This window comes from Brachyistius frenatus, unplaced genomic scaffold (assembly GCF_029030835.1).
Source record: "Brachyistius frenatus isolate BFR_SWC_R1_liver_20210118 unplaced genomic scaffold, ASM2903083v1 Contig_4, whole genome shotgun sequence".
NCBI classification, from domain to species: domain Eukaryota; kingdom Metazoa; phylum Chordata; class Actinopteri; family Embiotocidae; genus Brachyistius; species Brachyistius frenatus.
Window position 1 is genome coordinate 2,970,506 of NW_027210603.1, and position 285,313 is coordinate 3,255,818.

The 285,313-nt window shown below is 40.3% G+C and overlaps 9 protein-coding genes and 2 non-coding genes across 18 annotated transcripts; 4 read left to right on the forward strand and 7 right to left on the reverse strand.

The window, feature by feature from the left end:
- The first annotated feature begins 247 nt into the window (after positions 1-247).
- nek4 (NIMA-related kinase 4) lies at positions 248-9,728 on the forward strand. Its single transcript, XM_069710480.1, has 16 exons — positions 248-465; positions 1,293-1,559; positions 1,651-1,848; positions 2,112-2,219; positions 2,534-2,688; positions 2,919-3,063; positions 3,735-4,352; positions 4,456-4,506; positions 4,691-4,840; positions 5,008-5,172; positions 5,703-5,769; positions 6,002-6,114; positions 6,374-6,465; positions 6,621-6,838; positions 6,922-7,058; positions 8,979-9,728. Exons 1-16 carry the CDS (start codon positions 376-378, stop codon positions 9,075-9,077), a joined length of 2,673 nt encoding a protein of 890 aa, XP_069566581.1. The 5' UTR covers positions 248-375; the 3' UTR covers positions 9,078-9,728.
- A 94-nt stretch (positions 9,729-9,822) lies between these two features.
- spcs1 (signal peptidase complex subunit 1) lies at positions 9,823-11,177 on the reverse strand. The gene is made up of 4 exons (XM_069710583.1): positions 11,028-11,177; positions 10,463-10,522; positions 10,283-10,369; positions 9,823-10,117 (listed from the first exon to the last, which is right to left on the reverse strand). Exons 1-4 carry the CDS (start codon positions 11,061-11,063, stop codon positions 9,992-9,994), a joined length of 309 nt encoding a protein of 102 aa, XP_069566684.1. The 5' UTR covers positions 11,064-11,177; the 3' UTR covers positions 9,823-9,991.
- Positions 11,178-11,543: 366 nt separating this feature from the next.
- Positions 11,544-14,693, forward strand: glt8d1 (glycosyltransferase 8 domain containing 1). Its single transcript, XM_069710551.1, has 9 exons — positions 11,544-11,851; positions 11,977-12,075; positions 12,270-12,480; positions 12,660-12,777; positions 12,878-12,962; positions 13,077-13,189; positions 13,271-13,437; positions 13,556-13,668; positions 14,214-14,693. The coding sequence occupies exons 1-9, from the start codon at positions 11,836-11,838 to the stop codon at positions 14,396-14,398; spliced, it is 1,107 nt and encodes a 368-aa protein (XP_069566652.1). The 5' UTR covers positions 11,544-11,835; the 3' UTR covers positions 14,399-14,693.
- Positions 14,694-16,114: 1,421 nt separating this feature from the next.
- gnl3 (G protein nucleolar 3) lies at positions 16,115-20,773 on the reverse strand. The gene is made up of 15 exons (XM_069710558.1): positions 20,735-20,773; positions 20,452-20,510; positions 20,126-20,266; positions 19,782-19,901; positions 19,609-19,689; positions 19,394-19,529; positions 19,160-19,263; positions 18,337-18,487; positions 18,037-18,124; positions 17,699-17,876; positions 17,467-17,609; positions 17,135-17,271; positions 16,840-16,967; positions 16,553-16,622; positions 16,115-16,449 (listed from the first exon to the last, which is right to left on the reverse strand). The coding sequence occupies exons 1-15, from the start codon at positions 20,745-20,747 to the stop codon at positions 16,349-16,351; spliced, it is 1,650 nt and encodes a 549-aa protein (XP_069566659.1). The 5' UTR covers positions 20,748-20,773; the 3' UTR covers positions 16,115-16,348.
- On the reverse strand, positions 17,349-17,422 carry LOC138631105 (small nucleolar RNA SNORD19). The gene has a single exon (XR_011311700.1). It is a non-coding gene; the product is annotated as a small nucleolar RNA SNORD19 (small nucleolar RNA).
- On the reverse strand, positions 18,593-18,727 carry LOC138631088 (small nucleolar RNA SNORA47). The gene has a single exon (XR_011311696.1). It is a non-coding gene; the product is annotated as a small nucleolar RNA SNORA47 (small nucleolar RNA).
- Positions 20,774-22,195: 1,422 nt separating the features above from the next.
- On the forward strand, positions 22,196-27,161 carry LOC138627814 (zinc finger protein 285-like). 3 transcript variants are annotated; one of them, XM_069710417.1, is made up of 2 exons: positions 22,196-22,587; positions 24,113-27,161. In XM_069710417.1, exons 1-2 carry the CDS (start codon positions 22,407-22,409, stop codon positions 25,030-25,032), a joined length of 1,101 nt encoding a protein of 366 aa, XP_069566518.1. In that variant the 5' UTR covers positions 22,196-22,406; the 3' UTR covers positions 25,033-27,161. The 3 variants fall into 3 exon arrangements, with proteins under 3 accessions (XP_069566518.1, XP_069566536.1, XP_069566527.1); XM_069710435.1 differs by having other exon boundaries at positions 22,494-22,682; XM_069710426.1 differs by having other exon boundaries at positions 22,494-22,626.
- Positions 27,162-53,173: 26,012 nt separating this feature from the next.
- On the forward strand, positions 53,174-60,237 carry LOC138627832 (adenosine receptor A1-like). The gene is made up of 3 exons (XM_069710448.1): positions 53,174-53,787; positions 56,819-57,113; positions 57,239-60,237. Exons 1-3 carry the CDS (start codon positions 53,447-53,449, stop codon positions 57,620-57,622), a joined length of 1,020 nt encoding a protein of 339 aa, XP_069566549.1. The 5' UTR covers positions 53,174-53,446; the 3' UTR covers positions 57,623-60,237.
- Positions 60,238-62,183: 1,946 nt separating this feature from the next.
- On the reverse strand, positions 62,184-67,557 carry LOC138627923 (bcl-2-like protein 15). The gene is made up of 4 exons (XM_069710570.1): positions 67,397-67,557; positions 65,890-66,008; positions 65,096-65,317; positions 62,184-63,514 (listed from the first exon to the last, which is right to left on the reverse strand). The coding sequence occupies exons 1-4, from the start codon at positions 67,539-67,541 to the stop codon at positions 63,494-63,496; spliced, it is 507 nt and encodes a 168-aa protein (XP_069566671.1). The 5' UTR covers positions 67,542-67,557; the 3' UTR covers positions 62,184-63,493.
- Positions 67,558-75,128: 7,571 nt separating this feature from the next.
- Positions 75,129-197,228, reverse strand: cpne5b (copine Vb). Of its 2 annotated transcripts, XM_069710492.1 has the most exons (22): positions 197,167-197,228; positions 196,739-197,011; positions 169,790-169,830; positions 169,355-169,401; positions 163,161-163,264; positions 160,675-160,714; positions 159,029-159,043; positions 157,108-157,184; positions 120,217-120,280; positions 108,884-108,987; positions 107,520-107,624; positions 99,143-99,184; positions 98,087-98,162; positions 96,106-96,159; positions 95,465-95,526; positions 92,359-92,405; positions 90,618-90,799; positions 90,293-90,420; positions 88,862-88,964; positions 84,172-84,229; positions 83,360-83,433; positions 75,129-82,120 (listed from the first exon to the last, which is right to left on the reverse strand). In XM_069710492.1, the coding sequence occupies exons 1-22, from the start codon at positions 197,175-197,177 to the stop codon at positions 81,929-81,931; spliced, it is 1,899 nt and encodes a 632-aa protein (XP_069566593.1). In that variant the 5' UTR covers positions 197,178-197,228; the 3' UTR covers positions 75,129-81,928. The 2 variants fall into 2 exon arrangements, with proteins under 2 accessions (XP_069566593.1, XP_069566602.1); XM_069710501.1 differs by lacking the exon at positions 159,029-159,043.
- Positions 197,229-216,431: 19,203 nt separating this feature from the next.
- On the reverse strand, positions 216,432-276,483 carry kif21b (kinesin family member 21B). 5 transcript variants are annotated; one of them, XM_069710605.1, is made up of 35 exons: positions 276,101-276,483; positions 251,607-251,829; positions 250,224-250,406; positions 248,656-248,805; positions 246,868-247,002; positions 246,297-246,476; positions 246,035-246,150; positions 245,258-245,453; positions 243,998-244,187; positions 243,817-243,880; positions 242,884-243,132; positions 242,023-242,146; positions 241,794-241,932; positions 241,224-241,412; positions 240,824-241,023; positions 240,638-240,745; positions 239,610-239,926; positions 238,845-239,028; positions 238,109-238,312; positions 237,804-237,905; positions 237,078-237,243; positions 236,545-236,605; positions 236,367-236,415; positions 235,588-235,832; positions 235,032-235,100; positions 234,767-234,877; positions 231,229-231,267; positions 227,714-227,850; positions 226,540-226,720; positions 226,072-226,236; positions 225,198-225,315; positions 224,897-225,067; positions 220,137-220,336; positions 219,601-219,737; positions 216,432-218,403 (listed from the first exon to the last, which is right to left on the reverse strand). In XM_069710605.1, the coding sequence occupies exons 1-34, from the start codon at positions 276,139-276,141 to the stop codon at positions 219,638-219,640; spliced, it is 5,106 nt and encodes a 1,701-aa protein (XP_069566706.1). In that variant the 5' UTR covers positions 276,142-276,483; the 3' UTR covers positions 216,432-218,403; positions 219,601-219,637. The 5 variants fall into 5 exon arrangements, with proteins under 5 accessions (XP_069566706.1, XP_069566714.1, XP_069566722.1 ...); XM_069710613.1 differs by lacking the exon at positions 231,229-231,267; XM_069710621.1 differs by lacking the exon at positions 219,601-219,737.
- Positions 276,484-285,313: the final 8,830 nt, after the last annotated feature.

Genomic DNA, 285,313 nt, shown 5'->3' on the forward strand with positions numbered 1-285,313 from the left:
TGAATTACCTACTTTATGTGCCAACCAGTTATGCAACTCTAGCTGATAAAGCTGCGGCTGAATCTTACTCCAGACGCTGGGTGGCGCTGTGCTGTAAACGGAGCGGTGTTTTGGGTCCAGTAGGCCCCTCCCATCGTCGTTAGCAGTGAGCGGCCAGTTGCCTAGTGACGAAAAACCATCGACTGCTGCTGATTTCCTGCCTTTTCAAAATCTCATCGCTGGCACTGAGCTAGCACCAAAGTTTTCCCAAACGGATTTCGTATGTTTTCTTCGTCTTCACTGCTGGACTATGACGTGAAATAACACCTCTGCTCTGGTCGGAGGCGTCGTGTAACGTTTGAGCGTGTCAGGCTGCGTTATGAAGCGTTTTGAAGAATGATGAATAACTACATTTTCATCAGGGTGGTTGGGAAAGGGAGCTACGGAGAAGTGCACTTAGTGAAACACAAAACAGACCGAAAACAGGTGAGTAACGAAAAGTGTGTGTAACCTTCAACACGGCTCACAACTGCTGGGATAAGTCGCCTTTTTAATCCAAATGTGAAATGTTTTTTGAGACCCTCAGTCCATGCTACAGCGCAGCTAGCATGAAAAACACGCCGATTTGTTTACGCTCTTGTAGCCGACTTTACAGTTCAGATTAATTAAGTGAACTAAGTAGTAATAACTCAACTGATGAGGAGGTATACAGGGTAACGTGAGTTTTCTGTCAGTATAATCTTGTCGTTAATCACATGGAAATTTGACAATACAAAAAACTGTCATTAGTTCCTTAAGGATCCTTTAGTTTGAGAGTGAGGCCTAATTCAGTCCAAAAAAATCCCGGACTTCATCACAATAGCTTGATTACCTGCTGCCCATCATGATGATAATAGTCTAATCCTCCATTGTTTTGTGAAAGTTGTGTAGTTTGAAATTCATCCTTGAAACACCAAACATTATTGCTTTTACAACTGGGTTTTCATGGCATAATTTGTGCTCCTTTATCATGTGGAAATATATGGATAAGATGTGTGAACTCCTGCTCTGCCACAGTCAACCTGTTTTAACATCAGATAAAAAAAGTATTTCTGTAATTGTACTCGTTACTGTGAAACTCATAAGGACATAAGGCAGTTTATTGTCATTGTAAAAATACAACGAAATTAAGTTTGCAACTAATCAGCTCACAGTGATCTGATTAGAAAACTTGTTTTAGTTTTTAGTTCTGAATTTGTATTCATTGACACACAGTGTTTGCATTTCTTTAATTCCAGTTCAACACTAGTAAGTGTGTTTCTCTTTTCCCTCAGTATGTTATTAAGAAGTTGAATTTAATCACCTCCTCCAAGCGGGAGCGGCGTGCCGCAGAGCAGGAGGCGCAGCTTCTGTCCCAACTGCGACATCCGAACATTGTGACGTACAGGGAGTCCTGGGAGGGAGATGACTGTCAGCTATACATCGTGATGGGCTTCTGTGAAGGTGGTGACCTCTATCACAGGCTCAAACAGCAAAAAGGAGAGCTGTTACCCGAGAAGCAGGTCGTGGAGTGGTTTGTCCAGATAGCCATGGCACTCCAGGTACGTTGTATTGTGATACTGGCACCTTTTTTCTTTTTCTTTACATAATACAACAAACATGGGAAGTCACCGGTTTGATTTTGCTTTTCAGTATCTGCACGAGAGAAACATTCTTCATCGGGACCTTAAAACACAGAATATCTTCCTGACAAAAACCAACATCATCAAAGTTGGGGACCTCGGCATTGCACGAGTTTTGGAGAGCCAGAACGACATGGCCAACACACTCATAGGGACCCCTTACTACATGAGTCCGGAGCTCTTCTCTAACAAACCCTATAACCACAAGGTATTGTGTATTGCTCCACTATTATCCCAGACAGGGGGCAAAGAGGTATGAAATAAATGTTAAATGACTACACAAGCAAGTTAACAAGCACAAAGTAAACTACACCATAACTATTTAACTCCTGTTTAACAGTATAAAAACCTAACTATTTAACATACTTCAATAAAAAGGATACAATAAATCCCTTTATAACTCACATTATCCTGGACACACTTAAATACTGAATGCAAAACAGGCTTGATAATTCAATGTGCTCTCTCTAGTCAGATGTATGGGCGCTGGGTTGCTGTGTGTATGAGATGTCCACACTGAAACATGCCTTTAATGCCAAGGACATGAACTCACTGGTGTATCGCATTGTGGAGGGAAAGGTGGGTTTAAATTTTTCACATATGTCTGTTGTGTTCAGGTTTTCACTTTCAGTCGGTACTTAGTTACACAATTCATTATATTTACAGTAAACGGTTTGGATTTTTTTCAAGCCATATAGTAAATATGGCTTTTTGAGTCTTAGGTTGTTTTGGTCATTATGTGTCAAAAAAGTTCAGGAACATTGTTTGACTGGTTGAACATAAGTCATTTTTTCTGCCCTTTAAAAGCAATGTGTTGTTTTATTAACTTCTAGAAATGTAATGAACAAGTAGTTTAACAGTCTTCTAACACTTTCCTCTGTTCTTCTCATCAGCTGCCTCAGATGCCCAGCCGCTATGATCCCCAGCTGGGAGATCTGATCAAGAGCATGTTGTGTAAGAGACCTGAAGACCGGCCTGATGTCAAACTTATCCTCCGGCAGCCTTACATAAAACGACAAATTGCCATGTTCCTTGAGACCACCAAAGAGTAAGTGTCACCGACAGCAAACTGCCTTGGTATTTTACATTTCGTTTTCAAATTATTTTCATGCAAAGCAACCAACGCTACCTAAACTTCTCTTTCTTTGTATATTTCAACTGGAAACCGTTTCTACAATCAGATATTAATTTCTTTCCCTCCTTTTGGCTGCTGGCATTGAATCCAGTGACCAGTCTTTTCTCAGATGCTTATATTTGTTTTGCTTGTTACTACTACAGAAAAACTGCCAAGTCAAGGAAAAAAGCCGTGGGTGACAGCGATGACTGCAAGAGCAACAGTGCACCATCAGTGGTGGCAGGTCAGCCAAAACCTGAGAGGCCGCCTCCAAATCTCCAGCCGGAACCTCTTGCCAGCGTGAAGCGGGTGAGTTAGTGATGATGATATTTTCCTAATATAATCGTGTAATAATAACAAACAGGGACTTTGTGTTATACATGTTGCACTGTAATCCTTAACCCTTTCAGTATGAGAAGAAGCAGACAATTTGTTTCTTTTATTGCATTATATTTTGCCAACTTAATTCTGCTCATTAAAAAAACAACAACACTCTTCTAACTCTCTTCAATAGAAAGTATTTATTTACCTCTTGGATATTTCCGTCGCCGATGGTAACGTAACCGGCCAATCCCGAGCAATGTTAGTTGTAATAAATGCTACAGTGAGAGATGGCTGCTCTGCTTAGCAAATAGATGGCAATACAGATAACTGTCTTTTTGCTTTTTCAAAGTACCTTCACTCGGTCACAGTAAGCAGTTGTTGGAGCGTGGCGTTGTTGTAATGCTTTCCAGATCGTTTCAACACAGAATCCATACAAAGATCTTCAGCATTATTGAGAGGCCGAATTTTCATGTTTATAACATATCTGATGCTATATCCAGGTTCCCTAAATGTATTCTCAATAGATGTGTGTAGATTTATTATAATTATATGATGTTAAAAACAATCCATTGGATTCTTCCGATTACTATGCAGCATTTTCATTTTAGGGAATCGTTACTGATTCAAATGTTGTTGTTTTTTCTCTGCATCCTTAGAAAGAAGACAAATCACAGCAGCATAAATCACGACACAGTGTGACAGACCGCGCTGCAGTGCAGACGCCTCCACCACCCAAACCATCCTCCCCTGACGCTCTCAAAGCATCCTTAGCAACCGTCAACAACATTAATATTGATATCCAACCACAGGAGGATGAGGACCTGATGGAGGGACAGGTGCAGGGGCCCCAGTCTGTTGTGTCACACCACCGGGCAGCTAATGAACCCGTGACTTACAGTGTGAACAAAGACAGCAAGGGAAGAGGGAAACCGGATCCTTCTCCCCCTCCTCCCCCCGTTAAACCCCTTCCGAGGTCCGTATCAGGTGTTTGCAGCAGGGGAGGAGACGAGAGGACGGCATCCAATGGGTTGTCAGACATTCAGCCGCCGGCCCCACCAGACCCCAGGGATACATTTTCTGTCTTTGGGGAGAAACTGATAACTGATGTGGATGATAAAATGGATGATAAAATGGACACCATGGAGTTACTTAAAGAAGCTGATGTGCAGAACCCACATCAAGGAGACATTGAAGACCTTGTGGAGGTGAATGTGAACAATAACAATGACACTGTGACCCTTTTAAAACATCCTCCTACTCAACACCTCATCCAAGTAAGTGGCTCTGGGAACAAAGCAGTACTTCCATGGTTTTTGGATGAAGGATTATTATTTATTTTTTTTTTTCATTCTTTTGTGTTCATTTGTTTCTTTTTAGGACAACCTAGAATCTACTGAAAAGCTCTTAGAGCCGCTCCCTCCATCACTGGTGAGCATTAACATTTCATACTCATTTTCTGAAGTCTTGCCTGCCATTACTCGAATAAAGCCCGTGAATTGAATGTTTAACTGCTAACACCCAACAGCACATAGAGCAGGAAGCTTTTCTTGTATTGTAGGAAGATTTGTGCCACAATAAAAAAAAAAAAAAAAGTGTAATTGTTTCTTCTCAGGAGCCGCTTCAGGAGGAATCACCCTTTCTCGCCAGTAAGCCAGGTCAAACTGCTCCATGGCAAACACCGCTGTACTTCTCATCAGAGCCTTCAATATCACAGCAACACAGAGGGAAGCACGTAAGAAGAGCGCATGGAGATCCAGACGAGGTAAACACAAATACAGGAGCTAATGTATGGGTACTGGAACGCAATCATATTATGTCAAATGTACAGCTGCCATTCTTATGATAAAACCAAACAAACTGGTTTATGTTCTTTTTCTGACTCTACAGTCAATTTTTCCTGAACTGATTATCTGTTTTATAATATTTTAGCCCACAGCGGCCGCTCTTCGACCTTTACCTCAACCTCCTGTTGAGCGTGTCGCTGTAGAAGCGAGGAAGAGGAGCAGGAGGAACACGGAGAGCAAGAAAGCTGGTGTGACTGCAACCTCCACCTCAGTTAGCTACTGTGGGGACGGATTATTACCACAACCACAGGTGACAGCGCTCCCCGCTCCACGCTGGCCGTGTCATTGCCCAGCCATGTGAATTTCTAAATACAGTGAACCCTCGTTTTTCGCGGGGGTTGCGTTCCAAATAGAAACCGTGATAGGCGAAATCCGTGAAGTAGTAACCTTTATTTTACAATTGAAATAAATAGAACTGGACATTAAATATATCTACGTTACATATAGTCGTAATGTGATTTCAATGCACGATGCAAATCCGTGAAGCAGCGAGACCGTGAAAGGTGAATTGCGTTATAGCGAGGGTTCACTGTATATCTATTCTGCATATGACGCATACCTTGTTGGCAAATTAATTATTGTATTAATTAATTTAACATTAATTGTAATTAATTAATTGTATCAACTGGCAGCAGTATTTTTTTTAGTAGCAGTAAAAAAACAAAAAAACATTATTTTTGTTGTAATTTTTCATGGTTCATGGTTTAATGTTCTGTTCCAGCTGAAATCAGCAGAGGCAGTTTATCAGTCACAGAAAATAAAGGTCGGTGTTATTTTCAGGATCGTCCTCTGACCGCCAGAGAGAGAAGACGGCTTAGGCAGTCCCAGGACACTGCCAACCAACCAGGTACTTTCTCTGCTCCAGCAGCAACTGAAAACACATTATTGAAATTGGATCTATAACAAAAAAGACCAACAGAACAAGTCAAGTGATAGAAAATGCACTTTCCTACACACATTGTTACGCCTTTAATCATTGGGAAACAGATGTATATGTGCACATTGGAACTCAAATATTCTATTATTACAGCACTATAAAAATTAATTAGATCCTTTTATTACTTTTCTGCTGTCCCCAGGTGTTAGTGCTGTACGAAGGGCATCGTATGACGTCACTTCCACCAAGGCTGAACACAACAGTGCTGCAGTTACTGGATCTGTTTCAGAGTCTGACTTTCAGTCCCACTGTAAGGTACAGACACTCCGATCACTGTGGCAGTCAGTCGGATTTCATACAGTATAAAAAAAAAAAAAAGGCTGGATGTGCCTTGTTTTTACTGTTCATTTCTTAACTTCTCTATAGAATGAACCTGTCCTGATTCACTAGTCAAGAGTGATTAAGGGTGAATCTTGCCTGTGTTCAGTAAATTGGAGGCTAATCTGTCAATGCTATAGTGAACTTAAAGCATGTCAGAACATCTGCCACATATATGGGGTGTGTTGTGTTACAGCAGGACAAGTTGCTGGAGCATAAGTCAGATGAAGACGAGTGCAGCTCGTCCACAAGTTCCACAGAGCGCTCGGAGGGAGACTACAGGGAAAGGTGGGAGCACAACAGGAAAATTAAGTAACTTGATTGAACCATAAAACTGAACCTAAATATAAATGATCTGTAATATAATCACCTTACTGCTGTGGAGTTCTAACATCAAATGTGAAACTTTCCTGTATAATCCATTATTTATGGGTTCTCTACAGAAAGACTGAATCCAGCGACATGCACGATTTAGTCCACATGATGACTCAAACTTTGAGAATGGATGTTGGAGACGGTGTGAATGAGGTGGACAGTCGAAGATTTGGCTCCACAGCGCTGCCAGAATTCAAACTGAGCAGGAAGTACAGGGACACCCTGGTGCTTCATGGGAAGGCGCGAGAGGAAGCAGAGAACTTGTCGCTCGGTGAAATACCAATAGGTTAAATGCTTTTATTAAACTATCGTTATCAGTCGGTCAGCTATCCTGCAGCTTCTTTGTGTTTAACAAGTGTGTCTCTGCAGAGGGCTCCAAATCTGGTCCTGCCAAGATAAGAAGAGCCATAGAGCACCTTAGGACAGATGTGGTAAAAGGTCTGGGGATCAAGCTGTTGAACAGAGTGCTGGAAATCATGGAGGAGGAGGATGATGCCAAAAGAGAGGCAAGTAGAACACATCAGACATCACGATCCCGCCAAAGGACTGGCCCTCATTTAACCCTTATACAAAAATACGGTTGAAATATTTTGAAAGACAGACTTTTCTACTCTATTTGATTGATTTTACTTTAATCAACATGACTCAAGTATTTATGTTGAAATCAGTCACAAACTGGCTCGGAGAATGTGACAAGTGGAGTGCACGCAAGACTTAAAACAAAGACCTGTCCTTCCAACCACCCCTCTTACCAGACCTCACATCCAGAAGGAGCTCCAGAGCTCATCACAAGTGTCCAACACCAAATCAAGCATCCAGAAAACCAACCACCACACGCTGCTTTGACAAAATTCTAGAAACCAATCAAAAGACACTGGAATTTAACAAATGAGCTCCAAACCAAGTAGCATAGCCAAAGGTCTCTCTAAACCAGAGGTGTCAAACTCATTTTAGTTAAGGGGCCACATACTGCCCACTTTGATCTCAAGTGGGCCAGACCAGTAAAATCATAGCATAATAACGCATACATAACGACAATATTTCTCTATGTTTAAATCATTGGTGAAGGTTTTTGGACCTTATTTTAAAAAGGTCGTTCTACAATAAACTAGAAACATAAAGACCAAAAACTCAGACATCAGCCCACTGTTTATCTGCCTGGGCTCTCCTCTGCACATTCCCTCGCCACAAAGCGAGCAGCGAGCGCTTCTGCCTCCGGAGCAGACGTCACATTTACGCTGTTTTTGAAGCAATTACTGGATCGATTACAAAAATTACAAAACATTTGTACTCATAAACCTCCATATTCTCATAGAAATGCAATTTATGTCTTTCTGTAATTTTCACATTTAGCAAAGTCATCCGGCGGGCCGGATGCGGCCCGCACGTTTGACACCCCTGCTCTAAACAAAAGGCTCACGAGCAAACCAACACATCATCAACACACAAAACAAAGAGAAAACCAAGCAACAATAAAGCTCACACAAAGTCAAAGCATGAGTGGTGGTGCTTCCACCAAGTACCACACCAAACATCCAAGTTACATACCTGACAACACTATTTAAAGGTGAACTGCTAACTCACTGCAATTCTTGATCTTTTCTTATATCGAGTTTAAACATAACTTCAAGTTAGATACCACCATGATAAGCAAGCAAGTTTTTTTTTTTTTTTTTTTTTTTAATGCTAGCCATGTTTCTGAAGCTGCAAACCCACAAACAATACATGTACCAGAACAGAAACGAGGGTAAAATAAAGCCACAGATCCAAAGCTATTTGGCCGAATCTATTCACTACTTTTAACCGTAGTCTTCGGACAGATACCGGTGGTGGGTACGTATGCACCGATTCCACCAGAACCAAACAGGCGACCAGAAGCTGTCAACCCTTTGGAAACCAGGGAAATGCTCCCAAGACATCGTCTTCACCCACGTTCTCCACCACACTGAAGTGAAAACAACCTGGTTGGTCTCGTATTAAAATCAGCCACTTCAGCCTACAAAAGGGAGGCCTGGCTCAAACAAAACAAAACCAAGAATAGGCTGAAAATCAGTAGTCAGTAATGCAAGCAGTGAGTGGATGTGTGTCAATCACATGGCCCTGCTTTTATAGCCTGGAAGGACCAGGTGAATGGCATCAGCTGACGACGGGAGGGGCTTCACATAACCAGCAGTCTCCTCATGAATGCACACGTTGGAAGTACACTGCTCACAAACTGCTCCTCTTTTTACACTGGTATTTATTTGATATTGAGGGAGATTCTTAACTTCATTTGGCCTTTACATGAAATAAATGTTTTATTCTTGACAGGTATTTGTTAGTTAAGACTAAATAATTTATTTAGTGCAAACATTGCTACTGGTGACTTTCCAAATTTAGGAGAGATTTAGTGGCCCACTGTAATTATTATTATTTATTTTTTTTAGCTGTGCCTTCGTGACCAGATGGGGGATGAGAAGTACCAGTCTTATGCTGTGATGGTGAGGCAGCTGAAATTCTTTGAGGATATTGCCTTCAAGGTTTAAAGGACACAGTATATAAGTGAGGAGAATCATTTGCGTTGCCATACTATTTGTGAACACTTGCTTTGCTCACGAGAGGCTGGCGTCTTCACAGATTTGCCTTTCAATACTTTTTTTGTCAATGGGAGAAACAGTTTTCAAGCAGAAACTTGTACTTTAGTGAAAACCGGTTGAAGAGGAATTTGTTTCCTGTCAGTTCGGCCACTCTGGTTACAAAACATTTCTACCTTCTTCCTTGTGACAGCATGCGAGTTCTCATTAATGATTGCAGGTTTTTGTCCTGGAACACACACAAGCTTGTACAGGCAGTCATGCGTAAAGAAAATTGTTTTTATAAATCTCATTTCATTGTAAACACATAATGTGAAATTTACCTTAAAGTTTTTTGGATGCCTATGCAAAGAGTTCAGTCATGTTAAAGCACTTCATGTCTTTCTACCTGCTGTAGTGGAGTGCTCGCTTATTTATGATGCAAACCAGAATTTCAATAATTGTTTACCTATTCTGTATCATCGAAGACACTAAATCTCACTTTTGTTGTTAGATTGTATTTTCTTACACACAAAATATTGTAATGTAGATAGATTGTAGATATTAACGTTTCAATTATTTCTAATAAATCCTAAATGTGTTTTTTGTTTACATGCACTTTCCATAATGTTTGGACCCACAATAAACACATTTCATTGACAGCGACAAAAAATAAACAAATCTGAGTAGAAATGAAACATCCCATTTATAAAGCATAGACCGTACATCATTTTTATTTTTTGAAACACAAGTGATTTATTATTGACTGATCAAGACTGTAACAAAGTTTTCTTCATAAATGCATGAAATGTGAATTGTGAGACAAACCTCAAAATATTTTCCCATATAAAAAGATGTACTGACGGCCGGACAGGGATAGTTCGGGTTTATTTATGCTTCTTCTTCTTGATGCTTTCCTGGGATTTTTGGTTGGGCTCCCCGCAGCTCTCCGGTACAACTGGCTGCCAGGGCAGAGGATTCTGTCTGTATATCGGCCATGGAGGGAGGGTCAACTGAAGGACAGAAATTACAAAATTATATAATGTTGGCTGCTGTTTGTGGTCCCCGAGAAGAAGTCTTAACATGGTGTCCAACCTCAGGAATGTGTCTTAATTCTCAATTTGTCTAGTGTTAAACCTGAATTCATCTATTTCTTCACACAAAAAACAAAAACTTACCACGCAAGATACAGCAAAACCTGCCAGGACTATGTACACCGTCCACCCAAACTGCTCAATGATCAGGCCATATATGAATCCAATGACCTGTAAGGAAAACACACATGATATCAGTGCACACGACTACAGGTGGTGCTTCCTGTGGGATGTGTTGCCACTCTGCGTGTCTCCGTTAGTTACCGCTGAGATGAGTATTATTCCTTGGAAAATCTGTTCAGCCAGCTTCTGACCTTTATAATCCTGTAAGAGAATAAACAGAAGAATAAAGTGATCAATGAATGCAACATGAATTAAACCAAGTCAGCACAGTGTACGTTAAGTGTGAGCAATGGATGCAGCTGACCACAATCAGTAGCTACTGAAACTTGCGTGATAACTGATCTCATCTTTTCAACAGGTTCTGTAAAGTCCGAGTGACTGAAGCACGAGCTTGTTAATAATTTACAACAACAAACTCCTCGTTTCAGCTCCCAATATGTTCCAGTTTCAGACTTCAGGCAACAGCTAATATTTACTGGCATCTACGTTGATTTGTGTATTTAAATATGTGATTTTGCTGAATTAAAGGTAACATTTTGTTGGCTAGTTTGGGCTGCGGAGGATACAAAAACGTGACTTTTCCGAGCAGCTGTTACCTGTGTAACCACAGCAGCTAACGTTAGCTTTAGTGCGACCCAACAGCATGAATGAAACAACTGATGGCTAGTTTGCAGCAGTCGAGCAAATAACCGCGTTTATCTCTTACCATGTGCGTGGGAATGGACTTAAACACAGACAGCATGTTTCCGACTGAAATGAACAACCATACAATGAAAAATATTGCCTCCAGAGAAGCAAATCGAAATTGTCCAAACGAAGCAGTCGAACTTCCGGTCTGAAAAAGATACGTCGTATTGAGGAAAAGACCCACTCGCGCGCTTCCTATTGTGTTAACTGCGCATGTCCGCAGAGCTCAAAGCAATCGGGAAAGGCTGAAGTGACGTGTTACGCTCAAATGTGGGTTTTTTGTTGGTGAAACGTTTTATCTGCCTTCAGTATTGCCTGTTAAAATGTGTAGCGGCTATCTTTTACCCATAATATTTGAACATATTCCCGAAATGTACAGTCTTGAAAATATGTATACACACCACGATTAAGGTCTTGCTATTTTTTGCGAGCAGCAAACGGCAAGAAAATGTCATTTTTTTTTTGCATTCAGGCACGTTATAGACATCTATTTGTACGTGCAATTGCGATAACGTATAAACTTGTTGATGTTGAGTTGGCAGTTTGGCTTCAACGTGAATTAGCTTCCAGTCTGAGTTCCTCCTTAAACTCCACGAACATGTTTTAAACGGAAGCATGCCATCACGCGGTTAACAGCCACTAGTTTGCGGACGGCTTCGCGTGTTTATTCCACGCAGCGGTGCAGCTGCAGCTCGGCTTCACCGAGGTGCTCCTCATTAGCAGACAGCGCATCAAGCGAGGACTCCGCCGGAGTTCACTTGGACATTTTTAGCCACTTTTTGTATTTTCACAAGACGTGCTCGGGAAGCGCGGATGAGAGCGGTATCATGACACTGAGGAGAGGTGGGTCCGTTTGGATGAAACTACTGAATGAAAAAGAGAACTAGAAACTGGTGAAGTATGAGAAAGGCTGCTCCTCTCTGACCCCGCTGCTCATGTTGATATCGCCTCTTCATCGTTGCTTTCAGTAAACGTGGTCATCCTTTTGCTGCTGGTTGTGGCCTTCCTCATCATAGTTCAACGAAATCTCCTCAACCTCAGCGACTTTCTGCACAAAGAAAACACAGGTATGTTTTTATTTATTATTATTTTTTTTTTTAATCTTTGTGCTGGAGACATGTGGGGTGCACTTTTTTTTATTTATTTTTTTTAACTCAAGAGTATCTATTGTATTGTTGTTTTCCACATTTCTCATCAGGCAAATTCATATTAATGAAACCATGAAAGCAATGAGTGAAATCCCACATGTGTCTTGATCCAGATTCCGGGATGATCCTTCCCTTTGAGTCTGAGCTTCCTCCAGACCTCACACTGGAGTCGGTGAGGAAAGGAGAGGAGATCCCTGTTCTCATCACTGCTGCCGAGGACAGACTCGGTGCTGTGGTGGCTGCCATGAACAGTGTCTACCAGAACAGTAAAGCCAATGTTGTCTTCACCATCGTGACCTTAAATGACACCGTCGACCACCTAAAGTAAGACTACTGAAACTGCTCTCTTTTTCTACATGCAATAAAAGTGACTGAAGTGAGATGAACAGACTGAAAACTTTATTTTATTCGATAAAAAACAACAACTATGTTGACAGTTTTCCTTTGGAGATATAATGTAATACTATTTGGTTTGAGTAACGTTTGCCTAATTTTCCCTACAGAGTGTGGCTGAGTAAGACCAAGCTCAAAAATATGAAATATAAGATCGTTATATTCGAGCCAGAGCTCCTCAATGGGAAGATGTCTAAAGATCCTCAGAGGCTTGAGGCTGCAAAACCAGTAAGCAGACTAAATATACTATCAGTGCCTGAGTCATTTTTGATGCTGCTGTTTACGGGTTCACCACTTGCAAAACATGTTTTAATTGTGTCCATTTCAGTTGACTTTTGCCAGGTTTTATCTGCCTGCATACATAGCCGATGCAGAGAAAGCCATCTATTTGGATGACGACATCATTGTACAAGGTAAGAATGCACCAAAAAGGAAGAGAATTAACATCGTTATTAACTTCAGTCTATTTTCATTTTTTCTGGAGGTAAATTTAATGACTCTATGTTGTCTGTTCTGTTGGATCACAGGAGACATTCAGGAGCTTTATGAAACCAGCGTCAAACCAGGACACGCAGCGGCCTTCTCAGACGACTGTGACTCAGCATCTGCTAAAGGCATCATTCGAGGGGCTGGAAACCAGGTGAGCATCGCTTGCAAGATCTGACTCTTCTCGCTGAAAATATGGCGTTGCTTGGTTACATAACAAAGTCTCTTTCAACAGAATAACTATTTAGGTTTCCTGGACTTCAAAAAGGAAGCTATTAAGAAGCTGGCGATGAGGGCCAACACATGTTCCTTCAATCCCGGCGTCATCATCGCCAACCTGACTGAATGGAAGAACCAAAACATCACCCGGCAGCTGGAGCACTGGATGGAGATCAACACACAGTGAGTTACTCACATGGGTGAAATGATGGGCGGATGGTAGCTGTTCTTTTCTGCTATCAAACCAGTAAACTTTTTTGTTTTTGTTTGCATTAAGCTACGTGTTTGTGGTTTTCCGCAGGGAGGATCTGTACAGTAAAACACTTGCGGAGAGTATCACGACTCCTCCGCTCCTCATTGTTTTTTACAGGCGTCACTCTGCCATCGACCCAATGTGGCACGTGAGACATCTGGGTAAGTCCTGGTTTCATTCCTGACAGAAGGAACCATTGATCTCTTTCTGGGAGGTTTACTTTATGCATATTTACAAATTACAATACTTGGTAGTAGATTCCCAAAATGTTTGCTGCTTAGGAAGATTTTACAGTTGTTTTTTTTTAAAGCAGTATTCCACATTTTAATTGTGCCTTTTTACATTAAGCTGACGCTTTTATCCAAAGCGACTTACAACACACCGGAGCAATTTTTTTTTAGGGTTCAGTGTCTTGCTCAATGACACTTGGGCATATGGACAGGAGGAGCTGGGATTGAACCACCAACCTTCTGATTAGTGTGCAAACCACTCTACCAACTGAGCTACAACCTCACCACCTTTAAAATACAAATGACTTAAGAAGCTCTGTTAACTGTAAAGGATGCACATTTTCAGGTTACATGAGTTGATGATGTGTTTGTGTGGCGTATTTCACTAGTTGTAATGCCAGAAGTACATATCAATGTTTTTGATGCAAAATAGGATGGAAAATAGGACATTAATGGAAACAATTCCAACTTTTCAGGCACTTCGGGTGCTGGAAACCGCTACTCTCCCCAGTTTGTGAAAGCTGCCAAACTCCTCCACTGGAATGGACACTATAAGCCCTGGGGAAGAACGTCCTCCTTCTCCGATATATGGGACAAGTGGTTCATTCCCGACCCAATGGGGAAATTTACTCCCGTGCGGAGACACGCGGGGGACAGTTAGACTAACACAAGGGATCTCAGGAACCTTCTCGACCAGCCCTGTCGAACATGCCGCCATATATATCTCAGGAACGAAGTAAGGCCTTCTCATTTGCCAAATGTGGGGTCCTACATACCGTCACATTCTCTCAAGTTTATGCCGTTGAGATGCTTTGACTTGTATTTAAAACAAATATTTTGATAACTATTAAGATCTGATTTTCACATACGGTTTTCCTGCCAATAAATAAGAGCAGTATTTCTCTGAAACACTATTAGGTGTTACGTCTTAAAGCTGGGGTAGGAAAATCCACACTAACCTCGTCTTGGCTCTAGAAAATCCAACCCGTAACAAAGGCTTTAGGTCAATCTCCAATTGTGCACGTGACTTCAGATTCAAAGGCGAAAGACGCTGGAGAAAGAGTTGCTGTTTGTGTATTGGCAACAGCTGTCTACAAGACAAGATCAAATAAAGCAGAGGGGTTGGTTTTTTTCTTCTCCTGCCTTTTCCAGCTTTAAGAGTCTTTTGCATCAGTCCTTATCAGCAGTAACAAGATGTCATGTGTCAAGAAGACATTCATGTACAACTTATGCCTCCATTGTCTTATGACTAAAGTTGGTGCAGTATGTTTACAAGCAGCTAAATTTTTCGTTTTGTTTTTTGTTTTTTTTTGCATACTAAAGGATTTCTTGTTACCGGAGCTGTTATGGTGTCGGTTTTAACCCCACTATAGCAACACACTCCTTTCTGATCACTTTAGTTTGACTTCACTGTGCAGACGCCTTTCGTCTTTACCTCAATTCAGTCCTTCCTGTGGAAAAATACCATCTTGTTACATTTCATTGCACCTAAGATTCATCAGATCGGAGTTTTGACATTAATCCCTCCGGGACTTCAGATGTTTTGTGATTGTTGCTAATAAAAATCACGTAATATTTGCAAAAATACAAACTCCCACAAAAGCAGCAATTGGTTGAATTTGCATTAATTATTAACACCAGAATTTCCTGGAGGAACTGTGTTGTGGTCTGTTTTTAAGTTCCTCTGGAAATCCACTGCTCTTAATGGCATTCTTACAAATCCAGTTTAATTTATGAGTGCACTACAATTTTAATTTGTCCCATCAACTACGACATAGATGAACACTCAGTATTGTATTGTCTTTCATATTGAACTGTCAGTGTTTTTTAAAATACTATACGTGGACCACTAAGATAAAGACAAACCTCTGCATAAACAGAACAATAAGTTTTGCACAAATGTCACATGCTTTACTCCTTCAGTGTCACAATTTATATAGTGTCACCTGGCTGGTGTAAATATCTATAATTTTTTTGTACACTACATGAAATGTGTGAAAAGTTTATTAAAATCTTGTCATTTAACCTTCCACGTATCTGATTATTTAGTTTTTAAACTTGTTTGGTTCAGTTTTGTGTAACACTTCCTGAAGAAGAATGTAAAATCAAGAAGTATGAAAATTGTATTTTAGTGACTGTTTAAATTCATGGTTTTGTAAAAATACTGTCAGGACAAACTTGTCACTTTTTAGATTGTTTATTACATTTACAGAAAGTTGTCTATTTACAGTATTCTGCATTATGATTTTACAAATGACCTCGACACTTAAAACTGGGCATCTTTCACAAACATCTGGGGGTACGGTGAGTGGATATATACATAACTAAATAATAAAGTCCATTTCCCGGGAACTAATTCAGTTTCATGGATTTATCTGGGATGAAGGTGACTCGGAGTCCTCTGCAGGTGAAGTGTCCCACTGTTTTCCAGGTTCAAGCAGACAGAGAAAGGAACATGAATTCGCTTACATGAAGTCTGAAATCAGTCAACTAATAGGACGAGCAGAGATGCTTAAAAGGTCCCCTGATGAGGACTTTCAGGTCGGCATCGTCCTGTATGTTGACATGTCCAGGTCTGAATGTCCACCGGACTGCAATGAGGGCTCAGTGCTCATTTAAAATCTGTGTTGAAGTCATAGGCGTCATCTGTTGCAACTGCAGAGAGGCTGATGTCTACGGGAACAGACTGAAACTGCACATGACCTGTTTTACCTGCAAAGAGAAGATGAGATGTAATTTTTTTTTAATAAAATCTTGCCCTGGTAGGTGTATATTTTAGTACCAATGATGAAGGACATTTTTAACCAAAATTTACTTTTGAGGGCTGTTTTCTCTGGTTTCTCCGGTTCCTCTGCTTTATTTGAGTCCTCAGTAGTTTGTTCAGGCTGCAAGAAGAGCAGATTTTCCAGTTGTATAAATGACAACATCTCCAAAATACAATGATTTCATTAAAAATGAAAAAGTTCAGTCAGCAGGATCAGAGTTGGATTAGAAGTCTTCATGAACAAATCAAGACTTGCATTTTTGTCCTCATTTCCAGCACATTAGACCTCTTGTTATTTTAAGCAGCTGTATTGTCTCAGTTTTCCATCAACATGTTACCTCATCGTTCTGCTCTGTGGCTGCAGCAGCAGGTTTTTCCTCAGAGATGTCGGCGACACTCAGCAGACCTGCAGTCGGTCCTTTGGGGGTGAAGCCTATACTGCTGCCCAGGTTTGGGAATCTAACACCTACGACAGCACATGGTTTTATCAACAAGGACAGAATTACTCTTTTCATCTACAGTACATTCACAAATGCAGAGTTGACTCCAAACCTGCGAGTGCCAACAACAAAAAAAAATCTCAAAAAGAGCTTCACCAACTTGTGCGATGAAATCAGCCTTTTTCACAAGTACCTTTCAGAGTTTCCTCGTTTCCCGCGTTCAGTTTTTTCAAATCCCAGCAGCTCTGCATCTCAGCGACCACAGCTTCAGACAGGTAGGCAGGCAGGCTTTGATTCTCTTGTGCCTTCGAGTGGTAGATTAGTTTGGGTCTGAGGAGACACCCAACCAGAGTTGTGTGGTTTAAAATCAAATGAAACATGTAGTAGTTGCAACGCTACATAAGTGGCACAGTGTTTGGATCAGAGTTGGATTAGAAGTCTTCATAATGAAATACAGATTTGCATTTTGTCCTCATTTCCACTGTGATGGACTGAGGCCTTCCTGAGGAAAACACAAACACTCACCCTGTCCAGTCAGCCAGGAAAGTAGTGGCCGCCTGCTCTGTGTTGGGAACTCCACCTTTCTGCAGAAAACCACGCTTTTTGGCGAAGAGGGTCAAAAACTCGAGAGAATTTCTGAAGTCCGGGACGTTGTACTGAAGCATGATCTGGAACAACGACCACAAGAGAATCCAAAATGATTTAAACAGTTCACTCATCAGGAACACGTCTCTCCCGTGATGGCAAAACTTCCTACCTGGTTCTTGTCACACTGCTTGAGCAGAGTCCTGACTGCCTCCAGCACACTCTCATGACCCTCCTCCACCTGCAGGCTCCTCAGAGCCATGGAGGCTGGTGGGTTGGAAGGCGACGCCAACAGTCCTGGGCTGTCCATTAGCTTCACGTTCTTCGAGATGTGCACCTCCTGCATGGATCTGGTGAGTGGTAAAGAGATGGAATTTAATCATGTTAATACAGTACAAGTCAGAAGGACTAATACATATGTTGACATTACTTCCTAAATGTATAAAGTGAAACAAACACAAATGCATCACGAGTTAAAAATCCCAGAGGATTGTGCTAAAAGAATCTTACTTGGTGATGCCTCTCTTGATACCAACGTTGCAAGCCAGGATTCCCTTCATACTGTTGACGAGGCTGCTTTTTCCCACACTGGGAAAACCTGAAGGAGATCGTATGAAAGAGGAAAATTCAGACTATTTACTTTGAATATATTCCATGAAATGAAAGCAACCTGAATTAATCTACGCTATTTAGCTTCTTAAGACAGTGAAGTCACTGAGTAACAGGTTAAAACACACATCCACTGATGTTATATTGTCAAAAGGGAAAAAAAAACAAATCAGTTTTTGGAGAGACAAAATTTGTACATACCGACGATGCCCACTTTAAGTGACACTTCACTCTGTGTGTTCGCAGCATAACTTGAAAGCAGCTCAGTCAGACAAGAGCTTCCAAAGCAGGTTGCACCTCTGGAAATGTCCAGGACTTCATTGGAGGCCACTATTCTTCTCTTTTTGGCTTGCTGATGAAGACAGAAGCAGACAAGATTTAAATCTGAAGTGTTTTCTAATGTACATTCCTATCATCACAATGATTACAGTATTTATGTGTAAAAAAAATAAAAAAAAAAATGTCCAACAAACACACAAATCAGCTCTTCGCAGGTCAGAGTGATTGAATTGTGTGGTTTGTTGGTTACTCTTGGAGGTTATAACCAGTTATAACAGCACAACACAAGCTGCTCAACCTTCTCAGTCCTCCACATTACAACGATGCAGAGATGCTGCATGAACATCAATTACTTCGTAATAATAAAAATTAGGCCTGTTGACGTTCTGTAATATCACATTGTGAAAACGCTGGTTATTTCTACCAGTTCCAGCCAGACTAGTCATGAAAATAAATCAGTGGTTGTGCATTTTACAGAAAGAAAACGTCCTGCTTTCCTCAAGGTTGGGCACCGTGCCTTAAACCATTAAGTGATTTATAGCTGACATCCCACTTATTCAAAAATATTGATGGAGCGAAATAACTATCAGTCAAAAATGTCTCTTTATGCCTTTAACGTAACGGTTTGGAATTAGAAAAAAAGGTTTGTGAATATATCTAAAGTCTGATTTGATTTCTAAGAGAATCACCGACCTGAAAAGGTAAACAGTGTTTAAATCAATGATGCGTAAAATGCACCTCCTACCACTGTTTTGTCCCGGATCTGCGTCGATGCTTTGAATGCAACAACTGGAAATTCTCGTTGCAAACACTTTATCCACCTCTCCACATTTTCCTTTGGTACCAGATCTACAACCCACAAAAAAAAAAAAAAAAAAAAAATCAAAGTCCAGACAATCCAATTAAATTCAGAACATATCAGAAACCTACAAACCAATGTGTCTAAAATGCGATACAGCAACATCTCATGTGTTTTTACCTATTTTGTTTAGGACCAAAAGTAGTTTCTTGTTGGCTCCTCTCTGCAGCACCGCCTCCTCCAGCTGTGGACACCTGCACCCGAGCGGATCACGAGCATCGAGGACTTCTATTACGACATCAGATGCATCGATCACCTGAGACAGAGGACATCGCATGAGTTGCTAATAACTATTAGTCTTAACGATACCGTGACTGGATTTGGGCGACTTTTACCTTGTTTAATTCAGCACAGAGGAACTGCTTTGAGTTCTTGTTTGGGGCAGTCTTTTTCTCTGGTTGATTTTCACTGTCATCCTTTGCACACAAGACACAAAAATGAAAGTTAGCAGTCAAGCAATAACAATAAAAATCTGGACACACCGAAGATTGTAGCGTTAGCCTTTTACCTCACGAGCTCTCTTGGTTTTTGGTTCTTCTCCTTTACTAACAGCCTCCTTCTCGTTCTTCTTCTTCTGGGCTCGCGCCACTTTTTTGGCTTGTTTTTTTCTTTCTTTTTCTTCTTCAATCTATGAGACAAGAATTTGATTTCATCAATTATACTTTGAAAAAGACATCTGGAGGTGTGAAAGGACTTTACCAATGCACACCATCCGACCTAAACTGATCATAGTCCACAGACTGAGGTCAGTTTAGTCATAGCTTTCAGCCCTCGCTGTGCATCAAACTGTAAAGTGACACTTCCAGATGATAGTTGTTATAATGCGCACTAGTGGGATGAGTGAATACCCACCCGGAGCCTCCTCTCCTCTGCCTCCCTGAGGACCTCCTCCTTGAAGGGAGCACTGCTGGGCACGCCGAGGTCCTTTTTCACTCGCTTGCCTACTCCGGTCTTCCTTGCCTCTCTTTTTAGCTTTCTGTTATGCTCCCGTACCTGAATACAGAACAGCAGAGTGTCACTCAGCTTCATGTGGATATTAAAATGAGTCTAACAATGGAGAAAAAAGTGGGAGCAGCAGACTCCTCTTCACGTGGGCTAATCCTCCATTACGAACACATGTCACGGAAAAGAAAGTTATAACGAAAAAAAAAAAAAAAAAACACAGCTAAGCCACTTACCTTCTTCTGTATTTTATAACGTTTGGAACAGGAGAGCCGCTTACTTGCTTTCCTCAGTTCTGGTGACAAAAGTTCAAGATAAAACAGTTAAACGTGTGTTGAAAAGTTAGCTAACGGAGAAGCTAACGCAGGCTGACCAGCGCTAACTGGTAGAAATGTTTCCCGCGAGCGTTCTCGCTGGTTTAGTTTAACGAACCACTGAAGCATTTACAGATTTGTTGCTTTTATACAGTTATATGATATTATATATTCATGCAGCATCCTTGTCAGCGTTTCAACTCACTCGGTCGTTTCATCGTGGAGCGGAAGATCTGCCAATGTGACTGAGAAGAAGCACTCGCACGTGGAAGGCTGCATGAGTGGGGCGTTTCGTCATTTCCGCTTCTGGTCGGGTCGCGGTTCGTCTTCCGCCCCCTGCTGACCGGGAGGGTTTACGAGCATCACGTCACAGATGGTGATGCAGTTATTGTAGAACAAATTTATTTGAGAACCACATTTTATTTAATTTCTTAATTATGACCCTGGCATGTAGACTTTTTTTTCTTTTTTTTTATTGTAACATGTTTGTGTTTAAACCTCATGTTTGTTAATACATTTTGTTTTAAAAAAGAAAGAAAAAAGAAAAAAATACTTTTTACTATTTACAGTTAGGTTAGGTTAGGTCAGGTTAGGTCAGGTTAGGTCAGGTTAGGTCAGGTTAGGTAGTTACTTTATTGATCCCCGAGTGGAAATTTTTTCGCTACAGCAGCATACAGGAAGCAATAGATAATAATAGAATAATAGAAAGCAATAACATAGCAGTAAAAAATATAAAATATAAAATGCACAGTATATGCAGTACAGTATATATCTATATATATTATATGCAAACAACCAAGAACACAGACAACAGTGTTATTGTTGTGTGATGGATTTTGCCAGAGGTGAGTTATTTTCTATTATTACTGACTCAAATAAAAGTAAGACTGTATTGGATATTATTATTGTTGGATAGTAATATATTTTGTACCATCTACTCTTACTGGTTAATTTATTAGTAAATGGTTGTAGGCGAAGTTACTCTTGTGTGTAAAACGGAGCGTAATAAGTATTTTAATTACAATATTTCTCATAAAATGTTGTGACGTAATATGAAGTAGCATTGAGGCTGTTGATCTAAAATGCTGCTGCGAAAGTACGGCATTTAGGAAGAAAGATAATATATCTCCAATATTAGTTTGTCTTTATTGGCTTCCCATAAAAACGTGAATTTTATTCAAAATTCTTCTCTTGTCTTACAAAGCTCGTAATAACAGAGCTCTTAAATAGCTTAATTGTTTTTTCTCTACAATGTTGTAAGGTTCTGTTACTAATTGTTTATTAAGTTAAGTGTCCTGAAAGGATATGTTGACCATACTGCATGTGTGTATAAGCATTTGTAAAGAAAAACCAAACTGAACAACAAGCGGTAAAGGGGACCATAACAAAATAAAAAAGGATATATGCATATTAAAAAAGTGATTAAAAAAATAAAAAAGGACACTCCAGAAGTCAAAGTTTAAAGTTTCTTCGGGAATTAAATAACTGCACAAATGCCTTCACAATAAACTCTCTTGATAGTCACTTCATTAAACAGACAAATGACAAGTTGGGTGAAAACACATTTTAAACGAGTAAATAAAACAATCTGAGTAAAAAAATAAAATAATTAAAAAAAAAAAAAAGCATCAGAATCTGTTGAACTTTATGATCACAAGAAAGTTCCGGGGTGAGATCGTGGACGTGTTCAGAGGAAAACGTCTCCTCCTCACTGAGGATGTCGGGGAAGAGGAGGAAGAGGAGGAGGAAGAAGAGGAGGAAGAGGAGGAAGAAGAAGAAGAAACAAGTCCGGGTCACGTGACTGGGTCGAGCATCTTTTTTTTGTGGTCCATTTTGGATGCTAGCAGGAGCTCCGTGCAATCCAAGACACCAAGACAATGACCAAACTGCAGTTTCTAAACGTTTTTTTGACTGAGCGTCTCATGCTTGCTGCGCAGGAGATTTACAAGTCTGTGGAGGACACGATTTTGGAGTACCAGGAGGAGATCGCTATCAGGGAGCGGGAGAACGATCATTTGAGACGCAGGCTGCGAGACGCTGGGATTGAAATATGGCCAGGTTAGCTCCGAGGGAAGCTAACGGTTCAGCAGCGCCCCTGTGTGTTTTTTTTTTCTCTCTCCACTATTAGCCGAGTCTCTCTGGGGTTGCATAAGGTGGAGAAACTGAGCTTCATGGCGTACCGTACAAATACAACAACACATTGAATAGCCAGGAAATAATGTTGTCCCACTTCCGAGCAAGTTAACTTTGGCCGTTAGCAAAAGCTAGTTGACGTTAGCGGCTATTGTTGTGACGCGGCTAGCGGGTTAGCAACCTTTGTTCGTTAGCCAGCCAGCTAGCCGACTAGCTCCCAGCCGGGTCAGGGGTCAGGGGTCAGAGTTCAGGCACATCTGGAGGAGTCCTGTGTGCACGTCGACCTTTTCATGGTGCCAGCTCGTGACTGATGCTGCAGGCGGTGAACCGACGAAAACAAACGCACGAGCGTTGCGTCAGCAGACGTCGTCTGTCCGAGTCTTTGACAGCCTGGTTGTTGAAGCTGCTGATGTTTGGTGATGTCGACGTGTGTAACTGTTTTCATCAACTCACTGGAGATTTATTTGACTTGACTTTAACTTGGCGCGAGTCTGCGTTTTTTTTATTTTTTTGCAGTGTTAAAAGTCCCAACACTTCAAAGTTCAAGGTAGTGAGACATTTGATCGGCATCCCATAAAGTATTGTTTACAACTTTGTATTTGCTCACTGTAGGGTTGTTATATTGTTATATGAGGCTGGATATCGTCTTTGATTGTGGAAATCCTAATATGATGATGTAGCAGACTTGTTTTCTCAGACTGTCCAAAAATAAACTTGTGTAAATATTTTTGTAAAAGCTATGATAACCATCCCGACAATGTTGTTGCAATATTGACATTGAGCTAATTGGCCAAAAATGTTGTGATCCGTGATTTTCTCCGTGCTGCCCCGCCCCGCCCCTGTTCTTGGTTCCCCAGATGGTTTTATGTTGTTGGGCCTCTGATATTATAATGTCCTGAACCAGCATCTTAAAATGAGTTTAGTTCAATTCAGCTTTAGTCAAGTGTTGAATGCAACATGTGAACAAACACAACACTACTTCTAATTTAACCCTGGAGATAAAACATCATGTACTTCTATGATAATCAGCGTTTAAGGCCATTTATTAGCCAGTTGTTGATTATGACACCAGATGTAACAGGCAGCTTACCACCTTTGCACTGGTGCTGTATGATGACCACCTTATTCTAGACGGGTTGTTAATCACCACGGGTTAGATATTTCTTTTTTTAGCCAACAGTGTGTTAAGTTCAACTCCTTGCCCGTTTGATGGAAGAAGCCATCTGGTAAGGGGATGTTCAACAGAAGGACACAGCAGTTAACATTTCCAGATGCTCTGGTTGCTCTGCATTAGCATTTGAGTATCTTCACCTTTTATGAGGACCCAGGTCATTTGGATATTTAAATGCAGACTTAATGAACGATTTATGACACTCCATGTGCTATATGCCTCATTTACCGTAATGAAGTCGGTGTTTTCAGCTGTGCCTCTTCATCCTGTTCTTCTCAGATCGCCCGTCCATGGCGCTGTTGGATGAGGAGGATGGTGAGCACCCACGGCGGGAGTGGAGTCCCAGCATGGGGCACGAAGAGCGTATTCCTATTCAGATCAAGGACAAAAGAGACCTGCGGGCCAACCAGGCAGACGATCAGCTCCGGGGGCACGGCTCTTGCAGCACACCGGAGAACATGTTCCCTCCTCCGCGCGTTGTAAATGAATACCCCCAGGACGGCCCCCACACCTCTAACCTCCCGCAGAGTCAAGGTGTTGAGAACAGGGACAGGGATCCTGGATCTCGAGGCTCCTCGAGGCACGTGAAGGCAGAGAGCGGAGGCGGCCACAGAGGCTCGACTTCCTCCAACAGCGGCGCCCAGCCGCTCGCGCCGGTCAACCCGAACTGCTCAAACGAGAACAACATAGACATAATTGGGGTGGAGAATGGGGGACAGATGGTTGGTGCAAAGGGAACTGGAACTGGAGCTAACAGAGGACAGGCCTCTCACATGCGCAACCAAGGAGCCAATGCTGTGGACTGCCCCCATCAAAAATCCCCACTACAAGGCCACATGTCGTCGTTCTCCTGCAAGGTGTGCGGCGAAGCGTTTAGTCACGTGGGCCACTTGCACGTGCACGTACAGGTGCACACTCGGGAAAAACCTTACCGCTGTGGAGTGTGCGGGAAATGCTGTAGCTCCTCCGGCAGACTCCAAGAGCACCAGCGTAGTCACACGGGGGAGAAACCCTTCCGCTGCCAGATTTGTGGGAAGGGCTTCACACAGATGGCTCACCTGAAGGTCCACATGAGGATCCACACGGGGGAGAAGCCGTACAGTTGCCCCGTCTGTGGCAAGTGCTTCAGCCGCTCTGACAAAATCAAAAGGCATCTTCAGACCCATAGCCGTGAGGGAACATATTTCTCAGGGCAATGATGCAAGTGTGTTGTTGAACAGCCCGGTTTGTGAATCGTACTAATGTGGGAAACTTTTCTATAAAAAAAGCTATAATTGCTGCCACTGAAAAAAAGGCTTTTCTTCCTACTCTCCAAGAACTAGGGAACCTGCAACTCTTGGAGAACATTTTTTATGTAACCTAATACTTCTCAGTCCCTCAATAGAATTTGTATTTAGCCAGTTTAGTAAGTCATTTACTTAATTTTTTACTTGTCACTGAGTATTAAATCTCTAAAGACACAATTTGAGTTATTAGCTAGCCTTTCTGAATTATCTAGCCTTCCTTAGTCATATAACTAGCATGATGAAGTCTTCCACACATGCCTTGACACTGAGACGCATCAAGAAATGCAAGAATGTTCAGCACGGTCGCAGCTTCTTGTTGGCCAGTCGCTTCATATCCATAAATCCACACTTCAGTTTAACAACTGCAAACTTGACATCTGTCTTATAATTGTTCTTTTCAAAGGTAAAATTAAAATTGGTGTATGCATGATATCATCTCCATTTTTCTCAGTAAGGGAATTGATCACCTGGCAAAAGAATCCTGTGAAGTTAAACACTACCAGTTATTTTTTTTTATTTTTATTTTTTTTTATGTAGCAATTTAAAAGAATAATATTTTTTTTTTTTAAATAGACAGAAAAAGAGCTGCTGAAATGCCCCTTTTTCTTTTCTCAGTGCTGTTACATTGTTGCAGAGCTAAATACTGCCATCTCACATCGTCAGTGCTTCATGTTGTCCACTAAAAGAAAGGACAAATCTGTCATGAGACTGCTCCACTAATTTGTGAAATAGTGTGATATTCTGTAAAGTACCACTAGCCCCGGGTCTGACCTGCCACGCATTTAGGAATTATGTGGTTTCTTTTTTTATGACATGCACTATCTGTCCTGGACGATGCAGATTCTCTTTATAACAGGGCCATCCAGTATTAGCAGAACCTATCTGTGTTGTTGTTTTTTTACAGGGTCTCGGTTAGCACAGACGCTCCCCTGTTTTACCACCACAGTAATCACGGACGTGAGGTATTTTTGGAGTGGCCAAAGTTGTGGTTCATTTTCAGAAGTGGTGGTTGGTTTGTCTTGGAATAAAGTACTTCCTCCTTATTGCTGTGTTTCCCACAGGAAGATAATTGATTGATGGGCGGTGCAGTTTGACTTATGTGCATGCAGAGACTCATACATGTAGAGAGGGAGAGTGTGACCCAGGTTAGTTTTCTGTAGCTACAATTTACAGATGTCTCCCAAACGCCTCACATGCAGGTTCATCAGCAGACGCCGGCAAGGTGGCTGCACGCGGGTTGTTGCTAGGTTGTAGAAGCTGGAGAGATAATGCTCTGAACTCTACTGTGCTGCGATTGGTTAATTCACGCCCAGTCAAGTGGTTCCTAAACTTAATTGCCATCCCAACCCTAACACTCCGACATTGTGACAACCAATTACAGGCAGACGCTCCTTCCCGCCGATCCAATCATGCACCATCCCTGTGCACAGAAAAGACTGTCGTCCCCCATCAGTTACTGCAGCGTATGATCAAAAATTTGTGTGAAAAAAGTAAAAGATATTCTATTGTAAGATTTATCGAAGTTTGAACTATGCTGTTTTGGATTTTTGTGGGAAACACTGCAACTCTTGGACTGATCCCTCAACCGCAGATCCTACAGTTACCTTTCTCCTCTCAGGATTAATGCTGCATTCATAACATGAGGGCAGACCACAAATATTTACTGATGACTTAAAATGGCTCTCGTAAAAGTCAGTAACTCAGGGTTTGTGAGTTTCCCATCGAATTTGTCCCTGCTGGTTGCAGAAATAAACAAAAAAAAAAAAAAAAAATTGTACCTTGAGTATTCTGCAAATACATGAAACGGATAAAGCATGGGACCTTGTCAGAGCTCCGTTGTTGCTCAGGATGCAGAGTCCTGCCTCAGTTTTCCCTCTACATGTGATGAATGCAGCATGAGACAGCAAGTCCTCACAGCTGACCAGCAGCCCTTCACTCACAGTCTTCTCGGGGACATCTTTACTCCCCCGCACACACACTCTAATGTACAGTGTTGTATCATTGCGTTTTAAATGTTATTTTTTAATAAAGTAGTAATTGAGTATCAGTTGTAATTGTTATGTATTGTATGTGAATCTCGAGAAAGGTTAAATGAAACCGTTTGTGTTGTTTTAGTCGAGTTTTCAGCATGTGAAGGTAGCAGTAGTACAGATTAGTTTGTGCTGTTTGTAAAGAACATTTTTTCCTCCTGCTTCAGAGGGCAAACAAAGATTTTATTTTCCAAGTGTTTTTAATAAGCAATTACAGTGATACGATAGAATTTTGTTTATATTTATTACATATCTATTAGGGAGATCGGCCTATTCGTACAGAAAACCCCTTGAGATGCAACAAAAAAACAGGTGTAAAGAAATATTGGTATTGTGCATGCAGGCTCAGTGTCACAGTGTGATGCCTTAATTCGAAGTCTGAATCAAATAGAGCCATGATTTATATTCGTAGCCATAACACCTGTGCTTTTTCAATGACAAGTCAAAATGGGTTTCTTCTTCTCTGCAGTAATGGAGATGACTGAAATACTACAGCTGTGCATACAAAATCCTAAAACAAAACATCTATGGAATCTGTGCACCCATCACATGTCTGCAAGTGGGAACTATTTTGACTAGTAATGTGTAAAAAAAAAACAAGTTCTAAGTTCAGAGGCTACTCTGTTTTATTTTGTAGTAACAGATTGCCAACGCTGGGTGGTGTACTTTCTATCTCGGTGTTTTTCTTTGGTGCACTTGACAGCAAGAGTGTTAAGTACAAGAAGTGGGAGAGGTGAGATCATTTTCTGTAAATGAATACCACACATACTGATGTCTTAAAATTGCAATATGGTAGGTTGAACACTTTGAACTCAAACGCATGTAATGAATCACGTGTTAATGGAACGACTGATTTGGTTGTATGCAGCCTTGTGCTGGGACATTACGCCGTAATATGCTTGTTCAGTATCCTTGAGGAGGATATCCGGATCAAGGAGACAGTCACAGAAAGCCCGAACAAGGTTTATGCACCGATAAATCATGTGGCGCTGCTGTTTTACTGTATGTTTCCAGTGACACCTTCATGAATAATGACTCCTCAGAAGTGGAGGAACACTCGCTCATTCTTGTGATATTTATCACAGTCATAACAAAGCTGTCTTAACGATGCAGGCACGTCGATGAATATTGAGAGTGACTTCAAAATCCAGGAGCCCCTCTGATTTGCAGCAGATTGAATTTGCACCCCACACTGTGACACTGTGAGATGCCACTTCCTGTCAAGATGCAGGCAAAGAAATGCTGAAGGCTCACAGCACGGAGGTCCAATGATGAGACTGAAGGAGGTGGAGGTGATATAATTCATTTCATTTGCTCATATCAAATTTTAGAATTAGTATTGATGTAAATATCTGTTTTAGGTGCATTAGTTAAAGAAGAATCTGCTATAAAAAAAAAAAAAGCCATCTCTTGTTACTGTGTGATTACCTTACTCAATCACAGGCAATCAAATGGGAACTGTTGTGCAATCAGTCATCAGAATTAGATGATTGCTCATAAAGAGACTAATCTTCTGTAATGCAATCAGTGTCAGTGATGGCTTTGATAATAAATAAATAAATGCTTTTCTTTGCCAGCTATCACTTGTTATTTATTTTTTGACTTAATTAATTGTAAACATCTTTTATGATAAAGAAAAATATTTCACTGATACTAAAATAAAGTTTTCAGTGGTTGAGTATAATCAATGACTACTTCATTAAACTGAAAGAGTCTGTATGACACAAGAACAAACATTCTTATTTTATCTTTTATGTTTTGAGATACATTACATGTCAAAGTCAATTTCTGCAACCAAAAAAGTACACGAATAAAAGTTTGTTTGTGTTTATGCTCTTTTCTCAGAGTCCGTTTTCCCGTAACTCCCGACAGTCCACAGACAACAGCTGACAGTTTTCATCTGGACTATTTCTTTGGTATTATAGTCCGCTCTGAAATGATCACAGAAATAATTTTTGGTCTTCCCTTATCTCATTTTGGTCTCTCTACAGTCTAGTGAAGTTTTTAATAGAACTTGTATGAGGTTATCATCCTGTTTCATTTTCTATCTTTTCAGCTGATTGACAGAGGGCTTTTTTTCAACATACAGTGGGTACGGAAAGTATTCAGACCCCTTTAAATGTTTCACTCTTTGTTTCATTGCAGCCATTTGCTAAAATCAAAAAAGTTCATTTTATTTCTCATTAATGTACACTCAGCACCCCATCTTGACAGAAAAAAACAGAAATGTAGAAATTTGTGCAAATTTATTAAAAAAGAAAAACTGAAATATCACATGGTCATAAGTATTCAGACCCTTTGCTCAGTATTGAGTAGAAGCACCCTTTTGAGCTAGTACAGCCATGAGTCTTCTTGGGAATGATGCAACAAGCTTTTCACACCTGGATTTGGGGATCCTCTGCCATTCTTCCTTGCAGATCCTCTCCAGTTCCGTCAGGTTGGATGGTGAACATTGGTGGACAGCCATTTTCAGGTCTCTCCAGAGATGCTCCATTGGGTTTAGGTCAGGGCTCTGGCTGGGCCAGTCAAGAATGGTCACAGAGTTGTTCCGAAACCACTCCTTTGTTATTTTAGCTGTGTGCTTAGGGTCATTGTCTTGTTGGAAGGTGAACCTTCGGCCCAGTCTGAGGTCCAGAGCACTCTGGAAGAGGTTTTCTTCCAGGATATCTCTGTACTTGGCCGCATTCATCTTTCCTTCAGTTGCAACCAGTCGTCCTGTCCCTGCAGCTGAAAAACACCCCCATAGCATGATGCTGCCACCACCATGTTTCACTGTTGGGATTGTATTGGGCAGGTGATGAGCAGTGCCTGGTTTTCTCCACACATACCGCTTAGAATTAACACCAACAAGTTCAATCTTGGTCTCGTCAGACCAGAGAATCTTATTTCTCATAGTCTGGGAGTCCTTCATGTGTTTTTTGGCAAACTCTATGCGGGCTTTCATATGTCTTGCACTGAGGAGAGGCTTCCGTCGGGCCACTCTGCCATAAAGCCCCGACTGGTGGAGGGCTGCAGTGATAGTTGACTTTGTGGAACTTTCTCCCATCTCCCTACTGCATCTCTGGAGCTCAGCCACAGTGATCTTTGGGTTCTTCTTTACCTCTCTCACCAAGGCTCTTCTCCCACGATTGCTCAGTTTGGCTGGACGGCCAGGTCTAGGAAGAGTTCTGGTCGTCCCAAACTTCTTCCATTTAAGGATTATGGAGGCCACTGTGCTCTTAGGAACCTTGAGTGCTGCAGAAATTATGTTGTAACCTTGGCCAGATCTGTGCCTTGCCACAATTCTGTCTCTGAGCTCCTTGGACAGTTCCTTCGACCTCATGATTCTCATTTGCTCTGACATGCACTGTGAGCTGTAAGGTCTTATATAGACAGGTGTGTGCCTTTCCTAATCAAGTCCAATCAGTTTAATTAAACACAGCTGGACTCCAATGAAGGAGTAGAATCATCTCAAGGAGGATCAGAAGAAATGGACAGCATGTGAGTTAAATATGAGTGTCACAGCAAAGGGTCTGAATACTTATGACCATGTGATATTTCAGTTTTTCTTTTTTAATAAATTTGCACAAATTTCTACATTTCTGTTTTTTTCTGTCAAGATGGGGTGCTGAGTGTACATTAATGAGAAATAAAATGAACTTTTTTGATTTTAGCAAATGGCTGCAATGAAACAAAGAATGAAAAATGTAAAGGGGTCTGAATACTTTCCGTACCCACTGTAAATATATATATATTTTTTAAAAGTCAAGTGAGGAAAAGCCCTGGCAACAATAGTCACAGAAATAAAATGGGTTTAATTGCCGTGCAGCTGTTGATCTACTGCTCTACCTTTTAAGTTTTTAAAAAGATGCACTGAAAATACCCATTGTTGCTGAAAAATAAAGAAATCTCACAACACAGTGTTTTCCCAACTTCCCACTGGATGATAATCATAATATCTAAAAATACCAGACTTAATTAATATTCTATAAACTAATCAGTCTGATAGCTGATAGTTGATGGAGTGAGCTCAGAGAGAGATGAGAGTGTTCTCCAGAGAACATTCATACGTCGACAGATCTCCAGTTTAAGTATTCCCTGATGATGGCGGTTCATAGCTGATCAGGCTGGTGTACATATTTAGCTTTATGAAAATGGTTTTCTGGCCTGTCGCTGGACGTAGGTTAGAGGCTGAGGGCACCGGAGATGGATATCAGGTTAAAAAATAATGTAATCTGACAGAAGAAACCAGGACTGCAAACTGATCTATTCGAGTGTTTTCACAATGAAGAGGAGCCGAATAATTGTATCAGTCGGCAGTAATAAGTGTCTTCACTGAATTTGTAAACCGAAATCTGATGAATGTATTTCAGCCTCATAACACAGCAATTAGTCAGTCACACTAATTAAAGCCACTTTAGATGAGGATTTGAAGTGTTTCATCTTTAACCAATGAGTCCAAGGACAGTGAAGGACAGTGAAGGACAGTGAGGACACTCGTGTGTCACAGAATGTATTGATTCTGATTGGAGTCACCGACCTCCAGGCTTGGAGAATAAACAGCACACATTGAGCAGTGTAGGAGTGAGGTGCACTGTTCCTGTTTTTGTCTCTTTATTTTTTATTTTTATTTTTTTAAGTGTATCGAGTACACAAGTTTTCAGGACTTCTGTTGGCTTTTCTTTCACTGCAGGGGAGCAGTATTCATCTCAGATTAGTCTGCAGGGAACCAGTACTCTGTTTTCTTGTGTCTCTGCCCTGCTGGCAGTCACTGCAAGCCGATTCCAGGAGCCCAACTTTCTATCAACCGTGTCCTTGCTGTTATTTACATGAGAGCACACTGTGTAAAAACTTTATAGTTTATTCTGATAATCTGAGAAATGAATTAATGTCCTTGGTTAATGTACTGGAGACCCTGTGATATACTCTCTGTCCTCAGTCTCATTCTTAAACTTTCAGTGACCTGATCCTGTTGCCACTGATTGCTGAGGTACACATACAGTCAGACATTATGTTTTACATGAGAACACAGACTCTTCTTCCACCAACTATTATTATAATTGAATGATTATTGCCTGTTATTGATGATCTCACTTTGTGACCACAAACCTATGATGCATCCACAGGTATAAAAGAAGGAACTCTGAGAGCAGAAATCTCTCAGCCTGAAACACTCTTTTGTGTGAAAACTGATTTCCTGTCTGCAGATGAATGTGTCACAAAAGGTGCTCTCCTCTTTTGAGCCTTTATTACAGAACTTTAAACACAGTCAACATTTTTCATCATTTGGAGCAGCCTCGATAACCATTTTACTGAATAAGTGGAACACATGGAAATTTGCATCAGTATTGCATTTTTGTTATGCAAGTCTTAAAAGAAGGATGCAACTGCATGTAAAACTCCATGATAGAATGATGCTGTTAAGGCTCTAATTTAAATATTCATGTATTTGAGCTGGGTCCCAGAATTACACCACCAAAATTGCATACTCACTAAAATTTGATATCTTTTGCGTTTTTTTACAGAATACAATAGATAACAGGTAATCTGGAGTGATGATGAGTTATTTGCTTGTGAAAATAAGCTCTAATCGATCCAGTAGTTCTTGCAACAAACAGGCTATCTCCTTATCAATTTTCCATCTCTGGTTGTACCCAAAGCACACAATCACAAACATAATACATTCATACACATCTGAAAAAAGTCATTATATTCTCACACCTCATATCCTGCAGCGTCAGTCTGGCTGCTCTATGCCACATTGATCTGTTCTTCACAGAGTAGATGGAGCAATTATGTCTGTAGCTTTATGATCCCACTTTTATCTCAAGCTACGACACCACCGCTGGAGGACACTGGAAATTAAAGCATTTACTCTGCTTTGGCATGGGGCTAAAGTGATTTGAGTGCCAGTCAAAAAAATGTGGTAATGCTTCCTCTGTAACTAAGCAAGTCAGTAATTTGTAGTCAGTGTACTCAGTAACCGAAGTGATGTCCTGAAGCACGGTGGCCCAGTGTGGAGGGTCACCAAATTCCTTACATGACGTTGCTTTAATCAGTTTAGGGCAGCTTTGAAAATCAACCAAACACACAAGCCATGAATGTGTGCCCCATAACTCAAGATGAACAGCCCCTCATTTGGATGTAGGACTTCAAATGCGAGAACCTTGCTCATGGTACCATTTTGCCAGCTGAAATTGTTTAATTTTTCCATCCATTTTCCTCCACAGGAGTTTCTTTGTGCCACATGATGCAAACTGTACAGCTCCTTATATTGACTCTTCTGGTATTAAACCTGGGACGTCTCGTACCTGAAGCAATAATCATGCTCCGAGACCAACGAGCCACATAAAAGCCCTTTTGAGACGTTATATGGCCACATATTACAAGCGCAACATCCCAGACTCACTCTTCAACCTGTTTGACCTCATAGAGTTTTTGTTTGAGTGAAATCAAACAGTGAGGAGTTTTCTCACTATGATAGTCTCAGTAATGTGTGCTGTCTAACTTCATGCACCAGCAGTTCCTAATGAATTAACAAATAGACATGACAATGTTACAGCCGTTTGCTCTGTCTAATAGATATGGTGTCAAGTTCATGAAGAAAAATGAGCTTAATGTTATGCATTTTTTTTCCTGTTAATGAAAAAGAAAGAGACAGATGTAACACGAAGGAGAAAGGAGCAGTAGTGCACCACTGTGAGGGAACAATTAGAGCTATAATGGCTATTTTTAGCTAAAGTAGAAATACTTCAATCATTAGCTTTTGTTTTTATGAAGAAAAAAATCTGATTGATTTAATAAATGCCACAACGTTTTTGTTAATATGACACAAAAATGCAAATTACACTACTGACAATGTTAATTTGCCTAATTATGTGTAAATGATTACATTTTCTATCATTTTAATATATTTCCCCCTCTGAAATGATCTTCCTGACACATGTCCTGGGGCAGGACTACGAAGCCTTGTGGTTAACAGTTGTGAGATTAAGGTTTTGGAGAGCTGCAGTGATCGAAGGAAGACAAAATCAATCATAAATATAGATCCCTTTACGTCTTAACCCTAATGCCCAACTCCCTTGTGAGCAACTCATTTCGCCTGGGAATGATCAGAATGATGGATAAACAGTGCCAAGATAAGCACAGACTCGTCGGTTTCTGTGTGGGTGTGAGAGAGAGGACAGGGTTGTACTGAATTTACCCAGAAGTCCTCAATCTATTCATGGAATGCAGAAACATAAACTCTTCCTGGCAGGGAGAAAATATTTAACATATTTTCTCACACAAGCTTTTTTAAAGAGAGAGGGAAAATTATTATTATTATTATTCATTATTTTGAAATGGTGGTTGATGCCATGTTGCTCTGGCCTTATTAAATATCACTTTTATGAACATGCATGCACTCACCATGAGGATCTCTACTGTAGTATGACGATAAACTTATTTATTGAGCATTTATTTTTGATCGTTAAGCATGACAGTGGAATCACTCAGTTATGATATGATGATATTCAGATGAGTCAGTGATAAAAGCAGATGCCATGGAGTCTAATTCTTAATATCAATGATCAATAATCTCTAAAAACCAAACATATTGTCCCGTGCTTTCTGTCTTTATAAGGGCAGGGAATGAAACTCAAAGGTCAATATGTTACCTAAAGTAATTGAACAAACAATTCAGTTACACTTTCTGCACAGTCAGCTGGCAACACAAGCTATTTGACTTTCCGACTAGAAGAAAGAAACAAAGTGATGTGGCACTTGTAGTTTATAAAAAGACCACAATAAACTTAGATTGAACTCTAGTTTTATTAAGAGGGTTGTTCAGTGTTACCACCTGGCTAAAGGCTGGCAACAAAAGGAGACCAAAAACAGTTTTATGTTTACAAAAAGGGACTTAGTATTTCAGAGATATCCTGAATTTTAGCTACATGCTCGATCCAAAATTTTCCATATTATAGCATGATGCCAATATTTTGGTGAACCCTTATCTTGCTAGGTTTAGTCTTTCTGTCTCCACGCCCCCAGTATGTATGCCAGAAACCAATATGAAATCAAAGTTTTAATTAAAGTGTTTACTATTAGTGTAGAAAACAAAAGAAGATTGAAATTCTAAGCTAAACAACACAAACAAAGAGACAGAATGCTCCATATTCATTCACTTTTTTAAAAACCTAGTCTGTGGAAGAAACATCATATCAAAAACAGCATGGGGAATAAATTCTACCACAGGGCAAACATTTCTATCGTTTCCAGGTCTTGCATTGTAAGAAAAAAAAGGTTGTCACAGCTTTCCTATTGAACAGAAGCAGACTTTTCGATTTTCCAGGACATAGCACAGGAGCAGTTCTCATGATTGCCACAACTACAAACAAGAAAACAGACTGTCAGGTGTCAGGAAACCTTTACAAAGCCCAGCAGGTGCCAACTGTTTGGCCAGAGACGCTTTCTCAATGAGCCGAACACAGATGATGCCCATTACATTTGGATTTTTTTTTATAATAAAGTGTATAAAAAAATCCAAATGTAATGGGCATCATCAAAACCAGGTTTGTTATTTTCTCTATCATCTTAATAGGGACGAAGAGACATGCTGGACCATTTGCGGGCTCATCACATTTATTCATACCCACAGTAATATCTTTGGGCATTTACACGCTTCCAGATATATTGCACTTCATTTATTTTTCTCTGGGGGTGGGGGGGTTACTCTGAACAGCTGACTCCCCAAATTGGTTGCAAGCTGTAGAGTAAATGTGACCCTTGTGATCTACAGTATCTTAATTGGCATTTTATTTTGTGTCCCCCTGTATCTGATCAAATATTGACAAAGCATGTTAGCAGCTTTTCTGTCAGCTTCAAGGTGAATTGCATGTGGTTCATGTACTCGAAGGCAGAGGCAACTAGGTGGGATGAAGCACCACCTGGCAACTGTAGAGAACCTGCTTCATCCTCATCTATGAATAAAAGAAGAATAAATAAAGACCTTTTATTTCATTTTTTGCTGATTGTGCAAGTATTGTAGTTATATTTTGTAAATAGGTTAATTTTGTCATTTGGGTTCCAAACTCTTGGACGTAAGTTCACACACAGAGGTCAATAGTCTCAAGTGACGTGACCACAAACAGGTGCAACAGTAAAAGAAAATGGCAACACAAAAATAAAAAATGAGCAAAAGCTAGCAGATCCAATAAACACCTGATAAGCAGGACCAGCATGCAAGATTATAGAAAAGTACTTTATTTAACTTCTTGCCATTGAGAAAGTAGGAAGTTAACGTTTATCAAAGCAGAGCAAGGCGGGAAGCTAACGCTAACAGCACCCAAGTGCAACCTGGAGAGGATAAAGATATCGCTAATTGATTAAGCTACGTTTATCTATACAGCATATTTCACAAATAACTGCAAGTTACATGACATAAAAGGACATTCAAAGGTTCAAAAATACAAGAATCAGAAAGTGAAATATGTATGTCTCCTTGCATAGGCCTAAATTCACACTAGCCTCTTATTAACTGTTAGCTTCATTGTGAATACTAACTCGGTTGTCAGTGTTCTTATCGTCAAGATCTTTTTTTGAATCTGGCTTTCATAACAGCTGGCTGGTGTTGTATAATGTTTGTGTATGCTTTGTTTATGCTTGCAGCTAAACACCAGTGCCAATGCTAAGTGTTTTATCATAAACTTTCAAATCAAGCTTTCAAGTGTGTCTTTATTTTGGTTAATTTGAATTTACATAAGTGTATTTTTGACTTTGCTTTCCAGTTGGTAGCCTTATTAAAAAGCTTTTTTCACCTAAATTATAGCCCATTTGTATGAAAGTGCTAAACAGACAACAAATATTGAGACCTAGTGCTTTTGCGGTGTTATCACATAATTCGAGGAAGTGATTCATTGAAATTCATTTCAGAAGTATTATCTGGCGCAGAATCTGACTTTAATAACCTGAGCCAGTTAGAAATTTGGCATTTCATTAGGGAGTCACATTTGCAACACAATGCTAACAGCCAGACTGCAACAATGAATCGCACTGACAGCAAAGGTTTCTCAGTACTCTTTGTATGAGTGCTGTGAACCCTCTGGCTTTGCAGCAATCTCTCTTATCTCAAATCTTGGTGTGATATATGGGTCGGTAGCCCTGCTGCTAATAATCTGCCCGGCGCTGCTGAGTCTATGGGAGCTTGATTACTATGTATCCCACCTCCTCCATCAGAGAGGTTTTATCACTTCCACTCAGCTCGTTGTTGATTTGCCTTTGTGGGACTGAGATGGTGTAGACAGATTGACAGGTCACGAAAGGTGCACTGCGCTCCGAGAGACAAACAACGAAAAGAAGACATTCACCCCAGAGACCCCCTGTCCTCACCGGGAGAGGAGCTGACAGGTGAGGGCTCGGCTGGCAGTCTGTTTCCAACAAATACTCTGTTTTGTTAGAGTGCTTCGACACACACCGGCAAAAAAATAAATAAAAGGAGAAGTTTTATGCAACATGGGATCATTTCCATATTGTAATAAAATCTGTGGAAATGCAGCATATGTAATACTTGGATGTATCTGTATAAAATAATCAGATAAGAGAGACAGATTTTGTGTTACAATTTATACAAAAACAAGCAATAGTAAAGAAGACAGAACCAATTACATGAACATATACATCCATAACACAAAATCAGTATCGGAATGCAAAAAGTCTTAAAGAATATGGAAGCTTTTCTGTGAAATACAATATCTAAAAAAGTGGTAACGAGCAGATGTCTTATCTTCTCAGAAGGATTTAGAGATCACCTTTTCACAGACCAGTGATCCAATGCAGTGTCCCGTAGCCCAGAGAGGAAACTGGTGAATGTCAATAACAAGTCGGACTTAAAAGGCTTAGCTATTCTTTTTTTAAAAGAGTGGATTTGTCCTTATTGTGACCAGTTTGTGCTGTAAAGTATAATCTTTAAATACGCTTCTCTGCTAAGGTTTACTATTGCATCTGCTGTTTTAGGCTATCTTGACTGCTAAAGCTTGTCTGTTTTTTGGTAGCTGGAATTGTTTGTGACTGGGTTCTTGTTTTCACTCAAGGAACTGTGAGTCTTTGAGAACAAGTTTAGAGTTAAACTGCTGGTCTTTTATTTCCAATTCTATTAAGGACTAAGTTGTATTTGACTTTCCACCAGTTTGAGGTCAAAAGACTCTCTCCAAGAGAAGTAGGGACAACATCTAGAGACTGTGTGAAAGTTTTCTTTGTTTAGTAATCAGTGGTGTGATTACATTCCCGCCCATTTGTAACACCCGGTGGCTGGAGGTCTAACGACCAAGGGGTGTGGTCTGACCAGCTGTAGCCAACCCTGTTATAAACCCAGGAAGTGTTTAAAGTGTCAGCGAGGACAGTCACATGAAGACTCGGAGGATAAAGACAGAGGAGTCTTTCGTTGGAGCCACAGGGGGAGGCTGAGTATAGCTGAGTAGTACTACTGCCGTCTGAGTATGTGTGCACTTTCCATACCTGTGCGTATATCTACTCGTAGATACTATAGGCCTCACACTCGTTCACACCAATACCGTAACCTTTCCTCTGTTATCTATCCCACCCGTTCCACTCATACCCAGCACCTCGTCACAGGAGGACTCTGGAACTGCCAGTCAGCTACCCGCAAGACAGACTTCATCTCCGGCTTTGCTATCCAGCAATCGCTTGACTTCCTTGCTCTCACTGAGACCTGGATCACACCGGACAACACATCCACCTTCTCTCCTCTGCCTTCTCCTTCAGCCACACACCCAGACCCACTGGTAGGGGTGGTGGTACAGGTTTACTCATCTCCCCCAAATGGAGTTTTTCTCTGTACCCACGTCCACTTCCTACCTCACTGTCTTTTGAGTTTCATGCTGTGACAGTTACTCATCCGGTACAATTAAACATTGTTGTTCTCTACCATCCTCCAGGTCCTTTGGGAGATTTCTTGGACGAATTAGATGTCCTCCTGTCAAATTTCCCAGAAAATGGCCCTCCACTTGTTCTTCTGGGTAACTTTAACATCCAGACTGAGAAGTCATCTGACCTTTTGCTCTTACTGTCTTCCTTTGCTCTCTCACTCAGTCCTTCCTCTCCTACTCACAAAGCTGGTAACCACCTGGACTATATTTCACCTGAAACTGCTCCACATCTAACTTCACTGTAACTCCAATTCATGTCTCTCCCACTCTCTCAAACCAACAACCCTCCCACATCAACAGACTCTGTACTTGTCCGTCGCAACATTTGCTCCCTCCCTCCCCCTCTCTCTCCTCCTCTCCCTCCTCTCTGACCTCCTCTGTTTTATCTGCCCTCCCTTCAACTGACTCTTTCTCACTCATGCATCCTAACTCAGCCACAGACACTGTCCTTTCCACTCTGTCTTCCTCTCTTGATTCTCTCTGTCCTCTTAGATTACGACAGGCCCGCAAGTCCTCCCCAGCTCCGTGGTTGTCTGACTCGGTGCTCCCAGAGAGCCACTATGAGAGCGGCAGAAAGGAAATGGAGAAAATCTAACCACCCTGACGACCTGCTCACCTATCAATCTCTCCTCTCCTCTTTCTCTGCCTCTATCTCTGCAGCCAAAAGCTCCTTCTACCTAACCAGAATTTAATCCTCTTTTTCCAACCCCAAAAAGCTATTTTCCATCTTCTCCAACCTCCTTGGCCCCCCTGCCCCCTCCATCCTTCTACCAAGCCACTTTGTCAACTACTTTACCAAAAAGATAGATGACATATGCTCCTCATTTTCAAACCCAGCTTCTATAACTACATTTCCATCATCTTCATCTTCATCCCCTTCGCTTTCCTCTTTCACCCCCCTGTCTCCCAATCAAGTTCTCACCTTGGTAACCTCTGCTCACCCAACCACCTACCCCCTTCACCCCATCCCATCTCACATTCTCCAGTCTATTGCTCCTGACCTTCTTCCTTTTCTCACCCATCTCATTAACACTTCTCTGTCAACTGGCTGCTTCCCGAACTCGCTGAAGGAGGCAAGAGTGAACCCTCTCCTGAAGAAACCCACCCTCAACCCGGCTGAAGTAAACAACTACAGACCCGTCTCTCTTCTTCCCTTTCTTTCCAAAACTCTCGAACGAGCTATCTCCAATCAACTCTCCTCCTATCTCCACCATAATAACCTTCTTGACCCTCACCAGTCTGGTTTCAAGGCAGGCCACTCAACAGAGACAGCCCTCCTTGCTGTCTCTGAGCAGCTTCACACTGCTAGAGCAGCCTCTCTCTCCTCTGTCCTGATCCTTCTTGACCTTTCTGCTGCATTTGACACAGTGAACCACCAGATCCTTCTGTCCTCCCTTTAGGATCTCGGTGTCTCAGGCTCTGCTCTCTCCCTGTTCTCATCCTACCTCAATGACCGCACCTACCGGGTAACTTGGAGAGGATCTGTGTCTGAACCTTGTCCTCTCACTACTGGTGTCCCTCAAGGCTCCGTCCTGGGTCCCCTCCTCTTCTCTCTGTACACCAACTCTCTCAGCTCTGTCATTCACTCACACGTCTTTTCCTACCACAGCTATGCTGATGACACCCAACTCATCCTCTCTTTTCCCCGATCTGAAACACAGATAGCTGCACGAATCTCTGCCTGTCTGACTGACATCTCTCAGTGGATGTCCTCACACCACCTGAAAATCAACCTCGACAAGACTCTCCCACCCTCGACCTGACTACTACCTTCAACAACTCTGTGTTATCCCCGACCCTGACTGCTATGAACCTCGGCGTGACACTCGACAGTCAACTCTCTCTTTCTGCCAACATCGCTGCAACGACACGTTCCTGTAGATACATGCTGCACAACATCAGGAGAATACGTCCTCTTCTCACTCAGAAGGCGGCGCAGGTTCTGGTCCAGGTTCTGGTCCAGGTTCTGGTCCAGGCTCTGGTCATCTCACATCTGGACAACTGTAACTCCCTCCTGGCAGGACTACCTGTTAGTGCCATCCGACCTCTGCAGCTCATCCAGAATGCCGCAGCTCGACTGGTCTCTAACCTCCCGAAATTCACTCACACTACTCCGCTCCTCCTCTTCCGCTCCCTTCACTAGTTACCAGTAGCTGCCCGCATCTGTTTCAAAACATTGGTACTTGCGTACCGTGCTGTGAACAGGTCGGGTCCAGTCTACATCCAGGACATGGTCCAACCTTACATCCCAGCCTGCTCCCTCCGCTCTGCTTCTCCCAATCGGCTTGTTGCTCCCTCGCTGCGAGCTAAACACTCTACAAAATCACGACTGTTTGCTGTCCTGGCTCCTAAATGGTGGAATGAGCTCCCCACCGACATCAGGACAGCGGAAACTCTGTACATCTTTCGCCGCAAACTAAAAACACACCTCTTCAGACTTCACTTTGAACAGTAGAACTTTAGTAGCACTTAAAATGGCACTTACTGATAGCACTTTGTAGTTTGGCTTTCTTGAAGAAATTGTATTTTCTTGATTCCTGTTGTTCTGGGTTTTGTACCCTCATGGTTGAAATGCACTTATCGTAAGTCGCTTTGGATAAAAGCGTCAGCTAAATGAAATGTAATGTAATGTAAACTTTGATACTAAGATGCCCTTCACCTCCTCAGCCTCCGCACGCTTTGATTCCTCTCCATTACCCAGAGAGGCTTTCTACTGTGAATGCCATTTTGCCGTTAGTGTGATACGATTGTTATGTTGTGTCAAACCATTAGAGAGCTCTATATTTTGGTCTGATGCAACCATAAGAGGGGCTATTGTTTTCTGTCCCAAATGAATATATAGATACTGAATTTAATTTGCTGCATCTTAACATTCTATAGCAGTGGCACTAAACTTCGAATTTTGTTTGACCTTTTCTCCCCAGGAAGGTCATTGTGTCTGTGACGACACGTTTGCAGTGGCAAATGTCGGCACTGCAGCATTTCAGATTGCAAACAGGACATGAAGGCAGAATAGTGCATGCAACTTTCACTCCAGATGCTCACCACAAAATGAGGAAAATTAGCATTTCTCTAATTCAGAGCTATACTTCCTTACTCTAAGTGCTTGTGTATTTGTAAGATATTGTTAAGCAATAGACCATGAGAGCATTTCACCAGATGCAGTTTGGATAAGATAACGGGTGGAATATTATATAATTATATAATATATGTAGAGAAGAAGTAGGTGAAATCTTGTTGGTTCGGACAGCTGTAGCTCTGGCAGTGTTCATGTGGTGGTGAGTGCTTTGACATTTGTGCGATCTGTCACTGCCTCAAAGAGCAGTCCAACTCATTCATGCAGAAACACACAGCCAGGACTGACTGCTCCTCTCAGAGGAACCGGGCCAAGACGCTCGCTGACTCGAAGGCCTCCATGTCTCTGTTTCAACTTTGCTGACATTTTGATCGACCCATCTCAGTGACTGACTGGGCTAAATGTAAAATGACTGTGGGGATATGCTGGTGGATGTTTGTATCGACGTGTCCAAACTCACACCATTAACGAGACTGTTCTCACGCCGTCTACTTGTAACATTTTTCCCGTGTGCTCTTTATAAAACTGCTTGTTTTAAAATGTTCAGAAACAGTTGGTTGTCACATTTTGGGTTCATTGGATCCTTGAGGTTCTAATTGGGAATACTAATTAAACATGTTGATTCGTCTGCTTCATGGGACCCATCATTGTAATTTGAGTAGTAAAACTTGCATGTCTCAAGTTTGATTAAAGGCACCTTATCAGTGGCCAGGCACAAAAACATTGTTAAGCATCAAGACACAACAATTAAAAACAGATTTAATACAAAATGTAAAGAACACATAGTCAAGTTCAAATTTATATAACAACTCTATGCAAAATAGATGTCCAATGTACTAAAGGGGCAGCATTGTGGCAGCTAAAAAAGTGTGAAGGTATTTTTGTTTCTTTATTTTGCAAGCAAAAAAATAATTGTTCCTTGACCAGCAATCAAAAATAATTTTTTTAAAGTAAAACTATATTCACTGAGAATAATATGAAATGCATTTCAAACCAATTTGCTCTTATAGTTTTATTAGTTTTGGTCACAGAATTCTGAATTTTGCTTGTGAAACTAGACTTTCTGGTTGCAAATCAAAAAACCTTTGTTTATAGTGGTCTCTAAAAAAAAGTACAACATGTTGAAAGACACAAGTGCCTGGAAACTGCATCACGACAAGAGGGGGAGAAAATGATTGTTCTGATCGAGAGCAGATGAGAAGGGGCTTTGATGTTAGATACAAATAGAGCTAATCAATCTTATCAGTTGTTTGAAATAGTTTTCTAAAGAACCTCTAAGTGCATTTAATGCTCCACAGATGGTTGACTTGTGTAGAACTGTCCTGCAAACCTGGAAAAGCTGCACTTCCATCATCCTTGTTTTGAAGAATAAACGGTTACCAATGATTCTATCCTCTTATAGAAAATGTCTTAGCTAGTATGTTCACTGTCCTTTCAATTTTCTTTTATGGTGGTGGAACTAATGCAGACTTTATGTGGGGGTGGGATTGGGGAGAGGGTCGGGGGGGGGGTGGATCAGGTATCATGTATTGTCTTCTAATCATCATTCAGCTCTCAGTAGGAGCTCAGCTTTGGGCACAATGCTAAATATCTTCCTCACTTGTGAAAGTATCCTGTATCCTTTCCTGGAGCTCGGCCAGTTTCATTTAATGGGTTTGTAATTAATGTAATTGATTTTTGAGGTAATTCTGTAATTGGGATAAATAATGTTTAGGTGGGAAACTAAAGAAGAGCCACTTGGACCTGAGTTGGGCACTTCTAATCCTGATGTATTCATCAAAGCCTGTCCTCTCTGAACCTGTCGCCCCACAGGGGTCACAGCAGCGGGGTTGTTAGTGAATATCCTCTGTTATGAAGCTTCAGCTCTAATGAGGCCCAATAAACTCAGTACCCAGTGAACCACAACTCCCTCACCCTTTCATTTGCCTTCTCTCACTCTGTTTCTCCTCCTGATGTTCTCTCAACACAAAGTCATTGATGGACTATATAATTCCACTATTTCAGTGTCTTAACAGTAATTTATCACTGAAATTAACTACAGAGGTTTGACATGGAAAAATGACTTCATTATTTATTTGAGAAATGTCAACATAATCCATCTGTTTTTAAGTTTGCTTTTTTGTCCAGTAAACGCACGTCATGACTGAAACTGAGAACCATCTCAAAATGTTGGACGAAGCCAAACTAAGTATCTTTGGGATAAGTGATACAAATGCCTTTGATTGCACAATATAAGTCAAGTCAGTTTTATTTGTATAGCACATTTCATACACAGATAAATTCAATGTGTTTTACAGTAAAACATAAAAACATCAAACAAACTATATTTATTTTAAAAGATATAAAGTACATCATTCCAAAAAGTCTGGGAATAAAGCAATAATTTTGCTGCAGAAGATCTTAATTCATCAGCAGCTCCTTCCAGAGAACAGCACCAGAGTGATTCAATACACCTTCATCAGCATGATTTAGATTTAAGTTTATGCACATTTACAAAATACCTACTTGATGATCTGAGGGAACTATGTGGTTAGAAATCAGTCAAAGACTTATGTTTTGGAAGAATATTCCTGGTATTGTAAATCTCACCATACTACAGTGTTTTATGTGACCAAATTAAAAATTTCAGACATAGAAATGGTGCTGCAGATAGCCTACTGATAATTGTACTTTTCTGTATATTGCTTGCCACCTGCACATGTTTCCCTCACATCCCTCCTGTCATTCTCCACTTAAAACTGTCCATTGGAGCGGAAAGGCTATAAAAAGATCTTGGTTTAAAAAAAAAAAAAAAACGGGCTTTGCCGTGTTTGAACACATAATTAACAAGAGGTAGACCTCGACAGGATGGAAAGAGGTTGCAGTTGCCAGTATATGGACCAATAAAAAGATGATATTTAGTTACTGTTCCAGTCCAGCATGGTACTTTGAGTTTACGATGACGACAGGGGGAAGATTTACCAATGGAAAGACATAAAAACAGAATTCTCCTTTTTGGCTGATATACCATACATTTTGGCGAATAAATGATGATAGATTTTAAAACTAACTAATTCAACATCAACACTGGAGTTACACAAGTTTTGGGGACCACTGTTTTGGGCACATCGGAGATTTCACCATGCACCTGAAACCTGAGCACAGAGTGCACATCAAAATTTCTGTCAAATGTTTGGGGAAGAAGTCACGGGGAGCCAAATCCAGTGGGGAGAAACACATTGTCAATGTGCTGGCTGCCACAGTTCAGGTCGTTACTAACTCAAAGGTTTCTGAGGACAACTGAAGACAGAGCTGCTTTTGTTACAAGATGGAAGTCGTTGGCTTTGTGACTCGTCACAGGTATTGTTAATGACAACAGTTGTGTCAGTGGAAAGAATAGACCAGCATGCAAGCAGGGATTTTTCAAAAAATATATATAAAATTTATTCAGAACAACAACAACAACAACAACAGCAGCAGCAGCAACAACAACAACAACAACAACAACAAAAACAAAACTCACAAGAATATGCTCTCCTCTACAGTACCAATACCTGAAAACCTGTATGGGCAGAAACACTGAACACAAGTGAGTGAACATTTCTCAAATATCACAAGTTCTCAGCTCACATTAGAGCAAATAAAAACACGGTTCTTTTCATTCCTTACATGTGTTTAACTCGAAGCTTGGCAGAACGGCTGTGTGTGGCGTATTTGATCCGTGTTGTCACACTGCAGGTGGATCTACAGAGGCCCTGCTACTACCTTCCACGACATATACACATAGATGCTTATTTTTTGTCACTCTCTGTTGATTTGTCATCCACCAGCGCATCATAAAACTCTGCAGCTGGGTGATTTATTTTGCCACTTGCAGGGGATCACTACCAGTGGAATAAAAAACACACAGATTTCCGTGTTTGCTTCAAAAACATTATCGTAATCCAGGAGATTTATGGCTTCAGCTGGTGTACGTGCACCCAGGCCGCCATCGACATTAAAAAGCTGCTATGCAGTAGGAAGACACGGCCGAAAGCCAGTCAGGCTGCAAGAAAGAGAGAGAGAAGAGAGAGAGAGAGAGAGAGAGAGAGAGAGAGAGAGAGAAAGAGAGAGAGAGAGAGAGAGAGAGCGAAAGAGAGAGAGAAAGAGAGGATGTGGAGATAGATGGGGGGTAAGCAGAAGGGATTCCAGAGAAATAGGGAGAGATAGAAGAGATAGAATGAGGTTAAATAGAAAAAGGGGAAAACGTAGGAAGGATTTTTCTTATCCTTCGCTTGACTAAAAACACTTTCAATTGTGCAGATGAACAGTGCATGGGATTAAACATTATTCTTTACATGCAGGTGCAGGTGTCAGAGTTAATGTGTCCTGTGTTGTTTTTGTTCTTTCTGTACCTGCTCTGCACTCTGTGTTGTCAAACTGAACCCGTTTTAATTTGCCTGCCTCAGCCTTAATCCCAAAATGTACTTTAAATCAAAGATTTTTTCCAAACTATGTCACCCCTACTCCAAAATAATTCTCCAAATGCCTTTTAGCTTTCAGTTTATGTTTTCACACACAAATTTACATTCCTGTGTTGTATGTGCTTTCCTGTTGGGAGTTGTTGAACAACGCCATTTCCTGTGCCATTTTATATCCGAGCATTTCCCTCCAGCTCTTTTTCAAAAGCTAGCAGTTAGACGAAGAATAAAAGATCAAGTGGGTATTGTGCTGTTGTTGCCATTTGGGACTGAAGCCTGTAATTCTGTTATGGACAAATGAATTTCCCTCTAATGCCTATTATGGATTTTCCAAGAAAATATAGTCAACAAATCAAATTAGTGCAAAGCCACAACTCTTTGTTGCCTGAGCATGAAAGACTGCGGCCTCAGTGAGAGACAAATATGGCTGTGTGCCATCTCCTGTACAAATTGTCACAGTTCATCCTTGTTGTTTGGTTTGGCCTTGTTAGTTTCTTCTCGTCCACTTTACTCTGTTCTCGTGGTTTAGTCTTGTCAGTGTCTTTTCCTCGTCCTCTGGTCATCTGTCTCTCTGTCCCGAGTTTTTCGTGTTTATGTGCTGTTATATTTTGGTGCCTCAACTTGTGCCTTGTTTCTGTAGTCTTAACTTCCTGTCCTCTCTCTTCTCACCTCCGTCTGATTGTCTGCCCCATCTTGATTGTTTCCACCTGCGTCTTATTGTCTTCCCGCCCTCTTGTGTATATAACCTGTGTCTTCCCTTCTCTACTTCGTTAGTTCTTGGTGGTTCACAGCTCTTCGTTCCAGCTGTCTTTCTTGTCGGTGAGTTTGACCTGTCCCTGTTTATTTCTGGCTCTGTTCGGGCCTGCCCTGTGTGTCCCTGGTTTTGGACTTATTTGGAACGTACCCGTAACTCAGAGCTTGGCCCTCGATTCCTCTGTTGTCATTTTCTAGATTTTTCTCAGTAAAGCTCATTAACTGATCTGAAGAAACTTGATATTTTCTCACAGTACTTGGCCAAAACAAAGCCACTTTTATCCGATTTCCAGATAGCAAGTGGATGGGGGGGGGGATCCAATTGTGTGTAAAGCACCCACAAAAGAATGAAATGTGTCCCACTGGAATATACACAGCTGTGATCCGTGGCTATTTGTCTACAGAACTTGGAAACATAGTTTTGTCATACTCAGATTTTTGCATCAAAATGATAACTCTGTCCATACTGTAGTATTTGTTATAAGCTTTTTGTGCCGTCTTTAACTCGAGGAATGGAAAATAAAAAAAGCACTTTGTTGGTTTTTCCATGTCAAACAAGTGCAGCAAAAACATCTAGTCAATGGCTTAGATGACTTTTCATTGGGGGAAAAAAAAAAAAAAACTGTGTGTGGGGAAAAAGACATATCGGACAACACAAGAGAGTGAATAATACAAAGACTACATACCCACTGATGTAACACACCTGGGGAACATTAAGGGAGAAACAGTAAAGATATAATTTTACAGATCAAATAATACTTTAACTGTTTTCATCAAGATAAAAGAATGACTGGAAAAGCTACTATCAGTACTGGCTTTGCAGGAGGAGGTGGTAATGCATGAGTCCTGTCTTTAGGTGAAGCAGACCTTTCGTTTAACCAACAATTTTATTTTTTTGTCAGTAAATACTAACATGCATACACAATTGATAGCCAAATACATGGCATTTACTGCACAAATGATACGTGCTGAAAATGCATGGACTGAACAAAACATGTTGTATATTGCAATTCTCTGGAACACTTGTGTTGACTTTAGTCTACAAGTGGGAGCTTGAGGCCTTGAGATTCAGGATTCAATGTAGGAAAATCAATTAGCTTTGTGCACATGCAGGCTCAAGATGGGACAGAACAATCTGTCTGAGTGCTCCATAATGACGAACGTGAGAGTCCTGCTGATTCAGAGTTTTTTGTAAACCTTGATAAGTCAAAGCATGTTTAATGTTAATATGAGAGGATGAAGTTGAAATTCTGCAAAGAGGATAATTTATTTGAGTTGGAATTTAGCATAAAATCACCCCTCTGCCCTTATCTTCTTAAGCTTATGTCTGTTTGAGGAGGTTTGTTGCCAAACTAGTTTGGTCTCCTCAGAAACTGCTGGTAATGCAGGTAAAACAAAACGTTTTTTTGTAATGCTAGTAATACTGAGCTCTATAATGTGAATGGCATTTCTGTCATTACAATGCGAGATGGTGTTCTAGATAGTCACAGTACAGCACGGTCAAACTCGGCTTTACTCGAGAACCTGTTAAGCAGGAGGATAAAGCAGGTAATGATGATTTCTATCTTACAAAACAGTTTTTTTTTTTTAAGAGAAAATTGCTTCAAGAATGCAGAAATAGGTTTGACCTCAAGTCTTCTGACATTTCTTCAGCCAATATATCAATCAAAAGCATTTATGTCCCGCACAATACATTTTCAATTGATTGACATTCTTGACATAAGACACACTAAAGTATAACAGTGTGTTTGGGCTTGTCAGAATATCATTGACAATGTTTAAACAATGTGACAGTGTGAGAGGCAGTCTATTGATGGCAGTCAATCAAATTAGCAATGTCCCCTCAGTTTGCCCCAGATCAGGGAAAAACTTTCCTCCTGGGCTTCTACAGATTCTATCTCCTGTTCGCTCACTCTAGTTTTCACCCAATGTTCCCTCTTTGTATCAATCAAATGTTTTGTTTCTTTTTCCCCCCCCCCAGATATTGTAGTCCCATCAAAACTAAACCAGCCTAAACTAAATTAAAAATTTTACTTTGATTCATTGCCTGAGACATTTTGTCATAATGTCAAGAAATAAATCTCCTCATATGATGAAACTGGTTGAGCAGCAGTAATACAAATGTTTTGTTATTCTACATTTTGCACATTTCAGGTTCAGCTAGTGTTTTTTTAAAAAAATTTTAAATTTTTTTTTATCCTGGAGGTCAGATAATTAAGTCCTCGTCGTATGTGGCCGGCAGCAAAGTGAACAATTCCCTCTATTTAGGGCTGGAGAGGGTTGATGAGGAGCTGCACGTTCTCTCCCTAAATTATCGTGCTTCAACAGCCACCGCACAGACTCAACACAATGGAGCTCACTGCAAGCTGGCAAACATTTAGCAGAGCCGTGAGGACACGTGGAAAGGATTCTTTCAGAGACAAAGTGATGTGTTGGTTTGAGATACTTGGACTTATGCCGTAAAACATGTTTGAATGTAACTTTAAGCCAAGTCATTTCTATTTAGCATCATAATGCATGTGTTAATATTAATGCAGGAGATACAAGAGTATGTTGCACGGGAGTAATATCTCAACAGAATTCATCTGTGTCAGTATCACTAACATTATTATTTGTATTATAACAATTACGAGAGCTATTACTTTCCATTTACATTTTGATTGTATAATTAAAATAGGCTTAATATATTTGATCTTCTTCAAAACTAAAATAGCTTTTGTTCTGACTGATGTTCTTGGTTGCAGACACTGTGGACAAGTTCAGTGTGTTAAACTAATTGATTGCAACATTTTCAGGTTAATGAATAAAAATACTGAAAGTAATGAAAAAAAATCCCCAGTTTCAATGTTTATAGACTTACTCGGGTTGAGATTAGCCTTCAGTTCAAGGAAGTTGCACAGCAATGAAAAGATGTTGCGTCAATGCTGGATTTTGGAATGTCGGTAATGAATAAATACCCATTAAGAGCACAGTGTAGATATGCTTTTAGGCTGGTAGTTTGATACTATTTAAAAGAGCTTGATTACACACGATAATAAAATTAGCAAATCCAAATACAGTGCTTCACCATTTCTACTGACCTTTGATCTGCGGCTGTGCCAACAAGAGCCAGAACGTGGCGCCAAATGGTCAATCACTGCTGTGAATGAGAGATGAGACAGTATCTTTTCTCTGTCAATGTAAGACTTGTCAGAACTTGGGAGTGGTTCTGCCTGAGTTAAATGTATGACAGAGCAAATGATTCGGTTCCTCTGGGCTTATTTCACCCCTGCTTCCTCCAGATTGTGTTCTCGTGCTGCCTGTCTGTACCTGTTGGCTCATTGGTGGAAACGCAGACTGGAGCTGACAGCCTGCAGCTAAAGAGAGTCACTGTGAAAAATAGTCCCTGCTTTGGTCTGTCTTAATTAAACCAGCTTCCACATACTGTTCGACACTCCAGGGATTACTGTGGATTCCTGTTTCCGATTTGAATTTGGCAGGTAGCTGTTAGCAGGAAGAAGCCGTAACTCTGAGGAAGATGAAATCAGCCAAAGACGTTGCTTCATATTTGTTAGCCTATGCAGTACTGCACTCCTCCAATTGTGTCATCAAATAAATGTGTTGCTGAGAAGGGCCAGCTCTATAAGAGCATTTGTCATATTTCCTCTCTGAGTGATTGAAGAGGGTCAGCACTCAATGAATCACCATAAAAAAAATAGTCATTTATCATAAATATTAAGTTGTCCCAGTAGAGATAAGATCATTCCGATCAAGTCTGGGGGAATATTGCCAAGTCAGTCCTCAACAGCTGCGCCTTTGCACGCATGCGCACGCACACAGTAATTGGAAACCACTGATGCAGACCACCTAGAAGCTGACAGGAGCCAGAGCCCTCATTTACGAGAAAAAAACCTGGATATGATCTTTAGCAATCATATTTTAAATGTCACATACTGTAAACCTGGTTCCATCAATGAAATGCAAGTAAATGGCCAAACACCCCAGAGAGGAGTATTAATCATTTCACTGCTTCCAGATGTGTCTCTGTTTATTTAGGAGCCAAACAACTTATAAAACTTTAAGAAATAATGTGCTTAAAGTTTTATGCAAGAACCTATGAACTATTTAAAAGGTCATTCAGTGTTTATCATAACACCCTGCTATAATTCTGAGTTGTGTCATCTCAAATCATTCAGATCGCTGCTCTTATTGATTTTTAGAAAAACCCAAATGTTTTGTATCGTGTTGTCTTTTTTGCCGAAGGGCTTTTTCAAGTCACATTTACAGTAGTTATATAGTTTGAATAATCACCAGAACTCAAATAGTAGAGCTGGCATGAAAAGAAATTGGATTGGCACATTGCTTTGTTACAGTGTAACATTACAATGCATTTATTATCGTTGCTAAATTAATCATGTATTTACTGTATTTCAATCTTACAGGCATGCAGGTAGACATCTTTGTCTTTCTTGAAACAATGTCATTTATCTTCTTGCCTTATCAATTTCATAATCTATGAGTGCACCTTTGACAAAATGGCACACAAAGATTACAGCCTCATCTTTATAACTTTGAAATGTTCAAACAGCTCATAATTGAATTCTATCAGCAAGAAGTTTCTAAGAAGTAGTAAAAGTATTTTTGGCTCATAAGTTCAGGGTCCCTGGTTGAACAGCCCTGTCTCATTTGTTGTTGTGGAAATGATCAGGTGGGCCTGATGAAAGTCACAGAGTGGCTGCAGAGAGATGAATGATCGAGAGAGGGGACAGACATGAATCGTTCTCAGGGGAAGGACTTTCACTGTATTCAAGGTGAGAGAAAGAGGCTCTGATACTCATCGGTCTCCATCAGTTAGCAGGTTGTCAGAGTGTGGAGCTGTGTTTGCAGCTCTGACTGACAGGACAGGAAGTTCCACAAAGTGTGAAACAATAGTCCAGTCCACAATCAAAGGCAGTGCAGATGAAGGAGGATTTATATGTGAAGCCTATGTGTATGTGTTTGCAGGCAAACACACTGGTATGGAACTTGTTAATGCGTCTCATTTGCATCTTAATGGCTTTGTTTACATGCAGGTTGCAACTGTTTAACACTGATACATCAGATGTTGTCCAGGACAGTTTTATTGTCTCTCTCCAGTACAAAGCGTGTGACCATCTGTCTTCTCCTTTCCTTTATGTTCATCCTCTCTCAAAGCTTCACAGGCTCATTCATTTCCACCACTCTTCATGTCAGCCTGCAACTGCAGTCTAACCTGAAACATCAGGGACACAGTGGGGTTAAATTTATCAGTATAACTATGTCTTTGGGAGCTTCACGGTCTAAATTTTTTATTTTTTATCACACATTAGGGGGGTTAAATGATGAGAGCATGCACATATTATAGTGAGATGCACCTGTCATGTGAATTAATGTTTGATAGTCTCCCGCTCAGGCTTTGTCTGACACTGATACATCAGATGTTGTCCAGGCTCCCGCTCAGGGAGACTATCAAACTACCACTGGTAGTGGTGTCCACTACCATATAGAGTGCTTTCAATCACATATGTGACTTCAGAAGATATAGCAATAACGTCATCCTATCTAATCTGGGATTTTTGTTTTTTTCACAAGAAATGAGTCCCAAGAGGAGAATAAAACATTTTCCCCCAATGAGCCAACTGTGTCCAAATAGAGGTGAGCTCTGGTGGTGTGGCTGATGACGCAATTATCAATATGACTCCGATTTTGGCAGAAACAGACTCTCTTTTGCATTTATTCTGTTTATTTCCCCAAACTTTGACACATAGGTCACAAGTGAGGAGAGCAACATTGCTAATCAGCTCTTTGGGAACCTGCTTGTGACTCATTCTGTATCCTGGGTCCGTCTTGTCCCTCCGCCAGCCGAAACTGCGGGGGCCGCTTCATTCTCGGAATCGCCGCCCCGGAGCGTATGGAGAAGTTATGCGTCTGGCGCGCAGGTAGATGTCCCGAACGGGATCCTGAAATATTCAGAGACAACGGACGCTACCTCCACATCTGAGGGGACATAAAACATGCGGAAGCTTCGTGGAGGTGTCTCATACAAATGCCCTCAAACTCAAACAAGGAACTCCCCCGACGTGTTCAGGTTTTCGCCGTTGAGCGCACACTCATCCAGCCTCCGTGATCATGACTTCGGGTTTGCCTCCCTCCAAAGCTCTCTACATCGGGATGGAGGTGGTGATCGCCGTCTCCTCGGTCATCGGGAACGTGATGGTCGTCTGGGCTGTGCGTATCAACCGGTCTCTGAGAGACACCACGTTTTGTTTCATCGTCTCCCTGGCCTTGGCTGACATTGCGGTCGGGGCTCTTGTTATCCCGCTCGCCATCACCATCAGCATCGGACTCCAGACGCACTTTTACAGCTGCTTGCTGGTCGCCTGCACGGTGCTCGTCCTCACGCAAAGTTCCATCCTGGCGCTGCTGGCCATCGCCATCGACCGCTATCTGAGAGTCAAAATACCCATGAGGTAGGCCTAAAGGTGAATTGCGTTAGTTTTCAATATCTTGGCTCATTTTAAAGACATCCTTTGTGTCTGGACTGCTACTTGGACCAAGGGCACTCACCAAAACGGTCGTTCAGGTGCCAAGCGGGATTTCCATTTCACCCACAACCAGAAATGTGTATACAATGTGGAGCAAAGGTGTTTCTGGTCATTATTGTGATGTGACATTAATCTGGTTTTACTTCTCTGTAATATCTCGAGGAAATTACAGTATGAAAGTGATTAGTCAGTAATTTGATAGACTTGATATTCACCTGGTGCATATAAATGACATTCATTCAACCATGACTAATTACACTCCTGCACATTTCCAACTCATTTCACCCAATATATAAGCTGGAAATGGGGGAAAATGTGCATTTTATGATTTAAAAGGAGCAGACATTTGATTTTGTTTTAACTTTATTTCGCCTCAAAATTAAGTTTTGTAAGTGTGAATATTTATTGGCCCATTGTGCAGTTCAAAGCTGTTAAACCTTGCAGAAGAGCTGCTCTCCAGTCTGCGCTAAACCTACTAGAAGCATGCTGCAGTCATGTTGCGCTTTATTATCATCCCTTCTGAACTTGATTATTAAGAACAACTATATTTTTCTGCTGCATGGCAACTGATCTCGTGAGCAGAGGAGGCTATTTTTTTTAAAATCTGGATGAAATATCTTCTTTTGCACTCCTCTTCTCGCCTTGAACTTCATTTTTTTTTTCCAGTTCCCACTTCATATCGGCTCATTTGATGACAAGCTTGGAAGAGTCAGGCAGGGAATGCATGATTGGTCAATAGGCTCATGGTGGCTGCTTGATGGATTGCATAATTTCTCTAGCTGGCAACCACACACACACACACACGTCATGTAAAAAGGTTAATCATTAATATCTTTGTTTGCTGTGAAATCATGCTTGTATCAATCATACAATATTTCACTTCGGAAGTGGAATTAACAGCAGAAACAGTGGGACTACTGCTTTCTTGCAAAGACAAAACAACAAAGCTGGACCTATTATACAACCCTGTTTCTGAAAAAGTTGGGGCACATGTAAATAAAAAGAGAATGCAATGATTTGCAAATCTCGTAAACCGATATTTAAAATAGACCAAAGACGACAAATAAAGTGTTGAAATGGATTTTTTTTTTTTTATTGTTTTATGTAAAAATATGTGCTTATTTTTCAACACTTTACATCTCGTCTTTGGTCTATTTGCAATTAAATATGGGTTTATGAGATCTATAAATCATTGAATTTGTTTTTATTTACAATTTACGCTGTCTCTACTTTTTCGGAAATGGGGTTGTAGAATTACAAATGAGAAATTTTACTTTCCCCTCATAACGGATCAAATTTAGCAACAGACTCCAGGTTTAGATTTCAAACCTCAGTGAGTTATACTTTACTGTCTTGCAATAAATTGATAATGTGAGCCAGAAATTCAGTCCTCCTCCCTATACCACCCCTGAGACTCTGGAGGGACACAGTTTAACAAGCACTGATTGCTTTTTATAGCTGAGGTATTTGGGAGCCCATTATCATGATAAGGATGGTCTGAGATTTGAAAGTGTCCCATGCGTTGCTTAGCTGGAGGAGAGGATTTTCCGGTAGGAGACGTGGCTCGAAATCACAGAGGAAAGCTGAGATAGATGAACTTGAAATCAAATCCAGAAAGCAGTTTTTGGCTGGTGGACAGCTGATCTGTATGCAGACAGACATCCAAGTTTTACAAGCAGCTATGCGAAGAGTGCACAAGTCCAGATAAAAAATTGGCGTCACATACGAGAAGACCTACTTCAGACTGCTTTCTCCTTAAACCTCCTTTCATTCACCCTGGCTGAACTCTGAATGTGTGAGGCAAAGATGAGAGAAAGAAAATGTAGGAAAATCAAGATATATGAAAGTTTGGGCCTTGCACGAGTTGTATCTCAATGTGCGTTCAACCGTGATAAGAAGGCAGAAATATGTGCATCATATGATGCATGTACAGGGCCCCTCCAACATTTGCTCACCCCTTTCATCTGATCGAGTCAGCTCTTATCCTTTACTAATGAAAGCTGAAAAAATAAAGGGCCTACCACAGGAATCTTTCATGTCCATCTAACAGTGACTCAACTCACAGACGGTCCGATAACAGACCATTGTGTGGGAGAGACAGGACGTGTGACGTCCTGTTATAACACCAAACAGGAGACAATTCTCACAGTTTTCTCCTCTGAACAGCAGGATCATTAGAAATAGTTTCTGATGGACATCTAAACATTTCTAAAAATGATTTATAGAAAAAAAAAACCACATTGAACCAAAACTACATTCTGATTGCAGCAGATACCCAGAGATCTAAAAGACATAAAGAAGTGAGAATTACTGAACAGGTATACCCAGAACAGTTATAAAACAGAGCAACACAACAAACTGCAACTCTCAATAGTGAGACTATAGCAATTTGTGAAGAAGAGAAAACACATTCTTGCCTTGGAAAGTTGAATTCATAAGCAGTAAAACACTATAAAATACTCAATAAAAAAAAAAAACATTACTGCTCAGTGTTTTTGCTGCTGCAGAGTCACCTGGTTTGGTAGAACCAGTAGTTTGAGGCTGTTAAATGTTGTCAGCAAACTTCAGCTGGATATTTCTTTAAAATGAACATGTTTGAGTCAGTTTGTTCACTTTATGACAGAAGTCGACTATTGTTTCAGACTTTGTTTCATCATTTACAATCATCCTGTGGGAACAGTGGATATTGTAACAAACATTATTTGCTTTAAGAGTTGAAACAAACCCTCAAGACACTCAGGACAAAAATGTTATGCTATCAGCTTCACAAAGGGAGTGTTTGTTGTAAATCTTGGAGAATGATTTGGCTGCTGTAAAGGAGAAAACAAGCGCTCCCTGTTAGTCTTTCCTTTAATTCTGAAATGATAGGTTTTGAAAAGACTTGCTCTTTGAAATCAAATATATCTCTCCACCCAGACTTTTTTTCTCTGCTTCATTTTCTCACTCGTTACCATAGCTACAAGCGGGTGGTGACCCCTCGGCGAGCAGGCACGGCCGTGTTGTTGTGCTGGCTGGTCTCCATCATAGTGGGCCTCACGCCCATGTTGGGCTGGCATAACCTGCAGCATCTCCGTGACAATGGCTCCCTGGTCACCGATGACCTGTTGGTGACCTGTGAGTTTGAGACGGTCATCAGCATGGACTACATGGTCTACTTCAACTTCTTCGGCTGGGTGCTTCCCCCTCTGCTGCTCATGCTGGCCATCTATGCTGAGATTTTCTACATGATCCACAAGCAGCTCAACAAAAAGGTAAGATTTCCTCTTCTTGTCAATTTAATTGATTTGTTTGACGTGCAGCAATCAAAATTAATTTGCTGTTATAACACGGTGTGAACGGCTGCATCCGTACGCTGACGATGATCTTCTCTTTTTAGGTGACAGCGAGCCACACAGACCCGAGACGTTACTATGGGAAGGAGCTTAAGTTAGCCAAGTCACTCGCCCTCGTTCTTTTCCTCTTCGCAGTCAGCTGGCTCCCTCTTCACATCCTCAACTGCATCACTCTGTTCTGCCCCACCTGCAACAAGCCAATATTCCTCATTTACATCGCCATCATCCTCACTCACGGCAACTCGGCCGTCAACCCCGTCGTTTACGCTTTCCGCATCAAGAAATTCCGCTCGGCGTTTGGTAAAATCTGGAAACAGTATGTGCTCTGTCAGGATCCGGTTGGTCGTCTTCCTCAAAGAGGGAGCCAGAGAGGACGGAGCCACGAGAGGAGGCTGAGGCAGAACGATGATGACGATGATGATGTGTGACCTTTGGCCACTAATTGGATTGGTGTGTAACTGTCAAGTTTCACTGCTATTGTTCACAGAGTGGAAAGGACTCTGGCTTCATTATCAGGCTCCAGGGATTACTGGTCAAAAGGTCCATTATGGAATAGAAAGATGTCAGAAGGGATGAAACATGGACTGAATGACTTCCTCTATCCTACACGCTCTGAGAGGACAGGATTACAAATCAGCATGGAGATCCTGGATCAGACTTAGATTTGGATAAGACGGATTTCTCCACCGTCTGACAAAAGGAGGATGATGTCGTGGCATGGGACAAAGGGGCTTCTCATTGGTTCAACACCAACCTGTTGGACTTGAATTAGTAAGTGTGTATGACATGTGGAACAATAGTAGTGTATGCCGTGCTGTTTGACCTAAATTAAAACTCATGGCCTTTTTCATGAGAATGATCTCAAATATTTATCCTATTATGTGCTACATTAACATGCTTCATTCTGTGGCCTTAAGGACTGGAAATGAAATGGAGAGGAACTGAGGCTAAATGTCAGTGTGTTAACAGTAGGAATCTGGTAAACCATAGGTGGGCGAGCAGGAAGTTTGCACACCCAGCGTGGTGCTTTAAGAAGGACCAGGACATGAGATATATATTTTAGCTGCATGGAAGAAAACATGTGCAACTTCGGTGAACCTCTGGTTTACTAAGGGCAAAGCTACTCGGTAACTCATCATTACAGATGTGTGGTGGATTAGCACGTGAAGATTTCTGAGAGTATTTGACCGAATGACAACTATTAGCAAAGAGAAAATAGAAAAATAATTACTTAATGCCTCTCAGTAAATCCTCGTGAACATGGACAATGGAGAAAGGTACTGATCCAGCGCTAGTAACTGTAGTCACATCACATCATGCACTCTTTTTGCATAGAGAACTGTGAATCTAAGGAATGTTGGAGCTCCTCCATCCACTAAGCTCCATTTGATCTTATCACTGTAACCCTGTAATGTAACCTCTCCTGCACATGTATCACTGGAACCTTTCCTCTACTCGCAGGTGTCTTTTTAATTTTTTTTATCTTGTCACACTGAAGAGCCTTTGAGAGAGATTTACCAGCGTAGCATCATCACATCATCTCTGACATGTTTGTTACAGAGCTGACTTAAACTGACTTGTAAAGCGAGTGATATTTTACATGATAGATAAATGTTGACGGGACTGCTGACACTGATATTAAGTATAGTTTGTAACCAATATATATAAATGTTAAAAGGAGAATTCCCTGAGAAAACGGCTGTTTATCTCTGACGCATCCTCCCACAGCTTGCGATTGAGGGACAGATTGTGAAATGTAATCTCCCTTTTTTTTTGTGATGGCAACGCATCGAGACAGACGAATGAGCGGAAAATGTCACAGCATTGGGTGACCACTGATTTACATTTATCATGCTGTGTGTGCGTTAGCAGAGAGGCATCAAAATCTATGGCAGGGATAACGTGTTATTTTCTCTCTATGCTTTAGCTGTATTAAGACTAAGGATTACACATTGTGCACACATTGGTCACTGATTTCTGTCATTTGGACTGAGAGCTGATACATGTGTGAAAAAAGTGGGGAAGTAATGAAGGAGTCCAGGGGTGAGTCAACCACAAGAAGGATTGTAGCTAATTATGAAGGGATTACATTTCTGAGGAGGTCAACATCAAGGCCACTCTCATGCATGTTTGATTTTCTACAGTGTTACAACATGTATAGTGTACACACACACATACAAATACATGTCTTCATCAGACCAGTGTATACAGTGTATTTCAAATGCTGCTTTTGTAAAAAAAAAAAAATCCGTGTGATTCTTTTGTTACATTGTGAAGTACGTGTGAAGCCAATGTGTGTATAATTTAGTTATTTGTGATTATTATAAACTGTCCCATGATCAGTAGATCCGGTCAAAATTTTCACATTGAGTTAGACTTTTGTGAGAGAATAGAGAGAAATTGTGGGAGCTATTGTAAGTCAGACCAGCTAGTGCTAAACTCCTGTTAACCAGCTGTTCCTGGAAGAAGTCACCATGCCACCTGTTTTGTGTGGATAAGCACAGTGCTTGAAGTTTGTAATAGTATTGTGGATACAAAATGTGTATGCTCATTCATTTTCCTCCATTCAAGCAGGCTACAGGCCCAAATGACAGCCTGCCAATGACAGACTGTCAATGAATGTCAAGTATAGGGAGACGCAGCCTACACAGGTGAAGAGGACAGGATGTAGGTGTGTCATGGAAAGTTCAATGTGAAACCAAAACCAATGGGAAACATGAAACTTGGTCCGGACTTTCAAGTGTGAAAATGCTCTTATTTTGAAATTCTACATGTAGTGGCTTCAAGGTTTAATCTGTTTACATTTACTGGACCAGTGTGATAAATGCAAGATGTGTGCAATATTCCCAGACAAACTGTGACGATATCAGAAGAAAATCCAGATCTTGGATCATGTACAATGTAGGCACTGTTAATCAGAATCCAATTCTGGAGCCTCAGAGCTGTATGTGCTGTCATGGCCAGCTGTTTTGTCCTCATCTTATTATAAAGGAATATGTGAATAAACAAAGGGCCGAAAAGCAGATTCTTTATGTACACTGAATGTGTAAATTGTTTCAGTGCTGTTGGTATTATCTGATGTGCCGTTGGAAAAGACATTTGCATCAAACACGAGAGAATGAAAATGAAAGTTTCTCAGTATGGGCACTGATTGTAAAGAATCGATCGAGGGATGTTATTAAGTAGTTTTGATTTTTAAAAGAACATCTTTCTCAGGATGTAATAATAGTCAATTTATAGTGTGTATATATATATATATATATATATATATATATATATATATATATATATAGTCATTTTTCAAATACCAGGGTACAACCAGCCTTCACTATCTGTAAAGTAGATGACCTACTGTACATGTAGGTAAATGTCCATTATGAAATAGTTACATTAGATGTAATTGACATCAGATTTAAGTTACATCAAGGATCATATAGATGTAAGTGACATCGAGGAGCTGTTTGTTTGTTGTAATAAAACTTGTACTTGACTTAATGTTTGAAGCAGATTTTTGACCTGGAAGAAATGGAGAACTTGTAATCCTCATCCTACAAACACAAGTCAAATCCAAATTATAAAGAATAATCATCTTGTATTGAAAAACATATTGTGACTCAGTTTAAGCAAAGTTTAGCTTGTATTTAAAATGTATACATAACAGAAACTAATGAGAGTCATACAAGTACAAGTGTCAGAAGAAGCTTCTGCTGCCTTAATCAGTGTTAATTAGTCTGTTTATACTGCTGTGAACTGAAACTCCGTTGCCCTTTAAGTCTCTTTGAGAGCCATTATCAGCGAATTTCTGCATGGTTGCAATTTCATTGTGTATTTTTTTCCCCCCTCCAATTAATGATCTTTATTCGCACTCATACGAAATGAGCCTCTTATGGTACTTTTAAATGGAGACACAGACTTAACAAAAAGCACAGTATGTGTTGGAAGTTTTCCCATTATAAATACAGAGAGTGGATTTCAGGGTCAAAGATAATTTTCTGCCTCGCCCTGTAAAGCTTTTTGTCTTGTGGATCGGCTACAGGGCGGTTTTCGTGCAGCGTGATTTCACAGCTCTCTCGTCATGTCTCCCAAAGTTAGTGTGCAGTTGGTTCAGGCTGCCAAACAGCTGCCTAGAGGTGTTACAGTGGCAACAACTCAACTGCAGGGTGAAGAATGCAGTGGCTATATATTACTGCAGATTAAAATAAATACCTGTAAAGCAAATGTATGTAATAAAAGATTCATTGCTCTAAGAATAAAGTATGTGTGTGTTGTGTCAAGATTATCAGCAGGGATTTCTCATGTATTTATGTGCGCCCTTGACTTTCTACCCCTCACAGAGGTGAAAAGCTGGAAAAACAAAAAGGATACTTTTACACCTCCATTCCTCCAAGATTCTCCAGGAGGGAGAGAAACTTACAGACTCCACATATTGTATCCAGGGCTTGTTTTGTCATTTCTTTTTTGCATGTGCCTGATGTTATCATGCCTGTTTTTTATGACTTCTGCCACATGGGTGGCATCACATCTTGTGATTTAGTGTTTGGTGCTGCTCTCTACAGGTCGTGGCTCAGAACAAACTATAATGTTGATCAAAACAATATACAGTAGAAGGCGACATGGCGCTGTGGGGGAAGGAAGCGAGTATGAGGAAGAAACGCAAAAACTGTCTTACCTAATAGTATTTGCCCAACTTCAAGTTTTGGCCTTCTTCCTCTAAGGAGATCTGGGGCCAATAGAAAAAAAAGGTTCGGATATTAAACTATATGTGGACAAAAGGCAGCAGATATGATGACAGTGAATGACCTACATATGCATGTGATTAGCTAAAATAGCAAAAAATATATAAATTAATAGTTTTTACTGACAAATGAACCTCATCTGGAATTTTCTGGGAAATACTTCAAGTGGCAAACTGTCCTGCAATGATGTCCTCGATCAGCTCACTGCAGCGGAGGATGATGTCAAATGAACCATTTAATAATACTCCAATGATTTTTAGAGTTTCAATTTTCTTTTTATTGAAATAATTACAAAAACTACAAAAAAAGCAGGTTTAATTAACAACAATGTGTAAATAAAAAACCAAAACATCCATGCCTCATTTAAAACTGGTACTTAGAAATGTGTTTCCTTTGGCTTATTATTAGTTTGATCCCAACCTGTGTACAAGTATTGTTTCTGACAAAGTTTTATCTTGTAGCTAAGACACCAAATATGTCTTTACAGACACCAAACACACAAAATAATGGCAGTACATATGTTCATCTGGGTTTCAATTGTTTCATTTTAAATATTACACTCACTGTAAGCATTACATATACTACAAACAATGATGGAAAAGTAGAGGATGAACATAACAGCATATGAGTGATTCACTAAGGATTTACCAGCTCGAAAGATATTAGAATACCTGTATTTTATTCTATTTTTTTTTATAAGTGACAGAAAACACTTACTATTACTACTAGCACTTGAATTCACAACATGATTGAGCCTCAGCAGTCATTTCCAAAACAAATACACAGTTTACATAAATCCGGATGCCAAAGTGGGAATATGATGTGTTTACTATTAACACTTTCTAAGGTTGTTTTAACTTATCATTGCAGAAAGAACAAATCCCCTACCAAGAGCTTTTATGGCACTGTGAATCAAATATATAAAGGCAAGCAGACAGACAGTATAAAAATAATAAAAATAAAAATATGTTAAATCAATATTTCATTCATTAAGAAATGCATGGGGCATAATCCCACAAGACAATTCATATTTGAGATTGGAGGATGCACCACTAATCACTTGCAAAATTTCTCTTAAGACCATAAAGAATGTTTTATATTGTAGAAGCAGTAATGTAGTGAAGATCCAGTGGTATCATGCCGTGCTATTAAGTACTCTGATGAAAAAACATGATTTCCACGTGACTAAAAAGTTATTTAAATCATTTATTGCTTTCTTTTTAATAGATTAACGATCAAATCACAGTATTTATTAACAGATTAATTGAGTGCAAGTCAGCAGGAGGTGAAACTAATTCAAAAAATTCCATAAACTGACTGTTCAACATGATTTCATTAGCCTTCACTTGAACTGGGAGTGCCAGATGATCTAAAACAGAAATGTGAAGTGCAAGTGTTTCTTTTTAGGTTTGATGTGTGATCAGATGTCTGTCTGCGATTAACAAACCCCTGAACAGACAGATTACTAACTGACACTCGGTGACAGTCTGTGAGGCTCCACAGGGTCATCAGATAAAGAAGGCGTTCTTCGTTAACAACAGGCTGGTTTGGCAAGATTCAGTGTCAAACATCTGGCACTTTATCCTGAAAAACACCAAACAGACACAAAAGTATAAACGGTTGTCAAACTCAAAGTTTCATTACTGTCCATGTGGCTGAAACTTTAATGGTGTAGATACAATGTGATTTTTTTAAATTCGTGTAATAATAAAAAATAATCAGACTGTGTCGAGCGACAACAGTTTTCACTTGAAGGAAGGTACAAAAAGCTACAAAGAGTTGTGGTGTTCCTGGTTATGAAACACCAGGAGCTCTATCTTACATCTGCAGAGGAGTGCCAGCAGTGTGGCACAGATGTCTTTGCTAGTTTCAGACTGACACAGTAGTCACGTTCCAGTCCGACGCCCAGGTTGTATAAATAGCGTGTCTACAAATGCCCATCTCAGCATGATGAGGCACTTTGTCAACGTTAACCCGGTCTGAAGTTAATGGAGCAGCATTTTGGTGTTATTTTAAGGATGCAAATTAACATAAATATATATCTACATAAGCCGGTGCACGGCGGGCGTGCTGTTACACACACAAGAACACGCAGCGGCGCACAAATATGCAAAAGATTAAAAATAGAAAGATGTGACAGATGTACATCAAGATATATCGTTCTTTTCTACTACTTGGAGATTCTGTCATTGTAATAGTAAGTTACTAAGCTGCAACTGCACCTGGGTTTTAAAGGGAATTGGAGATGACATGGTTTATTTTGAGACTAAGTACAACCCATTTGAGCAATGTGGTTTACTCTGTGCTCAGATTACCTGCATTACAAACATTAAATATCTAATACATTTAAAACTAAACAACAGTTTAACTCAGAAAATAGATAAATAATTGCAAAACTTTACAACAGTTTACTTCCTGTACCAAAAAGAGAACAAGCTCATCTGTTACTTCATGGCAGCAGTTTAAGTCCAATTAACCCGAATGCAGCAGGTTAAACAAGTTTATTTAGAATCCAACTGGTGTTATCGCGCTACAGGCAGACGGACTGCTTTGTAAGCACGAGGTCACCATGTGGTTTTAATTCAGTCATTCAAGGCCATCTAGTCAGGAGTGGTGACTTTGAAAATTTGAAAGAGGAAGAACTTCGACAGATGATTACTGGTATTTCTTCAAAATGGGAGTGGTAAGAAATGAAAAGAAATCTAATTTTACCTGAAACTACAGTGACTGGAAACAAACTCCAACAATGATCTCAATAAAACAAAAAACTTGTTTTATTGAAGGATCAATTACACCATAATGCCTGTTTTGAATTATCTACCTCTCCATTTAGATTGTTCAGCTGTGACTCATGATATTTCAATATTTGTTATTTCTATGACAGAAGTCACCTTATCTGACAGTCAGATAAGATGACTCCTTGTATAACCAGGTATATTGCACCTGAATGTTTGTAGTGACACAGCGTGGAAGCTAAATGGACTGACACTTTGTTCCCGTAGTGGTTGTAATGTTTTCACCAGTGGGTTTGGAGCAAACATTTTCCAATAACTAACATTTAACCTGAGCAGCCTCAGCAACAAAAAAGCTAAAACTCTCTACTGGAAACATGTTTCTACAACAATCCTAGAATGCAAGTGATCCAACTCTTGAACATGTACTCACCCATCCCCCTTGCTGTGTGACCCACTGCCCAACACGCCTGTTGAGGAATGCATTCATGGCGTTCTTGATTTTGTTTTTCAGCTCTGGGGAGGATTTCTTGACATGGAGAGCGAATGCCACCGTGGCCCTGATGAGCTGCATCTCTGGAGCCACTTCAGACCTCTGAGAGGTGTAAGTCTGGCACACGGCATCCACGCCATGGCTGAACGCTGCCTCTAGGGTCTGCGGGAGAGATACCACAATGTAACATTACTGTTTATATAAAAGATGGTCCAAACCTACAATTCTCCAGTTAAAAATAGAAAACCACATCCTGACTTTATGTTTGATTAGTTTTTCGAGGGTTTTTTTCTGTTCTTTTTTAAATTTGCCAGCTGACAATTCATTTTAAGAGACAAAAACAAAAATGTGTCAGAAATGTCAAAACCTAAACAAATAAAACCAAAACCAGCAGCATGATCACTAGACACAAGTGGGAAAACATAAACATTTTGAGTAAATTGGGTGAACTGAATCTCTGAAAGTCTTCTAGTATTCACATTAAAACATAAACTGAGCAGAGACATAACAAATACTGAACTGTAGCTTTAGAAAAACGGATACTAGTCCACAACTAGAAGAGCACTTGGAGAGCACAGACTTCCAGCAGTCCGCTCTCCTATGATATGCAAATCTGCAACCAGTATATTGGATACATTTTTAAAACTATTAAAATGATGTGAAAGAGTCCCTTGTGCCTCATTGAAGCCTCACGTCTGTGCTATTACACCAGTTCTCCCTGGGCTGAGGTTTACCTCTTGTGATGCTGCTTTCTTGATGTCAGTTAGTGCATCTCTGAATCTGATGTTGTCGTTCAGAGCATCAGCAACACTTCTCAGTTTGTCAGCGATCACAACTGGGTCAAAACTGTCATCTGAAAAAAAGATGATTAGCAGGTTACATCCTCACAGCCAGTGACTGCACTGTCAGCCTGCCAACAATAACAACAACAACAACAAGCTGCAGACAGACAGGTAAACAAAGAAAGGGCGAACTAAGAGAGCACAGTGACCTGCCTGTGGCACCTACATGAGGTTTTTAAAAAACAAACATATAATATCAAACCCGGTGAAAACATCTGTCCTGCATGTTGATGCTAAGCTGCAAAAATGTTTGCAGGGAAATGATCTTGACAGGAACAGGAAGAAAAAAGAAAACGCGTAATAACCTGCATGGTGACTTCTTGAAAAATGAAAGTAAACTAACTAGAGTTTATAAGAAATAAAAGTATGTCAATAGTGGCTCTGATTGACTCTACTTTATCAATAAAATAAGATTAAAACTTGTCAGTCAGCATCACTTTCAGCAGTGCTGAATAAAAACCTTGGGTTATGTTGCTGGGCAGCGATAAGTTTGGAGAAATATTGTGATCTAGCATTTTTAACCATGTTATTGTAATGGACAATCAATGCCCTCATAGCCACATAGTGCACCTGAAGACCTGTTTTCTTCCATCTCTGTTCTCTTTTCTAACAGTCAGATTAACGATGGTGAATATCACAATTTATCGGCCGTTTTCATTGCAAGGGCTTGGATTTGATTTTAAAAAGGTGCAAGATCATTTAATATGGAAGCACAGATGGAGTTAAAACAGTCAGTCAATTCATTGGCATGGTTGGACGCAGGTGGACTAAAATAGCTAAAAGGTGCAGAGAATTTGGAGGCACTACAAAAGTGAGTGCAGGAAGAGGGACGTTGACCAGTATTAAAACGGTTTATTTCACAGGTTAAAAACGACACACTTATGATCCGAGACAGCTCAAGTCAACATGAATGTTAAAATCCCCATAAAGAACAATCCTATAATACTCTAAGATCAGTGCAGATAAAAATCCAGATAATTCAGCCCAAAAAAAAAACGCTTGTTGATTTTGGAGGAGGGTAAATGAAGGCGAATAAAAATTGGATGAGGACCAACAAGTTTAAGAAGAAGGGCTTCACAGGAAGACCATTTATTACATGACACGTGAACGCATTTAAGGCAGGTACAAGGGACACCCACCACCGCTGCCGCATTTCCTAGTGAGGAGGGCACAGTTCAACACACTGGCAGTGATCACGTGATTTTAACCAAGACTCTGTTACAATCTAAATTGTTGGAAAAGATCAAATCATTTAGAATAAAAGTTTTGTGATTAAGAGAGAGAGAGAGAGAGAGAAAAAAGAGCGATTTTAATGACTAACAGAGTGAATATTGACACAGTACAGTAGTCTTTCATTCATACCGGCACATACACGTCAGAAAACAAACACCGGACTAACCGTGTTCACTGTCAGGCTCCACCACACTGTCAGGCTCCACCACACCCCGATCCAGCCGACGAACGTTCACCTCGTCCTCGTCCTCTAACAGATATTTAATAATTAGATGGGTCTGCCACTTGACGTGCAATTCGGTTGGAGCCATTGTTGCTCATAAACATCCGTTGGACTGCGCAGCCGCAGGCGGAGGCAGAGGAGGAAGAAGAGGAGGAGGAGGCGGGGCTGCTCCCCTTCATCTTCCGGTGCGCGCCGCGCCCCAGGCACCCTTCACCTGCATGCAATCACTCAGACATTTGCAAGCTTGGTCTCGGCGTGGATTTTTACAGCATTAAATTACAATGATTAGAATGCACAATGACAAGTTAAAAAAACAGGAACTATACAACAACAAGTGTTTAGTTTTTTTTTAAACTTTTCATTAGAAATGGAAAACTGCAGTATTTAATTTACATAAGTGGGCTATTCTGATCCTTCCTGCGTCATGTTTGATTTTGCATGATCATTCTGTGTTTATATCTTGATTGAAGAACTAGACATATAGTTTCAAAAGGCACACATCTTTGTAAGTTCATACAGCATGTCAGGAGAAAAATCAAGCATTTATTATCCACTTCCTTCAGCCATAAGTATTCAGTATTAGGCCTAGATTTAATAGGTTAGGATAATGGGCCCATTAATACATGTTGTGCACGTTCAGTTTTATTATTTATTTTATGGTGACTTGCATTGTGTTCCCAAAATGGAAGCGGGTCCCCGCAATGTGTGTAAGCAGATGTATGTCCCCACATTAGTATAAAAGCACACAGTACACAAACAGACACAAAGGCTGTTATGCCTTTTGTCTCCAGATGATGGCGACATTCACCTACTGACCATACCCTTAGATGAACGATGCCCCACCCTAGTACACACACACACACACACACACACACACACACACACACACACACACACACACACACACACACACACACACACACACACACACACACACACACACACACGGTGACTGAAAATAATTAGAAGTTTATCACCACGCAAATTAATTTCTTATCATTAAAATTCCTGATTACAGCAGGTGGTTGTGCAAATATGTCAGAATCTGGTGTGCTCACACATCAGGATGACTACACGCATGCACAAGCAGAACTGTAAAACCCCATCGCCACAACACAAATGGGCACCAACAGGTTTTTTTTCTCACCATCAAACTGACTGTGTGAAACAGTTTTTACATCTCGAACTGACAGTAATTCACCCATGAAGAGTGTTGATATCAGATGATTGAAAGTGTTTACTCAAATGTCTCTCTTTACATCAAACACCCCCAATCCTAAATAACCCAGACACTGAGCTGTGGCACAGCAAAACTCTGGCTTCTTTCTGTTAATAATAGTGATTAAGACTGAAATAATATAAATAGAGTATTACCTACCCACTTTGGAAACATCTTTGTGGCTCCTATTAGTTCACACTTCTTCACACTACTCTCCCGTTATTTTATTTATTTTTATTTTTATTTTATACACTTTATTAATCCCCGAGGGGAAATTTCTTCACTACAGCAGGGGGGCTCTCAGGGGGGAGATGCTGCAGCAGGCTGCCACTAGCGCGGCACCAGGTAACCTGACCTGAGGTGCATGTTTTTGGATGATGGGAGGAAGCCGGAGAACCCGGAGAGAACCCACGCAAGCACAGGGAGAACTTGCAAACTCCGCACAGAAAGGCCCAGGACCGGATTCGAACCCGGAACCTTTTTTGCTGTGAGGCGACAGTGCTAACCACTGCACCACCGTGCCACCCGTCCTGCTCAACACAGGAGCCAAAAATCAGCATGCACTTTGTTGACCCCATTATCCATGCCTGTACAACACTGCATTCATCTTTTGTTTCTACATAACCTTTCCCACCACCAGTCCACTCAAAATTTGCTTAATGAAGGCAAAATTACATTGCTAGCCTCTTGGTTAATAACATCTTTACAGTATAAAATAACCTCACAATGTGAAAGACTGTGATGATGGAAAAACTGTTGGAAAATAGGGCTGAAAGAGCCATAAATTATACTTTCGGATGTTATGGAGATGGAAATTGGTTTGCCCAGTCATGCGATTGCATCTCTTCTGGAAAGAATACAGCCTTCATTAAGAATCATGCACAAGGATAATCAGCAGGGATGTCACAGTCACTTCTGTACCATCCGACACACTAAAGTCAGTGAAGTGGCAATACACAGAATATTGGTCCTTTCCCGGGAATAATTACACTACAGGTAAACCATGATGAAATAAACTGAGAAAACCGGAGATAAAACACATGCAGGATTTGAGAACCCATTTAAGAATCTGATGCAGTGGATGAAGTAAAGGAGGAGCATCAGACACAGTAATTGGGGATTCAGCAGTCTTCACATGGCTGAGATGCTGTCTGAAGGTTGGAAAACAGGCTGATGTTCAAAACACTGGGCAGTTAATAAGAGAATGGAGCAGTGCAACCACACAATCAGAAAGCTTGATACAAAATAAGGAATATAAGCAGTAAATACTGGGAGGAGATGTCTGATAGAAAGCTGTTGACAGTAGATTCACTGAGCTTGACTGGTGGTTAAGAAGTGGTATAACCAGGTCTGGGATGAGAAAAGAGTGATGAACAGGGGAGGGAGAACCTTGACAGATAAAATAATGTCAATGACTGTTGTCCAGAAGCAACGTTGGCATCAATTTGGAACTAATAAGTAAATAAGTGCAAAGAGAAGTAGAGAGATCTCACAGATAAGCACTATGGATCCTACTCTATGGGGAATGAAGATGGGAGGACATTTTAATATTGCCACCAGCATCACCCTGTTTTCTGTGTATGAGACTGTAAGACCAAGGAGATTCCTTTTCTGTGGCTTTTGTATGAGTGTGGAGTGGAAAGGATCAAAGAAGGGAGGCTTTCAAAGCATGTCCTCTGACTCTGTAATGAAGCAGGTCTCCCTGCTCAATAGTTGCAGGGGTTGTTGCTTTACATTATTTTTGTCACTGTAATTTTTCCTCCACAAGTTGTTTGGTAAGAGCCTCATCTCAGCATGAACACATTATCTCATGTATTTCTTCTTGATTTCATTTTTCTTACATATATATATATATATATATATATATATATATATATATATATATATATATATATATATATATATATATATATATAAATATAAATAAAAAACTTTATTTAAATCAAATTTGGCATACACAAAATGTCCAGGTACAAAAAAAAACCCACAGTAAATAAATAATTACATTATTTATAGAAGTGTGGCTGGACTGTGTAATGAAACGCTGCAGCGCTTTTAATTTGAAAAGAGGATTTTCAATTTAAAACGGATATAGGAAGTCACGGCAATATGATTAAGTGGGCTGTGGTCACGTGGTACTGACCGACCAATGGCGACATTATCACTCAGTGACGGACATTCCTGTTTGTTTGTTAGCTCGCTAAAAGGGAGTTTCAGAGCGTGTTAGCTTCACAGTCTGCTACTTGCCCTAACATATATCAAAAGCACCTTTTCAATGAGGCAGGTTGTTCCAGCTGTCACTCTTCAGCGTGTGTGTGTCTGCTCCTTGCTTCCAGCTTTTCTAACTCCTGCTGCCACAACAGCTGCAAGTACAGTTAGCATTTCATAAACGAGCTTCCCTGCTGACAATGTAATCATGAAGGTTTGAGAAGGAAACGTGGAGTTTTGCTGGCGCTGTTGGACTGTTTGGCCTCACTTCAAACTGGGCTGCTGTTCCCTGATTGTGTCTCTGGATATTGTGGCATGTCTTCTCATAACCAAGGTCAGTGTTTGCCTCTTGTGCTAACATGCATGTCACGAGTGGACGTTTTGGCTTTGTTTTGGTGATTTTTGTGTTGTTGTTGTTGTTGTTGTTAATAAGAGGCTGTTGATGTGTTTGTGATTTCTTGGCTTAAGCTTGTCTGTTGCTCTCATGCTGCTGTCAACCTGTGTTGGTCCAGGCCTTGTTGTGGTTGTGCAGACAATTTATATATTTCTTTGATGGTGTTTTTTTTTTTTAAAATGTTTTATTGATGCTTCCTTATGATGCTGTTAATTATCCTAATAGAGAATATAAATGTTAGACTTGTGTGTATTATGGGCTGCGTTGATTTCCCTTTAGGTTGTTGGCAAGCTGGCAAGCTGCTGCATGTGGTGGATTGGTTGCATCTCATCTCATTTCCCAATGCTTTAGTTCCCTTAATGTTTGTCGGTTGCTGGTGTTGAGTCCTACATTTTACAGTTTGTGGGTAATTTCTGTCGTTTCTCTTTCTCTGATGTGCCGTAGTGAGTTTTTAACACAATAAATCCATTGTGTTACAGAACCACTGAGACTGTATGGGGTGAGCACCAAACACTACACCATGCTGTTGTTTTATATATATATATATATATATATATTATTGGCGCCCCAGACCAGTTGCCTATCTGTCTGCTGAAAGGAAAACAAACTATATTTTGTTTTAATCATTTTTGTGTGTTAAAATTAATCCTGGTTCAACATTTTTGGGATTTGTTCATATCCTGAAAAATGTCTCCCATCAATATTGTTCATTTCCCGTTAAAACATTTTTTTTTTTTTTTTACAAACAAGCTTTATATGAAGTGTATCGTTTATTACCCGAGGGACATTTTGTTATGGATTCATAGACCAACAGAGCGGCAAGGGTGTAGGCAGCTCATGAATTATTGAGTACAGATTTGGACTGTGACTGACAGTGAGGTTTCATCTACACAATAACACCCCTGATGGTAAAGCTCATCAGTTGACTGTGTATCTTAGCTTGTTGATCCTCTGAAAGAAACAGACGTGGACTTTCCAGTTCATTAATTAATTCTCGGGATTAGACTCCAACTTCTCTTCACTACTTGCTCGCTGCTGCTCTCACTAATTACGCTTCTCTCATCACAGTTTTCACTGCTCTTCCTCTTCCTGTATGGACACACAGACTTCCGGATAATTGGATGGGAAGCTAAGAAGTTGTGAACTGGTCTCTTGATCAATTAGGATAGTGCGTGGCTTATTCTTTGTTCACAGCAGTGCTGATGAATTTAACATTGAGCTTAACATTAACCCTAAAATTACACGGGTCATTAAATTGTGAGCTTTATAGTATTATTCTCTGCTTTTGAGAAGGTTTAAAGAACTGTTTTTGGTCTCAGTGGTTCAGCTGAATATCTACAGACACTCTGACCTCTCTGTGTCACCTCACATGTATTGTGTTGTTTATGATATCCCGTTCAACGGAGCCTGGATGGGGAGTTGGGGTAGTGCGGAGGTAGTTCAGGACAAAGGCTGCTGCCCTTTTTGTCTGAGTGTGAGTGCCCTTTTTCAAATGGCAAATCAAAACAGTTTTCCTCATTTGTTGTCTGCATTTGTCATCTTTCTGAAAAAGAAGAACCAGTTTGGCCAAAAGTTTTTATTCTACCTCAAAAGGTGGCTGAAAAACTTCCCGCCACAGTGAGCTAAATAAACCACATAAGAAGAATTTTTCAGAAAGTTTGTGTCACAATTGTTAAAGTGAAATTTCTCTTTCTTGTATCTAACAAAACTACTAGCAGACAAAGACTTTTACGACCAAAAGGTCACCAGTTAAATTTGTAACCAGCTGATTCATGGTTCTGGAAAATGTAATACATAAACCAAGTTTTCTGTCGAGCGTGATTTCCTAAACTTCCATAAACGACACCTTCGGTACCATCCCGCTCGTCGGTCTGGCTCTTTCCATGCAGGTTATTCTGTCACTGTGAGGGGAACAGCTGCATGTACTCCTCACTTTATGTCACGCAGAGTGAAGCCAGTTTGTCTGCAGGAAAACTTGACCTTGACCGATTGTGTCTGCTCTTTCTTTCAGTCGCTGCCCGGAGGCTGAGCAGAGACTAGACTTCGGACAGTAGCGGAGAGATTGTGTGGCTGCATTGAATCCAGTTATGTGTTAATCTTTGTAACGCAGAGGTCCTGCAGGACTGCTGGCTCTTATTTACCTTACTGTGGTATCCTTTGTAGCATGAGACTTTGTGATTTCCTTAAACACCATCCTGTAGGTGGAAGATATGATGTGGTGGAGCAGGTTGCTGAAGCCCCATTCAGGTGGGATTAACATCACAGGAGGAGGTGGGGAATTAAATATTCACTCTGCTCCTCTGTAAATTAACTCATAATTGTGTAACATTTTAACCCATCAAAGATGAGGTCTATAGTAAACATGGAAATTCTGCTGGACCGGTTGAAAGACAATAGCAGAGCTAACCTCTTGCTGACATAAAATTGTATAAGCTTTTACAGAGTTTACTATCTTCATTGCTTTAATTTGTTTTCTGTTGTCATATTGGTTCCTTAAAAAAAAAAAATAAATAAAAAAAAATCACACACACATACACATATATTTTGTTGCATACCCTAAGAATCAGTGTGATGAAAATAAAACTGGGCATAAATTTGACCAACAAAAACATGGTTTTCAAAGATTTTATTCTTTCTGCAGTACAAATTTTGCTTTTGAAGGGATGTGATCTGCAGGTAGCACTGTAGTGCGGCCTGTCTTCATATCCATCAGTGTGAGACAGTCATTATGTATAACAACCTCTTTCTCAAGTACAATAATTACATTTTATGCTTTCTTTTCAACCGATTTACCAGTTCAATGATTACACACAAACAAACCCTTAAAATATAAAGATATATTGTTGTTTACTTGTGTCTGTGTGAGCAAAAACTGGCTCTCATTGTAATATTTATAATAGATAACACAAACATACTGTACATTGCAATGAAAATACAAGGAAGTTAAGTCCAACAAAGACTTTTGTCAGGTTAAGTAGCAAAATCAATTAGGGGAAAAACTAGCATCTTACAGGTGATAAACAATCATTTTAAGGGTTTTTAGAAAAATTAAAAGCCACTTTAAATACATTGTTGGTGGACAGGTAGTCGGCAAAATGATTGGAGTCCGACATCAGCATGTGAAAGATGTCTGCCTAGCTGTTTGATCACTGTAGTAGTGTTTAGTGCACTCACAAAGAGAAAAAAATAGTATTCACTTATTAACCAAGACATTTGTGGGCTGACATTTCCGAGTAGGTTTACACTGTTGTGAGGTTTTGGCTGCTGAGAGTGTGTTTGGGCTCAAAGAACTGGGCTTAATTCAGCTGAACATCTGTGATATTAGGCCGTCAGTCGAAGACTCCCGTGACTGCCAAGTCATATCTGATTTTTTGGCAGTGATCAGACTATTGTTAACATCCCAGCTGCTTCCGACATCATCGTCTCATTGGTGTGAGACGGGAGGCACAGCAGCAGCCTCGATGTGTGACCGTAAAACTCCCACAGAAAGGTTAAAGGCCAGCCCGCTGCCGTGTGCCAAAGACCAAGTGTTGTTTAATGATTTACACAACACAGAAAGTGCACAGAGCGAGTCTGGGTGAACTCAAATAAATGGGGCAAATAATCAGAGGTGTTGATTTCTGTGAAGCACTTTAGTTGAGTGGAGTATGTGGGGGAAAACCTTTTAGCAGAATTTGACTTCAGGAGGTGCTTTGATGATAATTTGGAGTGTGAGATTCTTAGTGATTGTTGTAAGTTCATTGCTGTTTTTTTTGGTTGTTTTTTTTCTTTTTAAATTATACCTTTTTATTTCAGCCCTTGAATATAAAAATTCAAACTTGACAATGTTTATTAGGATTGTAAGACTGTGTGATGTTGCAGCATAAATGGTGTGTGTGTCCCCCTGTCGGATATATTTGTTAAAGCATTTACCTTAAAGCAGCGGTTCTGGATCTTTTAAGGAGTGTTTTTTTACAAATTCAATATGAAATTGGCTAACAATCGTTTGGTGGCATTAATTAGTCGACCGTGTTGAAGATGTCACATTTCTGCAAGCTTATTCTGATTAATCCACTGGTGTTTGATAAATAGTTTGAACCGTTTCTATTACTGGAGGATTTTATTTCACGTATGTCTTAATGGCTGAAGTCTAGTAGTCGCCATGAGGTTGCCAGGCAACCAGCGCAGACTCCAGAATAGGACTGTGTTCGACTGAGAAATATCCGGGCACATGAAACCACAGTTTTAGTTCTGCATGTGTTTTATTCTTTTATCTAAACAAGATATAAATATTTGTAACTTTTAGTGCCAAATGCCATTTATTTGACTCGAGACAGAGCCGAGCTCAGTGTTTCCTGCTGTGTCCGGTCTTTGTAATGAGCTGATAAAACCAGCCACGGGCTATTGTGCTTCTCTTCTAACTCAGCAAGATATAAGGAATAAGATTATTTTTCCACAAACGTCTAACTATTTCTTTAAACACTCCTATCTGTGACCACCATCTTCCCTGGATGTTACTTACAAACCATATATATTGAAGACCACTTGCAATGTATGTTTTGCAGATACACATTTAGGTTGAATTTATTCCTTTATGCTGCATGTCATTTGTTGGCATTGTGGTTTTCTTTGGTTCTGAAAGTTTGACAGTCTTACTTTTTTTAACTAGAGGTTGTTTTTTTGCAACAATACAAATTGTATTGTGTACAGTCTTTCTGACAGGCGGAAGCATTGCAGCAAAGGGCACAACACGTAACAAAAATAATTTCATATCACAGAAGAGTCTTTTTTTTTTTTATCTAACCATTATTTGAATAACCTTTTGTGATCATTAGTGTCCGCTTATCTGAATTATTTTCTCACCCTGGATGAATATGTTGCAGTAATTTATGCAAACGTACATTCAAAAACTTTTGGAAATTACTTTTTTTCTCTACCTTGTTATATTTCTTCTTGACCCAGAAACTATATACTTACTACAGATCATAAATTCTTCTTGAAAGGTGGACAGCAAAGCACAGTGAAGTACTGAAGTCTTGTGAAAATTGGATGGTTGGATGTTTTATAAATATTTGTTCTGTTGGATGGTTAATGAGCTGACATTTTGCCCAAATTATGCAAAACCTTTCTCCCTGGAAAGACTGAAATTCATCCAAATATAAAAAAGTTTATGCAGGTTTAGTTACTGCAGGCTTTAGAGGCTAAATCACCTCGTAGGAATGTATCATGCAAAAAAGTGAGTGAGCCACAAAGGCTAACTTGTTGCTTGATAAAACTTTTTCTTTTGCATATTTCAGTTGAGACATCAATTGCATTATAACCCCCACGAAGGAGCTTTCGGTTTGTTTGATACTTTATCTGTTTGTCAACTGGATTACAGAAAGACTGCCAGTCAGGTTTTAATGAAACCTAGTGAGAGGTTGTAGCGTGGCCCACGGAAGGATCCACTATATTTTGGAGAGAATGACGGATTGGATCAACACATTTTTGTGACTTGCGAAATGTCACTCATGTAATTCCTGGGTCGTGTGTGTCACGTCTGAGGTAGCAGGAGGCGTATTTTTGTGACTTCTCGTTGCCAATACACTGCTTTGCTGCATCACTGACAACTGAAATCAAAGTATTCTCCAAAAACTTTTATAAAAGTAGTTGTTTTTTAATTAATTTTCATTTAAGGCAATCCAATACAAAGCATTTCACAACCCACCATCTGACTATAACCATGTACAATAAAAAACATTTTTAACAGAAAGTAGGGAATCATGCGAATCAGAAAACTCAAGATACAAACAACAATAATAAACTGTGGGATTAGACAAAAAAAATTCAATAAATAAAAACATGTTAACTGTAACATGCAAATTAGCTACAGTTTTTGTATTCACTGTTGTGACAAGAAATGTTTGAAGTACCAGGCACAAGAGAGAAGAAATAGCATACAGTCCACTGTTACTGCCATGTTTGGCATAGAAATGGATGTAGTCTGATAATGCTGGGTCCATTTTTATATTTTATATTAAATTCATACAGATGTTTGCACTGTGTAACTCTTATTGTATCCCCATAATACATGCTGTTGAATATCCTAGTAATAAATCAGATCATGAAGGATATGGATGACAGGAGCGGTGGCTTATATTATAAACTTCAAAAATAAATAAATACATTTCTTTAATACATTAATATTCAAAAAAAATATATCAAACAGATATGATAAACACTCCTCTTGAAGATAAAATGTTCATGGGATCTATATGCAAACCAGCTGTTATATTTTTGACCGCTATTAACAAATTTTCTCTCTTCCACCCAAGAGCCATACTTATGCACCTGAGCTGCTTCTCAGTGCAGGACTAACTGAGATGGAGTGACTGCCTTTCACATCATTAAGGCCTTTAGTTTGCTACATTAGACATTTAAATTGAACCTTTTCAGCTAAGGTGAATTTGGCCTCTTCCTTGGTTTCGACCCCTTTTACTGTTGTACTCATTTTAGGATTGTTTTCGCGTTTTTTGTACTCTGACCTCCAACGAGGGTAACGTGAAGGCCAAGCTAGGGAGGGATCGACCAAATGCCCTCGCCGAGCTGTGCCTGCATGCTAAAAACTCCACACTGCTGTGATTGGTTGTGTCACTCTCGCAGCTGACACCTAACCCTAATCCTAAACCTCATCTTAACTTTCCCACAACCAATCATGGATGCGCGGCCTGGGTATGCAGGCCCAGCACAGGCGTTTAGTCTCTCCTTTAAACAAGGAAACAAAACCCAGTTCAACAAAATAATTACACTGAGAGAAGTACAATGGCTGCAGTGAGAGTATCAAAGGGGGGGGGAGTAGAAATAGGATTTAAGAAGCAGTCTATGTCTATAAAGACTCAACAAAAGGAAATAAACACAACTAGGAGTCTACAGTCATGCTTGTGACACTGTGAAGCCTTTAGGCACAAAAGGCTCACAATGACACTGATGTGTGTGGCCTATGTTTAGCAGATAGTGCTCCCGATGTTCACCATCTTACTTTAGCTGTTTGCTTGCTAACGTTAGCGAATTAGTACTGAACATGAAACAAGACCCGGTCAAAACCTGGTATATGGCTGGGTCATGATGGGCTATTCATTTGAAATGAGGGCGTTTGGCTAACTAATGGTGTAAATTTATCACTCAGTCAATCAGTCAGTGACAGACATTTATGTTAATGGGGCTGGCCCGCTGTTGCGGTCCAACCAATAAAGCTGAGGCTGATGAGAATGGGAAAATCCAAATACCCACAAATTTGTAGGCAATTGGTCTTAAATTACAGCCTTGGACAAATATGATGTTGGACCTGATAATGATGCCGCAGGAAATGTAAATTTCACGTATGTCTGAAATGTACGATTTAGCAAAAATCTGTCCAAAAGTTGTTAAGATATTTCAGTGTTGAGTGTTGGAATGACCAACATCGCCATTTCTAAAACCCCCAAACTAGCGTAGCTAAAAATGTATTGAACTAAAAGTGGAAAATCAGGCTTCTGCATCCTGTGGGAATACGTCTTTATGTAGCATGTTTATGGATGATTTTAATTTTAGCCTTCCTGTGTGATTTGTATACATTTCGGGTGTCCTCTCCCTTTAAGAAGAAATCTTAAAGTAGAGGGGTTATTGATGTAAATAATGTATAGAAAGCAACATTGTAAGCATAAATACATTGGGATTTGAAAACAGACCCTATAATATTTACTTTGATTTAAAATGTTCTTCTACTTATTATGAGCAATTTAATCCCACTTTCGTTTTCATAAAGCAACACATCTCAGGACTGTCAGTGATCATTGTTGCATCGTTGTGCAAGGAGGCATCTCACATTACAAGCTTTGTTACTGATGCTGTAAAATTAGATTTGCTACGTGGAAGCCAGTGTGTTTTTATTTCTTCACATTAAACTAATGTCACAGATGGTAAGAGGGAACAGAAAGCCAAACTAAAACAAAATTAACTCAAGAGGATTCCTTATTCCGCTGTGGTGTAGACAGATTGTTAATGCGTTTTGCTCTCATGAAAGAAATACTTTTGTACTAAATGTAATGACCATAAAACGCGAGTATCTAGAGAAGAGCCTCAAGTTAAACTGAGGTATCTGCTACTATCTATATTAAATTAAAATCTCTACGGAGGAGTTTATGATGATGGAGTTTATGTGGGTGCTGATGCGTGACCACTGCGGGGCTCACAGATCTCCACTGCCAGTCGAAGGCTCTGCGTTGCAGACGTGGTGTGTTAAGGCCAGTTCAGACCAAAGATTCACAACCAAATTATCTGAAACTTGCAATTACTCGCAATTCCCCAGTCTGCAACCTTCTGAAACCTGCCAGAGCCACTAGACGGGAAGGTGTAACATCTCCATAGCAGCAACTCTCTTCACTTTGGTTTTAACTGAATGAGATTACTGATAATGAGTTAATTGCAACAGCTGCATTTTTTAGTAGGTATGAAAAGTCAAAAACATTCAAGAAAGCGATAGGGTCAAGAATTTAGCGCCTTCCATGAGGGCTTCAATGGAATACTCAGACAGCTTATGCAAGTTTATGCTGTGAACTTGAGACAGGAGATCTCACAGTGTTTCCCCTCCCATTGTCTTGGAACTACCCCCCCAATGAGACCTCCCCTCAACAAAACACTGTTATTTAATACATTTCTATGCAGTGGTTTCATTTCAGCACGGTGTGAGAGTGACTGCAGCTGGCAGTCGGGCTAATTTCACCTCTCTGTTCCCTCCTCTTTTGTCCTCTCTGTGGGTTCTGCGACTGACAGGTCTGACTGTAAGTGAAATCAAACTGCAATATGTTTAAGTTTATTAATTTATTCGTAGACAAACTTGGATCCCTAACTTCAGAAAATCTTGCATCTAACCTGAATCTGGTGAGGATGTTCATGTCTCCTGGCCAGAGCTCTAACAGCTGCATCCCTCATTGTTTAGACTTTGAGAACCATCAGCACCCTCGTCTCCTCTGTCTTGCCAATTCTTGCCATCTTATTCTGGAGCAGTAGCAGTTCCTTTGTGTAAAGGACTTGGGCCAGATAAAACAACTATCCTGCCTTGTGTGCGAACACTGCCAACCTGTGACTTAACAAGCTGAGTCGCAGGTGACACCATCCGCTGGTTGGAGTAAAGCCAGTTCACACTGCTGCAACTTGTTCCTGAAACATCCTAAAACAGTTTTATCTTGTCGTGAATCTTTGCTTTGAACTAGATTTTAGAGAGAGGATCAGTAGGAATAACCTGCCATTGGGCCCAAACATGGCCACCTGGTTGCTTGAATGTTCGTTATGTGTCAGTTAGTCAGTGGAAAAATATCAACTGGTATAAGGTATTATTTTTGACAAAATACCTTCTTTCATTACCACACAACTGCAATTAAAGAAATGACTGGTTAGTGAACCTGTGGGCCTCCAGGACTGTTTCTCTGGTTGCTTATCTAGCCTTGGACAGCGCTATTACATGTTTTTTTGTGTTGCGTGTCCTTTTTCTTTCCCTTTTACATTGTCTGTGTTTTATTTATGTGTATTTCTTACTTATTGTGTTTCAAAATCATTTAACACGTGAATTATAAATAGATTAAAGGGTCAAAAGGTAGAAAGCAATTACAATAAATTAGTTAATGCTCCTCCTGTGCAACATTCTCTTTGACGGAAATGTATCTGTACTGAACAGTAACATTAGATTCCCCTTTAACCAACAATGTTTGATTTATAGCTGCAGGGCAAAAACATTCGATATGCATGAATAAATTGAGTTCCGTTTTCAAAAACAATTAAGAACAGCAGTCAGAAGGATTAAACTGATTAGCCTGGTAGGATCATTGAAATTCTTGCACTTATTACAGACAGTTTATGCTTTTTGTTTGTAATTGCTACATGATAATTGGTGAGCACATTGAAGTGGATAACGTTTAGTTTATTAAAAACACCTCTATCAAATGTCCATGCCTTTCTGAATAACATTTGAGAATAAATACTGGGATATGGGAATGAAATCATCAGCATGCTCTTATAAATATTTACTTGATAAAGATGACAGGAGGTGACATGTCATGGTATGAAAGGCTTGATTAATGTGCAACATAATAAACTATAAACTACACTCTTGTAGTTTTTCCTCTCTCATAAACGTTGCATTATCAGATACGGAGATAATCCCCAAATATAAAAACTTATTCCAGAAGGAAAAAGGTGCCTAAAAAATATCGTTGTATTAGGCCACACCAATGAGTGACTAGCAAGGCTTAGGTCAAAGTTCACATGTCCTGATACATTTAGAGAAACAACCACAGACAGGCACAAGTTTTAACCACAACATGACCTATTTTAAACCAACCTGCTGTCAAATTAGACGTGAAACAGTCACCGCCTAAAAGGCTTTCACCATTTAGTCCTGAAAAGTTTGTAGTCTCTCTTCAAGAGAAACTGACCAAAGGAATTTATCACAGAAGAACAGAAAAACAAAATACTGCTCCAGTAGTCACCGGGAGGGTACGGCACAAATTTCAACACCCGTTTCCTGGTGCGCCATCTCCTATTTGCACCAGGAGGTGGAGAGTTCCCTCTGGACTCTGAGTGGCTGCTGCATGCTGTCAGTCCTCAGTGAAAAGCTTAGAGGGGCAGGGTGTGGGCAGGGGGTAGAGGGGGGGGGGGGGCCTCAGATCTGAGTGTGGTGGTGTGTGAGTCCTGGTGGCGTGTAGGGAGGCGGCGCCGGGTTGGGTTTGATCCCCCGGCTCTTCATGTAAGAGATGAACTGGTCGGGGATCTCTGCTAGCACGTCCTTAGCCAGCCGTGCCATGCTTAGCACGTGATTTCCTGTCCGATCCATATAATCTCTGAAGGGAACGAACTGAGGGAAAGACGTACAAATTATTGCATGCGACAGGAACTCAATTCTCATATGGATAAAAAATAGTTGAATTTTTCTTGACTAAATCTGGTTTTGGCTGTCTAACATAATGCCATTCAGGGGTTTTTAGACTACTGCTGTGATTGAAGAAAAGCTAACAATACTTTTTGACAATGTGCACATGTAGGTTTTGGGAGCAGGGTAGTGTGAGGAATGTAGAAATCTTGGAAGCTCATGTTTAAGCCCCATGTTAGTCAACACTTGCAGGATCCTGCCAGCTTTAGGATGCTCATCCCTCTCTAATCCTGTGCTCTGGCTTCTCTCAGGAGTGAGAGGAAGTCTATGAGCTTCAGTGAAAAGTCATGTTTTCCTGTTAGAGTCGAGAAAGTACTTCAGATTTAGCTCTTATTTGTAGCACATCAAGGTATCCCCCGGGGAATAGCTTTGTCGAAGTGGTCATGCATCTCATCCACTGATCAGGTACAATACAGCCATTGCTGTCAATACTGTGTAAAACATCTGGGATCGGGCAGATGATGATTTAGTTGAAACAGCTGGATAACTGTGTGTATAAAAGACATAAGGTTTCCTAGAGTACCACATAATATTCAACTTTTCCCGTCATTGTATCCATGGGAATTCAGGACAACCACACTGATGTCCTCATCTGCCAGTGATAAGAGATGGTGTTTCATATGTGCCAGCACATATTAAACAACAGTATGACTGTAAGATGCTAAATATAGACTATGGACGTGCTGTTGCCTCTAAATTTGATTGATGCCTGGAAGCCAAAGACCATGTTGCTGCTAACTGTACAATAATTTGTCCCTCAGGGATAACGAAGATGTCCTTGGTCCTTGAAAATGAGAATCACATTTTTCTAGCTTATTTTTTACATAGATATTTGTTGAACTTATTTACCTGATACTGACGGAAATGCGACAAAAAACATGATGGTGCCTGAGCTAGGAGCGGCACATCAACTTTTGGACAACAGAGAGGAAATGCCCAATCTTTGTGCTGTATTTCTCTGATTTTTCTTTGTTCTCATGGAAGTTATTGCCTTTACTGTCGGTTCCTGGTAGCCTGGCTGTGGAAAGTAAGAGCGCTTATTTTGATGCAGCTAATTATCTGGATATGATGGATGTGGACATTTCCGCTCTTGTTTTCCTGTTTCTGGTCTCCCTGTCTGCTGTAAACACAGTCATAGTCTCTTTCATGGTAAAGGGCAGTCACCTGAACAATGTCTCTCTCTGCCAGTTTCCCTCGGGACGAGATCCTGATGTCATCACCATCCAGTTCCACCATCGCTGCAAGATACAAGTTCACACACACACACACACACACACACACACACACACACACACACACACACACACACACACACACACACACACACACACACACACACACACACACACACACACACACACACACACACACACACACACACACACACACACACACAGTGAGGACTCATTAAAGATGTGTTGGCTTAATGACAGAGAAGGATGATACACTCATGTGAAGGTTTAGTAATCACACGTGGTAATAATGCATTTCTTTTGCATTAGTGAAGAAAACAGGATGTTAAGCTCTACAGCTGTAATCTGTCTTTATTGCATGTCTAATCAAGTAATAAGTCCTTTATTATAGACTTTGTGCAAACGAGAATCATCAGCACTAAACACTGCAAACCCAGCAATTAACCTTCGTCTTTTCTTCTACAATTATGCCTGCATCCACCTACACATTCTCTTCTCTGCTGACCTAGATGGGTTTGTACTGTAATTTTCCTCTGGAATTAGTACCAGAGAGGTTATAGCACTGGCTGTAACTGTGAAACACTGAGTTGTTTTAAAATGAAAATGTTAAAAATGTTTTAGTACTTTTTTAATCTGTTTAACTGACTTGATTAGTGTAGATGATGAAATACAAACAAAATTCAGAGTATAACACCACCACATTACATCTTGTGTGTGCCTGCTGTATGAAATTAGTGGGATAAATACATTAATGCTGCAATTTAAAAATTAAAGGTACCCTACCGTCAAACTCAGCCTGACCCACTCCAACAATGATGATGGACATAGGAAGCTTGGCACCCTGGAAAGACATCAAATAAGAACAGGTAATAAAAAAAAACTAAATTTGTAGTTTTGCTTTTATTTAACAGACATCATGCACACGTCCACATTTCTTTCATTGAACAAGAAAGTGCAGCTTGTATTCATCACCGCTGACCTGTACTGCTCATTACTGTGATATTATGACATTATTGCAGTTACGTGGTCACCCACATAGATTACAACCACACTAATGTCCTGTGTCACCATTTCACTAGCTGAATGACCTTCAAGTATGAAACAACCTCATGACAGAAAAAAGGAGGGGGAGTTAGAGACATAAAGTCAGAGGGAGAAGGTGATGTAGTAAGATGCTTCACTTGGTTGTCTTCTTTTCCTTATCACATATATTTTATGTACCTGAATCGAACTTTCTGTCATATGAATGCTCCCCGGCTCTTATCTGGGGATGACACTCGCCCACTGAATCCTTGTTATCAGGCTAGGAGGAGAGATACAACTCACTGACAACACTAACAGCATCTCCAGATATGCTGGGCCAGTTGGTCAGTAATATCGGCACTGACGCTGTTTTGAAAAAACTCCGATCTAACCATAGTTGCTTTCTCACATAAACTCTTTTTTTTCCCACAAAGATATGATGGAATTTATCTCCAAATTCACAGCCTGGATGGATTAGATTTCTGACCTTCAAAAAGAAAAGTGTGTTGACATGAAAATTATGAGAAGCTGGTTGAGGCTAAAGGGAAACATTCGTCCACAGCGAAAGGCAAAGAAAGTGACAAATCTAATGGCACACAACTTGATAAGGTCTTACTTGGTTGCGGTTGGATGACTGCATTTATGAGCCAGGAGAGGAGGGAGAGGGAGGAAGTGCCAACTTCGGTCACCACAGCAACCATCCTCTTTCACCCACCCAGCCACTCCCAAGCCATACCTCAAGTCAGATACCACTGCTGCCAGTCTCCTTAATGTGGTGATTACTGTCTTTGAATAAAGGCAAAACTAATTAAACATTAATAAAAAGAAACAGCAAATGTTACCAATATTTGTGCAACATAAAAGCCTGGGAAATATTTTAATATCATAATTTATTGATATTTGATTAAATTGCAATATGATGATACGGTCCCTATATCTTATTAATGATCAAATTGCTTGTTTATTAAATGCTGTAATTTAACAATCCTCCGTGGGTGTGTGTGTCTGCTACTTAATTGGCAACTGCAACTAGTTTTTGGCCACGTATCGGAGTTGCGTTCACTGCATTTACAAGAGACTTCTCTGTGCGCAGCTAGCAGCTACTGATAGCATGTGAGGCAATTAGGCAACATTGGTAAAGTGTAGCGACTATTAATGACTCTCATGAGGTGTTCAAGGAACATCTATTGCTTGTAGCCACAGAAAACAACCTGGGTTATTCTCCCCCTCTAAACTGCATGAAAAACAAAAGACTTGTACTGTAATGTGTAATAGAAATGTATTTCCTTTCTTTACCTAAAGTTTTTGAGGAAAAAAAACATGTCCTGCATAAATTGATATTCCAAGGAATTGGGGGTGGGCAACAGGCCTTAAAATAATATCAAAATAATATCAGATTTTTTCCCCCGATAATGATATTCTTGACAACACTACTACCTCAGCCGCATCACATCATCAGTGCTCAACACCACTCCTGTTAGTGCCCGTCATCTCTCTCTCTCTCTCTCTCTCTCACACACACACACACACACACACACACACACACACACACACACACACACACACACACACACACACACACGAGAACATCAAATGCCACCAAAAATAACCTGGCAATCCACCATGCCCCACTTTCTCCATCCTCCTGTCACTCTTTCTAGCAGGAATGCTCCAGTCTAACGAAAGAACAAAACAAACTGTCAATCAACATTCATTACACCTACAACTCCCTCTGTGTGTATGTGCTTAATGTCCTGCATGTGCATGCTTTGATTGGTGTGCGGTCTTGTGGTCAGACATTTGAGTTTGTGTTTGGGGGAATTGCCTGTCCTGTCCACACTCAGTGGTCTCCTGAGTTACGAGACCATCTTTCATTGGCTGCATTAGAGGTTTAAAAATCAAATACTTCCTTTGTCTTATATATTTTCCAGCCAAATTTAGATACCCTGATATCCAGCAGTCAACTTTTATAACTGTCTGTTAATGCTGACAGACAATTGTAGTGCTATTTGTTGACGTAGAGAAATGCACACGTTTCTAACCATTGCAAATGTTTCACAATAAAAGCCCTGTTAAGGAATGAAGAGTTTCTGTCAACTGAAAAGCTACAAGGACTTTTAATCTGAAACAGATACAGGAAGTGTTGAGTTTGTATACACGTGTAATGCAGTGAGTTTAACAGGGCAAACAGTAGTGGATCAAAACGAGGCTTAGAGTTGATGTTGTCAATCAATCAATACACCCTCAAAGTAAACTTGGACCATTCCATTTGTTTTTATTGTCTCTCTTGTGTGACGTGCGCTTCAGAGATTTTTGGCTCTTCGAGCACTTATAAAATGTGAATGAATTGGAGGTATGCAGTTGATAAAGACCTACACTGCCTTGTTTTTTCCTTTCATTTTCTAGCTGACTACAACTGATAAAATCTGCCAGCAACAGTCGTCCTTTGCTGCTAGAAATAATTATGGAGGCTGGAAATGAGAAGCAATCAACGACCTATCTGTCTAAAAATTATTCAGAACATTGAGTGATCAATCTGCCTCTGTTATTATTGCAAACTGCATATAACTAATGCCAGAACAAACAGTTCTACAGGGCATAGTGAACAGTTGATTAATGTATAATATGCTTAACTCCATTACATGCAAAGTAGAATGCGGGACACTGATGACTTGCACAACAACTATTACCACTGGAGTTTGGACCCTGGAGGAATCAAGCAGAGAGCAATGGACCATATAGATGGTACATGGTGTGCTATAGAGACCCTGCAGTCACTGGTGCTGCTTCTGATTAAGCCCACTGCAGCAACAACCCAGATCCTGTCTGTAAAATGAAATGGATTACTGATGCACGAACGACACCAATATCTACATAAATGTAGTTCTCTTTCAAGGTTTCTTCTTCTCTTGTTCTCTGCACTTTGAACTTGGTTTCACATCAGCAGGTTTCCCATTACCTCTCACACCACAAGTCCTGCAACCAATACAAAGTGAATGGAAGTAAAATGGTTTGGAAATGAAATGCTTTTGTCAGTCCCTGCACTGACAAAGAACTGAAGCACAAAGCTCTGACAGATAACAAGCAGAAGATGAGAAAGGAAACAAATCAAATGCAGCAGAAGATTCTGTTACGGACTGAATGTGGTGACAGAAATACAGAGGGAGCAGTGGAACACAACGAGATTCAGATCTTCGAGTTGGAAAAAGATGGAGAGAGACAGAAAAAGTCTTTGTTTTTCATTTCTGAGCAAGGGAGAGGAATAAAATGAGGCCGCAGAGGGACCCAGGCTGTGAGTGGAGGAGAGGATTTCTGAGTGATTGACAGGTGGATTTCTATAGTGACTAATAGCCCCCTCTGTTTCGCTGCATGGACACTCACAAACTGTCCTGCCACATGTCCACACACTGATCAAACACCTGCATAAGCAGAATCACTCTCCAGATGTTCATGCAGAGTTATTTCCACTCAGGCTCTCGTCTCTCTCTGTTAGTTAGGTCTTCCTTGAAGATACAGCATGAATAAGTGTAAGAAAGACTTGTATATCCTCAGCACTGTGTCCTCCCTCGCCAAGGATCCGTGGAGAGTTAAAAGGGGAGCAGTGGAAGCGGCAAGCATCAGTAGACCAGAAGAGTGGAGGCAGTGAGATAGAGCAGCAGGCAAGATCTTAAAAGGAAGGTGTGGCTGTTCTAATGTTTTGACTAACAGTCGCAAATTCCCTTTAAATCCAGTCTGCTGGGTGTTCTGAGCCTGCGGCGGGCTGAGGAGGAGGAGGAGGAGGAAGAGGAGGAGGAGAAAAGAGGAAGAGACCAAAGGAAAGGAAAAGGAAGGCACGTGCTATTTATGGCTGTGATAAATAGGAGAACACATTTGGGGAGAGCTCTGAGGAATAAATCACAATTTATTAAGGAAGGAAGTCTTTTCAAATGCCGTATTTATGAATTGTGCTCTGATAGGAATTGATTAGTCTGTATATTGGTCTTGATAGTTCTCTGTGCAATCTAAAAGGTTTTTACCAAGCAATTACAGCACAAAAATGTCAGGTACCTAAATCCATCATTTCAGTCCTTTTGCTGCACATATTGCAGAACAACTGCTACTGTCTCATGGCTCCTGCTGTGAATGGACTGGAGTGACAACCACGAAAAACATCTGGGCTACATATTATTGACTGAGGGAATGCTAGAGCTAATCAGAGATGCAGTTAGTTATTTTTTATTAGGGCTAAAAAGAGTGAATGAATAATTAAGTTTGTTAACACAGTGAATAAACAGCAATTTAAAATAATGAATTACCCCTTTACCCACCATTCACTAAACACTACCTCTTCACTTACCTCGGTCATCTACTTTTCTCAGTTTTCCATCACTGTAACTTGAATTCTGCAAACTATCCACACAGTGCATCACCCCGCCCCCCACCCACCCACCCGTCCTCTTTCCATTCTTACATTTACAATGGCCTCTTTGGTCTGGGCCATGTCTGAAATGACACCGTCTGTGATGATGAGGAGCACAAAGTACTGAGAGCCATCCTGCACTGCAGCTGCATATCTGCATACACAGATACAGACAAACATTAGAAGCTGCCGTGTTATCTTTTTAATACAAATCTGACCTGAGGATTTATTCATGGTTTTATCTAAACATTGATGTGGAAAATAAATTCACGACGGTACACGACTTATAATGCAGTCTCATCGCATGCAAATTCAATAAAAATATTCTTTGTTATTGCTGTAATTCAGATAACACTCAATAAAATGCCTCGAGTACACACCGATGAATCAAACCAAACAATCAGGTTTTAAACAAAGCTGTCGTACAGTGTTTGATTCACAGATTAATCTCTTTGTTAAAATATTTTCCGATAGGAGTTCACCTTTTCAAATGCTAAATACTAGCTGGTTTTGTGTTGTTACAGCAATGGCTCATTGCAACAGTTTTAATAAAGTGTGACTCAGAGTGACATTTTTAATAACAATAGAGCATCGGCTTAATCAGATGGAGAACTGTTTGAATATGGCTCTACAGATGAGACGATGAGCGAAACGATGACAGTGAGCGGTAAAAGTTTAGCAGGTTGTGTCACAGTTTTTATAGTTTTGTATGTATGGTTAACTGTGAGCGACATGTCAGTACATTTAAACAACTACAAGCCCATTTGTTATTGAATCCATTAGCTACATTCTTTAGAAAGCTGGAAGCCAATCAGAATTTCTATTGAAGCACATCACAGCCTGTTTAATGTGTCTTGAAGGGCAGATATTGTTAGAGTGAGAAATGCACTGGCAAAGAAATATAATCCGAATGAGGCCAGTTGTAAGAATTTTAATTATTTTTAATGTGATAACTGGAACGTTGTGAAGATCAGTGATGATCACAGTCTTTATACAAACATTGCCGTTTCACAAAAACTGATTTGAAACTGGTTGATGATGAACAGATCATTTACACCTCGTCTGTAGGTCTTTTAGAAATCCATGGATTTTCAGTCCCCGCATATAAATTCTTTTAAAATAAATTTGTGAGGTAATCTCTCAGGATTTTACTGTTTTTATGATTGAATTCTAGTGTTCGGATATAAATTATGAGGGAACATTGCCATGAGAGAAAAACCTACAGGGATGAAACAAAAATCACTGATGCCAAGCAAAGAAGATCATGATAGAGAATTTAAACTTGCATATTGAATTGTATTTTTTATTACATGCTTGATATCACTAAGCTTGAAAAATTGAAGGATGTTTGGCTCATGTGGAGTAAAATAAAGGTGAAAATGCCTCTACAGGTCTTGCACTGAATAATAGAGAAACCTTCATGTTTTTACAACTTTAGTAGGAGTGAAAAAGTAGAAGCTGTTCTCTCTATTGATCTCTCACCTGGCAACGTGGTTCACCACAGGAGCAAAGTTGGTTGGCCCGTACAACTGCACTGTCTTCAGACTCTGATGATATGCCTCTAAGATGCCTTCAATGCCGTTGCAATAAGGATTTTCCATATTTCCATTCTGGAAAAGATAGAGATGGTAAAAACATATGTCAATCTAATAATTTCTTATTGCAAGGTCACACACAAATATATAAAATGAATAAAGACAATTTACGGTACTGATTTTGGAATTGGGAAATAAAGAGGCATCAAACAGCCTCGATAAAAATCAACTGAACTGAGTAGTTGAAGGTGAAATGGGTGAGGAGTATTTACCAGTGGGAACTCGTGCGACACTCGCCCATCAGGTGGCAGTTTGGCTCCAAAGCCCAGAGCGGGGAACATCTTGTCACTGTCGTAGTCCTGGATGATCTCCCCAACAGCCTTCAGGGCCATGGCGTAGGCGTTCAGCTGGTAGGGGTTCATGTAGTGAAGCGAGGTCGACTGGGAGGGGTTCCCTGTTGACACGTCAATCAATCACAAGGTTGTCATGTGGATAAGATGTCTTCTGACTTCTTAGATGCAAGATGTTGTTGTTGGGTGTGTTTTTGGCATTAAAAAATGAAGCTGTGTTTACTGCGGCAACTGATCGCAAATTACATGTAACGTTGAGGTCGAGCTCTCATGTTCAGTCCTCAGAGATTATGGATTATAACTTTTAATTCCCAAATTTGTGACACAATCAAAGGCAACTTATTAACAAACTGTTGGAGGAAACCTGCTGTCATTAAATATCAACAACCCAGCTGGGATGTTTTGGATGTGCTTCAGAAAATGTTGTTGTCATATCACACCACACAGTGCTCCCTATTTGATCACTCGCTATCTGATGGAGGAAGTCCTGCTGTTTGACCGGCCAGGCCGCACTCTCTCACAATTTATAAAACAAGGGATTTTATCTCCAGTGGAACAACAGACTTCACGTCACCTTGGCTAACACCGCAGTAAAGGGAAATGAACTGTTTGCTGCACCCCACACTGTTTATACGGCAGTTATTGCTGCTCTGAATGTCAGGCTTTCCATTCTTGCATGTGGCATCTGCAGTTTAAAACCATAACATTTACAGATTAACCAAAAAAAAAAAATTCATATTTATTTTTGATCCATATATCTGATGGAGGTTTACAAAAGCAGGCTTCTCATTTCTGTCTAGTGTTGCTTTTGCAGGTTAAAACAACAGCTATCGCAAAGGACTTCATCAATATAGCTCACAATCTATTTGAGTTAAAGTTGCCTCCCTGAGTTTGTTGAAAACTACCATCTGTGGCTCCTTTTTAAATGTCTCCAGCTGGCTTGTTTAGGAAAAAAAAACTCTTCAGAAGTGGTTGTATATATGCACTCATACACGGCATGTGCTTTATACATGATATCATGATAAATGGTGAAAGCTACATGGCTAAAGCCTCCAGGTAAAAACGCAGCATCCTCACCTGTTAACGATCATTGTGGACATCATAGAAATACAGAAACAGTACATTGTAAACAGCAAATGTTACCATAGACTCTGGTATAGCAGAAAGGCCTGTTGTGCCCCCGATGGTTGCTGAACTACGATTGGACAATTTCAGGAGTCAGGGGTGCAAATGGGAAATTCAATTTTGTCACTAATAACTGTGATTCACACTGAAGAGCTCTTCCTTGCAGATAAATCTTTTGGGGTGGTGTTTTCAGTCATAATTAATAGCATAAGTAGTGTAATTGGAGTTAAGTGTGGTCCTTTCAGATGCTAATGTCAACGTGTCAAGTTGAGGGTTTTGCTCCATTTGCTGTATTGGGTTTGTCCTAAGATTCCTGGTATAATCTCCATTTAGAGCGTATTGACAAAGCATTTAGGAGCCAGAACTTTCCACAAAAGGCGATCACTTCTTGGAGACGCTGTGTGTACAGTATGTGTGCGTGCTCTGTCGGCTTCTGTTTGCGTGATTGATTCTGATATTGGATACACCACAGTCAAAGAGCACTACTATCTATTCTTAACCCCTCCTTCAAACACACTTGGCTGCTGGTATCACTCACCATTAGATGCTGTGAAATCAATGGCCACAGTGAAATTGATCTGCGTCCTAGAAGGGGGATGGAGAAGGGTGACATCAGAGAAATCAACTACAGAAACCAGCCAGCAATAACAACATGCCAGGCCTCATTAAATTCCAGTGGTCACAAACAAACAAACAAACACACACACACACACACACACACACACACACACACACACACACACACACACACACACACACACACACACACACACACACACACACACACACACACACACACACACACACACACACACACACACACACACATTTGTACAGCTGTCTTTATGAGGACATTCATTGACGTAATGCATTACCTAACTCCCTCACCGTCACAACTAAATGTCTAACCCCAGCCTCCCTTCATCCAGAGGGGTGGATCCTCCTCAGGTGGACTTCATTGTCATGCATCCTCGTAGCTGATTGGACATTTTGTCCCCTTTTGTCTCCATATAGCCTGTCATTTCCACATTTATTGTTAATGCTGAAGATGGCTTATGGCTGAAAAAAGACATATTGCATATTTTTCTGAGTGCCAGTATTCTACTTTTATTAACCCCCAACCTTTACCCTAGACCTAACTTTAACCTGAACTCTAAAACTAAGTCTTAACCCTCAAAAATCCCTTTAAAAGGGAGAGAGAAAATGAAGACCAGCCAAAATGTCTTTACTTTGATCATTTAAAAAGAAACTGGGTCCTCTCAAAGATAGCTATACAATAACTCACACATGGCACACATTCAGTATGTGACACGGCATGGAAAAAATTGTCCCTAAAAGAGGCAAGAAACATTGAAACATTACAAAATACATCATGGGATGATATTTTTCAGGTCAATGTTTAACATTGTCCCTGCCCATACTGATTTCTTGAAGACACACAGTGCATTCACTGTGTTGTCAAATAAGATATACGTAATTACTCTTTATCGTGTTTATCTGACTTTCACCTCCACGAGGAAAAAGCAGGAGGTGGTGGGGAGCCCCTGAGACACCGAGCCGAGTAACAAGCAATTAGACTGATGGAGCACTTAAGAGCAAATCATAATCCAATTTTCCCTGCTGATGAAGCACTCCCCTCTTCTTGCTAATTTACGACAATGAGACGAGGCCTTCGGGGGCCGAGCGACAGCCTCTCATTATCTGTGAGCGTCACCGCAGACAACAGCAAAAGAATGATAATAAAATGAATGAGTTAAGGATTCACATTAACCTTTCGGTTTGGGGTGGGGAGAGAGAATATGCCACAGCCTGACCCCGCTAACCTCAGCATTAATTACACTTCAATTCATTAATTCACGAGGACTTTTTCAATGAATTACTATCTCTGCATGAGGCATGTTTGAAAATTGTACATCTTCAACAGGAAATGGAATTTTAGGTCTTTAGTATAGGTTCCTCATCCACTCTCTGTATGTTTGTATGTGTTTGAACCTTTGAGCTAAAAGTCAATATTAAAGAAAGGGATTTTTTTCTGACAGCAACAAATGAGCAGCCGTGTTATGTGGTGGTTCGTCTCTTTCTTTTTCCCACCTGTCTTCCTTTCTGGTGCTTTCTAACACAACCGCTATTTTGCTTTTCATGGTGGTCAAATGTGAACAAAATATCAACTGTTGCTGCCCTTCTACTAAACTTTTAACATCCACATGCTCTCTCTGTTTTAGCTTTTACAACACTACTTCATCCTACTTCAAATTCTAGGCTGGTAAAAGTAATGTTGATCAAATCATTAACCTGATATAAGTGCCCCGAACTGTAATCAATAGAGAGAGATGGCCCCTCTCTTTACATTCCAACCATGTCCTCTCAGTCCTCACCTCCTAACTGTGTCTGTGCTGCAGAGTTTGAGATGACATTTTATTCTGAGGTGTAACGCTTTTGAGCTATTTGGATTGTCAAATTATTCACGTCCTTTAATGATTACAATGGTTGTTAAATAAGACGTAAAAGCCCTCACACTTTACTTTTCATCAAGATGAAAGCTGTAACAGCTGGTGTAGAAAAGATGTGGCGTCTCTCCTGTTTTGTGAGCTCGGACAGTTTAAGTGACACACTTTCCTAACTTTCATAAATTTTTTAACAGAGTGAGAGGCTCCACATTTGCACCAACCCACTAGTATGCCATCCAGTAAGTGCTGGAGGAATGTTAAGGGGGGTACAAACTGATGGGGAGGATATTTTTGAAGTGAGGCCACTAAACCTTCAGGTTATTGTATCATAAATCAGCCAAAGCCAGGAACTGTCAGCAGAATCTGTCACACTTGTCAGGTCTGCCACAGCACATAAAACCTCTGACAGGCGAACCCCGCTGTGATGGGACAGTGGAGATCAAAGCAGAGCCCGGGTCGCCTGAAAGGTGTACTTCACCTGAGAAAGACTTGATATTCACGTCAACCTGCAGTGCTAAAACTAAACTGAGGTCAGAGTGCTGGTGCCCTCTTGTCTGTGAAGACAGTTAAATTTTAACCAGCTCATTTCAAATATTTTTGGCACTTTAATACTACAGACAGCACCTGCTTTGAACTTATACATCAGTTTAATGAAGTTGCATGGGAATATTGCACTAGTGGTGCCACTCCATGAAAGAGAAGGGCGTATAAGGATGATTATGGGTTTTTAAAAGTAATTTTTCTTATTATTTCATCACGGTGGTTTTGGCCATCATTGCTATTAGTAGGAATACAAACTATCTTTTGAACCTGGTATATTACCAAAGGTTCATACCATGACGTGTAATATGAACATGCCAGATGATTTTCTTTGGAGTTTTTTAAAAAGCAAACAGCTAGATTAGGAGAGAAAAATCAGACTTACATTTTATAGGCGACCATAAATGCTGTTAATTGCTTAGTGTCCTATGAATGAGTAAATTGATTTGTGGTTAATGAAGGGTCCAAGAATACACGTGAACCTTGAGATCAAAGGAAATGGATATTTCATCCTCATTGAAAACAACATCTTAATTTCTGACTTAAATCACATTTTTAAAGTATTCCTGCCCTATTCATCTGTTATGAACGATGCCTCTCTGCTTTAATGGTAGCTAAGTAAGAGGCATAAGTAGGCTGGTGGTCATTCCCTCTTACCCTCCTTTGATGTAATCTAAGAATGTAAACTCCGACTCCACTGAGAATGAGAGCAGGGTCACCTGAAATTAAAAACCAGAAGAGATTTGATTAAACGCAGTAGTATTGATGTTTTTCTCCAAATGCAAAAAAAACCCATGACTTCGTTTAGTACTTAGCCCTCTCTAGTAAGAAATGTGAGCCAGCTGCCTTCTGATTTATTCATTTGCATTGCCAGAGGACAAGTTTGAAGAGAAGATGAAACGCATTTGTATGCATTGCTTGTTCATGCTCATACTGCCAGGTAAGATGTGTAAAAATTGGTGTCTCACTTGGCCGCTGGTGTTGCCCACTCTGATCTCATACTAGTTATGTCCTTCAAGTTCTGCTGCATCTTCATCCTAATTTAGTCGCACTTACATACTGCCAGTTTTTCTTTACCAATTACATCACATGCGATGATAATCTTCTGCAGTGCCAAAGCAACACTGCAGCATTCTGAGGTTTCTTTTTTTTACATGTAATATAACAACCATTAGCAGATAACTCTTGAGAGACTTACTGTCTTTTAATGTAGCTATATGTCAGAACTACCTAATCAGCAAAGCTTCTTTATTATGTTTTTCCAATTATTTAAATTTGTTTCCTGGAAGCATACTCACTGTTCCTGAGTTAACATATTTCTTCTTCTTCATTTTCTTCTTGGTATTAATCACCTAAAACATAAACAACAACAGGTACAAGTAATGTTGGCTATCATGTGACTGAAACAGCTTATAATCAATACTACTTATTTTGGTATATATAATTATTTTACATAAAAGATGGGTACTATTCAAATACACAGATACGGACTTACATTGACACAAATTGTGTCACATGATGTGTATAGGTGTAGAAGCATTGCCAGTAATAAGATATTCAGACAATTATTTAACAAACTTAAAATCAAATATGTTTTTAAGCTTGACTCTTCAGCTGTAAACATTGTAAACAAACTCCAACACAACCGTTCAGCCTTTTATACGCATCCAACCAAAATACTGCACTGGTAGCCCATTATTTTGAAACTGTATAATGTCTTGGCTTGCAACTATTTCTTTTTACACACACCCAAGGAACATTTCCATTCCTTATCTTACTTCCTTTTACACCCTTTAACACCCTTTTATCGTTACGATATAATTCTGTACTGAAACAAATGTAATCAAGGCATGTATGTGGGCGGCATGAGGAGAATGTGTGCCTTCACAGATGTATCCAGTTTGTAGGCAGGATGAACAATGAGTTTATCCATATGACAAATGGCACAAATATCAAGGCAGGAAGCAAGGTGAAGAAAGGCTGCATTTGCATGAAATAACAGATGGGTATTATGAAAAAGCATCGCTCTTGTAAGATCACTTAGGAACACTTAATACAGAAATAAATGCATGTCAGTCAAGGTCTTAAATGGAAGCAAATTAGACAATAAAACATGATTCTCAGGTTACAATGAATCCGATGGGTGAGACAGGCTTAAGGTGCAGGAGTTTGCTTTACTTTACCAGCATTCTACCACTTCCAGAACAAGAGAGAAATGTCAATCTGGAGACCAAAGACGTCTCAGCTCATTACCTCAATTCTCTGTGGCTGCTAGGCATGAAAGTGACAGCCCCTAATTTAACATGGGGGGGAGGGGGTGGTGGCAATTTGTCTGACACACTGAACAATCTGCTGATGCAAAAACTAAAGGGCCTTTCAGTCTCACTGGGAGGTAGAGAGGAATCAACAGGAGCGTATAATGGAGCTGACATCTAAAAGACAGGTATTTGTCCTTTGGTGAAAGCCACAGAACCACAGAGGCATGAAGGTATTGACATATTCTCTTTTGTGGTAAGATTTTGACATACAACCATAAAAAAAAAAAAAAGAAGAAATAATAATTAAAAAAAATTTTTTTTTTTACAAAGGTTGTTTAGAGAAAGTAGCTTAAATACTTATGATCTTAAATCTGTTATGTTTTCCTTAACGTAATGAACTCTGTTCTGCACAAAATGAATGTTGATAAATGTCATTTTCAATCTGGTATTGCAAGATGAGATATAAATGAGTTGGGTTAGTAATTTGCATACAGAGCCATATCGTATGCTATTAAGATCAAACTAAGTTGTCCTGGAGAAGTGCTGAGAAATTGCTATGATCATTATAAATCCCTGGATTGTTCTCTTATTGATTCTGTAACATGCTGCTGTTCCATTTCTATGTCTATCATGATCCAGGTGATTGTTGCAATATACATCTTGGATTTTAAAAAGACGAACATGGGCAAAGGAAGTATTCAATTTGATGTATAACTGCTTGGGAAAGGCGGAAAGACTTGCACAAATACTGCCCCATAGAAGTGCCCTTTAAGAAATGAATTAGTCCCGTATGGAATAACTTTTTTCAATATGTTTTTTTGTGAATCTTAAATCCATTTGTTTGCTGCAGGGGTAGAGAATATCCGTGGAAAAGGAATGTGCTAAAGTAATGGAAAACAGTGCAACAGCGATGTCAAAGATAGAAATGGTAGTTGTGTCATAAATGGGATCCGAGATATGCGACATAGTGGGAATCAAGATATCAGGAGCCAACAACTGAGAACATTGGAATATTACTCGCCTCATACACATTGAACTGGCTCTGTCCTCGAGCTAGCTCTCGGTAGCTGGTCGTAAAATCCCCAATGAAGTCATGGCTGGGAGAAGTAACAAAGGAGGAGAAATTCCATTGAGAACAAAAAACACAAGCTTACAAATAACAGGGCAAATGTTTGGGACAAGAAGGAACTTCAGGAAATGATCGGATTCTGTAAAAATGTTCACCATGAGCTCAACGGAGATTATATGTCCTTCATTTGAATGTAACTTTGCGAGGATGGATCAAAAAATTTCGAGGCTGCTTCTGTTGCATGTAAACGTAGCTTAGTGATGTCATTAAAATATAAAAAAAATTCTGTTAGTATAGGTGACTCTTGTTCTTCCTCATTTCCCCTGTTTTTACCGACGCCTTGTTGTAATGCGTTACTCCCGTCAGAAAGTGGTGGTAATGCACCTAACAGCTGTCTGCAAGCCACCATTAATAGACATGAGGAGAAGAAGAACATATTGCTATCAACTCCGTGGCTTTGCCAGGTAAAACTGTGTGGCAGTGTGAGGGTAGATGCCTCGGCGTGAACAGGAGGAACATGCAAGGATGACTACAGCCGTCAAAAAGGGAACATATATCAAATTTTGTGTGAAACCCGGGAAATCGATTATAGAACGAGCCAACGGAGGTTCGTGGAAAAGTGTAGGGGTTTGTCCTGCGGGGTCAAACTGTCAACAAGTTCTACTGTGATGTTGTGAGTTGTCTGAGGTAAAACACTCCTTTGACCTAAACTTTGTTGCGATAGCACTTGGGTTCTCCAACATGACAATGCGGCCACTCGGCGCATTGAAAACAGGCAATTTTCTTTGGTTTCCCAAAGACTTGACACAAAATTTGATGCGCTCTCTGCTTAAGTTTCAGGCCGATGGTGTCAAAGGTTATTGCTTCCCACTGTTCTGTGCACATCACTGTCCTGTGCTTTGTTTGCCCGCAACAGTAAGAGTGGTCGAACAGTCTTGATTGCACCTCTTATGCTAAAGTTTCCACAATTTAATACCAGTAATGTCATGTCTTGGCAATCACACTCACCTGCCATCTCGATCCCAGTCATACACCTCCACCTTGATTGTTCTGGCGAAACACATCAAAACACACACCCGGACAATATGTTGAGATTATAAAGAAATCTGACAAATAGTTTTACCACAAGGACCATTCAGTGGCTCGTTCTGGAGCTCTCAACCATATTTTGTGATCATCCTCAGCATATGGAGTTTGCTTAGTGGTCATAGAATTAGAAAATATTCACAATTTTTAAGCCAACTAAGACGAGAAATCTCCAAAAAAGTGTATGCAAATGAAAATTTGATAAGTGGTCAATTTCCATATGCAGAGGAAGATTGTGTAATCAGAGCAAAAGTTCCAGAACAAGTACTAAAGAACCTTCTGGTGAGTGGCATGTTTTGCCAAGTGCTTTGTGTTGTGAGTTCAGTCTCGACATGCTAGTTGTTGGTACCATAACAACGACACCGTATGGACTCCAAAAGGCAACTTAAACATTCAGCAGCATGTACTGACATATAGTACTACGCGCAAAAGCATTTCTTTTAATGCAAGAATCTTGTCAGAGAGGAAAGAAATTAAGCAAAGTAATGACTTCTGTGGACATATGACCCAGGGTCCCATTTGGATTGAGGCCAACATGTAATATTTAGAATATTGTGCATATCTGAAGTGTCATGACTTGGAGGAAACATAATCACACTCCTCAGCAACACTTGAAAACAGAAGCAAATGTTTTTAAATTGTACTGAATGAATGCCAAAATGACTGGATGTCACTTGGTTCTATAAAACTGGGATATTTGCTAACATTACACCAAGGCTGAGCAGCTTGCTGCATCTTGAAAGAGAAAAAAAATCAACTTATATAAAGCGCTCCCTCCAAAAATGTAAGCTTGCGAACTGCAGCACATGTTTACTTCCAATATGCTAAAGGACATCAGAAAAAACCCACAATGACAACATTTTACAGAAATGCTGGAGGAGCAACATCCCTGCAGAGAGAAAAAAAACTTTTCTTGGCACTTTCATTCTTGAGTCACATTGATCCCACCCCCATGTCTCCCCTCTTCCCCCACTTCATCTTACACAAGTACTGACACCACCCAGATCCAAAGAAAATAGAAGCAAGCGGTACATCATAGAATCGTTCCTGTCACTGTGGAACTGAAAGATGCCTGATATAAGCCCAACTTCCTCCCTGCCACCTGGCCCCTGTCGTTCCATGGTGACAGTTTGTTCTTTTGAGGTTATCTTCAAGGCTGTGAGCTGAGAGAAAATGTCCTTGTTGCCTAGGTGGTGGATGCCTGCTGCTTCTCTTCCAACATGGAAAAAAGAGAGAGTAGATGGGCAGATGAAAGATGGATACAGAACGAGACAGGAGGAAAAAAAAAAAGAAAAGAACGAAAGTAAAAGGTAGAGATGGGATGAAGTCATCCTTCACCCTGACCAGTCGATATGCACAAACAAATGCAAAGTGTTTCCTTTTTAGTGCACGCTATGTTACTCCAATTAAAGACCTGGGCCTGTCATCATGCCGGCTCAAAGCATTTGCCATAATTTGATTTTAAATCTCCATAACGTAACTTCCAGCTATATCAAAGGACTCGAGTGCTCAGATCCTTGAGTGGCCCTTGCACTCTCAGAACAATATACACTTTAAAACTAATTTGCCACTGATAGTTTTCGGCTACTATTTTAAGGAATCTTTAATGAACATGAGTCATCTTCAGTAATGGAGGTCCATATAATTGAGGGAAAAAAGGAGACTACGTTTGACACTGAATGATTCTTCAGCTCCAATTACACAGATCTGTCCATGATCTGTTGCCAGGGACCAAAATAGACTTTTTTTGAGTTTTGCATGTTAATGAGGAAGATTTGATTATTTTTTTTGTTTTTAATGATCTATAAGCACTGAAATATATACCACAAGTACCACCTACACAAAACACAATATAAAGGAGGTGTGGAGGATGTATAGATAGAAACATGGAGAAAATGTTTTGTTTCCTACACTAATTGTTAAGCAGAATATACTTTGATGCGCCTTCCACTTCCCTTGTTTCTCTTCAGACTTCCTCATTTTCTTCTTCTTGACCTACTCATCTGGAACAAGCTTTGGACATATGGGATTTCTGGTTTTCCTTCTGTAACACCGCAAGTATTCTTGCCTTTGCCGCCTGTTATCTTTTGTTCTCTTCTGTCGTTTCCTCTGTATCCTTCTTGCCTTTATTCCTCCCCTTCTAATACACTCTCTTCTTGTGGGGCCAAAATGGAGTCTACTGCTTAGATTTGTTCAAAGATTAGATTCTTTCCATCACCAAGGATTCAGCTGAATCCTTTCTCTTGAAGGACAGTCTGTCTAATCACTGTATCACCCTGTAGCTGGACAAAAAAGTCGGAAGATGCTGTTTTGTTTTTCTATTCAGGATATTTAAAAGGTTACCAACTGATCTGACTAAAATATGGAGACCAATAGCTGCTGGCAATGATTCAGATCCAGGATTTTCATTTGTTGTTTAACAAGCACCACTTTGTGTATGCCAGTGGAGGTGCAGTGATGCGTAAGTTAAAACCTCCACGGATACGCATCAGTGCACATGTCACACCGTAAACCTTCAGTCAATTACAGTACTGTCTTTTATGTTGTCTGTGGTGTTTTCTGCACACAGACTTTTGTTCCCTGACTTTAGCCTTTAAGGCAGTGTCGCATTACAGAGCACCCTGGTAACACTGAGCCAAGTCTGGGAGGAGGTGTGTTTTAAGAACAAACTCTCTTATGTCTCACACATACATATGAAGGAAACATATAACTGAACATCAGTTCAGTTCAAAACTTCAAAACAAGAAAAAAAGCATCTGTCAAAGCTTACACCAATGACTGCTGTGAGGTAGAGGGATAGAGGATAAATCAGCTGATACCACTGGAAGATACCAGACAGGGACCAATCTAATACCAGTGTCCAGTTCTCTTTAGGCTTAGCATTGGGTTGTTTCAGCGGCATGGTGCTGCAGTTGTGAGGCACTTGTTAGCACTGTCACCTCACAGCAAGAAGGTTCTGGGTTTGAACCTCGGTTGGGACTGAGTCTGAACCTTATTTGGGGCGAGGGCCTTTCTGTGTGGAGTTGTTCTCCCCGTGCCTTCGTGGGTTCCTCCCACCATCCAAAAACATGCATGTTAGGTCAACTGGTGATTCAAAATTTCCCCGTAGGTGTAAATGTGCATCTCTGTTTCTTTCTGTGTCGGTCCTGTCCAGGGTGTACCCGCCTTCGCCCAAAGTCAGATGGGATAGGCTCCAGCTCCCCATGACCCTGTTCAGGATGATTGATGGAATGGTGGATGAGTTGTTTCACTTCAATTTTGAAAGAACGCTGACTGAAAAGTACTATTTATCAGGGATTCTCAATCCAGTCTATCAGATCAGAACCTTCATGAAACAGCCTGTGGCTTTTGGATACCTTGCTTTGTATGGATCCAGGCTGGGTTTAAATGAGCAGATCATGTAATTGCAAGCATAGTTTCAGCTTTCAGAGTCTAAAAACCAACAATCGGACCCACACCAAACTTAAATCCTTTCTGGGGAAGTCGAACTCTCCTTTTAAGGACGGTCTCCCACTAATTGTTCCAACTGGGCTATTCTAGCCAGAACACACACCTGGCAGCACCTTGTTATCACCTGTGTTTGACAGCCCGCTGTTCGAAGTAATACAACTGCCTACAAAGAGAATCTCCACAAAAAAAACTTGATATTTATTCTCACCTCTGATTGTAACAGTACCCTTATGTAAGTAAAAGTAAAGCTTTTATGCTCCGTCTGTCGCGTCCCCTCTTTTCTGAAGAATCTTTCAGTGGGAGCCCTCCTGTTTGAGTCTTTTCATTGTGCACACAGGCGTTAAAAGGGTAGTTTCACCCATTAGTTGTCACCAAATGGGGGACAGACAACAACATCAGCCCTTTGATAGAATTTCCAAACAGTAGCAGAATACATTAAAGATTTTAGCAGCTGCTTTGGATGCACGGGCTCGTTTTTGGGAAAAACACTTCCTTTGAGGGACAAAAACTGAAGATGCATCACCACCTTGGCCTGAAAAAGGTGAGGTTTGAACGGACACCAGATCTTTACAGTCACCTCTCATAGGGACTGATTGTTTTAGAATAAAATACAGTCACTAAGGGAGAATGAGAAAAAGACATGCACAACTTTTTCCATCTGGTCTGAAGTGCATTATCTCCCATACAGTAAGTTAACAACATGAAAGCCTTGAGAGTTTTTGAGTAAATCTCACATCTAAAACCTATTAAAGTAAATGGCACTTCAAATAGAGTGCACCTCTATTTTTCAGTTGCCTACCAGTCCTTACTTGTCTCGTTTGGAGGAAAATCAGTTGGAAAGATGCATCATTTCTTTTAGAAGAGAGAGTCTCTTCCTCCCTCTGCTCTTTTAGAGATGTCAACTCGGAGGGAAGCAGAGTACACTGCTTGGAAAAATCTTGAGTGGCCTTTGTTGAACTCGCTCCAACTTCTCCTTTTGCCCTTTGGTGCAACTAATGAGAGGAACATGGCCAAACTAAGGCCCATATCTAATTAGAGCAAAGTAAATCAGCCTTAGGTCGTCCACTGACATCTTCATACGGGGTGGTACTCGCAACAGATTGAGATGCCCTGATGCCTTCTCTAGCATGTGCTGGACCTGGAGTGATGGAGAGTAGAGTAAGTGCCAACCCACATAACAAGCAGCTGGAATAACAAGCACTGCCTCTTCACCAAGATACATCAGCAATATAGGGCTACTTCTCATGAAAGCATTCTGCACCTGCACCACATGTGCACCTCTTACCCTGTAGGGACATTTTTTGTTTGTTTTTTGAACGGCCCATTTAATCAAGTGCTGGGTCCTCACCACTCAGAGATGAAGCATCAAGAGAAGTCACAATGATTTCCAGGAGCCAGGAGACATATGATGGAAGGATAGGAAGACAACACACTTCTCTTTAGTTATTACTAGTGCATTTCCATCCACTTATTTTAAATACTATTTTAAATCTGTGGAAAGTGGAAGTTTGAAAAAAGGTTTTACTTTTGGCTTAGGTAAAAAATGTGGTGAGTTGAGAAAAACTAAATGATTTAAAGTGCAAAGAAAAAGATGCAGCAAATAAATTATTATGTGGTACATGCACAGGTGGCTAAAATAATCTTCTAAAGCTTCTGCTCTGCTGGGAAGGAAAACAATCAGTTTTAAGTCTGAAATTGAGAATTTCATGCGAATATAAGTATTAAGAGTGGGAAACATCATTACAGCATAAATTGCCATTATCAAATCAGTAAAGACCCATTAAAAAAAAAAAAATGCTTAGAGATGGCGCACCAGGTCAGAAATTTCCAGTTTATTGCCATGGAAACAAGTCATATTTTATTGAGTACTTTTTCTCTCAAAGTGTCCAGCAGCCTCACAGACTTGATGAGATGATGGTGAGCGTGTTACGCTACATACAGTATGACAGGAGGTTGCGAGGGTTCAGTGCGCAAGTCGGTCGGGTGCACATTTTGATTTAGCCTTTTACAAGAACACTTAAACGGAAAGAACAAAAGGCAGAACAGTGTTGAACAGTGGTCCAGTGCTGTGTTCAGCTCATTTGGCTCTAATTGTAAACTAACTGATTGGAAATGATAAGTTTGTTAAAATATCAACTTTTGATACATGTAATAGAAATTGGTATCGACTGAATTAGATGCGTTGGATGTGTTTTTCTCCTCTGGCTCTCTGCACCACATTTAGCACTTCAAATTACTGGAAGCTTTCTTTTTATTCGATGGATGTAAACGGTTATTACGTATATCAAAAGGATTGACAGGTTAAAGAGCTGTGTTTGTTGCATAAATACAGCTTGGGCGATAATGCACCATCACAGAGGTAGAAAAAAAAAATCATTATTAGTGGATCTCAAGAACTAAATAAAAGACCGACACATCACCACTCTCATAAATAGGCACAAAAAATACAAGCAAACACTAACACAAAGTTTATTTATCACCCACACACAAATATATATATAACCTGTTTATAGCGATGTCTTGGTGATATTTCAAGACTTGCGGAATCTCAGGCTGTTTCAGCTCGTGGCTTGTCACATTTCATTATGTTCTGTGTGTGGGCATGTGTGTGTATACGTGTGCAGCTAAGGCCCCATGATGGCCTCAGCTCTGTCCATTTTGTGTGATTGCCACTGACAGACCACAGTGACCCCCTCTTGGACCCATGTGCGATTGGCTGGCTGACACAGTTCCACCTAATATGTCCCAAAGTATCAAAACACTTCTCGAGGCACTCCCAAAAGAACCGCAAAGCAACCTCATCGGCAGCTCTGTGCCTGTCTCTGTGTTTGTCTCTGTGTTTGAGCTCCCTCTCAGTTTTCTGAGCACATACCAGCTTCTCCCCATTCTCAGTACAGACATCTTCAAGAGCGAGAGAGATGAGAAAAGAGGTAGAGGCAGAAAAAAAGATACAGTAGGCCACGTTGAAATATGTCCTCGCATGAAAGTAATCTGTCTGTCACTCCTTTTTCATCCATCTTCCTTCATGATTTAGCTGGTTTTCTTCACCGCACTGTCTTTTAAATTAGAAGCGGGCAGATAAGCTGCGAGGAAAGTGAATTCATAACCCCTCTGACACAACGCATCTGCATTAATTATCTGCCAACTGGAAGGAGCTACCTGTCATGATTTTTGATATTTGGCGAGTAATATAATCCAGAGTTTTCAGGGTCAAAGTGTAAAAGCAAAGCATTAATAAAAAGGCCAAATTATAAAACAGCGTTCAAAATATTTTTGCATTGAATATCCATACATTAATTTACCATCCCATTAGTCAAGTCAATTTATCTGGATTTTTTTTTTTCACATCGACTCACAGCCCAATAAGTTTTCTGTTATCACTCAACACGTACACAGCTCACAGGGATAACTGTAGCAAGTTCACATTAACATTTCTGAGCAGTTCTTGAAACAATGGTTTTCAGACAGGGGTAGACAAAAGCAACGTCTCATCTCTCATCTACATGGATGCAAAAAAGATTTTATTAGCTGCAGCTTGCTGACTAAGCTGATGTTCTCTTTATTGATTGGTGAAAAACACTATGTCTCCAGTTCAGTTTTAAATATGGTGGCTACATACAGTATGTGTCATTATGACAAAGACTGCTACAAAGGTTAGCAGTCACCAGGCAAAGACACGCCCATATCAGCTGACTGAATAAAAAAAGTGAGCAGCCTTGTATTTGAATTGGGATGACTAACGTATTGGCTCTACAAGTGTTGTAAGCTTGCGAAGTAGAAATTTTAGACTCTCAATTCACTTGAAATGAACCCTGTTTGACAGCTTAGCCTACAGATCTAAATAAATGCAGTAACAATACATATATGTATTAGCATAACAGTATGTTTGTCTCTCACAATGTGATAAGACTAAAAGGCTTAAAGGATGAGAACTAGTGACGTGTTGCTTTGTCAGGTAACAACTTTATCAAAAACGGTCCTGCATCCAATAAACAGGTCAGACTGACACACTCTGCTGCAGGCTAACAGCGAGCAGCTTCTATTCATTAGGAACAAAGCTTTATTAATGTAACCTGTAACCCCACAAAATACTAACCTGTATTGCAGTAATACTCCGTGACCTTTAGAGTAATGTTGAGCTGAGTTGCGAGACATGCATCAACATTTGCAGCTTACATTAGCGCAGACAAACTGTTAAATGTAATCCATGTGGTGCACGCTGCTTTGACATGCAGAGCAGCTCAAAACCTGAGAAGCAAGCTGTTCCTAGTTACGGCTGCTGCTTTATGATTGGACAATTGTAGTTAAGGGAGAAAAAGTCACCTCACACTCACTGTATCTAAATTTGGGTTGCAACTGTACATTTGTTTCGCTCCAGGGAGAAAGGTGTTAACAGCAAAGGACGGAGGGCGGTGGAGATGAGAGAGGCTCATTGTGTCTGACCGGTGCTGTCCTAGCAAAGATCAATACAGAGGGATGTCCTGAGCTGCTTTGACATAATGTGACAGTGGGAAGAATGGGAGGCTTAACACTGCACCATGTTGAACTGGTATTGACTTCTGCTGGTTGAACTAAACAGGGTAGAGTAATGGCTGTCATCAGTACAGTTTGTCAGTCAAAGAAACATTGATCTGAGCCACGAAGACAGTTGATATAACAGAAATAACAGAAATCGGTGACAGTGGGCGTCACTGGGGCCAAAGTTATTGACCATTCATGTTGCGTACATTGCTATGTGTCTGCCATCAGGCAGGAATGAAGGGGATAAACGGAGACAAGTACAGCAGTGAAAGGATAAACAGTGGCTGTGGGGATCAGAGAGTGTCGAACAGGGTTGTTTGCGTTGTACCTGTCATAGTCTCCGTTGCAGAGTGCTCGAACCGGGATAGTGAAAGGCTGCCACACTGGATTCAATGTGTTCTTCACCACCTCTGTTTTGTGGCAGATAGTAAACCTGGAGAAAGAGGAGGACGTTAGGACAGAAGATTCTTTGTTGCAAGCCAGAAAAAGAGATAAATATGAAAATGAGGGGAGGAGCATGCAGCTGTGGAGGTGAAGGATAAATCCTACAGTCATATCTTGCAGTGACAGGAGAGATACCGAGGGCTTTGTTTACCGCTTGGCCTGTCTCACGGCCGTATTGTGTTTTGGACCACAGAGAATAATTTCATGTTTCAGTCTGGCTTTTAAGTCCTCTCTCTTGACCACAAGTGTGACAATGATATGCTCATGTTTTTTTCTGATATCTGAAACAGAGCAGATACCGAAATAACCTCTTGAAAAGCAACAACAGAGATCACAATTCTATTTTTTTTTTTTTTTTTTGCAACCCAAAGCTTGGGATTACTCATGTTCCCCTTAAGCCTTTTAAAACCTTGTCAGTCCTTTAACCACACAGGTTTCTAATTTGAAGCCCCTTCTGGCACCAACAACAGATACTTGTAGCATATATGTGGGGATCCATTTCCCACCCCGTTATGTATATAAAAAAAAATATATATATACTGAGAAAAGCTAGAACACGACTAATGAACCACTTGCTAAAGCATCTGCGGCCAGATAAGGCTGATGCAGCCACAACTGCAGAGCCCTCTGGGAGGCTGAGCAGCACTCTGGGAAACTGTGAGAAGATGGGAGAGTTATGCATCCCCGAAGCCTCTGAAACTGACTTTGTTTGTGCTATTGATGTAAAATGCAGATGCAGTGGTTTTTTTTGTTTTATATATGTATGTATATATATCTGCTCATTTTATGCCTTTACAGTAATTGCCTCTTTTTTTTCCCCCCTATTTGCTCTCCTGGAGTCATTTATGTACGGTGCAGTCAGGGGTGTTGTGTTTGTGCTGTGAACAGGATACTCTGCACACAGCCTCCTAAGAAGTGCATGCCTCTGTAACCACTGCCTCTCTACTGTCTCTTCAAATGATCTCTTTGCCACTCCCTTATTCCCAGATGGTTTGTTGAATATATTTAATATTTTAGAATAGAATTTCCTGTCTGTCATAGACCCTAAATTATCCTTCTTGAAGAAAGGCAACCTCTCAGTGTTTTCACAGAATGCAAATGCAGCAACTTTGCTTTGATCGCAGTTACTCCACTGAACCTGGGCTGCACCTCACTGGATTATGTGTGTCCCAGGGGGCTTCCTCAAACACCTGCTGAATCATTTAAAACACTTGGAAAAGGGGAAACGAAATGTCACGAAGCACTCACGTTCCATCCTCGTTGCTTCTGTAGAAAACCATGAAAGGGTCCGACTTGCCAAAGAAATCCTTTTTGTCCAGCTTGTTGGCACAGAACTGCATGGTGGCACTATCCTGCAGGAATGTATGGACATGTGGAGGGAGAGGAGAAGGGTAATGTGTATCATAAGTACCTTGTGTCATTATTTATGCTTTTCTATTTCCTACTCCTGCGCTTTTATCTTAAAGCTTGAGTTGGCATCAGATGCAGCTGTTCGTGCATCACACAACAAGATATTGAATACTGCATGATGGAAATGCTTTTTTTTATTCGATCATCTCTGACACGCACATGTGTCTATTTAAAATGTATTGTGAAACTCTGCACATACCTTACTCATTCAATTGTTTTTTATTTGTTTAAATTTTGTTTGTTTTTTCATTATCAAGCGATTCTGAAGTCATCAGAACTATAAAATAAGAATTTACCACCTTTTGTTTCGATTGCAAATTTGCACACTCTTGGTATTCTTTCAACCAGCTTCATGAGTTTATCACCTGGAGCTTTCCAACTGTCTTGAACGAGTTCCCATATATGCTAAGCACTTGTTGGCTGCTGTTCAATCACGCTGCAATCCAGCTTTCCCCAAACAATCTCAGTTAGGTTTAAGTCTGCGGAGGCCAGATCAGCACGATGCATGATGCAGCACGACATCGCTCTCTTTCTTGTTCAATATGGTCCCACAAAGCGCAAACTATTCTGGCTGGCATATTTAACTACATGGTTAGATGTGTGTTGAATTTTAAATACATCGCCTGCAGTGTCAGCAGCAAAGACACACACACACACACACACACACACACACACACACACACACACACACACACACACACACACACACACACACACACACACACACACACACACACACACACACACACACACACACACACACACACATCCATCCTCCATGCTTCAAGTTGGAAACCACACATGCAGATACCATCTGTCTAGCTTCTCTGCCTCTCACCAAGATTGAGCAGCTGGAATCAAAAGAATCTCAAGTTCAGACTCGTCACGCCAAAGTCCAGACATCCCCTCGACCATTCCTTGTGTTTCTTGGCCTGAGTGGTATGTTGATCTCCCTAAGAACTTGTTTCTTTGCAGCTATTTGACCATGGAGGCTTGATAGACGTAGTCTCCTCCAGACGGTTGATTGATGCTTAATTGTGTCTGCTGCTGGAACTATGGGAAGCATTTATGTGTGCTCTAATCTGAGGAACTGTTGGTCACTATACAGCAGTTAAAGAGGGCTGTTTGCTGGTCTCCAACACAAGAAATTTGATTATTTAAATTTTGCAAGGTTCAGCAGTCAAATCAAAATCCTTCCCCCTCATGAAGCTGATTGAGATATTGTCAATAGTGTGCAAAGTTGTCATCAAAGAAAACAGTGGCTCCTTCGATCTAAAATATGAGACAATTTAGAAAACAATAAAGATAAAGAAAAACCCTTTAAAAAGTATAGTTTATGTACAGTATTTGTCTTGACATTTTGTGAATATAGTATTTCTCAGAGAATAGAATACATTTTATTAGATTTGCAATGAAACAGCAAATATATTACAGCAAATTAGTTTGAGAGAAAATGCATTCACATTGATCCACTCACAACAGCTTCCCCAATAAAAGCCACACAAGCAACCTTTAGAGCAGGGGTGTCAAACTCATTTTAGTTAAGGGGCCACATACTGCCCACTTTGATCTCAAGTGGGCCAGACCAATAAAATCATAGCATAATAACGCATACATAACGACAATATTTCTCTTTGTTTAAATCATTGGTGAAGGTTTTTGGATGATAAACCCTGTTTTAAGGTCTTTCTACAATAAACTAGAAGCATAAAGACCAAAAACTCAGACATCAGCCCACTGTTTATCTGCCTGGGCTCTCCTCTGCAGATTCCCTCGCTTTGTGACGTGTTTGACGTGAAACGCGTCACAAAGCGAGCAGCGAGTGCGGCTGCCTGTGGCATCGAGCGCTTCTTCCTCCGGAGCAGACGTCACATTTACGCTGTTTTTGAAGCAATTACTGGATCAATTAAAAAAAAAATAATAATAATAACAAAACGTTTGTACTCATAAACCTCCATATTCTCATAGAAATGCAATTTATGTCTTTCTGTAATTTTCACACTTATCAAAGTCATCCGGTGGGCCGAGCTGGACCCCCTGGCGGGCCGGATCTGGCCCGCGGGCCGTATGTTTGACACCCCTGCTTTAGAGGCTCCAACGGTTGTTTTGCCAGAAAACCAATATCGCTGCTATTCTTACTGATAGAGCTATACATTTTTAGTTTGATGTGCAGGTGGAACTGGAGAAAAGGCCCTAAATAATATTTTATCATCTGTACTTTGGCCTTTTTGAAACACTCCATCAATTCATATTTAGTGTTATTTTCTAGTTTTGCATTTCTCAAAAGTGATTTTTGTGTCACAATCTTTTTTTTTTTTCTATTTTTAAATTTTGTATTTGACCTAAAATGGCTTTTATATGTATGTGATATATGTGTATGCCAATATGCAGCTTTTTATCTACATTAAGTCTGCCTCACTTCACTTTGCAAAGTGGAAAGTTGATTCCCAGTTTTTGGCTGTAATAGTGACTTTTTCAAGGAGTCAACAGATTCAATGTAAATATATAAACAATATTGGTCAATTGAGTTTTGTGTTCCAAAGTGAAATTAAATGGATGTTCTTGCATTGATTTTTGTATGTCGACATGAAACATCACAGCTGCCACAAATCATCACTTAACTGCTAAAAATAAGCAAAATATGGCTTCAGTGGGAGTTTAAGAGTGGAAGGACTCTGTTTTGTCCAGGACACCGTCACACACACACACACACACACACACACACACACACACACACACACACACACACACACACACACACACACACACGTGAGTACAGATAGTGTACATGCACACAAAAACCCATAAACACTGCTGCTGGGGAGGTGACAAAATAATTTCAACTCAATATATTATACAAAGTTGATATTTTAGAAAAAAGGCTCTTCGTTTATTTGTAGTTGAACCTATTATTATCCATATTTAGCCTGCGGAGTGTAATAGTCACCTGCTTGTATGCTCCCACTCTGTGAACTACTGGCACTCAGCCTACAATACACTCTCACTTTATCTATAAACACGACATATTGGTCCACCATTTGCGTAAGTGCACTTGTGCATGTGTATTTCCAATCCGTAGTACCGTATCCATCCACTCGCAGTCTCGCTTACAATAGTGGCAGCAAGTCTAATTCTAGCAGAAGTTAATAGTCATCAAGCTAACTGCTTCTGATACCTATCATAACATCTGGAATACATCAGATGCTTCAGTCAGTGAAACAGTGAAACATCCAACACTATTTCTGCTTCAGGCTGTTCTTCTGTTACATTTTAAGGGCTTTAAGGAATCAAATATTATGTTGTAGACATAAATTACAGCAAAAATTCTCGCATCAGTAGTTATAAGCAAAGAACTGCAAAATGAATACATTTTATTGTGAAAATGTATTCATAATTTTTAGTCCCCAGTATATTCTTAGTTAAGGTTACGCTCTAGGTTATTAGCATGTTTCTTTTGGGTATAGCTTCGGCTCTCAGTGGGATCTTTTTTTTACCACACTGACCACCTGCTGGACAGTAAAGGTCACCTGCTCAGGGTTAGAGAACTTGATGAGCTCACAAATCCAAATTGTAATGTTACAATTGCTGCTTCTACCAACAACAACAAAAAAATTAATTAGTTTTTGAAATCTTAATAATGATGCCTTTTATTAGTTGCCCAGTAAAACATGAAAATCATATTCATAGTGCTGTAACTCCTATTTATATTTTAGAACAGCTATCTGCTCCTCCTCTTATTCCCCTTTACATTACCAGATAAAATCATACTTTGTCCTATAATATCATCTGGATTCCTGAAATATAACAAAAGCAATTGTAGTTACAAACAATAGTTTCAGTCTTCACCTTTAAAGTCTAAATTCCCATTTTATTGTTATCATTACAGTATCTTTTTTTATTTTATTTTTGATTTGATACACTTTATTAATCCCCGAGGGGAAATTTCTTCACTACAGCAGGGGGGCTCTCAGGGGGAGATGCTGCAGCAGGCTGCCACTAGCGCGGCGCCAGGTAGCCTGACCTGAGGTGCATGTTTTTGGATGATGGGAGGAAGCCGGAGAACCCGGAGAGAACCCACGCAAGCACAGGGAGAACATGCAAACTTTGCACAGAAAGGCCCAGGACCGGATTCGAACCTTTTTTGCTGTGAGGTGACAATGCTAACCACTGCACCACCGTGCCGCCCTACAATCTTACAATCCTACATCTTACCCAGTTTACAAAATTCTTTATGCACGCTGGCATTTCCACACAAGGAAATAACTGTCTGAAGGTGACCTAAGGCTATGGTGGACAAACAAAGACAAACAAAGTACACCATAAATGTTATATATCACAAATAATTGAACAGCCAGCAGCAGATGGTGGGAGATTAATTCTCACTACAAAGCGACTCTTACTCCTCTTCTGTAGTACGCCCGCTCTCTCTGACAAATAAGCCTGATTGTGCATTTTCCCTACAAGTTGTTTATCATGAAATGCGGCACGTTCCAGACTCCAAATATAAATCACTCGCCTGCTGTTGAAGCTCGTACTACTTGTTACTAGTACCCCTCCCTATTCTCGGCTCTCCCTGTGCAGTGGCAGTGCGGAGATGGGTCCTGACTTATCTCTGGCATATGAGCTGTAGCAAATCTCCGCAACACAGTGGGTTCATTACAGTACACTCAGATGCTATAACAGTAGATTGCTGTTGTTGTCAGAGCCGGAGGCCTGAACACTGGGCAGCCACGGCGCCACTAACGATTGCTTAATAGCTTTTTAATGTTGCAGCTTGCACCTCGTGTTTGGCTGAGTGCCGAGTGGCAAATCAGCAGAAGGATATAGTGTAGAGGTTGTGAGTGTGACCGGCTGTATCCGAGAGTCAGAGCTGCAGTGTTTCCGTGCTCATATGTCAATTTTCATTTCAATTCCTGTTCTTGCTACAGCGTCTGCTCTGTCTTTATCACACACAGCCAGGCAGCGTGCAGCACACACTCATGAACACATCACATCCTCTCCACTGCAGCAGCGGGAGAGGAACTTTATCTGTATTCTGTGCTCACCCTGAGGACACATGCACACTACACGACTGGCGTTTGACACAAGCCTCCCACACAGTCATGCGTCTGTTTCATTCTCTTAAAAACACTCCTTTAATCCTCTGGGAGAGCGCTGGCTCCCACACTGCTCACTGATGGAGACACCAGCAGCTGAAATTCTCATGTCATTTCAATATGTGAAAATATAAATGTTTTCCGTTGTAACAGATTTCGTTTCATCTCTGTTGCTTTCTTTGCTTTCTGTCTTTCCTCCCCAGGTGCTCGATATGTGTTTTATCTTCAACAAGTGCCTGATTTCAGCAAGTTTCTCACTGTGCATGAAAAGTGTTCAAGCTCAAGTTTTGACTGCAGTCGATTGCTACACACCTGCACTTTTACAACACAGAAGCCAATATTACACTCACTGTTTCCCCATTAAAGTGATTAATTAACCAGTTGTCACTAGACTCAATTATTCAAAGTCACAGACCACCTCTGGGGCACAAGATACAGTTTTGAATAGTTATAGCAAATTAATTCAGTTGATTTTAACAATGGTCAGTTCTCCTCTATACTGTATGTGCAAAATATGTGCACACACATACATAGTATAATACCAATACAATACCTTTTCTAGGATCTTTTTGCTTTATATCCATTAAAATAAAATATTAAAATAAAGATTGAAATGTTATTCAAATATCAACCGTACAATAGAATCAATGCAGTGTCACCTCCAAGTTCTCTTGTTTGTACGGGATGTCGAAACAACAACAACAACAACAGCAGGGATCTGCTAAAATAAGGGTGATCATAACTGTTAAATTACTCCCAGAAATCGACTTAAAACTGCAGCGTACATGTCGTGGGATTTGACACCTGCTACAGCAGATTAAAAACGAGTTCCATTTGCAACATTTACAGAAAGTTAGCAGGTGTCTGGCCATGAAGGAGGTTTTTGGATTTTCTTGCTTCAGCCTGACAGTTTCTCTTTTTATGAATATCTCTTTATATTGCTCTAAATGAAGATTAACACCATCATTTATGTCATGTTAACACTGCATTTTTAGACTGTTTGAAAAGATTAACAGTGAATACACATCATTCCTACATTTTAGTGTATACTGTAAATTTGATAAGTAACAACAGTCTATTGGACTATTTATCTATAAGAGGCTCCACATGGAACAAAGTACATGAAAGTGGGTGACCCACCATCTTTTTAATATGGAGTATATCAACGGTCTTCACTTGATCTTTCACTGGTTTGCTTTACAGGATTTAAATGGACTTCCAGTGACGTCTCCGATCAAGTCATTCGCACTGATCACAGATTTTAGTTTTTTGAACTGGCAGTGTTACTGCTGAGTCGGGGAGTAAAGACACACTGGGAAAATGTGGAGCTGAGGCACATAAAAGTGTTTATGGTGATGGAATGCGATGGGGATATTAAATATGTATCTGCTCGTGCCTCATTAATGTTCTGTGGCACGAACACACACTCTTGCATAGCTCTGTGATCAACAGCAGTTTGCTAATATGGAGAGAATCGGAGTATCAATATTTAAAGAGGGGGCCAGGCTACGGAGAGACACATTCAGCCCCTCGGGGGAGTGATGAAGAAGTGTCTGTGACAGGAGAGAGGAGCTCTGTGTTTGTGTGTGCGCGTGTGCGTGTGCGTGTGCGTGCACTAATTAAGATAGAGGTATGGGGAGAAAACAGAGGTGGCAAAAGTTTTATAAATCAGCGCATTTACATAAGAATCACCGTGTGTTTGTGTCTCCTGGGGTTCAATGTATAAAAAGATAAATGACAAAGGCGAGAGCAGAAACGGGGGGAAATGTGGTGAATCAATTGCGGTTGGGAGGACTTAATAGGATAAACTATGACAAATGATGTCCTGCCGTTTATGTGGTGTTTCTCTTCAGCGTGCAAATACCCGCACAGTCAAATGTTTGATAGCTAACGTACATGATCCTCATTCATTGTACTGCCATTATTTTGTACATGCGGGAGCACACAAACAAGTAATTCCTTGTGTGGGTTAGGTTCCTTTTTTCTTGCTCGATTTAAGGCCAAAAAAAATGGGTGATTTACATTTTCATGTTGTTTGTAGCATTTAATTTGTATTGCCTAACCTTATACAGGACTGGAATGGCACAGCAGTGATTTCTGCCCCACACAAAGCCCCCTCTAATCGCTTCACTCCCAGGCACTCCAGGTTGTTCATTTTCTACATTTGATATTTCCCACTTGTTCTCCGCTCACGCTGAGCGGAAACCTGTTCCAGTCTGCTTCGTACCAAATGCAGTGAAGGCTGCCCTTCAGATGTATTGCACAATGCCAACTGAAATTTAGAGGCATCAGATAAGACAACAAAGTAAATGAAAACACAGAGTGAGGTGAAGAAACGAGGAAACGCCATTTGAATGTAGGCAAAAGTTCTGCTCACGATGACAATGTTTCATGTTCAGCAAAATTTCATCCAGATGACAAAAAGACACAATCGAAAAAAGGAAAAAGGAATATGCAGGGCATGTAAAAAATAAAACTTGAAGTTCCCTGAAGGTTTTGAAATCAGTATATGAGAGCTGTCACACATGTGCAAAGCAAACAACTGTTAGTAAGGAAACATCTCAAATGGCTGTTTGCAGTCAAACGCACAGTTTCAAAACAGTCCAGCAGTTAAATTTGGGCAATTAAAGCAAAGATAATTATCCGAGGGCTCTGTAGACTCAATAATACCGTATATTTACTCTGATTTGGACAGGAGCGGGTGGTCAGTATTGATTTAAAATTTCACACATGAAATTATAGGAGGATATTGCCATTCGGATAAACTGTTTGCATGGCAAACTACCAGAAGGAAACATTGTTGCCAGATTTGGAGGGAGAAGTGTTTTTGCATGGAGCCATAACCACCCCCGCAAATTGGTTGCTTCGGGTGTGTCGATAGTGTTTCTAAGTGGGAGTTAATCAAATTTATGTAACCCAATATTTTGCTATTCATAGTGTTTAGATAGCTGCAAAAACTTTTAATAACCAGCACGTGGAGTTGGTGAAAGGTTTCAGTGTAATTAAATTAAGAAAACTTTATTCGTGAACATAATCAAACAATCTTTTCCTTTTCCTTAAACTCTCATAATATTTTCTCCTTTTGGTTTAGATTTAGCAGTGAAGTCAATCTGCCAGTTAATTCAAAATATTTTATGCTAAGCTACCATTGTTGATTAGACTGAGAAATAATTCCAATAAAGTTAATGTGTCTGGTGAAGTGGAGATGTTATATAATAGATATTGACTTGAACACCATTTTATTTTATTTTAATTGTTTTTGTCATTTAACTTTTTTATTATAAATAATGATGTAAATACTACAGAAAATACGTTTAAAAGATCTAAAGATTTAAAAGTACTTTGAACCTGGTAGAAGAGTAAAGTACATGCAGTATGTAAAGATGGCTGAAGAGGTTTAATGTGTGTGTGTGTGTGTGTGTGTGTGTGTGTGTGTGTGTGTGTGTGTGTGTGTGTGTGTGTGTGTGTGTGTGTGTGTGTGTGTGTGTGTGTGTGTGTGTGTGTGTGTGTGTGTGTGTGTGTGTAGGAAAATGATATATTCCAACTACAGAGTTTATTCAAAAAGACAGAAAAACACAGACACACTACGTTCTCACATATCTCGAGACTACATCACCAATGAAAACTGGTCAGCTCGACTCCTCATGCAAAATGCATTTTAACTTCAACCCTGCAGACCCACCGGCACGACCATCATTACAAACGCATGCTGTGCAGACAAAGATTTTGCAAAACTTTATTTTAAATTCTAGACAAAACTTAATATCTCAAAAGACACTAAGTCTTTTCAGCTGAATTGCAGGGAACCATAACATTATATAAGAATCAATGTGAGGATCAAAGTGTTGGAACAAAAGAAAATACAGAATGTGTGTTTATCATTAAGCTCAGATATAAATGCTTAGTCTTACTTTAAAGCTGCTAAAGTTGAATGTGAAATTAGGGTTTAAAGAGCTTTTACATTACATATTCATGAAGTCCTTTGATAGTGCGATAGACTTTCACTAAAAACGTTTGCAGAGCCCAAAACTCTCAGTGTGACGGTCTTGCATGAAATTTTAAAGAACAGCCATCACTCAGACATTGTTAAGATGATACGAGAATATAGCTGGATTTTTTTTTTTTTAAATTTAACTCTGTGTGTCCTGATGGGGACAGAACATGGCAGAGTTTGTACGTAGTTGGGACTCTCGGGTGTTGGTTACAGGTGTGTAGTAAACCACTGTATAAACATCTGCCTGCTGGGGCTGAAAACAGCACTATGAGAGGTGTGAGAGAAAGCCCTCCTGCCATCCATCTTATTTGAAACTCCAGTCTGTGCAGGTGACCCTGAATGCAACAAAACATTTTGCAGCAACTATGTGAAAGCAAAGTTCACATGTGTGTGTGTGTGTGTGTGTGTGTGTGTGTGTGTGTGTGTGTGTGTGTGTGTGTGTGTGTGTGTGTGTGTGTGTGTGTGTGTGTGTGTGTGTGTGTGTGTGTGTGTGTGTGTGTGTGTCCCGCAGGCTGCAGGGCACAAGGTAAGGCAGGGCTGCATTTTAATTAACCAGCGCTCGGTCTCACACACCATCATCAGCCAAGCTGTTTTTATAGCTAAGAGCTGGTACTCGCCAGGTGTTAAATAATCCTGCATTGATTCACTTCAGTGTCTTTGTATCTCCTTCTATCTGTCTGACTTTCTCTCTCTCTCTCTCTCTCTCTCTCTTTTACACACACACACTCACACACACAAATCTCTTCTTTTTTCCATCTTACCGCTGCTTGTGTGTGCTTTCATTTTCATTGTGCCATCTTTTGATTCTCTGCTACTCTCTGTCTCTTCTTCTCTTTGTGTCATTTCCTCTGTCGCATTCTTTTGCTCAATATCCTCCTCTAATCTGCATGCCGGGGGCCCAGTGAAGCATTCAAAGCTGCACACAGCGCTAGCTGACAGAAGTCACCCCATCATGTTCCCCGGCCATGTCATTACATAGCAGGTCGCCTCACAGAGGAAAAGCTGTTTTTTTCTGAGGGTGGTTTGTATGTTGAGATGTGATACAGTATGCAGATACATTGATTTTTAGACTGACGGATTGATACGCAGACAGAAGAAGCTGCACCCCTGAGTTGATTAATTGTTTTGTCTGAAAATAATCAGCACCTGTTTTGATAAATTAATCATTTCTGTGTTAAAATATTGTGCAAAAATCTCAAAGTTTTCCCAGTTCCAGCATGATTTGCTGCTTTTCTTCTATTCTTATGTAAAAGTAAAAAGTACTTTGAATTTTGGACTGTTGTTCAGACAAAACAAGCAGTTTGACAGACAGCAGTTTGGGCTTTAGGAATTGTCAGGTACTTATGACTGTTTTCTAACATTTATTAAACCAGATGATTAATCAATAAATCAAGAAAATAATCATCAGAGTTATTGACAATGAAAGGAATTATTAGCTGCAGCCCTTGTGTGTAGTGTGTAGATATATAGACAGATGCCAAGATAGATACACCAGATGTGTAAGCTGATAGATAAAGAAAGATACAGCACACACATAAGTTGATGGGAACTTAGAAAATGTGCAGATTGGTAAGGCTGCTTATCAAGTGCAGTTTTTACCAATGCCAATATGGCACCTAAGTTTTAGTACTAATTCCAAAACATTATTTAAAAAAAACCTCGCAGAACAGATTAAAAAAAAAAAAGGTGCATGTTTTCTACACATCTTTTTTTCCTTTTAAAAACTATGTACATAGCAAATATTTCATTCCAATCAAAGACTAAAACCTTTTGCAAGGACAGACTGACAATTCTCTCGAGTTGAATGAATCAGTAGGTGTTTTGGCATTAGAAAAGTTGAAGTGTTTTTAAAGGAACCAACAGAATAAAGACTGTTTTAAAGTCTCTGATACTTCTGGGGTCTTTTATTGGACTAAAGGGATTTTCTTTTTGTCTACAACTGCTCACCAACACTTTGTTTGCCCCCTCGAGCTTCCATCCTGCACACTTGAAGTGTGAAGTCTGATTAACCAGGCTTTGCTAACAGATGTTTGCCTGCTAATATGTGTTTGGCAAAGAGGAGATTATTATGGCTTACTCACGCGACAATTGCTCAGCTCCTCTGCAGACAGGATAATAGTGCCACATTTCTTCCCTGAGATCCCTCTGTGGACAAAAGGGAGAAAACAATAGGAGCTTAACAGCAATTAAGGACAATTTATTACCTATAGAAAGGCAATTTATAGAATTGGCTTTCTATAGGCAACCTCCTCCTAACTGAACAACGAAGGATGCTGCAAAAATATATACATTTTCGAACTGTGAGCTAATTCCCTGGATTTACACACAACAAAATGTCCTGTTGGCATAGCTCACACACAAAGTCTCACTCAAGTCTCACTTTTTCTGTTTTGTTTTGCAGTTGAATATTGTAATGCTTTTACTCAGCAGAAGCATGTGTTAACCGTAGCCATGATTCGATACCGCCACCTACCACCAGAAGTTTGATTGTAATTTGTTAGCAGTTTTAGATTTCTCTGTGGTTAGAGCAGCGAAGGAATCTGAGCCTGTAGTCTGTAGGTTCACCCATCTTTTTGGCTGGCAAATATCTTGTATGGTATATTCATTTTCACAAATACATGTGTGGGGCAACCCGGTATCACAGCAAAGTGTGAAATAGACATGTCAGTACACTACAGCAAAACCTGAGATAGCCACACTTTGCACTGTCCAGGTGTGAAAGTTACACATTTTTCTTTTGGACAAAAATGAATCGTACTGCATGCTTAAAGCCTTGTGATTTACAGGTAAATAAAACGTTTTGCAAAAACACGTGGTTGGGGTTACTAAATAAGCACATGGTTGCAGTTAGGAGGAAAGAACATGGTTGGGGTTAGGGGAAAATAAAACCATTGCTGGGGTTTGGAAACAAAAAACAACTCATGAAAAATGTTGTCATCGTCATGAGATACATGAGTCTAAGTTTCACGCTTTCAAAATGTGTAACTTTCACGCCTAGACAGCCCAAAGCGTGGCAATCTCACATTTTGCTGTAGTGGACCGGTGTGTCTAGTTCACACTTTGCAGTGATACTGGGTTGAGTGGGCACATGATTTCTGGTTGTTCAGCTGAATAGATTTCAGTTTGTTTTCACCATCTTTCTATTCTGCACATCGTCGCAGCTCGTATTACTCAGTGTCCTGCACAGTGAAAGTCAGTGATGCTTTAATTTCCTTTCCTCCTGTCTTTATTATTAGAATTATTGCTGAAAGTTGTAGTGGCAAATCGATCCATCATGTCTTGACCTGCTCAGAACACAGGAGGCAGATCTTTTACCAGAGCTGGAAAAGATGACTCATCAGTTTATCAACCTAACACAACAGCAGGTGGTCTGTTTTAGGACCTTTTTCTGGTTGTAATATGACTCATGAAGCAACTGACATTATTTCTAATTCTTTGCTGCTATTATTGTCATTATACATACAACTTTTGTGCTCTAGTTATTTTTGTTTAACACTGAGGATGGTGAGGACTGAGTGCTTTACTCAACGGCAAAAATACCAATGTAGTATCTTTGAATCTTGACATCCTTTGCTTTGAAGTACTAATGTAGATTGGAGTTATGAGCTTATTCCCATGATTTTTATTCATTCGAACCAAATTCAATTTCAAAAGGAACCAAAATTTGAGATAGCAAGATTTGTAAAATCAGCAAGGCCATCAAAAGCTCAGCTCCTTTGTCTCGCTTATTACACTTGACTCACACAGAGCACGGAGGGCGAATGCCCCGTTTCTTTGAATGTTTAATTTATTTCTCTGTATTTCATAAGACACTTTTTTGTTTGGTCTTTTCCCCTTACTTTCTGACTTTACACTGTCCCACTGTATAATAGGAAATATATTTGGTTTTATTCCTTATGTGTACAGTGTGCCTGTGTTTAGATATTTGCTGGGTTGGCAGTCTTTCAAACAAGACTAAATCTCCTCAGTCCTTTAGTCTTCTCAACGTGACAGGTGGAATTTAATTGTGATACCCAGAAAATGGAATTTGTTCAAAATTGTTATAGAAAAGATCACAGCTACCCAAACATGATCCACAATGATCTCTTTTCACTGATTTACTGATGACAACCGAATTGATCCAGATTTAAAGCCACATACAGTCATAAACCAGCGGGGTCCAATTTCTGCCTCCAGGACACCGTTTTTATTTTCTAATCCTGATTTCGATTCATGCTTCGATGCGATCCCATTTCTAAATGAAAACAATTCTGCCTCATTTTCATTGGGGACATCAGTTACATCAAAACAAGCGCTCCTACTCCACTTCAGCCAATAAAAAGGCAGAGCAGTAGAAAACTGTTGCAAAGTAAACACAGTGAGACAAAGACAGAAAGACAAAGACAGAAAAATACTGGTTCAAAAGGTTTAATAAGACACCAAGGCTTATTGTTTTTACGTTCAGTGATTCATTAAGTTTAAAACAGAATGTTCCCTTTCTGTTGTCCAGAGTTAATTTGCAGGTATCCTGCCAGATTACATGTTCCTCACAGGACCGTGTGGGAAGTTAAAAGAAGATATTGTAATGATTCACCTTCTGTTAAAATACGATGCAATCTTCTCTGCCAGGTTCCTTAATGGTGATAAATTATCTGAAATCTGGAGTTTTTGAACATTTTGAGTCATTGATGTTTCATTAGACTCTGTAGTGCCATTTCATTGGTACAATGAATAGGGAGGCTGTGGCTCAGACAGTAGAGTGGGTTGAACACTAATCGGAAGGTTGGTGGTTCAATCCCCAGCTCCTCCTGTCCACATGCCAAAGTGTCCTTGAGCAAGACACTGAACCCTAAGTTGCTCCCGATGGTGTACCATTAGTGTGTGAATGGGAAAACCATGTTAAAGCGCTTTGAGACCAAAAGGTGATAAAGCATTATACAAGTACAGACCATTTACGATTGACATGAAATGTACTCAGTTTCTTTGATTAATCTCAATATTTATATTATTATTAATATTTTAATTTCTTCTATTCTATATCAGGCACCGTCTTATTTTTTAACTGTCTGAATAAGGTGAATAAAAGCAATAAAGATATTTTTATTATTATTATTATTATTATTACCTCAATTCTAAGCAAACTAATTTTGATTTTCACTTCATCCCGAATCGTGCAGCCCTACTTTCTACACATGAATGAAAGAAAAATCAGTTCACAACACGCAAGTTCCACTCAGGCCACAAGGCTGTAGATGATAAACTAACCACCAACACACCAGCCAGTCAGGCTGTCGTCAATTAAAATTGTTCTCCTAGCGTCCATTTGTTTTCTCAGCACTGGATTGTTTCCTCCCTTAAATTATTCCAGTCTCAGGATGGTACACAGTTTCATTGTGATCTCTTAGAGTAGAAGATTTGCATGAATGTATTTCAACCCTGTGAAAAGACAATCCAGTGATTATGACATCTCCATTAGTCAATTAATTTCCCCCAAATCTGAGATTTGTATTCAACTCAGGACCATTTACGTGTGTAGATAACTCCACAAAACTTTAGTATCACTCTGACCTTTTAAGTCTGATTGCTGAGTGCTGCACCAGTTATCAAGCAGGAAAGACCTCATTAAACGCCTCACTCTTCTGGCTCTCTGTTAGCTATTGAGCTCCAAAGCTTCTTTGTTGTCACTGCAGTGCTTTTTCCTAAAACTCTCTCTTAACACCGAGCTGTCAGAGACCTCGAATTCTGTGCTGCTACGGTGGATTCAGGTGTAAATGTTGTGCTGACAGGGTTTTCTCAGTACCCACGAGATTTAACTGTGCCACATTTCGTTTGTTCCTATGTTTTTCTGAGGTCACCTGTTTGATGGTTGTCTCCATGCAGGTTGTTAAACTTGTGATTTTATTCTCTTTTCTCCATTTTCTCTTTTGTTCTTCTCGGTACAGCAAAGCTTTTGGAAAACGTCTTACCCGGTAGCATGCTGCTAATATTAGTAACAAAAGTGAAGTTACATATAATGTTACACAGTATTTTTGAGAATTTGTAACATAGGTTTTTAATGACTAATATATCAAAATAAACTGTTCAAGTATCTTCGCCAACATACTGTTTAACAGTGTTGAACGCACTTCTAAGCTCAGGTGACTGAAGCACCCATCATAAGATTAACAAACTTTATTCTTTTATCCATTACAGTAAACCTGTCACCATGTAAGTTCTGCCACATCACAATCTCATTGGATGCACATTGAGTTCATCCTTCGAGACCACTACTGGAAAGCTTTTTTCAGCACTCTCTGATTTCTCTCATTCTTCATTTAGCAAATGAAGTATCTGTGATGAAGTTGCGTTTCTAGCAGTTGTATCTTAATAAAAAACACATTGAGGGATTATTTACTCCACAAACGGTAAAGCTGTGATGCCAGTGATCAGATCTTTGAATGTATGAGGGGATCAATTATTTTGGCATTGTACAATATCTTTGCAGTACCAACGTAGCGTTATTTTAGGCAATTATTTTACAACTTTTGTTACAACCACACAAAATCTATTACTGAGGTCTGAACCTCAGTGACCTCAATGATGGGTATGGCTATGCTCAAAGGATTACACACCTGGTGTGGTCACTTTTGGTCTGCTGGATTGGGCTTTTGACCCAACTGATACAGATTCTGCACAGTTTTTCACTCAGAAATCTTTATTCTATTTAACGCTGAGAAAACCCCTCTTAGAATAGCAATTTGACAGCTGACACTTTCATTTAGCTTTCATCCATGTTTCCCACTATCTCAAGGGTACTTATTAAGCTTTGCTCTTGTGGAAAGTGGAGGCACAGCCACAGGTGAATGATAGCTGCAAGTAGATTCACCTGAACAAGCCTCTGATGAGTCGATCAACTCCTGACTGTCATCTGAATGCTGGAGGAAATGTGGCTTTTTGTACAAAGAAGTTAACAACAGCTAGATTTCTGGCCTAAAATGAGTTCAGAATCTTAACTCTTTTTACATGCGATAACGTCTTGTGTTTTCTATTTTTTCTAAGTCCTCAAACAATAGTATGATAATATAGGTATGACAATATGATAGCTCTTCAGTGTGATCTCAGACCCCATATGCATACAAAACAGTATTTAAGTTGTTTTACCCAATGATATCTCATTCTGGAAATAATAGCTTTTCTTTATTATGTTTGTTCAGGCAACTTAAACCATTTCAGAGAGTGATTAAGCTCTGAAAATGTTGATGCTGGCTTGAGGCAGGATGTGTCACCTTTTTAAATATTTAACCACAACCAGAACCATCTCCCTCATCTTAATCTAGTGCAACACTCTTAATCTAAAAAATTGTTTGATAAAGACAGAACATAACAAACCATGCTCTCCCGACAGAGTCTTCACAGAATATAAATGTCCTCATGGTTAATTTAAAAGAGTTGCTAGTAAATGTAATCCTTGCAGCTGTTTAGTTTCTTCCAAAATGTGGAAGAAAAGCAGGAACGCAAAAAAGTATTGTGGAGAGAAGATACTGTCAGGGAAGGAGACCCAGAGGGTTTTAGACAAAGCCTACTAGAAATTACCAGGGAGTTTCTTTATCCACAAGTTAGATGCCGGTGACAATTGCACGCAAGATTTACTCTATACTGTATTTTCAGCTGCAGTTTTCTAACAGTTGCTACAAAAGGACTAGCCTCTGTGTTTTTTTGTTTTGTACACAACATGCGAAGGTTAAAAGACTGGATAGCGTTCTCTCCAGCTCTGTGCTTAAGTGCTGCTAGTGCTGATGTCAGCCATGGGTTTTTTAAGAGGTAGATAGAGACCTTTGATCCACACAGTGAAATACGCCAATCGATCCTGAGGTGGAGAAACCATCCTGGTTGCACTGGTGAGTGACGCAGTAGGCTGAGAGTGTTTTTTATCACCTAAAATCTCACAAACACTTTCTCATGGACACTTGGCACCCCACCAGCCACTGGCTCAAAAACACAGCTTTCAAAAGACAGATAACTCCACATCTACATCCGTCTCCACTCGTTTCTTCCTTCCGCTCCTGTAACTGAATCAATGCCCTGTCCCAGAAATAGACCATTATCTTCAGGGCCACTGAACAGCTAATATCCACGGACTTGTTGAAAGAGTTTTGGTTACATGAGTGAATTTATGCTGTGCTGACAAGCTGTGACAACACAGTAGCTGCAGAGAAAAGCCACTGTCGCCACAATAAACCACAAGAAGACGCTTTCAAACATAACCTGCCGTTTTCTTGTCAATAATTGTCAGAAAAATACCTGGGAATGCTGTAAATGCTATCCTGAACTGTAATAGCTACGGAAGCTAGCTATTAGTGCGTGATGGAGACTGAGAGAATCTTATATATTACCAGTATTTTTATTTATTGAAATGTAATTTGTCAGAATATGGTGAAATGTGACCATTAAAATGGCATAAAAACAAAGTAAAGTCTTCAAATGTATCAGTTGTTTTTTCTCTAACCAGCAGACCATAAGATTTTCAGTTTACTTCTTATCTAGCAGACAAAGAAGTGTGGCAAATTCTCAGAACCAGTCTGGAACTAGGTAATAATTGATTAATGGATTAATAAAACATTTGATTTTTTTTTTTTTTCTGTTGACAGAAATCCTTGCAGCTTTAAGATTCTATATATTTCTAAGAAATGTTTTGTATAAGCAGCACTCTGCAAAAACATTTTCTCTCTATGTCCAAGGTTGTAAACAACCATGACTTGAAAATAATATTCATATCTCTCTTCTTCGGTAAGACACATGGAAAGGAAAACAAATCAGTTGGTGTTAAACTGCAATCTGTCTCTTTTTGTTTTTGGTCTGTCAATGCCAAAAAAAAACACCTGTCACATTTCGCAAGAAAATAGTAGTAAAGGGAGATGAAAATGATGAAATAAGATCTCATTTACGCTTTGCTATTGATTTGTAACAGCAAAACAAAAAAAAAGAAGGAAAAAAACATCAGATTTGATTTCTAATTTGTCTCAGTTACGGAGGAGAGCCCTCCTGAGGGTGCCATACAAGACACTGCTCCCTCATATTACTGAAAACATGAAACAGTAATCTCATAAATGTGTCAGGCTGGGAGTAAGTTTTATTCTTTGAACTGCACCTGAGCAAATTAGAAAGCTCTTCTTGCAGAAATTTGAAATAACAGAAAAGAGAGAACTTCTTTCTTGTGTTTTCATTAGAAACACAGAAGAATCAAGGCAACAGTCCATGAATAATGTAATCTATCTATTACCACAATGCTTCAAAGACCTACCGGGTACACACAAGAGCATCTTTGAACCCCCAGTATTAAACAAAGGAGAGCTGTATACTGACAGTTTGCGCACGCACACACGCACACACACACACACACACACACACACACACACACACACACACACACACACACACACACACACACACACACACACACACACACACACACACACACACACACACACACACACTGATAACAATGACATATATTTCTCACAGGAACATGTAAACCTAGCAACTGGAAGCATAGAGACCCACAGACAACAGCACAAACATACAGTTTTTATTCAGTGGTGAGAATCTGTAATTACAGAAATCTTCAGGGAGTCAAAGACTCAAGCCAATGAACAAACCTGCTGTGAGTACGACAGCTAAATCAATTTTGCTGAGGTTTATGTGAGAAGGATGAGAGAAGAGGAGTGGGAGAAGTGAAAGGGTTGAACCAGCTACTGTCTTTTTTCTTTTCAGATTAAAATGTGTGTCTCCATTAAGATCCCATTTTGGAAACAACTTAATTAGCTTTATTGCTGTGTCAGTTTGTTACAAATTAGCATATTTGTAACATGTGTACCGTGCGATTTTAATCCTTTTATGTTTGACTGTCAAGCTCAGAATGGGATTGGACACTATACTAATGTAATGGAAATGGATCACTAAAGGTATCTCAATACTGGGTTATCCTCTGGAGAACGCTAATGTCTGAAACAAATTTCAATCCATCCAATAGTTGTTGAGACATTTAACGCCAAACGAATATGGTGGACCTCATGGTGGTGCTAAAGGAGGAATCAGGGATCACGAAAGTCAATTGGATTCATCCTTTGGAAACCATTAATGTATGCATATTTAAATTTCATTCGACTCAGCAGTTTAGAAGGTATAGAAACGGTATGTCGAAAATATAAAATGTAATCTTGAGCTAATTGATTTACTGCTGAGCTAACAAATACCAATTCTATGAAGTGTAATATGAAATTAAAAGCACTCCTCCTCTTATGTTAAATATATGTGCATTCAGTTATTTAAAACATTTAAATGGTCTAAGTGACTTTAATTATTTATTTTAAATAATGCATGATGGACATATAGCCCATAGCGCTGACTTTTCCTAACCAAAGAGTTCAAGTAGAAACACAGAGGTATTCAAGTAGCTTGAGTCACAAAAAGCTTTTGTCTAGGGCCATAGGGTTATTATTCATAATCAGACTTCTTGAGAGTGTGATCGTCCTGGACGCCATCCAGGAGAGCACTCTCCCAAAGACAAGCTCCTCATTGATTCACTCGCAGCATCAGCTCGTCTTCGAGCCCGGAAAATTCACCAGTGATCAGCACAGAAAAATTAGAGGTTTAAAATGAGTCAGAAGGACAAGAAGGTTAAATAAAAAAAATAGAACCTTTAAAGGGCAGCATGAAACATTGACCCTGTTCGGCGTTTGACTTTCGCACAAGTTGCAAATGTAAAGAAAAACCCTTCATATTTCTACAATGAAAAGCCTTTAGGTGGGTGTTATTCTAGAAAAAAAGGGATGGGGTTTGTGTAGGTCATATATGTCAAGCTCAAGGCCCGTGGGCCACATCTGGCCCAGGGTGCAATTATATCCGGCCCGCGAGATAATTTTATATAGATCTATTATTATGGTCCAGCGATATGAAGCACTGATAATACACAAACTACAGATCCCATAATGCAGTGCTTCAGTTGCCTTTACGGACGCTCGGATACCCGGGAACTTTCCCATGTCAATCAAGTCAGCTTCTGTTGCGCTACAACTGGCTACAACCCTGTTGAAAAGTTATTGTGATGCCCCTCACAATGGCGAAGAGAAAAGTTGATTCTGAAAACAAAGCTTTTCAAAACCGATGGGAGGCTGAGTACATGTTTACTGACATTGCCGGTAAACCTGTGTGTCTCATTTGTGGAGCTAATGTGGCTGTAATTAAGGAATTTAATCTACGACGGCACTACGAGACAAAACATCAGGAGCTGCAAAATCTGAATGCAGAGGAGAAGATACAGAGTAGAAGAGTTAAAGAAGACTCTGAGATTTCAGCAGACGTTTTTCACCAGAGCAAAATCCCAAAGTGAAGCTGCTGTGAAAGCAAGTTTTATTGTGGCAGAGGAGATAGCCAAATCAGCCCGTCCATTTACCGAGGGAGAGTTTCTGAAGGGATGCATGATGAAGGTGTGCGATGTCTTGTGTCCAGAAAAAAAGCAGATGTTTGCAAATGTAAGCCTGAGTAGAAATACGGTTGCTGATCGGATTTGTGAGATGGCCACTGATTTAAAAACACAGTTGAGTGAGAGAAGCAAAGACTTTATTGCATTTTCTCTTGCTGTTGATGAAAGTACCGAAAGGGACGTGACCGCATAATCATTGACACGTACGATGCGGTGAAGGCATTTAAAGTGAAGCTGCATTTAAAGTGAAGCTGCTGTAATGAAGCTGCTCTTATGGGAGACACAAATGCACCAGTCCAACTTGCCTCACTTCCCCTGTTGCCAAGTAATGTTGAACCAAGTTGGCGCAACGGTGTTCCCAAATACGCACTTTGCTGACAAACTGAGCGCACTACGCACTGAATTCGCACGGCACTTTGGTGACTTTGAAGCACGAAAAATGAATTTCGAGCTGCTTCGCAACCCGTTTGCCGTCGACGTGGAAACTGCTCCTGTACAGATTCAGATGGAGCTGATTGAGCTGCAGTGTAATGAGACACTAAAGGCAAAGTACGACACTGCAGGGCCTGCAGTTTATTCGCTCCATTCCTGAAACAATGCCCCAGCTCCGTCTGCATGCTGCTCAAACCTTGTGCATGTTTGGTAGCACATATCTGTGTGAGAAGCTGTTCTCAGTGATGAAGACGAACAAAACAGCACACAGGAGTCGTCTCACCGACAGCTGAACACCTGCAGTCCATCCTGAGGATCTCCACAACACAGGAACTCACACCAAACCTAAACTATCTTATTGCCAAAAAAAGATGCCAAACATCCTGCTCTGACAAAATGGCATAAGAGCAAAGAAAAATGTTTTGATTTATTTTACTTAAAAGCACTATTTTTATTTATTTATTTCAGGTTTTTTGCAGCATGTTCATATTTCTAACTTGTATAATTTTGACAGGATATATTTTTATGGAGAGCAAAATACTTTATTTTATTTAAAGTTTAAGTTTATTTATTCTGAAATAATATTCCTGTCTGTTTTATTCATATTTATGTTCAAACATGTAGTTTCAGTGTGTTCAATAAATGTTTATCCTGTTTGGCCCGCGACCTGAAGTTTGCTTTGAGTTTTGGCCCCCTGTGCAATTGAATTTGACACCCCTGGTGTAGGTAAACTCAAACCAGAGTCCAAAAAAAATTTCTAATTCTAATTCTAACCCACCTTCACCCAAATTTAGCTCTGATAAGGTTGAGCCCAACTGTGACCCTGTTCAGGACAAAGCAGTAATAAATGATGGATGGATGTGGCAGTTCTTCTTATTTGTTTGAGGGCAGCATGTCTTCTTTGCAAAGTGTGAAGCTAAACAATGTCGTATTTTCAAATGCCAACTACTCTGTGGTTCCATGTTTAATTACATAGGCATGTTTCTCTCAGAAATATGCACTTGTCCAGAGCGCAGGACCTTCCTTCTGTATTAATTTAAGTAGCTCCCACTCCAGACTCAACTGACTAAAGAGCAGGGAGAAAACTTCCACATAGTTTGTACCAATCCATTTTAGTTTGCTTTGATTTTTCTCTGTGTGAAAAGAAAACCAAACCAAGTGGAAATAAACTATAGTATTGAAAACATCTTTGAGTTCAGCAGTTCTGTAAAGATGATGTTTTCCATGTTGGAGAATGCATTTGAAAATTTTAAGAACTATGCATAGAAACTCCTGAAATAAACCATTTACAAAAATACATGTTATCTGCCAACATTTCAAGCGAGCAACACCCAGCTCAGACAAAATGGAGCCCTTCTTCCAGAGTACTTCCACTTTGGGAAATAAGAAAATTTGGTCTGTGACAGTCGGCTTTGGCCCTGATTTTATTCTCACAAAACAGACCTTTCCTTACTCCAGTACCAATTTATGACCTTCTGATCCAAACGTAATTCTTTACGGTAGAACTACTCCACTGAAGGTTGTCCAAAGGTACATCCTGCCTCAGTCTGCTGTCATTTTCTGATATTTAGACCAATTCATTGAGTTACAGCCTGACATACACCAATCATTCGATCTTATCTCGCAACAAAATAGATTTACCTCCCAATTATTTCACATCCTGCCACCCATCAGTTCATCTATTAACATCTGCAGATAGCATGGCCCTCGTGGAACTCATTATTAACAATGATCAGTTCATGCACAGTAGACAGGCGCCTTACTTTACAGAATGGGCTACTCTGATTGCCTCTAAATCAAGAAATAGAACTTCCTTTTGTCACACTATCAGTCCAAACTAAATAGATAATAAAAAGCATCATTCAGTTCAACTGAACCGAAAGCTGTTAACACTACTGAGCCTGTTGTTGGCCGCTGTTGCTCACCAATAAAGACGAGATAAGATTGCCACTAACGTTACACATCTGGACAACCATCTGTTGCAGAATCTCCCCAGAGAGACAACATGTGCATTTGATGTAGATTGCTCAAAACTAAGGCAGCGAGAGCTGGCACTTTTTCTACCCAGTTCTCCAAAGGTCCTGAATTTCTCTTTACCATTCCACAGAACCATTTGGAGACAGATGTTAGCTAATTTATTAATGCACATTGAACTGTCCCTTTGCGCTGTAATATATTCTAGTTAGTTATTCAGACTGCTATGCTCTGCTATGTCAAAATGTATTAAGAAAAAACACTACACGCGCTTTCTAAATCTGCAGAAGAGGGCATTATCCTGAGAAGAGAACAAGGGCTCCCAAAAACAACACAACTCTTTTAAGTAACACAGTGCAGACAGTCAATTCGGTACACTTCATGTTTGTCAGTGAGTTGCCCTGCAGCTGCACCAGTGTTTGAGTTTCTCTGATTGCCAGGTTCCCACTCACAGGTCAGCTAATCCATTCCACTCTGCAGCTTTTGTCTAAAGTGGTGATCAAGAATAAAAGGAAGACACAGCATTTAGCCTCCTGGTGGCCTTTACTGATCTTCAGGCCACATACTGCACGCTGGGCAGAGTCGGAGGCAGAAAAGCAAAAAGCGCCACAGGGGTGTCCTTCAGGGAGCCCGTTGGAGACGGCGATTATCGGCTTCCTTTACAAACAGACCAAATGCTCATCCGCATGTTTTGGAAAGTATAAAGGTGAATGGGTGCTGAAAGCAGGGCTTTTTTTGATGATGAAAACTGCCTGCTGGTAGACGTAGTAAGAAGTACTTTTGGCAGCCTTATTTTATGGACGCTTATGCTGATCAATATTTGCAAATTAAATTATCTGATGAAGAAGACTGGAACACATGGTATTTGGGGCTGTGTTCTCTGGTAAGGGCAAAATAAAGATTTTTTTTTTTTTGGTCATTTACAGATGTGCAGCAAAAGTTTTTTGCAAACGTATAAATGTTGGGAAAAATAGCTGTTAAATTTTTTTTGGAACAATGGAGAACAATCTGAAAATCTAATAAACTAAATAAAACACAAATAGTCGGCTAGTGTACAAGGAAAATTGAACACAGCAAAAGGTAGAACAGACTGTGTGTATGTGACAAAAAAATAAATAAAAATATGAGTGTGCACATAAGCAGAAAATCAACAACTTAATTGGAGGAGTTATTCCAAGTCATTTCAGTGAGATCTGTTATAGTTTTCCAACCAGCTCTGGATGAGGTTACATTGTGGTTGACTAGACACAGATTTTATCATCAGATCATTTCAGGATCACATGCAGGTCTGGGTACTGTCAGGTCACATTCGCTTCCTGCAGTCTGAAGAGTCAGAACACATCTGTGGACCGCCTGCATTGAGGATGATAGAAGTCATGCTGTGCCTCTAAAAGTTCTTCATACCCATAGAAGATAATTAAAAAATCATCTCAAAGCTTTGAAACACTCCAAAAATGTCACAGTAAGTTTCGGTCGTTGGGGTTAATACAAAAAGAAGAAGATTTTTATTTGATGTATTTGTGCATCCATAAAACATGGCATCTTTGGTATAAATATTTCACTTAGTATTTAAGAGTTGTGGATTTACTGAAGTGTTGCAACTCATACTGCTGGAGAGTGTGGCTCTAAATTTAAAGAAATTAAAGTGTCCCCATTAAAGACCCCAAGACACTAAAGGGATGGAGAACCAAAACAAGAAAACAACACACAAATCAAAGCAAGATAGTCATAGCCGAAGGACGTATATAAATTCCGTCCAGTTGCAGATGCTCACAGATACAGTGACTGTGTTAAATACCCCATGCTTGACATTCTGTCATTGTATTATGTGCTCCTTGCAGCATCCTGAGGAACTACATCCATAATGGATGAATCTGCATCTCATGAGATATGTCCAGTGCCAATGTTTAGTCCTAACAAACAAAGTACTATATAAGTGGAAAGTGATGGAGCTCAGAGTGATGAACACACAGTAGAAGGTCAAACAGAAGACCAGAGTTGGCCTCCATCCAAATTCTAAAATCAATGTTAATAACTGTAACCATGAACTGTCCATAACCTTAACCAAATATTTTATTTTTATTGGTTGCATAAGCCTAAGAACTTAAGCTGGAAAAGGAGGCAGAAGGATACGATGTGCTGTCTAACGACATTTTAAATTGTTGTTTTTGACTGACATTTTTGTTTGCTTTTTTTGTTCAAAATTTGCCTCAAAAGACTATATATAGTTGTTCCGAACAGTTTAAACCCTGCGTATTCATGTATTCAGAAATATTCACCACAACTTAATTTATTCCACATTAACGAGATTTGTATCTCATTTTTAACTGCTGTGTCATTGACTTAAAGTACAAAGGAAAGTGAGACTGGGATGCTTCCATTAGGCCTCAGACTTCGCTTTTTCCCAGTTGATTGCCTTGGTGATGCAAACCTGAACACAGCATGGAAGTGGCCTAGAGACACCAATTAGGAAATGCAGAGGGACAAGTGTTTGGCATTAAATTGGTTGGATTTATTTTAAAATTCACTTGCAATGAGGGTAGTTCTGGCGAAGTGCAGTACTTGTGTGAGTACAATTTTCCAGTTCTCGTTCCATCCCCGGTATGAAGTATCGATACAGTACATGATAATTACCCTAAAATACAACATTAGCATGACTTCTGTTTGTTTCACAGTTCAGTACAGTTCCTTAGTACAACAAACAAAACAAAAAATATATATATAGTGTTTATTGAATTTTAAGTAATTAAAAAAAAAAGGAGGACAGAGTGAGGACCGTAGTCGCTGCTGCGTCTGTCTCATTAAGTTCAACATGGCAAGTGTGTGCTGTCTCGGAGCTGAGTTGCTGGACAGCCATTAGTGACGAGACAAACTGTCTCTACTGAAAACAACGTTTGAAACATGTACAGGAATTAACATGTGAATATTGTGTTTTCCTCCCCATGTTTGGATCAGCTTTGTGCAATTTCTTGACACTTAGATTTTCTTTCCTTCCTTAACATGTTAAAGTAGTAATTACTACTTTGCGGTAGCTGTAAGGGGTGTTTTTGCTCTGCTTTCATATACAATAAAATCATAATTACAGTGGTTTTTTTCACAGATTTTCAGTAATTTATTTTGAATCTCACTAGTTCTCTACTGCTACTCATGTCAGATGAAATTATAATGGTGCATTGATGAGAACGAATTCTCTTTCTATTTATTATGCATAAAAAAAATGTAAATACAATACTTTTTGTGGAGAAGAGAATTTGTCCAGAGACGAATCACTACACAAAAGGTTTAGAGCAATAAAATGATGAAACTAAAACTAAAAAGATTAACATCTTACAGTCAGTAAATTAAATGTAGAAACATTTCAAGGCGGTTATTTAGGCTCATTGTTTCCTGTCACATCAAGCTTTTTAGTATCTGCCTGATCTGACATGATCTCTCTTATTACACATTAAATATATATTGGAAAAATGATTAGCTTTAGCCCTTATCAGGATTTTAGTAACACTTGAAAGCAGTGCAGGATTATATGACACTTAAAGTCGTAGCTGTCCATTCAGCACTACAACACATAAGACCAGGGGTGGGCAATTCATTTTCCCAAGGGGCCTCGTGAGAAACTGGGACTGTTGTGGAGGGCTGGACCAATAGGCTGAACTCAATTCTGCTCAATATGAATTTTTATCTCTTTATGAAAAGCAGTAAATTGTATGGTTTTTATTAGCTGCTACTGGTGAGAGTAGATGTTACAATTAGGCTATTCAAATGTGGTGCAAACATTTTAAAAATGTCAACATTATATCACTATTCAATCAACATTCACAAAAAAGCTTTTGAAAATGAGCATATTTTTGCAGTATTTCAAAGACCAGCATTAAATTAACTTTATACAAAAATGTAATAAGTGCTATTGATATTTTGTTTGTAGTGTAATTACCTCATTTGTGTTTTTCAGTTATTTGTTTTTGTTCATTGAGAGAAGGGTTAGGTATATATAGGAGCAATGACACCTCCAGCCCACAAAGCACACACAACCAATGATTCAAGTCTTAATGAGGGTATATAATTACTGACTTACTGAATTAAAGACTGGTTTTTACTTTGCTATGTTCCTCAAGACAAATTACTCACAATTCTCTGACACAACTTAGTTATAACAAGTTAACCTCAGGTAGCAACTTAATGGGGAAGAAACGCCCAACAGAGTTGGTCCCGGTCTCTCTGGCTAAAGGCTCTGCTACGTGCAACGCCAGGACATTCATACCACTAGCTCGCTCAGTGAGACGTTTAGTGAATGTCTGTAAATTGGGCTGCTGAACATTACCTGGGTTTCACATGCATGATGTACACTTATTTACATTTGATTCCTAATTTACCATTGAACTCACGCGGGCCGGTCAGGGACAGCCAAAGGGCCGGATGTGGCCCGCGGTCCGTACAATGCCCAGGTCTGCATAAGACGGTTGTATTTCAGTATTTTACCTCACTGCCTTCCTTAGAGACCTTGTGTTTCTCCTGGCTGTGACAGGTCCCATCCATTGTGTTGTATTTTCATAGCATTAATATTGTCAAAGAAGTTAAAAAGTTTAAGCATTTAAAATGACCAAATCTCCTGATTGGTACACACCTTACCGCACATAAAACATGCAGCGGCTTGATGGTGATTTGTCGTAAAAAAATTTTTTAAAAAAAATCTTCCATTAGAAGGCACTGACACTTCCTCGCATGACAGTAACACAACAATGGACGCTGTAATGTTAGCCCTGACACATGCCTGAACTGCTTTCTTTAAGGCATGCATTGTGTGGACCTGGGTCTTGGTGGAGGGGTGTTGTTGCAGAATGGACTGAATTTTATCCAGAAAGGGGGAAAAAAACCTGGTGGGTCATATTCCCAGTAGGAATGGAGAGCTCTGCTACACCTTCTATACCCATTAGCTTCTCAAATAGCCCATTTGGTATCACAGACAATCCCATATGAAGCTAAGTATCTTCACCCAGCAGAAAGAAATCTCACCTGGTGAAAGGAGATACGGAGGATTACCAGGATTCAGGGAGGATTTCTCTGCAAATTCCTCAACATGGGAACACAAACATGTCTCTCTGACAAAGCAGCCTCATTGCTGGTTAGAGGAAATGCTCTGAGTTTTAATTATCACTCTGATACTGTCTCATTCAGGAGACAAAGTGAGCACACTGTGATGCACTCAGGGATGATGAAGGATGTTTCTTCCACACCACCAGCTTTGTAAACTTTACTACAGAACATGAACACAACCGTCCAAACATACAACAATGTGCAGCATTGCTGTAACGCAATTACTGTCTACACTATACTCTGCCGAAGGGAAAAAGTGAAACACTATTTAATTCCTGTAAGGACACGGAGCCCCACCTGAGACATCCACCCCCTCAATTACCCACTGCTGATTCTACAAAGCCTCAGCCATTCGAGACCTCATTTGACTTTATTACAATCGCCACTGGAAAGATGGTGCCATTAATCAAATAGAAAAGGGGAAGAGTGAGCAACCCCCAAGAAAGCAAAGAAATAAACTGAAAAGGCGTGCTGCAGTTTCTCTGTTCTACTTCTGCCTGAAAAAAGAACAAGTGACCCAGCACCCATCACGCTTCAAATGAAGCCCGTACTGCATCAAAGGACAACTCTGCCATCACTTTAAAGGTAGTGGAGCTGTCTTTTACAGTGAGGCTTGTTCACACCTGGAAACAAAGGCAGTTACAGACAGATATGCGGTAATTAGGGCCATTGGCACTTGATTAATGTGTCCTATTATTCAGTATGTGGGTAATATTGCATTTCCCTCCAAAGCCTTTCATCTCGTAAGGGTAGAGGCTATTAAAGCAAACATCTGTAAATGTGGTTTCAAAAGCAAACCAAATGAGGAAAAGTGTGATGACAAGAAGTCGATACCAAAACATGAGCACATTAAACAGGCCTGACAAATTTCACTACATGTGTTTTCTCTGACTCTCTTCTTATTCTTCTTTGTTTATAACCACAAACACAGGAGGTGGAAAAAGAAATGCCTTTTTTTTTTTTTTTTTTCCTGTTTCAGTTGGGGAACAAATGACACCTCAGGCAATTAGCATCGTAACAATGGCAGCCAATCTCTGTAATGCTTTGTTTTCCATCGATGCTGCTGAGTCCACTAATTCGTTTTGGAGGAAAATCAATGCTATTTGCCAAAATAGCTGTCTCCAAATGTTTAAACAGGCTGCGCTCAGTGCAGGAGGAGTGTGCTCATGTGTATCAGTCTGTTGATTTCCAACCAGATGACTGCAAGGTTGAAGTGTGGAGTACACTGCAACCTGTTAAAATAGTTAATCCTCCACAGCATTCCTGAAATTGTTAATTTAATGCAAGGAAGTGTCATTTGTCAGGTTGACTGATGGCTCCTATTGAATCCACAATGACAGAAAAATTGTTTCCCTAACAGATGGCTCAGCTCAGAGACAGAGAGAGAAAGATAGACGTGATCAATTGCTGCCTGCTGAAAGAGGAAATGGAGTCTTGCTCCGAGTTATTAGACACAAGGATATCAATACTGGATGAGCTCTGATCCAGACAACAAATACCCCTTTTCACACCAAAGCAACAGTGCAGGTAAAAACCTGTTTGTCCTTTAGCCTGAATGGGTCTGCAAGATTTATCTGACCTGCTTTAGGGTCCTGCCAGCCAGGGGGAACACAGTGTATCAGTGTGCTGACTGACAAAAGTGCTGCGTGAAAGAAAACAAGTCCCATCATGCATTTCAGTGAGACACTGGCACACTACTCTGACACAGTGGAGGTAGGGGTCACATAAAAAAAATCAGTGCTTGCCTCATCCTGCGTTTTGGTCTGAGTCATGGAATATCAGGGAATTTGATTTACATGTCTAAATTTTAGTTGGCGTTTAGCAAAATATAATATTTTCCATGTAGTCTTTTTTAAATTGTGTTATTTCACGTGTTTCCCGTACTGCCTGATCGGTTTAATCCTCTTTTCTTTAGCCAACAAGTGGCAAACACTTCAGTAAAGATATGCTTTGTCCTGTACCTGCTTAGGAAGGCAAATATACAGGAAAATGTGAATTTCAAGAGCGTTGGCCTACAAAATGAAGACTATAAAGACTGGGTGATTAAAAATAGGCGACAGAAAAGCTCATTGTAAAGTTGGAAAAACTACTATAGATCTATTAAATATGAGAGAGAGCCCTTTGCTGCCACGCCAATGGTAAGAAGCATGCTGGCTTCTTCACGGTCCCATTTGAAAAAAAAATTGCACAAGGGTCAGTGTGATCATAATTGTGCAGTAGGTTTAAGCAATGGAAAGTTTTGAAAACGCCTTGTGAGTTTTTAAATTGATGTGAATAAAATAATGTGGCTGTTTCTTGTCTGCTCAGCACAACAGCAGCCTGTTTTTCTGTTCATTATCAGAGTGGAGTTTCAACTTTTTAGTCAGTGAAAGTCAGGGAATCAGACATTTGACATGGAGTGGGAACCCCGGTATGTCATCCCAACAGTACCTCTGGCAACACATCCACTCACACCCTGCCCCTTGGTTCTTATTAAAATCTAAAAGCCTGCTTGAAGTATCGTAGAAACCCAAAGGGATGCAGATGCTCATAATGCTCTGCCAATGAGCTGCGTGGCCTCAGGGTCCACAAAGGCAACACGTGCAGCACTGGTTACATTTGTGGTAATTTGATTAATTTTCTATTTGTTTGGGAATGGGCACCACTATACTATTCAAATGACCACAAACAGGTGGCCTATGTGGGCCTTCGGCTAATTGTTGCCCCCGGTATCGTCGTGGTGTAATCAGGCCCTATTGTATTCATATGCTGGTGTCCTCAGTCGTTCAGAAAGCATGTATGGTTACAGAGCACTATGTAAACAGATCACACTGATCCTCAAACATGGGAAGATGACAACATTTACATGAAGGATGAACAACTGGATGTGCGCTGCTATGCAGATGTAGAAAGTATCATTCAAGCCATTAATTAAGGTTCTAAAACACAGAATCATTCTAAATCTCGTAATACAGCAAATAGGCTTTGCTCAATCCGTATCACTGCTAATCTGGAAAAGATATTCTGTCCAAAAAAATTCATAGTTTTCTCCAATGTTGTGTATTAACATTTGATAAATAGTTTATTTGTGAGTAGATGTAACCAGCAAACTATAGAGTCACACCTCCTGAAGTTTTGTAGTTCTGAGAGGAAAACATACATCTTGTTATTAGGGTTACTTCCTTTAAATGAGATCAGAGAATTCTGCATCGAGATAAATGAATCAAACTGTGGGGCAAGAAAATAAATTAAACTGAGCAACCAGTCAGAACACTATCATTATCCTTGTTATCTTTGTAGATTGAATGCTCTATTGTTTTCTTCTTATCATGCTCCCTTCATTTACTTTCACATTCTGAATCATTCTTTTATCCTCTTCTGAAATATAAACAATTGCCCCGAGGTCTTTTTTTTCTTTTTAATTTAGTGTGTGTTTTGATTTTAAAGATACAATCTGAGACCTGCAGTCACACTCCCCCGTATACAGTAGCTTATATGTATCAAAATATTCACACATTTGCTAAATTTGTCAGATTTGAAAATAAAATCCAGCTACACAGGGGAGGGTAGGGTGAGAAAGTCATTAAGACAAGGAAGTAAGAAAGAAAAGGTTAAAACATGGGTTACCAGAACACTAAAAAAAAATTAACCTCTGGTGGTGTGATGCCCTTACATGGCAGCATATACCCTCTTTACAATGTGAGAGAAATTTATTGAGCTTGATTAAAATTACAGTCTCACAAGTAAAAAAAACAACACATTTATTACATCACCATGTTCAGTGTTAATGCTGCAGAAAACTGAGCCGAGCAGTCGTCTCTGTTCCTCACTAACAGCAGCGAGGCGATGAAAGAAATATCAAACCTCCATCTTGGGGACTGCGCCTTGTTAATGGACTGTATCGGTCAGTCCATCAAGAGGTATTTTCTTTTTGCTAATGTTTATTTTTTTCAAAGCCATAAAATGTATTATTATCAGCTGGTGCATCAGGTAGTTGCACATGGCTTTTAATATGAGCCTCTGCAAAGCTTTGTTCAAACCTTTTCCCCTTCGATGCAGGTCTTAGCTATCAGAGAGGCTCCTGGAACAGTCTGGTGGTTTTCCTGCCGGGCGAACTCCCCCTCTCGTGAGCACATTTCTATGCAGCTCAGTACCCCTGAACTATCCGTTTCACTTCACCTAGCCCCGCAAACACAAGCTGCCGCGCGCACTACATCCGTCACTTTTCATCACGGCATCAAAGACTTCTCTGTCAGTTGTGAAGCAGGAACTGTAGGGGGTTGCTGGAAAATATTTATATCCTCTTTTCTTTCTCCCTTCTTCTTCCTTTCTTTAAGGAGATGCTGGTTTCTTTGCACTTCAAAGACCAGAATGACAGCAACGAATTAATGAAACAATCAGTAACATTTCTAAGAATCTTTGTGCACAGCTTCCTGGACAGCTTAAGGCTACGGTGGCCTGTGACAGACACAAATAATAAAGTCACGCTGCTGTTAGATGAAAGAGAGTGGACAAGCCTTCTGGTCCTGTGGCTGACTCTTGGCTGAGCCCCATCCGCCTTAGCTACTGATTTCCAATCTCGCATAAACATAATGCAGCTCAATAACAATAACAGTAGCATTTTTCATTCTACGATGGCTCCAGTGATTTCACAAAGCAGTCGAAAAAACAGGCTCATCATTTCCAGCCAACGACCTTTAAATTGAACCAGTTAAAACGACAACTGTTTCTAACAGATTTGATCAGCTGCAGCTAACGAAAGTACAATTACTTGGAACAACACTCCCTCAGCAGCTGATTTTGTAATGTTAACAGCTAACTTGTAACATTTAAAAGGGTCAGCTTAACATATGCAGGTCTGGCTTCCACACACTGAGGAAACACCACACGATGGATGTTGTGAATGGGGCCTTAAATATCTCATCTGTAGCCCACTAATGGAAGTAGCAATTTAGCTACGCTCCAGTGAGTGCAGTTTACATTAGAGCAGATGAACACAGGTTAATCCATTTATTTCTCTGCCACGGTGTTTATCAAGAACTCCTTAAATGATGGGGGTGTGTTTGTTATAGCAAACCATCGCAGAAAATTAATTTTAAAAAAAAGTCTCCCTTTTGGAAACAAATCAAAATCAAAAGCAGGATTTTTATGTTGTAGTTAATGTGGTTCTTTTGCATCCAACTGCACCTAATGATTATTTTAATTTAGAATTACTTTGAAAGCGCATTTTATTTATGATTGATGTTTAAACGTTCACACATTTTTTCGTTGTGGATTTAAGTTATAAATGGGACACATAGTTTGATCTGTGCAGAGGGATGGCGTTCTCACAGATGTGTTTGATGTGTTTCCTCCTCTGGTACACACTTTGTGTGCACATTTTTTCCAAACTGGATATCCATCCTCGAGGACATCCCCATGTTTATTTTTGAGATATCCAAAGTCATACAACAATGGTGATTTTGATTACTTTTTTGCGGGTGGATCGTTGTCGCTTCATATGTGTATGGCGTCAGTTACTGAGTCTAACAGCATGCTGGTATATTTCTGTAACTCTTAGCGCAAAATTTTACAGGCCTGCGGCACTAACATTTGCCAAGTGGTGATTATGCTTGTAGGAGGAAGGGTTTAGTGAACGGACAGTTGATTCTAGTCTTTGCACCCATATTGTGGGAGCAAAATTTAGTTTTATAAGCCCTGAATCGCTGCACCAAACTTACAGAACTCCTATTGTATCTTTCACATCCATAAAGAGACTTGCAACACCTTTCTAGCTTTAATCCAGCAATTTGCTACCACAGTTGCTCCGAACAGAACTTTGTGACCCGATTGCAAAGAGATTTCTGTAGCCCCTTTTCCCCTCTACCAAAGATCTGCTCCAGCTCTATTCAATGTACATCTCCCAGAAGACAGAGCAGCAGCTGCAGTCGTAGAACAAAGGAAACACCAGCTTCACCTCGGCCCAGACCTTAAAGAGAGACAGACTGAGGGTGAGGAGAGGAGGAAGAGGCGGGGTACTCGTGTGGAAAAGAAGCCCTCTAGTTGTAATTACACCAGCAGCCATTACTCTTTTCTGACCACTCAAACCGACCCCCCAAAGGAAATAAGTCCTATAATTTATGTTTTATTGTATGATCTTTGTCTCAAGGGAAACCTACATGTGCAGTGCAGTAATTCCCAGAGCAGGTAATACTCCCGTGACAGCGACCCGGGCCGCCAAAAGGCTTCCCCAGAGATCGAGCAAAGCACTGCCACTGGAGAAGGATGTAGTCTAATGCAAGATGAAGACAAGTGTGTCCGTGTCCGTGTCCGTGTGTGTGTGCGTGCCTGAGTGTGTGTGAGAGTGTGTGGGAGTGTGTGAGAGAGAGAGAGAGAGAGAGAGAGAGAGAGAGAGAGAGAATATAAGATACAGGACAGATTGATAGGTGAGGAGATTGTGTTAAGAAGCTATGAATAGCCACTCTTAGAGCCCGAGCAGAGGCACATGGACCTAATGTATTTGTCTGTGATGTGTGTGTGTGTGTGTGTGTGTGTGTGTGTGTGTGTGTGTGTGTGTGTGTGTGTGTGTGTGTGTGTGTGTGTGTGTGTGTGTGTGTGTGTGTGTGTGTGTGTGTGTGTGCGCGCGCGCGCGTGTGTGTTGTGTGCACTTGTGTGAACACATCTGTTAGTAGACAGAAGTCTCTTTGTGGACATGATGCCATTGGAGACACTTGATTTATCAGTGTTGGAGAAAGAACGAAGCAGAGAGGGAGGCGGTGTGACAGCTTTATCAGTCCACTGTACCAGACCTCCATTAGCAAACCTTCCCAAGGAGGAAAACACAGACGGATGGTTCTGTGTGTCTTTAGACAATTTGGGGGATAAGTCCTTATCAAGGGGATGTCTTTGTATGCATACTGGTGCTCACATTTACTCATCTGGTATTCCTGTTTGGATTTTTCCTTAAATTTGGTCATGTGTTTCTTTGTGGTAACAGGGAGTGTGTGTACATGCAGATTTTAGCTCTCTAGTCTAGTTTATAAATTGCACATAACCTGATAATCAGGAAAGAATTACAATTTTCTTGTACGCTAGTGAGGATTTTTACCATTTATTAACCAGTCTGTCCCACTGACTTCACTCTTTGTCAACATAAGATAGCTAATCTTTCCAGCTTCACTGAAATTAAAGAAATATATTGATTATAAAGTTGTTACTTTTGTCCTTACAAAAGCTACACCAAAAAGTACAACTGATGCTTTTGGCCATTTTTGTGGTCTTTCTCGCTGTTTTTCAGGGATGAATTTGGACTATAAAGCTTCGATTGGTCTCCAGCACGAAGAAACAGCTGTGTCACCGAGGGCAACCGCAGACCTTCATGAACAAACTTGACTGTGGGCAGCAGTTCAGAGGTTTTTGTTTCAAATATATCCAATTAGTGATTCACTAAATGAAATTGCACCACAAAAACCTGAAATCTAGCAAAGGAAAGTCTGAGCTTGTGTCGACTTTTGTAATGTGTAAAGCTGTTGCTAGGAAACGTCAGGGTTCTCTAATCAAAAGCAATCAATTATGTATAGAGGGAGTCACTGCATCATCACAATCCAGAAGAAAACATCTAGGTATAACACTGTTAAATCAAATTTACGTTTTATATAAATGTAGGCATGATTTTGTGTTATACATATAAATTATGAAATATGTTTGTTGCATTGTCACTTATTTAGCTGAACTTTTTTGGCATAACATTTTGTCATTTGAGATATGGTGTATAAAGTGTTACTTAAAGTTCAATATGATGACCATATATGCTTTCTTAACTGTAAACAGGTCATACATGTATATAGGAATGCTGGTTCATGGAGCTACACAGCAGTTACACCTGGAAGGTACATCGTGTGAATATTTACTGACAGCTCTCTGTGTTAGAAATTTAGCAAAGTGTAAGATGTTTCTTAAAAAACACCTGATGTTAACGACATCGGAGGAAGGACTGTTACACTTGGAATAGACATATATAAATATGATGGTACACTAGTTGGATCACTGCTTTTTACTGACAAAACCCGTGAAAAACAAAACTTTGTCTTTCTCCATGGTCACTTCCTCTAAACTCTGCCCAGTCGATGTGATAAAACTAGTTTCAAAGCATGACCAGCATAAAGCTCCACCAGATCTGCCCTTTAAAACTACACCTGCACCAGTTACAAGGAAAATATTTTCACCACCAAGTCAGCCAAGAAAATAAAACCCAGCGTTCACAAAGCTGAAAATTCAATTCTCGTTAACAGAACAAAATGCCATTTTTTATTTTTTTCCCCAGAGGAGCCAAAAATGTATTAGAGTCTTATCACACAAATATGTCAGCCGGAGAAGACACCATGTGGAGCTTCTACAGAATCTATTTTTTCTTTTCCCGTGGCATGTGTTCGTGTGCATCTGCATATCCTAGATAGGTAATGAGGAGGCACAGTGGAGCACGGCTCACTGGAAGCGTGGGTTAGGAAGAGCTGGTAGCCATACCAACAGAAAGAGATGTGTTGTTTTATGACAGGCGCTGAGGTGATGGGGAAATGGAGAGAGAAGTGAGGTGAGAAACAGAAAATGTAAAAAGATGAGTATGAATTGTCAGACAGACACCTGACCTGCAGGGAGGATCGATTCCTGCCAGACGACTGTGGACGAGGATCGCCTAGCTGCTCCTGAGCAAGGCACTGAAGTCCCAACCACCCGGCAGGACAGCTAACAGTGGCAGAGTGGGATTCAAATCTGCAGCTAATAGCGTCAGGACTCCATCCATATGAATAATGAAGCGTGACGAGTGTTTTGCTGACAGGCGTCGGAGAGAAAAACAACAGGCTAAAAATTCCCAGCTATTACTAAACTGGATCTGAGAGTATTCAGTGTGTTCAGTGTGTCCTCCAAGAATTCATAAATCAATTCTGTTAAAATGGGAATAAAGCCAGTAGCATCCATTGATCTGATTGGTGTAAATTGATCTCTGGAAGTTAAAATTGGGTCTGAGAAGAGGCCCGAGGTGACATGATCCAACCCTGTTTTTAGCGATGGTAAATAATTTAAGGAGCACAAGGATTCCTGGGGTACTTGGGTGACATCAGGAAAACTGAAAAACATAACATACAGTAGTGCTGTAATTTTTTACCAGAAAGGTGTTACTTCATCACTGAGTCTGATGCATCCCCCCTCAGACCTGTCTGTTAAATAACAATGTTTGCAGGGATTTGAGATCCTAATTTTCACTGTTCAGCACCTCTGTCACAGGCAGCAGCACTACACTGAAGGACTGAGGCCTAGCTTCAGGCCATATTTACAGCCCAGTGTGGCTTTTCTGCAGCTCAGGATGGCGCATATTTCACAATTATGTTAGCAGCCCACAATTTAGTATTCAGAATATGTTATACTTTCTTCTTTTGCTGTTTCATAGGTGAATTGAGCTCTCAGTATAAAGGGTAAGAGGAGATATTTTTGATTGCCTGGAGGACTGTGGAACAGTTTGTCAGGAGAAAAATAGTTTTTGTTGAAAAAAGTGAGATTGGAAAAAGTTTCCTGAGAACTGAAGACAGTGTGTTGAAATGGTTTTAGTTTATTGCATTTACCTTGCAGTCCTAATGGATTTGTGTAGCAAAGGCTTGATTGGTTGCAAACATGCCTTAAAATTTTAAACATTGATTACAGTACAGTATAAGAAAGTGGCCACACACTGTTTATCAGATGACATCTTTTATATTTAATGCTAATACACAAAATTAACCTAGAATCCACTGCTAATACACCGATATACACTGTCGCATCAAATGCAGCCATCTCTGGGAGTCTGGGATTTATGGCTTTTACTTGGATTGAGTATGAATTATTAGAACTCAGTATATAGGATTTATCTTGAACTCCAAAGTGTCTGAACTGAAGCTGACACGGTGTTATCCAGCCATGTAGATATTGTTGGTGTTGTGGTTTTATGGTTTCCATCTCTGTAACTCTGTAACTACTAAAACCAGTAGAGGAAAATTATGAAGTTGCAAACAGTAGAGGTGATGCATTCTTGTTTATTACATTTGTAGTCGGGGCTACTTTCTGCCAAAGAAATCATCCAAACAGAAACGGTTGCCAGAGAGGTCTGTGACTTACGAGTAACCAAGACTATTATTTTTGTAAAGAAATATGCCTGTTGAGCTTTAGAGAAGTCGTCGTGCTTAGACGACCGCAGCTAATCCTCCATTCACCGCCATTCTCTTGGCAACAATATCAGAGGCAGCGTTTGGAAAGCCAATCTGCATGTTTAGATACTCTTTGTAAGCTGAAAGAGATTGAATGTGTTTCAAATCTCTTGAAGCACAACAGTCAGCTCTCAGTAACCGTTCTACGTGCAATAATTAAAGCCATAATCTTGGTGCAGTCTCAAAAGTTATCATAGTTGCAAATATCCTTCAGTAGCTGTCACTTCATCCAGGAGTGCCTGGAACTAACAGTTGCAGAGTGGGGTGGCTGTGGTGTCGTGCTTGGTTTGTCATTGTACTCAGCTGGGTGTGCTGTCTTTGCACACATGCTTCTATTGACATTCACAAATAATGTCCCCACATTTCACTACTCTGCTGTGGTAATCTACTCTGACATTCAGGGAATATCAAAGCGGTAAAAGGCCACGCATGCTTAAACACACCTTCCACTCGTCACCCCCGCAACCTTTTTCCGATATATTTCGTTTGCTCTTAATCAATGTTGCACTTATCGCTCTTCTTGTCCTGGATCTCTCGATCCACTGTGGTCCCAAATAACATGGCATCCATTCTCTTTGGAGTTTACTGTGTATTCTGCAGAGCTACCGATTAGTGGGTGTTTCAGTACCATTAACATAGAATATTGTCTAAAAACCCCAAAAACATGAAAACGACAACAATAGTAGAATGACGGATCTGAGTGCAGCAGACAGAATGTCAGAGAAAAGCAAACTGGCAGTGTGAATGTTTGAGTTTGAGTGGTGCAGTGAAGGAAAACTGAAGTGAATAACAGTAATTCCGCCTTCATGTCTGTCCTCAGTGTGCCCCTGAGTCAGCCCATTCAACCTCCATCTGCTGCAGCGGAGTTGCTCTGTGGGCACCGGTTGAAAACAGATCCCTACAGAACATAAACGCTGGTTATGGTCGGCTCCAGGATGTCTCCAACTGTGCAGGTGCACGTAGGGCCATGAAAAAAGTCTGAATCCAAAACATAAACAAAAACAAAAACAATATTCTCAGTCTTTGCATTGCTTTGCCATTGATTTCATACATTATTTTCACTTATAACATTTTTTATGGAAGGTTTGAGGTTGGTGCTTGAGCTTGCCTAGTTTTGATGAAGTTAGGTTGTAACTGTAAGCAGGTATGATCTTGTGGCTTTAAGCAAAGGTAACATTGGCCGAACTCCACAAAACACCAGTGACGTGAGGTGCCTATTTGATAACGCCAGTGAGATACTGCACACTCTCACCTTGGCTTTATTGTAGTATGGTGTGGTTTTTATGGTAGTTTCTTACTTTGGTGTATGAGCATAGCATGCATAGTGTTAATGTAGAATCCTGTGAATTAGTGAGACGTTTAGCAGATAGTAATATTGACCCGTGCGGTGTTATTCCGTATAATGGCACTTTGTGTGTAATTCAAAGCTAACGGTGGGTTGAGTATGTCTTTACATTATGTGATATGATACATTTTGTGCCTTTTATCTTTTTTTTTTTTATCTTTATGTTATCTTCTTCGTCTGATTGTTTTAATGCTGTATTGCATCATCTGGGTTTGTAGCTGACTGTCATTAAGTATTATTTTAGCTTGTGATAAGTATAGTTCAAAATGGGCTTTCGACAACTGAGAAGAAATGGTGAAATATGACCCAACTGGTGTTGTATAATTGTAACAACACCCCTTTAAGGTGTTAGTTTTTAGAGTTTAGACATGAGACACAATGTGTGAAGAAACTAAATTTAGGATCACATGGGTTGCTCTGAGAATCACTGTAAAATGATCCACATTTTTACCAAAATTACTGGCAGACAGTAAAATGAACCCGGCACAACTATTAACATCAGCATGCTAACATGCTCACAATGACATTGCTATAACACAAGTATGTTTATTGTTTACCATGTACACCATCCTGCATTGTTGGCATGCTGATATTTCCAAAATCGTTCTAAATGTCAAGTTCAGGCTTTTGCAGACATTTGGTCTTAAACCAAAGAAGTGGATAAATGAAGGCTTTGACCTGAGTGATTACAATTCATCATGCATTTCTGTACCAAATGTTAGTAATCCATCAACAAATTTATTCAGCAAGGTTGAATAAGTTACTCTCTGTCGTCGTGGGAACACAAAGACAGAAACAGAAACAGAATATTTTTCTCAATGTTACATTGGATTTAATTTCACACTACCAGTGCTAATGATATTGTATCAATGACCTCTGGACTTCAGATGATTTGTGAATTTTTTTATATATCAAATTCTCAAATGGAATCATAGAGAATTGTGCAGTGCCGCTACTTGTTATTTGCTCTAAAGGAAGGAGGATATATTTATTTGCATTCAGACCTTTTCTCCGCCACATCCAGCAAATCAACAACTGACTGGCAATTTTGTTCTCTGTAATAACAGGCTTACAGCAAAAACATGGACCTGTGCAATAAGTAATTTCTTGCTTATGTAAAAAAAAGTTTGCAATCATACTTGAACAGAACAGCAGCAGAATGCTACATTTTCTTGTGGGACTTTTGTCTAATTGAAGCTGTACTTCCGAGGATGGTATAATATCTCATGTTTCCCTCTCACAGTGAGCTGGTGTTTATTCAAACTGCAGGAAAATCATTTTGTCACTCCTCGTCTCTGATACATGCACTCATACACACACACACACACACACACACACACACACACACACACACACACACACACACACACACACACACACACACACACACACACACACACACACACACACACACACAGGAATTTCTGACCAGCCTCAACAACAACAACAACCTCTCAAAGTAATTATGGCTCACAAGGGAGAAACTAAAATAAACTCTTGATTTTTACAAAAAAAAAAAAAAATTCTAAAAGACTGTCAGTACAATCAGAAACACCAGGGTGTACAAGCCTGATTTCTATTACATTTAGTGTAGCTGTTTCCTGTCAGGACTTCCTGTCTTTAGACGTGTCAATTAAAACACCAGCAAACAAGAAGCACATTTTGACTAGATGTCTATATTTCACTGGCAAAAAGGCCTCCCACTGCAATGACACGGCCATGGCAGCAATTCTTTCTTGCAATCATTGTGTAAAGCTGAGGCCGAGAAGAGCAACCATACTGCATTGCCATTAATCCATAACGCATGCATCTATAAACTGTCATCAGCAGTTATTTGTCAATCTTGAAAAATGAAAAAAGAGGAAATAAAGAAGTGTCCAGTGAAAAGAAATTAAGTACTCGGACTAAAAAATACTTTAGTTAGGCACACAAAAGCAGTTAATTGGAATAACATGTTTCTAAATGCGGCTTTGATCCTCATTTTACAATAACACCTGAAAAGAATATTGCTGTAAATGAATTATTGAAATTGCATATCTTTCTTAGAGTAATGAAGTTTGAGTGAGAAGTTCACATTTTCTCAGCACGTGTCATTTGTTTTTCTTTTCTTTTTTATATCAGTTTCTTAAGTGGTATTTGCATAAATGCACTAGCAATATTATACATACTGTGCTCTTCAATTATATTAAAATAAACAGGAAACCCATTGTGAATTATGCACCACATGCGGCTTTCACTTTTAATGCATTTTAGGCCAGTGGCAAGACAACGCTGTAAAATCTGAAGAAAAAAAAAAAAAAAAAAAAAAAAAAAAAAAAAAAAAAAAAAAAAAAAAAAAAAAAAAAAAAAAAAAAAAAAAAAAAAAAAAAAAAAAAAAAAAAAAAAAAAAAAAAAAAAAAAAAAAAAAAAAAAAAAAAAAAAAAAAAAAAAAAAAAAAAAAAAAAAAAAAAAAAAAAAAAAAAAAAAAAAAAAAAAAAAAAAAAAAAAAAAAAAAAAAAAAAAAAAAAAAAAAAAAAAAAAAAAAAAAAAAAAAAAAAAAAAAAAAAAAAAAAAAAAAAAAAAAAAAAAAAAAAAAAAAAAAAAAAAAAAAAAAAAAAAAAAAAAAAAAAAAAAAAAAAAAAAAAAAAAAAAAAAAAAAAAAAAAAAAAAAAAAAAAATCATAAAAGAGCAGAGCGCCTTTGATGTTCAGATGAAACAAATGTCTTGTTGTGGCGGATGGGCTCAGTTTTTCTCTGTTTCTTTCTCTCTATTGGACACACACACAGACACACAGACACACACACACACACACACACACACACACACACACACACACACACACACACACACACACACACACACACACACACACACACACACACACACACACAATTAATTAGTTTCATTAACATTTGAGGAAATGGCCCATGTTGCATTCAGTCATAAACACTAATCCTTGTAGGTTTAAAAAGCAGCATCATATTATAATTATACTGTCTGGACAGGATCATAGGTGAAGTTTAATAAAATGTCAATATAATTTTGATGGCATACAGTTGACATATCATAACATTACAAACACAGATGCACCAGGGTTGGTAGTAACATTAATGTATCGCTCTATTTCATTAAATACTCTGCTAAATAGCCCACACACAGAATGCAGGACTCTGAAACTAGATGGATGGAGTAATTGTTTTAATAGCTGTGCTTTTTCCTGCTAAGACAATGAAAAGTTTCTGCCATAAAAAAGATCTGTTGGTCTGAAATGCTAATCCCACACATTTATGTTGTAAAGCTATAGATAAGCGTGAAACTATAAACCTAATAATTACCGATCAGGGTGTGAAGAATCAGTTGTGGTCATTTCAATAACTTTTTTTTTTTTCAGTCAATGAAATACTCAGCATGACATTAAAGGATGTTAGTCATGGTTGCACTACAGTCCACCTGCAGAATGAATGAGACGAGTTAGTTAATGTTTCTGAGGACTCTAATTCGACTCACGTTGTTCGCAGGTCAGATGGACCACTTGGTTTCGCTGGACTTTTAAGTATCAAAGCTATAATGTTTAAACACTGAACAACAATAGTTAATGTCCCAGTAATACTTTACTTGTCAATTTCTTTTACGAAAATCATGTTTTACATAGCTCCTGTTCACATTATGACACGTCTGACTTGTAAATCTGAACTGCAAGTGATGGTGAAATTCAATTTCTCCCAGTGTCACCTGTTCATTCCTGGGACACCGCTAGTGGGAAAGCATGAGATCAAGTTGTCCTGTAATCGACCTGTCTAACAGAAGACATTTTGATTTGTCATAAGAGGAGAAATTCAGGTGTGATTGATCTTCATTATAGCTCAGTTGGTGTCTCAAAGGTCATTCCAGTGAACCAGCATACAAAATACCAGGGGGGGGCGGGTTCACAGAGATATCTCAGAGTGGTCTGCAGTGTTTCACCAGTCTTATATTTTCTCCTAGATTTATTTATAGTCGGATTTCTACCACAGAGAAATATTTCTGGTAATAATCACATTTGCTTCCTGACCCGTGGCACCAATTGACAAAACAGGGCCTTCCAACAAAAACCCCCGAATTTTCTCATTATAACTTGTCTTGTGCTACAGTGAAAGCTACTGAATAGTTTGGTGTGGGTGCTTACTCTGCCATTTTTTCAAGTAAAAGCAAGAGTTGTGTTAAAATAGTGATTAAGAGCTGGATCCAAATGAAACGCAACTTGTCTCGGTAGAAGACTGTCTCATTGATCCAAAGAATGTCATCTGGTTTGACCGACTTCATCAAAAGGAAAATAATTTGTTCATGACAGGAGAGACAGAGAGAGTTTACACATGCACAGCTGTGAGCATGCCTGGTCATATTCTGCTTTCATAGTTGTGTAAACATATTGTGCCATGTACATGAAATGAATCCGAGATCCCCCTGGTCCCTGTGTTTACATGGCTTTTGTGTTTCATGTGTGTTTGCGTGGCCTTTAAGGGGATCTGTAAATAATACTGCACACTAAACAAAGACTTGACAAGAAGCCCTTGTCAGTCTTTGTAAATGTTAATTACTGTGTGTGCCTTACAATACAAGTCATCCTCAAGATTGTGATACCAGAATAAAAAAAAAACTCTACAAACAAGAAGCTACAAAATCATTTAACATGCAGGATACTGTTGAGTGCTTGACAGTGATTTTGGCATTTTTAGCATCTCTTACTATAAAACTATGATGAAAATGTCTTGAGGGTCCCACTCATTTAAAAAAGACTTTGGTGAAGCCAGAGAAATACAAACAAAGTAAGTGTGATCTTAATTTGTGTTTTATAGTAGTGTATGTGTTGACTTGTTCACTGTAGACATATTCACTGAATGCTTCTTCTCTGCTGTCTCCTACTTGTGTTGCGAAGAATCAGACAAGCAATTATATACATATATATATATATATATATATGTGTGTGCATATATACACACCAGTAGATTTTCTTCTTCTACTGTACTGAAGGAACAAAGGTTGTTGTTGTTTATTTGTAATATAATGCTTCCATTTAGGTACAAGGAAACACTCGGAGAACTTTACGTCTCAGAAAAAGATTTAATTCCATTGCAATGTTTGTTCGTTCTGGTGAAAAGAGAGTCAGAGTAAAACAAACAAATGTTCTCAGACGTTCTTATATCGGCGCAGAACAGCTCATGTTTTGACATTTTCTAGCAATGGAATATCAATCACTCTTCATTATCTCTGGAACATGGAAACAAATCCTACTGGGGAGCACCGCTACCAGGTGTGCTGTGTGTGTGTGTGTGTGTGTGTGTGTGTGTGTGTGTGTGTGTGTGTGTGTGTGTGTGTGTGTGTGTGTGTGTGTGTGTGTGTGTGTGTGTGTGTGTGTGTGTGTGTGTGTGTGTCTATGTCTGTGTGTCTGTCTGTGTGTGTGCGCACGTGTGTTGGCTGTTCCTCCACCTCGATGACTCTCTCCCACAGAAGATGAAACGCAGCTGCTCAAGTATGACTTGAGAAGTTGTTGATCTACACTTTTATTCCAAGTCAAAGTAAACCTCCAGTTCTGCATGTTTTCACACTGGGAACCTAATTTAAGTGAAACCTCCAGTTCTGCATGTTTTCACACTGGGAACCTAATTTAAGTGAAACCTCCAGTTCTGCATGTTTTCACACTGGGAACCTAATTTAAGTGAAACCTCCAGTTCTGCATGTTTTCACACTGGGAACTTAATTTCTGTTTGAATTTGAGAAAACGGTTTTACACATCCACCACAGTCACACACTAACTCATCAAAGTGATGTTTAAGAGCAGTGAATGGAACGCATCAGAATATCTGATTCATGAAACAAACATAGTACATTACATCTGTCATTAATATGGAAACCATGTCAAATGAAATGATCCAGAACTGTCTACATGCTAAACCGAGAGTGACTGCATGCTAGTTTTGTGGTTGTTGACCATTTCAGAGGCAGGCTTGTCCTACATACACCAAATATAGTGGAAAGAGAATTTTTGTGTAATATTTTGGTTGATGAGGTTCCCACCACAGGGAAAGCTTTATTTTGCAGCCTTAAAAGAAAGATTAAAGGCTGTCATAAGAATACACTTTGGCACCAGTTAGTGTTATCTCGCAGCTGCAGAGTGCCTCAAATTAAAAATGAATAATTTGGCAAACGTTCAATTTCCTTTTCTGAGCATGGCACATAAATTCTGTGTGCAGAAAGAAATGGTTTGATTTGGAACTAGTAATAACATTATAAGTTCTGTCTTCTCAATGGAGAGGCTCAGGGCACGCTTTTATTAGCAGAGCTTAAGTCATCTTAAACAAGTAGCAAATGTAGCACATGAATACCAAGAAAATGAACACACTCACACTGTCACAACTGCTATGCAACAGTTTTGCAACTTCATCATCATCATGGGTATCTATGCTGGTAGAAACAGGCATCTTTGGATACCGTGTGTTATGACGATGAACATTTGGCTCACTGTATAGACCTGATACATCTGCACATCGCTGATTGATGACCAAGTCAAATGTTTGGTATGACACCTGGAAAAAGGTTGTTTATCTGAGGCTACAGTTTGACTTTGCCCTGTTTTCATTGAGTTGTTGACTCTCCCTATATGCTTGATGTAAGAAGTGTACATGTCTTGGCCACAGCTTTTTTTTTTACATTTTTTAAGGGAACTATATCATGGATGGATTTTACACTCAAATAAAATCAAAGTGTAAGTCCTCTAAGTGTACTGTATAATACATTGCAAGTAGTTCTGGTGCCTAATGCTAACTAATTTGCGACAATTTCACCACGATAACTATGTGTTTGATATCGTCACCATGGCAACAAAGAGTCCTTATGTCTCTCACTCATTTTCTTTAGCGGTACATCATGGCAAGTGATGTTTAGATATAAGGATGTGTTGCATGTGCTCATATCTGTTCCAGTAAAAAAACAGCATGTACTGTATACTGGAAACAGAAAAGAACAACTGCTGCAACCCAATCAACAAAATAATCCCAAATCATCAAATTATGAACCCATTTTAAGGTTTTGACAAACATAAAGATTATAAATAGAAACTATGACAGAAGACCCAAGTTGTGATAAACAAGACTGATTATTACAATGATGATTTGCTGTATGAAGGCTACAGTCTTTTCTCTAAAATGGCAGTTTCATACTGTATGTTGCACACTTGAGGTAATTTATGCCATTCTACACGTTGATCGGTCCACCAATGAATGAATCAACAAGCTCTAAACTTGGATCCTTGGCTCCAAAATCAGCCTAGAATAGTACATGAATGTCTATTGTCCTCCAGTTTAAGCAATCGCAATAATACCTCACATATTTTAAACATTAATGTTAGTATTCAAATGTTTCCTCTCTAAACTCTCCAAGGTAACACGTTCACAAGTCACAAGCAGCACATTGTACTGAATACAGCGTTTAAATGACTCTACCTGGTCTGCCCAGCGGCCCAGCAGCCTGATGATGATGATGGGTGATGGATGTAGAAAGACAGATTACATGATCCCCCATTAACACTACGTTTCCCTCCGTCACTGAGAGCACAAGCTGAGGAGGCGAGCAGTAATTTGAGTAATTTTGATTTGCACTTTTCCCTTTTCTTTAATGACAATAATTATCGGTGAAAAACATCCGAAGACGTGTTGTCTCCCACCGTCTTTCTTTGTCTGATCTACATCTTTTTCTCACATCTCTGTGAATCCCCCGTGTCTTCTCCTCCTCCTCCTCGCCCTCCTGTCTTTTGACATGTTTTGTCTCTCTCCCTTCCTCTGTACCCAACTCAGTTTCTTTACTCTCACATTTGAGCCGGCATCAGTCTAATTCTACAATTCTCTCAGTCTAAATGAAGCCAAATTTATCAACATTATATCTCTATAATCTCCTCCGGGCTGATTTAAAGCATTATAGAAAGGAATGAATGAAGAGGAGTCATGGATTTGCTCAAATGTAACTCCTTTGTTGTACCATATCAAACAGACAAATCACATCAATCAATCGTAGCATCTTTTTAGTCAGTATAGTGCATACTGTTTAGTATTTCAAGATGCTACATGTTCATGTGCCGAGAGTTAGCTCTTATCCATCAGTGTTTTCATTTTCTATTTGTGAGAAAGCCTTGAGTTGTTTTCCCTGTAATCATGTCTTTAAAAGGGGCTACTAAACAACAAACATTTAGCTGTATGAACCATTTTCTGTTGGGCTTTAAAGATGCAAGTTGTTGTCACTTAGGTTTTCCTTTCATTCATCTGCAGACACCTAATCCAGACATCTGGGTGAACAGTCCCTGAAAGATATTGACCCATCCTGAGAATGGAGCAGAGATAGGTAATTGTATTGGCGTCCAAAACATGTTTTTTTTTTTTTTTTTTTTTTTGTCCTAACTCCCCTCTTAGCACAGTGTGGTGTTCTTCAATCACATTCGGAGTCAGTGGGCATTTTGCCACTGAGAAAATTGGCTGAAACTCTTACTCACCCCAGTGGTTTCTCCAGTCGACTGGCTGGTGATCCAACAATCTCCCCAAGAGTACAGAACATCTGACCCAAAAAGTCCTGGAGGGAGTGAAGGGAACGGAGAGAAGAACAGAGGAAAGGAAGGAGGGGGAGGGCAGGGTTGTGGATGTGAAGTGGAAAAGGTATTGTAAGACTTAAAAAATAACTTCAGGAATATTTCACCCAATCCTCCACCAGTAAAATTCATGCAAATGAGAAATCTGTTTCCTCCAAAGAATTTTGTCACTTTCACATTTGTACAAAGTTAAAACTTTGTCTAGTGAATCCACAGTTTTAGCTAACAGAACATTGCATTCTGGTGTGACATCTTCTGGGAAAAACAAAAAAACATTGGAGGAGTTATTGATTATGGGGGTGTAATTTATATTAGACTACATAGTTGACTACAAACTGTACTGTTTAATGGCTTGTTTTCAGCTGAGACAGAAATAGTGTTCTCCTTTTCTTAATAAAAACAATACGATTGAGTTGCTAAACAAAGGTATCACATCCAATTTTGGTGTGAAATGTGAAGGAAGTTTATTGAACCGAACTCCAAATGCTGCCAAAACCCAGGAGGGTGTGTATGCATGATAAGCACAGTTTAATGCAGTGGTTCCCAACTGATCTTCCCTCGGGGTCCAAATTTTTCCATTAAAATCAGGTCACGGTTCAATCGAATGCCAACTTAACACCCATTCAGTTTATTTTCATCCATCCAGCAGCTGCTTGCTGTGAGCAGACAGAACTATCCGCTGTGCAACCCTGAAATTTGATTTCACAAAATGAAAATGAAAATTACTTCAATTTGGATTTGAGATTCAATTAAAGTTGGAGCTTTGCAGCGAGAGATGGCAGTTAGGGCGTAATCCCAACATTTTTTTTAAAGTAACAATATTATAACAATAGCATTTTACAACTAATTCAGGATTATTCAGACTAATAAAACTGCATTTACAGCATAACATGTCAACCATAACCTGACCGAAGCACGAACACAAACTGCAAATAAACGCACACAACAGGAAAGACAATCCTCAACTGAAGGGATTGAAGCACAATCTGAAAGGGGAACAAAGTTCAACAGAACACCAGCAGGAAATGGTACTTTGAAATGGAGCATATTCTTTTTAAAGTAAATTTATTTTAAAGTCAAGGATCTTTTTTCCTTTTGTCCAAAGTTGACCAAAATAATTGCATCCCTTTCAGAATGCGCCCAAAATCCAGTTTTGGACCCCAGCCCACCTGTTGGAAACCACTGGTTTAATGAATTATGGAGGAAAACAGACAAATGGGAGAAGATGGAGGAATTTAAAGCACCATAAGCAAAGATGAGAGATATGATTAACAATAGTGTTGGGTGTTGATATGGAAGCTTCTCTGTGACATAGTTTAGGATATAATCACGTCCTTAACTGGACAAAGTCTCTCAGGCAATCACTCAGCACTGATCTCGTTCATGAAACTTTCAGTTTGTGGTAAAATAGGGAAAATATTTCGCTGTTTATTTGTTTTCAGTGTAGTCTTTTTGGAGTCCTTAACTTTGGCCTCAGCATACAGGGCACACTAAATAATTCATCATCAAGCTGCAGTGTGTTTCATTCCAATGACTCTCAGGTCTGTTACACTGATTCCACTCAGTCGAACACGTAAGAGCCTGGAAAATATTGTTATAAAAAAACCCCGCCGAAAGACAGAATGACAAAATGTTTCTGTATACATTGAGGCTGCCGAGGAGCAGTTTGAGACTGCGACAATAGTTAAGATCAGCACAGATGGCTTGGCTTGGATCTCAGCTGTTTTATTCTGAGCAGTGACACCGTCGTTCCTCCGGAGAGAAGGATCGTTAATGTGAGACAACAGCCATGCAGTGTCAGAAGTGAGAGAGGTGGTGGGACACCTACGTTGAGTTCTGCGGGCTTCCAGAAAAGTTGGGCGGCAGCAACAATGACAACAACAATAACAACAGAGCACATCATATACCAAGACACAGCACTACCAGATACCTAGCATTCCTAGCACTGTTCAAGATGGCGAGATTAGAGCGGCGAGACAAAAACATGCAGTGCTAAACCCAGAGCACACTGCAGGTGGGATTTTAGCAAATGATGGAAAAATGCAAACCCCAGTCATATCCAAATACGTCAAATAATCACCCAGGTTGATTATTTTGGTACCAAACTTTTGTCAATGCTTTTTGTCACCATAGTTTCCTGTCAGAAGAATCAACCAACATTTTCCAAGTGAAATAAAAATCCATACTATGTAATGTAATACAGTGAACCCTCGCTATAACGCGGTTCACCTTTCACGGTCTCGCTGCTTCACGGATTTGCATCGTGCATTGTGTTCTGCATTCTGATTGGCTAAACAGTCTCTCCGCTTCTTCTCTACCTGTTTGTCAATAACGTTGCGGTTTAATATGTACACGTACGTAAAACAGCTTGCCAAATTAAAAATAATCGATGGTGGCATGTCGGTTTATAAGAATCTTTTTGCCCAGAAGAAAAAAGAGCGACAACAACTACCGATAACTATGTTCTTCTCTCGAAAAACCACACCTGCACCGCCGGCTTTAGAAGAAAGAACCGCTGCAGAGCGGAGTCAGGATGCAGCGGCTCAGTCAGAAGAGCAGTGAAATACACGAGTCACTATTTGTCCTACTGTACTTTGTATTTGTTTTCATAATCATTTTTCATTTCCTCCCGTTCTAATCCAATGACTCGGGTCGCAGTGGGGCGGTGCCGATCTCAGCAATTTGAAGCCTTCAGTTCGTATTGATGATTAAAATTATTATTTTACAGTACAGTAGTTATTTGTAAAAAAAAAAACATTTATACAGTACTTTTATTTGTTAAACAAATGCTTGGGCCTGTAAAAAGGTTTTGTTCTTTGGTTTCAATGTATTATGGAGTATTTCATTGTATAATAATTGTAAAAAAAAAAAGGTTACTACTTCACGGATTTCACCTATCACGGTCTCTATTTGGAACGTAACCCCCGCGATAAACGAGGGTTCACTGTACCTCGCTTTAAATGGAAACTAATGGTTAAAAGCATCACATTGAAAGTTTTTCTACATGACTGTATGGCTAGTTACTGCACAAGGCCTATTACTGCAGTGCCACTACAACAAATACAAAATATGAACAACTTAACCACAGCTACTGAAGGTAGAAATATAAATTGCATATTTATTGCACAATTACAACATATATGACTGTTAATGTCTAACAACAACACTGTGTAAAGAGAAAAATAAAGATATGTATTTGGATACGTCTATGATCAGGCTATAAAAGAGCTTTGCTTTATTCCATCTTGAAGAAACCATGCACATGCAACACCCAGTTAAAACATGCAGAAATAAAACTACTAAACATTTCCATCACGAGACCACTGATAAAAAGAGTCTGTACGTTGAACATCATTCCATCAAGCAATATTTAGTTGTTGTTTTTTCTCAACTTTAAGCCAATAATTCAGATTTCACTTCAGAGAGAACTCCATTTATCTGTGGTTCAAGCTTAAAATAATTACAGACACTCACATGTTTGGACAGGTCCGGGCTTTTAGAGTCAACATCATACCTGAAAGGAAACAAAATAAAAGCAGCAAAGCCATTTTCATTTCAACAACTACAAAGGAGACTGTCATCTGAGTGGAGACATTTTGACTGATATGCTCTTCAAGGAAAGATTTAAAATGAATTCTGGTGATCTGCCATCACTGGAAGGAGAATAAATGTACTCTTGTGTACACTTATCTCGTTTTTTTGCTTTTCAGTTGTTCTTGTTTTTTAAGTTTATGGACATACTGTGTATCATACAACCAGAGAAGGGAAAGAGTAGCGCAGCAAATGGGGAAAGGTATAAATTAACATGAAATAAATCAGGGGAACGAAGGTTAACAGAATAAAAGAAAAAAGGATCATATTTCAATGTGCTAAATTGAAAACTTCAGTTTGTAATGAGGTGGGTGGACATTAAAATTATATGTGTAAATTTAGAATGAGGCAAGATTAAACGAACCCAGATGTGAGTGTCTTTTTAGATGTATTATTGTTCATGGTGGTGAGTAACTGGGGAAGGGTTCAACAAGACCTTTTCTCCTCTTCCATAGTAATGAGAGGCAGACCTGATCTGATTTACATGTGAATATAAAGCAATGAAAGTGAGGCAAATGGAGTATGTGTGATGTACCAAGATTAAACATCTGATGAAACGATAGTCCCTGTTCGCCTATAGTGGCAATTTCTACCATTTGATCTTCCTTTAGAATTGAGAAACACATAAACACTGTCGATTGTACAACCCATCAACAGATAAGCAACCCCATGAAGTGCTTTTAAAATGGCTTGTTTAGCTTAAAGATGGATGTAAAAATACAAATCCCAGGCAAGAAGTCAACAACCAACTGAAAATTCCAACCCAATATAACGCCAAAGCCTGTAATACACCTGCCAGTTCACTAGAGGGCAGCATGTCAGTGTATTGGCTTTGTCTCTCGAGGCGGTTACCATGTGGTTAGGGGGGAAAACACGTGATTTGGGCTCCGCACCAAAACAATACATTGCTTTAAATAAATCCACTTCCCTTCCAGAGTCAAACCGGCTCTCTTGGTGAAAGACATGAGTGTAACGACCTGTCTTGTGAGACGTTAGGCTACTTTTTACCCCGCAGTGACCAAAATCGTCACAAACATACACTGCCCCCTCGTGGACTGGCACGTGTAATACATGCTTTGTAGGGATCCTGGGCTGCAAAATTTATGTACAAGAAGCCATGGGGACAAAAACAGCAATGTTTATGTGTTGCAGGATAAATGTAGCTAGCCATAGTATTACAATGCATTATTATGAATTTTTTTTTAAAAAGCAATCCAAATGTTTATTCTAACATAACCTTGGATGGTTTGGATGCTTACGACAACAACCCAGGGGTTGGATTTGTTTTAGATTTTATTTAGTTTCATATTTTTAAACACTATGATTCACTTTTACACAAGATTTCTCAGCTGTGAAGCTACTACTACTATTACTCAGGCTATCTGGCACAAGTTTGCTGGATTTGCTGTGAACTTCTCCCACCAAATAAACCGCAGGACAGAGTCACTGTTGTTGCTCTAATCTGAGATATAACACTTGGTTCTGACAGAGTGGATGTTACCTAACCTGTGACCCCACAAAGTCATGCTAATGGCATGTCCCTTGCCTTTGGAACTAAATTTTAATTATCTCTGCAGGTAGTTTCCAAGCTAACACGCTATTTAGCCAGGTTGTGCCACACACATGGTAATCTTTTCCTCACACAAAGAGATCTCTCTGCAAACTATCTGTATAATGCTCCTATTAGACCCCCATTTGCACAGTGTGGTATGTGGACAAATCCCAAACTTTTACATTACATTTCATTTAGCTGACGCTTTTATCCAAAGCGACTTACAACATACTCATGGTACACCATCGGGAGCAATTTTAGGGTTCAGTGTCTTGCTCAAGGACACTTGGGCATGTGGGTAGGGGGAGCTGGGGACTGAACCACCAACCTTCTGATGAGTGTGCAACCCAGTCTACAGACTGAGCTCCAGCCTCCCTCCCAGGGCCACAGAGAGACTGACAGAAACAAAGACCATTCACACTCTCATTCACACCTAAGGGTAATTTCTAGAACCACCAATTAACCTGAGGTGCATGTTTTTGGATGTTGGGAGGAAGCCGGAGCACCCGGAGAAAACCCACGCAAGCACAGGGAGAACATGCAAACTCCGCACAGAAAGGCCCAGGACCGGAATCGAACCTGAAACCTTTTTGCTGTGAGGCGACAATGCTAACCACTGCACCACTGTGCCGCCCACAGACTTGACAGATTTGCTTGTGCCTAGTTATGGTGGGTGAGCTATGTTTGCAGGTTGGGTCAGTTTGTTATATAGTTTGTTAATGACAGGGCTCTCAATCACCACAGACTGGAGAGAGAAATACATCAAGGAGGACAGAGGGCAGGAGAGACAGTAAAATAATGACACAAAGTTACTCACAAGTCAAAGCGAAGGGTCTGCTTCTCCTCAAAAAAGTAGTCCAAGATGTACTTTCTAACAAAGTCTGGGTTCAAAGTGTTGTCTATCACCTCCGTTCTGCCAAACTGTAGAAGGAAAAGACAGATGGAGTTCAGGAGAAAAGAATGATGAAAGGAGGAGCAAGACAACAAAACACAGTTTAAAAACAAATGCAGTTGTCAGTGTTGTCGGCTTGCTCTTTAAATTTTTCATCCCTTTTCATTTATTTATCAAAATCTCCCTTATTATTACATATGCGTATAGCCCACATAAATTTACAGAGGCCTGATTAATGGAGGTGCGTTCACATGCTGCAGCTGTGCAGAGGAAGCCAGATGTGATTCCTGGTTCCTTGATCCTCTCCCCTCTTAATTACAACAGGATTACTCCCTCATCAACCCCACCGAGAGAAAGAGATAAAGAAAGAAAAGAGGAAAGTGTGTCGACAACATAGGCAGACTGGCAGAGAAAAAAAAGGAGGGGCGAGGAATAAAAAGGGCTAAAGAGATACGGAGAGCAGGCGGAAGAAACGATGGCACTACTGGAGTGGGGGCGTTGGACAAGAAGTGGAGCTGGGAGAGTGGGAGTGGGAAAAGAGTGGGAAGAAGAGAGGAGGACTAAGGCAGTGATTAAGGCTTCTTAATTAGTGGGATTCTCGCTCCCTAAGTGCCAAATTCAGGGAAATGTGACAGAGAAAGGCTGGCAATAATCCAGCAACTTCCCATGCACATACCATACAAAAAGCATATATTAACATATGAGATGCAATACTTACATAAATCATTTGAAGCCCCCATAGATTTATATTTAATCAAATGCTCCATCAAAAGGAACAGTGAGAATATAATTGTTGAAGAAAATTTAATCGATATTGTGAGACAGCAATTCCCACTGAATTAACAATGCTGTTCTGCTGAGAGAAATTGGTGGCAAATGCACATCAAAAATACAGTCGGATAATAGCAGTTAGTTAACACGAGCATAACATCATGTCATTTGTGAGGGATGGACCTACTGTACAGTGCACCACAAGCACAAGCGTTATTTTACAGTCTCTGTCCAGGTGTCTGGAGGTGAGAGAGAAGGTGGGGCTTGATCATGTGTATTAAATTTGTTTTTTGTCACTTTTTGTGTGTACAAAATGTTCATTCAGGAATGTGTATGTTAAAGCTGTAGCCACAGTCCTTCCCCTCTCTATGGCAGCATGTTTTTTGTTTTTTTTATGTTATCTTTGAGTGTGGGCGATCAGAACAGCTATAAGTGGTTTGTTTTGAGCCGACACCTTTTTTCAGTCACATTTATTTGTAGGTAACAGACGACATCATCCAAATGTTTACACAGGAAAATGGTGCTAACCATGTGAGCACAACATGAACCAAAATATTGTCTTGATTTTGACATAGATTCCGGGCTGGTGGGAGGACGGGTTTGTATTCCAGCCTTGAATAAATCATAGTTAAAGAATTGCATGTGTTAGGTGAAATTTTCTGTCATGGCAGTTTCTTTTCATTTTTATATCACATAAAAACCCTTTAAGATTACTGTTCCATTTTTTGTTCTTATTAATTTTCCTAATAAAATTCATGAATTCTTCATATTATACACAACTGGGAATTCTACTAAACTCTACAATTCCACTGGTGTCAAGGAAGCCATTTTTTATGGTAAGTCAGTTTGTTTTTCCATGATATGTAAGGCAGGTACTGTCGGTGGATGTCTGAATAAACCATGACTTTTCAGTACAGTAAAAATAGCTTATAGAACACAATGTGGACAATTAACACAACATGACAGATATAAACCCATCAAATTTCTATATTGCTACAGAATGATACATCCCTTTTTAAACTATTTTTTTAAAGGTTATTCTTCTTTCCATGTTGATATCTAATTTAACACAGCGAGGGAGAACAGTAGCAGGAAAGGACACTAATATTGAATGTGTGAGCCACACAGACTTTCTAAGAGACCCTGAGGTGTTGATGAAGCTGTGAGCACATGTTGGTGAAGAAGCGGGTGATGGCGAAGATGAGCTCCATAATGTGATTTCCCCGCTGAGCGGAAGAGACAATACGGTGCTGCAGAGTTCATTAGATACTGCTGGGCTGCAGGAGCCGGCTAATGAGAATCTCGCATGAAGTCCCTGACCGGCACCCTCAACATTTCGGTGCAAACACAGACAGCTCACACAGATATACATATGGCAGAGTGAACTCTTTGGGCAACCGCTGCCGTAGAGACCTATGGTATCTGATGCTGAAATGTGAACATGTCCCCGAAACAAAGTCGTGAGAGCATTGTGGGAAATAAAGGCCCCAGCAAATGAGACTGATAACAAGACGTGCGTATAATTCTCGATTATCTTTGTGGTTCCTCTGTCCCCAAGTGAGATTTCATTATCTTCTTGCCCAGCGCACTCGCAGACCACCGCGGGGGATTTGTGCCATCTGAATGTCTCGTAGTTCCTTGGCCAACATGGGTTCTCATTCTCCTTGCAGAATGTTTAGTACACGGTAAACCAGTGCTGATAAAATGGGCTGTGTATTGGCAAGGAATTGGTGATACAATATGTAAATAATTCAGGACTAACAATTCAATATACTGTGATACTGAAGGTGAATTGTGCGGCAGGAGTGGAGCGTGGTTGCATCCAGTACAGTTAGGTTGTCGAGGGTTCATTGTGTAGTCAACATCGGCACTATTGCGGGAGCTAGGAATCCTGGGACGGAGCATGCAGCAGGCAGTGAGGGAGATGGCGAAACAGCTGAACAAGGTAGCCTTTCAATGTGGAGAAGGAATGGTACTGGTGATCATGTCTAGCACGTATGAACTTGTGGTATAACAACGTTGACAAAGTAATAGGCACACTAGCAGTGTTGTCTCTGGATTTGGCGGACCCTCGTCCAGATGGCAAAATTCATGTCACCTCGACTCTTTCAGACAATCGAACATAGAAAGCATGAATTGGCCTTCAGGGGTACTTTAACTTTTGAGGAAGAATGAAACAAACAACCAGCTGAAACCCATTTCTTCGTTATACACATGTGGCTTCATACTGAAATAAATCCCAAGATTTGTCTGAGGTTAAAGCTGTGATTGTCTGAGATCTGGACAATACACACAGAAGCAGACAGAAGCACCAGCACACACACTCAGTGATGAATATCAACAGCAGGTGGTAGTAGGTGATGTCACAAGCATATGAAACAGCAGTAAAAAAATAATAATTTTTAAAGTGTGCCATAAAGTGAAGAACATCAATTTTGTTTTTCTTGCTTCTGTTTCTGAATTAGAGTACAAAGATTACAGCAGAGCTTTGCACCAGTATGGGTTTTCTTTCCCAGCAGTAATGCACTGATGTATGGAGTGTTATATGTACTGTATCTAATTATGGTGATATTAATGTTACAACCGACTACCATGATTGACAGCCTTTGTTTGATTTCACCCCATGGTATCATCAGTCCTTCTAATGTGTTTACAGGTATTTTAAAAAGAGACGAATTGATAGTGACTGCTTACTTCCTACAAACCCTCTCAGTTCAGAGTTGTGGATTTTTGTGTACTTGTATTTTCTGATGGACACATAACTTGTTTGGGGACAACTTGTATTTCTGACACTGCTCTCAATATTACACTAGGGTTAACTAGGCATTCATACGTGAAGTTATTTCAACTTATGTTTGTGGAAAGAAAGTAGGCCTAACTCTTGCCAGGTAAACATCTCCTGTGACCTTTCTGATTTGGTCTTAGTACTTGAGTTCATATTTGTTTAATTTTTCTTCTGTTGTTTTTACAGGAAGTAATTACTGTAAGTTACAATATATTCATGATTTTATGCTAATAAAAATGGATGAACAAATAGAACATCACACGTGAGGATGGATTAACTAAAGAAGTAATGTTGTTCAGCAACTAATGTATAAAACTTCTCTAGTGTTACCTAACATACATTTTTGCATGTCACCAAATGTACAAAATTGGCTGCTAGAACAGAAAAAAACCCTCCAATCAACCCAAGTAAAAGTATTTTTCCACCAAGACTACAATCAGATACTTCAATGCCGAGGAAAATGAGTGCGTGTGTAATGAAATTTTTTTTTATCACAAAGACTTTGTAATCTTAATTCAAAATGGGGTGCACACTCTTCATCTAATCCAGACCTTTATAGCGAGAACCAACTGCATTAACATGACAGGCATGATGCTTTGCACAACAAATACCAGAGGAGAAGGAAATTCTCATCAGATGTGACCCCAATCTAACAAAGGTGCTGGAAGCTCCTGTCAGAAAAGGTTATCCGACTCCTCGGTGAATCACCTGTTTAGCTCGACCTGTTCGGGGTGAGGTGTTTGGTGTCGCTCACACAGTGTCACATCAACACCCACCACTTCTAAACAATATGATTATGGATGTGATAGTTCATCTCCAGAGGAGGGGAGTCATTTAAATGTTCCTTGGCGGACAGAGTGAGGTGTAGCTTAACTTGAAAATAAACGAAAGTGAAAAGCTCATTATATCAATTATGTTTGTTGTACTTGATTAGATTAACAGCCTCTCCAACAATCAAACTAGAAAAACAAAAGTACCCTTTCTGGTAAGTGCATAGATCATTTTATGACAGAGAGACCTTGACATACGTGCATGCCTATGGACTAAACATATGCACACATGCACACATTTTCTCACAAACATAGAGCAGAGATGGCATCCGTGGGCTTCCATTTGAATGGAAGCCCACAGCCATCTGTTGTGAGTGGGTAAACACAAGAGCAGCAGATGAGGGTCATCTGACTGTATAAATATGTACAGTTATGAATCCATTAAATCTAGATCTGTTATGCTGTATATCCATAATAGACCAGGTCTGCAAAATGTGTGACAATATGTGAAGTCATTTTGTCAAACTTGGTGGCTGACATCAGAGACATTTCCATTGGTGGTAATGGGAACATATTAGCTATGAAATATATTACCATAAACTATAAAACTCAAATGAGTTAATATTACTCTTATTATTTCTGCCTATTTTCTGTTAGTGAGAAATGTTGATCCACTTGTTTTGGTTGAGAGAGCCCAACATGTTCGTATAGACAAGCATTGATATCAAACAGACAAAATTGTATTCTTTATCTTTGCTACTTTTTGAACAACTTCTCAGGGGAGATCAAGAAACTTCACAAATAACAATTTAATAATTTAATATAGTTATTATGAATTGACTTTATTTAACCCAATTCAAGTCTACTAATGTCATTTTTGTGACCTAAACTTTTATCCCCAACACTATAACAGCATGTCCTACTTTATACTGTATATTGTTATATTGTGTAGATATATTATTTTATTGTCAACAAATCCCATTAAGACATCAAAACCATCAAATTAAATGTGTTAATAGTATCAATTCATTCATGGTACAATAAGAAAAATGTACAATATTGCCAGCCTAATCCTTTAAAAATGAAGATTATTACTATTATTATCATCTGCCACATTTAACAGTTTCTTCTGTGAATGGTAGATGTCTATTCAATCTTTCATAACAAATGTAAAGCTGTACTTCTGATATAATTTCTGCTACTTCTCAATATTTACAAAGACAGAAATGTAAAGGTACAGATCTCAGATTTAAATATATTGTTTATTAGTTCATTATTTGTTCATTAATTTTATTTATTTGTTTTCTATCATTAAATGGTTCATTATGAGCAATTCTACCTGCAATCCACATAATTAGTTGTTATTGATGGGTCAAACAGACAGAGTGGTCAAATGACAAGTAAAGGACTGATAATAATACTGCTTGTTCTACAGAAAGCAAACAAGGTACAGTAAGAGCAGGATTAATGCGTCCCCAGTGAGCCGTTCAGTCCCCAAAATGTCAACATATTGATCATTACATTGTGAAGTCTCCAATTAAGGAATACTTCCTTGGCATTTTCAGATAACTGATGGCTGAACAGCTTTAATGAATTGTTAAAGCCAACTGCTGCGTGCCCACAGTGGAAAGAAAAACAAAGAAATGCCTTAACTGGAGCGTCACCGCTTTACCCCCATACAAACACACAGACAGCACAGACGGAACCTAATTGGACATACGTCCTTTCTTTTCCTTCCTTTTTTTGTATGTGTGTGTGTGTGTGTGTGTGTGTGTTTGTCTGTATACACTCACCTCTCTCCACTGTTTGGTTTCAACTCCTTGTGTATAGAGCACGCACACTGTGAAAAAGTAGAGACACAGGAAGATGCAATTTTGTGAAAGAAAGAAAAGATGAGAAAAGGAGAGAGAGAGAGAGAGAGAGAGAGAGAGAGAGAGAGAGAGAGAGAACCAGAAAAAAATGCAGGCAGATTCCAAATGGGAAATCAATCAGGGTTTTAGCTCCAGTACACTGAACTAACAGCCACGGCACTCGGAGTAAAACTAAAAGATTCCCACATCACACGGCAACAAATCCACAAAACCAGACAAAAAAACTGTACGAAGAGAAGAAGAAAGGATGAAAACTAGAGCGGGACAGCAGCAGCATTTAGAAAAAAAATAAAAGTAAAGGACCAGAAAAGAAATAGCAGAAGAGACACTCAGACACAGTGTCGACAACATACTCACATGGATCTGACTTTGAGAACGTGTCTTTATCCAGCAGATTTCTGAAAAATAAAGGAAGAGAACTGAAAAAATTGTTACTCATGGTGATATTTTACCATCAAAGATTTTAATTTTTACTCATATGTTTTGAATATTGTGTTTGCACATGTTCTTGATATGTTTTAAATGCATTACATTAGTTACACAAGTCAAATCCTCTACGGCCTTTATGCTTTTAATAATATTGTTACATAGAAATTGGCTAAAGATGTTTGCAGTGAACAGTTTTTCTCTACTTTGAGTGTAACTTTGTGGGTTTTGGGGACATTTTTGTTGCATCACATTTCTTCTTTCTTTCTCTTGATCTGTAACTTCCCACTCTAACATTAGATTCTCTTTCAAACATTTAAAACTTTACTACTGACAACTTCCCCTCGTCCTTAAGAAGATTTGTCACCTCCACACTTAGGATCAAAGTGACACCTTGTTAGTTATAGCTAAAAGAACTGGAAAAATTAAACAGTGGAAGGCGGCAATGTAACTCCAAATTAGAAGCAATTAAACAGAAGAAGAAGAACAATGGCCCTCCACACCCTCAACACTTATTCTTTAATAGTTTCTTCTCATCTGCTGTCAGCTTCAGATCATTTGTTCAAGTCAAGATTGGAAGCCGATTAAAACCCACACAAGTCTTTTCAGTCATTCTGGCTGCTTAAACCTCTGCACACAAAATAATATTGTTGAACACACAAGTGTGTTTTCATTATTTGGGCTAGAATTACTACTTTATTAAAGTTAGTCAAGCTTCGTCATGGTTACAATAATTAACGATTGTGCTGACGCATTCAAAAAAGCAACACTGATTGTGGTTAAGAAACCGCAAACAAACAGTGACCTCTGGAATTAAAGTCCAAATGAAATCACATGAACTCATCCCCTTTCTATACTCTAAAATCAGGTCAGTCTTTGTCTTATTCTGCTACAATTGTTGGTGAGACAAAGCAACAAAAAAATTTTTTTTTAAATCCCGCTGTACAAACAAGACTTGGGAAGACTGTTGTTGTTCCTGACCACAGCAAACCCACCATTCACAGGTATGTTTACATGCTGTTTAATGTGCCTGTTGCTGAGCAGCTAATTAGCTTTCCATCCCGTCTTCCCAGGAGGCCGACCTCATATTACTCCACTTGAGCTTATCAGACCCCATGTGCTTGAACGATCAAGGTGGCATTTGTCACTTAACAGGTAACAACTGGGTGAGTGTGGTGTGCAGGGCTTTGATGTGATTATTCAGCAAAGAAACTGTACTTATATTTGTATATGACAGTGTCCAATATGCTTCTTTTTTTTTTTTTTTAATCCTTCTGGCTAACTTTCCCTCTGAACAGGTCAATGTGTGGTGGCGTTTTGTTAAGGGGTGACACAACTCTACATAGCAGTACAAATGGTGATGGCATAAGCTTTCCAATAACTTAATCAGGTGCAACAAAACTAAGAAGAGTTCGACAGATGTTAATAAAGCAAAGTCTGTACACATCCAACATCCTCAGTGAAGGTACTAATCAGAGAAATCAAGTAAAAAGATATGAACCAATATACTTAATTCTGTATATTCCGCAATGCAACAGTCAGAACTGCTCTTCGTTTTAAGTCCAGTAAAGGAAAAAAGCTATATACAATAGAAATACTATGATTACCCAGCACTGTTGACAACTTTTTTTGAAAAAGTTCAAGCATAGTTGGAGATAACTCAAGTTCTGCACAAAACCACAGCTGTTATGTGTGTGTATCTGCGCACATTTATTTTTACATAAATACTGGTGCACTAGCGTGATTGCATGTGAAGCCTGTAATGCACAGACGAACATGCTCATTTATACCTACCTACCTACCTACAATTACAGACTACGAAATCATCGGGTGAGCAGGAAGATCAGCGGAGGAAATTGTCAGGTTGGGGATCTCGTACAATGGCAGCCTGATTGCTCGCATATTTGTATGTTTGCTCAGCTCATTTGGTCACCTCTCTGTCCTCCAAACACTGACCACGCCTCTTTCCTTGCAGTGGCCTACAATGTTCAGCTTCACACTTTCGCATTTTACATTATAAAGGTACACATATTTGTAGAGTACAGATTTTTTTCATCTCTTTAAAATAGTCTGTTAATTTAACTAAATCAACCTGAGAATTTTGGAGGCACAGTTGTTTAAAAATGCATCAGTTTGCTTTAATTGAACATTAATCTCCAAACTAATTGTATTTACTTAGAGCTGCTAACAATGATAGCTTGTCTCAGTGTGCATAGTTTTAACAGATCACATGTTAAGGAATCCTCCGAACCTGAAGTCTGATTAGGAACCGCAGCACTGATTTAAGGTTGCAGACACAAAATTATAGGCTTGTATATGCGAGGAGAAAGCACAGAAAGGTCATTGTCAATGGTTTCTTTCATCTTGTGGACCTCTCTGCCTATTTGTTCCACTCCACCCTCCAATCTCTGTCACTCAGTCTGGAAATGACGTTTTTGTGAACTGCCGTTAGGAAGCCTCGAGTTTGGATTTTAGATTTTTTTTTCATGAGACAAGTTGAATGGGAGTCGCTGGAACTGGAGGTTTTTTGAAGCCAACCTTTACTGGTACTCAGTGGTATTGCAGCTGAAGGCACTTCCACATCGGCCTCATTTTTCAGACCCGGAAGCTACATTTACAATTTATGCTGCTTAATGCACGAAAATAATTAATGAAGAGGACAGGGCTCAACCACATTACTGATAACAAAACAGATATCATACGGCCACATCATTAGAGGAATATCTATTCTAGATCAAGTATTTGCTGTTTTTTTAATCAACTTTTTCATAATTTGTTGACAAGTTATGCTTAAAAATTTTTACATGAATATAATGTATACTACCATGTTACTTCCAATACGCTATTTAAAATAATGTGAATAGAAATATCAGGATACGAATCACTAAGCCACTTAAAACCAGCAGAAGTCGAAAACAAATGTAGACGTAGTGCAACGAAAACTGAAACTTATTTATGGTAAAGTTTTCATATTCGGTTCAGATGTTTTGATCTTTAGTTGAGAGACCTTTAGTCTGAAAGTATATGAAGCCTTTCATTATTGTGTTATGAGCCTCGCATCCTCTTCAAGACGTATGGGCTCAGAAATGTGAGTATTTTATTTGACAGCGGTTGATAATTTTTTGATTCTTGACAGTGAGGTGTTCGTATCTCCTGAAGTGTCTGCGCTGCTTTTCTAGGCTGCAAATAAAAATATAGGTAATTTTGAGACATTCACAAGGTTATTTCTTTTTTTTTTTTAGGTTTGTAATTCTTTGTTTTGAACCCACATCTCTCAGAAAATGTTTTTTTAGTCTTTTGTAATGCCTGTTCATTGCAAAGAAAAGCTCTGGCATCAGATGATTGGCAGTGAGACTGACTCTGTTCTTTATATAATTTATTTACTTCCTCTTTTTCATGCACTTTGCTCGTTAGTTTATCCGCTCTCTCTCGTCGCCTATTCCTGCCTTACTTTAATGCATTTTTTATGAGTTTGTCTTTGTCTCTAACTTAACCTTTGCCCATGTTTCGCGTGTCTCCATCACACCTCCATCAGGCTGGCTTGACCTTTTCATAATGCCTGCCACAGGCTACAGTGGACCCACACCTTCACCCATCTTGTTTTCTTTTGCTCTCTCAGTTACTACAGTGACATTAGAGCCTTTACTCAAGGTGCCAAAACCTGTTGGCACCACTGATTCTTGTTTCAATTTCATTCTGCAGTTTCTGTTGCCATAAACCTCCAGCCGAGTTCTTTCATCAGCCTCAATCTCTTTTGATCTTTCCTCGGCTCCTGTATTTACTCGTCCCTCTTTCTTTGCTTTCAAGAGCAAGCTGAGGAGACAATTACTGATAAGAAAGAAACACATGAAGTCCTGGAATCTTGTGTTTTACATCTTATGTTCAAAGTTAAGAAGACAATACTATCTTTAACGCTTTGTGATTGTCAAACAGCCTGTGATTGAAGCATTGCAGTCCAAATCCAAGGTCCCAGGCAAAGGTGCCTTGATTACAGTTTGATCTAAATTGAAAAAAGAAATAGAATTAGTGCTACTAAAGCAAAATAATTAAATTAGCAAATTATCAGAGCTCACACTGTGCTGACTTTGAAAGTAATTTAATCCTAATCAGAATTAATGCACTGCTACAAGCCCAGTAGAAAAGAAGGGATTTGGAAAAAACATCTTGCTGTTTTCAGATAATCTGGCTTGTATGCAAAAATGTCTTAGGAATGTATTGTTTCTCATAATTGGATGCTTTGTTTAGTTTAATTTATTCAGCCCTTATCCAAATACATATTTGGACCCTTTCCATCACCAACCCACAAAACAGCCCTCAAAGGCTACATTAACACACCATGTGTGCAGCAATTCCTATTTATTCATACCTCATTGTTTGAATGTGTCCTCAAGTAAATTGCTCTGGCAGCATTACACATTGTAAATTGCTCTATTACAACGTCAAACTATGAGACTAATAAAAACTCCATGGGTCAGGCGGTTGTATGTGCATGTCATCACTGTCTGACTAACATACTGTTAATGTTGTTTCAAAATGATATTCAAATACACACCTCTTGTTACAGTGTAAAGGATGAACTGGTCAATCTCGTGTACTGTGTCATGACAACCAGTAGGTGATTTGTTGCTGTTTAACAGGGGCGATGCTTCATTGGGAGCATTTATCATTGCAATGTGATTCATCAATACACAGCACAGTTAAACAGCTGATATTTCAGAGCCATAGTCAGGGTCATAGATTGTAACTTGCACAAACTTCCATTAGATAAGATATTTAATGAGTCAGACAGATGAGGCAAACATGTTAAACTTAAAAATTTCTCTCTGCTACCAGGGGGTGGAAAGGAGGAATGGCATTTGTTGCTGATACTAACAGTATTCACTGCTGAACTTTACTGTACAAAATAGGAAATTATAAACTTTCTCCAAAAGTCTGCATACATGAAAGATTCATTGTGTCTTTTTCTTCATAAAAAGATAAATGTAGAGGATGGAGAGGATGTTGACCTCATTCTAACTTTATCTATAAAATTACTTTTATCTAGTGTGGGAGTCTGCATGCTCGACCTTTCATTTAGACATATTTTTTTATATTCAGAGACGTTTGCTCAGGGTTCTTTAGATTGTGTTTGAATTTCTGTAGCCTTTCATCACATATTAGAGGAAATGCTGTATTTTTGTAAAGGTTAACACCGAGTATCCTTATATCTTTCTTGTGCAGGAAAACGACATACTGTCGAGAAAATACAGAAGGTAGGGTAATATGAAAGATATTTTAACAGAAAATTCCACACCGACCCACCCGTGTGTGTGTGTGTGTGTGTGTGTGTGTGTGTGTGTGTGTGTGTGTGTGTGTGTGTGTGTGTGTGTGTGTGTGTGTGTGTGTGTGTGTGTGTGTGTGTGTGTGTGTGTGTGTGTGTGTGTCTTTCTGTACATAGATGTTGTACAACTCTAACTTAAACAGCCATTGAAAGTCCATTTCGTGGTTTAGAAGGGGATATTAAGGTTTGTTTGAATATTTTGATGCAGGATAAAAATTTTAAAAAAAAAGTGTTAACCTGATGTATTAAAGTCATAGTAAAATAGTTTAAAATTACATCAATTGAATTCAGTTTCATTTTAAGTGTAAAATCATCATGTAATGTGGTCTCAAAGCGCTTTACAATCACAAAACAACACAGCCAGGAAAAACATTTTTAAAAACACAACAGCAAAATTCACTTTGGACTCGTACAAGCGTGTGTGTGTGTTTGTGTATACTGTATTTTTGCATGTGCAGACCAGTCCTGTGTGCATTCAACCAGTTATTAGTCTCCTTTCTTCATCTATACTGTAGTTCCTATTTTTGCTCACTCACAGTCCAGAATGGATCAGCTCATGTGTCTTTCACTTCTGCCCCCTCCCTATCATTGTCATTTCCACCTCCTCTTTATCTGTTGGCTGTGTATTATCCCTCTAATGCTCTCTCCATTATCTTCTATGCTAAATGTAGCCTTAACTGCTTTCATCCCTGTGCTGCTGCTCTTTATTTCCCAACATTCAGTCAGTCAATGCTTACATGTTTTTTTTTAGCTGTGACCAGCAGCGGGTGGAAATCACTCTTTCCCAGTTGACATTTTCCTGCCAGCAGCCACAGGTTCAGTTTTTTCAAAAGAACTGCAGGCTAGTGCAGTATAGCAGCAGTTGTCTGAGAAAAAAGATTACGAAAGCGAGTGTTTACACTTGATAATACAGTAAAACACAGCCATCCCTGTGCTGCAGCTAACGCAATATACATGTAATATAGAACTTTAATAATTCCTCTCTATCTTGTAAACATATTTAACACCAAAAGTAAATTCCTTTCAGAGCGGATCTCATTATAGTTTTTTTTATTAGAAGCCATCTTTTATAATCCAGGGTTTAAAAATCACCAGCAAATATCACATACTATAAATACAGTACATCTGTAATCTAATAAAATGTGATGGAAACTGCTGGAGCCTGCTGCTCTATAAACCATGGTGCCCTACAAATAACAGTTGTCCTAGTCTGTGAATTAAACACAGTTTGTCTTCTTTCTATCTTTGGGGAGTACATTGTCTTTCTCCTGCTTGAGGCAGAAAGGGTGGTGTAGATTGTTTATGGTTTGTGCGACTGGGTCCTCTGGGAATGCCGTTGTCATATTTCCAGGTATATAATTGGGGAGGAAGATGTTTTTTTTTTTTTTTTTTATACTTTTGGGTTCAATAACTCTGTAGAGCATAATAGATGAGCAGCTTATGTTTCTGTGGTGAAGTACTTAAAATTCAGACTTTAATGTAACAGAATATCCAGGTGTGAGCAAACTCACTACATGCTAATAAAGTAACTGTGAACCATTCATTTTATTCTACTGCAAACAATGTAGTTGTTGAATTTTGTTGGTGTTTTGTTCTAAACCTTTGTTTTGAGGATATCTCCTCCTCATTTAGGCAGGTCCTCACAGCTTTAAAGGATAATATGATAGGCACTTACAGTAGTTGTGATGGTTAAGGGTCTGGAAAGGGGCAGGGAATGCATTATGTCAATGAGTCCTCAGACAGATAGAAAGACACAATTGTGTGTGTGTGTGTGTGTGTGTGTGTGTGTGTGTGTGTGTGTGTGTGTGTGTGTGTGTGTGTGTGTGTGTGTGTGTGTGTGTGTGTGTGTGTGTGTGTGTGTGTGTGTGTGTGTGTGTGTGTGTGTGTGTGTGTGTGTGTGCGTGCGTGCGTGCTCCCTTTTGATTCTTTGGGGGGGATTTCATTGTATCACTGTTACACACTACATACATGGGATGTCGCAGGGTTCAAATGAATAATTTGCCATTATGATGTTTACCATCATCAAAGAAAAGCTCCACCTGTCCATCTTTATAAATAAAAGCTCTTAGACATCCAAAACAAACACAGAAACAAAGAACTTAATGACCAAAAAAAACATCATACTGCAGCTTAATCACACATAAATGGAATTACAACAAATTAGTAAACAAAACAAGAGAATATACTTTTATTGAGAATGAACAGCTCATTTTACGCACTGACTGAATAATGATACCATAGATGTATTGAAAACGTATGCTTTCTGACAAGTATGTGGTATGTCAGCTCAATCAAAGGTGCATTATACATTGTAAAACATAAATACACACAAATGATATCTGTCTTTTGGTGTAATATCCTATCAATTAAATGTAGAATTGAAACATCGTTATAGATGAAAGCTCAAGTTAATTAGACATTTATTTTAGCAATATTACCTTCTGTCAAAAGATATGAGAGAAGAAAATTTGGATTTATAGCTTGTTTCGGAAAGAGCCTGATGTGCCGCATCGGAGGCCCCTCCTTTCATAAATAACTCCCAGTTATAGTGAACAAGAATTCATTTTCATGGCCTAGTGTGACGCCATCTTGTGGTATTCATGACGTTAGAACTATAACTTTTCGACAAGCCTTGAGCTCACGAGTTGTGACGTGGAACTGGAAGAGGCCATGGAAGTAAATTTTTTGTTGGATGTTAAACTAATATATTGCAATTTTAGTCATGAAGAGCTTGTCATCATAAATTATGTAATAGTCTGCGTCGAAGTGAAAATGTTGATCTTCCCAATGAGTTCCATTTGAACGCTGCAAATCCCTCACTCATTCACACCAGTTTAATCATGTCAACCATGCAAGTTGTGGCACAAAAAGAAAAAAAAAACAATCACCCATATGAGCACAGTACATTCATAGACACAGATATATGTACTGTAAATATATTCAACTAGGAAGTGGAACAAAAGCATGACAAAAAGGCTGCATTAACTGAAACTTCAAACACCAACTCGTAAGCAGCAGGAGAGCAGCCAGGGTGGATTCAAAACTAGGTCTGCTGAAACAAAACCTCATCAAAGCAATTCTTTTATTACCGTATGAAGTGCAGCCCCCACAGCATATGCCTTCCTACACACCAGCCCCAACACAACAATGGTCCTGCCCTAAATCTGAAAGTAAACACAACCCAAAATTTCCTCAGATGAGGTGCACATCTGCAACACTGTAGACACATCAAAGCTCCAGAGCTTTGTGGTAAGGGCGGGTCAGGGGTTCTCAGATGAGTCCAGTGAAAGTCAAATTGATGTTAATTATCTTTACGACTGAGACTTATAGAGAAAATATGTGTGCAGGATGTCAGACTGTGGTAATTGCTGTAAAATACAGTGCTGTTTTACTAACAGGAGTAAGATATCTTCATCCTTTCCCAAAAGCAAGGAGTGCCAGTAATTTGAGGTCACTATGTTAAGCAAAGCAAGAAAATGCAGACACTCAGACAATGATGAAAAAAATAGCTCCAACATTTCACCAGCAATTAGATGTGTTCGGTTGAGTTACTGTAGTCTTAAATATGGCTTCAAGAGCAAGAATAAACATTTCACCAGGGCATCAACAACTACTGCTATGACATAAAATATTTAAAATGTGTCACCAGATTTGCATTAGGTATTACATAATAAATTTCAAAGGGATCGGCAATACTAAAGGGGTTTCAAACTAACTTCCTGAAATATAACTTCCTTATGTAAATGGGGTTATGAAAAGATATGAGATGCGAGGAGGCAGCGGGGGCAGGATTTGGGTATGTATGTCTCTGTGCACAAGGGAATTTGTGAAATCAAGAGAGTAGGAATGTAGGAGAAAATCAAATGTAAGAACAAGAGATGGAGAAGAGAAAAAAAAAATGTGTGTCAGAGTGTGTGTGTGTGTGTGTGTGTGTGTGTGTGTGTGTGTGTGTGTGTGTGTGTGTGTGTGTGTGTGTGTGTGTGTGTGTGTGTGTGTGTGTGTGTGTGTGTGTGTGTGTGTGTGTGTGTGTGTGTGTGTGTGTGTGAGACGAGGTTGGGAAGAGAGAGCGAGTCAGGGAGGAAAATGAAGTCCTTAGTGATTTGATCAGAAATAGACTCAGTATAACGGAGTTCCTTTTGCGAAGGAACAAGAGCCAGTTATACAGACTCACTGACAATGCTGACTTTATTTACAGAGATCTGACACGAAGCACAGTAATTAGACAGCTCCTTTCCTCTAACCTGCAGGAGGTTCCTCAGCTCTCTAATTCAAACAGCTCTGAGTGCGGGCTAAGAAAAGGATGATAAATATCTCGGGATGAAGGCTTCTTTTTGAAGAGGCGTTTCAAGACATGCAAATTGAGCTGATGAAATTCCTGACATGGAATAGAGCACAAGTCAGCATAAATAGGCTGCCACGGGCTAATAAGTAAAACTTTGGGAGCTCATAAATCTACTGCTCAGCTATAGAATGATTTTAGAGCGTGCATCCTTCACACTTATTGTCGCATATTATTATAATCCAGTATTGTGGCATGATCTAAATATATGGGCATAATTTCTTGCAATTGAGCCATAGCTGGTGCAGAGTCTGTATGCAAGTCTTACAGAAGCCAGTGTGCCTGTAGCCAACATCCTCTGACTACTGTATTGCACACATTTGAATAATATTTCCTGCACAGTATATTCCCTGAATATTTACATCCAAGAAAAGACTCTGAAATGCAAGTGTGCATCAAGGGTGAAAGGTTGACATCGAGGGTGTAGATTACTGGTGCAAGGAGGACAGTTTGTGGGTGTCTATACTGAATAAATACAGCCCGGGCTCTGGGCTTGACCTCTTGCCTGCACACGATGCAATACAAATCAAGACGAGGGGGAGGGTATGTTTGTGTTCTAGAAAAGTGGGAAACACAACTAGATGTTCAAAACCCTCCAAATCACTGAATAGATAATGGCACAGCTGAAATAAAGCCAAACAAATTATTCTGTACCGCAAATTTGTACAAATAAAACTGTAAAACTGCTTTACATACAGTATACAGCAACACCAAAGTCAAACCTTGTTTTGTTTTCAGTGTTTCATGATATAGTTATTTGATTGAAAATAACTTGGTTAGGTTGAGGGAAAGATCATGAATATTTATATTAAAACAAATTTTAAACTATATATTTACCAAATCCTAGGCTTACAAACCCCTCTGAAATCAATTCTAGTAAGAATCCACAATTGAACAGCCAAAACGAAAACAGTTTTTTAGCCCTTCAAAGCCTGATGTTTTGAAAGCATGAGGTGTACATATCGCAACGACAAACTGTTACCGAAGAAAAGCAGAAACAGAGTGACGGTTTTCTCAAGGACATTTAAACAAGGATGGATTGCAATATGAAGGCAATCCTCACACCTCATGAATGAAACGGCACTGCCAGGGAGATTAATTGAAAGTGGCATGTGGATGGCAGCAGAGGTTGACGGGGCATTGAAAGAGTTAATGAGGAATAAGGACTTAAAAAAAAAAAAACTAAGTAAGAAGAAAGGAAGAGGAGTTGGGAAATAGTGGAATCTAAAAAACAGAAAGGAGTGAACAGATGCAGAGGGGAGAAGTAAGATAATATAGAGGAAGCAATATAGGAAAATGTGGAGGTGGAAGAAGGAGGATAATCTGTTTATAAGAGAGGGAGAGGAGCGCTGGGTGAAGCATCAGAGCAAAGCATTATTATGGATAGATGATGTATCAAAAAACCTTTTACTGGCCCTTCATCTCTGTCTCTCAAATTATTGCTGTTTTGTACTTTGTTTTTATGATTACTGGGCTGTCTTAGTAGGAAAGTTTAACACACTCTGTACGTGCTTTGGTACATAAAGGTATACAAACATCCACGTATTGGTACGTTTATAACAATTCAGAATGCCTTGTCTATACATGAGGTTCTCTCATCTATCTTCCACCCATAACAAAACCACATGAAGTAGCAATTTATAAATGAAGCTCCCTTCATAGCCTCAATCATCCAAACTGTAGTGCTGGCATTGCTTTAGTGTCGGATCGATGGCAGAACCAAGTAGGATCGTTTTTCCCACCAGCTGTTGAATTATTCAGGCCAAGACTTCCTCTGGGGAGATTCCTGCTCACCCTGCCAGACAGACACAGTGAGCTAGTAGCCTGGCAGGAAAGCTCGGGATCACACGATTCCCAACAGCACGGACCACACCATGGCCCGAGTCAACACAGGTTAGGTAATGGGCTGCAACAAATACGGTTAGGACCCTGACAAAATGCGATTCATTGGTTATAGAATGCAGTTTGCCTCTGCTGTTTTTCGGTGAGCTACAAAATGTGATCTCGTTTTCAAAACTGTCAGGGAAAAGGGAAAAGGGAAAATTTCACATTGTGCTCGGTTAAACGCCATCACACGACAAATATCAGTTTGTATTTTGCAGGTCAGACAGGAAACCGATTCTTTATGCCCCTTTAATTGAAAATGTGCCAAGAAATTGCCAGCTCTGCCTTTATGCAAAGCAAATGCGATTTTTGAGATGAAAAGCGAAATGGAAATGGAAGTGAGCACATACTGTAAAATTAATATCTCGTCTGGGAGAAAAAGTTTGGAAACTTCTTCAGAGTAGGTCATTGTGAAATGTCTGGTAGTCTCGGTGAAGTGGGTCACTGTAGAGTGACGATGTCATTGTCAGATGTCCACCTCTGTCTGCCCCAAGGACATGCTCCTTTAGCTAATGAGCTGCTCTAGACTTCACAATAGCTGCGGCTCAAATCATTCACAGACACAAACAGCATACAGCAGTCCAGAATATTGTTAAGACTAATGAGTCTGCAGCGATGCTTGCAAATCTTTGATGCTGTAATTCTGCTCTCAGGTTCTTTAATCTAAATGCTAATGTTAACAGACACACATGCTAATCTTTAGAATGAATAATCTGACATGTTCACCATCTTAGCTCAGTGTATTACTTTGCCAATTTGGACAGTACACAAATACATCTGAGCCTGATGGAAATCACATTGTTTGTTTTTGCCATAAATCAAAGTAGTGGCAGATTGAAAGTTTGAGCTGACATCATAATGAGGGCAACATGAATCTCTGTAGGCCACAACTGTCAGGGCAGCCCATCACACAGTTGTTGAGACATTTCACTTAAAACCAGAAGTAAAATACAGAAATGAAGCAAATGTGATTGTAGCACTAAAATGTCACAAGATCACCAATGTGCGGATAAATCATCTGGGAACCGTGAATGTCCTGTTCAAAACTTCCTGCCAATTTGTTTGCAAGATGCTGATATATTTTATTTGAGAGTTTTAAACTGCATGTGGCAGTGCATGAAAAGTCAGGAGATTGCTAAAGTCTATGATCCATCCTCTGAGCACCATGAATGTTTGGAGCAAATTTCAAGTCAATCCATGCAATAGCTGTCAAGATATTTCAAAATGAAAAGTATCAAAGTAATAGAGGAGGTGAAAAAGCAGTTCATGGGATTCCTTTTCTGAATGTTGCAAAGTTATGGGGAGAAATATCCAATAATTGTAAAGACATGGAAAGCAAAATAAAGATATTTTATTCTGGGCCAAAGTAGTGGACTGACCAAATAACAAACATTTCCCCCCTGGAACCACACCGCTCAAAACATGCAAAATAATTAATAAGATTAATTTCAGAAATTTTAGAATACAAACGTAACAAATGACACTTCCAAATTTCATAAGCATTATGAAATCATGCTGTTACTATAAATAAAGAAAATGCATTTAAAAGAGTTTCAGACAATCTTCTATAAAGATAAGAAAGTGAACTGCTGTAGTATCGTTACAGTAATTGCTTGTGTAGGGGACTAACTTATTTTTAGAGCTGACAGAGAAATGTATATGCAGCTATAATTGCAGTTATTTGTTTGAATTCAAACATAATCTACGATAATAACGGTCCTAAACCATCACAAATGTAATCATACCATTATGTTCTGAGTACAAGATAGGCACTGACACACACAACTACACATACACGCACACACACGCACACACACGCACACACACACACACACACACACACACACACACACACACACACACACACACACACACACACACACACACACACACACACACACACACACACACACACACACACACACACACACACACACACACACACACACACACACACACACCGTAATCATACCGTTATGTTCTGAGTACAAGATAGGGACTGACACACACAACCACACACACAAGTTTTTTTTCACTCATTCAGCATCTATTTTCCCTACGGGCATCAGTAGCTCCATAATCAAAACCAGTCATTTTGCCCACACACTTTTCACACATCTCCAGCTTTGCTGTACCACACATGACCATCTTGCCTAATCATCCCGTCCTGCACCAAGGGGCACAGAGCCAGAGCTGAAATAGCACCACGGGCTGAGAATAGGCAAACAATCCCCTATCTTCCCTGAGCAGTGAACTCAATCATGCATCATTTACTACAAGATGCTGACTGGCCCACTGTTGGTCAAACTGCAATTTCAAACAACTGTTTTCACACATTTTGCACTCTCACTTATATAATGAAAGTGTTGGATTGACCTAATTTTGAGGTTTTGGTGTAAAGTGTCAAAAAAGCAGCTTTTATTTGAAATTTAATTGTCATCATAAATTAACTGTATCCATACTCTGTTTTATATGAATCTGCTGCAGTGATGCGTCACATGGATATTGTGGTGTTTCCAAATTATACTCTTGTCTTCATCCTTCCAACATAAAACATCCTACATAATGTGGTTAAATTGGACACATGACAGAGAGTATTCACTGATAAATAGCTCAGGGACATGATGGGATTACTGAGTTTCTGCATCGGCTGAATCAAATACTGATAGGGAAATATACACACACACAAGGTGAGCTTATCAGCTGAAGAGTATATTTTCAGTTTGAAGGACCACAGATTCACATGACCATGATCGAGTCAGGAATTAAATAAAAATAAAAATGAGGTTATTTTTTAAATATGTCGGCACAAGTGTGTAATTCATGATACGCTGCAACATGTGCAGAGGATTTTTAAAACTAGCCAAACCATTGAGTGACCGAAACTAAAAACAATTGTGAATTTTTGTCCAAAGTCTTGGTCCCTGTAAGCACTATTGCTCAGCCAACTACCCGAAGTATCCATGGCCATCACCAGCATGCCACTCAAAACAAATTAGCTCATTGTGGTCAATTAAAATGCATCACTTATAGTGATTTGGTCCTAGTGATGATGAAAAAGTCCTAATTGCCAGGTGAAGGTAGCTGTCCACAGCTGTGACTCACATCAACTCAGTAGCCCTGACTGAGAGCTATTAAGCTCCCATTACTCCATCACATATGCTGAGGACAGATGCTTCTACCGCAGCACAATTCACTCACGTAAATGCCTGCTCATGTACCTGTCTTGTTTATCAGAGGCTCTGATGCTCAGAGTTTTAGTGCATTTCACTTTTTTATGTTTTATCTCTAGATTTCAGGTTAAATAAAGTTAAATCTTTTGGCAGCCTTATCTTTGAGATGACATTGTAAACCTATAACTATAATACCTCAGCTGGAAGTGCTTTCATACATATCACACATGGTCTAACTATAAACAGTGATTTATTGTTGCACAGGGGCCACAACATAGCTGTGATTTAGTGGGCTTAATGATGTGTATATCTTTTTTTTTTTCTCATTTATGAGTCATCCTCTGACCTTTTTCTGCCCTTTTCTAAATAAGTATGTATGCATCCCGTCATAGTGCTGACAGTATTTGACAGTACATTGAAAAAGTTCCTGCATCCGAGTCCTATTAATGACAACGCTGGTGCCAGCGGATGTAAATTCAGCATTTAAAGAATTGTCTGCCGGTACAATATGAATATCCTCACTTTTTTTTAAAGAAGTGAGGAGATAGCATTTTATGGTAATAAGCAGCTCGTGATCACTCATCTATAATTATCTGCAAGAATATAACAGGTCATCCTATACAAAATACTGTATCTGTTTTCTCCATAAACTCTGTCTATTGGTTTTGAGCACTATCACATTGAGTGCCTGCAGAGATGTGTCCTCTTAGCTTTGTTGGGTTTGTCAATAGCCTCAGCTGAGAAGCCAAATTAATCCAATTACATAATAAAATAATAAGACCCAAGAGATACCAGTAGCCATCCCTCAGTCCGGTGTCACTGCTGAAATGCTAATCAGGGATCTGAGACAGGCGTTATGTGCACCCCGCATAGATGCAAATAAAAGCCTCCTTCAATTAGACAAGCCGTTCAGGTGACCCATGATTCTTCACATGCAGATCAAACATGTATAAACAAGACTTGAGGGAAGACTTATACCGAAAAGTTGTTAATTTCCCAGTAGGAGCAGTGTTCGTAAAACAAACGATAAAAGTACTCCAAGCTTTCAAAATGATGGCCCTATGATTTGAAGCTTTTTATGATTTTAAATGACGCCATTCATTATTGAACAGTTGTTTTTGTTGTTTTTTACCATTTTGGAAACATCAACCCTCTCGTGGATTGCTTGGTGTTGTCTGGAAATGTAGCCGTGAGCATTGGAGCTTTTACTTCTCACTGTAGCATCACTTATAACATGGAGCTTGAAAAGTGCCATGATTTAGAAATGACATGACAAATACCTGCCTTCACAAAGAGGAAATTGGCTCTGAAAGTTTCAGGTAAAAAAAAAACTGAGCATCCACATTTCAAATTATATCAAATCTATATAGATAAAAAGGTTTCCTTGCCAGAGAATAAATTAAGCCAAAACCTTTGTAGAGTAGTTTGAGTGAGCAGACATGTGTTAGCAAATGGACAGGCTAGGTCTTTGAGCATGGGTGTAACCCTCAAATTCATTTTGAAACAATTGGAGTAGCCTTTAACCAATCGACATGGACCACTATGTGTTGTATGCTGAAACTGACCGAGCTGTAAACAACAACAACCTTCCTCCAATGTGAGCAGAGTGCAACATGAGAGTAAATTACTTTTAAAAATGTTTTGACATTGTTCCTACTATGGCTTCAATTCCTCAATATTAGCTAGTATTGCTGCAACTGTTCACATCGTTCCTCTACCTACCACTGCAATAGTTTTGACTAACACATTTTATAACATCATCACACTTAGCCAGCCACACTGATCACCGATTGGTCCACCCTTCAGAGAGGCTGAGCGAACCTTCATGCAAACAATGTTTCCAAACTGTAATCACAGCAAAGACTGAAGCTGTGAGCAATAGGTGGGCGGAGCTTGGTTAGTTATATATACGTTTCTCATATAAAACTGAATTTGATTGGAAGCCCCGACAATCTGAGACTTCTTCGTCACGCCAGAGGTTACATTTGATGGTCTTAGGAACCCTTTCCCAAACTGATGTTGTTCGCCCTCCAACATGTTTACTTGCCACAATCTTTTCTAGTTATTTACAATACAGAGAGAAAATGTTTCTTTAGTCCTTCACAGATAAATTTGACTTTGTCTTCCCTTGACTTCTCTGCTCTTGCCAGAAACCCAGTGAGCCCCATCAGCCAGAGAGCGTGGATCAAAGCCTCATCTCCGCCTCTCAGCCACGAAAGCCAACATGACAGTGAACCATCATTAACACTCACGGAGAGTGTTACCCTCCTTCCTTTGGAGTTCAGAATCAGAATCAGTTTATTGGCCAGGTATGTTTACACATACAAGGAATTTGACTCCGGTTGTAACTTCACTCTCAGTGTGCAAAAAACAGACAGACACAAATAGACATATAAAACATAAATAGACATATATTCAATCCAATTCAGTTCAATTCAATTTTATTTATATAGCGCCAAATCACAACACAGGTTATTTCATGGCACTTAACACATATACAGTGCATCCGGAAAGTATTCACAGCGCTTCACTTTTTACACATTTTGTTATGGTACAGCCTTATTCCAAAATGGATTAAATTCATTTTTTTTCCTCAAAATTCTACACGCAATATCCCATAATGACAAAGTGAAAATAGTTTGTTGAAATTTTTTGCAAATCTATTAAAAATAAAGAACGCAAATATAACACGTACATAAGTATTCACAGCCTTTGCTCAATACTTTGTTGAAACACCTTTGGCAGAAATTATAGCCTCAAGTCTTTTTTGAGTATGATGCTATAAGCTTGGCTCCTATTCTTGGGCAGTTTCTCCCATTCTTCTTTGCAGGACCTCTCGAGCTCCATCAGGTTGGATGGGGAGTGTTGGTGCACAGCCATTTTCAGATCTCTCCAGAGATGTTCAATCAGGTTCAAGTCTGGGCTCTGCCTGGGCCTCTCAAAGACATTCACAGAGTTGTCCCGAAGCCATTCCTTTGTTATCTTGGCTGTGTGCTTCGGGTCGTTGTCCTGTTGGAAGATGAACCTTCGCCCCAGTCTGAGGTCCAGAGCGCTCTGGAGAAGGTTTTCATCAAGGATGTCTCTGTACATTGCTGCATTCATCTTTCCCTCCATCCTGACTAGTCTCCCAGTTCCTGCCGCTGAAAAACATCCCCACAGCATGATGCTGCCACCACCATGCTTCACCGTAGAGATGGTATTGGCCAGGTGATGAGCGGTGCCTGGTTTCCTCCAAACATGACGCTTGGCATTCAGGCCAAAGAGTTCAATCTTTGTTTCATCAGACCAGAGAATTTAGTTTCTCATGGTCTGACAGTCCTTCAGATTTTTTTATAATTTTTTTTTTATTTTATACACTTTATTAATCCCCGAGGGGAAATTTCTTCTTCACTACAGCAGGAGCCTTTTGGTAAACTCCAGGTGGGCTGTCATGTGCCTTTTACTGAGGAGTGGCTTCCGTCTGGGCACTCTACCATACAGGCCTGCTTGGTGGAGTGCTGCAGAGATGGTTGTCCTTCTGGAAGGTTCTCCTCTCTTCACAGAGTAACACTGGAGCTCTGTCAGAGTGACCATCGGGTTCTTGGTCACCTCCCTGACTAAGGCCCTTCTCCCCCGATCGATCAGTTTGGCCGGGCGGCCAACTCTAGGAAGAGTCCTGGTGGTTCCAAACTTCTTCCATTTACAGATGATGGAGGCCACTGTGCTCATTGGGACCTTCAATGCTGCAGACATTTTTCTGTACCCTTCCCCAGATCTGTGCCTCGATACAATCCTGTCTCGGAGGTCTACAGACAATTCCTTGGACTTCATGGCTTGGTTTGTGCTCTGACATGCACTGTCAACTGTGGGACCTTATATAGACGGTGTGTGTCTTTCCAAATCATGTCCAATCAACTGAATTTACCACAGGTGGACTCCAATCAAGTTGTAGAAACATCTCAAGGATGATCAGTGGAAACAGGATGCACCTGAGCTCAATTTTGAGTGTAATGGCAAAGGCTGTGAATACTTATGTACATGTGATATTTTTTTTGTTTTAGATTTTTAATAGATTTGCAAAAATTTCTAATTTTTTTATTTCACATTGTCATTATGGGGTATTGTGTGTAGAATTTTGAGGGAAAAAATGAATTTAATCCATTTTGGAATAAGGCTGTACAAAATGTGGAAAAAGTGAAGCGCTGTGAATACTTTCTGGATGCACTAGATGCATCAGCATAGATATAAATATAAATGAATAACTTAATATCACTTATGTTCAGTGGCTGTCATCCACTGTGTCACTAGGCCTTGTTTGCATTAAAGTAGATTCTCGGCATAGGAGATGTGACATACAAACTCGAAACAAGAGTGCAGGATGGAAAAATTTGATGGCTACAGGAATGAGACAGTTAATTCTCAGTTGCAGAGCCGGCAGAGCTGATTATAGGCATGTCTTTGTGAAGATGCTGGCAACTGAACAATGATGCTGTCAGGTCTGGAGGGGATTATTGGGTGTAGGGTGAAGAGTGACAGATCAAAATCAGCCTCTTTATAGTATCATTGTAATGAAAGCAAGACAAAACAAAACATGTTTTTTTTTAGAGGCAAAGATGGTGACATTTGGTTTTTATTAATATAAAACAAGCAAATGAAGGAAAATATTGTTTTAAAAATGTGGATACAAGCGCTTGACATGTGCACGTTGACTCTTTTCAGCATGCCCACACTCCACTGTATTGATTTAGTGAAAACATTAGTCACAGTCTGTCCATCAGTGTAGAGAAGGCAGACGAAAAAGGAATTTAAAAAGGCACAAAAAACAAAGATAGTAATTGGTGTTGAGAAATTATGTTTGCTTTGTGCAATGCACTCATTCACCGTGTTAGCAAGTAAGTAAGAGGATAGGAAATAATTGATTGGTTCTGCCAGGTCAGGGGAAGAGAGTGCTTCACGCTTCAACGGCATCCAAATGTCCTTTTTTTCTGCAAACAGCTCCACACAAATACACCAAAATACAATATGCTTTCTGTAGATCAATGCAGTCTTGTAGGCAGAGGCACTAAAAGTGAAACAACAACTATGATATGTGCACAACCTGGTATCACAGCTAAGTGCGCAATACACCCGTCCGTCCACTAGAGGATACCGTGGCGGTGTCACATTTTGCATCACCTAGGTGTGAAAAGTAAGCTGCATTTGTTTTAGGTATCAAAAACTATTTGGTAAGGGTTAGAAACAAAAAAGTCACATACATTACTTAACGTTAGGTACTTACTAAGTAAGTAAGATGATAAGATGATTCATTATGTAAGTAACTTATTTATGTTACTGAATAGAAATCAAAATTAACTTTTTGCTGAATTAAACATCAGTCTCCTTCCTACCACCCCTGTCCTCCTCGACATGGGAGCCTCTAGTGGACCGACAGGTGTATTACACACTTCAGTTTGATATCAGTTTATAAATACAAATATGCACGGATTCAAAAAGCTTACTCGTGTTTTAGTTTGAATCAGAATTGGACTGTGTTGCTGTTACAGAATCCTTGGCTTCCTCCAAAACCGAGCGACCAGCAGAGCAGGGGAGGTGAAAAAGAAAACTTGTGAGCTATTATCACCAACTTTTTTTTAATGGCCCCCAAGAGTCCATCTCTGTGTAGGAGATGGTTGAAGTCAGAGAGACACAACAGCAGCCTCCTCATTGATACAAGCGTTAGAGTGCCATCGTCCTTGGTATTATCTTCCTCTCACAGAGTGCAACTGAAGAAGTACAGTAAAATAAAAAGGAGCAATATCTATGTGGCCTCAACTTGCAAAAAAAGTCTGTTTCACAAATAAATAATTACATAAACTATAAAAAAAAAAAAAAATTAAAAATTCCATGGCTTTACTCAGTGGGTTTCATAAAAACAAGGGGCTGCACTAGGTATAGAAAGTGGTAGCGTGGTGTTCCCTACAGTATGGTTGCACAGACCTTCAGGCAGTAGATGATTTCTGGGTGTAATTCTTTTCCTTGTTTAAGTTTAGAAAACTTTCTTGCTGGTTATGGTGGGTAAACCTCTTTTTTTTTTTCAGTCACCTTTGATCGTTGTTCTTGTTTGTTTGTTAGGTTTTTTTTTTTGCTTCATATACCTGCACATAATCACACTGGCTTAATTAGCACAAATTCCACATGATATTCACGTTTTGAAAAGTAACCCTTAGAACTTCATGTATGATGCACAGTACCGTATATACAAATTGTGCATCTATTATAGCGGGGGTTTTTTTTCAATCTATCTTACTCCCATATCCTCCCCTGAACATTAGCAATTGTCCAATTATAGCTTTTTTTTTTAACCATAGTAGTGTATGACAGCGGTTTCTGAGTTTTTAACAGGCTGTAGTGTTACTCTGTCTCTAAAGAGATTGGATGTTTGTCTTTTTTGCTCCCACAAATATAAGAACAAGTAAGTTAGGAATAGTTTTCACAGTGAGTTTCTTCTCAAATAAAGTATTTTCCTGCATTCAGGATTAACGCATCACTACTTCCAAGGGCAATAAGTACCATGTGTACGATTGGGCTACATTATTAGGTGAGGCTAAATGTCACATTAGAAAAATCCCAATTGAATTCACATCTATTGTGTAAGAGTCAGAAGTCAATGTAAAAGACAGTATGTTTTCTGTGTTTGAAAATTGTCTGTCTGGAATCAGGCAGATTAGGACAGCCCTTACATTGTTCCCTATGTTGGTATCCTGTAATAGAAGTAAGAAACCCTGTTAATAAAACAGTACTTCCTGCTTTATTTACTTCTTCTGTCCACATGGATCATTACGCAGTGATTGGAACTTGTAAAATGCATCCATCTGTATTCACTATGTTTTTCACAGTAACAAGTACTTTCTGAAACTTGTGACATTATTATGCTATCCACAATACTTTTAGGAGTTAAAGATTCTAAATTGTCTTTTACAAAGCAAAGCTGGCTACAGCTTTTTATTGACAAGTATTTGTATTACCAAAGTAATTTCATGCGTTTTTTTTGTAGCCTTAAGTGTTGTAAAGTGGCCAAAATTCATATATTCTCAATGATAATGTGTCAGATGAATGCAGAAACAATGTGGGAGGGGTCATCACTTATAGTCATGAAACTACACAGAATTACCACCCGAAGCATTCTTTAGCTGCTTTTTGGTTGTTGTTTTTTTATTATACTCTCCGTTCAGCAGCCTACAAATGCAGTTAGCAACTAGCTGGTGAGGACATTAAAGCATTTAACAGTCATATATTTCCATGAGGATTTTGTAAAAACCAACAGAGCTAAAAGACAGTAAATATTGGACAGGTGGCCAGAGACACTAAATGAATGATGTAACTGCTGGATGTGTAAATATGAATGTGTGCTAACAATTTGACCAAACGCCACTGTAATGTTTTACAACTTGTTTTTACAGCCCCCTAGTTGTTGTTGTGTGTTGTGCTTTAATGCCTGGCTTTAGTAAGAAAGAATATTATTGTTCTAATTTACTGTGTTTGCTCACGTGTCACTGAAATGTTGCATCATGTGAATCAGTTGAGCCCCCTCGTGATAAAGAAAAAAAACTGAACCACCTGCATTTCTTAATGAATTCACTTCCCTGCCTTCCTGTTACTATGCAATGATGAGCATACCCAACTCAATATGTTTCTCATCTCAGTCTGTCTTTGTTTATCTACTTCCACACCAGCCACTCTATTTCCTCTCCCTCGCTACCTCTGCCTCCCTCTCCATGCCTAATTTTCCTTAACCAGCTAAAGTCAGTCAGGCTGTGTGACAAGAGGCAGTGTGCCCAGTCTGCTGTGCTACAAAACTACTGACAGTGTGTGTTGTGTTTTTGAGAGAGAGAAAGGAACAGGAGGAGGTTGATCTGACTTTTAGTGGTGGTGATATCTGCAAGATAATTATGTTGTGGTTTGCAAAGCTGGGCTCGTATTTTACACAGTGGTCTTCATATTCCTAATAAACTTCGGTTGAAGCTTGAGGTGCAACATATTCACACCTGACGTGCTCAAACCTGGAGAGCTGTGACGTGAAAGAGCAAGGGAAATCAGAGTGATAATAAGCAGTGTTGGATCTCCCCAGGGCTAATCTACACTGTGCAAGAGGCTTTCATATCTGTCCCAGATCCATGAAGGAAGCAAGCAGATGCTGCAAGCGGGCTTCTCATAAGCACCAGTATTGATGCAAAAGCAGACCATCCAGACATTTAGCACAATACTTTAATCATAGCAACACATTCACTGCCTGCACGGTGGAAACACAATGTGAAATTCCACATCCCCACTGTTAGTGAGCTGTATGCACTGCCAACAAGAATAGAAGTATTATGTCACCACCAGAAGCCACCAATTACAGTCAAATTCAGCAGCTACAAGATCTATCAGGTGTCACTCTCCAGAAAAAGGAAAGCCATTAATGATTTAATTGAGTCTCTACTCTGTTCAATCAGTGTGAACTTTGACCCACGTGTCAACCAACAGTGACATCACCCGTTGGTTTGTGAACGGCCGTTATGAAGCCCCGAGTTCAACACCGAGATAACTCGTGGAGAAATTTTATTGACTTAGAATTTTATGAGAAGTTGAATGGGAGTCTATGGAGCCAGAGGCTTTTCAGATCCAACCTCTAGTGGCACCCGCTGGTATCGCAGCTTAAAGCACTTCCACATCTGCTTAATTTTTCAGACCCAGAAGCTACGTCCACTTTTATATACAGTCTATGGTCACACCTCCCCATCTCCCATCACCCAGCTTGTACCTACAGTATTGTGCAAAGTTTTAGGCACTTATATGTTTAGGAGTTCCTCATGCGACACCGTCAGGGAAGCGTCTGACTGATTCCAAATTCATTCTGCAGCATGACAACGACCCCAAATATGCAGCTAGAGTCATAAAGAACTGCCTTCAATGACAAAGTACAAGAAGTCCTCCAATTGATGGTGAGGCCCCCAAAGAGCTCTTATTCTTCTATTACTTATGCAGGCTGCAACATACAGTAACAGCAGCAAGTCATTTCAGGTGAGCTCATTGCTTTTCAGTAGCAATCTCAGCAGCTGGTCGTCCTCCACTGACAGACCTGCTCTTCAATGCAGAAGCCAGATAGTGGCTCCTCAACCGACTGAGGACCGGTGAATGGCTGTGGCCCACATTACATTCATAACTACTTCTTTATGTTGCTGATGTGACTGGACAGTAAGATAGTGGAATAGAAACAGGAGAGCAGACTTTGACTTGGAAAGATTTAACAAACCACTAAATGGAGGTCTGTGGTTGGGTTTTGTGGCTCCAGGATTTACACATCATGTTTTTTTAACCACATGCCAATTACACCCCGCTCCCCTCATTTCTCCTCATGAAGTAGACCATTGACTGACAAGCCCTGTGGGAGTGTAAACATCAGTTTAAGAAAAAACACAGGTTGGATTTTGTCTGTCATGTCAAACTGTCTCAACAGTTTTCTATTTCTGACGCAGCTCCTGAAGGACAAGTTTCTCCACACAAAACAAATGTGCTGGAAATGACACATGAAACATTGTGAGAGATGTGAACGTGGTGACACATAACTGTGAAGTGTTGGAGACGTTAGGCAGATAAAACTATGTGTTGTAGGTTAGTAAAAGGTTCCGATCATGAGGGCTGAAAAGAATTCTAATTCGAAAGATAAAAAAGCTTAATATGGATCAAATCTATATGAAGCGCTGTTTGCAACTTCCTGCCACTGAGTCCTTCATTCTCCATTCCTCCCTGAATGAAAGACAAACCGATCCCTATCATTTCCCCCCTTATTTCCCTGATCCAATGCACACCCACCCCCTTCTATTTGTCACCAGTCCTGATAATAATACGTTGTCAGAAGCATGGGGTTTAGCCTCTAATGAGGGGTATTAACCTCCGAGGGAACAGCTATCATCATGGTTTGGAGGTTTTAGAGAGTGCATGTACATGATGACAAAGGTAGACCTGCGAGGACCCAACAGGGAAGCTCTACTCTTCAATCGGAATCTGACTCACACAACATCTGTACAAAGGATTTAGAGGATTTGCGAGGCCTTGAACTGTTATTAGAAGTGTTTGGATGTGACAGAGAGATTTAACTGTTGATTTCTTCTGCTACAGGAGCAGCTGACACTGTAGCCTAGCATTACTTATTTATTATACCATAGCAGGAATTGCTGCATATGTAGGGGAAATTTGTGGTACAGTTATGAGAGCAACCTTTCGCACACTTATTCCTCTCTGCAGTCAAGCATGCTCACGGTAAGCCCACACCCCATCCAGTTAAGAGTATGCTGTATCTTTATATTCCATATTTTTTCATTCAAAGTGTGAATTTTCCATGCATCAAATGTATGCTTTAAGATAAACTCAGCCTTTCTTGCTCTTTTTCTTACTGAAGCTCTCTCACAAGCACAAACAAGGTGGCAGTGAAGCAGGAGGGAAAAGCATGACCCCCCCCCCCCATTTCTTCTCCCCAAACACCTCTTGTTTTTGGTACAGTTGAAAGAATATGCACCAATGCTTTTCTCCCTCTTTTTTTCCAACACACATCAGCACAGAACTACACACACACACACACACACACACACACACACACACACACACACACACACACACACACACACACACACACACACACACACACACACACACATACATACATACACATTATCATATAAATAATTTACATAAATGTGCAGGGTTGCAGAATGGGACTCATCATATACCTGAATGGTGCTTAATTGTACATCTGTAATGATGTAATCCCAGTTGCCTCATCTTTACAGGCTGAAAAACATAAAAATCCAGCACAAGTACTTTGCTAGCCATCCTTTTTTTTCCATCTGAGCTGATTCTCTACTATCGCCCACAATTTTTCCAATACAATGGTTTTTCATTCAATAAATTTCTTGCCAGAGTCTGGTTTTTTTTCTTCCACTCTGAGCTGAAAGATGTGGCAGCGAGCTTCTCTGAACGTCAGAAAGCCCATCAATAATGCACACGCAGCTTGTTATAGCTCAAACTCACTCTGCTTCGATGGCTCACCAACCTAAAACCCAGCATCAAAGACCAGAAACACCCGTGTGTGTGTGTGTGTGTGTGTGTGTGTGTGTGTGTGTGTGTGTGTGTGTGTGTGTGTGTGTGTGTGTGTGTGTGTGTGTGTGTGTGTGTGTGTGTGTGTGTGTGTGTGTGTGTGTGTGTGTGTGTGTGTGTGTGTGTAAGAGGGAGAGGGAGAGGGAGAGGATGCTCACACATGCCAGCACTGGAGGTGAAAGGCGTGGAAAGCCTTGACTTTCAAACCTTTCCTAATGGGAAGAGAAGTGATGGTGTATTCTCATTGAACAAGTTATGCAGAGAGATTCATTTGGTGATTGCGTTTTTTGTTTTGCTGAGTTACTTTCTGAAAAGGAAATACTTTTGTACAAAAAAATGATGAAGAGTGGGATCAAGCTTGAGGCCATGGACTGCAGGCACTGTCTGAATGTGATGCAAACCTTAGAATTTTTAACATCCAGTACTTTTTTAAAGAATACAGGAGAGAAAGGAATGAGGCTTTCAGTGCGAGTGGGTAAAGTATGAAAGAGGCTTCTGGCTGAAAAGAGATTACAGCAAAGGATGGTCTGATATAAAATGAGCTCTGCCATGTTTGGAGGTGTATTATGTCACATCAACATGAGTTAGCCTTTAGAACAGTTTTGCACAATAAGAGCTGACACTTGAAAATACCCGCAAACATATCTGGAAACCGCTGATACGTACATGCAGGAAATAATGACAAGATTTGAACATTTTCAGATTCCCCTTTTGATGGCACGCTCAGATCGGAAACGCCTTTAAATATATAGTTGATTTTTACTTTTTCTTACAGAAATTCACATTTAAAGTCACTTAATCAATCAAAAACAACTTTAAACCAAACCAATAAACCGGGAAACTGACAGCAGCTGTCCTCAAACCGAATCAGCAGCTGAATCGACGTTTTACCAGAGTCATGGATTAGTTACCTCTATTTATTTTAGATACCGAACATTTTCGATTGTCATCGAACAATCTTAACTAAAATCCACAGATAAGGTGGGGCGGCGTGTTCACAACTTTTCCAGCACGCAGTCTGAACACCGAACTTCTCCGCTCTCCGGCTATCTGCGGACGCGTCAGCTCACCTGCAGGAGACGGTGATTTCTACTTTGGTGGCCGGGATGTTGCCGGTGATCGGGTCGAAGTCGTACACCGATGACATGTCCTCCAGCTTGTCCATAACGTCTCCTTCCATCATCTCCATCGTCGAAGCTCGGCGTGGCTCGGGTGTGATCCCAGAGGCGCACAGCCTGGCCGCGATGGAGCGCGTCGAGTCTCCGCGGACTCCTGAGACCAGATCAGAGACCAGACGGCCTCCGGTCCGACCGGGTGAAGCAGCCACTTCACAAATGTTGAGGCTGGAGAGGATAGAGGGAGGGGGGGGCACGGAGTGAATGAACTACCCGATTGAAAAAAAAAAAAAAACGGAGGCGCACTTGGTTAACTCTCCATGCAGCGTAAATATTTTTTGAAGGGGAGCAGTATCTCAGATTGCAGCTGCGCCCTCACCGACCTGCTGCACATCACATGGAAAGGTGTACTGCTCTCTGCTTTTGTCTTCAGTCTGTGCGTACAGCAGAGCGTGTGAAGAGAAAAGACTAGATACACTTAAACCCACCCATCCTCCTCCCACACGGAATTACACTGAAGTGCTGGCAACCCTGCCCATACCCCGGCTCTGCTGCTGTCACCCCGCAACACCCGGTGTACTCTTTACTTAGAGTGTGTCACAGCAATTTAATTACGCACTGATGCTATTCACTTTGTGTTAGGCGAGGTGGATGAATGTGGCGTGGATTCATTTAAAACAAAAATTCAGCTTGTCATAACACATGTTTGTGAGACTCTGAGAACAAGTTGCTGATTTCAAACCTGGTGGTCGGTACCGCCCATGGATCGCGAGATAAATCTATAGTAGCGATATGATTAAGGGTGTGGTCTGTGGGGATAGAAAAGAGATGCCACACAACATTTGGTTCACTTTTTTTCCCCAGACCTTCTTTTTTCTTTACTCTTTTTTTTATTGTGTAATATTGGATTATTTGAACTCGACAGCCTCCTAAAACGGTATTTATCAGTCTAAGAGGGAATAACAAGCTTGGTTGCAATGGGTCACTCGCCAGAAAAGGTTAGGAACCACTGCGGTAGAGCGACTCAGAAGGGGGGAAACAAGAAAACAATTCAGCACCACAGCAGTGGGACAGCTCCCCGAGCAAACCACTGAGTTTAGTCATGGGGAGAACAGCAGATACATGCAGAATCTCTTTTGCAATCAATACTTACTGAGCAATAAGTGTACATTCATGCGAAGGTGTTAAATCCAAATGAAATTGGACTAAGAGTTAAAGTTCTATAGGGCCAATTTATAAATGGGTCAAAACTGCCACTGTTTTTCCTTCCTATTGTCTTGAGTTTTTTTTGTAACGAAAGAGACATGTGAGCAGCATTGTAAGAAATGCAGTTACCAATTAAATTGTGTTCAAGCTGGCTGATTTAAAATCAATATTAATTACATGGAGGGAATTACATAAAGATTTAATGGCCACCATCCATCGTTAGCCTGTTGTGTGCAGCTAAAACCTGCCCTGTAAACCACATTGTAATGAATATGCTAAACTGATGCCGACGCCTGCCAAGAAAGGGATGGGTTTGTCATTTTTGGGTAACTACAGTTCCTAAGTGTAGGCACTGTGTGTGTGTGTGTGTGTGTGTGTGTGTGTGTGTGTGTGTGTGTGTGTGTGTGTGTGTGTGTGTGTGTGTGTGTGTGTGTGTGTGTGTGTGTGTGTGTGTGTGTGTGTGTGTGTGTGTGTGTGTGTGTGTGTGTGTGTGTGTTATCCTCTCTCCACCACCTCACTGTTTATCTCACTTGTTCTGACACTGCACATCTCTCTCTCTGCCTCTTCTCATGAATAAACAAAGGACTCGCACACATATATGGAAGGCACATTAACATTAGTGGTCATGAATAAACAAATAACCAGCTGTTTTCCATAAATTACTGCTTGCATCAGGAAAGAAATCTGTTTTCACCAACTCGGGAAAACTGCAGTTGTTACTTTTTTTGTCAATATGGAAACAGATGTCAGATTTCCTGTGTCATTGTACCTTTTCTATTTCTCTGTCTCTCTTCCTTTCACACACACATCATGCACACAGAGACACATGTAGCCATAAAACATTTTACCCTCGTTCATAAATAGGTGCAGAAGCACACATCTCTTCCCTGCATAGAGCCCCAGCGTCTGGATTCTGGAAATCAATTTACACCGGCACATGCAGGATGCTTCTGCCCACACAGCCCTCCAGCTCAGGATGAGGAACACACACACACGCATCATCATTCTTCCATACAAACACACTAATGTGCACATATGAAAATAAATTATTTTCTCATATCTCATGTCACTGAAGGACTTATAAACAGAGCTAAAGAGGCACACACATGTCCGTACACACCCCTTTCTTTCCAGGATGATTCATGTATTTTGAGGGTTCACTGTTATGTGTGGGTGAGCATGTTATTGCAGATGTTCCACAGAGTGGGTTGGTGGGAGCAGGGCCAGAGGACAAAAAAGAAAAAAAAAAGAAATTGCAGGAAGGGGAGGTGGAGAACCTTCAACACATCTATCATCTATTTTGCCTTGAGTAGTTAACTGCAGTATTAGAAATTTAAGCATGCAATAGACCTCGTTTATACAAACTGGGACTCCAGATATCAAATTAAATTCCTGCAGATATCTATTTCCATCCCTCCGTATACTTTGATCTAAAAACACAGGGTACTACAGGGGGACTGATACTGAGCAATGTTTTGCCCCCTGATTACAAATAAACAGATTTTTTTTTTTTTAAATTTTTTACTTATTTTTAATATTATAGATCTGTTTCTTTTTTTATACAGCACATTTTTAAATTTTTGAATGTTTGATTATGGTCATTTGTCACCGCAAAAAAATAAATAAATTCACTCTCATTATTAGAAAACTTTGGATAGACTCTTGGATATTTACACATTCTTTCCTTGTGGCAGCATCAAATATAGACTTTTTCAAACGGCCAGAAAACCATTTTGTTTTTGGTAAAACTATCAGAAATGGGTTTTTTTTATTTTTGATGAAATGCATTACGTGCCATTTCTTAAAAAACAAAAATCGCGTCATACCTGTATCTGAATGGCTTAAAGTATTGGCTTGTTAAGTGATCAATAGCGAAAACCTACAAAACACTGGATTTTTCCTTTAAATACTTTTGCCATCCAACTGCAATGGGCTAGAAGGTGGTCAATGCGTTGTATTGGCAGTGACATTAATAACACCATAGGGGTTTCAAATGTCCCTTGTCCTCCTTCTTCATCCTCTTCTCTCGGCTTCCTGCTGTTTTCTAAGCACTAATTACTGTGTTTATTCTTACTTGCGTCATGCTGTCCAAAAATATCGCCTTTCTGGAAGCAATTATGGAAAAACAAACAAATGACCTGTCAAGCAAATGAACCTCCTCAGAACAAAATAAGCGTTTTATTTCCATCAACCTGAGAAAAAAATACATTTGTTTACTCCTCTTACTAACATTTTCTGGTGTTTCAACAATATTTCAAAGAGAAACTTAACAAAATTGACTAATTAATACATTTTGGATGTCTAATCTTAGACCAAAGTTGTACTCCGTGCAGTTAATTGGGGAATCCATTTGTATTTTCAGCTATTAGCCTGTGACGCACGTGCTTTAAAACGTTGTTTTTGCCTCCTAGTTTTACATCAACCACGTCATTGTCAACACTAATAGTGTGGCTGCTGGTGGGTGCAGTGAAAAGGATCAGCGGTTAAACATAATGCAGCTGCATGACGGATGATATGCCATCTGCTGTCTGGCAAATTGTGCAGTTTTTCATTTCTTAAGAAAATATCTTCCGCAACACAATCTTCTGTTTTTCCCCAAAAAAATTAGCTTACTTTGGAGAGTTGTTATTTTTATCATTTACATTTGGCCAACTGTAGATGACATGATTACATGCTGAGGGATTTCCAGTGCACAAACAATGTAATCTGGCATCACCTAAAATATTAACAGTAAACCTAGTCGGAAGAAATATTCATTTCTCCAACAAACCATTGCATTGCAGCCTGAAGTACTGTAAAGTTTTAACAGAAAGGATTCCACTACTTTATCTGAACTTTGAAATCTTTTACTCTAAATACATAAAAAGGAAATCCTTGTTTTAACATTAGGCCTTCCTGAGGATGAACATTTTTGAATATTCAAGAACTGCCTTTTTCTTAAACTCATCTTGTGCATGCCGGACGTCCGTTGACCATATCTGAAAATATAATGGGAATATGACTGCTTACTACATTTACAAGACGACTTATGAGAAATTATCAATGCAAATGTATGATTGATTATACTTATTGCTCTCCATCAGAGTGCCTGATTAAGAACTGTGTGCTTAAAACAGCTCGGGGAACAGACTTTCTAATGCAGTAATTTTTTTTTTTTTTTTTTTTTTTTTTCATAATTCCAATGACGCCCATTCAGTGCAGCTAATGTGAACACCAGTGACCTCTGATTTAGGATTGAACAGGATTTAAACTGGCTGCTGAGGCTTTGTGTTTGCCTTTTGCAAGAACCAAGTGTGATCCTCAGTTGTGCCCTGTAGAGAAATAGGACATCTGATAAACCCAGTTCAAAAGGGCCACATGTTCCCCCCCAGAGTGTAATCCTGCTCTGTGGACTGGTGGTTTAATCCAGAATCAAACCCCTCCTGAGGTGCCAAACATCACAGGGAAAGCTTTTCTGAATGAATGACAAACAGAGGGACACACACACAGTATTCATGCAAGCCTAGGTGGCTGATTGGCTGGGGGATGTCCCGGCACTCCCTCAGGCTGCAGCAGTGGGGATTCAAAGAACTCGATGCTGTATTGGAGCCACGAGCAAAATAATCATAAGAATAACACGTTTCCTGAGCAGGTCAACAGTAAATACATGAGCACTCAAGTTAATTATTTAATTGCAGCTACTTATCCAAAAGTTTTAATATGCTGCAGCAATTTTTCTACTGCGGGGAAAGTTCATCACTGAGCCCTCGAGGGAAGCAGCCTGGATGCTCTTGAAGTATATGCTGAGGTTTATCTCTGTGCGAATGAGCTACTGAATGTTGTGAGCGAGTTTAAATGCTGAAAACTATACCAGACTGAGGAGCAAAGAAGTCTCTGAAGGCAAAGTTTCCACAGGGGACTTTTTAAAACCTTTTGCTCAGTGACACAAATAATGGCAGAATTACACTTTGCATTTATCTGTGTTTTATTGCTCTAAAAGCCCCTTTGTGATTTTGTTAAATCAACACCAACATGAAATGCATCCAAATGAAAATGACTAAGTATAACTACTGCATGGTATTATGCCTAATTAACAGTTTCAGTTAACATGCTCTATATCTATGAACGACTTCAAAAGTTCATTGACTGACGGATGCTGTAAAAACACAGGAACTAAACATAAATAAAATCAATGGAAGAGCTATACTTTTGATCGCCAAAGGCAACTTATTGCTAAAATAGTGTTATTTTAAACCTTGCAAGCTGCAAATTTTGTTATTAAAGTTGTACTTACATTACCCAACTTTAAAGGAATAGTTTCTAATCTTTAGAAATATGCAAAATAGTTAGCCTATAGCCCCAACATCTCACTAATTAGCGGATTATATAGTGAGTTACATCCTGGGACTATTTTCTTGACCAACCAAAAAGAGTTTCCCTACATAATTGGCAATTTTACACATTTCTTTTTTCACTCAGGCCAATTGAGAAAAAGGTCCAGAATGCAGCACACTATATATTGTGATGAGCTTTAGAGGTGCTGGTAAACTAATATTTAGAAGAGTCAGTTCCTTTATGCTGTATCCTTGCAGCGGCTTTACATTGGGAAGACTGACATGAGTAGTAGCCATAGTTCAATCTTGTCATTTAACTCAAAAGAGAACAAGCATACGTCCCGAAATGTCTAAAGGCTGAACTTGATATTAATAAAACCAAATACTTTTCCCTCTTATTTCAAAAACAATGAAAAATAAAACAAGCCAATTCTTTGTAAGACAGGCTATATGTAAAACTAGAGCTCAGTATTTTATAACATAAATAATTCATGACACGTCACTAAATTGAGCCAAAACATCCATGTGTTCAAAAATGAAGGTCCCTTTGACATTGTGAGACCTGTCGGTGAGTGCTATTTGTGGCTTAGGAAACACATGTAAACAAAGTATAATTGGTTTTGTTAGGTTAAGTATTTAAAATATTGCTTCATTAAAAAAAAACATCAGCCTGTGTTGTTATGGCAACAACTGTTCATTGTCCTGATAAGGAACACAGTAGGTGGATAATGTTTGACAGGGCTGTTATGATGAAGGATCAAAGGTCCGCCTTTGTTTTTCAGTCAGACCCACCTTCATACTTCAGAGGGATTTCTGACAGCATATCCGGGTGAGTGTGTCTCTGATAACATACTCGAAGCTTTTACTTCAATAACTACTTTCGTGTGCTTATTAAATCCAAAGGTATTCCAGTCTGTGGGAGTGTCTCATCTTCATCATCATGGTGGAACTGGCTTTCTACCCAGCGGTGGCACTAATATATTTCTTTGGAGTGATGAAAGCCACGCAGGACGATCGGGTGGAGCTGGACGACCGGGCGTCGATGAACGTCTTCTGTCTGTTTGTGCTGGCACAGCCGCTGTGTCTCGTAATCGGAGGGTACACTGGCATGGCTACCTACCTACTCACGGCCCTGGTTTCCTACAACTTCCTGCCATGGAGCCAGACAAAACAACCTGCAAAAGAAAAGAAGTCAAATAAGAAAACAAAGTGAGAATAAGGAACATACAGTGCACGGGGATGATATGTAATCCTGCCTTTTTTTTTTTTGCAAAGGAAGTGACCCTGATTCGTGGTGTAGCACAAGATTTATTTCAAACAAAACTGGACAACTTAACAGCCCCCATGGAGGAAAGGACACGCAAATGAACATCAAATCGAGAAACACTTAACCAACTGAAACTGAAAGAGTACAAAACAGAAAAATAGTTTGTTTAGATCAGTATTCTCTTGTACCTTTCCAAGATGGACCAGTTGAACACTTGATCAGTTCATTTTAAAATTTTTGTTGTTTTGAAGAATGTATATTTGTTTGTTTCTTTTATTTAATTTTTTTTGCCCAAGTCGAAAAGATTTAGCTACAGCTAGCAGCTAGTTAGCTTAGCTTTGCAAAAAAAGTGGAAAGAGAAGGAAACTTCTGCCTGTCTCTGTCTGAAAGGAACAAAACCTGCTTACCAGCGCCTTTAAAGTTGTACAAAAACTAAAGTGTAAAACATCCAGTTGTGTTTGGTTTTTTCTTTTTTTGGGGGGGGGGGGGGGTTAACGTGCTGGAGTATTTCTTGGCCAGTTATAGGCTTCTTGTTCTGCAATGTTACAAATGATAAGTAGTCTGGAAAAGAGATGTGACAAGTTAAATAGAGATTTCAAAGTGTTGGTTTATGCTGCATTCAAATGGGGTGGTAGCGTGTACAGGAGAAGAGTCCATATGAACGGCGCCCTCTTGTGGTATCCATGATGTTAGAACTCAAAATGTTCAATCAACCTCAAGTTCATGAGTTTTGACGTGATGTCTGCGGAAGTGGCCATGGAAGTTCATATTTCATTGGATGTGAAGCTAATACGTTGTAATTTTAGTCATGGAGAGTTTGTCTTCATAACTTCGATAGAAGCCTACGTCTGAGGAAAATGTTGATCTTCCCAACAACCTCCTCTTTTACTTCGGTGCATTTCCTTATGCTAAGCTAAGATAACCCCTGATCAGATGTGAGAGTGCTGTTGGATCTTTTCACTCAACTCTTGGCGAGAAGCATATTTCCCAAAATGTGAAATGATTCCTTTTACCGAGAAATTGAACAGAGACAATAAATAATTTCTCCAATTCAGAGTTGTAATTAAATTTTATGACTTGCCCTGGATTACCTTGTTTCATCCTTGACAAAGAGTGTACAATGACTCATTGCTACTGAACATTATAACCTATAGATACTAACATGAATGTGTCCGATTTTTCAATTAATGAAATATTTAACACATTACGGACTCACTGCCTGCAACAGGCTCCCACAAAAAATAATAACCATTAGAAACACTTTGAAAAAAACAGCATTGGGTTTTTAATTATTCACCCGTGTTCATAAATGACTGTGTGTCCCTCTGATGTAGTTAAGCCTGGTAGCACAGTGTGTGTGTGTGTGTGTGGGGGGGGGGGGGTAAACCCGGACTCAAAGAGAGAGTGTATGATGGGATTAGACTATGCTATTTGGTTGATAGTCCGAGGCTTTGTTCAGCCGATGTGCAGATGCTCACTGTGTGTATCTGAGAAACAGTGAGGCTTTTTTTTTTAAAGAAGAGGATGAAGTGCACTACTTTCCTCGGCATTAAATCCTCTTTGAGTTCATGTCTCTGAATGTATTTCTCTCGTACAGTGCTTCTCACATATATCGTATCCTATTAGTGTGAATTATAGGGTAAACAAGGTGATAACCTAAAGTGTCAATCATTCACTAGAACGGTTGTTATCCCAGTTATTATCTGTATCTTCTCTTAAGAATACTACTCCATGGAAAAACTAATCTGCTTTTGTTCCAGCTCCTATTCAAGCTGTATAAGTGCTCTATATTTGCAGTTTACTTCTCTTATTGTCACATTATGGTGCTGCATCGGCATTATTTGAAAATGATAAAAGTCTACTGCTGCTCATTTATTGCCTTTTTCTCCACAGGATTCTTCATATTTCTTCAGCCGGTCCTCTGAGGAGAACCTCGTCTATCAATTCAAATCCTTTTCCGCATTCAAGCTCATTTCCAAGATGTTGCTAATGATCAATTTCCCCTTTGCCGTTATCACAGTCAAAAGCTGCATTTACCAATCAAGGAAAATCTTTAAAGCCTGTAAAGTTTCCATCTCAAATCATTACTGGATCATTTATGTGTCTGTTCATGGCTTTATAAGGAAACAATTTAAGTAATTTAAAAAAAAATGTGTGATGGCTGAAGGGAAATAATCTTGTCACTCATCTTAGGGAAGGGTTTTAAGAACTTGTAGTTTACTTTCCTGCCAGAGGATCTGTTGAACTTTAGCACAGAAAAGCAACTGTTTTCTATATCATCAGAGGAGCTGTGAGTTACAGGTTGCAAATGAAAAAACACAGAAGTCAGCCAATTACAATTACATCTATTATAAACTCTTTTTTTGGCCTATGAGCAGCAGCAGAAATAAACTAACAAACTAACACTGAGATCCTTTTAAAGGGAAGTTTTCTCTCTTTTTAGGTGGATGTCAAATCAGTGTTGGTGATGACTGTAGTTAAATGAAGCAATAAAGTCCTCAGTGTGTGATATTGACTGAGTAAGCAGATTTCTGACTTTTCCTGCAGTCAGCAGTGCCTACATGTACCAGGATGCTTCGCACCTGATCCTTAATTCCTTTCAAATCCTTCTGTCAAATCCAAGTCTCTCCCCTTGTAACATCTTACAAAAACTATATATAATCATCCAGAGAACATGGTTTGAGAGAAAAAAGAACAAAAGAATGTGTTTATACCTTAGGAGACTACTCGCACTGATCATTTACTGTAACTTTAGTAGCTATTGTAAAAACAGGCAGCTTGTATACTGTAGATTTTGGATTTCATGATATCGTGTCATGACCTAAATGTTGTCTTTTCCTGGTTTTAAAGGCTGCTTTGCATTTCTAATTTACACGTGATGTCATTATCTGAACTTACCTGACTGTTCTAGCTGTTTTATTATTTGTGATTTGTGACTTAGTGATTATTTCCACATTGCTGATGATTATTTATCAACAAATCTGTGTAAATATTTTGTGAAAGCACCACAATATTGTTGCTATATTGATATTAAGATATCTGGTCAATAATATTGTGATGTTTTTTTTACATATTGCATATTAAATCCATTGTATTGTACTTACCAGTATACATAATGAATATAGGACATTTACTGCTCTCAGGCTATTTTGATGAATTTCGCATTGATTTTTATTGTTACAGGTGATTGATGTTGCAGGACAGAGACTGATGGATCAGCAAGTGAGAACAGACTTACTGGAATGCTGCAGTCTAATGAAAGAGATGGAGGCATTCAAATGCAATTTCAAGAGTTTGCTACACGGAGAGAGAAGATGGAGCACACACAGCTGGGATGTGACAGGGTTTGTGTATGGATGTTTGTTTGTTTGTGAGTGGCATCTTCAAATGATTTTTGCCTCCTCTGAGGTGTTAATGGTCGTCGTACATCACAGTGCTTGTGTCTCCCATCGTGGCTGGGACAGGCTCAGCCTGACACAAGTTAATGATCAGAGTTTGCAAAGGAAATGAAGATTTATGAGTTTGAAGTTTGTATCTCTATCCCTGAAGTAGAAAGAGATGCATCAGCATAAAAACATCCACCCTGTATCTACTTGTCTTGCCTTACAGCCTGTTAGTCTGTTTGTCCTGAATTTTCAATAAACTCCTCATCCAATTGCGAGGTAAAGAAATGATTTCTTTCTCATGTGCTTTCATGTTGATATCAGACAGAGAGCTCAGCGTTTAAAATCTGCACACAACTTGGTAAATACTATGATGAATACTATGAAGCATTGGTGTAACCATGGGGGGGTATGAAAATGTGTTAAATATATTCTCCTTTTATGAAAACCGTCAATGTGTTTGTCTCTTGTTATTTGCTGTTTATTTTCAATATATTTCCCATTGTAAAGGAAAACCTAATTGTGTGACTCCGCCCTCTCAATTGTATATTGAGTTGTGTCCATGCTCCCTCCTTAACTAGGTACAGTGGTGTGAAAAAGTGTTATCTTTGACTGATATTTAAATTTGTTTGATGATCTGAAACATTTAAGTGTGACAGACATGCAAAAAAATTGGAAATCAGGAAGGGGACAAACACTTTTTCACACCACTGTAGCTAGCGCTGTACGTCAGTTGTTAATGGGAAGTGAACAGAGGGGAAGGAGAATAGACACATCATCCAATAAGCAGAGAAAGCATGCTATAATATGACTTTTTTATGACATTTTGGACGACATTACTTTTTTGACATCTGGGCCGAAATGCTATAGTATGACTTTTTTTTAAATATTTTGGACAACATGCTACAGTATGACTCTTTTTTTTTTATGACATTTTGGATGACATACTAACTATAGCATGACTTTTTTTATGACATTTTGGATAACATGCTATAGTATGACTTTTTTTTCATATTTTGGACGACATGAAAAAAAAGTAGTGCTGAAGGTAGTGGGATTGACCCCCCCCCCCCCCCCCCCCCCTTGAAGCAAGCATGTCAGGTCAAAAGAAAGGTCATACTATTGGGTGTTATCCAAAATATTTTAAGAAAGCCATACTGTAGCATGTTGTCAAAGATATGACAAAAAAGTACTATTATTATAAAGGACCCAGTGGTGCAGTGGTTAGAGCAGTTGCCTTACATTGAGAAGCAACTGCGTTCGATCCCCACTTTAAGCATGCATGTCAGTTTAGAAAAAGTTCATACTATTGCCTCTCATCCACATATTTGAAAAGAAGTCATATTATGGGATGTCATCCAAAATATGAAAAAAAATAAAAAATAAATAAAAAGTAACATTATTTTAAATGGGACAGTGGTGCAGTAGTTAGAGCAGTTGCCTTACAGTGAGAAACAACTGGGTTCAATCCCTTATTGAGGCAAGCATATCAGTTCAGAAAAATATACTATTGGGTGTTATCTGAAATATTAAAAAAAAAAAAGCCATATGTCTTCAAAGATATGACAAAAAAGAAGTAGTGCTATAAATGGCACAGTGCTTCAATTCAATTCAATTCAATTCAATTTTATTTATATAGCGCCAAATCACAACACACGGTATTTCATGGTACTTAACACATTAAAGTCCTTACAACAATACTTTACAATATTATACAGAGAAACCCAACAATTCAACAATTCCCACATAAGCTAGGAGGGGAAAAAAAAACTCCTCTTTAAGAGAGAAAAACCTCCAACAGAGGGAAGGAAAAACTCCCTCTTAACAGGAAGAAACCTCTGACAGAACCAGGCACAGGGGTGGGCGGCCATCTGCCTCGACCGGTTGTAGGTGAGGGGAGAGCATAGAGAGAAAAGGACAGCATAGAGATAGAAGAGAAGAACTGTTGGTGGAGATGACAAGCACAAGGCCAAGACATGCAGCTCCATGACGGGACATCTGCAAAAGAAAGAAGAGAAACTACGTGAGCGAGGGAACTGAATGGAGACAACAGATAATAAGCAAAAACTATGGGAGAGACAAGGATGGTGAGGTATGAGTCAGTTGAAGAGTAGGAGGAAAGAAAAGAAGCTCAGCATGTAACGAGGTCCCCCCCAGCCAGTCTACCCGAGCCAGCCCAAACTATAATATTCATCAAAAAGGAACATTTTGAGTCTAATCTTAAAGCTAGAGAGGGTTTCTTCCCCTCAAACACAAACTGGGAGCTGGTTGGTTCCACAGGAGAGGAGCCTGAAAACTGAAGGTTCTTCCTCCCATTTTACTTCTGTAAACTCTAGGAACCACAAGTAGATCAGCGTACTGAGAGAAGTGCTCTGCTAGGATGATATGGTTCTGTAAGATCTCTAAGATATGATGGAGCCTGGTCATGTCGAGCTTTGTAAGTCATCAAGAGAATTTAAAATTATATTCTTGATTTCACAGGAAGCCAGTAAAGAGAAGCTAAAACTGGAGAAATATGAACTCTCTTGCTAAATCCTGTCAGTACTCTTGCTGCAGCATTTTGGATCAGCTGCAAGGTTTTTAATGAGTAATTTGGACATCCTAACAGCAAGGAATTACAATAGTCTAGCCTAGAAGTAACAAATGCATGAATGAGTTCTTCTGCGTCATGCTGAGTGGTGCGGTGGTTAGAGCAGTTGCCTCACAGTAAGAAGCAACTGGGTTCGATCCCCACCTGAGGCATGCATGTCAGATCAGAAAAAAGTCATACTGTTGCCTGTCGTCCAAGATATGAGAAAAAAGTAGCAGTAATAAAAATGGTTCAGTGGTAAGTGCTGACTCCTCACAGTGAGAAGGGAGTGGGATTGCCTCCCCCTTGAAGCAAGCATGTCATGTAAAATAAAAGTCCTATTATTGGGTGTTATCCAAACGTTTTAAAAAAAAGAAGCCATATCCCTATCAAAAGCCTATCACATGTCGTCAAAGATATGACAAAAAAGTAGGAGAATTACAAATGACACAGTGGTGCAGTGGTAAATGCTGACGCCTTACAGTGAGAAAGTTGTGGGATCAATCCCTCCTTGAGGCAAGCATGTTAGGTAAAAGAGAAGCCATACAATAACATGTTGTCCAAAATAGGAATTTGAATCATAATTTGGACAACATACAATGACGTATTTTTTATAATTTAGACGACATATTATAGTATAAGTTTTTTACATATTTTAGATGACTTATTTTTCCATACTATTGCATGTCGTTAATTTTTTTTTAAGTCTTACTATAGCATGTCGTCCAAAATGTTTAAAAAAAATCATACTATAGCATGTCGTCCAAAATATGAAAAATAAGTCATACTTTAGACGACATGCTATAGTATGACATTTTTTTTTATCACATTTTGGATGACATTAAAGAAGTATGACTTTTTTGTGCTATTTCTGACAACATGCTATAAGTATGACTTTCATTCAAATTATGGAAGCCAGTATAGTGGTATAGCGTTGTCATCTTGTAGTCTAGAGGTACCGAATTCGATTCCCACCTGGGGCTTTCTATGTGGAATTTGCATGTTCCTGCAAAACTAATACCCTGAAAGTAAAGTTTGTCATCCATAATATGGATGACTAACTTACACATGTAGTCCATAATGTAAAACATTACATTCAAGCAAGAATATGCAATCCTCCACACAAAGTTCCAGGTCCCCTATCAAACCCAGAACCTCCTGATTGTGAGATGACAGTGCTGGCTTGGAACTGCACCATTTTGCTGCCTTTATTACATGCTTGTCTGACTTATATGACTTATAAACATGTTATGGAAGAGTGATCAATGGTACAGTGGTTAGTGTTGTTGCCTCCCAGTCAGCAGGTTCCAGGTTCAATACTCGCCCTGGAAAGGATGACATTAACATCTTAGAAGAAAATCTATGTCAAGGACAAGAATCAAACCTGCAACCTTCAGACTGGGAGGCAACAATGCTAATCATTGCACCACCATTCTCTCTTCCATAATTGGTTTAAAAGTTATATCAGTTAAATAAGTCAGACAAACATGCAATAAAGGCAGCACAAATTTGCAGTTACTAGCTTGTCATCTCACAATCAGGAAGTACACAGTTCAATAGATGGCTTGGAACTCTGTCTGTGGAGGATTGCATGTTCTTGCTTGGAGTGTGACTTTGTCACATTTACGACTACCCGCATGATGTTTGTTTTACATCATGGACTACATGCACAAGTTAGTTGTCCATATTTTACTTTCAGGTACTTCCTTATGCATGAACATGCAAATTCCACATAGAAAGTCCTAGGCCAGAATCGAACCCGGGACCTTTAGACTGTGAGACGACAACGCTGAAAACTGCACCACTATGTTGCCTTCTTTGACTTGAACGAAAGTCATACTTATAGCATGTCGTCAGAAATAGTACAAAAAAAGTAATGCTTCTTTAATGTCATCCAAAATGTGAAAAAAGTCATTCTATAGCATGTCGTCCAAAAAGTGAAAAAAAAAAAAAGTGTCATACTATATAGCATGATGTCCAAAAACTGATAAAAAAACAAACAAAAAAACAGTTTAGCATGTCGTCCAAAAAGTGATAAAGAAAAGTCATACTATAGCATGTCGTGTGAAATATTAAAAAAAAGTCATACTGTAACATGTCATCCAAAATATGAAAAAAGTCATACTATTGAATGTCGTCCAAAAAGTGATAAAAAAAAATCATAGTTTAGCATGTACAAAATGTGATAAAAAAAGTCGTACTTTGGTGTGAAATATTAAAAAAAAAGTCATACTATGTCGTCCTAAATATGATTTAAAAAAAAGTCGTACTATAGCATGTCATGTGAAAAATTTAAAAAAAGTCATGTCGTCCAAAATATGAAAAAAAAAAATCAAACTATAGCATGTTGTCCAAAATATGACAAAGAAGTCATACTTTGGACAACATGCTATCGTATGACTTCTTTTTTTTAATCACATTTTGGATGACATTAAAGAAGTATGACTTTTCTGTGCTATTTTTGACGATATGCTATAAGTATGACTTTCGTACAAGTTATGGAGGCCAGTATAGTGGTGCAGTTGTCTCAGTCTAAAGGTCCATGTTCGATTCCCACTGGGAACTTTCTATGTGAAATTTGCATGTTCCTGCAAAACTAATAAACTAAACCACTACTGTTTATATATTTAAAAAAGTCAATATACAATAAGGTCTGAGCTGGATTCAGTAATATTACGGTTCAAATAATTAATCACACTCAAAAGGCAGAAAAGCAGTTGTTTTGAACTGATTTATTTTCTTGAGGGAACATTGGATCCTTCATTAAATATTAATTTACATTATTTACAGTCAAAACATATTTTACATTGCTGGGTTACATGCACATTGTCATATAAAAAAAAGCTGTACACACATTTACACATTTAAGAGGGAGTAGTCTGTGCAATAAAAAGGCACAAATGACCTTTGACCCTGCATTTATGTCCCATGAGTACACATTTCACAGACACTGTCACATATTGTATAACCATACAATAAACACCTGCAGAGAAACAATTTGAGCAGCTGCTGAGAAGACGTGTGTTTGGTGTGAGAGATTATCTGCCAAGCGGCAGAGCAGTCAAATTCCCTCTTGATCAACAGCCCTCTAGATTGTGTCTAAATGTGATCCCATCCCCTCAGCAGCCTGAGGCAAAGTTGAAAGTCTTTTCAGCCGTAATGATAAAGCGAGGAGAGATGTCGACTCACTTAGAACAGAATTTCACAATCTGTAGGACAATCTACAATCCTCAGAATATGTCTGTTACAGACTCAGGATTTTAGGTGAATGATTATCAATGTCCTACATACACATTCTGTTTTTCTAAGGCAGTAAGGCCTGTTGGCTGAGGCGTGAGGGTAATGCTGAGACACTGACTACTTAGGTTTTATGGTAGGGCTGGGAAGGAAGTGCTAAAGGTGGAAATCACACAATCAGTTTGACTGGCAGCTCGTCTCTCCAATCTGTTCTGTTGTCGTACTGTATGTTGGAAATTGCATCCCTGTGAAAGTTGGTGTAATTTACCTTTTTCTTTTTACCAATTGACCATTTGCTAAACCACACCCCCAAACAGTGATGGTCCAATCATAATTTAGGAAAAGTAGCTTTGGACTTTCTATAAAGCCGAAACAGTGTGTACAGGGCCTCTAATGTGATCAATAATATATGTATATACAGAGTTCAGAGGGTTGTTTCTTTTTTATCCTTTACAAAATCAGAAAACAGTGCATTACTGTATGGTTACTAGCTTACTTATGATTTAAGGATCTATTGATATTTCCAAAGGCAAAAAGCCATTTTTGTTAACAACATTAAGTGGAGTTACAAGTTACATTAGAAAAGTACCTGTTCAGAACTGGAACATCCACTTTAATGGGAGCCTAGAGGCTACAAGGTAAAAACGGTATCAAATAAGATATTACATCAAAGAATGACAAATTTACACTGGATCAACTCAAGCCAAAGTTCGTATTTGCTAGGCAGTATTTGATTTGTCAACTAATTAGTTATTCCTGGTAAATGAAAAAGACTTTAAAAATAAGACAAAAATCAAACTCCTGTGATTCTTGTCCAGGTATGTTTCTCTATATATCTATACATGGCTGATATCATTATAAACTGGTTGTGCCGTGCACCAACAGTAACTCAGGGCAGTGAGGCTTAGCAATTGGTCAATTCATTGTTTCCCTGGCTGTATGCGTTCATGTTTACCACAATGTTTTCTCTAACAAACCATCAGGGGGCGCCAATATTGGACACAATATTACACATCCCCTCTATTAATGAGAGCAAGGTATCAATTGTTGAAATGAATTTCAGCTTTGCTCAAAAAGTTCAATTGATCAACATTTAAATTAGAGAGATAGAACTTACAACAGATTTTTCCTTCAAATGTACACAACATGCTAAATTGTACATTTAATGGTACAAATACCAGTAATATCTATTTCCAAAAGGATATTTCATCAGGCTGGATGTTTTCCAAGTTAATTGTTGCAAAAGAAAACAATCGACGGTATATTATGTCATCCTGTGTCTCCGATTATTTTTTCAAAAAGGAATATGGCCTGTTTGTGGTCAGTAATATTAAGAAAAACGCCTGAATGCCAGCAGACAACCAGGGAAATAAGAAAGCAGATGGACTCTCACCGAGCATCCACAAAGGTTTGTGTGCTGCTATGTCAAAGTGAAAATTCTCATTCTCAGGTACTATAAAAGGGGACTGTAAAGGCAGGGGACTGTCTTTTTTTTGTTTTTGTCTTAACTGTTATCTTACATATAATATCTGCAGAGACATTAATATTGGTTTCTAACCCTACTGTAGATCTAAACAGATGAGTTATTTCCGGTACAATTTTAGTGGTTTAAGCCTTGTTTGAGACTCATGAACGATTTCTTTGTAAACTAAGTCTAAACCTTGGCTTAATACAATATCTGGAAAACAGCCTGCAGAGTTCACAGCAGTGTTTGTTTTCCAAAGTGCTTGTAAATCCTAACTTGCAGAGATTGCAGTGAGGCGATCTGATGACAAAGAAGTCAGTTAACCTCAGCAGCCTCTCCTGTAATATTTAAAAAGCTATGACAACTATTTACACATCATCAAGTAATGAAGTGGTGCTGAAATAGGCTGAAGTACAAGCCTCAGAGCTCGGGGCGACGTAAAGGAGACCTATTAAGCTCATTTCCAGGTTTTTCGAAGGAATTCCTTTGTTCACCTCATGTTATTAAATTTGGCCATGTTTCATGTGAACATCCGACGTTGTAACATTAGTAAACACAGAAAAGCGTAACAGGTCCTCATTAAGGTGGAGCTGATCCAAGGTCAGATGATAATTTAGGGCTTCTGCATGACTAAAATAGCTAAACAGATTTTGTGAATTTAAAATTTTTGTATCATAGTTCTTGCAAAATTTATTACCCATCATATGGAAGAATACTTCTTAGACTTTGATAGCAAATCCGCTCAAGTGTTCATCATTTAGATTGGCAACACAAGGACGAATGACTTGCCCACTGAACTGTTATGTTTCGAGATGTCCAATGAACCGATCAGCACCACTAGCATCATGCATCCTTCAGCGTATGTACAAGCACAGCAGAGAGTGCCTAAAGCTACAGTACTACATAATCCTCTCTAGCAATAAATAGGAGTCAGGGGGAAGTGAAAAAAGAATTAGAGATAAAGCATGTCTTTGCATTATTACCACAGGAAACACATTGCTGAGCTGCAGAGCAGGGTCAGTTTGGCTAATTGGCACAGATAAATAGATAGCATACAGTGAAGGGCCCAGTGGACTCAATGTCAAAGTATACAACCCACAATGCTATGGAGGTTAATTTACCTATTGACCACAGTTTGTACCACTCACTCCAGTTTTATAGGCAAACTACTGTACAAATACCTTATTTCATACATACTTTAAACAAGTAATTATGGTCAAAAATCAGTGCACCATCTTCTTAGAGTTGCAAGACTTTCAGCTTTGGCCAGATTTGGAAGATATTATCTAAAGTGTGTACATTTTGTACACAAAAGCACAGCACATATATATAACCACAAGTAAAGGGAATCATATGCAAAAGCAAAACATGAAAATGAGTATTTTACAAAAAGGGGTGACACACTGAAAGTACCATTATTGTCCCAGTAAAAAGAAAATCTCTTAAACAAGGCATTTGGTTGATTGAAAAAGCTAGCTAAATTCACAGGGTCGAGTTATGACTGAAGTATGACTAAAATTATCCTTCAACCTTTACCTGAGTTTCTAATTATGGCAAAATATTACACCCAAGAATGCTTCATCAAATTAACCCCATACAGATATCCACACATACCCCCCCACCCCCCTCCCAAACACAACACCTAAACCCCCGTAATTTCTGTTGGAGAGTGTAAGCAGCTTCAAACTCACGTTGGATACATGAAAAAGCAGAAGTACGTACTCGCTTATATCATAGTTCATAGAAAGCATCTGGACAGTATTTTCTACTTTTAGCCACTATGAATGCTGTTTTATGATCCAAGCATCACTTAATTATACTACATACTGTACGTCTCTGGGTCTTTTGTAAGGAAAAGTGCACTAAATCTCCGAAATATTATTATTTTTCAAAAGAAGGAGCGATATTGCCGAGCTGAACAAAACTTAAATGTAATAATAACTGACATAAATTGGGGTTTTGTTATCGAGCGGAAAGACATCTGTGGGACAAGAAGCTTTAAAAGTGCTTCTTGTCATTTTGGAGTGGTACAGAAAAAAAGCCCATGTTCATAAAGTGATGTGAATAGGTTGCTATTTGCAGTATTCAGAAGTGTCAGACAACAAAAATATAATTGAATTGACTTTGAAGACTTACTGCTGCCTGTAGGTGTGTGCGCGTGTGTGTGTGTGTGTGTGTGTGTGTGTGTGTGTGTGTGTGTGTGTGTGTGTGTGTGTGTGCGTGCGTGCGTGCGTGCGTGCGTGCATGTCAGTGAAGTGCTGCAGTGCTGAATTTGTTTCATTAAAGAGACACTACATCAACACAGTGAGGGATGCCAAGACCTATCAGGCAAGATGGATAAGCGAAACATCCGCTGAAGTCTTGTGTTTGTGTGTCCACAGTTTGTGCATATGCATGTGTTGCCCACACACATAATCTTAATCTACCACATAAACAGATTTGTACATCAGTGCATGAGTACAGGAAGTTTACTCCCGTCAGGAAGTGTAGCAGCAAATAGTGGGTGGAAGAAACTTGGGATTTTAATAAGAAATCCCTCTCACTTATGACCTACTTTCACCCAAGTAATCTTGCCTGAAAAGCAGCTGGTTGAGCTGTGAGACGTCTAATTACATTGGCTTCCCGGAGAAGTTCAGTAGCTGGGAAGGAGGTGGACTGCTCAGTAAAGCTGGTCAGTCCGACGCCGTCACTAACCTTAAGGATCAGAGCGGAGCTGGAAACAGGCAGGGAGAAACCGGCGGGGCTCCTTTTACCATTTGCATTAAGGGATAAATGGCAGGTATGGGCCATATACTGTGGGTGGGTTGAGATAATGATCTGGCACTTTGGCCTCAGTGCAGTACCTATCTCACACTTTCTAGAGCAGATAATACGATCCAGTCAGGTCCTCCAGGACCAGTGCTACCTCAGTTGTGCTACTAGACGTGTGCTTTCCTGTTTGCAAGGTCAGCAGCCAGACAGAGCCAAAGGGCCACAAAGGAACACATCCACAGAGGAACATATCCACGCAAGAGCCAGGCATCAAATAAAGACTTTGAAATGTCAAGCACCAAGTGTTTGTACACAGAGAACCGTAAAAATGTTCCCACCCACCTTGTGGCAAAGTCCAACAAAACCGAGGTAGGGAAAATAATAAATTAGATGGCAAATGGTCTGCACTTGTATAACGCTTTATCACCTTATTGGTTTCAAAGCGCGTTTTACACTGTTTTCCATTCACCCATTCACACACACTAATGAGCTGCCATGCAAGGTGCTCGCCAGCAGGACTACATTCACACACCGATGGTACGCTATCAGGAGCAACTTAGGGTTCAGTGTCTTGCCCAAGGACACTTAGGCATGTGGCCAGGAGTCAGGGATCGAACCAAAAACCTTCTGATTAGTGGGTAACCTGCTGTACCATCTGAGCTACAGCCTCCCAATTAGAAAATTAACGAAAGTGAAAATTAGTAACATGACTTATGAAACACAATAAGGTTTCAGTGATGTACTGAAAGAACCTTGAACTCATGGAAAGTAAGTAAAAAAACAGGAGTTATTGTATTTTATGTATTTTTCCAGTGACGTTGAACCCAAGATCAGCAAAAGTCTATCGATCCACTGCAGTGAACACATGATAGTCTGTGTTCAGTGTCACCATGCCGTCCTGAATGGAGGAACAGAAGTCCCAGTTTTTACGTTGTGTCCATCTGCAATGTAGATTCGGACGACGTCTTTGTTTTAAACAATATTTACATGAAAACACGTCTGTGAGCAGATTTATCTCTCTCCGTCTGAAACCTTGAAGAAACAACAGGACACTTTTTTTTCATGTAATACCAGGCTGCGTTTTCCCTTCAACTGTTTTGCCCGGTGCATCCGGTGCTGTCTTTTCCAAGCAGCACCACGTCTGAATGGCACTTTCAAATTGGCAGTTAGAAATCTGAAAGGCAAATTGTTTATTTTTTCTTCCTTCGGACTGCATTATTTTAGCCCGGCTTTGTCTTGTTGCATCGAGACACACCTTTATTGCCTTGTAAACTGTGATTTCGTTGTCACATCTGAGTGCTTGAAGTGAGCCGGTCACAGATCATTGGCAGAAAGTTGCAGCAAAGATGGCTGACAGAGGAACCACAGTGTCTTCGGTTCTCACCTCTTCTTCCACACCTTTGACAGCCAGATCTTCACCGTCTGGTCGCTAGAGAAGAGGAGGGAGGGGCGGGGGAGCAAGGACAACACAACAAAGGGAGCAAATAACAGAACATCAATCGGGCAATCCTCCCTTCAAAACAACTCATTGTACATCAGAAACAACACAAAGGCATTGACTTTAAAGTACACTTCACACATGTTCATTCATTTTTCCACTCAACAGTCCGTAGAAGACACCCATCTCATAGAACCGGTTAGAAGTAAGTTAAAAACTCTACAGCAATTAAATATCCAATCAACCACAGTAACACATGGTTGTTACCCACAGTCACAGCTTTACTCCCAAGTGACCTCGTAATTTAATTATCAGTTTCAAATTCTCTTGGTGGTAGTCCACCTGACGCTGCCTGGCCAATTAGGTAATAATCAGGACAGCAACACATTTTCCAATAACACTATAACCGAACACGTTGCACTTTGGTTGGTGTTAGGAGACGCTAGATAAAAACATTTTTGGATTGGCTCTTTGAAAAATACACTTAAAGCTTTCTTCATAAGAGTTACATGAAAACACTGATGCCACTCTGTGCACTAAATATGAAGGTACAACCAGCCGGCAGCTGAGCTAATAGAAACAATTAGCAGGGTTCTGTCCAAAGGAAATGAAATCCAACAACCAGCACCACTAATCAGGAAGTTATTAGCTCATTTGTTCGCTAAAAATCATAAGTCTGTGAGGTGGTCTGAGACGAGGGCATACGTGCTGGGCTAGCTGTAGCTATATGGTGAACCACCAGACATGTGAGTCTGGTATCAATCTTCCCACCATCAACAGAAAATGTGTGTTCCCCAAAATGTCAAATTATTCCTTTTAAGTAGAAGAACAAGCATAGCCGGTTATTTTCTATTTGCACACATGACAAAAAGATTGTTATTCAGAGCTGAACTGTGAGTTACTTGCTGCTTGTAGTGAATGAGAAGTCTTAGTAGCGGCAGTGTTCCGTAAATGAACCAGTGACCATACTGAAAGTTTCAAAATCAGAAGCCAAAAAGAACAGCAAGTGTAAGGACAACATCAAAAAAAGTTAGAAAAGGGAAATAAGAGAAGCAGTGCAAAAATGAAAAGGGACATAGAAACAGAAAAAGCAAAGAGAAAGTGCAGGTAGCACACAGCTAAGAAAATTATAGGTAGGGAAAAGAAGTGCAGCAGGGGAAAGAAGGAGGTAATTAGTTGAGAGAGTACCAGAGGAGGGGAGGGTTGGTGAGCAGAGAAGAGGCAATCATGGGAGGCTGGTGGCGCGGCCCTTGATGGCCAGAACCCGTCGAGGAAGACATGGGGTTAAGCCGGGCACATAGTTCCACAACTTCACCCTGCAGTCGCTGGGGTCGGGGGGAGTAGAGGAGAAGGAGGAGGAGGAGAATGATGAAGGTAAGGGTGAGAAACAGGAGGAGAGGAGGGAAGGCAGAGTTTCGGAGACCAAAACAGAGGAAACATTTGTCCACAGAAAAAAGTAATAGAGGAAAAGGAGAACAGAAAGATGATGGAGATTAAAGATGTGCTGAAGCAAGAGAGTGAAGAGAGAAGACAGGAAGTAGATAGGATTTATGTGAATCTCAGTGAAACCTGAATGAGAGGTGAGAAAAATGAACACAGGAGAACTGGGGGGGATCAAAAAGTCCCACTCAGACACACACAAACAAGTAAATAAGCAGCATCTTTTGTCGGATGGAGCTCCGAACTCAGCAAAACCGAGCTCTGAATTCAAAGTTTAAATTTACCTGGACGCAGTGAAGATATGTCTTGAGTTGGTACATATGGCGTTAATGGGGCTGTCGTGACCTCTGACCTCTCCTATGGGGGTGAAGTTTTCTACGTTCCACACTTTCAGCATGCCGCCCCGGCAGGCGCTCAGCAGCATGGGCCGGCCCGGTACGTAGGCCAGAGAGCACACCCAGTCCTTGTGGGCGTTGGGGATTTGCTGCGGAGTCGAGGCAGAGAGAGAGATTCAGGGTCAAAGTTACTTTCACATATATATATAAAACTCAACACAGCTGTGTATGAGTCACCTGAGGTTACTGCCTTCTTTAAATAGCAGCAGAAAAACATTCTGTACATGTCCAGTGTTCCATTTTTAATGGATATAAACTATTATCGCGTAAAGCAGAATATTTCTTGAATAAAAAGTGCACAGCATCGTTGCTAGGCAACATATAGGTACAGGTATGGTTGAGACTGCACCTGGTAGTTATTCTTAGCTTGTGTGTTCAGTATTTTACAAAGGCTTCGAACAGAGTGGAATTATCTGTTTGATGTTTAATAATCACATTGACATGAACAACAGCAGAGAAAATGACAAAAAAAAGACCAGAAGCTATTAAGCTTGTGTTAATATTTGTGTGTAAAAGTTTATTTCAGTTGTATTCATTTCAAATTACAGAGCAACTTTTAGGTTAGTTTTTGAGTATTTTGATCCTTACAAGCAGATCTCGTCTCTATATGATAACAAAATGTTTGATTACAAATACGTTTTATCAATTAACTGCTTCACAAAAAAATCTGAAGAATAGTCTCTACATAGACATAATTTTTCAGATGTTTTTGTATGAAATAAAGAGAAAATGAAGGACAGCGTGAACCTCTCTGAAGATGGGGGATGTTAAACATAATCAGTCAAACTTTTTTTTCACAATTCAGAGCAAACACAAAGAGCTATTTGGATTTCACACAAAACTGTATTAAACTTTTATCATCCCCACAAGTTAGGTCTTGCTGTTGTTTTTTTAAATTATTATTCTGTTTTAATTTATCATTTGGATCTGAACAGTGGAACACATACACAACAAAATTACTTGTATTATGTTATATTACTGTTGTGTTTCATTTGCATCTGGTATTAATTGTTATTTAATTTTATTTATTTATTTATTTTTTTACAGGTTTGTTTTAAAGCTGCAAATACATTTTCTTTGCCATTATTGTTTCCAACAGGTATCTCACAGACGAATATGTTTGCTGTTATCTTTCTGCACGTTTTCCACTCTGCAGTGATTTAGTCTATTCACCTTCTCTACTTTGTATAGGCAGTAAGTTATAACACATATATCTGTTCCTCGTTTATATGTATCTATATATCATTAAGCCACATTTCCAATAATCTAAAAAAAAGGATCCACAATCAAAAGTAAAGAATGTTTTTTTCCCTTTTTGTTTTTTCCTGCAAAAAAAAGTGATTTGCATCGAGGTAATTTCATGATTAAATAGAGCTATAAGTCATTTTCTGTTAAGTGAATCTTAATGAACAAAAGTCCGAGCTGATAGCGATTTAAACATAGACTCAATCGCTGTTGAGATTTCACTGTCGGCACAAATGGATACACACGGACAGGAAGTGTGTTTCGATATATTGCTGTCTAACGTCAGTGATGATAGAAGGAACACTGAACCTGTGGATCTGTGCTGTTTACACAAATGTCTCATCTACTGCATCAACATGTTCTCCTGTTGTCAGGATTTGATGAAGCAGAAGGAACTTTACACCCTTTTCAAAGATCGAATTCACTTTTACTGTCATGTATTTACATAGAAAGTATGAATATAAACAATATACTATTAGCAGATTTGTTTTTTCTCTAGACTATCAATATTGGCCATAAAAAAATTCAGCATCATTTGAACTCCCTACCGACACGTACGACAGCACATCTGGCATCAGAGTTCATGTAATATTTATTTTTTTGTTCATTTAAATGTATAACTAAATAAAGTGCTTCTTCTTAGCGCTCAAAACAATAAAACATTGTCTGAATTTTCATGATGCCAAAAGCTCGGGACGCATTAGCTTTTCTTTTTAACATGTGGCTGCTAGTCACACAACATTTACTCTCAGTTCAAGTCAATTTACAGACCCGAAACCTAAAGGACATTTAAAGTGGCCTTGTGACATGGGACTGCTCTGTGTTTGCTCTGAGCACTATTTTGCACTATGCCAATATCAAACCCTATTTATTTGTATATTATAGTAAAGTTAGCATGCATGATATATATTATAATAAACCATGTCACCCTCTTTATGTAACATTATTGGCTGAGAAAACTACCTGAAAACACAGTTAACATCTTCTATAGGGTGGTTTAAAAAGCAGATGACGTGTCTAATTACTAGGGTCAGCAGACTTCTGTAATGTATAGAGGGAATCTGTTGAGAAGGTTGAGTGCAACAGGAGCTGTACATGGGGAATAACAGAAATATAGAGAAAGTTCTCACATCCATTCCATCTACCGCACTATCTGTAAGAACTTTACACCTGTGGGTAAAAAGGTGTGAAGTCCTTTTCAACACCTCACAGAGAGCAGCAACACACTGCAACAACGGTTGTATAAGTATGTCGATAAACCAGTTAAAACGCGCACACACACACACACACACCTACCTGATGTGGTTTCTGGAAGGTATATTAACATATTTATCAACCAAGTAGAAATCACTAAACCACAGCATACAGTAATTATAAACAAACTACCTCAGATATCCCTCGTGGAGAAACACCAAGGGGTTTCCATTTTAACAGAGGAGTCAGAGCGGTGCAGCTCACAGCAGCAATTCTGAAGGTGGAAAACTTTCCAAGTCGACTGTAATACATTCTATTATACCCCAAGCCACAATCTGATCTCATTACATAATTAGACAGAGACTACTGAGTTAGAGAGGTTGTAAAATGGATTGTGTTGGCTGCCTCACAAATGAGGTTAGGGTCATATACCACAGACCACAGCACTGACTGAGCTGATTAAATTCAGCCTTTGAAAATAAATAATAATGTCCTGTGTTCTCATGTTGTCTGTTCGGATAAAAAAAAAAAAAAAGGCTAAATAGAAGTTGAAAACAACTTGAGAAAGTGTTGCTTGATATGCATATCACTGCATGCTAACGAGGAAGCCACATCCACCCACGAGGTGTATTATCATGCATTATTAACATCTGCAGGCCACAGAGGATACACAAGACACGCCGCAGAAGCCAGCACACGCATACAAAGACACACACACACACACACTTTCCTCTGTGATGGACGTGGGCTCTAACGCCCTGATGTTGACACAGTGCTTTCCCGCCACATTACGCATGACGACACTTTGTTGACTCTCTCCGCAGAGCGAGCACTCTAAAGAATAAAGGAAGACGTGAATGGGAGCACTCTGGTGGCACTCTGGTGGCACTCTGGTGGCAGGCAGCCCACCAACTGAACGCTCAACCGGCAGCACAGCTTTTCACTATCACTGTCTAGCCGGTGCCAGATAACAGGTAAGATACACTCTGCAGCAGTGTGGGCACAGAAGATGTGCACGTGTGTTTGTCATGGGTGTGAATAAAAAACAGAAGTTACAATAATACAGAAACTGATTTAAAGGGCCTATATTTATTTATGTCTGATATAAGTAAAGATTTTCCTTTCTTTATTGATTATGTAGCAGGTCAAGGTGTTATGTAAATGCAGAGAGTCTTCAAAGAAACGCACACAGCCCGTATTTAGTAACTGTGCCACTTGGACTTGCATAACTTTGTGATGTCATAAACTCACGTCATATGTCCACTCCAAGCAGCAACCAACAGTGACGTCACTACTTGGTTTGTGACCTGCCGTTATGAACGTTAAGACCATATTTGGACGATCTGGGAAGGAGCGAGCAGTGGATCTGACTCAATCTGATTGGAAACCGGAGGACACGACACTGTAGCGGAAACCTGACTGCACCACAGACCCGTCAATCAAACAGACAGTCCCCCAAAAATACTACTTTTTGAGGCCGAATATCGAATTAATGGTGGGATATTTTTCAGATGGACCGCCAGAAAACGAATACAAAGAAGTGATTTCAACAGAACCAAAATCATTTCTGGGAAAAAATTTATCGACTTTGTATTTCATGAAACAAGTTGAATGGTCCTGATTGGCTGACTCACTAACTGGGAGGACCTCTTTGTCTACCAAAGTACTGCGTTAGCTCCATCTGCACTGCGCACACTATACAGAAAAACTGACTTTGCCCTCCAGATGATAAAAGTTAAGAGATCACGAATTAACCGACCGCAATTAGACTGTACAATAACTCACCTCTGGCAAAATAATACTGTTGACTGTGTTTCTTGGTTGTTTGTATATAATATATATAGATATATACTGTAATGTATACACTGTATATACTGTGCATTTTATATTTTATTTTATATTTATACTGCTATTTTACTGCTATTTTATTGCTTTTCTATTGTTCTATTATTATCTTGTTGCTTCTGTATGCTGCTGTAGCGAAAAAAATTTCCTTCGGGGATTAATAAAGTAGCTACCTAACCTAACCTAATGATCTCAGAGTCAGATGCATGTTTCTATCAGCATGCCACATAATGTCATGAGCAGCACTGATTCACAGGTGCGTTTTAAACTCTAATTTTTGAACATCGCATTTTACAGGAATATGAAAGAGCGCGCGCGCACGCACACGCACACACACACACACACACACACACACACACACACACCTGTGTGAGCTCCTGGTGCTCCAGTTCCCATTTCTTGATACCGTTGTCTCTTGACCCGCTGAATAGCACGTCTCCATGCACAGCCAAACACTCGATGCCATCATAATGCGGAGGCTCAAAATTATGAGCTGGACCTACATTACCCAGAGTTCCCTCTGCCACGTCAAACACCTGAGGAGAAGACAGGACGTAAGTGACTGTGAAGCAAATGTCTGGATCTGTGACTTGTCATTTGATGGATTATATTTTTGATGGATACTATCTGAATATGTATTTGTGTGTGTGTGTGTGTGTGCGGTACCTTGACGTAATGGTCTTTGGAGCCAGTGATGACTTGGTCTTTGCCCAGCAGAGACTGTCCCACTGTCAGACACATGACAGAGCCAATGTGGCCCATCAGCTTCCCCATCACTTGCATCCTACTCACACACACACACACACACACACACACACACACACACACACACACACACACACACACACACACACACACACACACACACACACACACACACACAATGAGGAGAAGCAAAGGTGTGTGAAATGTTACTTACAAGAATCAGATTTTCAAGGTGCCTGTGTCACTGAATGAAACCACTATCCATTTCACGAGTGAAGTAAAACCACTGAGACACAGCGATGCCATAGGCAGAGACGATGCTGATGAAATGTTTAATACATTCGTTTCTCATTTCTGGGGGGGGTTATGCTTCATTAAATGGTTCTGAGCCCCTCAGCGTAAACTGTCTGGTCCAATCTGTTAATCATTTCTCTCCAGAAGCATAAAAACGGAGGAGAAGACGGCGTTACCACAGAAATGGGCTCCGTGTGGTAAACATGCTCATGTACACGCCTCATATCACCACGACTGGATGCCTTTCCTTCCTTTTGACAGCCTTCTAAGTCTCTTAGGTCAGACTGCTTTCTGGTTGATTAACAACTAATAGATGAATATATAACATCCAAAGCCATGTCTAAATGTATTTAAGGGGAAACTCCAAAGTACATGGATGAGCAATGTATGAATGTGAGGACAACTAAACATATAAATCAGTGAACAAATGAATGAATATTGAAATTCACAAATGACTGGCTGTATATTTTAATCTGTAACTGGATAAGGTGATCAATGAATAAATTAATCTCCTAATATATTTATGATTAGACAAATGTACCTGTTGAGGTCCCATATGCGTACGGTGTTCCCAGCAGCAGCGTAGAGCACAGATCCTGATGGGTTGAGGGCTATCTGGTTGATCTGACACTCACCCTGAGCAAAGGTTATTGTGCGGGTGGTGGTGCCGGCACACGCGTCGCCTGAAACCACCTGCCCCGATGAACTGTCGGGTTAAAGAGCAGAGAGAGAGAGAGAGAGAGAGAGAGAGAGGCAGGAGGAGAATAAGTGGAAAACATATGAAATTGGAAAGCAAGTGCAATGAGCAGCACTTTACTGTTGTCATTTCCTCTTGATGCATTCCACATCAAGCTTTCTTGGTAATTTGTCCCTTTTCTGCAGTTTGAAGCCTATCGCTGAACAGAAAAAAGCCTTATTCTTAAATCATTTCTATCAAATCTTTTCTGAGTTGCAATTTACTAGTTGAACAGCTCCGAGCTGTTTGTTTGGTACCGGGGAGGAGACTTACGTGAGCGTGCGGATACACTTGGCGGAGTCGCGGATGTCCCACACCTTGATGTGGGAGGTGGAGACGGAGAAGACCAGACAGGAGGAGGGGCAGTATTTGACCGACACCACGTTGTTCGGGTGGCCTTTGAGGGTGACGATCTCCTGGCCCGTCACCAGGTTCCACATCTTACAGGTACGATCTGGAGGAAAAAAATGGAGAAGTTCGAATAGGATGCAGTATAAAGAGATCAGGTCGACGCTCACATGCACAGCATATCGTATAAATCTGATCAGCTGACTTTATTCAGGCTACTACTACCAGGGAATGCCGTAACATTCGATGCAGTCATTCATTTTTACCCTCCTGTTAAACTTCATTAACTTTAGTGGTCACTTAACTTTCCATATATTTTCCCATCATATTGTAAAAAATGTAATTTTTTTAAATCTTTCTTTTTTTGACCACAGACTTGCAAAATTATTTAGAAAAATTCTGTTTCAGCCGCACTTTGTGTTTAATGCTAATTAGCAAAAGTTAGCATGCTAACACACTGCACTAAAATAGCGCACATGTTAAAAAATGATGTTAGCATTTAGCTTAAAGAAACCGTTGTTCATCCTCACATAGCTGCTGAACTCTTGTAGCTACATATATTATCGTCAACAAAAATTTCTATAAAGACAACACTTAAATCAAATGGAAATATAGTTCAATACTTTCAATGCATCATTTCCTTTTCTGAGATGAGAAGATGAGAACATCGATACTACTCTCCTGTGTTTGTTGAGTATGAATCTAAAGCCAGTTTAGCTCAGCTTGACATAATACCAAAATATGCCATAATTAACTTGTCACATCATCTGAAATGTAAAGACAACAATCTGCGGTTGTTACATATTTGTTGTTTTAACATTGTACTGTGACTTTTTTCCTAAAATTAGATTACAAAAAATAAATTCTTACCAATTTACAGTTCTACGACCTACTCATCTGATTCATCTAAAAAAAAAGACGTAAATAAGCACATTTCCCTAAATATTCCTTCAATGGTGTAACTGTTTTAGGATGACAGACTTTCCATTTCCTTGGTTATTTACTTTAAAGTGAACAAGATCATTTTAATAAAATAAAAGAGGTTATGTGAAATCTGTTTTAAAGGAAGACCTAATGTTTCATTTAGTGACGTGTGTACCTTTAGATCCAGTGAACAGCAGCTCATCTGTAGCATCCACGCACAGAACCGGCTTTGAATGGCCCTCGGCTACCGACACACACTGCAGAGGTGCCGTCCGACCCCCCTTCACACCCCCGATGGGATTGATCACACCCCTATTGTTCACAAACACACATACGGCGTCACATACAGTCTCTTCAGTATAAATCAGAGAGGAGGCTCTGCAGTGAATTCACTGCGAGACGCAGGCTGATCACAAACATGCACACAAGAACACAAATTTACGTTTTGTCATTATGCAGAGACAGCACAAAACTCACCGGATACATTCCAATCAATTATTTAGTTATGCAAAAACAAAACTATGCACATACACAGTCGTGTTTCCAGCACTTCAGATACAGATTCATTGATTTACATTCATTTCATGGAGACTTAAAATGACCATAAATAGTACCTGTATAAATCTAAACTTAAAGTAAGCCCTCACCCTTAAAATTTTACAATTTACATTATGGGGACGCCTAAAGGAAGGCGTGTCACCCACAGTGTGACAGTGTAAACACATTTATGTCCCCACAATGTCAGTAATCCAAGTACAAAACACTTATCTGATGGTTAAAGCCCACCCGATCCATTTCTCTGGTCTGCATGCGTCCCTCCCTTCCTCCTTTCTTTTAGTTGTGCAGCAGCCCCATTAAAGCACTGCAACACTAAGAGCTGCTTTACTATTCAACTTGTCTCTCAGATACACACACACACACACACACACACACACACACACACACACACACACACACACACACACACACACACACACACACACACACACACACACACACACACACTCATATCCACGTAGACATAACACACATACAGACTCTTCTATACTATATACACTTGATCTCTCTTGCTGGACCTCTACCCCTCCAACCGTTCCCCCCCCTCCCCCACCCTTACAATCTATGTCCCACTGACAGGCCAGAGTCCCAGAGAGTCTGAAGAGCAGTCAGCAGAGTGAGACAGAGCAGGGAGAGGGGGAGAAAAAAAGGGGTATGTTTGTAGGAAAATTGGTCCCTGGTGGGCTTCACCAGCGGTGGTTAGTGTGTAGGTGATAGTGTATGTGTGTGAGAGAGAGTGAGATAAAGAGCAAAACACTGAGGGAATTCAAAAGGGTGTGAGAGGGGAAAAAAAGTCTCTGATTACACATGAAAGTCAGGACCGATTCGTTTCTACGCAGAGTGAGCAAAATACAGAAGGGTGTGCTGGAAACTTGTCAAGGATGACAACATGCTTCTCTTCTGTGCCTGACGGATGCTGATGCATGAAAACACACAAAAGTCAAATCAAAAATCGAACACCAAACCATAGTTTCGATGTTTTTTTTTTTTTTTTACAGTGCATAAAAATGACAACCAAAATAAAAACGTGTCATTCGCCAGCCAGTGAAAAAAGGCCGCATGCATGTTTGCAAAGTTTCACAAAACACAAAAGAGCACCCACTTGCACAGAATAAACTCAAAACAATTGACAGCCACAGCCTTGAAGACTAATTCCACAGCAGCCTGGAACTCAAAAACACACCCTAGCACAGCATCCTCAGACGTCATCATCACCACATGCAGCATCCATTCTCCGCCACTCAGGCTGGCGCTGACTCTCATCACCTCCACAGCCAATCGCTTTTTTCAGGGGCGCAGGGAAAAGGCTACGTGTGGGTAAGTGGAGAGATGCAACAAGTCGATAACATGGTCAGATCGTCAGCTCCTGCAGAGCCGTAGGACTAGACTGTGATGGCAGGTGTACGGAGCTAACAGCATCACACGCACTCTGGCCCGCCTTCTTTTTAGTGCTTTTTCAATTTGGGCAATTTGAGCGATAATAGGAAACTGTTTTTTTTTTGTTGTTTGTTTGTTTTTTAAAGCGAGAGAGAAAAACATACATCTAATTATTTTGTTTTAATAAATGGAGAAGATAGGAAAATAATTTGAGTTTCAGTGAAATGACCCTTATCACTCTTAAGGTGAATAAACCAATTATGTAAAAGTCTTATGCTCCATTCTCATTGATTTAAATGATAATTCATAGAGTTAACCACATTGTTGTTCTGGTATTAAAGCAATCATGTATTTTATTTTGAAATACCAAAAAATATTATTCATTTTACTTTTATGAATTTATCTCTGCACATACAAACCACTTAGCCAAGTTACTTTATTTGCCGGGAGACTGATACTGCATGACTTTGAATACTTATTTTTTTAGTTTCTCTTTTGTTTTTCTATCAAAAATTGTTTTTTAAAAATTGTTTTTTAAAAAAGACATAAGGCCAAACACACTATAATGCTGCTTAGAGCAACAGTCTTTTTCCGACAGCGGTGTGACGCTCCGAATGGCAGAAAATGTTCCAATTTATCAGCGTCTGTGGAAGATATCATAGTGTGCTGTGTTATGCACTAGGCAAGAGCTGCTAATGGATGTTGCAGGGCCAAGACTCAAGAGACCAGCACTAATGAAAACATGGCGGGAGATCAGCGTGTGCTCTCTGCAGCATCCAGAAAAACAGACAGAAGGGCCTCAGTGAAAGGTGCATCTATTTGAGTGTAATATGAATGCAAAAATAGAAACAACTGATCAAAATGTAGAGAAAATTCTGTTTCTATCGTTACTTTGTGTTGAAGGGGAAAATTATTTGTCATGCTTTTTGCTTTCTAGCTAAATACGAAGTTGTAGCTTCATATAGCAGAAGGTTAGCTTAGCTTAGCAAAAAGACCTGGCCCCCTCCAAGAAAAAAAGAAAACCACATCTGGAAACAGCACCAGCGCTTCTAAAACTAATTTAAGCTAAATTATTATTAACTAAACCTGCAAATTCACAGAGACCCCAAAAAAAGACTCCTGGAAGTTACGACATGTGCATTAAAAAAAAAATTGTCTGGGATAAAAAAAAACTTAAAACCACAACTTGTTACACTTAGGTTTTTGTAAAGATGAAACAAAAGAGATTTAATGTGTAATAACTGAGCTTTAGACGTGTTGTTAGGTGGATTTTGTCATCTTTGAAAAAAAGCCAGCAGGCCGTTTCTCTCTGTTTCTACACTTTTAGCTAAGCTAAGCTAACTAGCTGCTGGGTTCAGCTACACATCAAACAGATACATATGAGAGTGATAATAGGAGAATAGACAAACTATCCCTTTATCTCGTATGTATTTGCAACTCCATGTCAATACTGTATTATTATTTTTTTGCACCATTTCATGTCTGTTTTTCTTCAGCCTGGATACAGAGGCATGGTTCATTGACCACAGAGAAACACAACGTCACAGAGATGGAAGACTCTGCAGGGGTTCAAGAAAGCCGCCTGCAGTTAAAACATGCACCACAGCGCCCCCACCCATGGAGAAATAAAAAGGAGGAGGTGGAGAGGCCAGGCGAGGCACTGACTACTGGTGGCGACAAGATGACACCAAGTGAGTTACCAGGCAAATGGAATAAAAAGAACTAAAAAGAGAGCGACAGACACGGTTCGTCTACCTGAGCACCTCGGAGAGCGAGGAGTCGCTGTCATCCGACCTGGAGGCAGAAGAGGAGCAAGGAGAGGGAAGGGTTGGGGAGGGAAGAGGAAAGGGTTAACCACGCTAAGAAAAGACAGAAGGGTTACTGGCAAAGGGTTAAAAGGAAGGAGTGACTAGTGGAAGGGTCTTAGATATAAAGCTGTGAGCACACTGGCAGGAAAGCTCGGTCAAAAATAAAGCTTGTCCAGTGATTATCAGACAGTTTGCCATGAAATATGCTTCTTCTCAAAGATAACCACTGAACAGGCTGTATTGTTTGACTGGTGTCTGCAGATGTTTTATTGTAGGTACATCCACGTCAAGCATTGAGAGGACCTTTCCTCAGTGCTGGTAGGGCTAACATTAAAGGAGTACAGAAATAGAGTGATATTTAGGGAAGTAGTTATTCACTTTTCTGACCAAGAATTGAGATGAGAAGATTGATACCACCTTCATGTCTCTCAGATTTATGTAAAATTACAACCGGTAGCCAATCAGTTTCTTCAATTAGGTTATTAGTTGGAAACTGTCCAAAAATAACAAAGGTTCCTGCCAGCACCTCTGAAGCACCTCAAAACTCATTTTCTTAATCCATGAACAAAGATGCAAAAGCTTATGTGCTTGGTTATTAATCTATTTGACAATTAGGTTTTCTATACTGTAAATAAATTTTTAAAAAAGAGGTGGAAAGTGTTGATTAGTGCGCTTTAGAGGTGCTGATTTTGTTAACTTTTGACACGGCGAGGCCCATGGTTACCAGTCATTTTGCTAAGGTAAGCCTACAGCTACAGGTTGCAGCTTTAAATTTAAAAGTGGTGTCAATCCTCTCACTGCGAGAAAGCGAATAAGTGTAATTCCCAAAGTGTCAAACTATCCGTTTGAACAAAGTGGAAACTGAAAGGTACTGAGAAAAAAGGGAAACAGTTCGAGGAGGAAGCACTGACGCCAGGATAGTCATACACAAAGCTGCACACTATAGTTTTCTGTCCTCCATGTATGACTATGATGTCAGTGTCTCCGCCTGAATCTACTTTTTCCAGCCATATCCAGGGAATTAGTACAGAAAAGGCACAAGGGATGGCAAACGGGGTTAACAGAAGGGAAAATACAGTTGATCGGAGGATAAGGGGGGAAAAAAAAAATCCAGGCCACGCCCACACCTCCCCAGTACAGTAGCTCAAAGGGAAATGCTGGTATGTGTGTAACAGTGCAATAAAAGTGTTATTATACTATAAATATTTTATAGCCTCAGGTTTGTCACCACTCGGCCTGAATATGAAATAATAAAACAAAATGTTCTGGATATGTCTGGAGGGAACAACAGTGCTACAAGGTTATAGCAATCCCTCCTTTTCTTGGTATTTACTGCCAGCCGCAGTGGTTATTAGCATAGTTTTGTCTGACTCTCAAAAGGAAATCCTTTTAAAATTCATTGGTTTTGGAGGATACGAATGTAAAGATAATTAAAAAATAGGATCTGGGATTCAAAGCCACTTTATCCAAGAGATGACAAGAAAACTGCTTTAAATTCATCTTTGCGCTAACGTCTTTTAAATCCCCGTCAAAAACTTGATCCCAGTGTCATTGGCAACCGATCTACTCAGGCATTAATCAGTCAAAAAAGAAAAAAAATAATACAGTCTGATCAGAAAAAAAGTCTTGCTGCATTTTAATAGGGTTTGTAAATTTGCAAAGATAAATTATATCTTCTTTCTTTGCGTAGCAGACAGCTTCTCACTTCACACCCAGTTAACATTAAATCCACACAGATGATTCATAACAGCTCCCTATTCATTATTCTCATAGTAAATAACCTACAGTCAGCAGTTATGTCATGCTTGTGATGATGAATTAAGTGTCAGTGTTAGTGATGTGAGGACAATGGAACCAAATTAAATGAAAATGATGGTTCAAATGATAAATCTTGCAATAAGTATCGAGTAAAAATATACATGTACACCATACACAACTCACAGGAGTGCAAGGACAGTTTGATTTTTGAATTCCTTTCATCAAAATGAAACAAAAGAAATAATGTCTGCAACCACCGATGAAAAGAAAAACAAGCCATTTGATCCTCCTGCATCACGCTCCATAGGAATGCTTCTCCTGTGGGAACCGTATAAAAGACCCGAAACATAAATGTCCTCCCACCGACTTAATTCAAAATGGCTACCAGTGGCAACAGCTGCATGGAAAGATGACACAAGACAACTCATTTACCTACCCCTGCTCCAGATAATGAGGACCCACAGGCTCCGGCACACACAACACATGCAAGTATTACAACATACAGCGCACACACACACACGCACAACCACAATTCATTTCACACACTGTCCTTACTAACAATTAGGGGTCAACAAAGCTGAGAAATGCTCTGCATTAATAAAGATCACAAAACAAACAACTTTAGAGAGCACCGGCAAACACCGGCTCAAATTAATTGCTGACATTTGTCAGAGCGGAAAGTTGGAATTGATTGTGAGCAGGAAGGGAAAACGCCATTTGCTCATTCCAGACTCGGCGCCTTCCTCAGCTGACATTAACACGCGTCTCGAATCCACGTTATCCCTCAATCTTATGTAGCAAGACAGATGACACAATTATACACTAACAGGTGCTTATAATATTCTTTTACTTTTAGGTTTGCAAACAGGATTAAAAACAACATCAGCAATGGGCTAAATCAAAACAACAACTAACGACAGCCTCAAAAGTCAAATTCTGACACAGTTTCAATAAACCTGAATATCATAAAACAAGCTGTATTCCAGGGCTGTATATTTTGGACTGTGCAACACTGTACGATCAGATTTACCTTTCTTTTGCGAAAATCATCTATGAACAGATATCAGATCATACAACATCCTGGTTGTTTCCCAACCTCACCAGCAGCACGTTTCCACGGAGCATGTCACCATTTGAGCCACCTCCCTCCTGATTTGCATTTGTTTCCTGATCATCTCTATGTATGAATCACAAGCTCATTGTAATTAACCTTGTTGCGCCTGCGACTGAATGCAGGCTTGATCCGCTCGTGGTTTGTGTGATCAGACCTTCACTGTCTCTTGGTGCATTTAACACCTGGATTCTGTGAAGGTTCGTATCATCTGTTCGCGCCGGATCTACTATACATGCAAGAAAAAAAGAAAAAAAAGAAAAAACATCTCTGTCAAAAAGGGGGATTCATGTGAAGATAAACGGGTCTTAAAAGGTTCATTTAAACTATTGACAAAGGCACTTTCCACTCAAAAGGCCTGACCTTCAGCCAATCTACAGCAACAGTAGAAGACTTTCAACCATGGAGGAGGAGAAAAGAAAAGAGGGGAAGGGTTCAAAGAGCGACTGAATTGATCGGATGAGAATGAGGGGACAAAAGGACACAAGCAGTGTGTGTGTGTGTGTGTGTGTGTGTGTGTGTGTGTGTGTGTGTGTGTGTGTGTGTGTGTGTGTGTGTGTGTGTGTGTGTGTGTGTGTGTGTGTGTGTGTACATATGTGCGCAAGACTGCACTTACTTGTCCAGAGCGGAGCCCTGTGTTTGGTTGCTGGTGAGCCTGGAGAAGACGTTGCGGTCGTTCCTGGTCCTCAGAGGAGGGGAGGAGGGGGGGGTGTAGCCGTCAGTGGGCCTGATGAGGGATGTGAGGACGGAGGAGGTGAGGGACGAGGAAGGACAAGAAGAGTTGAGAGTTAAAATGTGTGAATAGAAGCAGTAAATTTCATCCCACAAATATTGTGCTCCATCTGCAAGCAGAATACCTTGAATCTGCATATGACATGTACCTGTATGCACGGTCGTAAGACTTCCTTCTTGTTAGAGGGGAAGTTTCATAACCACGAGACTGCCTGGGACTGACACACACACACACACACACACACACATACATGAACAAATGCAAGCAAACTAAGCATACTATCAAGGGAGTGAGCAGTTGATAAGCACAAAAGGGTGCTAGAAACCTCTGTAAACTGAAATGCATCAGCAATAAGGGTTTTATCCAATTTACAAAGCATTTCTAGCATTTGTTCAAATATCAAATCACACACAATTGGGCCACCCATCCCTCAGGACTGAACTGGATTTATCTCTAAAAATGTCTTCTGATTCTAAGTGGCTTGTAAATGTGCAGCAGCAAATACTCAATTTCCCTCAAAAAAAAATTATAACTTTGTCTCTGATTTTAGAGGATTGAAATAAACAGCTAAAAGTAATGTTGATGAGGGATTGACTAAAATACAGGAGCCAAGCTGTCTACACACCATCCTCCCATCCTGGTAACACAATGCCTGGTCTCAGTAATCACTATGATATGTCCCTATTCAAATATTCATGACTTACAAAGTGTGTCCCCTGATAGGCAGGCTGATGGTGCGGGACACCCGGTCCCTGTGGTAGGGGTCTCGCAGAGCCAGGCTGAGCGCCACACTCCCTGAAACAAGACTGAGGCTGTCTTCCTGGATGTCCGTCAGCGAGGCCAGAGATTTGGTGATGTGCTGGTGCTTGCTGCCTGACGAGTGGTCCAGGATGGGGCCGAGATACTCGGCCGACACCGCCTTCATCTGAGCCGACAGACGAGGCTCCATCTGGGAGAAAATTGAGGAGCATTACTGTTACAGTGAGGAGATGATTGAAATGAGGAAGAATGGATGGGATAGGGAAAAAACTGTGACATAAAATAATGATATAGAATTTAATTAAGGCACAAGAGGAAATTAAGATTGAAAACATTACTCAGGAGGGAAAAGTGCAAAAAAAAGCAGAAAAAAACAAAGTAAGACCCATTCAAAGTCATTGTTGTAGGTCAGCTGTTCTGGAGTCAAAGAAAGGCTGGCAAAAGAAAATAACAATATAGAATAGAAAACATGAAACAAGGGATTGGTGTCAAATCCTCCACCACCAAGCTTTTAACTGTTTGCTTGTACTGCCCCCTTATGGTAGCCAACGAGAATGGCACATACTCTGACAAACAAACTGTGGGACGTGTTGGCAATAACAATAAGGTCCAAATATAATATTTTTAGCAAAAATATCAACATCATCTGATAACATGCAGTGTCATACTTCTGACAGGCTCAGCTAATATGAAACAGCATCAAATAACAAAAAAACAGCTGTACCTTTATTTTGAAGTCCTCCTGGCTGTTGGATTGTTTCATCTGAGACACACTGGAGGAAGAGAGAAAATGAGACTTGTTTGTTTTGCAAAAGCAAAAAAACTGATTATAGCAGACTGCGGTAAGTGTTTTTTTTTTTTTTTTTTAAGAACAGGGTAAGGGTGAGAGGCCGCCGGCTCACCTGCTGTCAGATGCTTGGCTGAACTCTGAGGGCTCCTCATCGGTGCTGCCGTAACCGTTTTCTGGAAGCACACAAATTACACAAGCCGTCAGCCCACAGTACAACGAACAGACACTGCGACTGGTGACTACTCTATGTGGTACAGCCTGCTCCATTACCACATTTTCTTGTATATATATCTATTTTATGCATATATTATGTTCCGTGCATCAAAACACGAAAAAGGAAATATAAGCCAAAGAGAGAATGCGAGAGAGACACACGACAGAGAAACTGAACTTTATATTTTGCTGTATTTAGAGGCATTCTGTATGGTTGACAGTGTAGTTTGACACAATTCATGTCACAATGATGCAAACGTGTAACACAGTTCCAACATGTGTATAGATAAAAACTGGCAGAGAAAGAGAGAGAGAAAAAAAAAAAAACAGAGGCGAGACAAAATGACGTTGGTTCCACTCCTCTGTTGGACCTTTTTTAGTATTTTTCTCTTCTCCTCGTTCTCAGTCGGACAAATAGAAACCGTCGCTCACCCTGCTGTACGTTGTGGATGAGAGCCTGGAGCTCCGGGATGCACTCGGCCTTCTCCCGCAGGGCGTCGAGGATCATGTGATTGTGGGACGAGCCAATCACGTCCGTTTGCCTCAGCTGGCCCTCCAGCAGTCTGATCTGTTCTTCCTTGTGAGCCACCTGTAAACTCTGCATACACACAAAGACCAAACGATGTCAAAGAGGATAATGCAAAACTGTAATGCTCAACTATTCATTTAACAAGGAATGAGACCACCTAATAAATATGCTTTTATTTTAGGATGAGTGTACATTGATATTTTATTTAAAGAAACACACCCCTGACAACACCTAGCAGTACAAACAGACACCACTAGATGGCACTGCAACCACAGTTCCCTGCATCCACAATTTCAGGCTATAACAGGTCTGTGTACTTCAATCTATTTCTTTGTTGAAGCTTCACTGTGGAGCCAGATATTGTCTTGTTATGGGTCCACGCACCAATGGTGGTGAGAAGTGATGTTCACTTTCTTTCTAGACACAAGCAGTCATGTCAGCGTATCAATCAACTGGTTAAAATCCTGCTAGAAGATGCTCTTGGCCTTTTTCACTGTTTGGTGAAGTTGGAGTTTGTGGCTTCTGGTCCGAGTTGCGTGGGGGTGCCAGAACTGCTTTATAATTGCTTGCAAATTGGAGTTTTTCTTTCCATTCTTTGGTTTTTACAGATCTCCTGCCTGATAACTCACCTTTTCAATGGACGCCTTGAGGAAGTGGTCCAGCAGGTGGCGTGCTTCAGCCAGGGAGCAGGAGCTGATCACCACTGAGGTGTCCACTGAGTCCAGTTCATCCTGCAGAGAAAAAAACCACCCATGGGTGTCACTGGAGGCCTCTTGTCACTTATCACAGCTGGACAGCAAGTAAGCATGGTTTTGTGTGTGTGTGTGTGTGTGTGTGTGTGTGTGTGTGTGTGTGTGTGTGTGTGTGTGTGTGTGTGTGTGTGTGTGTGTGTGTGTGTGTGTGTGTGTGTGTGTGTGTGTGTGTGTGTGTATACCTTGGTCTCCTCTATCTGTACAATGGTGGCCTGACAGTCAGACAGGCTGTCATTGATGTAGTCTATGTTGGCATTCAGCACCTCGATGTCCTCGTTAATTTCCAGAAGGAGGCGGTCCTCAGCTTCAGGCCCCTCCCCATCTGCCATCAGGACCTCCCTCTTATGTGAGAGCGCTTCCTGCTGCACCGTTAGCTCCTCTCGCTTCTGACTCATCGAAAACATACGCGGCAAAAAAGAAAAAGAAGTCATTGCTATACTTTTTTTTTTTAAATCCTCATTTATTTATAACTATGTTTATTTGCAATACAAACTGAACAGGTATATTTTGACACTTGCTCTAACATCTCAAAGTTTTTGATGTGATGACTCAAAAGGAGCAGACCCGAGAAGCACCCGTTTCTATGAAAAAGGATGCACTCCTTCCTGTACTCACATGTCTACATCTATGAGGGAAGGAGGAAGGAAGAGCCTCATGCTTAGTTTCAGTTGTTAACTGCAGAGATGTAGTGAGCTGATGTAATTGCAGAAAACACTATGTACAGCTTTCATTTGAGTCCAAAGTTTTTACATTTGAATCACCACTACAGTGTACTGTAGACTGGCTTTGGCTAACTGTATCACAAATAATTAACATTTTATGTCCTCTTAACTGACAGTCTACAGGTCAATATCATGGTGGAAAAACACAGACAGCACGTTTTACCCAGTTCCATCTAGATCAACGTGCCATTCCTACCTTGATAAGGCGATCCATGTCCGCTTCCACGTTAGAGATGGTCATTCTCTGCATGACGATGTCCATAATGCGACGCTCGAGGGTTTGCCACTTCTGACGGGCAGACTTGGAGAAACTGCTGGCTCTGCCTGCAGCTCCGACACTGCCCAGGCCTGCAGGCTTACGCTGCAACTTCTTCCTATTGCTGAGGAGAGGAGAGGAGAGGAGAGGAGAGAGGAGAGGAGAGGAGAGGAGAGGAGAGGAGAGGAGAGGAGAGGAGAGGAGAGGAGAGGAGAGGAGAGGAGAGGAGAGGAGAGGAGAGGAGAGGAGAGGAGAGGAGAGGAGAGGAGAGGAGAGGAGAGGAGAGGAGAGGAGAGGAGAGGAGAGGAGAGGAGAGGAGAGGAGAGGAGAGGAGAGGAGGTGTGTAATATTTGGAGCAATGATAGAAGTGGACAGACAGAGAAGACAGATTTGCAAGAGAGGAACATTAAGAGATCAAAAAATACAAAATCCCTGACAATGAAGCAATCACTTAGTATTCCCACTGAAAAAGAAGTAAAGCGCAGTCTATTAACAAACTCCATTAAACATAATAAATAATATTACAAAACTTTTTGTTTAGGAAGCTGAATCGAATCTCGCTGATTAAGTTGAAAGTCAGCAAGTAAAGATTTTAATGCTCCTTGACTTCTTTAACTAATAGTGTTGCTGACCAGTGATTAATTTATGCATCAACACATATGTGTGTAATACAGGTTGCGCAATGACAACATGAACTCATCTTACCTAATGACCCGTGTTCCATCCATGCTGCCCTCGCTCTCTCCCATGTATCCGTACACACTGTTCTTGTTGTTCCACTGCCGCACCAATCCGCTCACAGTCCTCGCGGTCTCGGGTTCGGAGCTGCTCGCCGTGGTGCTGGCTGATAACTCGGCTCCAGAGTCCGTGCCCGGCGGCGTCTGGTTCCAGCGGGCCACACGTCCAGCCACGCGGTCCGACATGGGTTTGGCCAGGCGCCGCAGGGCAGTCACCTCCTGGGTCTTCCGGCGCAGCACCAGCTCCTGCTGCCGCTTCTGAGACTCCAGCGCTCGGATCTGGTACTGATGGGCAGAACGGACAGAAACACACATTTTCACTAGGTTTATTATTCAGTGTTCACCTACATTTCTTTCTATTGCTCCTCCTGAGCTGAATGTGATTACTTTTCACATAACAGGCTTACAAAGTGTTGCTCATGTAGGAATTTTCAGCCGTAAGAAGAAACCCAAACTAAAAGGATTATGAATAAGGTATGAGAGCGTAAATGTTTTCATGCTCGTTATTAATAAGCCCTCTACTCCAGGGAAAACAAATAAACGTGGAAATGAACACATGTAGAGTATGTGCTAATCTTCAGAACATAAAAGCAATACCAGCGGTCTGTGTGCAACATGTACATGATACGTAAATCAGGCGGACAGACAGAGACCTGACTTTGCTTTTACACACGTGAGCATTCTGCACGCCAACTCATGATCATGAAGGATTCTTTTGATGCAATAGGGAAATTTGAATCTGAACCAGGATGACAACAACTGTGACATAGTTTTAACCTGCTCATATGAAACTCCTATACTGTTGTGTCATGTCCTGCAAAAATGTCCTGATAATTTCTCCTGAAACACCGGAGCAAATACGTAAAATTGATTTAAAAATGTTCCTAAAGACTTTGAGGACTAGTTTGCTGTGTAAAAACTGTAATCCTAAAAACTAACTTCCAAATATACACCCCCTAAACACACACACACACCAACACACAGATGCTTTCTAACCTCCTGTCGTCGCTGCTCCTTCTTGAGCTGGGCGATCTCACGGTTCCTTTTCGCCTCCACCATCCTCCTCCTCTGCTGCTCCTCCTTCATCTGCTTCATCAGCGTCACCTGGAGGCAGCAGAGAATATGGATGATCGATCGCCACCCTTCATCCTTCCCTCCCGACTCTCCTTGCCGTCCCCTTACCTTGGCTTTCTTCATCTCGTTGACCTCCGTCTGGAGTTTCTTCAGCTCCCGTTCGTACCTCCCCTGGTTTTTGAGGAGGCGCGCGTGCTCCTTCTGCGCCGTTTGCAGCTTCATCAGGTCGCGGTTCATCTCCTTGAGACGTTTCTCGTACTCCTGTTTGATCCTGTTGGCCTTCTCCTCCGTGTAGTTTTCCATGGACACTGCGCGCGCACGCACACACACACATACACACACACACACACACACACACACACACACACACACACACACACACACACACACACACACACACACACACACACACACACACACACACACACGTAATAACGTTAAAGAGCTGCTGTCGGGATACGTCACCTTTGGTGACACTTTTTTGAATTCCCTGAGTCAATGAGCTTACTGAGGTTCTGTAGGACGCGGTCTCTCTCCAGCTGTGTGTCTCTGATCTTGTTTTGCAGCAGGATGAGCTTCTCCTCATATTGCAGCTTTAGCATCAGCAGCCGCCGCTGGCTGTTCTCCAGCTCGTCTATCAGCTTCTGCTTGATCTCAATCTCGCAGGTCAGGTCTGCCAGGTCCGCCTGGAAGTTGGCTGCAGGACGGGGCATTTTAAAACAGTTTAAACCCCATTCTACACTTATTTTGTATTTTATGTATATTTATATATCAATAATTTTTTTTTTTAAAGGGCTGCCAACTTTAATCATATTGACACCAAGTCTAAACATTAAATAGGCATATGTTAGCTGTTGTGTTTGCTTCTTTTGGGGACTCTCCACAAGTCTGCCGGTTCATATCAGCTCATTCTACACTAAAACTGTCTCTTTCCATCCTCATTGTAAATAGTCTGTCATAACTGTAGGATGTCCTGACACAAAACGATGCTGATAAAACAGAACAAGCTGTAAGAAGATGGGACAAAAGGTGAAAACAATTTCTGTTAATTTTGTAGCAGCGACTGTCAGAAACACACCTTTCTCCTCAGAGTCGGAGTCGGAATCCACCTGGCTCTCATCACTGTCAAACTCATCTTCCTCCTCCCTGCCCTCCTCCTCGTCCTCCCCCTCATCTTCATCACAACCGCTCTCCTCCTGGAGCGGAGACATGATGTCCTACAGGCAGAAACACACAACATGTACACACATTTATAAATTGATCTGCAAGTTGAAATGCTCATAAATGCCACCACGCGTGCAGCTCACCTCGGCGTAGTTGTCGTCCGAGTCGACCTCTCCGTTCTGTCCGTTCACCGGGCTCTGCCCATTCTCTCCGTTCTCGTGAGTGTGCAGCTTTACTCGTTTCTTCAGACCTTTCTCCAACTCAGGACTGCAGGAGGAGACAAGCGTGTTGTTGAGGCCGAGTAACAGCTGACATTTGAAGACATACGTGCAAAAACATTTACTACAGAAGGGGTGTCAAAAAATAAAAAATAAAAACTACCAGTTAACCTCCCAGAAAATGTTTGCCCATTGCCCTGGAGAAACACTGTCCCATTTATGCGAGTGTGATGGCGCACGCTTCAAACGTCCACCATTCGGACTTCGGGACTGCTGCCAAGTGCTGATGGCAGAAATCCGGCCTCTGAAGTCATTAGCCAAGTCTTCTTCAGCTCAACTACCCTCATCTTACCTTTTAAATTTTATTACCACCTTTCATTCTCCCCTTTGCTCCCAAATGTTCCGAGCTTATCTCCGAGCCCGTCTACCTCCATCTCTATGCCATTAAGCCTCAATTAGCTTGTTGGTCTGTGTACTGCTCTCTCTTATGACCCAATGGCCGACTGACTTTGACTTTTTTGTGTCCAAGCCAGCATTAGTACTCAGTGTGTTGGCGGCATCCCAATTCTATCCGTGAGCTGGCCGTCCAAAGCCCTAATTGACTTATGATGTGGCTCTTAAAAAGAGAAGTAATGAGAGGAGAGTATATGGGCATGAATATTATGTACCCATCATGCTCTTTTAGCTTTTAAAACATGCATAGAAAAAGCCTTAAGAGGAGCAATTAGGTTTCAAAGTTCTTTTTTTGCATTAGGATATATAAAGTTTGTGTCCTTCCCCCCTCACCTTGTCCTCCTCTGCCTCCTCTCCTTCTTCTTCAGCCTCTCGATGTCCAGCTTGGCCCGGCGCAAGACGTCCGTCATCTCGGCCTCCATGGACATGGGAGCGGGAGAGGAGCCGGGCGGGTGGCCGGGGGCGGGGCTGAGGCTAAGGCTGAGGCTGAGGCTGGAGGTGGGGAACGGGGAACGGGAGGAGAGCCGGGTCGCCTGTCGTCGCAACGACTCGTTCATGGACTCGCTCTCGAGGAGTTTGGTTCTGTTGGAGCAGGAAGAGAGGGAAAGGATTATCTTTCTTTCTTTCCGCTTGGTTTTGAGATTAAACCTGACAGATCACATGCTAATTAAAGCTGCTGAGACAGATTTTTTTGTCTGCCACTTTGAAACTTTAGAAAGAAGAAATAACAAACCTTTGTTCAAATCACAACCATATAATCCAGCCATTCACTAGCTTTTGACCCAGACATACGTATCTTTTAATACTTCCGTATTAAGTCTTATATTAGAAGGCTTTATTTGACACTTTTCAAACCAGCTTGGCCACACAGGAGTTGTGTGCACTGCTGTAGGCCTTTAGGGAACATCGGTGTAATTGTAGCTACAGAACAAAACATGCATATGCTGTTGAATTTAATTGATGGCAGCTTAATTTACCAACATTAGCAAGCCTCAGATATTATTATACAATAGCATTAATGAGTCAGTTCACAGACTTTATGACTCTACATTTGACCATTTACCCTGCGTCCACTTATTATCACTTGTGGCTACAGTGGCCACTTTTCAGCAGAAGTTACATCATCATGCTTTAAAGTTAGAAATGAAAAGATCGATACCGGTCTCATGTCGGCCTCCTTCATGTGAAGATATTGTATTTCAAAAGGATGAAACATATGACATGTAATGATGTTTAAAGAACATAAAAGCATCATGGAAGGCCTACCTAAGTTCTTCAACCTCTCGGATATAGTTCTGGATTAGAGTCCCGATCTCCTCGTTGCCCTCACCTAGAGGTCAAAGGTCAAAGGACACTCAGGTCACAGAAATGCAGTACTGGAGATTTTAACAAGTTGACGAAAAGACAGTTTTGTAGTAGAAAGTAATGAAGCATCTCTCTGACGTACTTGACTTGGCAAGCAGCGTGCTGACCTCATTGGCCAGCAGATGTGTCACACGGGTGTTGAGGTGGTCAATGGTCTCCTGCATGGCCTTCACCCTGAGGCGCAGCGTGTCATTCTCTCTCTGCAACATGGCTTTCTCCTGGTACAGGTCACTGTAGCCCTCTGAACCGTCCTCACAAGCCACACGCTTCCCCTGCACAGAGCGAACAGTGAATCACCATAAATAAGTGTTTTTCATTGGGAAAAAGATCATTTGAGGGCCAAAAGTCAGACCAGAAAAACAAACGGACTCTGAATCAGCACACACCCAAACACAACGCTACTGTTTAAATTGACCTGGTTTGTCTGTAGCTCTTAAAGCTGCTATTGTTGTATTTCGACTGCTCAACACTGAAAAAAATCCTGTTGTGTAAGAGTCGAACAGAGAGTCACTATTTAATCCAGCCACGGCTCGCAGACCTCCCCTTCACCCGTCCGACACTCCATTACTTCAAGACTCCAGTCACATCGCATCTCTTATTACCACATCGAGGTCAGCTTGTCATAGTCACTTCCCTCTAGTAACTGTGGTGACCCTCTTAATCCCATAATAGACTGACAGCCCGGCTAAGTGACTGCTCCTTTTTCCAGTCCTGCAGGTCCAAGCTGATGAAAATGTGGAGACTCTTTGCAGACTTTTTTTTTTATTATTTTATTTTTTTAAATGTTCTCCCTATTTTTTGTCACATTGCCTCGCCTCACACACTCTCTGCACCACTCCTTACAGTACAATGCATTCAGCTGGAGGGTCACTCCATCGCTACATTACATTGTAAAATGCTGACCTTTCTTCAGTTAATCTTCCTCGTAGTCATGCTGTGTTTGCACTATAGAGAAAGCAGAAGTGGATGTGTGCGCTGTAGTAATGATCTTTAATTTGATACATGGTCATGAGCTGCTGCAGCAGGCTTGACATCTGCTTTTATTACTCGCCCTTGAATACCATCTTCTCTTCCACCCATTAGCGTCGTCTTTTCTCTTTTTCTGCTCAGTCACTATTCTCAACTTCATTCATCTTGTCGCCCCGCTCACCCCTCTCTAAGGGCCTCATTGCATCAGTTACACCGACGGCCTTGTGTTATCCCTCGTTTTCAACCTGCCACTTTTTATTCTTCATCTCTTCTCCCCCTCCATTCATCCCTCTTTTCTTTTATTCAGAGCTCCTCCTCGCCTTCATGTTTTAAGATCTTGTTTGCATTTCTTTTCCCTCCCTCCCATTCTCACCGCCTTGTACTCCATCAGCTCCAGCTGAAGTCGGGCTATCTCGGCGCGCAGGGCGCTGATCTGCTGGCTCGTCTTGTCTTGGTTCACCACCACCTTGTTCTTGATGTTTCGGGCCCGGTTGGCGTACTTCAGCGTGTTCAGCGTCTCCATGAAGTCCCGGTCCGACGGGCTGACGCAGGCGATCATCATCGTGTGGCTGAAGAGGAGAGAAAGACCAAAGTTGGAGGTGACTGTTCATTAAAAATAAATAAAATGTCAAGATTGAGCCTGCGCGTCAGAGTCCTGTTATTACGGGCAGAAACACATAAAATACAACGTTAACTGGTGTGTTTGGTGTCCTGCTGAGGGCTTGAGAGATATTTGACTTTAGCTACTGTCAATAACTAAACCCTTAGGGCTTCAATTAACATTTACTTTTATTATTGATAAATTGATCAATTACTCTGTCTTTAAACTGTCAGAAAATAGTGAAAACTTGCCGCTAAAATTAACCAAACAAGGCTGATTTAAATGTCTTTTTAGATCTGATGACTAGTCAAGTATTCTATTATAAGAATACAGTAAGAGTTTTCTTCTTCAGTAAAATGATTCATTAATTGACTTTACAGCTCTTGATCACAACTATCTGGTTAATTTACCAAACATTCTCACTAGTAGAGCAATTCCTTTTTTTTCACAATGTTTTGATTACTCCTGATATGTTTGATAATATTTTATAAAATATTCTAAACCATTATGACTTATTTGTATGTATTGTATGCTTGTGTGTGCTTCTACCTGTTGCCTCCCAGCGAGTCTTGTAGCAGTCGGGTGAGTTTGGAGTCTCTGTACGGGACGTGCCCTCCCTTCTTTGTCTGATCACCTAAAGCACTGATCACATTTCCCAAGGCGAGCTAACACCAGAAAGAGACATGCAAAAAGTATTTAAATACACGTAATTGCAGGCACACGGTGAAAGAACCAACGTCTATACCATGATTTCCGGTATTTGCATGTTTGCAGTCACACCACCAACACTTTCGATGTCTCTCCGACTCACCAGCCCGCAGTTTATAGAGATTCCCTCGCGGGCTCGCTCTCCTGTGGCCCCGGTGCGTTTGAGCCGCTCAGAGCCGGCCAGGTCCACGAAGTGAAACTTGGCCATCAGCGTCTCGTACTCCGGCTGGGCGATGGGGCTGGAGTCCACACCGTTCAGCTCTCCGTTTTCCTCCCCTCCATTCTGCTTCCGCGGGTGGACAAAAAACAAACACACAGGGAAGTAGGTTAAAAACAGCCTCTTACTGGAAATTAGCAATTATTTCATCACTTAAATGCTGCTGTTTCTAATACTAATTTATGTATTACTTCTATTCCTCTGTTCTCGAAGCTTGCTCCATCATATCGGACATTTTCGCTTGTTTTTCCAAAAATATAAGATTTTTCTTTTTTACAACACTCATCCTTTTCTGCCTCCTCGCACTAACAGCAGACAGATTTCTATTCAAGGGGATGATGAAATTGTAATAGCCCCCACCTAATTTTGGACCTCCATGTCATGGCTTTTTTCAAATTAATTTACCTCTCTCTTTCTTTAAAGCGCCCCCATCCCTCCGCTCTGAACCTCGACTCACCATTTGTGGCTGCTGACAGACTCTCATTTGACAGAGGTGGATGGTGAAGATGGCGTGCGAGCGTGAGCTCTGGGCGTTCATCTGGGTGCTGGCTGTGGTTCGGGACAGAGCGCCGAGCTTCAGACACTGCAGCAGCTGCAGCAGCACACACACAACATGGTTACTTTTAGTTTGAAATTAAGAAGAGAAGGATTAATTGACCACTTTCTCAGGAGAATTCTCAGCCTGCCTTCTTCCTGTCTTTCTCTACTTCTTCCATCACTGTCACACTTCTGTCTCTTCCCTCACCCCGTTTTGACATTTTCTCTCCTCTCTCACCCAGCAGGGTCCGTCTGTCTCTATTTGTCTCTCAGCTGTCTGAATTTTGGGTAATTTACTGCACCGATGAATTCAGCCCTTTCTCTTTCTGCTTCCTTTAACAATATGCTTACATATTTCTTTCCACTTCATCACCTATTTAAAAAAAAAAAAAAGTCTTGTCCAAGCCAGTATCGAACCGCATATCCTTCCTCCACACTGTCAGTGCTGATCTGCTCCCTTTCTTGTCAACTATTTCTGCTTCCTGATATGAGTCTATATACAAAGTCCGCCTCTCAAAAGAGCTAAACTTCTTACACTTGATGTCAAAGGACCGAATGACCTCATGGATTTAACTAGTCTGGCTTAAATGCAGCACGTTAGAGCCAAATTATTATCCTCCAACTAATTGTTGTTTTTGATGACTGACCAGCAGATGGTTCTTTGCAGCTCCCCTGTTTTCAGCACTCACTCATGTATTCACAGTTTAATCCTTTGTGATGCCGTACCACTCATTTTTACGCGATCACTCTACAGTCATGGAAAACATATCAGAACATTTATGATCTGAGTTTTGAACTTCCTGGTTCCTTGAAAATGTTGATGTCGAGCACTCAAGTGTTAACTGAAGCAAAAATTTCTGTTTTGTTGTTTTGTTCACGCTTTTGCATTAAATTCAAGACAACTGCAGACATTTCAATTTGCTACATCAATATTTAATAAAAGCATTGTCTAGTGTTGTGAATATAAGCTTTTGTGTCGGGTATCACATATAATAAAACAGTAGATCAGGCAAAGAAGTGTGAAAGCTTTGAATTTTAACATCATTGTGGCCCTTTAGAATTTTTTTGCTTTCACTAGTTTTATGACGTTTAGACTAAGAAAAACTGTTATTGCTAGATTATAATTATAGCTATGAAGATATAGACATGTGCTGTGTTGCAAATGGCGTACTTGTGTACACTCACTATTATATTATATATATTATATAAACATGCAGTGCACTACAAGTACCAGGATGGTGCACTCAAAACGGTCCAAAAAAGAAGTGTGAAACGCTGGACACTTTTCACCCTGAACGGTCGCCATCTTGGCCACGTAGAGGAAGGGGCGGGACTACTAACAAAATTTTCATTTTTAAATGAAGGCATCTGAGGAAGCTGCAGCTGTTCCTGAACGTTTTCACTACTTCTTCTAGACAGAATAATCAGTGTGTTTAGTGAGTATGTTAAACAGAAGAAACAAAAACACATTGATTTCTGGGTAAAATAGTTAAAGCTGCAGATTGAAACAACACTACTCTGTCAAAATTCCTGCACTTTACAAATAAGAGTCCAAACATCTAAGAACACTTTTTTTGTGTGTGTACTAAGAGAAGCATGTCATCAGGAACACAGAAATGGTGTGCAAATACCTCATTCACCCATGTATGGCCACGCCCACACGCACACCCCCACACCCTCCACCACACACACAAACACAGGGACCCACCTCCTCCTCATTGTGTACCAGTCTGGAAGTGACCCCGGTGGTGTAGATGCTGCCGCTGGCGTCCTCATGGATCTTTATGTTGGACTTCCTGTTGCGACTCTCTGGATCTCTGGTTCCATCAAACAAGTCCAGGATCTCCTCATTGTACAACTACAACAAACCCACATGGTGGAATATGAACAGTGATTACATATCAAGGACAAACACCCTCTCCTACGTGAAATTCTTACACAACTTTTATAATCTAACAGTTTAAGGTTGTTTAAAAACTGCTTCTTCTTTTTTTTTTTGAGTACATTGTTACGATTTCAGCAGATTCTCCTTTTTCTCTTCTTGGCTAACATAATTATTTCTTATTTCCACACTGCTCTGTAGCCACAGAGGTCAAATTAATGACCTGTCGGAAACCACTGAGGGCGAAAGTCATAGAGGTCAGCTGAAAGCTCAGCTGTTCCCACCTACCGCCACAAACACATACACTCACACTCACACACCCATCTGTTTACCATCAACAAAGATAACCTTTTGACCTTTGAACCTTCAGAAAACACAACAGGGAGCAGGACATACAGGGAAAAAAGCTACAAAGAAAAACGCTTTTGTTTTTTTTGTTAGAGTTTCTATTATAGCATGATTGTTAAAGTAATCAGATCATACACCCACCCACACATACAATAACACCCCCCCCCCCCCGACTACAAGCTAAGCATTCGCCTGCCAGAAACCCCTGGAGGAAATGATTACTTGTCATATTATCTAATTTCTCCTACCCAAGCATCCCTCCCTCGCTCTCATCCATCCTCTACCCCACAGTGATGAGGAGTAATGTCAGAGGTAATGGCCAACATTAATCAGGACCAACAAAGCACAAGCAGACATTCCTGCCCATCTGTCTTCAGGTTGTCACTTCCTGTTTGTAGAAGAGGGGGCTAATCCTGCCGACTCCCTGTTTTGTCCCATCTGGTTAGAGTTAATATCCATCCCATGACACACAAATTAGGAAGGACAAATATCATATCATATGGCTGTTTAAATGTTAGATCAAGTACAGACGTGGGCAAATGTGTTGGTACCCTAACAGCAAAGAAACAATGCTTCATTCCAGTGACACAAAGCTGTGTTTCAACCAGATGTCGCTGGTCATCCAACGGGATAATGACCCAAAACAAACAGTTAAAACAACCCCAGAATAACTGAGAAAAACCTTGGACTATTCTTAAGTGGCCATCTATGAGTCTTGATCTGAATCCTATCAAACAAGAGATGAAATGCGCAGTCTGGAGTAGGAAGTCTCACTTTGTTTGCAGAGATTTCCTCTCAAGGTTGTTCAACAAAATGTTATGTAAGGCTCCCATAATTTTTGTCCGTACCATTTTCAGTTGTTTTATAAGTTCATATTCTGTTAAATCAAAAGTCTTATTTTCATCAAATATGGAATACAAAATAATGGATATTGTTTCTCAGTTTCAAATTATTTCAGATGAAATTGTGTTTTTTTTTTTTTTATTGTGAAAGGGTACCAACAGATCGCTCCCCATCTGTAACAATGTGTCGCGTGTGTCGCCCACCTCCAGGAACTGGGCGCTGACTTTAAACTCGGGCGGCAGGTTGCCGGCCTCCTGGGCGCGCTGCTTCTTGTTCTGGATTCCCTCAAACAGCTGGTGGACAGCCCGCGGGATGATGCCTTGCTCCTGCTGACCCAGGTTCACATCGAAGCCCGTCCCCATGGTGTAGGTCTTCCCCGAGCCCGTCTGAAACACATTTCATCAAGTCGAGTAAGAACATTTAAATTGCACATTTATACACAACACAAGTCAGAACACAGACTGAACTTAAACAAATCAGATGGACTTGAAATAATTACGCTATTGGGCGTAATAGCGTCAATAGCGTAATAGCGTCAAAAACAAATAAAAGCAATGATATGAAATTTAAAGAAATTAAAAAACAACATTAAACCCAAACAGCACATGAAGATATACATGAGTAAAAATTAATACTGTAAAACTTTCTTTTTTTTATCAAAATGGGGCCTCATCTGAAAATAACAATGTTTTCATTTGAGATTTGAATACAGGTAGTGATGTTGATGAGCTGATCTGTAGAGGGTCAGGAAATCAATTCATGTGCAGTAACCAGTTTTTACATGCATGTTTTTATAGTTAATAGCAGGATATTTCAATTACCTACAGTATGTGTCAATATGTATCTGTGTATGCACTGTGTGGTCTCCTCCTGGTTAGCAGTATTATTTTCATTTTTTATTTCATTATTTATTCAGTCAACAAAACTAATTCATGAATTTCTTTGCAAACTTGATATGTGCATTCCCCGCTATATCTCTTTGTTACACTTGATGTGAAAATATTGAATGAACCTTTACTTTATTCCAATCTCTGTGGTTATGTCCATATTATTATAATTTTTCCAAAAAGTACTACACACACAAAGCTGGCCCGCCTTAAGAAAGGCTGTACCTCCTTTAATAGAAGTTCCTGAATAGTTCCTGAAGTTCACAAGAAAATTGTAAAAAGTAAAATAACAAGACCATATTTTGCAGAATAATTGAAAAAGCTTCAAGATACAACTATAAAGTTGAGAACTAAATTGGTATAGAGTATGATTTTAATCCCTGTGTTACCAGCCACAGCTTACTCTGAGACATGTGCATGTATAAATGTTTAAGTTCATGAGATAATGTACTGTATTTATTCTGGAGCTCAATGTTGGACATAAAAACATGTAGTTATGTCTTTTGAAGATAGTGTCTGGAATAAATGGCTGACGGGATGATCTGGACTGTGTGTTAAAGATGTGATTATGTTCCCTGTCTTTCAAATGCATGCATTTAATTCCAGAGCAATTTTGATCATTTAAATCAGAGAAGTTATGAGTCATAAAATCATTCATTAAAAATTCCAAACGTTAGGACTCGAGCCTCACTGTCGTACCTGACCGTAAGCAAACACGGTGGCGTTGTAGCCCTCGAAGCAGCCCTCGATCAGCTTGTACACGGAGGCCTGGTAGATGTGCTGCTGCTCTGACTCGATATCGAACACAAAGTCATACGTGAAGGCCTTGTCCTTTCCCAGCAGGACTTGCGGTTCTCCAGGTGTGACCAGCGTGCACACATGGCAGCCCTCTATCTTCTCCTTGGCCATCTGAGGGCGAATCCTGAGAGAAGACGACGGAAGAAAAAAAGCAGAGGCGCTCAGTTAATGAAGGAAATGATTATGATAACGATCATAAATTAAAAAGTATAAAATGATTGCCAGACAGGCCGCTGATTGATCCTGAAGTGTTGTAATGTTTAATGCATCATGCAGATGAAGCATGACAATTGGATCCGGCACGGATCACATGCTGTGAAGATGAGAGCACATAATGAAGAGCTCACAGAAAGACGTTCACATCAAAGCCAAAACTATGAAAAAATGATGTGTCCTTAAAATCACCTTTTCCTTTATGACAGTAGACATTTAATCACAGACGCCTCTGGCAGGATAAAACTAAACTTTTGTTTTCTGCTGTTTCTACGATGATGACATTTTTTTACTTGGATTTCACCATGAAACTGGGCTGCCATAAGAAACCATTACATATAATGTGAATCCAGGTATACAACACTTTTTGATATGCAAAACAGTTTCTTCACTGCTAATCCACACAAACATACCACAGCCAAAAGATTTCGGTGTATTAAAGGAATACTCCGCCAACTTAGTGCACTTCTACTACAGTGACAAACAAAAAGGACTGAAATCGATGCAGCTGAACCAGAGAGATTCACTAGCAGCTGCTAATGAGGCCTGAAGCTTCTGAGCTTCAGCAAAGATAAGAAGCAGGCTGTGCAGGTCCGGTAAGCTCACTAACTCAGAATCAGCCCATGTTGACTAAAGGGACATTTTTTAAGATAATTTATCTCTCCTTCTCGAGCCACAAACGATTCACACAACTTTATTTCACATAATGCAATAGTATTCACCACCTAAAAACAGACTTTAATGTGATCTGTTCCACTTTTAAAGTGGTCTGTTCGTGCTTTGAATTAACATGCTGCATACTGGTGTCTAACATCTCTTAATAATCATGTTCCACACGCTAATGTGCTTGTGAGTTTTGCACTTTTTTGCAGTCGAGCATTAATGGACAAATGTGTCCGCGTTTTTGTCTGAAGTTTTTCAGATGAAACTGTTCTGATTCTGGACAAACTAGACATTTAGAGCATCATTCAGGTTTTGGAATTTGTGGCACATCTGTCCTGTTCTCCAGCTGTGACCAATGGTATCACCAGTAAGGCATTGCAACCGTGATACAACAAAGCCAAAAGGCGTTAAACTGGATATCCAAAAGTTATTAAATTACATTTTTACATAATTGGACCCAATTAAATGTTTAGATAAAGAAATTGAAAAAAGACACCGTTTGAGAAATACCAGGGAGTTGAGTGTCTTTATGACAAAAATTAAGATATTACACAGGGTGTGATATATTTCCAGCTCGTTTACAACATGAGATGTACATTTTCTCTCATTAGCAGAGTCTCCGGTTCGACTCCCGGCCGGCTGGCCCTTTGCTGCATGTCATACCTCTGCTCTCTTACCCACATTTCTCTATTGCAAATTTCCAATAAAGGCAAAGTGCTAAACAAAATCCTAATTTAACAAAATGAAACTTCACTTTGACAGACTTGAAGAGAAAAGCAGAGCAGACTTGTCCGAATCTGTGGCCTTTAACACAAAAGACAAACAAGAGAGTGCACATACAACTTAAGAGGGTGAAACTAAACAGACATCAATGACAGAAGAAGAGACCTTAAGCACAAAGCACAAACAACAACAGCACATCTGTTTGTGCTGTTCATTAACAAAGTCAGAGAATATGTAAAAAAATGAGCTATGAGGCATAAAAGGGGCACTTCTGAGAAAAACTGATTGGAGTTGGGCCGCTGATGACGGCAAGCTAGACAGGCGCGTAAGTCATAATGAGAGCGGCTGTTAATCCTCCTGCTGGGTTTCCCACCCTGACAGGTAGTTCACTGCAGTTAATTGCTTTCACCTGACATCCCAGTTGTAAAATAACCTCCGATTTGATGAGTCCAAAAGCAAGCAGCCAGCCGCTGACAGAATGAGGGCCAAGTGTTTAAGTTGAGGATAATTTTAACTTGTTTGCCGGCAGAACGGCAGAAAGAAAGGCTCGCAGGCAGGACAGCTGATTGGTTTCGATGTAGCTGTTAGAGAAGTGGCACTCTTTTACACGCTTGTGCTGCAGCGCCATTTAATTGTGAGAAAACTTTACAGAGAAATGTTGCTGTCATGCGTTGTACATAAAACAGGCGATCTGTCAGAGGTACAATGTGGACACAGTGGGGAGGTAATCACTTTAAGCTGTGGAAAAAGCCATGAGCCAGCAGTATCGAAGCACTCTCCACATGTTAAAACCCCCCACCCCCAACCGGTTCAATCTTCAGGGGATGCAAATCAACTCCCCCACACACTAAGACTGTACCAGAGACTCCCTATGGGATGCTGCAACAAAGACACACACAAAACACACACACATGCCATTCAAAAGCTACAGAAATCCTCAACCACATACAGCTGCAATCGGATAGTGGGCATGCCACAAGGACACACACACAGCAACTCTGGAAACAAATGTTGTACACACACACAGTTCAAAAACAACCTACTGTACTATCTTCTATTCACACATGGTTCCCCTCAAGCATGCATTAAGTACCACACCCACCTCCAACACTCACAGTAAATCCCTTCACCACACATCGTTATGGTGCTGCAGACACACACACACACACAGAGCCAACAACGGCCTCTTCTGGACCTCCTTCAGGATCCAAGGCATCACAAGAGTCTTCCAGGAAGGAATTAAAGATATTAGAGGATTCCGATTGAGCAGCAGCCCGCTGAGACTGTGACTTTGAGAGCAACTTGCAGACAGATGAGTTCCTTTTATTACTGGAAGTGACCTTGACACTGAGGTTAATGTATCTGAAAACCACAGATCCAATATGAGCGCTGTGGAAGCCAGTTATTAACATAAAGTGGATATGGCAGAAGAAGAGCACCTGCACAATGGACCGAACGACAACAGGACCCTGTGTGTGTGTGTGTGTGTGTGTGTGTGTGTGTGTGTGTGTGTGTGTGTGTGTGTGTGTGTGTGTGTGTGTGTGTGTGTGTGTGTGTGTGTGTGTGTGTGTGTGTGTGTGTGTGTGTGTGTGTGCGTGAGCCGCAGCTGTATAAAAGATATGAAGGTTATTCTTCTCTCCTCTTTTCATTGTTTACACTCAATTCTATCGGTCTTTTGTGTGTAATGTTTATCGGCCAGAAGTCCTGGGTGTAACATTTGACTGCAGACATTGGTAAAAAATAAATAAATAAATAAGAAATAGAAAAGAAAAGAAAATGTAGAGACAATGAAAGAGAGAGAAAGAAAGAAAGAAAGAAAGAAAGAAAGAAAGAAAGAAAGAAAGAAAGAAAGAAAGAAAGAAAGAAAGAAAGAAAGAAAGAAAGAAAGAAAGAAAGAAAGAAAGAAAGAAAGAAAGAAAGAAAGAAAGAAAGAAAGAAAGAAAGAAAGACATGAGTGCATACCAATTGCAGTAAGGTTTGGCACTGGGTCAAATATACTGGGATTGTTGAAGTATTGAGCGTCACACATCCATTTAGTCAAACCTCCAGCTGTGTGATGCCACATTTTGCAGCGTCAGTCCTTCCCCCATTAAGATAATTAACTTTTCATCATTATTTAAAAGAGAACATGCCTGCAGTTCTCTCTGAATTTCATCCCAACACGTTTCCTGCAGACAGTTCAGAACATTTCTGTTCCTATACGTCGCCCCGCCTCATATCGACGGACCACCGACTGACTCAGCCGCCACGGCTCTGTTGCGAGGGACGGCAGGATCAATGCACTTTGTTCCTCTACTGAAATATCTCAACAAATATTGCACACACTTTTGTGGTCCTCAAATGATGAATTATATTGACATTGGCTCTTCCTTTAAATATCACCAGCAAGTCTGAGGTTCCACTTCTTTGTTTTTTGAGCACGCTAAACTCCACATGATAACCAATATAGCTGCTTTCATTGAGATTATGAAGATGTTAGCATTGAGTTAAAAGCACGCTTGCATTTCAGTAGAGCCTCACAGAACCACGGGCATGACTGTAGACTCTTAGTTAGATTAAACCGTATTATTATTACTGTGTATAGGCTGCAGTCTTAGGTCTTAGATGGTCATAATCAAACGTCTGTCAAATTTATGATTTAAGCTCGTCCTCTGAGTCTCCTGTCTATCTTTCTCTTCATCGTCACACACAAAGAGTAAACACACCAGAAGGGCTGAATTCAGGAAAGTCTTGACAAGCTCTGCTCTGCAAACAGGAATATTAAAACATGTCTGACACACACAACCACACACACACACACACACACACACACACACACACACACACACACACACACACACACACACACACACACACACACACACACACACACACACACACACACACACACACACACACACACACACAAAGAGACACCAAAACCAACAATGACAGCCTGCCAGGGATCCTTGAGGATAAGAGATGGCAGAAGAAGTAAAAGCTCTCAATAATCAATCCACCCACACACCCACACACACACCCACACACATACAGTCACGCCATGGCTCAGCTGGGTGAGCGTTTAAGCCAGCTGCGCCAACAAAAGGCGGGATCCATAACATCGATCGGAGGAGCAAACGTCTCACTCACAACAGACACAAAATGATATTAGATCACACACACAAAACAGGACATTTAGCAGCTAAAAATAATCCAAAACACCATAATTAAATGTGTTTGAGACGGAGGTGTGCAGGACCACACAGAGAAGCAAATTGTGGATCCCTGATGCGGCAAATTAAGGCGTTTATCTCGTATCATCTTTGCACACTAATAGGAAAACGGTTCAAACACCCCGGGGAGTCAACAAAGTCCCTAAAAGAACACGCACAAACACACCCACACAACAAACACACACACCTGCTTGCAGAAGTATATTTTATACATACAATCCTCATACACAGATGAATGTGACGGTGAATATAAATGTCTTCCCTCATTGCCCCGATGTTTCATCAGAAATACTAAACCCAATTCTGTCAAACACACAAACAAACAAGCACACACAGTCAGAAACTCATTATCCACCAGCTCTGAGGGAATTTGCTTATTACAATAATTACCCAACCCTAAAGTGCTAATTAGGACTAGCAACAAAAAGTCAAACAAACACACATGAACAGAGAGCGACTGTCATGTCGAACTTTGATAGCAGCAAAATGCACTGATGCGCGACTCAAGAGTGACGTTATCTACGACGTGTGGGAGGCGGCGGACTCCTCCAAATACTGAACACGGTCCTCCAGACCTCTCTGACATTTACTGCAGTTCTCCACACATTAGTTTGCATGAAAACAAGTTGAAAATAGAACGAGTCATGAACCGAAGAGAGGCCTCAAAAATCGGACATGTCGACACGCGAGACACACTAGCAAACATCTGGACTTCACGGGTTTGGAATAACAGTGGTTGACGTGGATTTAAATGTATTTATTTTTCTGTAAATATTCAAGTTGCGACAAAACAAATTACAGACTAAATTTATTGGTGCTGTGTGTTTGTCCTCAGTTTGTTTAGGCTTCATCTTTAGATCACCGACATTTTAAAGTGTTGGCAGGACATCCTACAAGTTCTTTTGTGTTCTAGAGGGACGGTGTCATTGATAAATCCAGCTCACAGACCAACAGCATCCTGTGCAGCTTTAAAGGGATGCTACGGCTGTGAGAGATGATGCCACTTGTTTTTCCCATAGTCAAGATAACGTCGGCTTTTGTGAGAAAACTATGGGTTTTACAACTTCTCTATGGAAGAAAAGAGCCGTGGAGAGTCTAAACTAAACTTAATGATTGTGTCTAAGTCTGTGTATTAAACCTTAACACACTCAAATTTCTGGGTTTGTGCATTAAGTATAAAAATGGTCATAATCAAGATTTCCTTAGGAAATCAGGAAACAGTGAAAATTTTACAATCTATTTTATTCAGGCAAAGCTCGTGTTGTTTCTTGTGCTACGACAACAATAAACAACACTAGAATTTTGTCATACAGTGTAACAATAAAAAAAAGTATTTTGTAGTTACTTGAAGGAAAACAAATCTGAGATTTTAAGAATAAAATCCAGACATTCAAAGAAAAAATATTTATTGTTATGAGAAAAAGTCCTGGTAGTACTGAAACCAGACCAAAATAATCTGTAATATTAAAGGTAAAGTAATAATATTTCAATAAAGCTACAATTTTAAGAGAGAAACATTTCAAAAGCTTTGTCGTGCATTATTACATCAGCGCTACAATATATTTACTACGTACTCAAACGCTGATGCACACAAATACACACCAGGCGTAGTCGGCTTTTTTTTTCCTTCAGCTGGCACACTTTATGAGGGTCCGGTTTCCTTGGTAACTGCACAAACCGCCCAGACTCCTAATGTGCGATAGCTGCATGTGTGAGCATATGTTTGTGTTGACACTCGTAAAGATATAATGGCATTCTGGTGGTGTTCAAATTGCAAATTGCGAGTGCTTAATACCCCATTAAACCCAATTAAAGAGTGATCTTCACCTGAAACTCAACTGTTGACCTACAATCCAAATCCAATCCAGAAAATAGCCTGGACCCAACGCCAAGTCTGTTAGCAACAAGGAGCGAGCAGCAATAAAACCTGCCCGCTGTGATCGCTGCCAGTGACAGCAAGTGCCAGTAGGTAGGTAGGTATATACTTTATTAATCCCCGAGGGGAAATTTTTTAAATTTACTAATTTAAATTTAAATTAGTAAAGCGTGCGTGTGTGTGTGTGTGTGTGTGTGTGTGTGTGTGTGTGTGTGTGTGTGTGTGTGTGTGTGTGTGTGTGTGTGTGTGTGTGTGTGTGTGTGTGTGTGTGTGTGTGTGTGTGTGTGTGTGTGTGTGTGTGTGTGTGTGTCCATTCTCAGTCAACCTTCAAGAACAGGCCGGTGATAGCCAAAGAGCTCATTTCCCTAACGTAAACACTCCAGTAAAGACACACACACACACACACACACACACACACACACACACACACACACACACACACACACACACATAAAAAGACAGAGTTAATCGTATTCACTTGAGCTGTGAGTGTTTCAGGGCTCTGTTGTCTTTCCTCTGGCGTAGAGCCAGTGGAGGAAGCTACTCTCTATTAACACTCTCCCGTGCTTTGATGCTGTCCATTATTTTTAGTACAACATCTATCTCATCAAATTTCTCAATCAGAAACTATCTACACAAGATCTTTTTCCCATCATCACCGCTGTTTCTATCTTACAATATTTTTAACTTTATGATCGTTGTGCAGTAAAGAGGTTCTCCTTCTGTTTCTGTGCTCTCGTCCACCTCCTCACACCTCGCCTTGTTTTGAGCCCTCCCTCACTTTGTTGCCAATGAAAACAGACTATCGGGACAAAAGCTTGAATGGCAGAAGCGGCCTGCTCCATTTCCTTTTTCTCCTGATGACACAAAAGACCAACCACTGATGTGGACTTTTCCTCGCTCCCTCACTTCCCCTTCCTCTGGCCATCTTTCTATCCAACGATCAGATGTCGCCTTTATAATGGAAAAACACATATGCAACACTTTGTGTCTGCTCCTTAACAACTGTTTCAAATGCAAACACACCATCACAAAGCAGATCCAGTAACTGTTGACAGATGACGCATTTGTCAGTCTGCCATCCAGTAAAGGTTACGCTGACGGGTGGAGAATAAAAGCTCTACAGGTGACCATCTGTACTGAGAAGAGTGACAGAAAACCAGCTTTACACTGTAAACCACATGTGGGGAGGCAGTAGATTAGGATCAATGAAGGAACAGGTGATATAAAGTAAGAGTGCTGATCTAAGATGAATGTCCAAGTCCTTCAAGATCCTCTCAGAAAAACCAAACTGACCTGTAAACAGCTCAGAAAGTCTGGACAGATGAAGACAACAGCTTAATTTCTTTTACTCTCCTCCCCCTGTGTGATAGACACACATGCATTGTCCTGAAGGTCACATACATATGAATGTCTGCGGCAGACAAATGCAATTAAGCAGAACTGCGTTAATGTCAATGTGTCCGCAAACAAAAGGCTGATTTACAGAAGCCAAGTGCAGTAAATGTCTACGGCATTGCAGCTGTACTAATCATTAATTTTAAACATTAACAATTGTTAAAATGACAAAGATAATTATCACCGAAACACTGGAGTGTTTTACCGACTTTTAGCTTACTGTTTTGGTTTAATGTTCCATGACCAGTCACACAGGCAGCTGTTTTTAGGGAAAAGAGGATGAAAATCCTGCTATCACTATCATTACCTCCTCTGTACCAAAGACCAGAGAGACAAAGTTAGCAACTAGATGGTGAACAAAGTGGAATATTATGCTATATAACACCCTTTTGAGTTGGTGGAGTCAAACACAGAGCTAAAAGAAAGATGGATATAGGACTTAATGTGTAAATAAACGACTGGTAGGATGGCTATGTGGAGTTTGGTCTGTTCAATCTCAACAAAAACTTCTTAAATAAAAAATGATAATAAAATGTCATTTATTTCAACATATTTCACTCAAAAAGATTCATTGCAACTGGCAAGAAATTTCCCCTTGGGGATTAATAAAGTGAAATAAAATTTAAAAAAAAAAAAAAACATATCCTAAGAAAACCATTGAAGACAGAAACATATAACATTGGAACCGTGTCCATCACAGTGTTGTCTAACAACTCATCATTGGTGCAAAACAAAATCTGATCATTTTATCTATGTATCATTTCAAACAGATTTAAAATGAAAAATACAGTACATAAAATGACAGATAACACGTCAGGTAATATCAGTTTCTAGTTAAAGCAATGTTAAAAAGATGAGTTTGAAGTTTTGCTTGAAAAGTTTTTAGTTAAGTCGACATTCTCAACTCTACAGGAGCTTCGTGACGTCCGCTTGACCCGTATGAACTAAATGTAGCATCACCAGTGGCTTTAGTCCTGGACCAAAGAGCAGTTAATGCGCGAGTCAGTGATATGTTAGGAACATAAACTGTGAGGTCAACGAGGCAGCCAGCGAGTTGATGAAGTGAAAATGATGACACTCCTTAAAATCACTGTGACAGTTTCTCCATACGACGGCTGTCAGAAATAACTGGACGAAATGAGCCTGTTTTGGTATAAATGGATTCATAAATGTAACTGAATCTGCATCCTAAACAGAAACCCAGCCCCATGCCAACGACCTGCTCCCACCCACCCCCACACCCCATCTCCTCTTCACCCACATGGTTTGAAAAAGTAGAAGATAGCGAGGATTAATATCCCCCTGTTGTCTTCCCATTCATTAATAACCACTCAGCAGAAAGACCAGTGCAAAACCTGTCATCGAACCTTTTCTCCTACTTTCACACACCTCATTTCCATTGTGTGAATGATGGCTTAGACAGTGGGTTCCTAAACAGCATTGTCCATTACACAGTGTTTGTCTGTCGACTCATCGCTGGTGCAAAACAATGGAAGAAGTAAGGCTGACGAGCAAGAGGAAAATATGTTCTTTGTATTTTAAGGTGCCCTTTCCATTGAAAATGTGTGTTCAGTCAATGTTGCTTCTTTTTGATGTTTGTCTTTCTCCATGCAGAATTATGTTTGTGTAGAGTTTTCACATTTATACCTGAAAATTCTTTTAAAATCTAAGGAATTTATCCGCGACAATGCTACAAGTTTACAGGGCAATCCGGTTTCAAAATGCAACTGAAACCAGTGCAATGTCGAAACTTGGAAATGAGAATTGAGGGATGTTGAAGACATCTTTTATCTAGTGCTTAAACTTTTGTCACAAAAAAATGTTTCCAACTGTAGATGCCAATTTAGAAATGTGTAGCTAAGTAAGTAAACATTTCTGCGGAAAAATCCAACCAGACACAAATTACTATTGAAAGCAGAGGGTATTTTATATATTTCCCAACATGCCTAGAGGGGATTATTAAGTAAATGGATGCCAGCCGCTTGTATTTCTGTTATTAAACTCTCCGGAACAGTAATTGTGCCGCAAAAATTCCTTTAAGAAGATGTGCTGCAATCACCTATACAGCAAGATCTACAATTATATCAAAAGCATCCTTAATCATTCTCTCAAAAGAACATTTGTTGTGCTAAAAGGTGTTGCCCTCCAATTCCTGGCCTGTCGGTGCCTGTCGGTGGGAGCCAAGTGGTTTTCCAAACAGCTCCAGGATGCCTCCCTGCTGACTTCTCTGCACCACACAGTCAGCTGCTTGGCTGTCGTCTCCAAAAAACACACCACAGTCTCCATTTCTTGTAAACCCCAGCAGCACTTTGCTATGAAATAATGCATGAGCACCTCACATTAATCAACAAGTCAATCAGCTTGATATCAAAGCGAACATGAAACGGTTTCTAGAGCTGCTGCCAAAGTCGAAGCTGTGCATACTTATTAGCTACTCTCCCAGCTGTCTGTGAAAATCAACTTGAAGGAAAATCACTTCGGGCTCTGTGAAAGTTACTGCCATATTTTAGAACACTTTTTCAACCCCACCCCAAAAGAAAGCTGCTTTTCCTGTCCTGCCATCCGTGTCACAAACACAGTGCCAGCAGCTGCATCTTTTCACATCAGCAAAGATATTTCCCTGCAGACCAGGTGGGACATAAAATTATAGACACAACAATAAAATTAGTAAATCACAGATATATTACACACATCAAATACCAACGAGTCAGTAGGTAGCACCGTTCTTTTAGAAATAAAACATGATGAGAAAGTCCCTCTTATTTTCACTCACAAAAATGGCATGATAACTGTTTCCAACATTGTAATAACCAAATACAACCCTTAAAATCGCAGTCTCTATCTACTGACCAGAAGTGTCTTTCCCTTTCTATAAAAGATTAACCAGCCCGACTGAGATTACATAAACAGGAGCACAGTGTCTCCATCTGGTTCTGTTCTTTTTGCTTGTGCCATATCTCCGATTAGTGCTCCATCATTATCAGAGTTCAGATTAGGATTAGCCCAACGGCCACGTGGGTTTGTGTGTGTCCACACCACGCAGTTGGATAACAGCATTTTCCAGGTAAGAGAATATATATTTTTCCTTAATGTATTTTTTTTTATCATAGAGAGAGACTCAGGAATGCATTTTAGTTACATCAATAAAGAAAATCCATAAAAATCAGTGTAATTTTCAAGATTTAAAACAAGTGACATAACATCTATCTGAACTAAATGTCCAGTGTGTGTCTCCTCTCTTGAACTTGACGTGACTGACCCAGCTGTGCTCTTATCTCTGTCTACGTGAGCATGCCCAGGTCATGTTCCCAAAGCAACCAGGAAAAGATAACTGAATGATGCAGATACTCACAAAGAAAACAACTGTGTGAAGAAATGATAAGTAAATACGGGCCAGTTTCTCTTTACTTAAAGGCAAACCAGAAGGATGCTTACTATAAATGACACGTAATCAGGATAAAAGTAAATTCACCAATAAAAACAAGGTTGATCAAAAAATGGAGACAAAAATGTATGCATTTTAGGTCCTTGGGAAGAGAACGATTGCTGCAATTACATGGAGTGCATCCTGAAGCTCTTCTTTAGGTCATCAGGATTTACATTTAAGCCTCTTTCAAAGCGAGAAAAGCCAATGAATTTGACTTGGACATCAGCTGAGAGGATGGTTGTTGTAAATCTTTTGTGAAAAGTCAGTTAAAGGCATCCTGGCAACTTGTGATAGCAGCCTTTGTCCCACTGTACACCTGATACAAAACTTCTGAAAAGCTGTAGCAGTGGAGCTGATTAACACTCTTTGAACCTATTAATCTCGCTCTCATTCTATCTGCCTCTTTCATGTTCATCTATTTTAAAAGAGTCAAACCAATAGAAAGACAAGGGGAGTAAGAAAGAGGGAAAATGAGAGCCGGAACAGGAGAAGGGGGATGAAATGGCAATTCATGAAGATTGTCGCATGTTTGACATGAAAAGCCCTGAGAACTCAGAAAATTGCCTCGGCCTATTTTGGGTTAGGAGCTCTGGGCATATCAGTGACTGTGGGATGAAACGGGAGAGGCCCCGAGGTGCAGCAATGGATGGAGGCGAGGCCGAACTCTGGCTGCTGAGGTCAAAATAAAATGAGCAACAAAACAGAACGGATGACAATGGAAGCACATTTATATCAAGGTCAACTGGCCAGTGGGTGGTCCGAAAGATCTCCGAAGAAGCAGACAGAAAAGGAAGGTTTGCAGACAGGTTTAATAGTTTAATCAAAAACTATAATATATCAGAAATATATTACATGTTACTATCATTACATTCATGACTCACAGAAAATAAAAAGACTAAAGCTATGTTCAGACTGACAGCTTAATCTGATTTTTTTTTGTCAAATCCAGATTGTATCCAGATTGATTTTTGAAAGTCTGAACAGCAAAAAAAAACCTGAAATGAGATTTTTGCAATCCGGACAATCAGTGCATTTGAGACTGATGGGAATGTTACTTTTGTAGGGTTTTTTTAATCAAAAAACAAAATGCCCAGTACAAACTTTGATCTGCTGGTGCCGCTACAGAAAAAAATGATGGGATCACTAAAATTATTTAGATTTATCCTCTGGGGATCATCATCATCATCATCAATTTTTTTGCTAAATTTTATAGCAATCCAACCAATAGTTCGATATTTCAATGAGCAAACAAAGCGATCGACCTACAGACCAACACTGACTCCCTATATAGTATATTTATTTAGCCTACATAGTATACAGTTTAAAATGATACCAAATGAATGTCATCAAGTGGGGCTCTGCATCCTAATTACTCAATTCACTTTAGTAGCGGAGAAATGAAGATTTTGAATTGCTAATCTTAATATAAGAATCCAACACTAATGAACATCTTGTGTTCTCTTGAAGCTTTCATTAAAAAGTCTATTCATCACTGTTAATACACAAGCACAGTGCAGCTGAGAGAATTTGAATATTGAGCTACAGTCGGCATTTCTGTGCTGTTGTCCATTTAATCAGTGCCCCCATTGATTTTCTGGATCAGCTGTCAGCAGTGATTCCGCACATAAAACCATCAACTGTCTCTCCCTCCGATCGAGCTCCTCATCTCTCCATCTGTCTGCCGCTCTATCCGTCACAATCTATCCAAGACACCTTCCCCATAATGTCTGCACAATGCTCTTACAGTAATCAGTTAAGCGTCTGTGCACGGGTCTAATAACAACACACACCCGCTCTGCCATAATGAGTTATGGAAGCGGGCCATTCACTCCAAAATCTGTCTCTCGCTTCGGTCTCCAATCCTCCACATGGGCCCGATATCACAGCAGGCTAACAGGCCGGTAGCCAAACACACACACACACATTATGCACATTCAGAATTTCATACACTGGTCCAACACTCTCTAAGGGGATTGCAGGAATAACCAACGGGCTCCTGACTGCGCTTTGTCCCTGGCAAGGTAGGGTCATGTTAGCTGTGAATGAAATGAGCCGGCATTAAATGAAAGTGAATGAGGGCTGAGAAATGTCTTTTTTGCGAGCCTTGACCTTGGCCTCTGATACCAGGAGAAAAAAAAAAGATAAGTGAACACAAAGACAGCGGGGTTTTTGAAGTAAGTGGTTGTCTCAGGTGGGAGCACCGCAGGAGAAAGCACTAATAAGGACCACTAGGACAAACTGATGCAGTGATGCATGAAGTAAATATAAGGGAACGCTGACCGAGTGTGGAATGAGTGGATGGGAAAGCACAGAAGAGCGTGCGCATTATAAGCGTGTGCAGAGGAAGTGGGACAGTGGTCGCAGGAGGCTGGTGCTGGGCGGGGACAGCTGGCTCGCCCAGGTGGTAGCAGGCAGACTGGAAGTAGCATCTGTCTCGTTGCCACACTGACATGAGCGAGCCGACTCTCACAGCGTTAAACCCACAGCAACGATCACATATATGCAAATACAGAAAATATTTTGTTCGGTTAAATTTTTCTTGGTCACAGTGGGCCACAAACTCGGATTTAAGGTTCACACATATTTTGTTTGGTCCAAAATAGCAGGTGAGGAAGGTGCTTCAGACACCGGTCTGCACCAAATGAGATGGTCACATCTGTCCAATTTCAACTTCTTAAACGTGATAATGTGCTTATTTTCTCAGTTTTAGATATTAAATGAAGGAAATGTCTTTGATTTTGGACAGTGTTTGATATTTTATAGACAAAATAGTAAACATTGGTTGAAAATGTCACAAATGATGAAAATAATCATTGCAGCTCTTCTCCCTTTACAAAGTTACATTAATATAAATTTCATCAACCATGTAATCTTATAAACTGGTCCAACCCCGTCAGCATGGAAGTGAAAAGTCTCCATTGTAGCATCATGGAGACACAAAATAACTGAAAACATACACCAACAACCAACCGCTGCATCAACAGGGGATCTTTACTTTGTGGAGTCCTCTTAAGGCTATACATTCTTTAAGCATTCATTGTCTGTTGCATAATCATTTGTGTTAACCATGTCTATCAAACTAGCCTCCCAGGATGGCGACCCCGTGGCCCGAGGGACCGCTGCCAATTGGTAACCGGCGTTAAAAGCGAGCAGCATTCACACACTCTGTGCACATCGGTTTGACTGGTTGCGTTAGCATGCAGTGCACAAATGAGCGAACTGGTTCATCGATGTTAACATGAGTGTTTCTATAATCGAGCCAGACTTCAAGGACAGAGTTGTCCTACATTGTCTGGAAAGAGCTAGGTCGACTCCTCGAGAAAAATCAACTAACGGAATAGTAATCTACCAACATCTCCGTCGGGGATTCATTTTCAAAAGACACAGCCGGCGTCGCAAGTTGAAGGCTCGTCTAAGCACACGGGCGAGGCCTCGTTGTTTATTTTTTGTCTCTCGTCCTTGAAGCTGAAAGAATGAATAGACATTCATGCCCCATGACAACAAACCAGCATATCAAAGGCAAACGATTCAGAGTGGGATCTTTGGGACGCTAAAGGTTCTCAAATATCTCATTTTTATGCTGATAATATCAGGTAAAGTAGGACAGAGCTGCGTGGAAAGCGAAACAAAGCACACATGAAGCATCAACTGTGAAAGACGTTGGCCGGGGCTTTAAAAACGGAGCCATCCCAGCCTGCGTTTATTTGCTGTCAGAGCACACCTGCCCTCAGGCGTCTCACGCAGACAAAACACACACATCATGTTTAAAGGTCTTTGACGGGTCATTTATCTGAATATGTGCAGTGTAATACTAATATTCATAGTGTTAACAGCAGATATGGAATAATGTATCATTCACTGTTAAAACTAGCTCAGTATTGATCTTCACAGCACACTGTGCCACTCAGGAAGAAAGTAACTTCTCACTACCGAAGATTAGTGATTGAATCCACGTTCAGTTTCAGATGAGCAGCTCCCATTGTTGCAGGGGCACATCAGTCCGCATCATCAGAGCTGATTCTGGGTCAATCCCCACCCTACCCCTCCTCATTTCCCCTCCCTCTTCCCCCATCATCTGCTCTGTCTGCTGCGCCAGGGGGGGCAGGGGGAAGGGGGGAGGTGGAGGCACGAGCAAGAATCAAATTAGCTTCCTTTTCTGCATTTTTATGACAGACAGTCTTGTCAAGGTCAGGGAGGTGCCACTCCTGCTCGATCTCAACGATCTGAAAGAGAGCGTGAGAGGAAGTGTTTTTTATATGAATGCGCTGCAGCTCCGTGACCGTGTATTACTTTGTGGTAGGTCATGGAAATACCAATAAAACGAATGGTGTTAGGAACATATTCAACAGACAGAGCCCAAACTATCCCACCATTGATTCAATGTGTCACCAAAGTGGAAACTAAGAGACCAAGTGCACTAACGGATCAGAGAGTAAAAGTAGAGCGGGAACATGAAGCAGCGCTTCACAAAGACAAAGAGCCAAAATGGGCTCATTTAACATTTCCTTTCACTTATCCAGCGTTTGACACCCTTACATATGTCTGCATGTGAAAGTCATGTTTTGAATTTGCTGAATGACATGTCCTTAAATGTGAATTTATTGTGTGAAAATGCATTTCAATGTCATATTACATGAGAAACATTTTTTTTTTCATGTTGTTTTGCATTTCATATGTAAAATTCATGAATATTTGTGTGCCTGCATGTGAATTTCTCAAAAGGTGAAGTCCCATTTTACATGTTTAAAGATACACAGGCCTATGTGTGTCTTACAACCATACAGAATACCCAAAAGATTCATGTTGAGGTGGTGTTATTTCAATAATTTAAAGGTCACAAGTCAAACAGGCCCACGTTCCCACCAGATGCCTGCGTTCACCTTCATCTCTCAGCCACAGCGTCCAGCCGGCGCTGCTGAGCTGCAGCCTGCTGCTGTGACTCTGCGTGTCGGTCTGCGTGTCGGTCTGCGTGTCGGTCTGCCTCCCTGCAGGGCCGCTTCGCATCACCACCAGCCTCCGTCTGTCAGACAGCATCCAGCAGGAATGCTAATGTAGTCAGCCACGATGTCTGTCGCGTTTGTAGCTTCGTGAACTCAGCCAGAGGCTGCAGACTCTTTTTCTAAGGCACATGCGAACGTGTGGATTCTCCTTTTATCTCGGCGGAGGTCAATGAGGTATATATTTTGAAAAATGGTCTATTACAACAAGGTGTGAGGCTAGATTATTCTGCCATAGCCGCATTTTTCTGATTGTTAGCGTCTTTTATGTGGATCATGCTTCCTGAATTTTCAGAGATGCGCTCACTTTTGAGCCGCGCCTTTCTTATGCAGCTTTATTCATCACAATACAGTACAATACAATTCCAGGTGAAATGTATCTTTAAAGCTGTACTTGAGTACAAACAAGTGTGAATTGTAAAGTCTGTTGGACGCAGGGACAAACCGCAGAGGATAATCACCACTCACACAGCAACGCCGAGCATTTTAGCAACGTGTCCTTTTTCACTCAACCATCTCAACATCATTTTCAACTTCAGCAACACGCTGGTAAACAAAACATTGAGCAGCTAAAGAGACAACATTTCCTTGAGAAGGTAGAAGAGACCAAAACAGACTTGAAATGAATGTTACTGTTACTTTACTGCCAAATAAGACTTTCTATGTCAACATTACTGGGGGATAATAATGTGTGTCAGTGTTAGTTTGTTTCAAGCCCCAAGTGGCTTAAAACAACTAGTTAATGGAGGTTTAAGTTGCATTCTGTCTTTCCACGTGCTAGCATAGTGCTGACTATGCAACCTGCAAGATGTTTCCATGTAAAGCCTCGGAGGGTTTCCAGGAGCTTCTTGTTAGTGTTTTTTGTAGAATTGAAGAAACTCTGAACTTCAGCAGACACAATGTTTACCATGTGTTAGTTTAGTGCTGCTCACATTTGATAATTAGCAGCAGTAACAAAGGACAGCTAACACTAATGGGAACATAATTAGGTATTGCACAATAAACCTGTAGTGGACAATATTTGGAATTACACTGTAATTACATGTAATTTTATCAGTTACTATTTCAAGCTGATTTCAGCTGTTTTTAGGCTTTGCCCTGCTGTCACCTTCTGCCATTCACACACAGCAACACAAAACAAACTCACAAACACCAACTCCAGCCGTGATTAAGCTACTTAGCGTTGAAGTTGATTATGGGCCAGCTGGTCACACACACACACACACACACACACACACACACACACACACACACACACACACACACACACACACACACACACACACACACACACACACACACACACACCATCCTTTATCTGCACAGCAGACACGAACGGCAGCCCTCCTGAAACATGCACAAACACGTCGCACACAATCTGGCACAAATCTAGAGATTCACTTAGATGGAGTGTGTGTGTGTGTGTGTGTGTGTGTGTGTGTGTGTGTGTGTGTGTGTGTGTGTGTGTGTGTGTGTGTGTGTGTGTGTGTGTGTGTGTGTGTGTGTGTGTGTGTGTGTGTGTGTGTGTGTGTGTGTGTGTGTTTAAAATTTAAAAAGCTTCATTTGACAAAGTAGAAGGAAATAAAACTCTTGAACTTCTCCCTCCTGCCCCTGATACAGTGTGTCATATTACATTTCCAGTACAAAAAGAGAACAGATTATAATTTGTAACAGTTCAAAAAGAACATTTGGTGTTAAAACAGAGAAGTAAATAAAGTCTTTACAGTCTAGACACAACACCTGAGGGCCTCCGTCTCTCTGCCTCTTCCCCTCTCCGCGGGAATATAGCAGACATGTGCAGCTGTGCCCAAATTATTCATCCACTCCACTCTCAGACGCTCACACACGCGCTCGCTCACACATATGAACGCACCCATGCGGACGTGCGCCGATTGTACGTTTGGCTAACAGCTCATATTTGCACGCTACAGTAGCCCTTTTGACATCAGGCGAGACACTCGCTCCTTTTTCCTCCCCAGCCCACCCCAACACTGCCCACCACCCTCCTCTGTCTCTTCTCCTCTTTGATTTCCCTTTGAATTTATTATGTTGAATTGCAGGAAGCATTGCTCTTTTCAGAAGACGGAGAGCAGTTCATAAAACAAAAGGCGACATCTGAAACGGACTCAGATCCCTCCTCCCCCCCTCCCACCTCCTGTCTTCATCCCCTTCCTCTTCTACCTTACTCTCTAAAATCACAGCGTGGACTTCATCCACATTTACCCTTCAATTCTCTGCCCTTTCTGTGTGTCTTTATCCATATGTGAGTGTGTGAGTCTGTGTGTGTGCAAGCTCAGCAGACTGCACAAAGACCTGCAGTGACATCAGACTCATTCACACTGTGTCCTCTGTCTGTGCTCACCCAAGAGGTGCTCTGTTTAAAAGGGCTTCTGCTAAAACCCTTCCCCCTCCACACACACACACACACACACACACACACACACACACACACACACACACACACACACACACACACACACACACACACACACAGTCCCCTGTGATCTGTGAGTGACCACAACAATGTCAACACACACATATGGTTTATCGAAATGTAAAGACCACATAAGGTCTGACAGGAAGTGTATCTGTTTCTCACTAAAATGGTGACAAATAAGGACAATGTTGTTTTCTGTAGTGACCATACAGGCCATGAAAAAGCATTTTGTTGTGTCCACGCTGCATGAATAATGATATTTAGGACTGTTTGTAGGGCCAGCTGACATATGATGAGACCCTGATAACAGAAAAATGCAAATGTTGAGCTGGACTGAAAGCGCCTTTCATTCATCGCTGAATTCAAATGGATGAATTCAGATAAGTACAGATCTGTCCGTGTGTGTGTGTGTGTGTGTGTGTGTGTGTGTGTGTGTGTGTGTGTGTGTGTGTGTGTGTGTGTGTGTGTGTGTGTGTGTGTGTGTGTGTGTGTGTGTGTGTGTGTGTGTGTGTGTGTGTGTGTGTGTTTTGAGAGTGGGCGAGCAGGAGGTAGAGGGTGCTGGGGGGAAAGAGAGAAAACTGGTCACATTCCAGCATTTTGGTCACAGTTTCACATGTTATTTCACTCCCAGTGCAGACAAGCTTGAGGAAGAGAAAATAAAAGGATGAGGCAAACATTCAGAGGGAAGTTTAAAATGATGTGTCGTGATAAGAGAACAGCTAACACGCCCAGAACGTGCTCTTTTATTTTATAGTCAGGAACAGGCAACAGAGGAGTCGACTGATTCCCCGAAGGTATGCCAGTAAAACCCTCAGGGCCGGTCTTCAAGTCTTCACGTTTTCTTTTTCAACTGCTCATTCCTGCCTGAAACATGTCATCAGCAGCAGCTAACGAAGCAGGAAGTGAACAGGAAGTGTGGTTGATCCAGCAGCAGCCTTACAGGAAGTTATTCTGCAACAGCAGCACACCATTTGGGAGCCACTGATGCACTGAAGCAGGAGAAGTTCATCAATTGACCGCTTGCACAACTCATTTCAACATCAGAGCTCGAGCCATGACCCAAATATGTTTATTCTATTACACACATAATGAGGTCCATCCTGTCTTTATACTACACACCTCAGAGATAAAATCAAATGACCTGACTCCGCATGTGTCATTAAGAGGAGTATTGTGATTGTTTAGCAGCCAGGATTAAGAAGTGCAGCCTGGCAACCTCCATAACTCCTTTGTTCTGCAGTCGTTTTACACATCCTCAGTCAACCGCAATCAGCTTGTAAAGCCTCTGAGCTGCAGAGCCGGATTATGCAACTGGTTTACCGTTTGAACAAAAACACCTACTAATGCACTTTTTGGACTACAGGTGTCCGGAAACATTAGGATTCTTGCTTTCAGTATCATATAGATCTATGAAAAACCGACCGGCTTCCAAGTCTCCAGCCAGTAACACATGCTCGTACAGTACATAAAGAGACAGCTGCTTTAGCACTCTGGCAACAAAATACATTCACACAGACCTGGGAGGTCTACGAGGTTCGAATGGTAACAACAACAAAAAGATAACATAAAAACATGTGACCACCACCCGGCAAGCGTTAGAGGAAGTGATGCACAGCTGTGGATGGGCAGCTTGGGTGTGTTCTCTGTCATGTTTCCTGCTCCTCTTCTCTCGCTTCGGCCCAAATACACAGAACAACTTCGCCACCAACAAAGCAAAAAATAAACTGCTTTCACTTTTCCCCCAACCGGTGACTGTCAATCTGCAACGAGCTCATCGATGTGGTGGGGGATGAAATTCGAGACCAAGTGTGAGAATGCTCTCATGAGGAGATTACACTGCAGCAATACCCTGTGACCTGTAAGTTCAGAGTTGTAGGCTCTGACTGTACTTCCCATCGACTCCAGCCATTTTAACAGGCAGACCCCCCTGGGAGGTGTGTAACCCAGACAGAGCCTGTGCAGCAAGCTATTAACACACACAGGAAACGGGCGAGACTGGTAGCCTACACAGGACATACGTCCAACAACAAAACACCAGCTTTTTTCGCTTTTTTAAAACTCCCATTTAAAGCCTTTGTGTATCAGCTGAGGGGGGGAGGCCCCTTCCGCAGTCGTGTTCTGCTACTCCTGTTTTGGTTTGAAGCCAGTGGAGCACATCAGTTGATTTATGAACAACTTGTGTTTCTGTTGTTGATCGGTTGATCAGAGAGCTCTCAGCTGAGCTCCCATCGCCTTTAAGCGAAAACACTCTACGTCACAACCACCCGCAAAACCCTGGTCATCCACCTGTAGGGTCGGGCAGAACATTGAGTATTTTATGCTCTCTTTACAGATTATATTTTTTTCTCATTTACAGTCATGATCCTGAACCACAAAAAGTATGACACACACACACACACACACACACACACACACACACACACACACACACACACACACACACACACACACACACTCAGACATCCTGCCTCCACGGCGAGTCCTCAGGTCAATTTTTGGGCATCAGAGCTCAGATATAAACAGCCACAAGCAAATCATGGTTAAGATGAGAACATCGAGCAGCAGTCGGAGAGCACAACAGTACTAAACAGATTTGTCTTTGTGTCTATTTATACGCAGAGGCTGACTTGGCACTTCAGCGGTAGACGAGTCAATCGAAACGAGTGAAGAGCTGCACGGGGAGCAACAGCAAGGGACACGGATCGATATGCAAATGAGAATTTACACACTGCTCATAACACTCATGTCAACATTGCATGCACACGCACGAAAAGCTGAATTATTGGTATTTGTAGCACATGCACACACGTTCAGAGCCAGAACGACCATAAAGCTTTCAATCCGGGGCAAATGCAGCTCTCAACATAAAATCAACAGGAGGGGGAGGAAGTGAAACCTCACGCATGTTCATGTGTGTGTGAAAGTAACTGTGAGTGTGTGTGTGAGTCTATCTTTATAGCCTGTTTGCATCAGACTAACCATGTTTTGTAAATGAATGCAGCTGTATAAAGATTCAGGAGCCAGGAGCCATTTAACGACAGCCACTGAGTAGGGAGTTGCATTACATGCATCTGGGCATGTCTGACTGCAATGCAGATCCATTGACTTAAGTGTATGTGTATATGTGTGCATGTGTGTGTGTGTGTGTGTGTGTGTGTGTGTGTGTGTGTGTGTGTGTGTGTGTGTGTGTGTGTGTGTGTGTGTGTGTGTGTGTGTGTGTGTCTGTGTCTGTGTGTGTGTGTGTGTGCGTATTCAGCCCATTCCTCAGGCCGTCCAGTCTGAGTGCAGGATTGTAGGTCATGTCACTGGTTACACGGACATTGTTTAGGGAAGGCAGCGCAGACATTCAGGAAATGGATGCTGGCGACTCAAGACAGCACGTGTGTGTGTGTGTGTGTGTGTGTGTGTGTGTGTGTGTGTGTGTGTGTGTGTGTGTGTGTGTGTGTGTGTGTGTGTGTGTGTGTGTGTGTGTGTGTGTGTGTGTGTGTGTGTGTGTGTGTGTGAATATGAATATGCATTTGGAGGGCAATGAGGTTGTTGTGAGGGCCAACCAACACATGCACGCACGCACGCACGCACGCACGCACACACACAGACTCAGGGTGTGCAGTCTGCTTGGGGGCGACACAACGTCGGAGCAATTAAACACCATCCTCTCTTATCGGCGGCCGACTTTCTCTGGAAAAAAAAAAAAACTGAGGTCTTTGGGAAAAACGCCAGCTTATGCAGCAGGAAGTTATCCTTCTTTGTGTGTTTATTTGTGTGCTTCCCATTTCCTGTCAAACATATAGACAGTTCTCCTGACACTCGTAACTACACACACAGTCTCACACATGATGAAAAGGATCAGCGCGAGCTCACCCACCGTCGTGTAATTACAGCAGCCCTGATTACAACGTCAAGCTCATTAACCTGATTTAAAGGCACGGCTGCGATTTGAATGCCATCTGTGATGATTTGATTTTCTTCTGTGAGTTGTCGGTGACAACAGTGAAAACATGCTACCATATTGATCACAATGTCAATTCTGCATCGCCAGAGGAGAACTAAACATACAGGCATACGTTGGGCGTATCTGTCACCTCCACTCATTCAGCTACACTTCATCAACAGGCCTCTTTGTTGGCCTCTAAGCTTGATTCAGTGACTTCGGTTGAGCAGCAGCAAGCAGCCGTTTGAGTAGCTTCTCTTTTGACTTTTCTTTTTTGTCAACACTACCTACTCCTCTTCCTCTTACAGTTGTCGCTGTGAACGAGCACAAAGGAGACTCACTCAGCAGTTGATAAGCGGCTGACTGAAACCTCCCCTGGGGAAATGGGCCCATTGGTTGGGGGGGTCCATCTTAAAAGGCTGCTTCGCTGGGCCAACCCCCCACTCTGAGTTCAATCAATGGATCCCAAACTGTGGTCTGAGGCCCCTCAAATAGGTCCTTAATGAAGAATAAATGTCCCCATGTTGTATTGGTTTACATTTGCACAGTTTAAAGGAAAAGGATGTAACGATACCTGTTTCAATCCAAGTTTAATTCTTTCTGCACTGGGGATTGTCAGGGATTCACCCGCTGATGTGACAGACTCCGAGTTAAATGGACTGAGAGGCTGTCAGACCACCGCCTCAGCTCCACACGCTGTAAAAGGAGCGTGATTACAGACACAGCCACCACATTCACACTGGCCTTTCAATTTCAGGGGCTGCCACCCAGCGAGTGTCAGCACATGCGATCTCTTTGAAATCGGCATTAATTTTTTGGATCAGCTATCCAAAAATCTCCTTATTATACCGGTTTGAGCTCGGCTGAGCTGCCGGAGAATTTGGGTGCATTTCCAACAAAGGCAGTGAATGACACAGCTCTGAAGGAGAGCATCTCTTTGTGCTCCATTCAGTTGCAGAGGCAGGATTTTTTTTTTTTTTTTTTTAACACCACCAAGAACCTTTTGCTTTTAGAAATCTGGTTATGGAGCTAACTGAGTCATGCCCATGTAAGGTGTTGGATGTCAAGATGAGGTGAGGATGCAGGTAGCTCGCTGTGAGAATAAATATACGAAATATTGGCTTGGAGAGAAACGCCCATTCTCCTCCCTGCACCTGGCTGCAGCTGTCCTTGTCACTTCAACCAATGTTAATCCCTGAATGCATCACACAGAATGCACTAACGCTGTGGAGAAGTTACGCCCCCAACATGAAAACAGTCATATGGAGATAAAGTGGCGCAGACACATGCTTTGCCTTATCAATACTGTGCCGAGCACCACCCATGTATTACAAAACAAGGTGGAATAAAGCTCCCTGGGGCTCTGTGACCTGCTGTATCCTACACTAGGCAGGATTAAAGAGTGTTAATGCTAGAATGAGACTATAGGTGTGAAGGATGCATTTAATTGATCGCCACAGACACAATGTGGTCTGCTAAAGTCGGCAGATTTCCAGCAGACAGACGTCGGAGGCTTACCTCAGCGCAACCTTCACACAGCAGTCGCCCTGGCTCGCCATGGTCGCTATTCAAGGTCCACCGACGGGATGTGGAGTATTTCGGCTGTGCTGGGTGTTCAGGGTGTGGAAACCGTGCGCTGCGGCGGCGGTGCTGGGTGTCTCAGGTCAGCGGGAGCAGCCGTCAAGACCTGCCGGCGGTGAGGTGCCTCATCGGGACTCCTCCTGTCTTCTTCTTCTTCTTCTTCTCCTCCGCGGTGGCTGTCATTTCTGTCTAACTGCTGTTTTGTCACATCGCAGTGTTTCACTTTGCTTTCTGCGGTCTGTCTCAGCCGCTACATCCTGTTCAAAGTGCGCACGAGTGAAGCATAAGAGCGCTGCTTTGCAAGCACACCACCTCTGAGCGATCACGCTGAATGAGACCGTAAACTGGAGGGGGTAATGCTGCCTTCACGGACAATCGGAAATACTGGAGCCATGGTTGTGACTCTTTTGCGGAAGACTAAGGCCACTTCCAAATCAATGAACAATTAACACGTCACCACAAATATTTATGCAGGATGATTTTACCCAGAAATGATAAATTGAAAATTGAATAAAATAAATAATTATTCCCTCCATACCATTGGCCACAATCAACCAGTTTCCATGGATACTCACAGATGCTCAAGCCTATATTATTCTAATAAAAACATTTTGAATAATGCATCCATGTGGGCAAGTATGTGGACAGCAGTGGAAGAAGGATTCAGACATTTTACCTCAGGGGAAGTACGTTTTCATTAAGTAGGCTATCTTGGCTTTTGGTCCCCAGTAAGGATTTGCTCCAAAAGCACTGATCCCACACTACCTTAATTCATCTTTCATTATCCTTCTCTTTTAAATGCACACTTCTTTCAAACCTGACAAGCTTTCTGTTCAAATATTTAAGTCACAATCTGACATAATCCTGATAACATCATCAGATCAGGGTGATGAAGTGCCCCAACCATAACACTGTCAAAAGTAGCCTCCTTAAATAAAAATGCTTGAGTAGCCTATATACAGCAGTACCTACTTGAAATAGCCTATTCTATTATTAGGCTACTAATTAACATATAAAAGGCATTTTAATGTTGCAGCTGATCGAGATGGAGCTAAAAATTTTTACTATTTTACACATTATTTTCTGTTACTCTATAACAGTTTATCATATTTCCATTTTTTTTTTACTGTTTTTATGTAAATTATTAATCTATAAAGTAAGTAGTATCTATAGACCGGAAACAGCAGTCAGGTTTGCTGGTAAATGCATTTTCAAAAGTACCATGCTTGCATCAAAACAAGATAGAAGAAAAATAAAATGTAAATAACCAAGTAAATTAGAAGTAACCTCACAACTGTACTTAAATACAGTACTCAGGTAAATGTATGTTACAATCGGCCGCTATAAAAAGGTCTAATTGTTGTTTCCGTAACTTCAACTTCATTTTCCATGGCACCAAAATAATAGAAGTCCCTGAATGCAGCATAATCGCTTTCGATTGGCACGTAACTGGGCCAATTGCCGAATTATCCCCGTTTTACTTGAAAATCACAAACCAATCAGCGGGCTGAACAGGGTGGTTTGGCCCCGCCCAGCGACACACCCACAGCGGGTTGCAAAGATCACAAATCTAGCGCCTCTCCTCCCAGCGGCGACATCTGAAGTCCGTTAAACTGCCATAAACAGAGGGAGACTGTTCCCATGACGGGGAAGAGGGGCCCACACCGGGCTGAACACCTTGAGGTCAAAGGTCGAAACTCACTCAAGAGGTTATTATGTTGAAGCTAAAGAGTTAATTTGCTCTGGTTTGGGTAGGAAGTCACACTCAACTCTACACTCTTCCCTCTGCTGAGTCAGATCTCTTCAAAAGGGGAAACTGAAATGTTTTCTCTTAGTTGAGTCAAACATGTCATTCCTCCTCAGTTTCTCTCACCACATAGATATACAGTGGGTACGGAAAGTATTCAGACCCCTTTAAATGTTTCACTCTTTGTTTCATTGCAGCCATTTGCTAAAATCAAAAAAGTTCATTTTATTTCTCATTAATGTACACTCAGCACCCCATCTTGACAGAAAAAAACAGAAATGTAGAAATTTGTGCAAATTTATTAAAAAAGACAAACTGAAATACCACATGGTCATAAGTATTCAGACCCTTTGCTCAGTATTGAGGAGAAGCACCCTTTTGAGCTCGTACAGCCATGAGTCTTCTTGGGAATGATGCAACAAGCTTTTCACACCTGGATTTGGGGATCCTCTGCCATTCTTCCTTGCAGATCCTCTCCAGTTCCGTCAGGTTGGATGGTGAACGTTGGTGGACAGCCATTTTCAGGTCTCTCCAGAGATGCTCAATTGGGTTTAGGTCAGGGCTCTGGCTGGGCCAGTCAAGAATGGTCAGAGTTGTTCCGAAGCCACTCCTTTGTTATTTTAGCTGTGTGCTTAGGGTCATTGTCTTGTTGGAAGGTGAACCTTCAGTCTCCAGAGCACTCTGGAAGAGGTTTTCTTCCAGGATATCTCTGTACTTGGCCGCATTCATCTTTCCTTCAATTGCAACCGGTCGTCCTGTCCCTGCAGCTGAAAAACACCCCCATAGCATGATGCTGCCACCACCATGTTTCACTGTTGGGATTGTATTGGGCAGGTGATGAGCAGTGCCTGGTTTTCTCCACACATACCGCTTAGAATTAACACCAACAAGTTCAATCTTGGTCTCGTCAGACCAGAGAATCTTATTTCTCATAGTCTGGGAGTCCTTCATGTGTTTTTTGGCAAACTCTATGCGGGCTTTCATATGTCTTGCACTGAGGAGAGGCTTCCGTCGGGCCACTCTGCCATAAAGCCCCGACTGGTGGAGGGCTGCAGTGATAGTTGACTTTGTGGAACTTTCTCCCATCTCTCTACTGCATCTCTGGAGCTCAGCCACAGTGATCTTTGGGTTCTTCTTTACCTCTCTCACCAAGGCTCTTCTCCCACGATTGCTCAGTTTGGCTGGACGGCCAGGTCTAGGAAGAGTTCTGGTCGTCCCAAACTTCTTCCATTTAAGGCCACTGTGCTCTTAGGAACCTTGAGTGCTGCAGAAATTATTTTGTAACCTTGGCCAGATCTGTGCCTTGCCACAATTCTGTCTCTGAGCTCCTTGGACAGTTCCTTTGACCTCATGATTCTCATTTGCTCTGACATGCACTGTGAGCTGTAAGGTCTTATATAGATAAGTGTGTGCCTTTCCTAATCAAGTCCAATCAGTTTAATTAAACACAGCTGGACTCCAATGAAGGAGTAGAACCATCTCAAGGAGGATCAGAAGAAATGGACAGCATGTGAGTTAAATATGAGTGTCACAGCAAAGGGTCTGAATACTTATGACCATGTGATATTTCAGTTTTTCTTTTTTAATAAATTTGCACAAATTTCTACATTTCTGTTTTTTTCTGTCAAGATGGGGTGCTGAGTGTACATTAATGAGAAATAAAATGAACTTTTTTGATTTTAGCAAATGGCTGCAATGAAACAAAGAGTGAAAAATTTAAAGGGGTCTGAATACTTTCCGTACCCACTGTATAACGCACGCTTCTCTATAATAAACTTTATTGCAGTCGTCAGTGCCTCTGACATTCTGATGCATCCAAGATCCTTCATGCTGCTTTAAACAGGCCTAATCTGTGCGCGGTGGATGTACCACCCTGTCAGTGATGTTGGCAGTGTCTTGCGCTGGCACATCAAATGTGCACGCCAACTTTTCCAAATCCTCGTCGTCCTCAGTGAGTATCAAAACTGACCAACCGTTTGCCAGTGACATTCATATCGCCACAGCAGCCAGCTATTTCCTATCATAACAGTAACACGCTTCAGTTAACCCTTTCACCGCACCAGGCTCATATAGCTTCATCGAGCTTCAACAATACAATCTCTGAATGCAAAAAAACAAAAGTCCCTGCAGTCAGACAATCGCTCTTTATGTAATGAAACACTGTCGGCAAATTGTTGCATGTACTATAAACTCATTCTGTGTATGCAAAGAGGAGCTTATGACTCCAACCGTGCGTGTGTGTGTGTGTGTGTGTGTGTGTGTGTGTGTGTGTGTGTGTGTGTGTGTGTGTGTGTGTGTGTGTGTGTGTGTGTGTGTGTGTGTGTGTGTGTGTGTGTGTGTGTGTGTGTGTGTGTGTGTGTGTTGGTGTCCCGAGGACCAGGTGGCGATGATAGTGCTGAACAGCCAGGGTATGTTCCCCGGAAGCAGCGCTCGATTCCACACAAGATTAGCATCCAGTTATGAGGATAAAGCTACAATCCTCCCAGATCTGTGGGGGAACCGGCCGCCAGCCACAACAACTGGGACAACGGAGGGCACCAGCAGGGGTGACGCACACGTAACGCACACTCATCTTATGCGCGTCTGGTGAACTTTTAAGACCAACTCATGGGAACTGTTACATAATTGGGCTGCACTGTTTTCCTAAGAATTATGTTGAAGCCCTCTTAAGGCATGTTTACAGTTTTCAAATCCACCCCCCTCCCCCCGCCCCCTCCTGTATGCCACCTCCTCAGCACTTTACTATGTAAAAAGCACATTTTATAACCGTACCATGTGAGTTAGAAGACCCTGAAGATATTTTAATACACTGCCATCGCCAAACTGCAGCTTAATCCTTATATTTAGGCACACAAACACTCAAAATAACAGCACCATAATTGCATAAGAGGCATTATATTACAATCATTCCAGCTGCCCTCAGGTTCTGTCAGTCACGGTGAAGTCAGCAATTTATTCTCCAGCTCGGATTTGACACTTTGCTTCCTCCAGCATCAAACACACAGACACAGACATATTCACGCATATTATTCTAATTTCTGCAGCTCCTGATAAAATCCTGGCCTGAGGATGGAGATGACTCATAGGTTTCATGTGTCACAATTGTTTTGCGGCTATTTTCAAATGCTGACTATATCATTTTTAAAATCAAACATAATTCACTGCCACACTAATGGAGTGTGAAAGACTTTGATAAGGCACAAAGATTTCCAGTGTTGCCATAAACACAGTATGATCTGGGGAACTCATTAATCATTCATGTGTAATACATAAAGCCAGAAGTAAGATGCAAATCAATGCCAGTGAAGTCCAATGTTCTACTTTACTGCTCCAACTTCGTATCGCCCCATTCAACAAGAAAAAGACCAGAAGCAAGAAACAGAGTGAGAGATGGAAGATGAAACTGCACCCTAATGTATTCTCCAGACTTATTCTTATACTTTGATGTGTCTATAATCCTTCACATGCGTTCCCTATATTTGGCTTTGAAGCTCCATAAACTAATCCCCAATTCTTTACCGGAACAAAACTGCTTGAATTGGACAGGATTTACGCAAACACACACTTGACGACTCACCGGCTGGCAGAGAAAGAGGTGCATTGCCGAAATGAAAAGTCAGGTGGTGGAATTATACACAGTAGTTTCACGTTTGGTTTCTCGCTACCCTCCACGTCCGTCACAGTTTTGATAAGTGTGCATGGATGTTTGATGGCGTCTGTGTTTTATGCATGTGTGTGTGTGACAGAGGAGCTGCTTACGTGTTTGAGATTTATGTGTCAGTTGCAGTGGCACACAGCAGAGCGGTGCTCTTGCCCGTTCTTGGCAGTGCCGGACTCCCTGAAGTGCTTTGTCCCATCAGCCTGCAGAGCTTGACATTCACTGCTGACAGGGGAGGTAATGAAAGAATGTCTTAACTGGCAGCTTACGGATATTAAAAATACTCATTTGTATTCAAAAGCTTGCTATTGGCATTGTGATGACATAGATGCTTACTGGCAGTGTGAACAATTTTGAAAATACTGTAATTTGGAGTCATGCTAACTACAGGAAGCAGCCAGCTAGTTTAGCCTAGAGACTGGAAACAAGAGGGGAACCAGCTGGCATGGCTCAATCAGAAGCACCAGAATTCACGTCAGACCCTGTAACACCTGCAGAGACAGGCTAAGGTGTTTATCCTGATTCCAGTTTTCATGCTAAACTAAGATATTTACCTTTTTAATGCATTTGAAAGATAGGGAGAAAGAGCGTGGTATGTCATGCAACAAGGGCTTAAACCATTACTTTTCTAACAATATAGTAAATCTTAAATGAACAGCACTTGTATTGGGCGTTTTTTTGGGCCATGCAAGGTGCTCACCTGCCATCAGGAATGTCTTGCCCAAGGACACTTTGGTATATGGACAGGAGGAGCTGGGATCGAACTGCCAACCCTGCAATAAGTGGAGAACCCTCCAGGCCCAGCCGCCATATGAATATATACAATAATGTTGCTCAAGACTTATGAACAGACTTTGATTGTTAAAATTTTTACACTTTTCCTTTTACAAAATAGGGATATTATGATATTATAACACTGCTACTATATATAAAAAAAAAAAAAAAAAAGTAATGTTGGGTACTTTAGGGATGCTTGTGCTTTAGTCCAGAATAGCTGGGGCACAGATCATGTATGTGTTCACACACAGATCATCAGTCGGAGGGATATAACGGTTGTGAGTGATCAGTAATGAGTCACAGACTTAATCCACTGTCAAATAGACCTACATTTCAGCTTCCGTCCCCAGGGCACTGACTGACCCACACTTTGTTGCGTTTCTACCCCAGCTCCGATGTTTCCTGCTGGGCTGTGAGCAGGGCGGGTGGCTGCCCGGGTGGAGGCTGGAAGGTGGCTCATAGTGGCTGCTGCAGCCTCGGGGCGGTACAGAGAGGGAGTGACCCTCATTGACTGACTTACTGCTGCATCAGAGGGCATCAAAACCTGTGTGTGTGTGTGTGTGTGTGTGTGTGTGTGTGTGTGTGTGTGTGTGTGTGTGTGTGTGTGTGTGTGTGTGTGTGTGTGTGTGTGTGTGTGTGTGTGTGTGTGTGTGTGTGTGTGTGTGTGTGTGTGTGTGTGTGTGTGTGTGTGTGTTGAGAGGAAGTGGCCAACAAGGGGTGGTTGTTCTTTAGTCCTCTGCCCCAAGCTGATTACATGCTTTCTGCTTTTACTTATACATTCACAAAAGACTAACATAGTCCATATGTATCAGCTGACAGGACACAGACCCCCTACAGCCTCAGGGAACAAGCTGCTCTGACTTCTTATATAAATAAGAACAACATAAAAAAGAACATTTTTGTTTGGCATCCGTTCTGTACACATGCTCTGAAGGTGGATGTTTATAACATATCAGAAAGGAAAAAATGTAGTCATTTTAAATTAGTATAATTACCTAAATAATTCAACTGTCATCTTACCCCATCGCCTGCCATCTTGTCTCTCTGAGGGGCATCCTGCACCTTGTTTCTATGGAAACAGCCTCTCAAGCAGGCAGGCAGAAAAAGGGGAAGGGAGAGATGCTGAAATGGCAGAAAAGCCTCTTTGTGCTCAAAGCGAGTAGGTCTAAAAAAGGTTGAAAGAGTTAATCACATGTGCACACATACACACAACTCAAGCAAATGAATAGGAGACAATAAAAAGCATCACCAGGTTCCTTGAACTCCCCTTGGAGCAATATAACCAGAGTTCTGTGGATAACTTCAAAAAACACACATCAATTACTACTGCAGCAAAATAAACTGCATTTATTTGAACAGGGTCGGTGTGAGAAACAGCCGGTGCAGTCTCGTTCATGATTTGCCGTCCTTTCTCCATCATGGATCACTGCGGTTGGTGTATTAAATTAGAGAGCTGCAACTAACATGTGAGATCGCATTATGCGTTCTCATAGCAGGAACACACACACACACACACACACACAAAAATAACAGCACTAACACTGTATTAAAAACACACACAAAAAAAGCATGAAATCCCGAGCTGCGTCTCGTCTGCAAACATCAAACCACAAAAACAAACACAGACACAGACACAGACACACACACACACACACACACACACACACACACACACACACACACACACACACACACACACACACACACACACACACACACACAGGAAATCTCACTCCATTCTGTATCGGAAAATTGGATTGCTGCTCCGAATAACTTGATTATGAACAGCCTCCCTCTCACACTGGGGCTGTATCACTTAATAAAGCTTAAGTGCAATGACACGCTAGTATACCAACACTCATGCACACACACAAAGACACATGTACGCACACACCGCTGTAGATCCATAAATCAGGCTTTTACACAGACCAGATCAACAGTAAAGAAACATTACATAAGAATATAAAATAACTGGGGCTGAACTGAAAGTGAACAAACTTCGCAGACACTTCTCAGAGAAAATGATGGATTTAAAAAATCAGGCACAGAGAAGACTTCTTTTCCATCAGCTATATGGGCCTCCTCTATACAAGTGCTGGCTGTCAGCACTGTGCATGTGAAAGTCGATACATACGTGTTGTTGTCACAGTGCAGCAGTCTACGGGCCAACACTGACAACAAAGGTGTGGAAAAACCCTGCGATAATCTGTGAGATTTAACTTTTGTTTCCAGAAATGCACTGTGGAAATGACTGCATTTACAACCCACATACAGAATCAGTGTAACAAAGCACCACAAACATGCATTTTCACACCACTTTGTCCGGCAGTGATTCAATGTTGCTGAAATAAATGCAGCAGATGTGAGATGGCATGTGGTTGTGTTTCTTTGTTTCTTTGTTTTCGTGGGTAATTATGAGGATGAGGATAGTTATTTAGAACAAGACACCAAACTCCTTTTTTTTCCTTCTTTTTTTCACAAGTAATAGGTGAATACAAAGCGCCAAAAAAAAAGAAAAGAGCATATTACATCACCTTTTGGGAGCCAATGGGTTTATAGGTCACTAACCTTCAGAGCAAAGCATTGTTTACTTCCGTTATTTGACAGTTATAGTTTTTAGTCAATTAGTAGATTGATATTTATGGAAAAGGTATCATTTTCTTATAAATATGATTCGTTGTAATATACCTAACAATATATAAAGAACTTAGTTCCAACTTGAGGAGCTACAATATTAAAATGCTGCTCACACATTCAGGAATGACTAATGCTAATACAATAATTTAATAATGTAAAGAAATAAAACTCTGAAAGGGAGATTTTCATTTTTGATACTCAATGTTGATAAAACTTCTACACAAGTACGTTGTAAAAGATTCCCCCCCACCACCACCACACACACACACACACACACACACACATACAAAACACACACACTTTACTCTTTTTAATCTCAGTACATTTAAAA

Bases quoted from the DNA above. Each gene is read 5' to 3' on its own strand.
- LOC138627923 (XM_069710570.1), bottom strand. From the start codon at position 67,541: ATGGCTCCAACCGAATTGCACGTCAAGTGGCAGACCCATCTAATTATT. The intron at 66,009-67,396 runs GTTAGTCCGGTG...TCTTTTTTTCAG, and splicing joins GGAGCCTGACAGTGAACACG to ATGACAGTTTTGACCCAGTT. The intron at 63,515-65,095 runs GTGAGTACATGT...GGTGTTTTTCAG, and splicing joins TCACACAGCAAGGGGGATGG to GATAAAGTGCCAGATGTTTG.
- kif21b (XM_069710605.1), bottom strand. From the start codon at position 276,141: ATGGCGAGCCAGGGCGACTGCTGTGTGAAGGTTGCGCTGAG. The intron at 243,881-243,997 runs GTACGTCAGAGA...TTTGACCTCTAG, and splicing joins CACGCTGCTTGCCAAGTCAA to GTGAGGGCAACGAGGAGATC. The intron at 241,024-241,223 runs GTAAGCTCATTG...GTGCGCGCGCAG, and splicing joins CCGCGTCCTACAGAACCTCA to TGTCCATGGAAAACTACACG.
- gnl3 (XM_069710558.1), bottom strand. The intron at 19,530-19,608 runs GTAAAAGTCGCC...CCTCTGTCTCAG, and splicing joins TCTGTGCTGAATTAAACAAG to GTGATCGATGCATCTGATGT. The intron at 16,450-16,552 runs GTAAATTTTGGT...TTCTCTTTGCAG, and splicing joins AGAGAAAACAGCCCTCAAAA to GTAAAACAGGTCATGTGCAG.
- glt8d1 (XM_069710551.1), top strand. The intron at 12,076-12,269 runs GTATGTTTTTAT...GTCTTGATCCAG, and splicing joins TCTGCACAAAGAAAACACAG to ATTCCGGGATGATCCTTCCC. The intron at 12,481-12,659 runs GTAAGACTACTG...TTTTCCCTACAG, and splicing joins GACACCGTCGACCACCTAAA to AGTGTGGCTGAGTAAGACCA.
- cpne5b (XM_069710492.1), bottom strand. The intron at 120,281-157,107 runs GTGAGTAAGAGT...TTTTGTCCACAG, and splicing joins CGACTGGAGAAACCACTGGG to AGGGATCTCAGGGAAGAAAT. The intron at 98,163-99,142 runs GTGAGTGTGATT...TACTTCTCCCAG, and splicing joins GACTGGGATCGAGATGGCAG to CCATGACTTCATTGGGGATT.
- spcs1 (XM_069710583.1), bottom strand. From the start codon at position 11,063: ATGCTGTCTGTGTTTAAGTCCATTCCCACGCACATG. The intron at 10,523-11,027 runs GTAAGAGATAAA...ATTCTCTTACAG, and splicing joins AGTCCATTCCCACGCACATG to GATTATAAAGGTCAGAAGCT. The intron at 10,118-10,282 runs GTAAGTTTTTGT...TCTGTCCTTCAG, and splicing joins GTTTTGCTGTATCTTGCGTG to TTGACCCTCCCTCCATGGCC.
- LOC138627814 (XM_069710417.1), top strand. From the start codon at position 22,407: ATGACCAAACTGCAGTTTCTAAACGTTTTTTTGACTGAGCGTCTCATG. The intron at 22,588-24,112 runs GTTAGCTCCGAG...TGTTCTTCTCAG, and splicing joins TGGGATTGAAATATGGCCAG to ATCGCCCGTCCATGGCGCTG.
- nek4 (XM_069710480.1), top strand. From the start codon at position 376: ATGATGAATAACTACATTTTCATCAGGGTGGTTGGGAAAGGGAGCTAC. The intron at 3,064-3,734 runs GTGAGTTAGTGA...CTGCATCCTTAG, and splicing joins CTCTTGCCAGCGTGAAGCGG to AAAGAAGACAAATCACAGCA. The intron at 4,841-5,007 runs GTAAACACAAAT...ATAATATTTTAG, and splicing joins CGCATGGAGATCCAGACGAG to CCCACAGCGGCCGCTCTTCG.
- LOC138627832 (XM_069710448.1), top strand. From the start codon at position 53,447: ATGACTTCGGGTTTGCCTCCCTCCAAAGCTCTCTACATCGGGATGGAG. The intron at 53,788-56,818 runs GTAGGCCTAAAG...TCGTTACCATAG, and splicing joins AGAGTCAAAATACCCATGAG to CTACAAGCGGGTGGTGACCC. The intron at 57,114-57,238 runs GTAAGATTTCCT...TTCTCTTTTTAG, and splicing joins ACAAGCAGCTCAACAAAAAG to GTGACAGCGAGCCACACAGA.